Here is a 288,358-nt window from a genome sequence, read left to right on the forward strand (position 1 = left end):
CTCCCTCTTTCCACCCCTTCATAACAATATCTAACTATCTAGAAAATATATCATTATTTTATCCACTATGTAAACTAACCCCAACTTAAAACCCACTTAATTATTTATACAAAGAGAGAATGAATACTCCATTTATTCAAAATATAAATCAACTACAATGTAATGATCCTTAATAAGAATGCAAGTGATAACAAGCAAATAATACATGAAACAAATTACAAAAACGTAATATTCAGGAAACACCCATATAAAAGCTGCAAATGGAAAACTTCTTAGCCATTTTATTATATTTCTGCAAGTCAAATACAATAGATGATGGAATGGTGCACTTGGGCTTGTCTGAAAGGACAAGTAAGACCAAACCCATGTAGGAAAATGACTGAGCTGAAGGTTGCCCAGCTATTGCACCAATATGCACTGCGCTGCCTAGAAACTACTACTCTACTGAAGTTCGAATGGCTGGTAGTTGCACTGAAACTACCCAAAAATTTATGTGCTTTTAACCCTGGACTCCTTAGCCAAAACCCAGAAATGGTTTGACTCAATTTGTACTTCCCAAAATCGATCCCCAAAGGCATTATTCAATCCCCAGTAATTCTACATTATCTAATGAAAATATACATCTTAAAAACCCACCTCTGGTGCTCAGAAAATTATGAAACTTTACATTTTAGATCCTTGTCAAAAAATCAGAGAAAAAAAAAAACCCAAAAAGGATTTTGGCTGGTTTGGACTTCTGATTTTCGACCCCCTTGGAGCCTCACCTCAACTCTAGCTTCCAATTTCGTCTTGCTAGAAACTCCCTGTAAATCCACCTGAAAACTTCTCCAAAATGCTGAGTTCACCCATGCTATCCAATCCCTAACTCCCTAGATGATCTCTTGGCCCAACTCAGCTGCTCCCAAGTACCACGAAAATCTATTGTGTGGCCTCTGCGCTGTCCCCCAGCCCAGTAGTTCAAATTGTTGGAATGTTGGCTCAGCTGGCTGTAAAACCCAGCAAGAACGTTGGTCTAATGCTGCTACCTCAGCTCCCCAACTCTCAGACAAGCAATCAGATCTCTGCTTGCCTCAATCTCCCTCTGTGTGTTTCCTGGCTGCCCAGAAATACACACTCTTTTCTCTGCATTAGTTGGTGGTGCTATGTCACTGCCTCGGAACTCCTGAAATCCTTGTAGAACTACCTCCCTAGGGCAGGTATGGATGGTCCCCCGAAGTAGAGGTTGAATCTCCTGCTTGAGAGATTCGTGGTTAAACAGCCGGTTGACTCAGCTAAACAGCAAAGTGAACAGTCAAGTGATTTTGTTTGTAAGATGTATGAATGAATCCAAAATGAGAGTTGCTCCCTCCTTATAACTCCTTCGGCCTCCCTAGCCTCATGTGGGCCCCTCCATCCACCTATTTGAATTTCCCTCCAAGCTATTTGAATGGGCCAATTCGACAACCAAATAAAGTCAAATTGCCTCCTAAGTCCCTAAGTCGAAAACTATGGGTTCTCTTCCTTAGCCAAAATTGTGCAAAATTGTGTAGTAGCACCCTGTTACAAATGTGTTTGAGAAGGGACATGATAGTCCTCCCCTCCCAAATGTTGCTTGCCCTCGAGCAACCTCATAGCTGGGTCCTCCAAAATGTGCTCACCCTCCCAGGTGGCATCCTCAACCGGCAAGCTCTTCCAATGCACCAAAAATCGCTTGTCCTCGAGAAATGTCTGAGCAAGCAACCTCTCTAACTATTTCTCCCCACTGTCACTACAAAATGTGCCAAGGTCCCAGATGTTCCACTAGATCATGCCTAACCTCTGCACTGTCCTGATATGGAAGAATCCTTCAATACTAGGATCCCAAGCAATGTTGTCCAACATGAAGCTCCCCTCGCTCCACTCACTATCCTGCCCGGTGAAAGTACCAGAAGTCCCCTGCTCCTTCAGTAACTCGCTAAACCCAGTGGAAGATCTGTATGATCTCCCCCTACAGTAATCGATGCATCCCTAAAGGTTATTGAGCTGTGAAGAGTTTTGATGCCCCAGTTCCCTGCTAGTCCCAGAGTGGTGCCACCATGCTGACGTTGCGCTACTCTGACTATGTCATACTCCCCATCGTTCGCAGTCAGTATCCTCCTCTCCTGGAACTCGATGGTGGAATACTGAAAGAGGCGAGACACATCCTGCTTGGACATCTCCATGGTACCCAGGCCTACCCATCCAAATCTAACTCAAAACCTGTGCAGCAAGAGAGAATGTCTGCCTCCCCATATGATGAAACCCTATGTGAACCCCCATGTGTCATCCCAAGAGCGGACTATATCACTTTCTGCCACGACTCCACTCATCACGAGTGATCTATCGATTCAACTAAATCCCTGCATCCCATATCCAGACCTGCTGCAGCACAGCCCTGTCAACTGATGGAATCCCTCTAGCCCTCGTCTCTAGTCCCTGCATGTGATCACTATATAGGCTCCATATATCGTGAGCTAATCTGATGCATGCTAATCTACCATGTGCCTGCCACTGTGTAGTACTGATGATCGCTGGAAGCCACGTGTGCCAAAGAGCTACCCCATGAATGCAATCAAAATATGGGTATTCGATACTCGTAATCAACTCAGGGTATGTGGATCCCTCCTGTCCATGTCAACCATCTCCCCTAGGTCTGCCATCTACCCTCTTGATAATGTGCCAATATAAGATTTGGAGCCCAGACACATATTAGGAAACTACCTCAATCGTAACCGTTATCCTCTGCTCATGCTCGGTCCCAACATGCCTTGATAAAAGAGTCAAACATGTCTCCCCTGTGACCAGCTCCCCAGGCATAGAATCAGTGATGAATGATATGCCATCCCTGTTGGTGATCACCTCATCCCTCGACCTGTGGTTGTCAACTCGTGCAGCGACTTGATGCGTCGTCTGAGAAGTCTCCCCTCTATCGCACCAAGTGTCGTCCAAATATCTTAGGTGAGCTCCCTGTCCCCTACTGATCGTGCCCAGAGTATCAAAGGACAACAACCAGATTTCTCATTCCTATAAGTGACGTAGAAGAGGGTCCGGAGCATGATTCCCCACAGATACCATCAAGTATCGCTCATTTGTGTCCCCATCGATCTTGGGTGAACTACACCTAAAGGTATGCCCGATATCTCCGTCCATGGGTGTCCCTGGAGGCAACACTCCAAGACCTCGTTGTGCAGCACCATATGCCTTTGCATACCACCGATCATCCTAGTACTCCTAGACATGCCTCTGTACACTTCAACCTACCCTTGTACATTGTGTGATACCCTCGGCTGCACCTATGCCATCCTGTACCATCCTGCTTCCTACCTGTGTCACTGCACCTATCACTCCCCACATGTACTCACTGCGATGTGAGGCACTCCCACTCCGCAATGCAGTGCAACACACTACAACACACCACCATGCATCTCCATGCCCACCTGTAGACCACTGCTCAATGCTATATGCTCCCACATATCCCTAGATATGATGGCCTAGAGCTATGTCTGTACGTGTCAGGCCACACCTGATCAGTATCATCACCTCCACCATCGCATCATTATCCCCGCCGATGAATGGATCTTCCCTCCAAATCCCCCCTGAGGGATCCGAGAAGTGACTCTCCCTATGTGTCAGTAGTGATGCCACCACTGCTCTGCTCCTCTGTGTCCTCTGTGCCCCACACAAAAGTGAAGAGCCCTCAGCTCCATGCAAGGCACCGTCTGGTGGCCTGCCAATGCCACCTCCTCCGACAAACTCCTGCCAGAGTATGTTGATCACCTAGTGATCCCGTGTACAAATTCCATACCAAGAAAACTAAAAGAATATGTCCATAAATTGGTCGACCAATGGTGCTGACCAAGACTGCCCTAGCGAAAGTGCATGCTCAACTACTAGGTCAACTGCACCATCCCGGTTGTAGTCAACTGACATATATGGGAACTGATAGGTAGTCCCTCCCGGATCCAAATGCCAGTCGGGGCTTCCAGCATCCGCAGTGCCTGGAAACTCCTACTGAGCTCCCCCTGGGTCCACTACCATCTCCATGGTCCACTCCACCGGGTACTTTTGATGCCTCGAAAATCGCTGCATAACATCGGGGATAACCACCCGATCCGGACCTTAAAGGCAACTCCTTTTCCGTTTGGTGTGGTGGCTCCGACTGGATATAATGGGACCAGTTTCCCAATGATTGGTAAATAGGATAGATAAATGATTGATTCTCTAATATATAATGATAATGGATGAATGATTTAATCTAAAAGTAAAATTATAAACAACTATCCTATCCCGGGAAATTGTTGCTTTTAGCGTAACTTTTGATGGTCTTCATCCACAAACAGGCATATAGATGACTCTTGTTGGTAAACAAAGATATTTATTCATATGATAATTACTAAGCCCAAATAGTTGAACAAAGCAATCAAGCAAACATTATTACACTATTCCTCATATATATCATAGACATAGATATGATTGAAAGAATAACAATCCTTAAACATTCAATAGTGAAAAGTACAAGGATTGTTGTTAAAACACATACATATATTCAATGATAGCAAAATTTAAACAAATACCGATTCACATAAAAGAATGACACAAGAGCATAGATAATAGTACCATATGTTATTTGAATCACTCCCGATATCAATCGCATTCAAATTCCTTCTTCTAACTTATAAACACTTCCACAAAAGGCAATAGTGCACATATCATCAAAGCTTTCTTCATCAAAATTCAGAATACTGGCCCAGTTTTCATAAAAAATAGATCAGAAGCACAATAGTGTGATTTACTGATTTGAGTTTATACAAAAACTAAGGACCCTTTCTAAATGCATGAAAGGGCCTATAAATACTAATTAAGCTAACTAATTACAAAATAAAAGTTCTATTTAATTGGTACAACTATATTATGAATATCTCCTCAAAATCGGCTTGTCCTCAGTCGGCAGCATGATTCATTGTTTCGGATGATCTCCCTTCGGCTTGAGTTGGCAGATATCTAGCATTGGTTGCAAATCTAGAGGGTGACGTAGATGAGAATTCAATTGGGCTAAATATGTGGCATCTTGGATCTTGGGAATCATGCAACTGATGGCATCAGTTAAACATTTGAGTGCGGCCCTATGACTATATGGCTTGATTAAGAAAAACCAAAAGGCATCCCAAGTTAAACTTTGGATGCCAGCGATTAGTCTTCCATTCTTTTCCAATTCCTGATTGCATGTTTGTTACAAGGCTTTGGCCGATGTCAATTTACCTGGATTACACTGTGAAATCATGTTAGACAGATAAAGAGTGTCATTGACCAATTCAATTAAATTGTTAGTAGATAACTGACATCTTGAGGTTTCTCTTTCTGCCTTCATTAGTTGTGACTGCCATTCTAGGAAAAGGATGTCTTTGTGTGACTCTAGAATTTTGGGTAGATCCGCGGCTTGTCCTTCACGGGAGTCTTGCCAAGCAAGAAAGTTGGTTAAGGTCTCATCGGCCTGTTCTAAATCCTGCCTAGCTTCAACTGATTTATCAGCTATTGATGTAGTAATCTCACAAAGAGGCTCAACCAGAGAAATGTTATGACATAGAAGTTTTAGCTGTGTAATCAATGCCTTATTGATTTGTAGAGCTTCGATTCTGAACTCTGCTACTTGAGGAAGGCTCTTGAACTTTTCTACTTCTTGTGATAGTTGAGCGATTTTCTCATCCTTAGTCTTGCTCATTTGTTCATTCATCGCCTTTAATCTGGCCAATGCTTCGGACAATTCCTTTTGTTTATGTACTGCACTCAAGTCTATCCTCTATTTCTCTTTGAGCAATTGCTCATTTAATTGACTGTTTGTCTGCCGCTGTATTGATAGTTGTTGTTCTAATTGTTCTATTTTTCATTGTGCTTCAGACACCTGCGACTGCAATGAACCAATCATTTGATCTTTTTCCTTAAGGAGATTGCTTACTTCCGAGGCTTTATCCATGGTGGCTGCCGAATAAGCTCCGGCATACTGAGAAAGTTTTGTAAGATCATCGGAAGGGTTAAATTCCTCCTTCCACACCACATTATCCATCTCTGTTTGATTTGGCAAAAGGGAATATTGATCAAGTCTCCTCCTTTTCCTCTGTCTTTTCACCACAGCCCTGTGTTTGGGACTGTAAAAGACATCTAATGGTGGTATGTCTTCTATCTATAAAACAATCTGATCAGATGGATCTTTAGGAATTATTTCCGCATCTTTGCTAATGGGTAGGCCGTTGGTTCCTTCAATTGGAACCGTAGTCGTGGTCGTTTCTTGACTGACTGTTACTTGGGGTGTGCCGAATCCTTGTGAAGTCTCGGGATTGCTTATAATAGAGTCAAATTGTTGCCACTCTTTGAGGAGTTTGGGATCAATTTGAGTCTCTAAATCAATAACTTCATTGTCCTGCTTCTTTTCTTTCTCCTACTCTGTTTCCTGCTCTTTTCCTTTTTCTGGCTCTTTTCCCTTTTCGGGAATTTTCTCTGTAGCAGGAGGCTCGTCAATACTCTTCTATTCAGGCTCACTTGACTTAGTTGTTGGTGTAGTAGCCAATAAGTCCAGAGGCAGAGTTTGCAACCTCTGTTCTCTGAGCCTATTGAATTCTACCAATCCTTCATCATTATATTTCATCTTGGCCAATGTTTTAACCTGAGACAATGATTCTGCTGAAGAAAATAGGTCGTCAAATTCATCTTTTTCATGGTCAAACTTAGTAAGTTTGGCCTATTCAAGGACATTATAGGCAACCTTCCGGGGATCGAATTGCCTGTTAGGGATGGTCGCAAGATTGAGCATATTTATTTTTCCTGTCTCTTTCTCAGCATGTTTGTAATCAAGTAGAGTATAAACACCGCATCTCAAAGGGAATATAGGCCATGACTTCTTTTTAGAAGTCCTAAGAGTTTTGGATGTTCCAGCGGTTGTTATTTGGTAAGCTAACTCTCGTGCCAACAGTTTATCAGGTACATATAATGGGAGGACATGGGGTCTTGTGAGGCTACCAAACACCCTTATATATGTGAACTTATCTTCCCCGAACCAATTCCCCACAACAGTCAATTCAACTTCTACCTCTTCGGAAATCCTTGGGGTAGGCTTATCAAAAATGGCATAATAGATAGGCAACATGAAACCGTTACAGATTTGATACAAGTGGTCTTTATAATGTGCCTTCCATAACATCTGATGATAGATGTGGATTGGCTTAGGGTCCTGTGGCGTCCACCTCCACCCAAGTATCAGGTATTCGGAATTAAAGCAAAGCATATCCATAACATAAGCACTGTAATAGAAGGGGGGAATAGTCTTGGTGGTTTTGCGTGAATTGAATCTAAAATCAAGAATTGCAGAGGCTAATTTATCAGACAATATATTCGCCCAATCCATGACATAACTACTAACAGCCGCTTCCATTAAAGGAACCATTTCAATAGTAAATTTTGCTGAATCATGCATTCCCCATATCCTACACATCATTGCCCCAGCATAACAGTAAGGAGATGACAAGGAATCCACGGAGTACTTACCCGATGATTCATGTTTGTGCTTTGCAGGATTCTGTCTCCATTGTCTAATCGGGGCTGATTCCGTCTCATTCTCCTCTGCGAATTTCTCCAGAAAGGCTTTGTTGTATTTCTTTTCAGGTTCGGGCAAATGATACATTTTCCTTAAGTCATCAGGCTGAAATGAACCAAAAACTCTTCCATCAACTGTGCAAAATGTCCTATTAGAAACTGGAATTTGTTCGACCACCCATCTGACCACATTAGTGTAAGGAAGAATTTTCTCCTGAGCTGCTATCCTGTGCAAAAATGAGTCTGCTAAATCTTTTAGGGAGGCGTCTAATTTATTAGTTGAGCCTACAGTAGCTTCTTCCGACACTTCCTCCGGTTCTTCTGCCTTAATTAAATTATAGATGCTTTGCCAGCTTGTATTTCCAAGGCCGAGACATGTAGTATCTTAGATTAGGCCCTTTTTGCTTGGTCCTGGGTCACTGGTGGGCTGGACTGTTACTGCAGGGGCCGCTGCTGCTGCGGATCTCTTGGATTTCTTTCCCATTTGCTTAAAACTTGTTATTTCGACGGAATTCTGCACAAGGAATGAAACCAGCATGATACAGAGAAATAGATAACATGAGCCAATATGAAAGAGTTATATCTATTAACGAATAATCAAAGATCATAGTGAAATTGCCGCAGATAGAATCTAAGTGGAAAATCTCAGCATAACTGCTTCATTAATTGGCCGCTTCACCTGTCAATCATGATAAGGGAGATTTTAAATATCCATCATAACGTCTATATGGTGAATAATTGATTCAAGCATGGCTTAGATTTTTGGCGGCTAATCGCATTTGATGATTGGTGACGTGAAAGGGAGGGTTTTAATAATAGTCCAAAATATCGTTCAATCACCAAAGGTGGTATAATGCATGCCAATCTTTAATATGCTTAGAAACACGCACCTTGATTTAATGTATCGCAATCGGGACAGGGCTCGGGTCACATTAGTTGCGCTATTGCGAAATCGCCGATCGCCGATGGCGATACGCCTTATCGCATCGGAAGATTTGAAGGTGTCACAGTTAATGAATTGATTGCCACAGCCGATTGCCGATAGCGATACCTTTTATCGCATCGGAGGAATGGGGGGGTGCCTTATATATACGATGCGCTTTGCCTTTCCCTGATATCCGATAGCGATTTCCCTTTTCGGATCGGAGTAATTCCATGGGTATTTATATATGTTTTTCTTATTATTGCGATATGCGATCTTGCAATCGCTTTATCGTAATAATAAAAAGCTTTTATAATTGTTTAAAAGACCTATTTTATCATTATTTGAAAGGTATATCTCATTTCAGTCAGACCTTTTGATGAGGGTTTTTTTATAATAATGAGTTAATACCAATTTATTCACACATCTATGTTTAAAAGGGACCCATTTCATATTATGATTTTTAAAGAAAAATTTTATGGAATGGGGGGTTGTTGTACAGCACAACAGGTACCAACTCAGAATCTCTCACCACCCAACCCTAAGAGAGGGATCGAATGCAGGAACTCTTACACATAGAACAACCCCACCATGAGGGTGTTGCGCCCTGTGCAACTCAGGTCGTCTCATCTCTCTATCCTAATCAATACATACAATCTAACTAGGTAAATCTGTCTTCCTCTGTCCAATGGGCCATGGTAACCTAACAGTGTTGTCAGCCCCATCTATGTATGTCCTAAGAGGGCTGCTCTCACGCTCCAACGTGCACTCTAGTTGCAGCAGTAGGGAATCCAACTACTCCCCAATGTAAGTAAATTTGGTCGTGGACTTGGCACAAACTGCTCTCATCCCCTCCAGCTGCTCATTTTGTTGCAGAATCGCCTCTTGCACTAACGCAACCTTCCTTTCCAATGCTAGAAGGTCGGCCTGAAACTGATGGAACTATCATGGGCATCGATCACCTGTAAACTCGGTCACAACTCCAGATACCTCAGAAAATATTGGAATCACATCCACGGACAGCACCCCCTCAACAAATGGTTCTATGTGAGTAGGCTCTATCCTCTCCACCAGGGTGTCAACTGGGGCTATCAAAGAAGTCTCTAATAAAGGTGACTCCTACGCCACACCAGGTATATCGATGTGCTCCTCACCATTATGTGGGATCTCAACATCATGCTCAACCTCCTCCTTAGGCTCCTGATATCTAAATCCAGGTCTCCACCAGCAAAAGTGCCCCCTGGTCTCACCCTCTAATTGTCTTTGTCCTGACTGCTCCTTTTCAAGAGATCTGGTGCCCTGATCTGGTCGAATTTCCCCACATGATGTAGACTGTTTCACCCCCATGACCTGCTCACCTCTAACGTCTTTGTTGTAAGGGTGAGGATGGTTTTGGTCTGTCACCCTCTTCAATTGATCCAACCTCTCATCGTTCCAATGAATTCTACCCCATAATTTTTGCATACTAGATTTCCCTCGAGCCATGGGTTTGTCTTCGGTTTCACCCGTCAATGTGCACTCATACCCAAAGCTTCCATGATCTTCTAGATAATTTCGCACAGCTAGGCCAAGATCATGCTCTGATACCACTATAATGATCCTTAATAAGAACACAGTGATAACAAGCAAATAATACATGCAACAAATTACAAAAACGAAATATTCAGCAAACACCCATATAAAAGCTGCAAATGCAGTACTTCTGAGCCATTTTATTATATTTCAGCAAGTCAAAAACAATAGATGATCGAATGGTGCACCTGGGCTTGTCTGAAAGGGCAACTAGGACCAAACCCAGGTAGGAAAATGACTGAGTTGAAGGCTGCCCAGCTGTTGCACCAATTTGCACTACGCTGCCTAGAAACTACTACTCTACTAAAGTTCGAATGGATGGAAGGTGCATTGAAATTGCCCAGAAATTTATGTGCTTTTAACCCCGGACTCCTTGGTCAAAACCCACAAAGACCTAGAAATGGTTTGGCCTGATTTGGACTTCCCAAAATCGACCCCCAAAGGCACTATTCAATCCCCAACAATTCTACATTGTCTGATGCAAAGATACGGCTTAAAAACCCACCTCTGGTGCTCATAAAATTATGAAACTTTATATTTTGGATCCTTGTCAAAAACTCAGAAAAACCCAGAAAGGATTTTGGCTAGTTTAGACTTCTGATTTTCGACCCCCTTGGAGCCTCACCTCAACTCTAGCTGCCAATTTTGACTTGCTGGAAACTGCTTGTAAATCCACCTGAAAACTTCTCCAAAATGCTGAGTTCACCTGTGCTATCCAATACATGACTCCCTAGATGATCTCTTGGCCCAACTCAGCTGCTCCCAAGTACCACAAAAATCTGTTGTGTGGCCTCTACACTGTCCCCCAGCCCAACAGTTCAAATTGTCAGAATGTTGGCTCAACTCACTGTAAAACCCAGCAAGAACATTGGTCTAATGATGCTACCTCAGCTCCCCAACTCTCGGACAAGCAATTAGATATTTGCTTGCCTCAATCTCCCTTTGTGTGTTTCCTTGCTGCCCAGAAATACACACTCTTGCTCTACGCTGGTTGGTGGTGCTATGACACTGCCCCGGAACTCCTGAAATCCTTGTAGAACTGTCCCCCTAGGGCAGGCATGGATGGTCCCCCAAAGTAGAGGTTGAATATCCCACTTGAGAGATTCATGGCTAAACAGTCGGTTGACTCAACTAAACAACAGAGTGAACAGTCAAATGATTTTGTTTGCAAGATGTATGAATGAATCCAAAATGAGAGTTGCTCCCTCCTTATAACTCCCTGGGCCTCCCTAGTCTCATGTGGGCCCCTCCATCCACCTATTTGACTTTCCCTCCAAGCTATTTGAATAGGCCAATTCGAACTCCCATGTGGGTGGCCCCCACATTCTACTAGAAACCAAATAAAGTTGAATTGCCTCCTAAGTCCCTAAGTCGAAAATTATGGGTTCTCTTCCTTAGCCAAAATTGTGCAAAATTGTGTAGCAACACCCTGTTACAAATGTGTTTGAGAAGGGACATGACACACAATATATTGTTTTTATTACATTGACATGCACTATTCCAACCACATATGGTAGAGACGTTATAACATAGTGTCTTGTTATGCCAAAAGGAGGTCCCTTTGGAATGAACTCCCCTCCCGTCTTCGTTGACTTCGCTGTGATCTGTCTGATATGATTTTAGATGATTCAAATGCCTTCCACTGTTGAATCCACTTCCTGTCTGACAAAATGGTTATGGATAATGTGACGAAAGGATGGCACATGCTTTTGTAGATATTCAGGAGGCTATATGGGAAAAACCTAACCATGACTGCCTCCATCTTACACCTCTGGTCTCTTGTGGCCACCGAGGAGGAGTTGTGAAAGGACCTCTGAATTTCAAAGTGGTCCTCGTTGGACTCACACGCAGTGGTTTCTCTCCTCGCACGTAGTGGTTTATATCGTGAATGAAGCTATATTCAATTGTATGTGTTGCGCTACCTGGTGCAGTGTGGATGCCTCGACCACTTTAAGTCATGGGTCATTGTGGACGATTTCATTTTCCTCGTCAACGTCAAGGTGGAGGTGGAAGAGGTTCTTTGTTCGTTCATTCATCGTGGCAACATACTCTTCCCTGTTTTTGTCTAGAAGAGATGTTCAATTTTTTTGCAACGTTGCAAGAGATCTTGTCCAAATTTTTAGCAACGCAGCGAGAGAACGAGAACGGAAAGGAAAAGATGGATGGTTTTCGAGAAATGAAGGGGTTGAAGATGAGCTGGCCTAGGCGGTGATGATGAAGGGAAACCAAAGGTTTTTCCAGGTTATGGACAATAAAAGCGTTAGGAAGACAACAATGGCGAATGCCTCCATTAATTTCTCTGAAAGGCTGCCTAACCATCTGATGTTAGGAAAGAGTTAAATTTCAAGGTGAGCATCAGGAAGACAATGATGGGGAATGCCTCTACCAATTTATATGAAAGGTTGTCTCACCAAATTTTTTTTTTTTTTCCTATATTATAAAGTTGGGTTTTATCTAGATTTTTATGGTAGTGTAAATCACATCTTCTGATACCTTTTGATTCACTTTAATATTGAATGGTTGGTGCGAAAAATGTTTAGTTTTTAGTATATGAGAAATGATTATGTCTTTGTATTGGTGGTCATTTTCTTTTAATTGTTAAATTTTGAATTTTGTTTCAGTTACAAGTAGCTTCATAACATTATTATTAACCATTTCTACCTTAAGTGGAAATAGGAGAAAGATTGATCTTGCGGAGCTCACAAAATTGGATTTATCCATGAATTAGTTGCCTGGTTTGATTCCCGAGAGCATCACGAAGCTGCAAAAGTTCTACAGTTTTTCCAATGTTATGATCTGAGTGAGCTTCGTTCTTTTTCTCGTGACCTAGGCTCGATACTTGGCCGAACCTTTCTAAGGTGAGTACTTTATTTTTATTTCATCTTTGTTGTGTCATGGCTTCTCGGACTTGCCCAAATTCGCTCTTGATATGTGACCAGGGTTGTATGTATTTTTGAAGGGTTTCATATTTGTTTTAATGTGGCACTTGCAAGGTCCAAATCTAGGTTTGGACATAAATATTTGTACAGAATTTAGGATTCATCCTTTCATCCCCTTTCTTAGGGTCGATCAACAATTTTATGCAGAAAATTTGGTGCTTTGTTCTCTCCATGCTTACCTTGACTTGAGATGGGGTTTAGGTTTCACCTTTACCCTTTCAAATCCTGGGTTTTCAAGATTAGTATGTTTATCCCCTATTTAAGTTGTCTAGGTTCTTAGACAAGCTCCATTTTTTTTGAACTACAGTGCAATAACCCATTTCATGCGAATTGGTTTTACCTCTTAAAGAAGCATCGCATTTGATCATTTGTGACTCTAGATTTCTACTTGTTTTGATTCATGATTTATCAATTTTTCTTTTTTGATATGGGTTTTTAAACATTAAGATTGTTATATATATTGTAGGGTAAAATGAGGTAGACACTGTTGTATTTCTACTGCAAGGCAAACTAATTCTTTGTTTGAAATGGTTAAGTCTGTTGTTGTTAAATTAGTTATTTTGGGTGGTGTAATCAGGTCTTCCCTATCCATGGCCTTACTAGATTTTCTCTTATTTGAAATTGTAGATATGTAATACAAATTTACTCCTATGGTGCATTGTTTTTTCACGGTAGCTTTTTTTGTAATTTATACTAATTTTAGGTTTTATCTGAATCTTTATGGTAGTGTAAAAGATCTCTTTCGTATTCCTTTTGATTCACTTTAATATTGAATGGTTGTTGCGAAAATGTTTAGTTTTCAGTATATGAGAAATGATTTTCTTTGTATTGGCGGCCATTTTCTTTTAATTGTTAAATTTTAAATTTCGTTTTCTCTTTGAGTTGTTCTTGAATCGTCTTCTAAAGGTTTGCAACTTTTTTTGTTTCAGATGGATCTACGTTTCCAGAACCATGTCATTTTAGCTTTGTAGGAGGTATCTGAGGCTTACCTTGTGGGTCTATTTAAGGATACGAACTTGTGTACTATTCATGCTAAGAGGATTACTATTATGCCCAAGGATATACAATTGGCCAGAATGATTCATGGTGAAAGGGCTTGAGATTGTGTTCACTAAAATATATGAGAGATTGAAGATCACCATTTTTAATATATAATTGCCTCCTATGTAATTATTAGACCGCTACTTTGAAGATGTACTAATTTGATATGTGAGTTCTACAATTTTGATTTATGATCACAATACGTTTTAAATGAACCACCATATTGGATTTTTCTTTTGTGATGAACCTTCATATGGTGGATTTTTGTTGGCTGGATTTTGTTAGATGATCAAACAACTAACTTGAAAACCTATTTTATAAGGGATTGAATATAATATTTGACAAGTGCAATGTTATTAATTTTATCGGTTGTTCATTGCCATATGTTTTCTTTTGGGTACAATGAGGATTGATACTTTTTTTCCTTCAATTATTATGTGGGAATATTTTTCTTTTTCTTTGGATCTCGATATATATGTCATCCCTCATTGTTCTTTGGATCTTAATATATATGCCATCCCTCACTGGTTCAAAGCATTGAAGTCCTTATGACATTCCTCACCAGTTCAAAGCATTGAAGTCCTTATGATGTGATATTTTCTTTCAGTGCAGGTCAGATTATATTATTATCCATGTACTGGTTGGGTCTCAATTAAGGTTTGGTGCTAATTCCTTGTGTTTATCTTATACTTTGACTTTGGGAGGAAAAGAAAAAGATGAGTTTCGGATGTGAAACAAGTCCATGAAGGAAAACATGAATTTCGGATGTGAAAGCCAAAATCTTGAAAGAAAAATGTGTATTATAGCTATGTCGTTATCTTCATCTTATCTTATTGCATGTTGAAGATGATATTTAGACCGATATTTGTTCTTATCTTGGAAATGAGTGTGGTGCATTCATAGAAGTTTAGATCTTCTTATGACAAAACTAAACTAAAATGTCTGCTGAAGCTTATTGGAATATTATTTTATTGCAAACTAAATGTATACTTTTTTTTGGGTTTTTCTAATGGAATATTATGATTAGATAACATTGATGATTGAAAAATTGACTTTATTTAAAAATAATAATTAGAATTAATTGATTAGAAATTGAAAACTTGATTTATTTAAAAAATTAATTACAAATATGAATTAGCCAGGATTGAGTTTAGTTATCGTCTTGGCTACTACTTTCTTGAACCTATTATAGGGAAGAATCCTTTCCCTATTAAATTCTACTACATATACATGGATGTGGGTGTCCTCTATCAAGGCAAGGCCACAAATTCGCATAGATCGCAAATTTCTTGTCAAAATCTGTAGGTTTTAACCCCGTAAAAAAATTACCTACATATGAATTCTAAAACGCAGAAAATAAACAATGCGAGAGCATAACACATAAAACACATATACACAGAGATTTTCCCTGGATCCCCAAACCGGGACTACCAGCTTGACTTTTTCATTATGTTCCTTTCAATGTTACAATACATATTTATACATGCCGAACCATCCAATACTATGGACCAAAAACCATCGCATCCAAAACCATGGACCGAAAACCACCGTGTCCAAACACATGTGCAAAAATCATGCACAAAACCATAGGTGAGTTCGCCCAACCTAACATAGCTTCGAAAACCAAAATTTTCTGGGGCGTTGCCCCGAACCCTATAGAGTGGGGTTACCTGCACCCCTCAAACCCCTTGTGACCCCCCCCCCCGCTACGCAATGAGCACAAAAAAGGGGGGGCTCTGTGTTACCGGGAAAAGTGTCTATTTAGAACTGCTCTATCCCACTAAGGTGTGACAGCTGCCTTAGAAACAAACAGAGAAAACTACTTTTGTATTTCCTTTATGAATTAAAGATAGAGGGGGATAGAAAGAACCGACCTGTGTCTTGCGCTAATCCTTTGATCCAATCCCTCTCTTCTTTGACAGCTTCTAGCTACCTGCACCCTTACTTGCCCAGCTTCACCAAGTTCCTGTAAGATCACAGAAGAAGAAAACTATACAAATACATGGATCTATATTCATAAATAGCTTAGGATCAGATTTAAGCTAAACATACAAATGTAACAAGCATCAATGATACACAAGCATGTAGGAGAAACTCAAATAGTTTTATTGATATAACAAGAAGATCCAGGAGGAGTTACAACCGATGATTCCTGACCCAGCATCAACCTCCCAGCAAAGAAGCCCCTTCTTCACCTCCAACAAAGCATAAATCACCCAATACTCTGATCTCTATCTCAAAACCAACAGCAATTCCTTGCAATGTACAAAATTCCAGCCTCTAACCTCTGGATCTCTGGGATGAGAGATCTATATATAGATATTTGCAGAGGTGTGAGTCAGCTCTGGGTTTTTGATTAGTGTCTTCTCTCTGATAGTTCTTGATGCCACTTGGAGATCTCATTGATCTCTTACTCATCCTTGGGCGATTTTGAGAGGCAAGTGTCCCAGGAGAAGTTTCTGGAAGATTCCATGATCATCCACCTCGCAAACTGTCTCCGCCACTTGTCTTTTCCCGTCCATCGCACCCTCACAGTGTATTTAGGTGCACTGCAACGCACTTCCCGTGTGTACAAGGTGCGATGCAGCGCACCCTGGCCATGGAGCAAGTGCATTGATCCAGTTTTGACCAATTTTGAGTAGTTTTTCATGGAGAACTTCTGGGAGAAGCTGTAATCTATTGACCTTGTTCCTTTAGGGGTTAGAACAACACTTTTAGGGACTTAGGAGCCCTTGGTTTATGGACATTTCATGATTGGAGTTGTAAGGCACAAAAACGTCTATAACAATTGCCCCCTAAAGTATGAGGCCGTTAACCTTTTGGTGTCGGGTGAAATGCTTTATTATGAGGATCCGAAGTTCTTTCAATGCTGGGAGGAGACCTGTAATGAGATACAATACAATACATTATCTTCATACTGTTTTTCATGATCTAGCTGAGGTGGGCATTCCCATGCTCAGCTTTATAAATTCATTTTCATGTACATAGGACAGACAATCGTCTGATTGTAAACTGATGATTCTGATAGAGCCACCATCCTTTTGGTAGGATGATTATCTGTGCTGCAATGTTGTACATTTAATGTCTTTATTTCCCTGAATATATATCGCAGCCCGGATGGATGAAACTAGATCCGGGGTCTTCAATCTCGTCCGATCTTCACTCGAAGTACAAGTCGATCCATGTGAGAAATGTTTTGAAGTCGAACATGGAAAGACATCGCTTGATTACCAGTCAATGATGTAAACTGTTAACAAGCGCGAGAGGAATCACCGATAATGATAATGACCCTCAAGGTACTATAGTACAATTCACGTGGTGTGAATAAAGGACTTGGCGTCAAACACCACGCAAAATCTTTCAGTCGAAGGCCATTGATGTAAACCTGTCGCCGGAAGTGAGAAACTTGCCATTAAGGCATGCAAGCTTCAAAGTACTGAATGGGGTGTTCCTAGACCAACTTCTTGGATAATGAGCTGATGTCGACAAGAAGTGATCCATCAAAGGAGGGCCTTAATGAATCCCACATCAATGACACGGAACGGAGCAAATGATTTTGATGGAGGTGAAAACTATCTGATGATATACGGTTCAGGGTGGCGGTCATGAAAGAATGGAGTATAATGTATGGTAGTGGATGAGACACAGGTGGCTTCTCTGGATGACTTCTCTTGAACATGTCGGCGACACTAATGTGATGGATTGGTAGCATTAACCCCAAATGTGGATGGTATGGTGTGACCATGGCGATGTGACCGGTGAATGAAACAACCCAACCCGACTCGGACACGGAGTGGAAGTGTCATGTTCAAGAGCGACTTGCTACCAATAAAGATTCTTTGAGTTTTCTTCCCAATTTTTCCCCAGTCATTGCTAACCAGTACCTCTTTATTTTTTCCAAGCTTGAGGAGGATAACATATGCTTGTTCTATAATTTGCCCTTCGGGCAAACCCATCGCTATGTTTTAACGAGCCTAGCGATAGTGAAACTCGTTCTCGTCTAAAGACAAGTTTGTCGCTATTAATCTTTTTAACGAGTTTAACGACAAAGATAACTCGGTCCTTTTCATTTTTAGAGAGTCTGAAAAGGTACGTAAAGGTAACTCCAAAATTCCTTTTTCGTCATCTAATCCCTTAAGTCCGAAAAAGTATAAAACAATACAGAAGGGATGAATTTTCGATAGTTTTAACGAGCCGAACAAAACAAGCGCTCGATCTTTTTGTGCAATAATCCCTCAGGTCCAAAAAGATTAAAATCTAGAGGAGGGATAGCACTTCCTGTCCCTTTAACGAGCTGGAAGGCCAAGGACTTGGCAATCTTTTCATATTTTACGAGTCAGTTGAAAAGAGCTTAAAGAAGACTCGTCTTTTGAGGAACAAGTGATAAAATGGGTAGCAGCTGATTCCAGGTAAGGTTTGGAATTTTCCAATCACGGCAGTGTCACAAGGATGGCTAGTGAAATCACTCTTCGCAGCTGTTCCTCAAAATGGGTAAACAATCAAATGGAGGTGAATGATTGGCCAATGTAAAAGTGGAGGTGACGGTGCAAACACGACCAAGGCTTTAATGGCTAAAGTACTACATTCACGGTGGTTATTTACCGGGGAATAGTTCATTTTTTAATGAGCTTAAACGCGGGTAGAAACATTTGCTCATGTCTTATGTTTATTTTTTAACGAGCTTGAACTATGTGCTAAAACTGCTCGATGCAGGTTTATTTTTTAACGAGCTTGAACCCTGTGGTAACATTGCTCGTTGCGGGTTTATTTTTTAACGGGCTTGAACCCTGCAGTAACACTGCTCGTTGCGGGTTTATTTTTTAACGAGCTTGAACCCCGCAGTAACACTGCTCGTGATAAGTTTGCATGCCCCCAGCATAATAACACAAATCGAGGTGCATGCCCCCCAAGCTTCATTGCATTCAACTCGGTGGTTGGAATGAAGGTTTACCTTTGAGATTTGGAAAGGGGATTTGTTTCATTTTTTAATGAGGTTGACACAGTAAAAGAACTATCCTCATGACTTCTTGTTTCATTTTTTAACGAGGTCGACACAAGATAAGAACCATCCTTGAAATCCACCGTATTTACAATATTTCATAGAGAATCAAAAACTGAAGGATGATTAAGGTCGTTGGAATAACCTTCGTGGTAATTTGGAAGACGGGAGCGATGGTGGTAATCTTCCCACGGTGCCTCTCCTATCATTGAATGAATGATTCCTTCGTCTGTTGAATGTACATGCGACGAAGGATTTGAAGAGGTGCCATATTCCTTAGACCTATCTAAAACACTCGATGAGCGCTGATTTGGGTTTGCCCCCCAGGCCAAGAAAATTGATTGCTACAATATTTCTATTAGGGTGATGATCCATGCTGATAAATTGTTTAGGAATCTTCCGAATCCATTAGATATAGATGATTTCATATTGCAAGTTCCCACTGTGGCCACTTCCGTCAGATTACTCGGAGGCGGTAGGGCAAAAGTACCCATTAAGGCGGGGTCTTTTAGGAGGCCTACTCCAATATTTTGAAGCGAATGATTGCTTCCATAGACCATTGGAATGCTTCTCGTAACTTGTGAACTGTTGGGGAGAAATGTTTGTTGGTCGACTATTGTAATTTTTCCTTGGAAGGGAAATGCAATCTTCCTGAAGTAGGTCGACACAACTGCGGCCATGGCATATATCCAGGGCCTTCCCAGTAGGATGTTGTAATCGAGGTTTCCGTCGATTACTTCAACATCAACTTCTACTGTTTTGCCCCCCAGTTCAACTTGCAAGTTACTTAAAATCCCGTATGGAGTGTATGATCATCCATCAAATGCTTTTAATGTCGTTGACGATCTCGACAAGGGTGGTGAGCCTAAATTTTTCCAGCAACTCATCGACATAATACATGTAGATGCCCCCTCATCAATAATTATTCGATGAACAGTTTTGTTGAGGGCTTTCACTTGAATAAGGAAAGCTAGTTGAGCTGGTAACTGAGGGTCAAATCCTTTATGATTAAAGGCCACAAGATTGTAATCCATTGGGTCAATCCCACCTATTGCTGATAATAAAGCTTGCTCTTGGGAGGGGCAATTTTGCGGTACCTCAAGTGTCGACATAGCGGCCGGCGATTGGGCCAGGTCCTCTACTATATTATAATTCTGTGCTACTTTGGCACGAGGATTAAATGTCGATTTGTGTACTACTCCCTTTGGCGACTTTATCATTGGTTCAGGAATGATGGGTGACATAACTTCGGTCAAAGTTGTTGTCGAACTACTAGGTTGTTCATTAGCCTTGTTATTCGACAGCTGTGGATTCCCGTAAACTTTATTCCTTGTCAAAGCATCATTTTGCTTCTTTGAGATAGACAACATAAGCACTTGGGATCGGGAAGCATTTTGATTAGCAACCAGTTTGGTTCTTGGGTTTGGAAACGGATCAGTCAATACCGTTGAGGTTTTTGAACTCTTAAAGAGTTTCTTAACTTCAGCTTTATGTGGACAATCTCTCGTCCAATGATCCTCATCGCATATATGACACCCCGCAGGGGGTTTCCTTTGCCCAGAAGGTTTTTCAGGAGATGACTCATCCTGCTTCTTTTTTCTCCCTTTCTTTTTCTTCTTGCCCCCTGGTTGCTTCAGTTGTTTGCCCTTGTCGGTCGACACGGCATTTACTTCCGAGGCAAGAAGTTCCTCATTTGCATTTTGACTAGAAATCTTGCGGGCCTTTTTAGATGTAGCCTTTGTCGATTTCGTGTCTGTTGCGCCAATCACACCATCGCCGGCATGAGAGTCATTGTTTGATTTAGGAGGAGGTGGAACGGAAAATTCTGGTTTGGGAGCGTCAGGTATTTTATCGTAGAGCGTGCCAGACTGAGTATAGATCAAGTCTAGGTATTGTGCACGAGCAATAACTTGCTCTTCAGTGACGACTCCCCCTTTTGCCACATCTTCCGTGATGGAAGGTAGTAATGACTTGATAAACCATTCAGCTAAAAGCTGATTGGGAACATACGTTTTTACCATTCTACGACGACGTCGCCACTCATGTATATGATCAAATATGTGAGTGGCCGTCGTCTGTTTGAAATTGGTAAGGAGTTCCGTTCCCGTTTCGTACCTTATTGGTAATTGAAAATGGGTTAAAAAGGTTGTGGCTAGGTTACTAAAGTTGTCAAACGAAGCTCTGGGTAATTCGATGTACCATTTTGCTGCTGGACCAGTTAACGTTCTCTGGAAAAGGCAAAGCCTAATCGAATCATCGTTTAGGGTGTTTGATGAACACCACAGATGAAATTCCATCACATGATTCGACGGGTCTTCACCCGGATTTCCATTAAATTTAGGAATATCTGACGGAAGTTTATGCGGAATCGCTGGCCACCAAGGGGCATAAGCAATTGGATCATTCATCAGCCGGTTTAGATCTAGTAATTCTAGAGTTGCTACAAAGGGCAACTGTCGATTCAGGTTAGGCGAAGCATACCCAGGATAAGATGGAATCGCCTGAGCAGTGGGTCTTTGCATACCAGCATAATGTATTTGATGCTGGCAACTTTGACAAGGTTGATGGGCATAACCATTATAATATGGTTGTTGATAACCGCTTTGGAAATGCGATTGCCCATTACTTACAAAGACTTGTTGCTCAAGTCCTTGATATGATTGCTGGAATGGGGGTTGTTGAGTTTGAACCAGCTCTGGTTGTTGGACCATTTGCTGTTGACCAATACTGGATGATTGACCAAGATGAGGAGTCACAGTACTTGTTTGAGCCTGAGTCGCTCCAGATAAGGAGTCACTAACCTGAGGTTGTGATTGAGTCGTTGAGACAAGAGGCTGTTGTATTGCAACCTGAGAAACTTGGGGTTGACATACAACAGGTAGCGCTTGTACTTGCGACGCAGTCACCATAGCAGGTATAGTGGGAATATCCGACACAGGGTGGACTGGTTGCATTGAATATACAACCCTTGGTTGTTGAGGAAGTATTGGTACCCAACCGCTGGATGTAATTCCAGTTTGACCTGAACTTTGTTGTAAACTCCCATATGATTGTTCTCCGGGAGGGAACAATGAAAAGGAATACTACCCTCCATATGGTGGCAATCCAGTACTTAAAGGGTAGATTGGCCTTTGAAGACACATTGGATCAATTTGTCGAGTTTCAACATAAGAAATACCAGATGATAATCCGGATGAAGAAATAGGAACTAACCATGTCGTCGAAGCAGTCCCTGATTGGACTCCGGCTTGTTGTTGATAACTTGCCGGGACAGATGGTATACCGGCAAACATCGTTGGAGTAGCAGCAGGAGGCTCTGCTGCTGCTGCGTCGAATGACACAGTCCTGGATGTCGACGGTTGTTCAGACATATCTAGTCTATCCAAAAGATTTTCTAACGATTCTACAAGAACTTGCGATGAAGGGAGACTAACTTCGAAGACCAACGAGGGAAAGGTGATGATTATTCCATTTAAAATAAATTTTAGACGCTTTGACACAACTTGTTTTTTCAATTTTTAAGAGTCGAGAAAAAACAAAAGATGACTCTAGTCTCCTTCGAATTTTAATGAGCCTGAAGTGACAAGTGCTCAGATGGACCTTTTCCGTTAAAGAGTCTGAAAAGGAACGAAAGGGACTACTCTGGAGATCTAGGTAGAGGGAGTACCAAACCAATCGCAAAACTGCAGAATACTTTTTACGGTACGGCAGTCAATCTTCCCGAACGCTGTGTTCAGTGCATTGCGATCGATAGGGCGGCAGACACGGCTTCCTATGGATAAAGGATTTAAGCCTATAGGGGTCTCCCAATATATACTCGATGGTACGTGGGAGCACAAGTCCGTACTGGCACTTATCGTCTCAAAGTGGAGGAATCACCCAACCATCAGTGAGGACAACAGTTACCAGGCTTTACGACACCGGAATACGTCTCTAGCCTAGACCTCTAAATGTTGTGCGTTAAGTTCCAAAGCGTTGTTAGATTCATTGAATTTATTTTAAGTTGATCTTTCTTATGAAGTTTGCCTTTTGGGTTCACCACGAGATGTAGATGTAATTCCTAAAATGCAATCTAAAGATGATAAGCAAACTTTTATCTCTTTTCAGCAATGAAAATCCGAGCTACTAGGGGAAAAGAAAGACACAATCTTTTCACAAAGAGCAAAGAGCACACTGTAAATGCACTTTCCTAAATCAAGCCAAACAGACTGTCAATATGCAAATGCACATGTGCATGTATTTGTTTTCGACTTTCTTAATATTGATGCTAAAAAGAAAGTTGATGTACAAATCTGAATTTTGCTTTCAAGCGACAAACACAAACAAGCTTCTTTTCGAAATCAAAAGGTAAAGACAATTACGACACTTTATGATTTTGAAATAAATACTCGTTTTTGACACTAGAAAGTCACAAATTCAGACCAAAGGCAATAGTACAAGTATAATCGACCATCAACAGCAATCAAACTTTCTCCTAAGATCGAAATCGACACTTGCGACAGATCTAAATCAAAGGACGACAATACGACTATTCTAATTTTGCAATGGAAAACTGTAAACGACTCAACAAACACACAAAAACATCTACAGTTCTTTTGTACAAAGGAGGTGGAATAACAGCAAGGAAAAGGGGTTTTTAAACAGACACATACACTGATCACAGGCTGCAAAAATCAGAGACAAAACTGGAAAGAATGAAGCACAAGAACCTCAGCTGCACAAGGCTAGTCTGATCAGCGCACCTGTAACACAGAGAAACTGGATTGCAGCGCAGGTTGCCCTCTCGGGAACTGCGCTGAAATGCAGGAACTCTTCACAGTACCTGCGCTGGGGCAGAAACGAGAATTCTATCCGGGTTCTGGGTCACGGTTTACAGTTTAGTCTTTGGTTTTTGGCCGAGTAAAAGCAATCAGTAATGCACAATCAGGGGGTAGATCTAAGGAGGGTCTAAGAGCTATCACAAAGGGCAATCAGATCATTTGTGAATCAGCTGTTCAAATCATAAACAAATCCAGTGAACGGATTGAAGTATCAGATGTCTACTTTGCATTTGTTATGGCAAATGCAGTTCGAATGCTACTTATAAGTTTATGAAACAAACAACAAAAAGATACACAAACAAACTAATTAGACAATCGTCCCCAGCGGAGTCGCCATTTTGTTACCGGGAAAAGTGTCTATTTAGAACTGCTCTATCCCACTAAGATGTGACAGCTGCCTTAGAAACAAACAGAGAAAACTACTTTTGTATTTCCTTTATGAATTAAAGATAGAGGGGGATAGAAAGAACCGACCTGTGTCTTGCGCTAATCCTTTGATCCAATCCCTCTCTTCTTTGACAGCTTCCAGCTACCTGCTCCCTTACTTTCCCAGCTTCACCAAGTTCCTGTAAGATCACAGAAGAAGAAAACTATACAAAGACATGGATCTATATTCATAAACAGCTTAGGATCAGATTTAAGCTAAACATACAAATGTAACAAGCATCAATGATACACAAGCATGTAGGAGAAACTCAAATAGTTTTATTGATATAACAAGAAGATCCAGGAGGAGTTACAACCGATGATTCCTGACCCAGCATCAACCTCCCAGCAAAGAAGCCCCTTCTTCACCTCCAACAAAGCATAAATCACCCAATACTCTGATCTCTATCTCAAAACCAACAGCAATTCCTTGCAATGTACAAAATTCCAGCCTCTAACCTCTGGATCTCTGGGATGAGAGATCTATATATAGATATTTGCAGAGGTGTGAGTCAGCTCTGGGTTTTTGATTAGTGTCTTCTCTCTGATAGTTCTTGATGCCACTTGGAGATCTCATTGATCTCTTACTCATCCTTGGGCGATTTTGAGAGGCAAGTGTCCCAGGAGAAGTTTCTGGAAGATTCCATGATCATCCACCTCGCAAACTGTCTCCGCCACTTGTCTTTTCCCGTCCATCGCACCCTCACAGTGTATTTAGGTGCACTGCAACGCACTTCCCGTGTGTACAAGGTGCGATGCAGCGCACCCTGGCCATGGAGCAAGTGCATTGATCCAGTTTTGACCAATTTTGAGTAGTTTTTCATGGAGAACTTCTAGGAGAAGCTGTAATCTGTTGACCTTGTTCCTTTAGGGGTTAGAACAACACTTTTAGGGACTTAAGAGCCCTTGGTTTATGGACATTTCATGTTTGGAGTTGTAAGGCAAAAAATGTCTATAACACTCTGCCCCCCTTCTAACCCCCCGGTTAACTACGTGGTCTAGTCATGGAAAGAATATAATACAACCCAACATTCTCCCACTTGTTGTTTTCTTTCCACAGGGGGCCACAAGAGAGCTTAGTCATTTATCCAGCCCTGCAATGCCCATTATTTCTCTACACCAAGAGAACTTCTCAGAGCTCACAGATTTTGTCAATGCATCTGCAGTATTCTTCAAAGTGTCCACCTTTACCAGTAACACCTTTTTGTCTTCTATCATATCCCTCACAAAGTGATACAGAACATCAATGTGCTTTGTCTTTGAATGATATGCAGGGTTCTATTCCAAGAAAATTGCAATTTGGCTGTCACAGTCTATCCTTATAACTCCCTGTACTATCCCCATACTTGAGCACAATCTCTGCAACCAAAATACTTCCTTACTTGCATGAGTGGTTGCCATGTATTTTGCCTCTGTAGTTGATAGTGCCACTACAAATTGTTTCTTACTCATCCAACTAACTGCACCTCCAAATAGGTTAAACGCATACCCACTTGTAGATCTTCTTTGATCCAGATCTCCAGCCCAGTCTGCATCAACAAATCCACGAATATCCAACACTTTGTCCAATCCTAGTCTTCCTTGGTAGCACAAACCATAATCACTAGTGCCACGCAAATACCTGAAAACCCGCTTCACTATTGTTCAGTGCTCCTTCCCTGGTTTTGACATAAACCTTCTCAATACTCCCACTACATGTGCAATGTCTAGTCTAGTACAAACCATCGCATACATCGGGCTACTTACTGCACTTGCATATGGAACACAGGACATGTCCTCTTCCTCTTTTTGTGTCTTGGGACACTGTTCAGTAGATAACTTTACACCTACAGGAATAGGAACCTTCACCAGTTTATTATCCTGCATATTAAACCTCTGCAATATTATCTCGACATACTTCCTCTAGTTTAACCAGAGCTTCCTCTTTGTCCGATCTCTTTTAATTTCCATGCCCAAAATATAGTTTGCAGCACCAAGATCTTTCATGTTGAATTTGGAGGACAAATGGGTCTTCAAATCCTGGATAATTTCTTTGTCATTTCCAACCAGCAACATATCATCCACATACAAGACCAGATAAATAACACGGTCACCAATTAATTTAAAATACACACAGTGATATGCCAAGTCCCTGTATAAATGTATCAAATTTCTGATACCGCATCCTTGGTGACTGTTTTAACCCATACAGAGACTTCTTTAACTCGCATACCAGTTCTTTCTTATGCTTTAGTGCAAAACCTTCAGGTTGCTTCATGTAGATCTCCTCTTCCAGATCCCCGTGAAGAAATGTTGTCTTCACATCCATCTGTTCTACTTCAAAATAAAAAACAACAACAACAGATAAAAGTAATCTAATAGAAGTTACCTTGGAAACAGGAGAAAAAATATCACCAAAATCAATTCTCGACGCCTGGGAATAATCTTTTGTTGCCAACTGAGCTTTGCATTTCTCCACCTTTCCTTCTGCATTTGTCTTCTTCTTGAACACCCATTTGCTGCCAATGGGTTTCCTTCTAGCCGGTAACTCCACCAGATCCCAAGCCTCATTTTTGTGCAAAGATGCCATCTCATCAACCATGGCCTCTTTCCAAGTTTTCCATCCTCTGAATCTACTACTTCCTTCACAGTTCTGGGATCATCATCAGTAATAGATAAAGCAAAATTTCAACAGAAAGCAGATGGACTATACCTTTGTGGTTGCCTTCTTTCTCGAACTGATCTTCTCACACCCGAAGTTTGTGGCTCTTCATCTTCTGATTCCTCCTCTGCTGTAGAGTCTGATTCTTCCTCCTTTAGCTCAAACTCTATCTTCTTAGGTTCCTTTGGTTGGATTTCATGTTTAATAACATCTTTCACCTCTCTGAACACCACATATCGGCTGTACACAACCTTCCTTGTTACTAGGTTCCAAAACTTATAACCCTTTAAACCATCCTTATACCCAATAAAGATGCACTTTTCAAATTTACTATCCAACTTGGTTCTTTTCTCCTTTGAAACATGTAGATATGCATCGCATCCAAATACCCTCAGATGTGAAAGAGAAGGTTTCTTACCAGTCCATGCCTCTTATGGAGTCTTATTTTCCAATGTTGATGAAGGTGATCTATTGACCAGGTAACATGCAATCTCCACCGCCTCCGCCCAGAATTCTTGTCCTAACCCGGCACCACTGAGCATGCTTCTTGCCCTTTCCATCAACATCTTGTTCATTCTTTCTACAACTCCATTTTGCTAAGGTGTATATGGAGTAGTCTTCTGCCATGCTATACCACACTTCTTACAGAATTTTTCAAATTCCTTACTGCAAAACTCTCCACCGTTATCTGTCATCAGCACTTTTATCTTCTTCTCTGTCTGTTTTTCCACCAGAGCCTTAAATTCTTTAGACCTGTCAAAGACTTCAGATTTCTTCTTAAGGAAATATATTCATGTATTCCTTGAGAAGTCATCTATAAATGATACATAGTACACAGACTTACCCAGTGATGGAACCTTCACAGGTCCAAATACCATTGTGCACAAGCTCTAATATATTTTTTGCCCTCTTACCACCAGAGGGGAAACTCACTCAATTCTGCTTCCCATATACACAATTTTCACAGAAATCAAAATCCAGAGAGCTATTACTCATACCTTCTACCATACCTTTACCATGAAGTATTCGAAGGCCCTTCTCTCCAATATGTCCAAGCCTTTGATGCCACAGCATGGTCTTCTCTCTAGAGACCACTAGATTTTCTGCTCCACTTTCAGGAACCACAGAACTATTGCACCCATCAATAATAATGCTACCTTTCAGCTTGTATAGAGTTCCAATTCGAACTCCCCGCATCAATACCAGTGCTCCCTAAACCATTTTGCAGGTATCCTTCTCAAACACTGTTTTTACACCTGCATCATCCAGCTTGCTTACAGAAATCAGATTTTTGGCTAATGCAGGAATATGCAAAACACCGGGAAGTGTTCTAACCCTTCCACCTTGCAACTTCAACTTTACTTTTCCTCGACCAACGATTCTAGCCTTCTTGTCATCCCCCAAGAAGACATCACCACCATCATATTTCTCATACTCGCAGAACCACTCTCTATGGGGAGTGAAGTGAAAGGATGCACCTGAGTCAATCAACCATGCCTCATGATCTACATGTGTACTTGAAGAAGCCAAGTACACATTGTCACCTTCATCTGAGGTGGTTTTCGCCTCTGCAGAAGGAGCATCATCAAATCCCTTTCCTTTATCAGAAGCTTTAAATTTACAGTCCCTTTTGTAGTGCCCTTCCTTTCCGCATTTCCAGCACACCACCTTTACAGGTTTTCCTGGAGATTTAGATCTCCCACTCGATGACTTATTTTTGTTTCTGTTCTGGGACCGTACTCGTACAGACAAGGCATCACCATTCTATCTCTCCATATTTTTCCATCTCATCTCCTCCGTCAACAAGGATGAGACTATTTCATCAAACTGCAAGGCAGTTGTATTGTTACCTATTGAAATAACCAGACTATCCCATGAATCTGGTAGAAAACACAATAAACTGATGCACTTATCTTCATCTAAAATTTTAATATCAACAGATAATAACTGACTTACCACAGTATTAAATGCGTTCAGATGCTCTATCACTGAGTCTCCATCTTTCATCCTCAGGTTATATAACTTTTTCCGCAGGAATAGTTTATTCACCAGAGACTTAGATTGGTACAATGTCCCTAACTTGTCCCACAAAGCCTTCGTCGTAGCTTCCCCTGATACATTCAACAATACTGAATCTGAGACACACAATCGTATTGTGCTCTTTGCCTTCCGATCCAACTTCTTCCATTCTTCATCGGACACTCCCGTTGGTTTAGTACCCGGACCTACCGCGATCCACTGATCTTTATCCACCAACAGATCCTCCATCTTGAGTTTCCACAACTCAAAACTTTGACCATTAAATTTCTTGATCTCTATCTTTCCACTGCTTTCCATCTTCTTTCACCACCAGAATTGATCTCATAGATCTCCCTCTAAACAGGGTCTACCACAGGCCCAAGCGAAACCCCTCAGCAATAAAGGCGTCCCCTTGAAGCCAAAACAACTCTAATACCAAATGTAGGTTTTAACCCCGTATAGAAATTACCTACATACGAATTCTAAAACACAAAAAATAAATAATGCGAGAGCATAACACATAAGACACATATACACAGAGATTTTCCCCTGGATCCCAAAACCGGGACTACAAGCTTGATTTTTTCATTATGTTCCTTTCAATGTTACAATACATATTTATACATGCTGAACCATCCAATACCATGGACCGAAAACCATCGCTTCCATAACCATGTGCGAAAAATCATGCACAAAACCATAGGTAGGTCTGCCCAACCTAATATAGGGTCCAAAAACAAAATTTTCTAGGGTGCTGCCCCAGACCCCATAGAGTGGGGTTATCTACACCCCTCAAACCCCCTGTGACCCCCCCACTACGCAATCGGCGCAACAAAGGGGGGCTCCACCCCCCTTCTAACCCCCCGGTTAACTACGTGGGCTAGTTGTGGAAAGAATATAACACAACCCAACAAAATCTGGTGAGAAAATTTCCAAACTTTCTGACTGTTAAAGCGTTTGAATTGGTTTCTTTTTTTTAACGGTGGAAATGGGTTTAGCACCATTAAGAACCCCTGAGGATCCTTGACAGTTATAACCCGAATTTCCAACTAATTTAATCAGATTTTGTCAAAATCTTGTTGGAATTTCCATTATTTTCTGAGCAAAATTGTGGCCTCTTTAGACTACTCTCATATTCATGCATGTGCACCGTGAACAAAGGTCACATGAATCATTTCTCAAAATGGATTTTCTAGGATATATTTCCAATATATTCTCACAAAATCCATTGCTACAGATAGAAATTCACCATTCAATGTTGTAGGTATGTTTTGTTACCATCCTTGAGTATTAGGATTGATTGCATTGTGTTATGCATTTTTTAATCATCTGTTAAAATGGATTTTCTAGGGAAGTTGTCCACGATATTCTCACAAAAGCCATTGTTGTAGGCAAAAAGTCATTCAATGTTGTAGGCATGTTCTATTACTATCCTTGAGTAATAAGATTGATTTCATAATGCATTTCTGTAACAGGCCTTGAGTAATAAGTCCCCATTCATTGTTTTTTGAATAATAAGATAATGTTAGATTGGTTTTAACATAATAATAAGATAGTGTTAGATTGGTTTTAACATAGGAAATTTGTGCAAGCAGATATGGAATCGAAGTTAGAGTTGCATATTTTAATTTAGGATTTTTTCTGTAAATGAATGAAATGTTCCAATCTCTCATTATCATTGTCTTTCAACATTAATCAAATATTATGTTAATCTCAATATCATTGTCAATTAACCTTAATCAACCACAATTTAAATGATTATGATCATCCACTTACTGCTTGTGACATCATGCACATTTTCTTTTCTTGAAGATCTTGTTGTTTTCCTTTGCATCTCAAACAACAACCATCAATCATTGGCTAGAATTAAATGCACACTCCATCTCATTTATAACATCTTCTATTTTTCATATAATATTAGTTATTTTCCTCTTCTTCTTGCGGGTACTAGATAAAAATAGACATGTATTGAAGCTTTAATGTTTAATGGAGACTTCTTCGGTTTTGGCAATTCACTTCCAGCATGAAAGCAAAATATTTATTCCACCTTCGAAAAAACACATGGGAAACTGAACACTTTCAAGATATAACTATCATGTATATGCCCAACGTCATCATTTAAAAATCGAAATTAAACCATTTGTGATTAAAAATATCAAATAATGGGAAGAAAGAATTAAAATTAAATTAAAATCACTTAAAACTAACATTTGACATTCTCATGTATGCATATTTACATGGAAATAAATTGTACAACAAATGAATTATCCAAAGCATACAGCTAGATCAGGGGGTCATCATGATCTTTGAATTTTGCAGAAAGGACAGATCTAATTTTCACCACAAACCTTACATAGACTACGATTATGTATCAAATTTCTAAACATTTCTTTTGAAACGAACTTCAAAATTTCTTTGCCAATTTATCTATATGAATTTTTGATAGAAGAGCTTTGTTGATAGCTCTCTGACTAACTACTCAGACTATCCGTTTTTGTACGGAGAAAGATGTCTAGATTAATAAGTTTTGTGTATGTATTAAAATAGAAATGATGGAAAATAATTCAAAATACACATCATTTAATATGGGCATATGCAAAATATAATTTTATACCTTTCTAAAATAAAATTACCATTTTTTTCCAAGTAAAAAATTATTATTTTAAACATCTTTAAATAAATTTGAGATTACTAATATTTTATTAATCACATTCAATATGAACATATCACAAATAAAATTTAATATATTATTCAATTTAAAATATTTTAATTTTTATAAATATTAATATTATTTTTTTAATCCAAAAGTTAGTTTAACTCATTGTTATTAATATTGTTTATTGATAAACATTTGAAAAGGGCAAGTTGTTGCTCAAGCAGTCAAGGTTGTAAGGCAATCCAAGTAAGAGAGCATAGCATAGAAGGCGGGTGTGTAGTTAGTTAGTTGGTGCCCGGTAGGCAGGTTGTTGCTCAAGCAGTCAAGGTTGTAAGGCAATCTGGGTAAGAGAACATAGCATAGAAGGAGGGTGTGTAGCTAGTTAGCTGGTGCAGGGTAGGCAGGTTGTGTATCAAGCAGTAAAGGGAGTTAGGCAGGTTCCTGGTCCTTTTTTTCTTAGTTCAACCAGTAGGAACACCGGGTCGTGAGCAGAGCAGAAATAGCCACCCAAGGATCTTGTGTGTGTACCGGGTGCAAATTAATTATGGTGCCGAGAGGTATTCTATAACCCAATATAGGAGAGATGTGTAGGCATAATATAAATATGTCAACCTTTTTCAAATGTCAGGAAAAGTATATATAGTAAAAAAGATAAAACAAAATGAAATGCCAACTTCATATGTTTTAATTAAAAGATATATAAATATAAAATGTAAAATGTAATGCAAAATGTAAAATGTAGCATAATATATATATATATATATATATATAGAGAGAGAGAGAGAGAGAGAGAGATTTGTATTTATATGCAAGTCTATACCTAGATCGTAGTAAATACATTACAAAGTATATAGCTATATCTTCAAAAACTATTCTCGAGCTCCCTTATCTAGCAAAACTAGAAATTTTTCTAGAGGGATTCCAAACTGGATAACACAAAATTGGGTTTTGTTGGTAGATACCTTACAAAACTAACCCACTAAAAGATAAAGTTTACATGTCATACTATAATTGATTGATAATGCACTTCTTCATAACTGTGTAATGTAGTCCATTTAGCTCTAAGGAATAGGTGATGGCCTCATTCAACGATTGATTTCTCTCAATCTTAATTTACACCCTTCATTAGCACACAAGTCTGGTCTTTATTGAGATTACAAAGAACATTAAAAATGTTATTAAAGAGAGTGTTTACATAAGAATTTATAATGTTTTGTCCTTCGAAGAGGAGCCCTTCACCAAATGTTGAATAAGGAGGGAGTCTCCGAAAATAGTGAGAGAAGTTCCCTGTTTTTCTTTGGCTAACTGAGTCATTGAGTACATGTCATAAGCTCCAACTTGATTGTTTGTCATGCATCCTAAGCCCCATAAATACTATGCAACTTTAAATTTCTCGTGGCCATAGAATACCCCTCAACCTCGTGCCGTTCCTAAGTTATATATAAATATAATAAACACATTTTTTATATTTTCTTTAAATAAATTTTTCTATATAAAAACTTATATCTATTTTAAAAATATTTTATACTTTAAAAATAATATATATATATATATATATATAGATATATATAGATATATATTGATTGATATCAAATTTATTTTTTATTAAATTTTAAATTTAAAGGGGTAGCAGGGTCAGGAGGGGTGATATATTGCCTCGATGAATATGAAGAGACCAAGTATGCATGGGGACTAGGCACAATGATAAACAATAAGGCCAAATTTATAATGTTGGGGAAAGACTTAGATCTTGCCAAGAACAAAGGTATACGAGGACTCAAAATTCTTGGAGATTCTATGATAGTAATTTGAATGTTATCTAAGTCTATTTCATCAGTTGATTCTACACTACCCCTGTAGTGAGAAGAATAATCATCCTTTTGAATTTTTTTAAAGAATTATCTCTCTATCATGTTCTAATATCTCTTAATGGAGCGACCAATCGAGGAGCGGAGCTAGGAACAAGTGTATTAGGATTAAATAGAATCAACAAAGGCTACATCCCAGTGCCATAATATATGGTCATGGATCAAAACTTCTCTAAGGTAGGTGGCAGTCTAGAACAATGTCTTCAGGAATTTAATTCTCGCATGCACAATGGGCTAGCACTAAGGATTAATGTGAGCACACTTGGACTCCTTAAGCAAGTATGTGGTAAGCCTAGACATTCAACTCATTTTTCCAAGCAAATTTCAGCCAAATTGACAAACATATGGAAGGCATCGAAATTTCATGATGCAAGTTCCCATAGGATAGTATTAATGTTGAAGGGGCGAACATTATTCTTCCCACAAATCTCCACTAATACAATGCAAGGAATGTTGGTCTGGATTCTTGCGAAGGACAGGTCTGAGATTGTCATGGAGATCAGAGGAGATCTGTGTTTAAAGACAAAAGAGGAGAGTGATGGCAGGAGACCGGTCAACGAGGGTCTATATATGACAATCTCTTCAAGTCTTTGGCCATCCATTATTTGATTCCCCTAGTGTTTCTCATGCTTTGGTTTGTTGTTAAGTTGTTTAATGATGACGTCAGAAGGTGTTATGTCCATGGAGGATGAGGTAGCAAGGTGGAAGAGGGCGTTGGATTTTCTCTTTAGACTATTCATGGGTCAGCTTAATCTCATGACTCGTAGGATAGATCTAAAGGAGAGCGATAGGGAGGTGAAGGCAACTTTGATGGAAGCTTAGTTTGAGAGCTTGGAGGCAAGCGTTGAAAAGAAGCTCATCAAGATTAAGGCAAAATTGATGTCCCATAGCGCACAACTAGTCAGTGATGATCTCTTTGTAGAGGTTAACGGTATTCTGGTAGGAAAATATGTCCTCGGCACCAAGGAGTCACAAGAACTGTCTCAAGAGGGCGTAATACTTGGAGGAATAGGTAAAGGAAAGTTTGTCCTCTAGACGACAAAAGACAAAGCCAAACCTTCTAAGTTAGCCTAAATTTTAGTTATTTTATGTATTGCAAGTTTATATTGTTATTGGGTCAACTTTGTTGGTTATATGGAAGATATTAGTGTAGAATTTTAGTCCAAAGAGTCCGTAATGGCAACAAGACTCTGCTCTAGATCTATTGGAATATGGAAGTTGCAAGATCACATAGTTATGTTTTGTATTTTCTGATGTAAATGGTTTTAGCCATGCAATCCAGGCTTTATGATTTAAAAGTATCGATTTGTTAAAAATAAAAATAAAAAAATTAAACATTATAAAAAAAGAAATTAATTATGAATTTTTAAACTAGAGTTTCACACAATCTAACTTTAAAGTTCAACATGGACTCGCTTTTTTTTTGTTTACTAGTTTATGTGAGTTATTTGACACGACTAATGGGTGGCGAGTGCCGCAACCTAAATCATCTGGGGATCACAAAGCAATCAAAATCGCTTAGGGATCACACCTGAGTTGGGCCACACTAGCCCTTAGCATGGTTGGATTTTTACCCACAGAATTTCGAATCAGTGACCTTTACACCACGAAGTACTTTAACAAAACACTCTCTACTATAGCCTTAATATTGACTCACACTTATTTATAAATATATATATAACAACCAATATTATATTTGAAAAAAAAATATATATATTAGAATCAATTAAGAGTGGGCCTAATACAACTTGAGTGGCAGTTTGAGTGAGTCTAATGGTTAAGAGCATGTGTTTCCTCTTAACAAATAACATGTTCAAAACCAAAAAAGAATAGAGTATGAATGCCTTTGCTAGACTTAATAGTGAAATCAATTCATTGAACAAAAATGGGTCCCTTATTCCACAAAAAATAGAATCTCATACACCAATATTATGTCTAGCTTAACAGTAACTTTAAAATTATATAAAATTATATAGAAAAAAAGAAATTATTTTAACTTCCACGAGACTAAAAATAACCTATGAGACAGTAAAGATACTTATATATTTATAACATATGAGTGCCATTATCAAATAATAAAAAAATTAAAAATTGCCTTGCACTCTACTCTCCTCGAGCAAGAGAAGCATTGTGTACCTGAATGGCAGAACGGACCTCGTAGGGCCGTAGCCGATCCATCATTTTCTTCGCCTCGAAGTTTCGAAGATTTCAATTATTTTGGCGTTACACTGTCGCCAATCAGTGGGGCCTACAACTTTTATACGATCTGTGCCACGTCAGAAAATAAAAAGCATATCTTAAATAAAAGTTAAAAGTTCGAAAGACGCCTGACGAGACTAACAAGTGCACATATCACACGTGGATAAAGCCCCAGGTTGGCTCCATCTTACGACAGGTGCATGGATAAAGAAATCCCTGTACAAAACCAGCGAGTTGTTTAAATATTCGAATAGGAGTTGAGCAAAAGATGTCGGTGAGTCGTGCATTGTTGAGGGACACGTGGAGTTAGTTAATTGACTTTGATTTTTTTTTGTCTTTTACTCGATTTCGTTATTGTCTAGCTGGTTCTTCAAGATTCAGAGCACATCAAAAAAGAAAGCACGAAAACCCTTTCTGTCCTTAGTAGGTCGTTAAACGTCCCTCGATACGGAGGGAAGGCCGATTTGAAGCATTGATACTGAATTCTCAGTATTTAAAATGCCGGTCTTCCAATTTTTCGTGTTTGGAATGATCCAAATTTGGCTGATTCACGTTCCCCAATTTGAGTACACAGTGGTTAGTTTTTAAGTGTACACCGTCCGATTTCAGAGTTATTCAGAAACCTGCCTGGAATTTCTGCATGTATTTATTTCGAGTGCCGAAGAAGAACAATTTCTGAGAAGTTTTCTTGATTTGGAGTCCCTGCGAAATATTCTTTGTAACGGTTCAAAAATTGGGGTCGCTTCCTCTGACAGCAAGCTTGGGTTAAGTACACTCTGCCTTGTACAGATTTTGCCCCATTCGCCAAGCTATAGCTTCTACGGACGGGAATCTCTGATGCTTTTGAGATTCCGGCTTGGTGAAATTAATGTTCTAAATTTCCAGCTCGGTTGGGATAAATTTAGCCACAGTTTAGCGAACTCTCTTATTGCTCTGCCGGGTTAGTTAAGCAAGCTGTCTCTTCTTCAGCTATACTGGCCAGAGCAGGGCATCTGTGCGTGAGAGGAGACAGGGGAGCGCCTTGCAATGGGGTTCGTTTCGGGCGTGGTTTTGGGTTTTCTTTTTGGAATTGCATTGGTGGTTGCCTTTGTACTCTCGGAGAACAGTCGAGCTAGACGGAGAAGCCAGCGGGTGCGTCAATTTATTTCCTTTATCCAGTTAATTTCTGTATCAAACTATAGTGCATTTTAGCAATATTCATGATCAAAATTATAGCTCTTTTATGATGATTTACAGTGCGCTAATCTTTATTCACTGCGCATTTTGTCAATATTCATGATCAAAATTATTGCTCTTTTATGATGAATTACCAGTGCGCTAATCTTTATTCAGTGCATTTTGGCAATATTCATGATCAAAATTATAGCTCTTTTACGATGAATTACCAGTCGGTTAATCTTTATCCATGATCAAAAGCATTCCCTTTTATTGTGAGTTACTAGTGCGACCCTTACTGCTAGCTAGCGATATGCGCTTTTGAACAGAATATTGAAGTGACTTTTGGGCTTCTGCAAATGTGTAAGATTTGAGCTAAGCAACTTGACATTTCATGTTCTAGGTAAGTCTGATGTTAGTGATTTATACACAAATAACGGTCCTGTTTGTTCTGAAACTTAATCAACCTCTTTAACATCAAAATTCCACCGACAAATCTGGCTGTAAGTTGCTTGCCAATACTTTGTAAACAAAACGAATCAAAGCGATTCCAAGCCCGTGAACGCATCTCCATAACAAATATTCGGAAATATTGCGTTTCTGTCTGTCTGCCAAGTTGAGGACGATTGGGCATAATTTTTCCACTGGACCTTACAGTCCAGATCCTTGTTGCCGCTTCATTACCTTCTTTCTAGTGAGCTGGCAGGAATTCACTTTCTTTACCAATCTCCCCAGCGTTTCAACCTATACCTTTCTGGTTGCACAGGCCACTCCGCCACATTCATGCATTAGGCCTAGCAACATGGAAAACACAAAATATGAGGTTTCCACAAGCCAAAATGTGAAAACATCCTTGTCCAAAGCAGAATGAGTGGGTATTTAATTCTTAAATGTTGGTTTTTCTGACACTTGATCCTTTAATGAAAAGTTGGTTGCCTAATATTTGATCCTTAGATGCTGGCTTACTCTCATACCATCCTTCCTTGAAATTTTGGTGATGAAGCATCTGTAGCAAGTGGCTTTTTATTTACTTTCAGGAAATCTACTGTTATCCTGCCACCTGTTTGAAAGCTTATATATTTGGTACTGTCCTCTGCCTCTGCCAATAATAAAGATACCGCATGCAGGCTTATATATTTGATACTGTTCTCTGCCTCTGCCAATAATAAAGACACCGCATGCAGGCTTATATATTTGATACTGTCCTTTACCCACGAAAAAAGGTGCCCACTTTGTTTTTACCTTGGTAGTTAAGCCAAAAACAAATCGAATCAATACAAATTTCTGGAAAAGGAGTATGTCGCTGATGTATTGATTCAACACAATTCATTGAAGGCAGGGTTGCAAGACTTGAATTGTTACAGAAACTTTGAATATGCTTCTCATACAGCCTTTTGAAGTAGCTTATGTAATTCTAAAATTTATGGTTTACCTTTTTCTTTATTCGAGATGTCTCAGCAAAATTACGCCTTCAAAATAGACTAATTGACAGGGATTAAGAAATTAAACAGCTAAGTACTTATAAATCAACTCTTGGAAAACAGTAAAGTTGCATTGAGATCACTTTACCAATGTAAGGCATTATTTTATAAGGAAAAATATCCTTTTTGTTCATCTCCTTTCGCTTTTAAACTTGTTTGTTCTTACAATGCCCATACGTGAAATCAACTCTCGGAAAACATTAAAGTTGCATTGAGATCACTTTACCAATGTAAAGGCATTATTTTATAAAGAAAAATCTCCTTTTTGTTCATCTCCTTTCGCTTTTAAACTTGTTTGTTCTTACAATGCCCATACGTGAAAGGATGGTATTCTTGCCTGGTAATGGTATCTTTTCAGGGGAGGGGTCAATGATTGTCACTTTGTTCACATTTTTATGATTGTAACATCATCTACTTCCTCTTCAGATGTGATTTTAAAGATAGAACAGAGTATCAGAGTAAAGTACCGGTAGAATATGATTAAATTGTGTTATCTATATATATATAAAACAATTATAAGATAAATGTGTTAAATATTAATTGACAATTAATATTTGAAAACAAGAAATGAGAAGGTAGAGTTATTGAAGATAGTTTCACATTGAACTTTTATAGCCTGGTAAAGAAATAATTATGATACACTTTTGAACTTTTTTAAATTTTAATTGTACAAGGATTCATTATCCCTCACATAACAACAACTTTCTGGTGGATTTGGCTAAACAAGATACATGACGAGGTATTTTAGACATACTCACAACATTCAAGGCAATATTGTAATCCCCTTGAAAGACTATGAACCAAGTAAAGACTATCAACCTAAAGATAGTTTGTAGTAACACATAAATGAAGGTGATTCACGTATTTATCCTTTGCATATGACAAATTCCAGTAGCTATTTAGTATTTAGTGATTTAAGTGGATATTAATTTTCCAATTGCTTCATTAATAATGGCTTCATTAAGTAGCAAACACTAATGAATGTCACTCCAAACAATGATGGTTAGTGAAGATTGAAAATTGCAGAACTTGATTATAGCTTGGACTTTGATTCATAGTTGAATAAGGGAAATAAACAGCAATGTAGAACCCAATGTTAACATTCCTATTGCAAAGATCCAACTAGAGTAGCTAGACAAGCCTGAAGAAGGTGAGCACCTCTTCCACTCTTAGATGTTGGTGAAGGGGACTCCGCTTCATTTCATTATTGACAATGGTGGTCAAAATAAATCTATCTCCATTGAGGTCATAAAGAGGTTGACTATGTTGATGAGGACAAACCCCAACCATACACCATCCGTTGGCTTAGCTAAGGATGAGACAATCATGTTAGTTAGGAATGTTGCTTACACTACGGTATCAAGCCCTTCAAAGTTGTGGTATTGTGTGATGTTACCTCACTTGAAATTTGTGATGTTCTTTTAGGACAATCATATATATGGAAACATCTTGTTTATGGGTGTAGTTCCTGAAGTGTCATTATTACTCTAAGAGGTTAGTTCTACAAGGTGCCAAAAGTGGTTCCAACTACAATATTCTCTTGAATCTTAGCTAAGAAGTGCATGAAGGCAATCTCTTTGATGAGGAGATTTGTCCTTTTCTTGATTTGTATTCATGCAAGAATAAAATGAAATACAAAATTCAACAGAAACACACAGCTACAACGAAAATTGAACTTCAATTGATTAATAACAAATACTAAAAACTGATTACATGCAAAATATAAACAAACTAGCTCGGGCGATTATAGCTTATCTCTGAAAAGAGATGTGATGGCTACATGCCTTCTTAACTGTGTTATATTAAGGCTCAGAGGCTTATTTATTATGGAGAAACAATGGAAAACCCCAAACATCCAAAAATCTAAACTTAGGAGATGAAGCGTCAAAAGTTTGTGGGCCCCATTAGGGTAAATTGGTACACCAACTTCCCGGGTTGTAACTTGTTGAAGAATGTAACTAGTGTTGGTCTTCATAATTGTATTTGAGTCATGATTAATTTAATTATCAAAAGAAAGAAAAATAAATTTTATTATTAAAGAAATTGACTTATTAAAGCATGGGTTTCATGCTTAGGTCATTTTCTTATAGGTCAAAGCCTCCATTTCAGGCTTCTAGGGTTTATGTTACGTATCCTTGTCCATGTCATAATGTAAAGAACCCTTGGGATTTATTTGTCAAGGAAGATATTTATTTTATTCTAAAATAGGTCAATTAGGCCTCAAATTGGACAAGTTGACCTAAACAGAGTGGCAAAAACTCCCATATAAAGGCAGCAACTCAACCTCATTTGTCACACTCACTCAACAAGTTCGATTTGCAGTTTTTGGGCTAAGAAAAAGTGTGAATTTCAATAGAAGAAGAGGAAAAGTCTAGTAAAGAAGGAGACCAACCTCTTGCTAAAGATGCCAAATTTTCTCTCTCTTATCTCACACGTGCAAAGTTCTAGATTGTTGCTAGGGGGCGAAATTATGCAGTTGTTGTGAAGCTGAAATTCTGAAGCTGTTGGTGAAGCTGGGGCCAAAATTTCTGGGTTGTAGCTTCTGGACAAGAAGATACTATTGAAGGTTGGTGTATCTCATTGGAAGGTTGACTTGGTGGAGGAGGAAGGTTTGTAGGTCTAAGGTCTTGGCCTTTCGCATTTTGAATTATTGAAGGAAGATTTATTGACTGGGTTTTCCTCTACATAGGGGTTTTAGCCCTGGGTGAGTGCCTACATCTGGCATCCTTGATCTTTGTGTTTCGGTTTTGGTAATTACTTGATGAACTAAGATAAAAGAAGATCATAAGAAAGACAATAAGAACTCAAAGAAATCACAAGTAATTATCAATAAGAGAAAATATTTCTGCCTTTCTGATTTTGTAACATGGTATCAGAGCTAAGGTGAAAAAGGAAGAAAAAGGCAAGCTGAAGATTTATTGAAGAAAGGGAAATCAAGGGAAGGTCATTAAGGAAAAAGGATCATACAAAGAGACAAATCTATTATCTACAAGAACTATGTAAAGCTCAATGAAGACAAAAAACAAACTAGAAGGAGAATCTAACTACAGGGCTTGGAAAAAGAGGATAGATCTTATTCTCGAAAAGAACAAAGTTTTGAATCCTTTTCAAGGAAAAATCAAGAAGCCTACAGATGAATCAAGTGAAGCAAAGAAAACAAAGTTCAAAGAAACATAAGTATTAGCTATGAACCTAATAGTTGATGGAGTAAAAGACAACCTCATCCCATACATATCCAACATAGATTCCGCTCAAGAAATGTATGAGGCTCTTTCCAAACTATTCACAATCAAGAACATTGCTCAAATAGCAAGTCTCAAGAATGAATTAAGGACTAGTAAGATGACAAAAGACGACACTATATCATCCTACTTTATAAGGATATCTAGAATCAGAGATGAGCTCCAACCAATAGATTAAGTTGTCCCAGAAAAAAGAGCTCGTAATTACTGCACTTCTAGGACTACCAAAATATTGGAGTGCCTTTGCATTAGGACTTAACAATTGGAAAGATACACCACATTTGAGCAAATGTGGAATGCATGCAATCAAGAAGAAGCTCGAGTATCATTAGTAAACAACAAGAAGGAGGATGAAGAAGAAAACATCTCTAATGCCTATTCTACTCAACATAAGAATAAGGTAACCTTCAAGAAGTTCAAAGGACCATAGAAGAAAGTTGACCTATCAAAGATTGAATGCTATAATTTCCATCAGATGGGTCATTATAAAAGTCATTGTCTTGAGAGTCCAAGGAATAGGAAGAGAGAAAGAGAACATGTGAATGTTTTTGATGAAGGTCCAACAAAGAAGAACAAAATAGAAGAATTTTAAGTCAAAGACTTATTTGCTAGGGACTCTTAGAGATATTATCCCTTACATGTCCTTCTATTTTAAGTTTTGCAATGTTTTCCTTCATGTTTTAATTTCTAGAATTTAGAGGTCTAACATGTCATGCTAGAACATTTTTGAATAATTTTGATAAGTTATAGGTATCCCTCGATATTGTATGAAGAGAGAGCCCTCACCATTTTACCAAAGATACTATCTTGTTCTTTGTCTCCTCTTTTATGTTCGACTTTTCTCTCATGTCAAGATTTGTTTGTGTTATATACTAATAACTTTTTTCTTTGTACTTTCCTTGGTAGGAAAAGATTGCAGAATGCATAAAGGTTATGAATGAGACTTCAAAGGATAAACTTGAAGCATGGAGGAAATTATGTTGCAAAGGAAGCCCTTCAAAGAATTGATGTCCTAAAAGGTTTGGTAAGGAACAACTCAATGTATATCTTAGACTATAAGTTTTGTTATAAAGTTCTCTTCATGTAAAAGTTATGTTCATTCTGTTTTGAAATTTGCATTACATACTAACATCGTTATGTCTAGGGTTTTGAATCACAAAGATTCTTGTTAAGGTGATTAATCATTAGATTGAATCCACCCTCACGATATTATTTGATCATTCTTGTGTAACCTTAACCTTTAGGGTTCATTACAAAACCCTAGCCTCTTGTTACTAAGGGTGTGTCAATATTATGAAACTCTAGTCTACTTAGGGTTGTTGATGAAATCTAGAAATCCTATTCTTTTGATGTTTAGGGTTTTGGTATTGCTATAATATAATCCCTAGGGCTTTAGGGTTTATTGTTAATGTCTAAACCCTAGATCTTTAGGGTTTGATAAATTAGGGTTTATAAGTTAAAACCCTTGTGATAATTGTAGTAGGATCTTATGAATGAAACCCTAGGTGTATGTTTGTTCGAAACCCTACCCTAGCAAAAATTGTTGTTTGTCTCTTGAGTTTACCTAGTAGATATTGTTGTGTATGCTAGTGCATGATTATGAAAACCTAGTTGTGTATATGTGAGTATGCTTATTGATACTCATATTTTAGTTTGTGATTTCTAGGGTTTATAACAAAATCCTAGTAGAAATTGATATACTAGGACTTAATCATATTATTGATATGTTCTAGTTTTGATGACAAAAATCTAGGGTTTGGAACAAACCCTAGTAGAGTATGTCATATAATATATTATTGAAACCTTAGATGTATAGTAGAATGGCTACTTGATTGAATCACTGATATCTAAGGCTTTGTGTCTCGTAGATGGAGTCTATAAGGGTTAGTAACAAAACTCTAGCAAGAGGTTGAAATCTAGTATGTGTCTCTTGTTGATTATAAACCTAACTAGGTTTAGGTATTTGATGTCTAAAGTATTTGATTATTTTGATGCTTCCATTATATTGACATGGTTTTGATATAGTTAACTTCATGCTTCAATTTGTATTTGGTTGTACTTGTTGTTGAAGATTTGCAGGTACATAATCTTCAAGATGTTGAAGATGTTTGTATAAGCATGATAAAGGAAGTTATGATGATCAAGATGGCCTTGATGTCGTAAGAAGAATTGAATCCATGAAAGGCTCTTCGATGTTATAGAAGAAGGAAGTGGTTGATCTCCCTAAGTTAAAAGGGAGTATGGATAGAAGAAAGGGTATATCTCTATAGTTGAGAGGGAGGACATATTATGACAGTGATGATAAATACCTTAAAGAAAGAATGAAACTAAAGAATGAATGAAATATCTAAATATAAATGTTCATGAAGTTTCAAACAAAAGACTTGAGGAAGATCTGAAGATGTATTTGGTGTTATTGAAGAAATGAAAGAAGAAGAAAGCTTCCGACAAATTGTATATGGATAACTTGATGATAATAGTAACATCATAATTATTGAGGACCCCTAAGGTGTGTATTTACTTATATTTGAAAGTTTATTGTTAATTGGGGTTTGTGTTTGTACAGGTAGATCTCTTCACAAGAAGAATGAATATTTTGGAAGCATGCTTGGATAAATGGATATATTTGGTTTAGTTTATCAGGGGAAGATGAAGCATCTAATGGCAAATGCTTAGGAGGACATCTGGCAGACTTTTGTGTTGATGTCTAGATCCCAAAGAGGGAGTGTTGCATTGGTCTTGGAGCTATGACCTTAGATACACATCTAGATCCCTGGTTTGATGGTTAGTAAGTAAGCCTGATGATACCTAGACTGGCTAAAAGCTTGAGTCCATCTTAGTCCCACCCGGATATAGTACCCCGGTTAGGTTTCTAGTCCGCAACACTGAGTGTATTGGAACTCTTCGTAGTTCATTTTGAAGATCTTCCATGTACCTCTATATAAATGTAATTATGAATACCTCCCTAGTTAAGAGGGAGTGTTGAAGAATGTAACTAGTGTCGGTCTTCATAATTGTATTTGATTCATGATGTAATCTACTTATCAAAAGAAAGAAAAACAAATTTTATTATTAAAGAATTTGACTTATTAAAACATGGATTTCATGCTTGGGTCATTTGTTTATAGGTCAAAGCCTCCATTGCAGGCTTCTAGGGTTTATCTCATGTGTCCTTGTTCATGTCATAATATAAAGAACCCTTCTTGGGATTTATTTGTCAAAGAAGAAATTTATTTTATTGTAAAATAGGTCAATTAAGCCTCCTCCACCAAGTTGGCCTCAAACTGGACAAGTTGGCCTAAGCAGAGGGGCATAAAATCCTATATAAAGGCAACAACTTGACCTCATTTGTCACACTCACTCAACAAGTTCGATCTACATTTTTTGGGCTAAGAAAAAGTGTGAATTTAAGAGAAGAAGAGGAAAAGTCTAGTAAAGAAGAAGGAGACCAACATCTTGCTAAAGAAGCCAAACTTTCTCTCTCTTATCTCACACGTGCGAAGTTTTGGATTGCTGCTAGGGGCCGAAATTTTGCAGTTTCTGAGAAGCCAAAATTCTAAAGATGTTGGTGAAGTTGGGGCCAAAATTTTTGGGTTGATGTTGGGTTGTAGCTGCTGGACAAGAAGAGACTATTGAAGGTTGTTGTATCTCATTGGAAGGCTGACTTGGTGGAGGAGGAAGGTCTATAGGTCTAAGGTCTTGGTCTATCTCATTTTGACTTACTGAAGGAAGAGTTCTTGAATGGGTTTTCCCCTACATAGGGATTTTAGCTCTGGCTGAGTGCCTACATCTGGTGTCCTTGATATTCGTGTTTTGGTTTTGGTAATTACTTGATGAATTAAGATAAAAGAAGAACATAAGAAAGATAATAAGCACTCAAAGAAATCACAAGTAATTATCAATAAGCAAAAAAAAATTCTGCCTTTCCGATTTTCTAACATAACTTTGGCATACAATCTTCGTTTGATGCACGGGGGCTTCACTCAATGAACCTCTGACATATCACGTGCGTTCATGACATACTAAACAATACCCTTAATTTGACTACATATTGGAAAATATTTCTAAAAATCACATTATAAACAATACCCTTAATTTGACTACATATTGGAAAATACCTCTAAAAATCACATTATAACCCTCTACCAATACACCATCCCAATTTAAAAAACTCCTACTTTCACTAGATATTGTAGGTATTTATTTCTTCATTAACATTTTTTTATACCCCTTTATATTTTTTCCTTAACTTTCAGCCGCATTTTTTATACCTGCCAATATAAAAACCCTTTTACCCCCTATTATATGTATTATGTCATTTTTTCCTCGATATATATCCCCCAAGATGAATGCACGTGATATGGTATTGCTCCCCCAGTGAAGCCCTCGTGGTTTGATGCATAGATACCTCGTTAGAAAGATCTATCTGAGGACTACAATTTTCGAATACAAACCCCTGCCACAAACCACGGGTTGTCTGTTTTCCAAAAAAAACATCGTTTAGGGCCTCAAAACAGCTCCGGAAGTTCACGACTTGAAAATTGCCAAAAATAGTAAATTGTGCTACAATTAAGGAAACTGAAAGAAACAATGTTGGGGGTCCAAGTGGAATAGGCTGGTGGCCACTAATATGCACCTGGATCAATCGCCCCCCCCCGGAAACAATGGTCCCCATTGTGTTGAGTGCCTCCATGAGATGGGGAAACTTCTGCTAAACTTGGTCCTTGGTGACCCACTTGCCTTGTGTAAGAATTAACTAGCTTTGACAACCCGATATATTTGGATCTTTTGTTGGTGAGTGGTCGTGATCTGTGTGTCCATAATCCGATTAGTTGCGACTTGTTCCATGCAATCTGGGTTGAACTCTATTGGTATTAGTTGTTCTGCAATGTTTGACGTGTCTAGCAATGGTGGAAATATTGAACACTGGGTGCATACCAAAGAATGGGGGAATGTTGAGCTCAAAAGCATTGTCCCCCACAACCATGGTGATGATGTATTGTTATTATTTAACTTTTTTTCTTAAGTATGTTTGCAGTTTGCGGGATTAGCTTATGGGTTAGGAAACTGTGATTTAGACCCACACCAACCTTAAACATGGCTAGAATTTTTGGTGCCTCATTTAAGTTTTGAGCCTTGACCACCTTAAAAAAATGAAACCCTCAAAATCCAATGACACTCGTTAGAGTTGACTTTATGAACTAAAAAAAGACATGGGAGTGGACTTTAATCCGCTTATGTGTGCACATGCTACAAGACCCTTAATATAGTCTCTGTAACTACTCCTTTAAATTATCCCATAATTTGAAAGTTAAATAATCCTCACTAAAGTTGAATCTTACCTAATAATACTTATCTTTTCACTATTAAATTTAACCTCTTTCTAAAACATAATTTTACTATATTTTATTCATAAAAAATATTATATTTTCATTCATTAATTTAATATTACAACAACTAATTCTTCCTTAATCACCTGCATAATTTTTTTTTATTAATTTCACTATAACATCTTTTAATTTCTTTTGATAACCTTCTAACCCAACCTCAACTTACCGATTTTCTTTTGCAAATGTCTTCTTTTTGAAAATTTATTAAATTTAATCACCTATTCATTCAAATTAATGCAACCTCTCACGTAATTTCTTGGTCTGAGGCTCACTTTAACCTTTCAATAAATCTTATTAAAATTATTAATAATCAAATGTTAACAACGTGGCAAATTTTACAAAGAAATGAAAACTTGCACTCTACTTTTGTATATGTCAACGACAAGAAGTTGATTTAATTATCCAATATTAACCACGTGGCAAGTTCCCAAAGGAATACTTGGGAAAATATTTCATTCAGCGCTAGACATAAACAATCATTTTAATATTAACCACGTGGCAAGTTCCCAAAGGAATACTTGGGAAAATGTTTCATTAAGCGCTAGACATGAACAATCATTTTATTGCCAGAAGCACATAAGTTAATTTAACCTGTACATGTGGTGGCCAGCAATATGCAATGTTGCTTTTAGTGGATAGAGACTAACAGTCATTTTATTGACAGAAGCACATAAGTTAATTTACCCTGTACATGTGGTGGCCAACAATATGCAATGTTGCTTTTAATGGATAGAGACGAAGCTTTTGAAAATATTCCCATAGAAACGGTGACATGACATGTATAGTTTTCTAATGGATTCGGCATTCGACATAAATCGTAATGCTTATGTAATGCTTATCTGATGGTATATTATATATATATATATTAATTTAGATTTACTTTAACTTTGGATCTATTCAGCGTCGAGATGGACTAATTTTCTTTTTTATCTAAAAGACATTTACATCTCAAGAGATTTGATCCCTCTCAACGTTTTGTAGATCTGACGTTAAGATGGATCTAAGCTGGTTTAATTTCCTCCTCTAAATAGGCTATATCCCACAACAATGCCATGGGTCAATACCAAGTGTTCTCATAAACCTAAAGCTCAAACACCATCTATAACTTAACCAAGTCAAGTTTACCTTATTATTTTAGTTTAAAGTAGGGTCATTTTTATTTTATTTTAACGAAGTAAAAATGTTTAATGTAGGGTTATTTTTATTTTATTTTGACCAAGTAAAAATGTTTACAGGACATTACATTACGTTACAACATCTCTACCACACTAGTTTGGAGAGTGCCTCTTGGTGCAATAATTGAGCTTGGATTGGGACTGACTTATATATTGGATAAAAGAATAATTTGTGTTACAATGGGATGTCATTAGAATTTTGTAAGACTAAGTCAAGGTTGGAACATCCCTTGAGATAGTGTAACTCCCATAATTGACTCCCATGACTACCCTCAACCCCTCCCTTGAAATTTGACCTTAAAACATGATAGGGGCTAAATTGTACACAAAGAAATTGACTTACACCTAATGAATAATATATGAATAAAATGTAGCCCACGGGGCTTTGGATTGACGGTGAATGGGTGCACTGTTAAGGCACTCCTTGCGATGGGTCACTGGTTCAAATCCCCCTTGGCTGCTTACCTACCAAAAATATATATATATATATATATATATATATATATATATTAATAAAATATATGATTTAAAAGTTAAACTAGCCTAGATCCATCTTGACTTTCGATCTACTAAGCTTCGAGAAGGATTAAATTTATTTTCAATTTAAAAGAGCTTTGCACCTGAAGAGATTTGATCCCTCTCAAAGCTTGGTAGATCCGGAGTTAAGATGGATCTAGGCTGGTAGAGAAAAACAAAATAAAAAAGAAAACACACACACACACTCATATATATAATATTTCTTCTTACATAAAAATACCATTGGCGAAACCACTGTTTGTTAAAACCTAGAACCCAAAAACCGCCAATGGTAAATTTACTATTTTACCTTGTTTTTTCTTTTTCTTTTTAAGTTCTGTGAGTCCTAAGATGACTGCACACTTAACATTTGGATTGAGAAACCACGACCCAGGTGTATATTTTCCTTGAAATCCTGTAACTGCTTGAATGTACAAATCTGAAACTAATTCGTTGTACCAAGACACATGATTTCTCTACAATGAATAAGAAATGGAAATAAAAGAATACGTCGAGATGAAGAAACACAATCACACACAATTTAATATAATTTTTTTCTAGGGAACCCAACTGGGAAAACCCTCTGCTAGTTGTAGAATTTTATTGACAGAATTGAGCAAATATAATTTGTTACAAGGCAATCTGTTTCACTAGAGAACAAGCTCATTCTCACTGCTAATACTTAGCTGGAACTTGCTTGGAAGAAACCTCAACCCAACTCCTAAATTCTTGCATCGTCTGGCTCTTATTTCTTAGCGCTGGACAACCCCTATTATTTAGGACTTTCTCCCTAAATCCTATCGCACTTCTATAAGAAAATTGTTTTCCTCAAATATGCATATAAGATGCTCCTAAATACGTTCTTCTCACAACTAGCTCTCACACAAACTCGTGTTCAACAATAATGTACAATGATGTGCCTTCACCCTCCTTATAAGCTTTTCGATCATGCTAACCCCAACAAGTGTAAATTGGGAATACGAGTTGAGTTCTACTTCTTAATTGAGTCGAACAAACTCTTGAACTTGTCCTGCCTCAAATAGAACTTGAAGCTCTCTAACTCATCCCTTTCCAAATATAACTCGCACTTGGAGACAAACAAAACTAAGCCTCCAACTCCTTCCCATGAGTTAACTGCTCCATGATTTGTCTTAATTTCTAGGAACTCATGCATTCTAAAGGAAGATTGAGTGAGCTCTTTCTTGACTAAGGCACAAGTCAAGAAGACCTTTCTTGCTACTATTTTCAACACTCCCTCTTAGCAAGGAAGGGGTTTTGTACAACTCCCAATTTTTCTCTGAAATGAATAAAACCGCTTCTTGCCAATGCCTTGGTCAAGATATATATTGTCTACTCCTATGTTGGAATGTATGGTAGCTTCACTATCCCTTTCTGTACACAATCTCTGAGGTGATGATATATCATCTTGATATGCTTTGAGCAATCATGAAACATTGGGTTCTCGGAGAGCTTGATGCGACTTTGATTATCACAGTGTATCATAGTAGGCTTCATCCTCTGTTTGAAAAGTCCCACAAGTAACTTCCTCATCCAAATAGCCTCGCATGCTGTCAAAATGGCAACCATGTACTTGGCCTTTGCTGAACTGAGTGTAACTAATCTTTGCTTGCTATTGTACCAGGAAACCACTGTTGACCCAATGTTGAAGACACCACCTGAAGTACTCTTATGATATGTGGAGCACCCTACCCAATTTGCATCTGTGAAGCCCTCAAGCCTCACTCCATTAACCCTTCTTTACCACAATCTATAATCCGATGTGCCTCTAAGATACCTCAAAACATGTTTCGTAGCAACCCAATGAAATTTGGTCGGCTCCATCATGAATTGACTCAGCAGGTTAACTGCAAAACAAATATCATGTTGTGTTTTGACCAAGTACATCAATGATCTAATGAGCTACATGTATACAGTAGCATCCACTCACTTTGCTCTACTAGCACCTGCTTTGCTCCAGTTTGTGACTAGAGGTGTGGCCATGGGCTTGCAATCATGCATATGAAATCTCTGGAGAATCTCTATAGTATACTTCCCCTGACCCATGAAGACCTCTCCATCACCTTGCCAAACCTCCAAGCCAAGGAAATAGTGCATAAGCCTCATATCCTTCATCTCAAACTCCCTTGCAAGGTCCTCCTTGCAATCCTAGATCAGGTTGTCAGCTCTAGTTAATATAAGGTTGTTAGCATAGAGCACTAGAATGAGCGAAAGCTCTCCAATCATGGTGTAACATGTTAGCATCTGCCTCACTCTCAATGAAGCCCAATCCTCTAAGGTAGTTTTCAATACGAGTCTACCATGCTCTTGGAGCCTACTTTGAACCCATAAAGAGCTCTCTTCATCCTTAACACATGTGTGTCAATGCTGAACTGCTCAAACCTCTCTGGCTGCTCCATCTAAATCTCCTCCTCAACCACTCCATTGAGGAATGTTATCTTCACTTCCATATGGTGGATTGTCCACCCCATTTTTGCTGCAAGTGCCAAAATAGTCCTGATGGATGAATACCATGCTACAGGGGCAAAGGTCTCATCATAGTCTCCGCCCTCAATATGTGAGAAGCTCTTGGCCACAAACCTTCCCTTGTACTTCTCCACATCCCATCTACTCCATGGTTCACCTTGTACATCCAACGTGAGCCAACCACTGATTTTCCCTCAAGTCATGGCATATAATCTCACAAACATCGTTCTTCATGATGGAGGAATATTCCTCCACCATGGCATCCTGCCAACATACTGAGAAGTCGCCTCCTTATAACTAGAAGGCTCAATGTCCACCACCTCTTTCATTAGTGCCATATATCTTGTGTACCTTTGTGGCTACTTATTCTACCTAAACATGGTGCTAGGAGCTTCAACTTGCTTTTAGGCCTCCTAAATCAACTTCTTGGCCCACGTGGCTTTCTTCCTCCCTGTGTTAGGAGTCTATAATTGAGTAATTGTTTTCTCTCGTCTTGGTCTCTTATCCTCATAATCTTGCTTTGCATCCTGCTATGTAGGCCTCTTACCACTTAGTTGAGACTCAATTTGTGATCCTGGATGAGGCTCCTCCTTGGGAGCAAGTAGCTCCTCCATCTCAGGTACTCCAACCTGCTCTCACTCTAAGGACTCCCTCAGAGATTTGGACTCCTCAAACCTCACAACTCACCTGAAAACTATCTTCTTGAGTCCTGGTAGATACACCTTGTATGCCTGTGTTTTCTCACTATATCCCACGAAAATACCTTTTTCTTCTGTGGGCTTTAACTTCTTCTTGCTATTTTTGGACACATGGCAGTAAGCTTTTGTGCCAAAGATACGAAAGTGTGAAACATCAGGCTTCTTTCCTGTGAAAGCCCTCTTTGGTGTAACTCATCCAAGAACCCTGTGTGGACTCCTATTCTATAGAAACACTGTAGTGTTGCATGCCTCTACCCACAAGAACATAGACAATCCCTGATCATGCAACATGGCCTTGGCCGCTCCAACAATATTGTGGTTCTTTCTCTCAACCAACCCATTCTGCTTAGGGTTATGGGGTGTTATTAGCTCTCTCGTAATGCTCTCTTTCGCACACAACTCCTTGAAGGCCTTTGATACATATTCTCCACCATTGTCACTCCTCACTGCCTTGATCTTCTTCCTGGTTTAGTTTTTTACCAAGGCCTTAAACTCCATGAACTTGGTTAAGACCTCATCTTTCTTCTTCATAAAAAATATCCAAGTTTTCTGAGAATAATCATCAATGAAAGTAACATAATACCTGTGTCTCATAAGAGATGGAGAAGAGAAGGGCCACATACATCTGAATGCACTAGCTCCAAAATCCCTTTGGCTCTGTTGTCTCAGTCCTAAAAAGAAGTCTTGGCATACTTGCTAAGTGTGCACCCCTTGCACACATCATGTTGATCAAAATTGCATGTTGCTAATCTTGTGGCTATCTGTTGAAGAATCTTTAGTGCCCCATGATGCAAGTGTCCCATGTGCCTGTGCCAAATTTCTCCAACAACTCTACTCTTCTCACCACCTACCTCACTGCTCAAGGCTACACATGTCTCAACCTACAACCTGTAAAAGTTCTTCACCCTCACACTTATCTGCTTCATTTCTCCAAAAGGTAAGTGCTTGAGGTATGCCTTACCTTTGTTGAAGATGACATCATATCCCTTATCCTCAAGGGTAGCTACTGAAACAAAGCTCTTCTTTAGCCCTAGAACATAGAGGACATCTCTGAGATGGAGAGTGCTCCCTATCTCCATCTCAAAGTTGATAGTACCAACTCCCCTAGATGCGCACTTGCCATCATCTCCTAGATCAATCTGAAACTGCATGTCCTTCTCGTTCAACTGGCTAAAATACTCCCTATTCCCGGTCATGTGGAAGGAGGCTCCATAATCAATATACCACGTGTTAGTTCCTATTGAGCTTGTCATGCAAGCTATCAATGAGAAATCTTTCTCAAACTAAGAAGCAAACCTATCTACCTCAGCTGATACAACTGCATGATGCTCAATGGACCTCTTATTTTGATTTGGACACTTAGTAGCATAGTGCCCAAACTCATGGCAATGGAAGCACTTGATCTTACTTAGATCCTTCTTCTTGTTCTCGCCCTTCTGACTAGACTCGACCTTCCCTTTGCCTTTCTTTCCATTGGCCTTATCTGCAAGAGCAAAATTCTCCTCATCCTCGGTCTTTGTTGATCTACCATCTTGGGTTCCTCTCCGGATCTCCTCCTGAACATAGTTAATCCATAACCTTTCCCAACTTGGAAAGTTCTCTCCGCCACTGACATCATCTTGGAACCCATACCAAGACTTGTGAAGTCCTAGTAAGGAAAAATTGACAAGGTCATGCTCAGGTATAGTGACACTCACACCATCTACCTCATCTCGAACTTGAGTGAACTTCGTAAGATATGTGACAATGGGCTCTCTTGGTCTCATCTGGATACTCCTTAGCTTCTCCTTAAGAGCAAGCTTCCTGGTAACTTTGATATAGATTTAAAATAACTTTTAACATGTCAAAAGTTGACCTCTTCTAGAATAATCTTGTTGGCCTTGACATCATTCTTAGTATGTTGGGCCAACTGTTGGGGATCTTGAGGTGGAGGTACAACGTTCTTGAAATACTCTCCTACCCCACTATCCTCCAATACTATCATGATCTTCTATTTCCAAGAGACAAAGTTAGAGGTTCCCTCTAAACAATGGTCAAATCTCAGTGCTTGGTACACTGTCCTGCCTATCCAAGGAACTACTATTTGATCTTTGTTCTCCAAAACTTGATCACTGTGTGCTAGTCTTTATGTTGTTCCTTGCTTTGATACCATGTAGGTTTTCCTTGAAATCCTGTAACTACTTAAATGAATGAATATGAAACTAATTCATTGCACAAAGACACAAAATTTCTCTAGAATGAATAAGCAACTTGAAATAAAAGAATACACAGAGATAAAGAAACACAGTCACACACAATCCAACACAATATCTGTCTAGGGAACCCAACCAGGAAAACCCCTCTACTAGCTGTAGAATTTTATTGATAAAATTGAGCAAATATAATTCATTACAAGGCAATCTGTTTCACTAGAGAACAGGCTCATTCTCATTACTAATACAGCTAAAACCTACTTGCAAGAAACCTTGACCCAACTCCTAAATCCTTCTGCTGTCTGGCTCTTATTTCTAAGCGCTAGACAACCCATATTATTTAGGAATTTCTCCCTAAATTCTAGCGCTCTTCTGCAAGAAAATTGTTTGCCTCAAATTTTTGTATAGGATGCTCCTAGATACACTCTTCTCACAACCTTCTCTCATGCGAAAACTCGTGCTAAAAAATAATGTACAATGATGTGCCTTCGTCCTCCTTATAAGCTTTTCGATCATGCTAAATCTAGCAAGTGTAAATTTGGAATACGAGTTGAGTTCGACTTGTTAACTAAGTTGAATTGACTCTTCAACTCTTCTTGCCTCAAATAGAACTTGAAGCTCTCTAACTCGTCCCTTTCCAAATATAACTCGCACTTGGAGACAAACAAAATTGAGCCTTCAACTCCTACGCATGAATTAACTACTCCATGACTCGTCCTAATTTCTAGGAACTCATGCATGCTAAAGGAAGATTGAGCGAGGTCTTTCTTGACTAAGGCACAAGTCAAGAAGACCTTTCTTGCTACTATTTTCAACACAAGTGGCATCTAAGCCGTCACAATCACCGAAGGATCACACTTGGCCTAGCCACACTAGCCCTTAACATGGTTGAATTTTTTGCTCATAGATTTTCGAACATGTGACCTTCACATCACAGAGTGCCTGAACGATACACCCCATCACCATCCATTTTATGCCTCGTGGGCTATTTTACCTCAATTTTATTTTAATTATTTATTTTAATTTTTATGTAATTTGACCAAGTCAAAATGTTTACATAACAGGATAGGATAGAACATTACAACATCTCTTCCATACTAGGTTGGAGAGCATCTCTTAATGCAATCTTAATATTGCTTATTATTGTTATAGATTTATTCTATTTTAAAATTTATTGAGTATTAAGATGGATCTATGCTGGTTCTTAACACAACTGAATATATTTTAAAATTGATACTTATTAATATTGAAAGTAGAATTTCACATATTTAGATAGTATGTTTATTATACTATAATATAAGTACACATTAGGAAATAATTATCTTATATTAGCCTCAGAATAAAATAATATTTAAAATCTATCATATATATATATATATACATATATATATATATATATATATATATATATATATATATATATATATATAATTTTTTTCCCAACTCAATGTTTTGTATTGGGCGAAACTTTTAGCGATTCAAAATACTCGTATCCACATCCACATTCCCTTGTTTAGAAACTTGTGCAACAAAAAATAGTATTATATTTTATGATTTATTTTTTTCTTTTTAAAATATATTTATGATGTTTTGTTATTATATTTTATGATTTCTCTTCCATTGGGGTGATGGGACATTTGTCAGAAGGGGTTGGGATGGGCACCCGTCACCTTGCCACCTCCCACTGTAATTAAGAGGGGGGGCGGGGGGGGGGGGGTGGCGTGGCCTACCCCTCCCATGCAGGTTGCATTTGAGATTTATTCTCCCATGGCTACCCAATCTTTCTTCTTAATGCACCTTGGCTTGTGATGATCTTAAGTACAATTGGTAATTTATGTTCCAATGGGAGCGTAGGTCCACCGATGGTGAGAGTAAATTTCCCTCTGCCCTTCTCTAAGACACTTGAATTTGTGATTTGTGAGGCTGGAATATGGAGTGAAATTCATTTTTTCCCAACGAGCAGGTCGCTTGCCTATAAATAAGTAAAGGCAGTGACCTAGGTTGGTCTTCTATTTTACTTGCTCCCAGAATTTGAGAGTGAATGTTGGCCATCTGAGGCGATGAATGGGAACATTGTATTTGTGCCTAGTATGGTAAAGGAACTGCGAATGGGGGACAATGTGGAGGTTTCAGATTGGCTTTGTGGATTGCATCAACGCCTTCACTCAACCGCCTCAGTCATGGTTTTTGTCAACTTTGGTCTTCCTATGTACCATTGGATGGGTAATGACCCCCTTCCTATTCTTTGATTTTCCTTATTTTTTACTCGTCAGGGGTTGGGTAACTTATTTTGTAACTTATTTTGTACCTCTTGTTATTGCCTCATTGCTCTCCTGTTAACCGTGGCGCCTAGCTTGTGTTCTATTGGTGGCTCTTGCGTCAAATCCTAAGCCCGGTCCTGCCCATTCCTTGATGGGCGTGTTGTGGCTTTGTTTCTCTGCTCTTCTACCCCTTGGCCTGGCTTGGATAAGGGTCCTTCCTCATGTTGTTGTTTGGTTGCTTAGGGTCTAGACTGGGTTGAGTCTTTTAACGTCTGTTATTTTATACTCTTTTGCGACTTTGGGGGGAACTTGGCGCCTCTACATGAATTTTTCTTGCCTCTTTGCAATTGACAGGACATTGGTTGCTTGGATTTTTCCTCGGAGAGTTGTTGGTGGTCCCAGTTGTTGTGTTTTATTTCTTCCATTTTTGGTTGTAATGCTTAGACAAAGGATGTGAAACCACAAAGGGACTAGTGGGTGTGGCTAGCAAGGCCGCCCGTGCGCTCAGTCCCAGGCCCAAGAAGTGACAATGCTTTATCACTCAGTGACCTCTCCAACCATTCAGGAGGATATTCATTAGCTTGAGATAAATGTTAACCATGATCACTAGGCCTACTCATATACAAAAATTGTGGTGGAGGTCTTCAATTGGCTTGCTAAACTTGGCCATATTAGGGAAAGAAGGAACCAATACATGCACTCTATCACCTTGCATTAGTAGTTGAAGACCCTGTTAGGGCAAGTTCTAAAGGAAAAACATGAAGATAGGAATGATATAATTTCATTCTTACACAATCTTTGGAGGATACAACGTCACTAGAGTTATGGTCTGGAGAGGTTGGATGCATGCTTGGCCCACCTGGAGAGTCATCTCCAATGTGAATCCAAACCTTTTGCATCAACTGGAACAAGTGTAAGGGACCCTGCCCATCTGACATCATCAGAGTATTGAGTTTGATGTTTTGTTATTTTTGTATGTTTTCTAGTAGTTGGTTTCTGATAAGACACCGCTATGATAGACAATAATTTCTTTTTCTTATTACTCTGTGTAATTTGCTATTGGCCAATAAATCTAGTTTCCCTTGTGGTGGATTGAGACCAATTTATCCTTTTGATATATAGTTATCATGATATATCAGCGATGTAATTTGAAATTTGAAAGTAATACATAATTCAACTTTTATATATATATATATATATATATATATATATATATATATATATATATATATATATAATTATAATTGTTTATTGTTATTGTTTAACTAAACTAATTTTAGTTTATTAGATTAAAAAAAATTGTAAGGAATTAATTTACTTGTTTTAACATTCTATTTATATAGAAAAAGTTTTTTTTGGATTTTCAATTTTTTATTTTATTTTTTTAAATAAATATTTAAGAAAAAATAATAATGTTACTTAGAAAATTATGTTTTAATGTAAATATATATAAGATTTTTAAAATAAAGTGTGTTTTACTCTTCACTTCTTAGTATTATAAAGATGATAAATTGTATTCTCACTTCCATTTTAGGATTTTCCCAATATCTTATTTTTCCACAAAGCTCATTAGAGTTTATTCTTATTTTAGGAATGTCAATGCTCATTTTTCAACTAAATATATATATATTTTAATCTTTTAGATTAATATGGTAATTTTCTATTAGCATTTTTTTCTTCATTACATCACAATTTATTCTTTAATTTATATGCGGTGATATTTTTAATGATAAGAATGTTTTGTGGAATGACTTTCCTTATTCCCCAATGGTTTAGTTAAAAAATAGTTTGCCTTTCATGTTAGTTATATTGTGCCTATACATTAAGTACCTAGTCACAACTATAATCTTAACAAGTGAAGAACCAACTTTTATGAAAAAGACTATATATGGTATATTCATTTTAATTTTAATATTATAAATTATTAAACACTTCGATCTTCCTCCAAGATTATCTAGGTATGTTGCACTACCAAATTTCACATCTATACAAGAAGACAAGGGTGGTGAGGAAGTTTTAAAGAGAAATTTCATTTTTTTCCCAAAGCCAAAATTCCATTTATTAACATTTGTTCTTACCATTAAAAAATGCTTTCCATCCTCTATGAGTAATTTTCCCAATGTGTTAGTTCCAATTAAGATTGTGATGAAGGTAAAATTAATTAAGTTGTTATTGTCATACATAAAATTAATTTAGGTGATAATTATTGTCATAACTTTTATTTTGTTAATGTTAATTAATATATTCCCCTTATAATAAAACTTTTTAGTTGTTTATCAAAATTAGAAAAATGCCTTGTTAGAAGAATAATATCATGAACTTAAAAATGTAAATTTAGCACAACTCTATTCCATTCTAGCAAAAATAGTTTTAACACAACTGGGTGTATTCTAAATATGTTTTGGACTTATTAATGTAAATTGTTTAACCTTATATTATAATTGGTTTCTATGTTTTGGACTTATTAATGTAAAGTGTTTAAACTTATATTATAATTGATTTCTTTTAACCAACTCTCATTGTTATTGAATTTAGCAATAACTTTCTCTTAAAACTTTATCCTAATAATTCTCAACTCAAAATAAACCTTTAACTTGATTAATCTTAAGTTTTAAAAATTTGATTTTCCTTTATTAAATTATTTTTTATTATTATTTTTTTAATCTCAAATCTTAAATTTAATATTTTATTAATAATAAGAATAAAACAATTATTAATATTCATAATAAGTGTTACATATATTTTAATTTATAATGAATATTATCATAATAACTCTCAACTCATTCCCCGGATACGGGTGTCTTTGACATATGAGCGGCAGGTGGCTCGTCACATGGGCAGCTGTTAGCCCGGACGAGCCACCATATATCAGCACGCTGAGGCATTTACTGTGACGGAGGGTGAAGCCATCGGGAGGTTAAGTCTGGCTCAAGCGCCATTCAATGCGGAAGGAGATTTTCTTGGGATGTCAAGTCTGGTTCAGGCGCCATTCAATGCGCAGCATCGGACAGGGAGAATGGAGCTCAATAAGTTCGAACCCCATGTTGCATTCCCGCATTCTTCCAAGCGGCTTGAGCAAATTCTGGCAGAGACAGAACATTCTCTGGCAAGGTGTAAGCTTTCTCAGAGGGAAACTGTTACGGGAGGCAGTCGAAGGATGCCAATTGAGAGGCTCAGGATGAGCAGTCGACGCGGCGGTTCTAGGGGTCGCTCTGCTACTCAGAGGCCCGCCATTTCGCCCTCCTCCTCAATGGAAATTACTTCTGAGCAGAACAGAAGTCCGAGCAGAACAGTTGGCCGTAGAAATGAAAGAGGCAGGGGAGAAATCCTGGATTGCGGTCACAGGGAGCATCCAGCCGTCAGATATCGCATCCCCTGCACGCTGGAGAATAATACGCTCATCGTTTCAGTCACTGTGGAGCATTGCAGCGACCTCCGGGGGCCAAGGGACGACCTGACGGTGCCAAGGGTGGATATGGAGGTTCCCAGAGTTGATATGAGGCGACCCACTCAAGCTGAAGAGGCCGGCCCCAGTGAGCCGGCTCAGAGGATGATGCGCCCAGACGCGGAGGAAGATAAGAAGCTCAAAGGTTTAGCTACGGATGAGCCTCACACTACTGATGAGGATTAGCTCAGAAGCCTCTCTGTTCTCACGGCCAGGAACGCTACTCTCGGTCCATCTCTTTCTGCTTACTTTGTTTGTCTGTTATGGGGTCATTGTCCACCGTGAAGGTTTATGTGTCTACAATGTCAGTCTACGTGTCAACTATGTCAAGTTATGGGTCCATCGTGTCAAGTTATATGTCCACTGTGTTGGCTCAAAAGCCTGTTGTGTCGATTTAAATGTTGGTTATGTCGGAAGGAAGAAACTGGTCCCTTTTTGCACCAGTGTTGCTCTGAATGGCTAATCATGGGAAAATCTCTTCGGAGATGCGAGGCCACGGCCCTTTTGTAAAATTGGATGTAATTTTGGTTTTTTGTAATATAAATTAGAGCAGTCTTATGGAGAAAAAAAAATAACTCTCAACTCATTTTTGTTTAACCAAAAAGAGTAGTATATTTATATATAAATCGCGCTTTCGCGTTCAAAATCGGGATTTTACATCAACATTTTGCGCTTGCGAAGGGCTTTTGAAAATTTATTTGTTCCCCATTCCTTCCCTGAGAAATTTCCCCATAATTCCAACAAAAATATCCCATAATTGGTAGCCTGTGGCTATACATTCTACAATACTGATATAGTAAATATTTACACGTATAGTTTGCCATAAAAAAACATTTTTAAACTGAGAGAGAAAACAATTTACTCCTCCATCAACGCTGGACTGTTAAGATCGAGTCTAGTATATTCTTCTTCAATCCTCGGGTTGTTCTCTTCCATTTTGAGCTTTAGATGCTCAATTTGTTGTCTCAGCGCGTCCACCTCGTCCTCCAGTTGTCGGATGCACTCCTTTTCGAGCTGCTGCTCCTGCATATCCAGTGCCTCCTTTTGCTGCTGATGGATACATCTATGCAAAATAGCCAAACCCTCCTTGAATTCCAAATGCTCTTGCACACAGTCCTTACAGGTATGCATATTGCTACCACCTTCCCGAGCTCTGCCCTCCCTTGACCCCCCTGTCCTAGGCCAGTGACGGTCCCAAGAACCGGAGAGAGAGCCTTCCTCCACCGAGTTACTTTGCACACTCATTTTCTCCATCGGGGAGCTACCAAAGTGCCTAATCTCCAAGATACCGCAGACCCCCCACTCAAGATTGTTCCAGGCAATCAACCCAAAGCCCTCGTTTTGCTGCTCAAACTCCCACACTCGACTCAACTTACTAGCACATAGCTTTCTAGCACTTAACATACCAACACTCAAGTTATCAGCACTCAATGTCCCCTGCCAACTGCATACACCACTAGAGACCACCCTTATGGGCAACACCTTGACTCGAAACCCACATCAATTGCTCAGGGACTCTAGCCTCAGCCGTTGGGCCTTCGTAGAGACCACCTTAGCATAAATTAACCAGAAACCATGACAGAAGATCAAACCGTTACCCCATTTATAGAAGGTGCAGGTCTAGATTTTGATGCAAGACTGGAAGTTGGTACTCATGAAGCTGAGATCCCAATGCTCCACCATAATTTCCCATCTTTTCACTTCGTCCTTCATCCTTACCCACACCTTCCTCCCACACGCAGTCTAAGCAATTCAGAGCAGAGGGATTAAATGTTTCTCACGCTCTCCCATTATCTTATGTTCTCCTGTGTTGGATTGCCGACCATTGCAACAATTTCTATGTCGTGGGGGCTGGGTTCTCATGTTGTGAGACCTCCCAAAACCATGTGTAATACATATGTGATGAGAGCAACCACGTTGCTGTAGTGAGGCGAGCCTATCAATGCCACGAGGCGCGACGTCGGGTCGGGCTGAGTAAAGGCCGATATAGGAACCAAGAGATGAAATGGAATGGAGGAATATCAGAATAGATTGGAGGCTTATCGAAATGGGATGGAGAGGGGTGTCGAGGGCTAGGGAGGAGAAGTGAAATGGGAGATGAGGGGAGGGGGAGGAAGGGTCGGGGTTGGGGGAGGGTTAATAATGAGAATGAAGGGAGAGAGGGGGGGGCAAGGGATATATATTTACGAACCCCAAGTTTTCCATATTGTTTTGATTTCCTAATCTCTTGGTCGAGCCAAGAGTGCCTACCCCAGTCCAATGATTGAAAACCTTGACCATGATTAGGGAATGTATAGTGTTTCCTCTATCTCATTCACTATACTTCTTTATGCATTCAACTGGCAGGCCAAATTTGCTTTCTTATCTTCTTCTTGGTTATTCCCTCTTAGGATGTGAAAGAATGACACCAGATCAAAGAGAGGAATCATACCTTGGGATCTCTGAATGATTTGATTTAGATTCATGTTGTTTGTTGATGAATTGTATTTCATATGTTTTATAATCAACATTGAGTCTCCTAAGACTTGGATCTTTACCCAAATTTTATTATTATTATTATTATTTTTATTTTTTTTTGTTTGCCAGAAATTATTTTGTTTTATTAATTTTTATTTATTTTTTAATTTTAATTTTAAATCTTAAATTTAATATATATATTTTCAAAGAAACGGGTATGAGAATTTCATTAAAAAAGAGAGTTGGGATCCGACCCAAAACCATTACATTTCTTCAATAATGCCAATATTCCTTGTTGATTTGAGATTGAACATAAAGGCTCAATCCAAACCCTTAAATTATTACCCCATCAAACAAACATTTTAAACTATTTCCAACTAAATTTTTTCCAAAAAACTCCTAAAATCAATATACATTTACACTCCATTTTTCGCTACTTTAATTTAAACTACTCGTTTTTCTTTGCGAAACATTTTTCTTCTTCTTCTCCACTTTAATCCAATCTGCAGTTTTTGTTGCGTCCAATGAATCCTTTGATGCGTGAACCTTGTTATTTTCCATATCTTCCTTATCTGCCTAATCTGCCCAAGAAATGACTTTTCCAGCAATTTTACTTGGGGATTCAAGGGGGGATGTTCATCTTTCATTGGAATTTGTTGTTCTTGCATTACTGCTGAATCCGACGGGTCCCCATGCACTTCTTCCTAACTGATTTTCAATTGCTTTAAAGAATCCTTTTTATTAGTATTTTCTTCCTGAATTTCCTTTGCTTATCCATCATCTTGAGGTTCTTTTGCCTTATATACTGTGTAATTATTGTATTGGGCTCCCTCCCACCATATAGATCTTTGATTATTTTTTGCGCATTATTGTTCTGCAAACACTTTGGGTAGTTTTTGAGTACATGCTCAGTTTCATAGCACACTCTGCAACGAAAAGACACATTTTTGTAATCGATCTTTTGAGCCCACACATAATCTGGAGCCGACAGATTAATTTCAGTAGGAAAACCCTTATTGAAATCCATCTCCACACAAATTCATGCATAAGTAGTTTTATAATACATTTTTCCTGTTGGACTGCGGGTATGAAACTTCCTTAACACATTTCCAATAGAGGATAGCATTGAGAGATTCCAAAAATGTAGGGGAAGATTTAGAAGCCTAACCCAAACAAGAGTTGAGGAAATAAATGCCGATACTAGATAAAAAATGGTAGTCCAGGGATGCAAAAATAGGCCAGCGTTGCCCCAAAACCAGGGCCTAAAATCACAAATTTTCTGCTTGTTCTTGGGATTATCAAAAGCAACAACAAAGAAACCCCTAGCGAGAGGATAAATGGTCACTCTAAGAATAAGGTTTTCCACGATTTAGAGATCCACTTGTGTAGATCAGCCACACGACCAAAACCCATTAAATATGCATACTAACCCCTTATTTAAAAAAAAATTCATCATCAACAATATTGGGGGCCAAAGCTTCTTGAAATACCGAAAGAATATATCGGCTTTCAATATGACACTATATGAAATAGAGGCTTGGGTTGCCATTCCTTCAACAAATTTCTTCTTTAAATCTCCAGAATTCAACACAGATAAGGAAACTATAGAAACCCTACCCACCATTCATCCTCTGCAAAAGAATACCAATAAATATGCATTACATTATTGATATAAATTTAATATTCTATTTTATCAATAATAAAAAAATTTAAATTTAAAGTTTTTCATTAAAATCTATAATAAATATTATATACTCATTCATGTTAAATAATTATTGTCTAATGCTTAAAAATCTTATAAAGATGGTAAAGAAGAAGATGATTATCATCCTTTATTTAGATAAACTTTATTTTATGACAACCTTAAAATAGCAAGATACTAATTAATTTATTCAAAAATTCTATTTTTTTATATGAAAAAAGGGATTTAAAAGAAGTTTTCATTTATATAATTAACTTTTTTAATTAGTATTCAAAATTTATATATATATTTTAGTTTTTGTTTGTCAATACTTTTACTTTGCTCGATTAGAAATTAGATCATTAAGAAAATGAGAGACCATTAGTTTTTTGGAATAAACAAGATAATTAAAGATTATGCTTATTTAAACAAATTATTTTTGTCATATAATAATGCATTTTAGTTTTAATGGGCCTGCTGCTAAGTAAAATTGCCCGTAAACAATTAAGCATCAAGAAAACTAAGAGGAATTGGAGGCATCGAGCTCTATTGTCATAGGTTGCATAGGTTGTGGTTGCTTAATCTAAGTCATAGAGCTACACTATATTCTATATGCATTGACCCGTTGTTCATCTCCTTAAGCTGTAAAATCTTATCATCTAAGATAAGAGTATTTCATCCTTGGCATCATTCCTATCTTGTGGGACGAGCTTGTGAGTGGCCTCCATCTTCTAGTAAAGATCTATAGTATATACGTCTTGGTTTTTCCATCTGCGAGTGTGCTCTGCCTTTGACACCCAAGTTGCCACTGCATCTAGGGCATTATAATCATACATACAATGATGCTCCCCAATCAGGAGACTCCACCTCATGAAATTTGTCTCTTATGCCCTAGGGGATTTGTTCTTTGTAGAGTTGAGTCAAGGCGTTAGATCATTGTTGAGCTCGAGAACCCCTCTATGAGCCTTGATCTTTGCCACCATAAATGTAGCAATCTTGTTGTCTCAACATGGTTGCAACAAAGGAAGAAGGGGGAGACACTAAAAGACCAAGGAAGGCATTAGATCACTGTTGAGCTCGAGAACCCCCCTGTGAGCCTTGATCTTTGCCACCAGACATGTAGCAAGTTTGTTATCTCAACATGGTTGCAACAAAGGAAGAAGGGGGAGACACTAAAAGACCAAGGAAAGCAACACTTAAAGGAGGGAAACGCTGCATAGGGAAATGCAACCATATGAAACTAGAATCCAGAGGCATAACCCATGTAACATAGAAAAGTTCCCAAAGAAACACCCATAAGAAATAGAAAGCTTCAAGATAGGGCATCGTCAACGCTGCACAAAATAAACAACACTCAACCAAGCATAATGGAAGAAAATTCCCTTGTTTTTAAATAGCCAAACAATATTATGGCTAAGAAACCAAGTTCAGAGAAACATAGTTTAGCACATGCGCTAATCTCCTCAGGGACATGACCCAACTCCATGGAGGTGATAGCTCACATGGTGTAATGAATGCCAGGTAGCCTATTATAAATCACATTTTCCTTTGTAGTGTGGGAGGGAGGCACGTTTTTCTCTCTCACAGTAAGAGGTGGGGATGTCCACACCCTCCCCACTATTGCTCTCTTCCTGAGTCATCCAATATAGGTATAAAGTTTTATAATTTTGACAAGTTGAATTTATCAAATTTAAATATTTTATAGTTTTTAAGTAGGCTACTTTTTGTTCTCCAACTTCTTAATGTTATACAAATACAAGTTCTTTCATCCTAAGGGCATTTACTAATTCATAAAAACATAATTTTTTTATCATTTTTAATCTATTTTTTTTTTTTTTTAATGAATTTAAACTTATTTCCTATCCTATAAAATATCTGGAAAAAAACCTACTTTATATATGGCAAAACACAATGCTGTAAATAAAACACAATGTACGCACCCAACTCTCCTAATTGTATGTTTTGCGCTTCAAATTAACTTTGTCGGAACAACTTTGCGTGAAACATTGGGGAACTGAATGATTTTATTCCCTTTACAATCTATTCATTAAATATGGACAGTGTGATATCAAAGTTAAGTATGGTTGATTTAAAGTTTTTTATCAGTTATAGTAATACAAGTCGAGTAAAATTGTATTTTTTGTTATTTAAACTATTTTTAAATATATAAAATTTATTTTGAAAATTTATGGAATTCAAATTTTACATATTAAAAAATTTGTTTAAAATAAAATTTCTAAAAATAGTGCTTGGGCCAATCCAATTGTGGACGGTGCACCACTTTGTGATAAATGAGAGGAGGGAAATGCATCCAGACTTGATGCATGAATTGGGCGCACATCTCTAGAAATTGCATAAGGTGGAAACAATATAAAAGGCAAGCAATATAACTAGAGCTTGAGGATTACTTTGCAAAGGAAGTCCTTCCATGCTCATATCTAGGAATGTAGATGGAAAGTCACCATGAAAACCATAGCAAGTAGTAAACACACCTTAATCATGAAACTAAGTGATAGAGGAGTTTCTTGTCTGTCGCTCACTTGGAGGAGATCACCTTGTTAATGATCATGTATACCTAGATTCTTTGCAGATATTGGCGATAACACATTCAAGGGAGGAGTGACATGGCACATCCCTCCTATTCATTGCTTCATGGGAGGGCTATACCATGCTCCTCCTTCTCATCTGTCCCACCCTTGTCACCTCATATAAGAACTCTAAGTAAACCATCTTAAAATCTAGAAACTTCAGAATTTTCAAAGTACAAGATTAATCAACAACTAAATTTCAAAACATTATAATAATATATTTATTAAAAACTTATCATATCACTTATAAAAATTAAACTCAATATATTATTGTTACTTACAAGTATTGAATTGAGGTACATATTATTATTACTTACAAGTATTGAATTATTGAATTGAGGTGGGTAAGATAACAACATTCTTACCCACTCTTTAATAAAACTTAATCAACCTAACATTGAAGACCTAATCATAATCTTATCTTTAATTAAAAAACAAAACCACTAAATTAAAATATAAAACCTTTATTTATAAAATAATAACAAGCTCACCTTACCTAACAATTTAGCTGCTTAAATGCACAAAAACCTGCATATTAAATTCGTTTAAACCACATTTCCATATGAAGTTGGGCATGAAAATTTAACAGTACCATAAAATCACCGTAAATTGGGAAGCCGACACGTAGGCCTTCAATCTTCCGTTAACATCAACCTTTTCCACGCATTTCCTTGTTAATGACGGTGGACTATTTTATAATATGATAAAGGAAAAAGCACTGTCCTAATTCACCAATGCAAACATGACACGTGTTCAAAGTTCTGGGTTGCTGATGTCATTACCGTAAAGCATACGGCAAACCACTAAATTATTTTTCTAAACACGATTATGCGGACAACACTTTTCTAAATACGATTATGCGGAGAAGATTTAGCTGATCTGTACAAGTGGCGGACACGTGGAATAATTAGGAGAGTTTGACTAAGTGGAGACCGACATATCTTAGTTTCTTACTACATACTGCTTGCAGCCTTTATCCCTGTTTCTTTAGGATTTTGCACAGCCACTTCATTTAATGCCACGCTCTTTACTGTTCTTGGTTTTGGTATTTAGTCGATTTCCATTTTTGTGTCTCTGGTTCTTCAAGGTTCAGGGAATATTAAAAGGCAAGCTCCGACACCCTTCATATTCATTTGATGCGGTGGAAATGGCGGATTCAATGAACGGACTCTGAATCCTCCGTATTCAATACGAAGTTTTTCCGTTCTTTCCGCATTTGAAACGATCCAAATTTGGCTGATGTAACCTCTTCAAATTTGAGTACTTAAGCTTCAGAAGGCAGCCTGGAGGTTCTGCACGTTTTTATTTGAAGTGCCAAAGAATTTAGGCCGGGCAATTTCTTAAAAGTTTTCTTCATCTGGAGTCTTTGTAACAGTTCAAAGCTCATGGTCGCTTCCCTCAGAGAGTAAAATCTTAGGTTAAGTACACTGTTTCTTAGGCACAGATTTTGCCCCATGCACCGAGCTCTCGTTATCAGAAATTTAAATCCTCTGTAGTAGCTTCTACGAACGCGAATCGGTGAGAAGTCTGAGAATCCGGCCCCTTTAAGCTTTTTTTATAAAGTTTTTTGTCCGATTGGATTAAGTTTAGCTTATATTCAAGCAAGGTCTCTCTTTTTCATTACCTAGTTTGGCTAATTTTAGCTACAATTAAGGAAGCTGTCTCTTCATCCGCTCCACTGGCCAGAAAAGGACGTTTCTGTTTATTCGTGTAGCGAGTGGCGTCGCAATGGGGTTCGTTTCGGGTGTGGTTTTGGGTTTAATTTTCGGAGTTTTATTGGTGATTGCCTTCGTTTACTCAGAGAACAGACGATCTAGGCAGAGAAGCCAGCTGGTTCGTCAATCTCTTACCTTAATCCGTTTCATTTCCACATCTGCTATAGTCCAATTTTGCAATATTTAATAAGATGCGTTTATGATCAAAATTGTAGTTTCTTTATGATGAAATATGGGTAGATAAATACTTTCTGAGAAAAAGAATCTGTAAGCTACAATCTAGTGATTCCTAACTCTTGTTCGATCTCCATTGTTTACGTTGTACTATAACAAATATTCAGAAATAATGTGTTTCAGTTTGTCTACCAAGTTGAGGACAATTGGATGTCTTTTGGTTGACCTTATATTGCCCAAACACTTATTGCTACATCATTATCATCTTTATAGTTAATTAGGAAGAGCTCATTTTATTTGGTTAATCCCTCCAGAATTTGAATCTGTACCTCTTGTGAGATGGTAGATTCACTGGCCTCTCTGCCACATTTCTACAACCATAGAGTGAAACATGGCTTGTCCAAAACAAAATGATTGGTTCCAAATTCAATTCAATTTTCGCATTTGAAATTAAGTTTCATATATTTAATGTGACAGGTAGGTAGAGCACAGTGTTGATCATTCTTTTGAAAAAATTTCAACCTTGTCTCACTTAACAAATATGATTGACATCTACAAGTGCATACTATTTCTGTAGAGAGTTTACCTCTTCATGGTTCAAGTAAAAGACATATCAGTGATTACTCATGTTTTCAAATAGGCATAAACTTTCTTCGTTGAAAGTAGACGCTAGTACTTCTTTGTATTTTTCTTTGGCAAATTAAAGATAGGTGGTCTAGCTGCTGATAATTATAGCTCACCCTATCTAAATTCGACTATTCATTATCAAATACATTTGATTTCCAGCATGGCCTTTTAGCATTTGAACATTGACTGTTGGCTTTCTATTATTTGATCCAAAGTTATCAGACTCAAATTTGGAGAGAGAAAAAATACTGCACGGCTCATTAAGACTTGGTGAGGGAAAAAATGTAGTTCTTTTATGATATAATATGAGAAGATAGATATTATTTGCCTAAAATCAATGTTTAACTTAATGAATGACTCTGTTGAATAGAAACTGCATAAAATAACCAAAACTGAATTAAAAGTTATATTAATATACATCTACGTAAATACAAATAATTAGACACCAAATGTTTAAATTTGCTGATTAATATTGCATGTAAGGGTTACCATTAGATCCCTGTAATTTGCATAGGTTAGGGCAACGAAGATTTCTTGAATGACTATAATTCTTGGAATTGGAAACCTGCTACCCAATATTGGAACTTTTGATTTGAGATAGTCCAATAATACTAAATAGTACTTAATACAGATAATTGCCAAGAACTCCCTTAAGCCATTTCCACCACCATAGTTGGAATCTCCAGAATGGGTCAAATCCTACAAAAATCCACCAACATAACCACTCTTGGTAAGAAACATTGTGACCATTTTAGCAGTCATAAGAGCCTTCAGGACTTTCCCATATCAATGTAAAAAATAGATGTTGTAGAGGACCCACACTGAAATGGCCACTTGAAACTTCACTTCATAGAATATGAGAAACACAAGAGTCACACAAGGAAACTTAAGATTAAGAATCTCGCAGTTCTAATCTTCAGGTGCATAGAGTCAAACTAGGGAATTTTTGTTGCTGATTGGAGCTGTGCGTAGGCATTCAAGTCAGTGGTAATTGTTGATTTCTGGTAGCATCAAATGTGCTCTAAGCCTCAAAATTTGCAGGGAGGCTAGGACACATTATTCCAGAATACTTAGAAATCGTTTTGGGAAATTCCACTCGAAAACAGTTTTATTAAAATAATTAATTATTTTTAATAGATGCCTAAGTCTAAACTTAGGAAATTAAAATAGTTAAAGGGTGTTAATAAAAGTGGGTGTGAATCTTCTAGAAAAAGACGGAGATTAAGTCAATATGATCTAAGCCATTGATTAGAATTTAATCTGGGCAGTCAATTACTCAACGAGAAGATTATAAAAAGGACTTCGATGGGCATTTGGAAGACACATTGAGTGAGAGATCAGAGATTGATTTCTCAAAAGAGGAGCGCAACAGTTGCCAGATAAGATGATCGAGGAGATTTCTTGCAGTGAGGGGTAGGGATAATTTTTCGGAGGAAGTTTTCCTGATTCGAAGAGTGCAAGGCAGAGAGGGCGGAGTAATCCGGAGAGGCAGCATTGGGCCACGCAGAGGCAGTGTAGAGCTACGTTGTGTCAGCGCAAAGCTTGAGAGGGAGTCTGTATTTCTGCTGGGGAATAGTTGGGATCTAGTGTCGGAGTCAGGGTGTGAGACTGGGAGCCCAGAGGGCCGAAGTTTCCAGGGAGCAGAGGATCGAGAGGAGGTGTAGCGTAGTCCCAACAGCAGTGATGCAGTAACTACGTGGGTGTGATGCAGTACTGTGCATAGGCTCATCTCCAACACAGATTAGTGCCAGGTTTCACAGTGACAGGGTGATATCATCTGACTATATTTTTGTCTAGTTAGATTTCTGTATAGGATTGCTTGTTTGGGCATCCGAAGAATTGTACTCAGAAATTACTACATAATAATACAAACCCTCAACTACTGCAACGATTTTCGCACATTGGGTTTTTCTGGGGACACTTGTCCAAAAACAATGGTGTCAATTGTGTGTGTGGTTATTTCTTCTTGCTCAGTTCTTGTTTACGCATATTATTTAATTTGTGAAGGCTGCAATTGTATTTATTTCAATGTTTACTGTATAATACCAATGTTCCACGAGTTTCCGGGATGGGGAAACGTGGGAGCGAAGATACACACAAGGGGGACATATATAAGAAACCCTAAAATTTAGGGAAATTTCGAGAAATAGGGGGACGTCAGAGTCATAAAAATTATAAAATTACTAAAAATCTAATATATAAAAATAAAAAAATAAAATCCCAACAATATGTCAATAACTAAATTAGTAGATAGTAAATCTTATTAATTATGAAATGTACAGATATGATCATCATTTCGTATTAGACTATTATGAATCAAAATTATCATTTAACATTTCTGCAATCATAAATGTAAATCTAAAAATAAATTACTAAATTGAATCCCTCATTTGACATTATGTAATGTTCCATCTAAATTCATCATTTGGCAATGGGAATTAATTTTATACAAGGTACATCTAAATTAAATTCATCATTAGACAATTAAAATTACTCAATGCACATCAAAAAGTAAATTCGTCATATGACAATGACGTTATGTTGAAGTCTAAAACAACCATAGAATACTGAACTAAAAGTAAACATAGAAAGCAGTGAAACACAAAAAATGTTTTTTTTTAATTGTTATTAGCCAAAAATTTTGGGGGTACGCATCCCTCTTGCATCCCCCTTGCGTCCCCTCATCTTCCCACAAGAGAGACGCATTTTGTCACCAGAAAAATGCCTCCCTAGAGTTTCCCCAAGTTTTCCAAAAAAGGGAACGTGGGGAAAAGTTTCCCCGTCTCGGGGGCGTGGGGGAGTGAGGAAGCACGTCCCCCACCCTGGGGGATGCATCCCCGTGGAACACTGTATAATACTGTAAATAACTTGATTCAGTAAGAGAAATATAATCAGTTGCTGCAGTAGTGATTCGGGGTTTCCGAATTTTCACAGTAATAAGCATTGGGCTCTGACATAAAAGAGACACTATTTTTTGTCTGACTTGGTTGAGTCACTGGTTTGATTGACTTAGTGGAGGTGGCTTTTTTGTCTGTCTCAGCCTAGTCAAATGCTAATTCAGCTGAGTCAGTTATGGATTTGTTTGGACCCAAAACCAACAAAAAATGGCACCATCAAAGTTTGATAACATTGATTTAATCCTTGGATGTTGGTTTTATATAGCATATGATCCTTGAATGTTGGTGATAAAGCCACTGGATTATTGGCAAGTGCCTTCTTATTTATTTTATGAAAATTTACATTATCCAGCCAACAGTTTGAAAGCTTGAAGATGCATATGGTCCTAGCAATTGTGCAAGAACAGATTTATCTAATTTTGTTTTTATCTTAGTGCTTGGGTTACATTTTTCTGGCCTAGGTGATTGCTGTCCTAATGTTCTCTCATTAAATAATTCAAAACATAATTTATTTAACAGCAGAAAATTAAATTCTGAACAGTGCATCAATCACTCAGTGGCTGAAATATCAACAGTGGAAACCAAATATACATAAACAGGGATTTCTCCTTCTAATCGGCTTTTCATTCCTTCGATCAAAGCTTACAAGGTGGCCTCTGTACCCGGCTTGAATCAGCAACTGTATAGTAAATAAAACTACTTCCTACAACAGTGTACAGATTGTGTTAAAAGGGGTACAGTGACAGCAGTATGGCCTGCTCTAATTATGTCTTTATTGGACAGCAAATCACTCTTTACCTTGTTTCAACACTGAAGCACACTCCAGCAATATAGTGTACAATTTGAAGGTGTATGGCCCAATCTGAAGGTGTACGATGTATACAGCAGTGGTACAGCCTGTTGATATATTGCTGGTTTCTTTAGCAATCCACTCTTCTTCTCCTTGAATGCACTTTACTGTCTTCTAGCTCTCTTGCGCTTTTCTCACATGAGGTCGACTTCTCACATCTTGTCCTCTTTATGCTTTTGAGAGATAACTAATCTCCTCAATCCCAGCTGCCACCTATATCAATCTTGATAAGAACGGCTAAGATTAAATCCTAATGTAAGTCATTAATGTTCTAAAAGTTCTAGAATATTTCATTTAGATTCCTAAGACTAAGTTTACTCTCATTGTCTCAGTAAATGACTGTGGGGTCAAACTCTTGATTAAAAGATCTTGCAAGTAAGTTGCGAAGCTAAATGACTTCACAAGTAGCAGTACCTGTTGCCTTGTATTTTATCATTGCTGAGCTAAGTGCCATATAAATCTGTTTCTTGTTGAACCAAGATATCATTGTTGATGCCAAGCTAAACACAATCTAAGTTTGTATGCCCTTGCATCTTCACTTCACCATCTCCAAGATATCTTAGAACATACTCCACTGTGCCTCTCAAGTATCTAAGCACATGTTTTAGTGATACCAAGTGATCTTGCCTTGGCTCTACCATGAACTGACTCAACGTATTCACAACAAAACATATATCTAGTCTAATGTTGACGAAATACATCAAATAACCTATCAGTTTCCTTTATAATGTGGGATCCACACACTCTGAATATGAAGTTGTTAACTTCTCTAGATTAATGATCATGGGTGTGGTTGTGGGTTCGCAGTCCTCCATTCGAAACCTCTTCAGGATCTCAAGTGCATACTTATCCTAATCAATGAAAATCTCCCATGGTTTCTACCAAACCTTCAAAACCAAGTAATGCATCATGTCTATATTCTTCATCTCAAACTTAGTTTCCATGTCTAGTTTGGACCATGTAATGGGTTTCTTTGCACCTATAAGAAACAAGTCATCTACATGACCACCAAAGCAAGCATATCAGATACAAAAAATATATAATATAACTTAGTATTTGTTTCGATTTTCGTGAAGCCCATACTCTGTAAATATCCATCTATCCTAGAATGCCATGCTCATAGTGTTTGCTTGACTCCATACAAGGCTTTCTTAAGCTTTCAAACATGGGACTTTCTCATTTACTTTAAAGCCTTGGGGTTACTTTATGTACACTTCTTCCTCATTGATCCCATTAAGGAAAACTATCTTCACATCCATTTGATGTATCCTCCATGCCATAAATGAAAGTAAGGACATAAATACTCTAATGGAAGTGTACTTGGTGATTGGAGAAAATGTCTCCTCATTTTCCACTCCCTCTTTTTGGTAGAACCATCTTGCCATGACTCTCATTTTGAACTTCTCAATGATGTTATTTGCTGCTTGCTTGATCTTGTAGAGCCACTTGGAACTTACCATGAAATTCATTGTTAGTCTCCGTACCATGTCCCAAACATCATTCTTCATGATGGAGATGTACTCCTCCACCAAGGCATCCCACCATACTTGTTGGTTTGTTTCCTTCTATGTAGTTTGGAAACTTCTTCGAAGGTCTCCTCTATTTAAATGTGATCCTAGGAGCCTCAACATACACCTAATCATCCCTTAATATGTGAGTGAACCATCAAGGTCCCCTGACATAGGTGGAAGGGGTCACTATCTCTTCCTCTTCATTTGAAAGTTACTATACTACTTTGGAAGTCATTGGTGACCTTAGCTTAACCTTTGGAGCTTCCTGCTTCTCATCCTTTTTCATAAGAATATGCTTGTGGTACTATGTAGAAGTAAAGTCTTCTTCAAACTTAACATCCTTGTTTGCTACTATCTTCCTTTGCTTTGGAATATAGATCTTGTAGGCCTTTGAGGTCGCATTGTAGTCTGTAACTTGCATACCCTTTATGCTAGATGGTTTCAGTTTGTTCTTCTTCTCTACTTTATTTTGATATTAGGACTAGATATGCTTAGCCATCTTCATTAAGGAGATCCTCTACCATAGATCTCAGCCCTTGCATGCCATGCCTTGCCTTGTGATGACCAAACTAATCACCTCATAGTTGTTGATTCATTAGATTAGAGCAACAAACAACATGTAGAGTTCTAGAGTGCACTAGATAGTAGAATGGTGAGAACTTGGGTTTCTTCTTAGCTCCCGCCTTTGGGAGGCCAACTAATATATTGGGACTAGCCTGGTGGTTCCAATTTTTACCTCAGTCCGCACGTTCTTAGAGTGCTAGAGAGATTAGCTCTAGATGGACTCAGGTTAGAGTACCTCATGCCCATCAAACTACCTCCTAGACCTAAAGGAGTAGCCAAAGATTCATTGAGAGCTTCTTGCTTTCAACCTCGAATGTTAAGAGTATCCCTCACTCATACAGTCTCCCCTGGAGGATATAATTAGACCCCTCTATGGTTCCAGAGGACTTCGACAATGAGCTAGTGCCTTGTTTGTCTCCCTTGCCCTTGTTTAATAGACTTAGGAGACCTTGACATCATCAGCCTTATCATTCAATCTATCTCTCTCACTCTTTGGACATGTTCTTGAGTTGTCCAAATTAATGTTGAAAAAGTCTGCATCAACAAAATATTGGTGAGGATCATGTAAACATCTTTTTGGAAACATCGGCAAAAAAATTGACAAACATTAAAAAATGCAAAATATATTCATTTTTTAAAAGATTTTTAAACATATAAAGCAACAACAACATGAAATAAACACATTGGAACATATATATGAAGAACGCATTGATATATATGATATTATGATGTAGTGGGTGTCAAATAAAAATGATACATTAAAGGCGATATCAAATCTTGTTGATCTCTGATAATTGTCCAATCAAGGGCTCAAATGTGGAGAACCATTACAAAATAACATCACATATATAAATGTATCTCATCATCATGAGTTATATGTAGAAGAAAAAAACAAAACTAGTAGCTAGCTATCTGAGATCAGTGCCCTCTCTCCCTTTTATGGGAAAAGATGATGGGTTGTTTGCTAGGCCTGTCCCTGGTAGTAGAAGGCCCTTGCACTTAACCTAAAGTCAAATGATGACCACTAGGTATGGAATTGTGCTCTCCTATATTTGTAGCAGATGGTGTTGACGCTTCCACATTCTCCTCCTCCTCTTGCTCCTCCCCCGAGTCCTCTTGTTGCACCTATACTAATGGTTCCTCCTCTAACCATGTAGGTGATTCCTCCATGATGGGATCCTTAGACTCCACCCTCCACTTAGACAATACATCAATGTTTCTATAAGGAAATGGCACCCACATCCAGTGGTTTCTCTATTTGCTTCACTCGTAGTCAGAGATCATAATGGACATACACCAAGTAATTAAGGGGTGAGAACTCCAACTTGTAAGAGTGTCATAAAAAAAAATGAGTCTTGACACTTGAGGGTCATAAATAACAATAAATGTAATTTCTCAGTTGAAGGTTGAAGCTTATAAAGTTATAACTTGTTGCGCTTTGAGTGTAGTTTCTCAAATACACTCCTTTTGCGCTCAAACCCTGAAGCATTACAGGTCTGACTGAGGATTCTGATGGCCAATTTCTGCAAATTTGGTGCCCTTGCACCATAGCTTCGCCACCAAACATCTACAACAAAATAAAGAAAAGTTAAAAACTTAAAACATAATTAAACTTTCAAATAAAACATAATTGAATTTAAAAAATCTAGAATTCTAAATTATTAAATTCTAATGAGTCATGACTTGTCACTTACATGGCATGAAGATGGTCCTTTCACGAATAGCATCATCAAAGCCAAATAGTCCAACACCATCTTGATACATCTGTATCTCGCAATTGATTTTGTTGTGAAGCTCAAGATTAGGTACCATCTTATGAATATAGGTATGGAGCCCTTCCATCACCTCGCAATCAAAATCAAAGTTGCATTTGTAGGAAAATGCAGGGTTGAGGAAAAGTGATGCTACATGAATGGGTTGATGAAGCATCTCTATCCACTGACTATCTATCACATCCCATAACATCATTTGTCTATTAAACCTAGTGGAATCCTTGTCTGCATAATAAGCACGAATGGACTCTTTGGGCCCTATCTATGGTCTCACACAAATAAGCCATTGCAGGCTTAACCCCCATCTACCAATCTCAAAACCTTTACTATAGGTTTACTAACTGAGCACACTTCTTCTACTCCTTGCCAAAAGGTGTCAGTGTATGCCATTTTTGCAATGGCTCTCCCATCTTTTCTCCTATTGTATCTACAATCATGCCACTCATCAGAAACAAACATTTGCTTCAACTCAAATTGACATTGAAGCAAAAACTGAACAATAATGAAGTTGGTGGCAAAACATTTGATTGCAGGACGCCACAACTCCCTGTTTTTGTTGCATCTCCTCATGAGGCTAAGAACAAAAACATGGTTATATATGAACTTGGGGACGCTTCTAGCCATATCAATCAGCTCCTTGATGAAGAAGAGTTTCCCCATATCCTCAAGCATCAAATCGATACAATGCACTGTGCATGGAGTCCAAAATAATGAGCGGTGCCTGTCCATAAGCATCCTGCTAGTAGCCGCATAATTAGCTGCATTATCTGTTATGACTTGCACCACATTCTACATACCAATCTCCGTGATGAACCTATCAAACTATTCACATATCAAAGCTGCATCTTTTATATGTGCTGATGCATCCATTGATTTAGTGAGCATGGTACCTTTGGGACAATGTAACAAGAAGTTTAGAAGGGTCCCTTCCTATTTGTCCAACCATCAAACATCATTGTGCATCCAAAGACCTCCCATGGCTGCTTCAACTCTACCAATCTAGAGTTGATGTCCTTTTCTGCTTGAAGGATTGGCCCCTGCAACTCCTCATATGTAGCACTTTTGTACCCTGGGCCCACAATAGTAATAACATCACACATTGCCTACCAAAATGGATTGTTTTTGGTGATGTTGAGAGGTAAGTCACTCCAGTAAAGACACTTCCCCATAACTCTGTCTATTTCTTGCGTCTTCTTTTTTTAACTATTGACTTTATTGAAGGTTTTGCTCCACGTTTGGTTCGTGGAACAAAAAATGATAACCTCCTAGTAATATCAACAAGTGAAGCTGTGGAGCCTCTCCCACTATCCTCAGGCTCAATCTCGGAAGCAGATAGCCCTAAAGATTTGCCTGCACATTTGGCCTTGTTTGCAGTTGCCTTTTCTTTCTTTCTATCTTTTTCCTTAATTGCTTCATATGCAGCTCTTACTAGCTCCGGGCTAGAATTCTTACAAAGCCCAACATCATGTCCATGGATTCTAGCTAGATGATATTTCAATTGGGTAACTCCTCTTGTTTGTTTTGAATGATCTTGAATCTTTGATCCACAATTTTTTTTTGGTTGGTGATGATAATGGTTGTTTGATCCTCTATTGCTCCTGAAAAATCATCACAAAGCTCTTCCCCTTCCTTCTCCAAGACCAACAAAGCAAAATTATAGAAAAAACCCAAAAAATGCTTTTGAAATCAGTGGACTTGTGTGTGCAGTGAAATTTTCAGTTGTCGCGTGATATTTTCCTGAAATTTTTGTGATGTTTTGAAAATATCGCGATTCTTTCAAGAGGCAAAAAAATCGCAATATTTTGTGCACAATTTTTTGTTGACTAGGAAAAATCGTGAAATTGGCGAAAAACCATGAAATTTCAGTGATATTTATTACATTGTCCAAACTCACTTAGTATTTTGTAACATCATACCCTTGTCAGTGTTTTATACATCTATGCATATGTTCTAATGTTCTATTTGTATAGGTTTCTTTCTTTATATTATTTTTGGCATTTCTAGGAGTTGCAGTTGTACTTCCACATTGTATTCATACTAATTGTACTTTTTAGTCCCATTGCCTACTTTTGTGGTTATTCATTATGATTAGACATTAAGATGATTATCTTATCTACTTAGCTTATCTACTAGTAGATGGATATAAACTAGATAATGAATGATGCAAAAATGACTCACCTTGGGCTTCACACTAGTGAATGCCTCCTCTAGTGTCTTGCACTAAGATCTTGTGAGGACATGAATTTTGAATGTAGATTGTTGTGTAGCATGTCTCTACCCAAAGAATAATCAACAAATCTTAGTCATGAATCATGGCCTTAGCAACCCTTGTAATGGTTTGATTCTTCCATTGTGTAACACCATTTTTCCATGGGTTGTAAGGAACAATTAGCTCCCTCTTAATTCTTCCCTCCTTTCAAAAACCTTTGAACTCCTTAGCTGTATACCTACCAACATTGTTTGATCTCAAGACTTTGATCTTTTTCCCAGTTTGGTTTCAATTAAAGCTCTGAACTCTTGAAACCTACTAAAGGCTTCTTCCCTGGTCTTTAGGAAGTAGATGCAAGTTTTGTGAGAGAAGTCATGAATGAAGAAAAGATAGTACATTCTTCTTGAAATTGATGTTATTGACATTAGTCCACAAATATCTTAATTCACTAGTTCTAGAATCTCCTTAGACCTGTGTTTGCTGCTTTGGAAAATAGCCTTGGCATGCACCCTTTGCATACTCCATGTTATTCAACACTGAACTCGGGAAGACCTTTGCCTATCTCCCTCATAATAGGAAGTGTTCTATAATGTAAGTGCACCCTTTTTTTGTGCTACCACTATTATGAACTAGGGCTAAAAAAGATTCACCCTACAACTTTAAAGGTTACCTTCCCTAGGCCCTATTGCTTGTGTTGCATTTGGGCTAGATTCCTTCGATCTAATTAGGACTTTCTAGTTCTTGAATTGAGTTGGATAACACTTATCCTCCATAAATTAAGTCCTATGTCATCAAATTTGTGGGGGGTAAGTGGAGGAAACACCGATCACCGAATTTGAATTGGATCCAAATATAGATCTATCTAGATCCGTGTAAGATCTTCTGGAGAGATGGTTCAGGTTGATGGGGAAATACATTCCACATATTGAAGGTGTTTCACCTAGCTTGATGGTGGATCCATTGGTTTTGGAGGTGAATCCAATGACAACAAAGCCCGTCATGTCCCCTAGTTAATTATTCAATTTACGCTGTTTCCTTGTCACAACTTCGCTTGGGGATAAATTTATGGCATTTTGATTCCTTCATTTAGGGTAAATTTCATGATGATTTGGCAACTTCCAAATCCGAAACCCTCTTCCTCCATTATAAGAAGACCCGATGGGAAACTTCTATGTAAGAGAATGATGGGTTGATTCTTTTCCAAAAGAGGGAAACGGGTCCAAGAATTAGTGGGCACGAGCGTTGATAGGGGTGAATTAGTGGGTGCTTGTTTTGTGTGTAAGAGGGTGACGATAGTTTGAAGACATGTGGGACTGTCTCAAGAAATGAGGAGCGTATAACAAGGAGAGTTGTGATGTAGTTGATAGCAAATAAATTGTGGGCGTGGGCAAATTCTATAGGTCAATTTGAAATACTTGTTTTAATTATTGTTATTAAAGACTTTTTAATTTTAAGGTTTTCAAACTAACACACACACGCACACACACAAAAACTATAACATAATTATATATAATAGTTTCAGCGCTATATATAAATATATATAATATTTTAAACTATATAATGTATAATTAATTATAAAATAACAATTCATCAACATATGCATCTTTTTTGGTTATGTTTATATAGAGAAATTGGAAATTACGCTGGTTTCATACTAGTGTGACATTGCATCAATTTCAACTACTACCACTATAACCTCTAGGAGCTTACATATGCCCCTAAAACACAAACATGGGTTAATCCCCTTACACATACATGGGTTAATCAGGGGATTTGTGTTAGCCTCTCTCATAAAACAATAATAAATCCAAAAATAAATAAATTAATTAAATATTCCAAGTTAGGAATTTGTGCCTAACTCTTGGGTTGTTCCTCTAAGATAGGAGTTAGTTTAGGTAACTCCTATATTGGTGTGTGTTTGGTGAGAAATTATCTCAACCAAAGGAGAAATTATCTCAACCAAAAGTGTCTAAGATAGCACGCACTATCTTGAGAACACTATCTCTCATCTATTTATTTGTAACACTATATTCAATTATTTTAAATGAATGAAATGAGAGAGAATACCTGAGGAAACGTGAGGCTGAAGCCTTTTCCGCCATTCTTTGGTGTCTGGTTTATTATGTGTACTTTATATATTTTTCTGAGTTAATTTCATTTTCAATATGTGGTATAAGAGCAAAGTTCATGATTGTTGGGATCATGTGACAAAGCTTGAGTGTTAAAAATTCTGCGTGCAACGAAGGAGAACTTGGCGAGGAATTGATGGCTTGATTGGAGCAATTTTGGTTTTTAGGGCCTATGTGATTCCATCGATTTGCTACCAGTTATTGAAAGGTGGACACGTGAGGCGCTACTGAGCAGGGAGAAATTAATGTGAGCCAATCACTTAACCAGAAGAAGTATCGCTGCAATGGAAACAAAATCAGCGCAAAATTCTTGAACAAAGCACTTGGTTGATCCGAAACGCTATCGGTAGAGATCCAATTTGAGTCAGCCTTGGGAGAGTTGTTGGTAATCGGGGAAGGGCCCACGAAAAAAAACCTCTCATTTGGTCCATGAAAAATCCGTGTGGTATGTGCCGAATATACAGAACAATAGGTTTCTTTTTCTCACTAGCTATTGGATATTTTTCCCACGCTTGTTTCTTTATAGGAACAGTCTAAACTTGGTTTAGTTTCAGTTTGAGGAAAAACAAGTTTTTTAAGCGCGATTGTGTTTGATGGCTATTGAATGAGAGCTGGGTGGAGATGATCCCTTGAGGATTATTCATTAGATGAATTGGGCAATTAATTTTCTGTGGTGTAATCAATTAATTAGCTGTGGTGTAATTACTTTGAATTGGGCAATATTCTGCTAAAAAGTGATGCTTGAAAAAAAAAAATTGAAGGTAAGAGAGATTGAAATCTCATATCCTTTGGTTGATTTTATAATTAAATATGTTCGCATTTCAGCAGAAGCTCAATAGAATCGATAAACTTTGGCATATGTGAGGGACTCAGAAAAATGGTTAACCCATGAGTAGAAGGAGCATACTATGATTGATAGGCCTGTGGAGAACTTGTAACGGCCATAAATATCTGCGCAGAAGAGATCGAGGGTGCAGAGGAGTGTGTGTCAATTGAAGCCATTTGAATCTGGTTTTCGGTGGCCTTGTTTTATTCCATTGAAAAGACAACCATACTCTTTTATCCAGACGACTCTCCCGAAATGTTAAAATCGACTCGCACAGAGCCTTCCTGACTGCTTCTGTGGAGGACTCATGGTGTGAAGGACACATGAACACTGCCCTATTGTTGGCGTTGTTTCTTCTAATTAGCGCCCTCTGTCATACGGTGAAGAACGTTGCTGCTTCTGAATCTGTCTTACATTGAATTGTTACCCAACAGTAGTGAATGGAGGGGCGAATGGATCTACTTCTACTGAAGCTGCCGATGGAGAACTTGCTTGAAATCGCTGCTATGGAGTTTTGAGCCTGCGTTGGTTGCCTATTATGCCGGCGTCCCAAGAGTTACTTCTTCGTGGTTGCGTTACTTCCAAAGGTACAACACATGTCACTGAAGGAAAGCATGGAGTTGTTTTAATTATCCGCATAGCACCTGCAAGTAACGTTGAGTTTCATTAAAGCGTTGATGGATTGATTCAAACCATGCCATTGAAGTGAATGCCCTCCAACTATTCTAGCTTTCACATCCGTCAGCTAGATCAAATTTTCAAAGTCAAAACATTTTAAAGCACTCTTAATGGAGTAATATTTTTAAAGGTTTTATGCGTGGAAAATGTGCATTTCCAAAACGTGAGTTTAAGCCTTATGCATAAAAAAGAATGAGTGGTGTAATGTGAAGCGGAGATTTTATTATGTTTGAGTTTTAAGTGGGCATAAGTTAGTTAAAGTTTTTTTTGGAGAGATAAGGAGTGGATAATTTTTTTTTTTATAATGAGGTATGCCTTTTAATGTGTAAAATTTTTTTTTGGAGTGCTTTTGGGAGATATAAGGAGTGACATAAGCAAGAAAATGAGTGGATAAGGTGCATATTTTGTAATTTTGGAGAGATAAGTTAGTTTTTGGAATGAGAAGTAAGAAGTAACTTTTTACATTTTGGAGAGATAAGGACTATTGGTTTGAGTGAGAATCATTATTGTAATCCAAAGTAATTTTTTACTTTGAGAGAGATTGAATCAGTGCAGGCATTTCTTTGAACGCATTTGCTTCCAAAATTTGCGAGCGTCAGATTTTCATTGTTTGAGAAAGCTTCAGTGGCAATGTTGTAAAAGATGAAAGATTGATGACCTTAATACTCAATAAAGACATATTATTTGTGGTGATTGTGTCCTAGATCCGCCCGAAATTGAATAAGGGGATCTTAGGTACACCATGTGTATTTGTGATTGCGAGTGTTTTTATGGCTTCATGTTGTTGCTTATGATTTGTGTCTAGTTTTGACACGTAAATGATCTCATTTCATGCACACATAAAATACAATGCTGGCAAGTACAACACCTGTAACGAAATAGTTGCAAGGAAGGATAATTAAGCTCAACACATGCATTTGCGTCACTACAACAAATAATCAAAGTTTTCAACATCGGCATTCTACCTCAACAAACAATTTCACTCAATACAATCAAGTTCATGAATCTGCAAACTCCAACATTTCAAAGCAAAGTCTACATCACTACAATCAAGTTAATGAATCTGTAAACTTCAACGTTTCAGAGCACAGTCTACATCAACATTATTGAATTGTAAGGGTGCATTCTCGGTTGAAACGGACACCCAAGTCTTGAATTGAGTCAAATTGAATTCATTGTAGTGAGTCATTAAAATCATTAAGCGTTTTTTGGGTGCATTTTCGACAGTGTTCGACACCCTTCCTTTAAGCAGAATCAAGTGAATGCACGAATTTTAACTCTAACGCAAACAAGCAACAAGTTCACATCTCCTGCAAGCGAGCGTGAGTATTCATTCAAGAAATTTGTGTCAAAATAGTACACAGTTCAAACCTTCAAGCGAGCCAGAGTGAAGTTCATTACAGCAACCATCAAAGCAACCAAACAAGTTCAACTCTAACACCAATCAAGCAAGTTGAGATCGACATCAAGCGAGCGTGGCTATTCATTCAAGTGAGCGTGAAGTCATTCATGCAAATACGATCATCATCAAGCGAGCGTGAATTCCAGAGTTTAAGCAAGAAATTTCTACAACTCTAGCAAGTGTTCTCAGCAAGTGCAATAAGCAACAAATCAAGCGAGCGTGCCATTCAAGTCCCATAGCAAGCAAGCCTGTCAAGTGAAACAGTTCAAAGCACGACATCTATGACAAGAGAGCCTGATTTCAAGTGAGCAAGTTCAGATGGCGCAACATATTCAGTGGTTACACATTCTTCACAGTTTGATCATCTCCAATGATAAAGACATGGTGCACATCAGCAAAGAAACTCTTGTTGATCTTTCACGGCATCTACAACAAACACATGAAACCATTGAGTTTCTTCAACTAGAGTCGCAACTACAAAGAGATGAGCTGCAACAAAAGAGTGCTTCTTCCAAGTCATTCAACCATACAGATGAAGATAAAGATGTTGATTCCAAATCACTCATCCAAACAACTTCAAGTGTCGAAGTTGTTCATGATCAAATTCAAATTTCTTCCAAATCCATCATCAAGCCCTGGGAAGAAATTCAAAATAACAAGAATCGACGAGGCTTAGGATATGTCACTGATGACACCAACTTACAAATCCCAGATTATTCCAAGCCAATTAAGTTTGTGAGTGCAAGATTTCTTGAACAACTCACCTCAGTAGGTTCTGAGAAAATTGCAGACAACCAGAATTGCACGCAACTTGAACTTAATGACCAACCAAAATGTTCTCATTGTCAAAGAACCGGTCATATGGAAGATCAGTGTTTTGATCTCCATCCTTGTTGCCATTGTGGCAAGCCCAATCATTCCTCAGAAAAATGTCACAACCAACAAAAATCAGGCAGATTGAAGATACATTATGAATGGATCGATCCTTGGGAATGGTCATCCATAGTCAAATGGTTATCTCAGTTCTACAACCGACTACAATCACACATAGTGCAGCCAGCAGTGAACCGATGATGGTACTCTCATGCAGTTGAATGAGGGAGTACGACAGTGAAACTCTCCTACACCTGAAGGGGGGGAGTTCAAATATATTTTGGAGAAGATTGTCTCTCCTTTCAGCTGACAAAGGGGGGAAAATGTCAATGAAATTGACAAGTGGTTGTCAGACTGAAAGTCTCGACAACATCAGCGAAGTAGCCAGTGGGCATCTTCATCAGCCAGTGGGCATTTGTCATCAGCAGTGAGCATCAGCAAATTCGCCAGTGGGCGATCGACAACCAAAGCAGCAGTGAGCAGCTTTGATCATAGCAAAAACAACATTGAGTTGTTTTTCGACATCTTCAGCCAGTGGGCAATCATCATCAGCAAACACGCCAGTGGGCATTCATCAAATTGTGTCAGTGGACACCGGATGCTGTTTTCAAACAAAGGACAGTTGGATCCTTTTGCGGCTTGGCACGTGATGGAGTTGTCAAGCAACATTCAGAGATGAATCAGGCATGCAGCTGATTCATGTTCTCTTCAGATTTGACTTTTTTCCAGCATCCAGTTTTGGCGGTTTTTTCAAGCAATGTTTTTGAAGATCAACATGAGAACTTGGAAGATGGTTCCTCATTCTTATTTTGGATTTATCATTGAAGGGGGGAATGTTAGCCTCTTTCATAAAACAATAATAAATCCAAAAATAAATAAATAAATTAAATATTCCAAGTTAGGAATTTGTGCCTAACTCTTGGGTTGTTCCTCTAAGATAGGAGTTAGTTTAGGTAACTCCTATATTGGTGTGTGTCTGGTGAGAAATTATCTCAACCAAAGGAGAAATTATCTCAACCAAAAGCGTCTAAGATAGCACGCACTATCTTGAGAACACTATCTCTCATCTATTTATTTGTAACACTATATTCAATTATTTTAAATGAATGAAATGAGAGAGAATACCTGAGGAAACGTGAGGCTGAAGCCTTTTCCGCCATTCTTTGGTGTCTGGTTTATTATGTGTACTTTATATATTTTTCTGAGTTAATTTCATTTTCAATAATTTGAACCTCGGATCTCATAGTTTACATTGTACTTCATAACATGCCCATCGCCAACTGAGCTGCTGGTCGCCCAGGGGCTAAAAATTCATCAATATTAATATATATGGGAATAAGATACTATATTATAGTTGTATATAATATAATTATAAAAAGTCTAAACTATAATATGTAATATATAATTATTTTAAAATAATTGAGCTAAATCAACTTTTATGTCATTTCTTGCTTCTCTATATTATTTGGAGTCTTTTAGAATGTTGCTCTATATTGTGGTCTTTTACAATTTTATTATTTTTATTTTGCTTGTCACTACCATGATGTGTTATAATTATAAATTATAACTTATAATTTATACCTGATTATAAATGCAGTGTGACAAACATGAAACCATCATAATGTGAGCAGAGTGAGAGGACAAACATTAATAAAAACCCAAGATCTCCTTTATGTTAGGATGTGGAAATTCTTGGCAAAAATCTCGATGGTGATTTGTAGAAATGGAGATGTAATGAATGCAATAACATTCAAAATGGCTCATCGACTAGGTTGAAGGGCCATCTCAATGGGTGAACTAAAATTGGTGTGTTTTTATGCACTTGTTCAGATGGCCCAAATGGCCAATTCATGATAGGTTTGAGTCTTGCAAAACTTGTGCATCTTTGCAAAATGTAACTGATAGCCAATTTGCTAAGGGAAAACTATCTGAGCAAGGCTCTACAACCAAGCCTCCATTGCTATGTAAACCAACTGCCACAACTAATAAAAGGCCTACTCTAGGGCCTCTTGAAGTAGCATTTAATAAGTAGGGTAAAGAAGTTGCTTATGAGCATGTTGTTCATTGTATTTATGTAAATGGGCTAGCATTCAATTCGGTGTGTTCCTGTTATTGGTAACAATTGATTAAAACAATTAGTGAAGTGCTCAAGGGGTACAAGAACCATGGCTATGGAAAGGTCCACACTAGCTTGTTAACATCAAAAAGACAATTTATGGAGACAATTACAATCAATCTGTGATACAGGGTAGAAATAGGCGCGTGTCCATCATTTGTGATGGATGGAGAGACGAAAGAAATCACCCTTTAACTAATGATAGTGCAATATGTGCCCAAGGAGCAATGTTTTTGAAGTTTGTTGATTGTAGTGGAGTGGAAAATATAACATTCATCTCCACAATTCTTTTGATGCAATAGAAAGTGTGGGGCCACAAAATGTTGTCCAAGTCATCATGGACAATGCACACGTTTGTAGAATTGTGGGCTTGATTGTGGAGGATCAATATGATCACATGTTCTGGACTCCATATGCAATATATTCATTCAACTTTATGCTTCCCAAGATTGGCGAGATTGAATGGATCAAATTATATGTAACATCAAAGGAGATCTAAATATTTATAACCAATCACTCGATGTCCCACGCCATATATCAGGGTTTTGCAAAGTTGGAGCTATTTGAAGGTACTCCCTTTATAATCATTGTTATTTGCATTATGTGTTTTTAATTTTAATTGTTTATGATTTTTGGTTTGATATTTTACTTTTCAAACTTATGTAGGTTGATCCTCTTTGGTGTTGAAATTTTGAAGTTCTATGCTGCAACAATTACCTATTCCAAAACTGCTTTCTTTTGCAATTTTAGTTAAGCAATTGTAGATAGAACATACACCATATAAACCATATGCAAAATAGAAGACAACCAAGAACACAAGGAGACACAGAGAATTTAGGTCCAATGACCAGGGCAAAACCCACAAGGGGAAAACCCAACCAGATTCTTCTTCTATTAGAAATCAATTGTTCAACAGAGATACAAAATACAATGAGAGAAAGAAGTTCACCCAAATCTAAAGAAGATCTCTGATAGCAGTAGCTGATGCAAACACTGAATCACTTTGGCTCACCAAGATCTGCTCTTACTCTTCAAGACTTTCTCTCTCTCTCTCTCTCACAATTCTTCTCTAGTCTCTCTAACTCTCTCTTTCTCAAGTTCGTACTCTCCTTTCACAATGCACAAGTGAGTAATAGAGAGGATGAGAGGCACAAATATATAGGAAGATGTCATGTCCCCATTTTTTCTTCCTAAGAGTATAGCCAGGGTGGATTTCCAGGGTAGGGGATGGCCAGATTAGTGGAGTAGGTTATGTCATCAGGGGTCCCGATGGAGTTTTGGGGAGTTTCTATGAGGTCCGATGGCATTCGCTTTCCTTCATCCGCATAGTTTTCCTTTCGTTCTAGCACATTTCAACAACTTTCAGAAAACTGAGTTATTAGTGGGCTTGACTCAATTAATTATGCTTAAGGTGGTATTCCTGGAGGAATATGTCGCAAAAAAACCTTAGTGTAATATCTTGTTGGAACCGAGACGAGAAGATTTACATGATGGGATGGTTAGATGAAATTTTTAGTGACATGGCGAGACATGATGGCCAATTTTTCCATTTTCCGCATTAAAAAGAATATTTTAATTAAAATAAAAGAGGGAAAAGTGCTCCATGATTAAAATAATAATAAAATAGGAGGATCTAGAGGGATCCATCAAATCTATAAAAGAGGAGGAGGAGGCCATGGGAGGACATAATGGTTTTGATATTGTTTCTTGTATGTGAGGTTGAGAACCTGGTTCTCTACTCCAGTAGTAGCCCTAGGACGAAAACCCTTGGGTGATTCAGTGAGAGTGGGCAAACACCAAACTCTTCCCTTGGTGAATCCATTCAGGGTTCACAGGTTGCAGTGTATGGTTTTTCAGTTGTTTGGAGGCCGATTTGTGGCATTGTTGTAGATCTGTTTGAGGCCAACTATCTCAGTGATACGGGTTGTATGTGTAAAACCCTAGTTTATCTAATATAATAAAGCTGAGTATTTTTCTGTTCATGGTGTGATGAATTACAATGCTTTCTTTGGTTAATTTTACATGGCAATCTTCTGTTAAATACATGATTAGTTTTATGTGAAGTACCTGTTCCAAATTTTCTGCATTTGGGACATTACAATGGTATCAGAGCATTAATTTTGGCTCAGCCTTTGGGTTTTCAGTCTTTTAATTGTAGATTATTCGAGGATTAACCAGGTGGCCGGTTTCATTACCAGAGGTCGAATCCTCTCCCTTGGGTTCAGACCGAAATCAATCTATGCCTGGGCATGCATTTCCCATACTCTGGAGGTGATCTTCACTTTATTACAGATTGGCAATCCAGGAGTCTTTGGCAGGTCAATGTTAGGTTCAAACATTAGTGTAGGTCGAATTATGTTTCTTTTAGGGAAGCTGAGAGTCTTTTTTCGTTTGGTGTAAGTTAATGAATGTTCAGACCACTTGCAAGTGGCTCCTACGACTAAGTCTTTGGTAGGTCAACATTACGTTCAAACATTAGTGTAGGTCGAATTATGTTTCTTTTAGGGAAGCTGAGAGTCTTTTTTCGTTTGGTGTAAGTTAATGAATGTTCAGACCACTTGCAAGTGGCTTCTACGACTTAGTAATGTGCTAGAGGTGGTGCTGCAACCATTGCAGAGTGCTATCAGGTTTGAACGTGCGAATGGGTTGTGGCCGACGAGTCAAGAAGATGCAAGATTTTCGATACTCAGCCGCAGAAATTAAATCGAATTTTGGCCCGACAGAGGAGCCGGTGCTGATCAGATTATTATGTCAGCGGCGTAAGTTACAATTGAGAAGTGAAGTGACAATTTCAAATGGGAATCAAGTTTATGTGTGAATGACCGGTGACTTGTGCAATTAAACAGGGATTCGAAGCCGCAGTGCTACGTTCAAGAGGGATTTGTGGAAGTCCGAGAGCGTGGACATTCTAGGTGCAAACAGGAGGCATCGTCACAGCTACTGAGATCGTAATTGTGACAGGCCTGAGACAGATTGTGCATACAAATTGTCTGAGCCGTTGATTTTTTTTATGAGAGCTGAGTTCGTGATTGGAGGTGATTCGCTGGGATTCAAAGTATTACAAGCCTGCGTGAAACGAATTGAGGCCGTGCTCATCAATTTAAAGTGACCAATCTAGTAGCCGCATTGCTGAAATAATTAGAGCAGAGAGATACAAGTGCCCGGCTATAATCCAATGTTAGGACGAATTCAACTGATCAGGGCAGAACATGAGTCTAGTGTACAACCGTGTGATTTCCATGATCGAGTAATCCTTCTCTGTGACAACTTTGGTTGTCGATTCCACGGTAATAATTTATGCAAGTTCAAATATCAGAACTCAACTTGCCTGTTGGATCAACTGAAGACAGTAGGTGTTTGGTAGCGGCAGTGTGTGTATCCGGGGCAAGAAATGACGCAGAGCTGGTGGTGCGGACGTCTAAGTAATGCTAAGCGTGCAAAACAATGATGCTAAGTGAAACTGATGCCATTTACTGAAACCGCAGATGATGCTTGGGAATAGTGTCAGTGATACATGCGCTAGCAATGCGTTTGGGTTAGAACACAAACTGTATGAATGTATAGAATTGTGATAGTCCCATTCTGGGCGTGAAAGGAACATTTTTTGTTGGCATAACTGGGATGTGACTCTCCCTTGCTGGCTGGAAGTGTCATCGTAGAGATAAATTAAGTTGGGGCTGAGTTGGGATGATTTCCTTGGCCGAGTCAAACTAGAGATCAAAGCCTTCTTTAATGCATGCATATCAGTCTTTGAGTTGTTTGGAGAACAAGAGGAGGCTATGTTTCAGGGAGACAAATTGCTGCCATGGTTAGACCTGAAGCATCATTCCTTATCCCTGTAGCTGATCTCAACCGACTGCGTCCACGCATTCTTGTGACAACGTATTTGCCCACACATAAAACAGATTCTATCTCTCTGTTTGCCTTATTTGAAGATTGTTAATGATGAATTGTAGTGATATTTCTGGGGTGCAATGTAATAGATTTGATGCCTATGTACTAGCCAGTTTTGCTTATACAAACGTTATCAGCAGTGAATTGCACTACTTATCTTTAAATGAAAGTTTGTTTGAGGCCCTTACGCATATGTGCATTTGGGTTGGAGAAATGAATACATACATATATACAGTCACATCTACAACAACCCAAAATTTTTCAATGCCGACAGTGATATGCTTCTCAGTGAATGGTGTCAATTTGGAGGATTAAATGGTAACACAGGTATATGTTTGAAGTTTGGTTACCAAGAATTGCCATTGTGGGTTTGCTTAAGAAACCAACAGAACCTTAGTGCTCACTCATTACATTTCATGAAGCCTCTCGCTGCGAAACCTCATTAAAATCTGAGATCTCATTGACCATCTTGCGTTATTTTCTAGTGGGGATTTCTGAGAATGAGCTTGGTATTGTTGTTGAGAAAGGTTTGAGATTTAATCACTACAACCATTCATCTCCGGTAGCAGAATCCTATAAGATACTTTGTTGGACCTTGTGTTGAGTCAAAATTGCCATTGTAATAGTTAAAAGTCCAGTCTTGCATTGCTTTAGTTGTCTTGTGTGCCACTATTGACATAAAGCCTTGTAAATTTGTGAGGATAGGATTCATAGCTGAGCATGCTCTGTTGTATCGTCTACTTTGCATGAGGGATGTAATTGCTAAGTTGCAAGGGCTGATTTGAAGACAAACTTCATTAAATTTATTGCTGAAGCCAAGGAAAATACCCAAGGCCATCTCTGTATCATCAAAAGATCAAGCAACTATCCAATCACCTGTAGTTGTTAGAGCATGAATTCTAATTGATGTCATTGAGTCATAATTGCTAAGAATTTGTATGCATAGCCTTGTATTTGACAATTGTCCCCTGTATTGTTATTGAGCAAGTTTTTTGCCAAAGTAATAGAGGGATTTGCAGGTTGCAAATTTATTAGCCCATGGATGAATCATTGAGACAGTTTGCAGCCCATTGTGTTGAACCTCTTGTTAGAAGAACTTTGATAAGGAGATTCTTTGGAGGGTTCAGATCTGGAAAAGATGAGGAGCCAAAGCAAGAGCAGTCTCCAGAACCCCCAAAGAAGAGCAAAAATCAAATGAGAAGAGGGAGGATCTATTTTACATGTCAGGGAGCTTGGACACTGATCACAAATGTAAAATCAGAGGGGACAGAGAAGCCGATGAGACTACTAAAATTGAAGCAGAGCTGGCAAGGAACTCAAGTCAATTGATTATGAAGAAGATTGAAGGGCCCTTAGTTGAGCAGGAGTCTACTCTAGAGGGGTCCATTGGTTCTCCTGAACCATCATATGGAAATGTTGACAACAACGTTGATGTGCATGCATGTTTGATGGTGAACGTGACGCACAACAGATTGTCCTTGTGAGGGGAGGAGACATTCAGAGATATGATTCCAGTGAGGGTTTACCATGGAGAGCACATAAAGAAGCATGAGTTAGATCGAGAGGAGATTCCTTCTGACTTTCAGGGTGAGGACTCTTCTTTGGACGAGTCCATGGGTTCATACAATGATACCTCTGAGGAGCACGAGCAGTCATGTGGAGTTGATGACAGCAACCCAGATATGCATCCCTGCATGGTAGAGGAGCATGATGAGCAGTTGGTTGTTCCAATGAGGGAAGGAGATCCAGGAGCAGATGAGCGACTAATGATTTAGCATAGAAAGCACATAGAGGAGCATGAGATAATTGATACATGCAGGGTGCGGGATGGGCCATTTTTGGATAGTTAGCTAGTGGCTCCTGTTGAGCCCATGATGGAGAATGAACAGACACCTTTGGGGCCAGCCATTGGAGTGCAATAGACAGATGTGCAGGTAGCCTCCAGGAAGGTGGTATTTGCAAACACTTGTCCTCAAGAGGTGCTGGAGATTGACGGGGCAGTGTTGCATGAAGCTAGTAGGCGGCAGGAGTTGTTGGAGATGGAGGTGCATCCATCTTTGGGCCGACCCATTGTGAGGTACAGATAGGTGCAGTGGCAGCCAACAGAGCTAGAGTGTTTCCGGGTAGCAACCCTCTCCAGGAGTACATAGACAAGGCGTGCAACTCAGTTTGGCCACTCGTACCCATTGTAGGGAGAGAGACAAGGTTCTCTCAGTGGATATTGTCGACTAACCAGGTAGAGCAACATGGGTTGAGTATGGATCAACATCAGCATAGTATACTTGTTCCTTACATCGGAGTCCATGGCCTAGATTGGCGGGAGATCATGAGTTGGTATCCTATTGATGATGTGATATCCTTAGTCAGGGGCGTAGTAGAGCAGAGACCCCCCGACATATCAGAGACTACATGCTCTAGTTGGCAGTGGGATACAGGTCAACGACTCTCCAACTTTCCCTTCCGGCATCAAGAGAGCATGATTAGCGGTGGATTGAGTCAGGGGTTGGACTGGAGAGAGGTGATGAGTTGGTACACAATTGGTGGGGCATCATTCACAGCTCGAGCTATAGCACAACTCGAGCCATGGAGCATTGAATCTCCTTCTTGGTGGCATTGGGATCTAGGTGGATCTACTAGTAGCAGGTTGAGTTAGAGATGGACATGGGATCCAGGTATTGGAGGATCCAGTCATGTTTCGATAGCTTGGAGGCGTGACGTGGACCAGTGGTTCGTATGGGATCCAGGCATTGGGTCTCAGTTGCGTTGGGCCACCAGATTGGTCCACAGATTTGGATTGCTTGAGGGCAAGCAATCTTGGGGTAGCAGGGTTGTCATGTCCCCATTTTTTCTTCCTCAGAGTACAACCAGGGTGGATTTTAGGGTAGGGCATGGCCAAATCAGTGGAGTAGGTTATGTCATCAAGGGTCTTGATGGAGTTTTGAGGAGTTTCTATGAGGTCTAATGACATTTGCTTGGTATATTCCATCATCTGCACAATTTGCCTTTCGTTCTGGCGCATTCCGACAACTTTCAGAAAACTGAATTATTAGTGGGCTTGACTCAATTAATTACGCCTAAGGTGGTATTTCGGGAGGAATATGGCGCATAACACCTTAGTGTAATAACTCTTTGGAACTAGGACGAGAAGATCTACATGATGGGATGGTTAGATGAAAGTTTCAGTGACATGGCGAGACATGATGGCCAATTTACCATTTTCCCGCATTAAAAAGAATATTTTAATTAAAATAAAAGAGGGAAAAGTGCTCCATGATTAAAATAATAATAAAATAGGAGGTTTTAGAGGGATCCATCAAATCTATAAAAGAGGAGGCCATGGGAGGACATCTTGGTTTTGATATTGTTTCTTGTAGGTGAGGTTGAGAACCTAGTTCTCTACTCCAGCAATAGCCCCAAGACGGAAACCCTCGGGTGATTTAGTGAGAGTGGGCGAGCACCCATCTTGTCCCTCGGTGAATCCATTCAGGTACACAGGTTGCAGTGTATGGTTTTTCAGTTGTTTGGAGGCCAATTTGTGGCATTGTTGTAGATCTGTTGGAGGCCAGCTATCTCAGCTATACAGGTTGTATGTGCATGTAAAACCATTGTTTATCTAATATAATAAAGTTGAGTATTTTTCTGTTCATGCTGTTATGGATTGCAGTGCTTTCTTTGCTTAATTTTACATGGCAATCTTATGTTAAATACGTGATTAGTTTTATGTGAAGTGCTTGTTCCAAATTTTCTGCATTTGGGACACTACAGAAGAGTAAAGAGGTTGAATTCATGGAGTAACTCCCATGCCTTGAGGAGGAGTTATATATGCCAAAATAGGAGTGTAACTTATGCCATAAAGGAGGTATGCTTGTATTAGTAATTCATGCCATCAAGAGGGAATACGCTTGCCTTAGTAATTTGAGCCATTAAGGAGAAGTGTAACATATGCATTAAAGAGGTGTAAGAGGGATCTTTTTTTGATGAATCATTAAAGTGTGTAAGAGAGAGTAAGAGGCGTGTAAGAGCATTAAAGAGAGAGTAATGTATCATTGAATGAGAGAGAATTCAATTCGCCATCAAGGAGAGAGAGAGATGTGAAGTGGCATGGTTGAGTGCCAAGTAGGAGAGGACAACATGGAATTTAATTTTAATAATACTATTATATCTATATATATATATATACATATATTGGTGATTAAATAAAAAATAAATAGTTGAGATTGATTAAGGATAAGTTAGGTGATTTTTCATCATATATATATATATATATATTACCACTTGAAACAAGTTGACTTACTAAGTTTGGAAAGTCATGGTTGCAATGATAGACGTGACTTTCTATTTTTAGAAAGTCACTTTAGAATAGTCAAAAATGAAATTTTATTCAAGAAAATTCATCCCTTAGCTACCAATTTTCAACATTTGGGAATCATGGAGGACTTCCTATTTTGATACAAGACAAAGAATAAAATTTATCATTCTTGATGATGCATTGTGAAAGAAGGTCCAATACCTATGGGGATGTGGGAATTGCAAAGGAAAGTATGTGAGGTGAATTTGGAGCATTTGTACAATCTGTTGATAACTTTTCAGATCCACTAGCCATGGATGATTAAGGGCATTTAGATCCTATTACTTGATGGGGCTTCCATGTTAGGGACAACATGAGGTTGTTATCGTAAGTTGCTAGTTCCTCATTAGTTGAGAGGAATTGGAGTACATATGGCTTCATCCATTTGGTGAAACAAAATAGATTGGGAGCAACAAAGGTTGAGGATCTTATGTATGTTCATTCCAACCTCTGCCTTATATCACATTCTAGTCCAGAGTATAAGAAAGGTTCAAGAAAGATGTGGGATGTGGAACTCGAGATATCTGACTTAAACATGACGTTAAATGCCATGACTCACCTTAGCCTACTTGAGGATGTTACACAACGAGTTCCTCCATTTGTTGAAATTTTTGACATTCCCACCTCCCCATTGTCTATTTATGATGTAGAGTTACAATATGTAGATGATGAGTGTTGAAAAATGTGTAACTAGGTTTGGTCATCATAAATATGAAATGAACTTTTTGATTCTTGTAAATACTAAATGAAAGAAAATTATTATTATTATTTTTGGAGCATGGGTTTCATGCTCAAGGTCTTTTATTTTATAGGTCAAGCACCCATTGAGTGCTTCTAGGGTTGGTCCTAGGTCAAGAAGTCAAAAGAGTCATTGTCATAAGTTGAAGACCCCATCAGGCACATTGTAACTTGTAAAGAAAATTATTTTTGTCCTTAAAAGTGTCAAAATACCCTTCAAGACCAAGTCGGCCTGGCAGCTGGCAAGTTGGCCTAATTTGAGGAGCCATGTCCACCTTGAGAAGCCTATATAAAGGAGGAAACTCAACCTCCTTGAAGCACATTCATCACTCACTCATCCAAGCGAAGGAGGAACAAGAAGAAGGCAACAAAGAAGGAAGAGGACAAAGGAGACTTGTTTTTGGGCTATTTCTCTCTCACACGTGTGAAGGAAGGCTAGGGTTTCTGCAGCAGATCTAGGGTTTTCTTCTACAAGTTCGATCTTGAAGAAGGGAAGGAAAGAAGGTCAAGCGAAGGTCACAAGAAGCCATCCTCAAGCTCCAGAAGGAAGAGAAAGCCAAGCGAAGGTCTGAGGAAGCCTTGGAAGGCTAAAAAAAGCTCACACGTGTGACAACAACTACAGGAGGGCTGAAAATTTCAGGTCTACAGTGGAGGTCGAAATTCTACAGTTGGGGGTCGAAGTTGTGCTACTGGAAGAGATTTGACTGGGTTTGACTTGTTCAAGGAAATCACATCATCCTAAAAGTTGGACTTGGTCTTGGAGGGTATTGGTCTTGGTCTAGAGGTCTTGGAATTCGTCAATTGAAGAATCTATAAGGAAGAGAAGAGATTTGCAGGTTTTCCTCTCAATTGGAGAGGTTTTGGCCTTGGCTTGCAGCCTATATTCTGTGTTCTTGTTCTTCTTGTTTTGGTAGTTGTTTGATGATATACAAAAATAATAATAAGTAAAGAAACTAATAAGAAAAAGTAAAAATACATCACAAGCAGTTATCAAGGAAAGAAAAATCACTCTAATCATTGCCCTATAGATTTCTCAACAATGAGAAGGTAGACCCATTTTAGGATTTGTAGTTATACCTATTCTATATCATCATATTAATAGAGTGATCATTGATGAGACATTATCATTTTTGTATGAGACAAGATGCAGTATTTAAGTGGTCCAATTCATAAATTATCTAATGATTTTAGTTTTAATGTTGTGATTCTTGAATGATTTTGATTTTGCACTTTGATTATGTTTTTTAAAAGTAAAAAAATATTATTATATATTTTTGTCCTAGCTGTATCTGGATCCTAGCATTTCAAAAATCCAATGGATTTTTATCTTGGTAACATGTCATTTGTCTTTGTAGTTGTTGGGGAAAGAGAAGGAAGGGGCTTATCATCATCAACAACCAATGTTAAGAGGGCCAACCGCGAAACCATTGTTCTCATTACCATTAGTCTTTTTTATTGGATTAGTGATCAATTCATCTCTAAGTATGTTGTTGATATTCTTAGATACTAGGTATTTCTTCAAATTCCACCCTTTTAACTAGTTTTTTTCCTAGATTTATGTTGGGATACTAAAGTCCATGTTGCTTGCCTTTTATTATCAATTTTAATGGCTCATTGAACAATTTAGGTATTGTTACCCACCATTTTGTGGGTGATATCCCTAGGAGAATTTTTTTCTCCAAGATGGTCCTCAGCCAACAGCGAGTAGCCCCTTGCAGCCACCAACTAGCTTGTTGTGCCATTTCTCCGCCACCTGAGCCAGCCATGTGGTCCCTCGCCCATCTGTCATGATCGTATGTTTGAAGGTGGGCCTCCCAAACCTAAAGGTATGCCTTGTTATCTGGTAATTGAGTATTGTAGTTTGCTCATCATGGATACTTTTGGGCATGGATTAATGGGGGGTATTCTGTGGAAATAGTGGGCTAGGTCTATGCTCTTGTCCCCTAGACCTCTTTTGGATGTTAACCTTGGACCCTAGTTCTGTGGGATCGCTTATAATGACCTTTGGGCTTTAGGGATGGTACTACATGGGAAACCTTGATTTTGGTTGCGTGGTCCCGCTCCCTCATCCACATATATCACACCCCTTCCACTCATTATAACCCCATTCATCACTTCTTCCACCTGGATCCACATTCACCCACTAGGTCCACATACGGTTAGCCTTCCCCCTCCCATTGCCCACACCTTGGGTTAGGCCTGGAATGATGCCCCAGAAGTTAATGCAGCTGAAAAGAAAAATAAAAGCATAATTGGTCACATTCAATAGGAAAATGTACCACAAAATGCAAAAGATGGTTGGGACAAACACATTTAGTACGTGGGCAAAAGCTAATACATGACCTCTACCCCGTCATCATGGCCATCACCCTGGTTCCTATATGTCACGCCCCTACACCTGCGGTAGTCTTCCAACCGCTTGTAGCGAGGTGCGGCACCACCGAACGCTTTCTTTTTAACAATACTAACATTCGTGGACTATGCCTACTCCAACATTAACATACTTAGTTTGTGTTTCGCAACCAAGTAAAAGCATTATCCTTTATACTTTAATGAAGCCCATACTCATTCATTATCCATATGCAATTAAACCGAGAACAACAATTGCAACAAGTATAAAGGGGAGGGGCAACTCCCCGTAATGTGAGTCTGCCCGACAATTTTATTAAGAATATCAGATTACAATACAACAGTGTGTCTTGGCCGAACCAAGTCTCACACTTAACCAATTTTTACAATAAACAGGCCACCTGCCTTTTACAACATGTCGTGCACTTTTGCATAAGAAGAGGTGCTCACCCGAGCCACCCAACCTTCCTACCAAATCCTACACGAAACCGTACCCAAGAATCCACTCACGCATGGCACTCTTTGCCAACCATCCACCAAGACAATCGGCACAAACCTTCAAGTCTAATGCGCATGAGGTGTGCGCATTTCCTCACTAAATCTGCGCACTCCTTTTGTCTTATGCGAAGGCTATGAGCGAAAGTCTTGAATGAATGAATGAGCTCTCGCACTCATATGTATATACCTTTCCTACGTGGTTCACATGGGGGTGTCAGCCCTTTGGCACCCCACAATACACCCACAAGGCCTTTATTAACAAGTCGGCTTGCTTCCAAACGCAAGCTCCTCCTATCGCATGTATAAACTTGCCCCAACACTTAGTCGTTTTTCTCCCAAGTGCTGTGTATCGTCGCATATGTATCAGCCTTCGTCGCATGTGGAGCGCCCACTCGTCGCAAGTTCGCACGCCCGTCGCACCAACGCGCGCCCGCCGTGCCCGTGCGCCCATCGCACCCGACGCCCAACCGCCCAAGTTTGCGAAGGCCTTACATCCTCCTCCACCTGAAATCGTTGTCGTCCTCGACAACATACCATCCCGGTAGCTCTCCACCAAGATCATCATTCATCCATGATGTCGACCTTTCTACACAAGGCAAACATCCTTGCAACATATGTAGAGACTCTTTCTCCACTATGTCTCGGCCTAGTGACCACTGCCACCAAGCTCACCATACCAAAGTATGTATCTCCATCAGATGTCATCTCGATCCATGATTACCGACCTCTTGTCCTCACCATGTGTCCTCATGTGAACTGCTGCCATGATACTCCAACACGATGCCCACATCAGTTGTTTCTCAAAACATCCTGTCACATCCTTGACTCATCAAGAATCTATCTCCATAATCCATGCTCAGGTCCATGGAAACTCCATCCATCTCATCTGCAACATGTTGTCCATATGTGTGTCTCCTCCATGTGAAGAGACCATCTCCTCAAACCAACTCTCGATGTGCCCCATTCAGGTCCATGAAGCCTCTTCATCATCTGCAATGTGCCATCCCTCAAGTCTCCATAGAAACAAGTATGCACTTGTCTCACCTATCCATGTGCTGCCCATGATCCTCGATCAGATCAGCTCTCATGTATAGAAAGTAGTTGAGTCTCGGCTCAACCCATGCTCAAGTGTATCACCAAAGCATCATCATCATCATCGTTGTAACTCCATCACTCCAAAGTGCCTCATACCGATCCTCTACATCAAGTCACTCTTCCAAGCCATGCCCATACATGTACTTTGAAAGTATGCATCCCATACTGCATCAAAGTCTCCTGACCTCAGCTCCTCAATGCATCAAATCCTCTAAGTCCACCATGTATGAAGTCCCTAAAAGTCACAACAATCTCATGTCATCATGAGCTCCATGAGTCATCTCCAACCAACATCTCCATGTAGTAGGAATGCTCCATAATCTGCTCATAACTCCATCCAAGTCCATGGTCTTGTTGTACCAAAGTGCACAACCTCTCCATCGGCTCACAAGTAATAAGTCTCCATGTCACACTAGCAAATCCATCTGCACAACATCCTTGCCTTGGCACTCCTCATTGGATGTCCATGACACCTCTACAAGTGCTCCCACACAATGTCCCTGCATAAGACTGCCATGCTCCATGCCTCCAACCTGATGTCCATGACTATGTTGTCCATGTAGTCCAACCAAGTAGACCTACCACAACAATCGGTCATCCTCATCCAAGCTGCTATCTTCGGTTTAGTGAACTCGGTCACCCAACCATATCATCATCATGTCATGAGTCCCTTCCATCATAGCTCCTCCACCAAAGTGTCCACCAAGACTATCTCTTGGTCTCGGCCATGAGAAGTCCACCCAAGCATCACAAGTGTGTGCCCTCCTCAATCTGTCCATGAGTCATGCCGGGCACTTAGCCATTCTCCATGTGGCTAAAGCATGACCCAATCCTCCACAACGATCATCATGTTCCTCCCTTGTCAAGGGCCTTTGTACCTTCTACCATAAGGTCACAAGCAGCCCCAACAAGTCCTGCAACAATCGACAATCCTTGCTTCTCCATACAAGGTTCCATCCTAGTCATCCATGGCGAGATCCTCCCTAGCATAGGCAAACTGGCTTTGCCTCTCCCTGCATACGGTCCATCTACCAAATGCCCAAATGAAACACAAGTATCAACGGTACTTACATCATCATCATCATGAGGCTCTTCCTCATTCATCCATGTCCACAAACTGCACGATCCTGGTCCAACTTGATCATCCTCAAGTTCATCCTCCATCATGGTCATGTTTGCAACATCTTCAACTATCACGGCTTCCTCTTCCTTGTTGGCACAATCTGCAACTTCACCTTGCTCCATTGCCCAACCGAGTTGAAGAAGCTCTTCCTCAGCTTCAGCCTTCCTCTTCAAGGCTAGGAGATGCCTCACTTCAAGAGCTAGGCAATCCCACTTCTTTTGGTTCAATTTCTGTCTTATCTTGAGCTCCTTGAGTTCTGCTTCAATCAAGTCTGCTTCCTCTGCAAGTCGAAGAGCTTCCTCTCTATTCTCATCAGAAATCCCTTCCTTAACCAAGGCACGAAGAGCATCCCTTGTTTCAAACAACCTTTTGCCACATTCTACAAATCCTTGTTTTACTCTTTCTGACTCTTCAAGTAGACTCCCTTCGAATTCTTCGAAGGATGCATAACCCAATTTCTGCAAGATAGACATCTTCACCAAGTCACCTGCAACCCGAACCAGCCCTTGTTACACTTCGTGTGAAACGGTTTCCTTCACCTGCAAGTACCCTTGTCACTGTCACGAGCAACCTTTGCTCACCAGCTCCGACCGAGCTCTGATACCAACTGTCAAGTTGTGTATCAGCTTCAAACCTTCACGAGCAAACCTTGCTCTGATACCAACTGTCACGCCCCTACACCTGCGGTAGTCTTCCAACCGCTTGTAGCGAGGTGCGGCACCACCGAACGCTTTCTTTTTAACAATACTAACATTCGTGGACTACGCCTACTCCAACATTAACATACTTAGTTTGTGTTTCGCAACCAAGTAAAAGCATTATCCTTTATACTTTAATGAAGCCCATACTCATTCATTATCCATATGCAATTAAACCGAGAACAACAATTGCAACAAGTATAAAGGGGAGGGGCAACTCCCCGTAATGTGAGTCTGCCCGACAATTTTATTAAGAATATCAGATTACAATACAATAGTGTGTCTTGGCCGAACCAAGTCTCACACTTAACCAATTTTTACAATAAACAGGCCACCTGCCTTTTACAACGTGTCGTGCACCTTTGCATAAGAAGAGGTGCTCACCCGAGCCACCCAACCTTCCTACCAAATCCTGCACGAAACCGTACCCAAGAATCCACTCACGCATGGCACTCTTTGCCAACCATCCACCAAGACAACCGGCACAAACCTTCAAGTCTAATGCGCATGAGGTGTGCGCATTTCCTCACTAAATCTGCGCACTCCTTTTGTCTTATGCGAAGGCTATGAGCGAAAGTCTTGAATGAATGAATGAGCTCTCGCACTCATATGTATATACCTTTCCTACGTGGTTCACATGGGGGTGTCAGCCCTTTGGCCGACCCCACAATACACCCACAAGGCCTTTATTAACAAGTCGGCTTGCTTCCAAACGCAAGCTCCTCCTATCGCATGTATAAACTTGCCCCAACACTTAGTCGTTTTTCTCCCAAGTGCTGTGTATCGTCGCATATGTATCAGCCTTCGTCGCATTTTCATCGCATGTGGAGCGCCTGCTCGTCGCAAGTTCGCACGCCCGTCGCACCAACGCGCGCCCGCCGTGCCCGTGCGCCCATCGCACCCAACGCCCAACCGCCCAAGTTTGCGAAGGCCTTACACTATAGGTCCTATATGAGCCTCCTTTATCATTCAGGAACCCATGATTGCCCCAATCCCTGGTAGGCAATGAACCACCCTACCTTAAAGGGGGTATCTACTGCTATGCCTTACACATCATGCTCTTATCCCTTGAGCCCCGAGCAATTAATTAAAGAAAAATCATAAAAAGGAAAAAAACATAAAGAAGGGTGGAAAAATCAAGGTTGGGGCACCTCATACACCACGTTTTCTCCCTCCTATACATTATATACCCAAGTGTGGGCTTCCCTTTTATTAGCTACCCTTGTACCTCAGCTTGTGGCCCAGGATTTCCCCTTTCATTCCCTACTCCATTCATCTCCTTATCACATGCCACCACCCTTTGAAGTATGTACTTGGTTAACCCCATTTGGAGCTTAGAGACATTAGCACATGTCAAAGCCCACTATAGAAGGGCATGCCATTATGAAGTGCCCACCTATTGTCCATGGTTTGTAAATTCTTTAACTCGATTTCCTTTGATGACTTGTTGTACTAGAAGGCTAGGGGACGCATTGGATCTTATGCAGGATTGCAGATGGTCTCCATTTTGGGTTTGGTCTCCCTATATAGGGTCCTAACCCTCCAGAGGGCTACATTGGCACATGTAGGGTGTGTGTTGAGAGCCATGGGTTTCCACAACAATAGACAACACTCCATGGATCCCCAAAGATGTTTAGAGATTTCTCGAGATTCACTTATTGGACGAGGAAGATGCACTTGGTTCACCATGCCCAACCGACCCCACAATTGTACCATGCACTTGGTAGATGACCCAGGACTTGTATGCTGATGTGGCATCACTTACACCATCATCTGAGCCCTTACAAATGGTCTACAAGCATCTTCGACCTACTTGGAGACCCATGAGGTTACTTGTGTGCCCTCACACCCATTGGGAGCACCACAAGTTTATTATTTGGAGAACAAGGGGCCAACCCCTTGTCCACTACTTTTGGGAGTCCTATTCATCATTATGACACTTATGGACTTCATCAGGCTTCTTAGAAGGCCCAACGATATGTATTATTGATCGTTTGATCTCTTAAGAGGCTTATTATTTTGTTTATGAGCTAGTTTGGTGGGCTTGTCACCAAAAGTTAGTTATTTTGCACATTATTTTTATTTTAGGGGCTAATGTAGGCCTAAGTAGCTAAATCAAACTCATTAGAAGTGTATAAATAGAAGTGATGAGGATTCATTTTAGCATCATCACTTGGTTTGGACTTGTATCTCTCTAGATATTTTTGCTATTCCTTCTTGGTGGACGAAATTTTGGAGCATGGAATGAATTTTGATGTTTGGATTATCTCTTCTTGTCTTGGAGCTTCTTGATTGGCAATTTGTTGATGGTTGGATATATTCTCTTACATGTAAGTACAAAATTTAATGCTATTCTTTCTTTTACTTTGTCACATGCATTGATAATGGGATTTTCGCTATACTAGGGCTAATTGCTGCATGCATTATTGCGAAATTGTGGAATTATTGTTTCTAGATAGCATCTCTCTATGTATGGGCCATGTATGTTGAACGAATTTTCCTAGGGATAATTCTATGGTTGAATTCATCTTGATAAGCCATCTCATCTTGCAAAACGAAGTATAAAGCTTTAAGGTCACTCTCTTTTGCCCTAATGCTAAGCGAAGTAGTCCTTGAAGCCTCCTTGACCTAGAAATGAAGTCCATTCTCATTATTCTTCTTGACTCCAATCTCCCCAAAGGATTAGGCACTGGTCTACCATAAGGTGATCATTTTAAGAACCATTTTTCTTCACCTTTTCTTCTTTATTCCAGGTCTGGCCACATTATGCCTCCTAGGGCATCACTTTCCTGACAAACCACCCATAGAAAAACTTCGATCTCTTGGCCTTTTTTGCGCTGATGTGTGTCCTAGGTCCCTTGCAAATTTGAGGAAATTCCGATGGTGGGATTGTGAGATATCCCAAGCCCTAGCCTTGAGACCGATTTTTGCTCTAGGTTTCCCTAGGCTAGTACCTCATAGGGATCATTTTAGCACCTCTAAGTGAAGATCTTTTCTTTGATCCCTTCTCTTCCTTGTTTAGGTCAAGCTCATCAATGGTTGCTAAATTCCCTCCTCTTGACCTAACCTAGGTCCACTTGGTCCCGTGTGGTCCCATATCTTATCAAAGTCAACTCTTCAAAAACCACTTGGGAAACCAAGTTCCACAAGGATTTTAGGGTTTAGGAAACTCCTTTACAAGTCACATTCCCTAAGCCAAGCTCTCAAATCCCTATTCCCCTACCCTAGAGAACCTTGCACCTTGCTTAGAAAGCAAGAAAGTCCCACACTTGAGTCTCTCCTAGGAAAGAGTCATTGAGATCGCTTCACATTCATCTTAGTTGATCTATTCTTCATAGGTGATTCTCTATATATCGGGTCTCCTCCCATTGGTGAAAGTCCATAAAGAGTAGGAGGCTTTAGCTGTGGTGATAGTGGGCTTTAGCTTCATTGTTACTCTTGACCTAGCAAGTGCCCCTCTAGGACCCCTTGCTAGTTTGAGCAGTAACAGGTAGATTTTTGCATATGCCTGACAAATAGTCGAATAAAACGGCAATTTGGTGAGAGATCAGCACAATATCATAATTGTTCAATTAACAAATAAACCTGATAAGAATTTATTTTAGGTGGTCTATGTTTAGCCTTTGACCATCTAGCTTGAGCTTCAAAAACACTTCTGAAATTCTTACATTCATAGCTTTGAAGCTTTGAAGATAGTTATCAATTCATATCTCCTGTCCATTCTTTTATCTCCTTAGTTATCATTCTACTTGCCATTTTGATCCATGCCATCAACTTAGATTAAAATATGTCATCTTCGAACAATTGAATCAATGAAGCGAATATTTGAAATATATTAGTTGCTTGTGATCATTTATACAATTGAGGCAACATTGTCCATGACCATAATTGACTAGCTGGTTGACCAAATAGTCGACTCAATTTAGTAGGACATTCAACTATGACACGAATTGACAAAGTGTCAACTCTAGTAACTCTTGACTCAATATATTCACACCCAAAATGCTGGTTCAAGTAGGAAAAGACACAAATCAACTTCCAATAGCTCTCTCTCTCTCTCTCTGATAAGTCTAACAAGACACAATTAGATAGCCACCCTAGTATATGCCAGATTATTACAATAAGGTCTTCATAACATCTTCTTTAGACATCCAATGAATGCCCTCACCATGGATGATCGGATGCAAACATTGCTTCTCGTCACTCATTGGTTTTCTGAGACTTCAGACTGTGTGAGCTCAGCACCATATAACATAAGATGATCCCTCAGTAGATGATACTATACACTAGCATTTGGGTGATTTTATAGTGGTAGATGTTGGAATTAATAATATTTTTCTTGCAATTTTGCACTGATACAAGCCTTTTCTGATGTTTCAGTTAAAACCATTTACAGCACAGGCTTTCAGAGATATTTTGAATTGTTTACTTTATACATTTATTCTTTGTTACCTTGCTGTATGTAAGATTATTATTATTATTTTTTATTACTGTCCATCTGGTGAACTATCCTCTGTACATGCATGTTTAGACTATAGTTATCACCTATAGACAATTATATTTTCCTTTTACTTTGACTTATATGCATTCTGTCTCTAGCATAAATTTGATTCAATATATATTTTTTTCTTCAACTTTTGTTTCTTAATTTGAATATGCATTAAGAAAGGTTTATTACAGGCTGCATATATTGCTGCTTTGTCGAGGTTGACAGTTGAAGATTCGAGAAAGCTCCTTCCAAAAGAATTCTTCCCACCATGGGTTGTTTTTTCCCAGTTTCAAAAGGCAAGACACATGAACATTTTTCTTGACTACCCTGATATGTGGGTTCTCGACCAATGTATTAGATATTCTGACTTCAATTTTGTTTGCTGTTGAAGAATTACATAAATATCTTCTTTTGTGTTATTACAGTTAAAATGGCTAAACACTGAGTTAGAGAAGGTCTGGCCATATTTTGATCAGGTAACCATTAATATGGTGCTGGTTTCATATACCTCTTGGTTTTTGTAGCTTGTGAATCTAGTTTGAACTTTCAAATTTTGGATTTGTGCTTACTAGTATGTTGTGATCAAATGCATACTTTATTATTAAATTTTGTGTTTCTTAGTTTGTTATGATCTATAACCATATTCATGTGGTGCAACAGGCAGCATCTCAGATGATGAAAGCTCTAGTAGAGCCAATTCTAGAGCAATATAGACCAGCCATTTTGGATTCTCTGACATTTTCAAAACTTACACTTGGTACTGTTGCTCCGCAATTCACAGGTTTGCATCTATCCTGATTCCTGATATTATTTATCTATGAGCAAAAGAGTAATTAGTTTTTGGTGGATAAATGGGTATACTTATAATTCTGAATATTCACAGAGAGATGCATACAAAATACAGATTGTTCTTGGGCCCCTTAAACTCGTTTTTGGGCCCCACATATATAGAAACAAATTAGCAATTACATCTGGAATTTGTTTCTAACCAGGATGCAATTCCAATGTTTATTTATAGAAAATAGGATCAAACCAAGACATGAATTAATGATTTTTTAAAAAACTAGTGTCAGCGTAGCAGAAATACACTTCTAAAATATTTTTGAAAAAAAATTATGCTACTGGTATCCTAGTTATCAGAAAAGATATGAGAAAACCAAGGAAAAAAGGTTCTCCTTATCTCCATCACAGCTATGTAGAGAGGAGCAACCATGATTAACCAAAATTGCTTGGCCAATTGTTCTGCTGGTTCAGTGGTTACCGTGGTGGCACCTTGAGTGTGCCATGGGTTTCTTGTTGATGCATGGAATCCCTGTTGGCATTAAAAGCAGCAGGTGACAACAGTAACACACATAAGAACAACAATATACACTCACAAATATCACATTGTTTAATTACAATAATAATACATCACCCTCTCACACATGAATACACTACAATGTACATGAGGTCTCTCTATATAGCTTTGAGGTTCTCATAACAACATTTCCAATATGGCTAATTGGTTCAATCACCTCCATAACAATCTCCACAATATCTCCATGAGATCTTCATCCCTCAATTCTCTCGATATACTCATCTTTGATCTTATGTAAACTTTCTAGAATAATTCTACTTAAATTAATAATAATTTTATAATATCGTAAGTATGAATTATTCCTTCATACTCCCCCTTAATGAATACTTATGATTTAATCTGGATGTCTTGAGTTGTCTTCATCATCTTTGTCGTTTGCGTTCTGCATCATCTCTTTCTTCTTCATATTCATCTGTTTCTTCATTTGTTAGTCTTCCTGCTGCATCTTTCTGGATCTTGTACCTGCACTTGTTACCCCCCCTGCATCATCATCAATCATCATTTTGGGTATGCTTTGGCTAACCCGAATATCCCAGGTTTTGGTGGATTACCCTCAACCATTACATTTCTCATGTAGTTTCAGCTCATTATGTGACTTTGATATATCTCTGTTCCAACACTTAAGATGATTGTGATTTGAGACCACAAACACTGTAAGGATGATGATTCCAACATTTTACCTGTACATGTCCTTTCCTTCCGCAATGACTGCAATGTTGCTTTTGCTCCTGCTTCTGCACTTGGTTTTGTACTGCTTCTGCTCTGGTTTGTTGTTGCTTCTATCTGTAGATAATTCATTTGTTGTCGATGATTCTGCTTTTACAAATTTTATGGTTGCATTGCTTGTGTTTCCTTTACAACCAAGGCCTCCAAGGCCTTCATTTCTTGGCCTTACACATATTTGTATAGGCTGTTGGATACCTTCATCATGCTTGCCTAAATCTTTTCCTTGATAACCAAGTTTGTTCATAATTTTTGAACCAAATCCTTGTGTGTTGTTCAAAACAACCTATTACAACATCTTCACTAACAACAACAACAGGAGAATCATCATTTTCAATATGAGTTTTATCTTCAGAAATATTACCAGGATTGTTTTGCTTAGACTCATAACATGAGAGGGATACATAATCATATACATCAGATGAACTATCAAACAAATCACTCTTATCATATGAACTGTCAAACTTTGGAAGCAAATCACATGTATCATATCTAGCATCACAAATCACTATTTCTGGGTTCATTCTTCTTACTTCATCTTCAAGAGCTGATAACACATTTTCCTTTGCTAGTAATACTTGTTGCAATGGTACTATCATTTGATCTTTCTTATCATTACTTTTGAGGAGACCATTTATCCATCCATCCAGTGAAAACAACCTGTCTTCTAGCGTACTTATGCGTCCTCTAGTGTAATCAACAAATTCTTTAAAGAAATTGTTCCTTATTGAATTGTCTTGTTTATGTTGTTTGTGTAGCTTGTCAATTTCATGAAGTGCATCATCAAGATGATGTTGAAAAAGTTCAATTTCTTGGTTGGCATTTTGTAGTCGTTTGCCTGCTTTGCCCAGTTTTTAAAAGTGAATGAATCACGCTTGCTCGCTGAAGAAAAGAGTGTCGGGTAGAACCGATGATGCACCCATTTTTCAATACAATAAAGGTGTTGGGTAACGCCGATCATGCACCTTTGATTTTGACGTAGATTTCGAGTTAGTACTTTCTCAAACAGTAAACATCAAAACTCAAATTTGAAACTTTTCATAAGATGTTGAGAAAAAGGGTACCAAGAAAGTGTTTCTGAGAGCTTTTGCTTTTTTGCCAAGGAAAACACATTAAAACACATTTTTAGTGTATCGATACAAGATTCTTCATGCCAAATTCTACTTCCAACTCTGACTGAAGACAACATGTTTGCTTCTGATACTTCTATCGTCATAAACAAATTATTGAGATCAATTTTGCTCTTAATCAATCAATCTCAATGTATGAGGACTTTAGGTAATTCTTCCAACTGAGGCAAACTTCTTATCATGATCCTCTCCTCTTGCTGGGAGAACCTCCTCAAATCTTGCTTCCATGTTGCTATCATGCTAGATCTTGACTGCATACTTCAAACTACCTGCTCCTCTTGTATTCTAGTCTTCTATAATTCTGGAATGTCCTCTTGCTTTGATTTGTTCTTCCATTTCCTTTGTCTGCTGCCAAGGCCTAGGCAGTCATTGTCTTCAACCTGCAAACCTCACTAGGAAGCAAAGTGCATAGACAAGAGACTAACCAAAACTTAAAGATAATGGCAATAGTCTTAATTTAAAGAGGAAAGATATAGATTACTTATCTTTTGAGAAAAATCAGCCCCCTCTTGAACTTGGACTTCTTGCATTCATCATCATTCTCACCAGCATGATGTCATGCCTGTCATTCCCAAGAGCTAGGGCTTCTTCTTTTCAGCCGAAACGATCAGTCCTAGGGTCTTGTCCTTGGGGCAGATTTGAGAAGGCTGAAATTTTGAAGGGTTGAAGTTTGACTTGGTTTGACTTGACTTGAGGGTTGGAGACCAGGTTTGATGATAGCTTGTTGATCTTGTTGATGTCATACTTGACTAGCTGCATTAGATGTATCTCTTGTTGAACTAAAGTATTTCTCTAAGGAAAAGGTTGTGTTGATTTTTGGTAGCGTTGGATGTGCTCTAGCCATAAAAATTGGTGGAGACGCTAAGGCACATGAGATCTCCAAGACCTAGAAATCATTTGGAGAAATTCCACCCAGATGAAGAGATATTAAAATAATTAATTTTTTTAATGAGTTCCGAAGTCTAAACTTAGGAAAATTAAAATATTAATGTGTATTAATATAATATGGGTGAGAAAGTTCTAAATAACGAGGATCAAGTCAGATCTAATCTTAGTTATTGATTAGGGACTTAATCTCGGCCATTGAATCGTCAAAAGGAAAAGTATAAGAGGAAGCTTGAGGGTCAGTTGGAGACACACCAAGAGAGATCAAGAATTCGATTTTCTGGGGCTGGGTTTGCTGAGGAAATAGAGTTAAAGATCAGTTACAGCGAGGGGCAGTTCAACAAGGGATTTTGATCCAAGGCTGAAGAATACATATCAGAGAGGCAGCAAAGTGCCGGAAAAGGCAACGCAGAACCTAGGACTGATGCAGAGGCTAAGGAGGCCAGCGCAAAGGACGCAAAGGGCCGCAGAGGCTGACACAGAGGACACAAAAGGCTTCAAAGGCAGCGCTGGGTGATTTTGTGGGGACACTGGGAGTTGATTAGCTGACGCAGAGCCAGAGAGAGTGATGCAGTTCTTGAAGGGTGACTCAGTTCCAGAGGAGTGTGTGGAGCAGCTTTCGCTGTCCAGCACAAGGAACAATTGGAGTCACTGTGGGATTGTTCATCCGGTTGCTAATTAGCCAGAATATCTGTCTCTAGATAAAGGTACTGTTGCCGAGGATATTTTCTGAAGGGTGAGCCATTTCTGGCACCCTAGTTGTATTCAAAAATTTGCTTAATAATAAAACCCTCATATATGCTGCACCGGTTTTCCCGAATTGGGTTTTTCGGTGGACGATTGTCCAAAAATAACGGTGTCCTTTGTGTTGTCTCAATTTATTTCAGTTGTTGATCTGTATATTTGTGAAGGCTGCAATTGTGTTTACTTCGATGTTTATGTTATTAAATAACTTGTTAATGTAAAGAACAAGTAGGAGATAGTAAACTAGATATTGCAGTAGGGGTTTTCGATGTGTTAGATTCAGGAATTTTCACATGGTATCAGAGCGATTGCAGATCATAGGAGACTGAAGGCACCAACCGGGAAAATCTGAGAGTTTGCAGCAGAGAAGTAGCTGTCCCGAGAGACAATGTTGTTCCATAGCCAAAGACGCAGAAGGAAGAGTGACGCAGTGCAAAGAGGGTGACATAGAGGCTCACGTAGAGCCTGCGTCAGCATTCTGAGCCAGGAGGAGAGTCAGCGCAGAGGCAGAGGGGGGCAGATCAGGCCTACGCAGTGCTCAATCATCTTTCTCAGCCAGGAAGGATTGACGTCGAGGTCAGGAGGAGCTGATCCAACTCTCACTGTGATTGCGCAGAGCCAGAATAGATCAGTTCTTTAGTTGCCAGGGCTAAGGGAGTTGTGAAAATTTTGATTTGAAGAGCTGGTGGGACGCTGTTTCTGTCAGTGCAGAATAGTGTATAAGGAGATTGAACCAAGGTAGAGGAAAGCACTACCTCAACGAATTTCTAGCCAAGAAATCCATATCTGAGTTGCAGCAGCAAAGAGAGATTGGAGTGGAGTGATTTGACAGTTGGCAGGAGGGTTTCCAGGAGGGAAGTCGAGACTAAGAGGGAGTCTAGAAGAGGAGCAGAGATGGCAGTGAACAGATTAAGGGATCATGATAGATTGGGCAGGGCTTCCAATTTTGTCATTTGGAAGGCTAGGATCTTGGCAATCTTGGATAAACATCGCATCAAGGACTATGCCTTGAAAACCGTAGCTGTCCCAATTGACCCTGATGCAAATGAGAAGTATAGGCCATGGCAGAGGTGAAATGCATGATCTTAGACGGGGTCAAGGATCATGTCATACGACATATTGCTGAGAAGGATACGACAGATGAGATGTGGCAGAAGTTGACTACCTTATAACAGGGCTCTTTCGTGCAGCAGAAGATGCTATTGGAGAATCAACTGAGGTCATATCAGATGCAGAAATGAGAGGAGATTGATCACTTCCTTTTTAGATTGCAAGGAATTCGCAACCAGCTTACTTCCGTGGGGTCTACACCGGATCCAAAGATTATGGCCAAGACTGCTTTGAATGCAGTCTTCGAGGACTAGGAGACGTGGGTAGCGACCCTCTCCAGTTGGGAGGAGATGTGGGTAGCTCTTCGACAGGAAGAGATCAAGAGGTTGACCAAGGCAGGGAGTAGTGGTAAGGGAGTTCGAGTCAAGAAAGAGGAGGAGGAGGATGCGACTCTAGCATCTGCGGGACAACAAGGGGTTCAGAAGAGTGATGCAGGAGCATCTAGACCTAGCCAGCAATGTGATGGAGTGGTGACATGTTGTGGCTAATGCAAGTTTGGAGGAAGAATTGGTTGTTTAATTTGTATTAATTTCAAGTACATGTAAGTAGTTCATTATTGCCTAATTTTGAACAGAATTTGGAATACATAGCAAATGATCCTCCCTGCATGGAGATCAAGCCAAGTAGTCTAGTTTGTTTAGATTAGGATAGGACTTGAATTCTAAATGTATAATTTATTCCTCCAATTGTGGAGGAGATGGTTAACTTAGCATATATGCAATTTTCTTTGTTTTCTGAAGGAGGGCGAGAGGAGAGATAGAGAGGGAGAGGACCCGAGAGCACTGTAAGTCTATGGGCTGTGTAGGGGGAAGAGGCCATTAATTAAATTAATTAGGCCAGAGAAGGGAGAGATTCCCAAATATATTTTCATATTTATGTTTGTATATAGAGGATTGGTTGGAGTGATAGAACTATGTGATTGAATGCATTTCTTTTGCGACAGAGGGCCTTGCCTGTGTGATCAAGCTGAAGGGTGAAGCTCTGTTATTCGTTTACTGTGAATAATCAGTGTGCATGCATAAATCACATAATCAGCCCGCCCAGGCTTGAATGCTTGTTTTTCTATCTATATTCTAATGCTCTTAATGTCGGCCTGTGTTTTTCATATGTTTTAAGGGAATTACTGTGTTAAAGGATCGTTTGGTGGGTGCATTCCATTGAACTGGTTTTGAAGGCAGAAAACCCAAATACATTAAGTATCGGGCGTAAAACACAGTTGGATTGAGAATCCAGATCTCAAATCCTTTAGACAGAGATTTTGAACATTATCGGGTCTGTAGAACCGGATCACATAGCCCTTGTGTATAGCCTTGTTGCATCGCCGAAATCCATTTACAAGGCAAATCACGCTAACACTTAGCGGATTCAAGGAAGCGGATGTGAAAATCTATGCATAAGAGTTTTGGAACCTATCGGGTCCGGACGCATAATCGCATTGCACCATTGGAGCGGTGTATGTCAAAGGCCTAGACCCGACCTTCTGCGATTGTTGATTGCGACATATCGCATCAGGGTTTTGAAGTGGCGACAGTGTATCGTAAACCGGGCATATCGCAATCGCGATAGCGATAAACTTTATCGCATCGGACCTCCGCAAGGAATAGTGCCGATAGTTATGGGCCGTTGGAACCCCGACCGCCGATATTGCGATCTAATCTGAGCCGTCTGATTGGCCAGATCTAGATCTGCGACGATAACATGCATAACTGTGTAAAAAGGCAGAAAGGCTTTGTTTTGGCATTTTGCAGAGTATTCGGTCTCGAAAGGGAAAAGGCATGGTTTAAGCTTTTTCGAAGGCTTTCCACTCCCGATAGAGTAAAAGGCCTATATTTTGTAGAGAAATGATGTAAAGTGGGGTGATTTGGGATTTTTAAGGCTAAATGCCTGCGAAGCAAATGCTTTCGATGCATATATATAAGGGGCATGTAGGTATAAAGTTTTAAAGGGCCGTATGAAAGGGAAATTTAGTCCCAATAAGGTACATGATTTGTGGCAGCCTTAGGGTTGCATCAAAGAGGAAGAATAAGGACACCTCCAAGGTCAAGTGCTTCAATTTTGGGGAGCTGTGACATTATGCATCTCAGTGCCCTAGGAAGAAAGGCAAGGGAGAAGCTTCTGACTCAAAGGCAGCTCCAGCAAAGGCGGAGAAGGATGTCGAGACTGATGACGATTGTGCCATGAGTGCTCATGTGCCTTCTAGAGAAGAGGTGGGGAGACATTGAGTTGTAGTTGAGAGGACTACATGCAGGGGTAGGATCCTTGAGGTGCCCAAACTCTTGGATCACATCCAGCTACGGGAGCCCTTAATTGGGAGTGATTGATGTTTTTCACTCCATCTTCAAATTTAATACCAGTGATGAGGCCTGTCTGTTGCTTATGGTCAAGGGCGCAACTGAAGGACTCAGCCATTAAGAGGGAAAGGTAGGGGGATAAAGGACAGCCTTGCCGTAATCCTCTTGAGGATCGAAAGGCAGGGCCAGGTCTGCCATTGATAAGAGGAGCTATCCAAGGGCCAGAGATACAAGCTCTTATGATGTCAATAAAAGAGGAAGAGAAGCCCATTTTTTGAAAAACAACAAATAGAAAGGAGTGTCTAACCCTGTCAAAAGCATTTGCTAAGTCCAATTTCAGAATGAAGCCCTTTTCATTCCTAGAATGGCTTTAGTGAATGGCTTCCTGGACTAAGAGGATAGAGTCTGAAATTTGCCTGTTAGCCATAAAGCCACCTTGATTTTCAGAGATTAACATAGGCAATAGAGGTTTGAGACGAGAAGCAAGGACTTTTGTGAAGATTTTATAGGAAGAATTACATAATGATATTGGTCTGAAGCGGGAAAAATTTGAGGGGCAGTTCTCCTTTGGAATGAGGGCCAGATGTGTTGAATTTGTATAGCCTCCTATTTTGTTTTTCCTTTGTATCCATTTGAAGTATTTGATGAGGTCCTTTTTGATCATTTCCCAATATTCCCTATAAAAACAAATAGGGAAGCCGTCTGGCCCTGGTGCCTTGTCTGGCTGGAGGCCCCAAATTGCTTCCTTGATTTCTTCTTCTTTTATTTCTTCTGCCAACCTTTCATTTGTTTCTGCTGCAATCTTTTTTGGCAAATGTTGTAGGAGGTCAGCATAGTTTTCGTCCTCCCCTGTTTCAGTTAGGAGCTCTTTGAAATGGTCTGAGGCAGCGCTTTTGATGGCTGTTTGATCACTGTGTTGAGTGCCTGCGTTATCTATGATAGTTGTTATATTGTTTTTGATTTGCCGAACAGTGGCTTGCTTATGGAAAAAAGCTGTGTTCTTGTCTCCGCTTTTCAACCAAGTCTGCCTTGATTTTATACGCCATTTTTCTTCCTCTTCTCTTCTGATACTGTATAGCTGGCTGTAAAGATTTTCTTCTTGATTTTTTTTTAGCCTGATAATACTCTTGTTTTTCTATTGCATAGTGAAGTTCTTCAATTTTGGCTTTCACTTCTCTTTTTTTTTCCTCTGGCTCTTTATACTGCGTTTTGGCCCAATTCTTGAGAGCATTCTTCACATTTTTGAGTTTGCTTTCCCAGATAAAGCTTGGAGATCCTTCAACATGTTGACACCAAGTTTGCTGGACCAACTCTTTGGCTGCTTTGAAGTCATTCCATATAGGATTGTATTTAAAAGGAAGAGGGCCCAGAGGGCAGTGAGATTCAAGAGCTAAGGCAGTGGGGTAATGATCTGAAGCAGCAAAAGGGAGGATGGAGGCGTTGACAGCTGAAAAGGTGGAAAGGAGGGAAATATTTACCAGGATTCGGTCGAGCCTTTCCATAATATTGTTTCTCCCCAATCTGCGATTGCTCCAGGTGTATTTACGATTTTTTGGGATGATATCGACAAGATCACCATGTTGCATTATGTTTTCCAGCTGATTTCTAAAAGGATCTGGGGTGAAGCTGCCTCCACGTTTTTCATTGGCATGTAAAATGAGATTTAAGTCACCCCCTAAAATGATGTTGCTGCTGTCTTCTTCTGCTATGTTATTGCTGAGGGAATCCCAACAAACTTCTTTGTCCCTATAATGATTCGGGGCATAAACATTGTAAATTACAATCTGTTGACTGCTCATAATGTTCTGCAAGACTATCTTAATCCAATGTTGTTCTACTATTTCTGCTGTGCTGTTCCATTCATCCCCTTATCTTTATTAATACCCATTAATATTTTTATTTTCCTAAGGTTAGACTTAGGAACCTATTAAAAATATTAAATATTTTAATAACTCCTCATATGGATGGAATTTCTCCAAACGATTTATGGGTCTTGGAGATCTCATGTATTCTAGCCCCTTCACAAAATTTTAGATCTAGAGCACATCCGATGCTACAACATATCATCTATAAGAAGACTTGTACAAATTGATCGAGATATTGGTGGAAAACACTGTTCATAAGGATTACGAATATTGCTGGTGCATTGGTCAACCCAAATGGTACCACAATGAACTCGTAATGCCCGAAGCGTGTTCAGAATGTAGTCTTAGAGATATCGCTTTCCTTAATTCTTAATTGATGATATCCTGATCATAGATCGATTTTTGAAAAGACCGAAGCTCCTTTAATTTGGTCAAAGAGGTCATCAATTTGAGGTATTGGATACCGATTCTTTACTGTAGCTCGATTTAAGTTTCGGTAGTCTATGCATAACCACAAGGAACCATCCTTCTTCTTGACAAAAATTATAGGAGCACCCCAAGATGAAATGGTTCGAATGTGTCATATATCCAATAGTTCCTTCAACTAAATTTGTAATTCTTGAAGTTCTAGAGCTGTCATTTTGTAAGGTGTTTTAGAGATTGGTTTTGTACTAGGTTTCAATTCTATTGAGAGATCCAACTCTCTTTCAGGTGGTAATCCTGGTAGTTCCTTTGAAAAAACATTTGGAAATTCGAATAATACCAAATATTGTTCTAAGGATGGTCCTTTCTCTTTGCTTACTTCTTGAATTGCATATACTTGACAACCTTTTCTTAAACAACGCTTCATTTGCATTGCTGAGATGAAGCGTAAAGATACTTTCCTCTTAATACCTTGGATTTGGATCGTCTCCCCTTCATCATTTATACAGAGAATTGTTTTCTCGTAACAATCTACGCATGCTTGATGAGCTTCTAACCAGTCCATCCCTATGATGAGGTTGTAAGTTCCTAGGGTTGTGACATAAACTTTTAACTTAGTTTAACATACCCTTAGATCAACTTTGCATTCCTCCACACTTAAGTCTATAGATTGAAGTTATCCTGAAGCCATTTCTACCTGCCTGAAATCGTTTTGCTTGCACACTGCCAACCCACGTTTATTTAATGCATATGATGAAATTTAACTATCAGTCGCACCAGTATCAAATAAAATTTTGAGTTTTATACCATTAATAGTACCTGAGGCTTCCACTACAGTGGACTGATGTTTTACTTGATTATTGTTGACTACTGCATGGATTATATGACTGCCTTGGCTATTTGATGATGGTTCTTTTCTTGCTCGATGCATTATAGTTGATGAGGCTTCCAGACAATCACACTAAAAGTGCAGTCCTTCACATCCCCAACAATTAACCTTGGATGGTTCCCTTAAGTTAGATTGTGAGTTTCTAGACAAGGAACTTCGTCCTCTTGTGCTACTTCCTCTCGCGTTTCTTCCTCTATTAATAGTTCCTCGAGATTTCCATGGACTCGTATTTGATGATTCAACAACTATAGTATTAACTGTCATGGGAGCTCTTGCTCCTACTCCTCTTGGGGTAAATCTATTGCCATAAGGAGGTGGTCTCGAGCTACCTCCCCTAAAGAAATTTCAGGGAGCCTTCCCGGGAAATCTTGGTTATGGGGGTCCTATTGTTCTGACATCTCTTTTGATTCCTAGATGTTCCTCTGCGTAACGGTCACATTCAATTGCCTCAGCTATTGATGATGGCTTCCACATCCTAACCATGGCCTTGATTCGAGGATTTAATCCATATATGAAGCGCTCAGCTTGACGTTTGTCAGTGTCTAGATAATGAATATATTTCACAAGCTCCATAAACCTTATCTCATATTCCACCCATGTTTTGTTACCTTGGACTAGCATTTATAAGGCCCCGACTTGTTGTTCTTGAAAGTAAGGTGGCAAGTATTTAGCGCGAAATTTTTCCTTGAACAATTCCCAGGGAACATTGTCCGTTGTGATGTGTAATTGTTTTTCCAGATTTCCCCACCAAACCAAGGAACTTTCCCTTAATTGAAAGATGACAATCTTTGTCTTAGAGGCAGAAGAGTACTCTCTTAACGCAAAACATTTGTTCATTCCTTCTAGCCATGCCTCGACACGTTCCCCAGCTCGTCCTCCTGAAAATTCTGAGAGTTTGATCTTTTGCAACTCCCTAGAAATATCTTCTTTTGGTTGTCTATAATCAAAACCTTTGGGCTCCCCTGGGTTTCTTTCCTCAAGTTGAGGTTGCTCTTTTTGGGTATTAGCTATTGGCGGACCTTTTAATGTTTCCAAAATGGTTTCCAATGAGCGCATTATAATGGTTAACTCATGTGCTGAAGCGGGCGTTGATGATGGTCTCGGTGGTGGCGATGGCGGTGGCGATGCTAACTGATCGCGTCGTCGTCGTTGATATGTCTTTACCATCGCAACTTTTCTTGGATACGTAATAAGATTTATGAAAATTTGAGGTACACATACAGGTATAGTTTTTTATTTTATTTTTGCTATTATTATTATCTGCAGGCAGGTCTTACTGGTACCAAGGTCAAGGAGGGTGGTATTGCTACCTCCTTGTCCTAATGCATGTTGTTCTATCCTGATGCGTAATAATTCTTAGTAAAATGCATGGGTCTTCATAGACCATAATATTATTTCATAATATTTGCCTAGTTATAATCCTAACTACAGTGATGGAAGGAGTTATTACTTTGGATATTTTTATAAATGACATGATTACTTTTCTAAGTGGTCTAACAAATATGTATAGATTGAGAAGTATTATGAATAAATACAAAAGGATATAAATAGAGATATTGTAAACTGTAGTTAATACTTTAACCGATACTGCTCTCTTCATTTGTATCGTTAATCCATATAATATATAGATTCTTTCTTGATTTTGTATATTTATTACGTGAAGCTTTAATTATAAATTTCATAATCAACCCTTAAAATATCAAAATCATTTATTTATCATTTCAACTCCTTTCATTCATTCTCTCAGACACATTTTCTAGGATTTAGATGAACATATATCTACTTGAAGAAACATAGATCTTATAACGAAATGAAACACATATATATATGTTATAAGAATGAAATCAAAATCAAGATGATCGAATCTGTTTTCCTATCAAAGAATTGAGAAGCGAAAACACTAAATATGATGTTAAAATAATGCTAAAAGTGGCCTCCAATTATTATTATTATTATTATTTTTTCCTTTATTTTTATTGTTTGTTGTTCTTTTAATTCTTTAATTTTACTTGTTTTAATTAAAAATAAATTTAGTGTTTTTTTTAATGTTTGGGGTTCATGGAATTAACTAAATTATATAAAATAGGTAAAATTGATTTTAAATATTATTTCCCACGTTAAAAAAAAAAATTATTTTAATCACTTCATTTTCCTTATATTTACTTAATTATTTTTTTTTTATTAAAAAAATTAAAGTAATTACCCATTTAATATTTTAAAATTTGAACCCTTCTACTAAACATGGTGTTGGTACTGGGACACCAAAATTGAGACGTGCTACTAAAAGGGAATCAAACCAACATTTCTTTTTCTTTAAAACTGGTGCAAGCTAGACTTTACATTAAAAGTTTGTATTTCTCCGAAATACCTCTGTTTTAGATGAGAAAACTATTAATCTAAGTTGCACGAAACGGGGAAACGGGTACGAGTTTCCGAAATGGGCACAGGTACAAAACATGACCCCCCAAATTTTGGAAACAGGGAAACACAATATATATATATATATATATATATATATATATATATATATATATATATATATTAGGACATTTAAGAAATATGTGCAATCATAAAGCATATATGATACATTCTAATTTATTACATTATGATTAAATTGTCAATTGCCAATGCATAAACTATGAGTCTCAAAATTTACATCACATTTACTCATGAATGATCCCATAATGAAAATAGCAATATCTAAAATCAGCGACGAGAAATTTTTAATTTCTTGTCTTGTGCTTGATTGGGAGTCTCGTCCTATATAGTCGAACAACCTTAGTGCTCTTGATTAAATACAAGTTCCATACCCTAGTACCCTATGTGCTCTTGATTGTTGGGAGTCTCCCCTGCATAGAGGGCTTGGTTCTCTTGATTAAATACAAGTTCCATACCCTAGTACATGACAAAATCCAATGGAAACATTGCAATCCCCCCAATCCTGAAATCCCGAAAAACAAATAAGTCTGCTGAATTTTGAGTGAGATTAAAATTCCACTTTCTCCATATGGAATCCAATGAGGGCGAAACCACTCTCAAACATCCTGAGTCATTTCATGGTAATGTTAAAAATTTAAGTAAGGATGAAAATGAAAAATAAAGGAGAATGTCACTTTTATTTAACATTACCATGAACTGCATATCAACACTAGGCTGCCCCACTCAAAAAATCCTCTTTTTTATAACTTGAGAGGCATCTAGAAGCATCCAGAAGATATTTTAGTCGCCCAATAAAAAATTAGAAGCGAAAAAATTAAAAAAAATAAAGAAGAAGTCAAGTTAGAAGAGGAAACTCCACCGTATGGCCTGGAAACATGTTTCTGGCCGTACTGACCATGTTTCCTCCTCGAGAAATGTGGTAGTACAGTCGGAAACGAGTTTCCAGGCCGTATGGTACGAGTTTCCTCGTTTTGTTTCATTTCCGGCTGGAAACGGACCCTTCTCCAACGTTTCCTGCAACTTAGCTATTAATGTTGTCCAACGTGTTTTCTGTGCATTTAAGATAAAAAACCTTGTCTTTTATGGGCATAATAAAAATAAAGTAGAGATTATTTTGGGTGGATCCGCTACAAGAGATTGGGTAACTGTAACGACCCATCTATAAATACAAAGAACGCAAGCATAATAGTAGGTATACAGTGCATGCATATGATAGCTACATATGCATGTGCCGCATACACCACACGAGTATTTTATACTAAATTGATTATAAGTGTTAAATACCATGACACTTCTTGGAATAGAAGTTCTACTCATTCATCAATATTGCGTAATGCATGGTTAGATCTTAAAAGAGGACTATACATATTATATGTTTCAGATTATTGATAAAATTATATTAATAAATTAATACAATAAAGGTTAATTATTAATATAAATAATTAATGAAAAAAGGGGTCCAAGTATAAAGTTTATAAAACTTTATATTAAAACAAATATAAATAAAACAATGTAATATGTTAAAAATATATATATATATATAAACGTTATAATGTTTAAATGATACATGAATATACAATGTAATGGTCATCTTAAAAGATTAATAAATATCATATGATTTCAAAAAGGCGTATTCATTCACGACTTGAGAGAAGAGCAGGAGGAGATACGTGGGCGCAGGTCTGTCAACAGCAAGATGAGCAGTGGTTGCAGATGGAAGGGCGGCCACCGCCAAACCAGAGGATAAAGACTGCAGGACAGGGATTGAGGAGGGAACGAGAAAAACCAGGAGGAAGAATTCAGAAGGCAAGGGAATTAGCCATTGGAAGAGCTTGAGCGTTCTGAGGTTCTAGGCACGGGGAACAGTGAGCTTCTGTTAAGAAGCTTACTGGATTGAGCAGCCAGGCTCTGCTCAGTCTGGCTGGGTGGATTCGGTCTCTCGGTAACTGTAGCAGCATAGCCGGAGGCATCTTCAACTGCAGCAGTTCAGGTAGGTACCTCAACAGTCCCGTTAATTGATTTTGTCAGGTCCAATGAAAATGTTACAGGTTCATGCTTTAAATTCCTTACTGTTTTCTGTACATCTGTTTATTGGTTCTTACAGTAACGCCTTCAACTCTCACCTTGGCCCAGAGTCCCAGACACATGGGAAAAATTGTTTCCACCCTTGCCACTCGGACCAGTTCTAGCCAGACCCTTCCTTCCCTTCTAACCTAAAAGCTCGATCTGAAAATGTCATTGAAACTTTCTCCTTTAAATTCATAGAATTAACGCCTAAATGTTCTGATTGAGCTGCGATGGAGGCCGATATCTCTCAATGCTCACCCTACAAGTGCCATTATGACCATTTGGAGGGCTTGGATCTCGTATAGGGAGGCCAAGTGTTGAGAAATCTAGGGCAACATATAGACTAGGTTCTTTAGCTCGATTTCTCTTATACTTTGACAAGTTCTTGTGATTATTATTTGTTAAAATTTGCAACTAGGGCCAAACTCCATGAGGGTCTTCTTATTTATGGCCGCTGATATTTTTCTTGGATTTCTCTTGTCGAGAGGTGTAGTATTGATCTAAAGATCATCCGATTCTGACATGTATTCATAATACCTCTGATATGTTCAAAATTGACAAAGATCGAGTAAACTATATACTGATCCTATAGTAGCAGGATGAAGAAGACTATTATTGATAAAAATATAGTGGTCCTCCCCCCATATTAGTTGTGAGACTCCGTCATAACAAATGTTTTGCCTGAAACCTATCATGACAGATAATTTTCGTCCCTGAAAAAGGGTTTTCATCTTGAAAAGATGTGGATCATACGATGAGAAATGGACACCCGAGCCTTCTTTCTTCGTGGGAAACATGAGCCCTTTATCGGACTTGAACCGATGACTTATGCCTTACCATGGCGTTACTCTACCGCTGAGTTAAAAGGGCCCCCTCGTCATATATGAATGAGTGAGTCTACTATGGTAGATGGACAAAAAATTGGATATGGATGATCCATCTATCTTTATAGATATCAAGTTGAGAACATATATTATAGTAGCTCATAGGGTAAGGATCGCTATACTGGAAACTCCGGGCTGAGCTGATACGAAACGAATGGAGACAAGTTATGCCTGAGAGCATTTGCTATAAATAGAAGAGGTTTGCAAGTCATTTGAGACTTACACTCACACCACTTGTGATCTCTTCCTCTCCACTTGTTTGGATTTTAGTGGAAGGAAGAGTCCCTAAGGGTATACGTTGCCCTAGAAGGTTTTCCCTAGCTGTAACGTTGTCATGGAAATAGCCCTAACACAGTGATGGAAGAAGGCTTGACGCCGGCATAAATAAAGGCGACTACATGTTGTCCTTGGGAAAGACCTATATGCTGTTCAGAAGAGCCCTAACCACAGTTTTGTTTGTGCCCTAGCCACAAGTGAACAAAACTCATTAAGATACACTTCTGAAGCAGCCACAGTTAATTGAGGACAAGACGTGAGGAATGATAAGACCGTTTTGGGTTAGTTTCATCCTCTACATAGGTCCGAGTTGAGGAGAAAGGAAGCCGCAACTCATAGAATAATTCTGGGTTGTTTTAGGATCACTTAAGGGCTGACTTACCTCTTCTTTAAGGAGTCGTAGGGTACTGAAGTCTTCAGGCAGCCGTAGGTCATTTTGGGCAGCTGTAAAAAGAGGTCGAGACTCTATTTTAGGGAGCAGTTCAGCTTAGCAAGAAGAAAAGGTAAGGCCGCAACAATTTCAAGGAAGTTTAGGCATGTTTGAGTGGGATGAAGGTGTCTGTCATCTTGCCCTAACCAGACCTTAAATTGTAGTAGAGATATATCAGTCAAGAGGAAGATGCATATTGTATCTATGTTGAGTTTGGGCTAGGTGGAAGGTTGTCCATGTGTGGACAAAAGTTTATGCAGCCTGTGGGAGCAAGTGAAGACAAGCTACAGTCTTGGGTGTAGGATCTAGGTGACTAATGCAGTCATGGATGGAGCAGAGATCCGTATTATAGAGGACAGTTTAGGATGTCCTTCTCGGAGGTTTGATATCTCGGATGAGTTACAGTGAGGTACCTATGCTAAATCATATCTACAAGTTACAGCTAGCTGCTTTGCTAGGCTGCAAGTCATAGCAAGCAACTAAGGCTGTTTCATGACAGTGTTGCAGTATTGCAGTATGCAGCATGTAGGTGACAACATGATGGATGCAACATGTAGGTGACAGCATGATGAAGTGCAATATGGTGCAGCATGGTAATCATGAAGAGCAACATGAATGATGCAGCATAATGATCATGAAGTACAACATGAATGGTGCAACATAGTGATGATGGATGCAACATGTTGGGAGCAACATAGTAATGAAGTGCTACATAGTGATGATGGGTCCAGCACACTAAATGCAACATGGTGATGGAAGAATCAGTTGAAGAAGTATGCCTTCACCTGAGCTCAGATCTGCAGTCCTTGTCATCAGAACCTTAGTGCCATCCTCATGGTGAAGATCTCAGATGTGTGATCTTCTATCTTGTCAAGTCAAAGTGTTGACTTCTGATGTATATGTACTATCTCTCTCTCTACTGAACTATTGAAGAACATAAGAAGAATTGATCAAGGGTTTCCCCACATTGGGGTTTGTCCCTGGCTGGCGCCACATCTTGTGTCCTCTTGTCTTGGCTTGTCTTCTGCGATTTATGTTTATGTTCTATATACATTTTACTATCATGCTAAATGTGATTGCTAATCTGGAATTGATATTGAGCTAATATGGAAAAAATGAAGTAAACTGCACTAAGCATAGAACATACCTAAAATTAACATTATTTTTGTTCTTCATTATTGATATTTTCTTCCTTTCATCATCAAGACAAATGCCAAAGAAGATCACAAAGACACCAGAGATAGGCACTCAGCTAGTGTCAAACCCTTCTTTAAGGGGAAAACCCAGTTAATGTTAAAATTTGAAAGTTCTATGCAGAAATTTAAAAAATTCTTTGCAGAAACTTGAAAGTTTTATGCAGAAAACTGAATGTACTTGTAGAAAATTGAATATACTTTGCTGAACACTGAATGGAATCGAATTTACTTAGCAGAAAGCTCGATGTACTTTGTAGAAAACCGAATATACTTTGTAGAACACTGAATGTACTTTGCAAAAAGTTGAATATACTTTGCAGAAAACTGAATGTACTTTGCAAAAAATTGAATGTAGTTTGTAGAAAGCTAAATGTACTATGTTGTTGTAGTTGCTTCGAATGCAAATTTCTTCTTCTAAATTTTTTAGATCAACAGTTGTAGATAAAACATAAACTTAAGGATCATAAGAAGACAACTAAGCACAAATATAAGACATTGAGAGTTAGGTCCAATGACTAGGGCAAAACCCACAATGGGAAAACCCAAATGATAGTACAAAGAGAGAGAGCGAACGAGAATGAATAAAGTCACCAATGTCTAATCAACTTGCATCTGAATTTCTCTTGCTCTTCGCTTGAAGATCTCATTCTCTTGATCAAATCTTGTCCTTCACACTTGCTCTAGCTTTTCCCTTGTTCTTACTCTTCACTTACTGTTACACTTCTCTTGCACACACTCAACACTAGCTCTTCTTCTTCACAATGAACATGCTACATCAACTCTCACTTTCTCTTGCTTAAATAGATGAGAAAGCAGAGGAGTTTCAAAATGAATTCATGCCTTGAGCCAATAATAGGATAATCCAATTCCATGAGGGAGGAGTTAATTGAGGAGAATTGTAACTCGTCCCAAGAATAGGGAAAGAGGTACACATGTCTTGAGGAGTTACGATTCAAATTAAGGAGAGAGAGAGTTATACTTAGACATGAGAGCAGTGTTGATAATATCGGTATCGGGAAAATATCGGCGAGGGTCCAGAAAATATCCTATCGGCAATATCGGCGAAAATATCGGCAAAATATCGGCAAATATCGGCAAGCATAAAAAATGCATAATATATTCATTTTTTTTCAGATTTTAAACATATAAAGCAATAACAACATGAAATAAACACATTGGCACATAAATATGAAGAAAACACTAATATATATGATGTCAAATAGAAATGATACATCAAAGGCGATACCAAATCCTACTGATCTCTAATAATTGTCCATTCAAGGACTCAAATGTGGAGAACCAATACAAAATAACATCACATATATAAAAATATCTCATCATCATGAGTTATATGTAGCATAACAAATAAAAATAGCAACTATCTATCTGAAATCACTGCCCTCTCCCCCTTTTACGGGAAAACATGATGGGTTGTTTGCCAGGCTTGCCCCTAGTAATAGGAGGCCCTGACCCTGCCTTTGCACCTAATGTCAAATAATGAGTGCTAGGTATGGGGCTATGCTCTACTATATCTATAGCAGATGATGTTGATGCCGATGCTCCCGTAGTATCCTCCTCCTCCTCCTGCTCCTCTGAGTGCTGCTGCTCCTCTGACTCCGAGTCCTCCTCTTGCTGCCCCTGCTCTAATAGATCAACTGCCACTGGCTCTAACCATGAAGATGACTCCTCCAAGAGGGGCTCCTCAGACTCCACCCTCCACGGAGACAATACATCAATATTTTCTAAGCTAAGTCACATGACACGAGGACACGAGACACGGAGGACACGTAAATATGAGTATTCAATACGAAACACAACGACCTGGAAACAAGACACGGGGGACACATTTTATATATATATATATATATATACCGAAATATAGTTTTTTATCCATATTAAATTGCAGGTTGCAGCCTATCTAATCAAATTAAAATATAATTACTTCTCAAAGTTCATAGTTCACTTTAAAAAATAAATAGAATCAAAATTTACTATTTAGAAATTAGAATGTGATATGCTTGGTCTTGATTCTTGAATATTCAATGTTCATTGTTCATGTACAACTTACAAGCACATAAGAAAATAACTAAAGTCTAATCTTATTGATTTCCTCTACCCCTCTTGCGAGAAAATGCCACAGCTTTCCCTTTCCCTCTAGATGTAGATGTTGGTGTTGGTGGAGTTGGCAGTGGAGTTTGCTATGCTCTAGAAGCTGAAGAACTAGAAGTAGGAGCTATAGGAGGTAGACCACGTCCTCTACTGGTGGCAGGGGTAGCCTGGGCAAGTGGTGTCACCTGGAAACATTACAAACTCCCAATCCTGAAATCCTAAAAAATTGACAAGTCTGCTGCATTTTGAATGAAATCTAAAATTCTACTTTCTCCATATGAAATCCAATGAGGCCAGAACCACTCTCAAACATCCTGAGTCATTTCATGGTAATGTTAAAAATTTAAGTAAAAGGATGAAAATGAAGATTAAGGAGAATGTCACTTTTACTTTAAGAATTTAACATTACCATGAATACCATATCAATACTAGGGCCTAGAACGCTCAAACCCTCCTTGGTAGAAACCACATAGCTCTCCCCTTCCTTCTCCAGCAACAAAAAATGAAAATGATATGGAAAAAAACCAAAATCGGATTTTTATAGGCCATGCGGAAAAATTTTACAGTCACTGGGCGATATTTTCGATTATCGCGCGATATTTTCGGAAATATCGGCGATATTTCGGAAATATCGCGATATGAAATATCGCCGAAAATATCGCGATATTTTGTCGGCGATATTTCGGCTCGCCGAAAATATCGCGATATTTCCGAATATCGCCGATATTTCGGCGATATTATCAACACTGCATGAGAGAATATTTGGTGAGAGTTACAAATTGAATTCAAGTGGATTTAATAATGAGTTACACTTCTGCCATATATTGAATTAGTGAGGGAGAGTTACATTCTCTTAAGTGTGGAGTTACTATTTTATTCCAAGAGAGAGTTTCAATTTGCCAAGAGAATCTCAATTTAATTTATTTATTTCATGAGAGAATTTGTTTTTATTAATCCATTAAAGGTGAATGACTTTAGACTATTTTATAAATAATAATATAATAATAATAATAATGATAATAATACTAGTAAGGATAATTATATTAATTCTTGACTTGTATATTCATGATTGATTTGATTTTAAAGTGGATTCCATATGTCAAGATTATCCTTGATCATTTACGTGGTTCAAACAAAATTGAAAGATATGATTTCTTCTAGGAAAAATTCATACCCGAGTTGCCAAATTTTTAACAGTCAAACCTTTTTTTTAATAAAATCATATAAAGTTGTAACAATCCAAGACCCTTTGACTTAGACCAAGACCTCCCTCCATCCATCAAGTGAGCTAAGAAGATAATCAACAGTTCTTCTAGGGTCTTCTCCCTTTCTGTCATCATGTACCTTCTTGCATCCATGCTTCGGTTTTGTCTAATATATTTTTGGTCATGCAACAATAATAAACTTCGGTTTTGTAATACTACACGTTGGTCCTGCAACAGTGCTAAACTTCGGCCTTGCAATAATACTATACTTAGACCCTGCAATAATACTATAATTCAACCTTGCAATAATACTATACTTCGGTCATTTTGTAGCCCTGAGATTTTCGACTTCTTTTAGGACGGTAGACTTCTCTTCTTCGATTGTACCTTCTTCTTCTTACTGCGCATCTTCTGCTCATTGAGAAATCACAGATTGAGTCACTTTTCTTCTCTTCTCCAAATTAGGTTGAACGCTTCAGTATATATTGTGGTTTGTCACTGTACTTGGAGGCCGACATGAAGAGTAGGCAAAGCCGACTTTAGAAGATGGAGCCGACTTGAAGGATGGAGGCTTGTCATACACTTTTGCTCAAAAACATATTTTTCTTCTTTGACATAAGAAGCTCAAGAAGGTTCTCTTACATAATGATTTTGAATATGACTCAATACAAAAATCCTAGAGCACACAATGGGTGCTTTGACCTATTGACCATTGACCCAAGCATGAAACCTATGCTTTAATAAGTCAATTTTCTTTTATAAAAATTGCATTTTCTTTCTTTTGACAAATACAATTATGAAGACCAACACTAGTTACATTCTTCAACACCAAGTCCAAGATGAAGATCCACCTACAATCCTGTAAGATCCAATGCGCTTCCTCACCTTCCAGTACAGCAATCCATTATTGCAATTGGGTAAATAAGCTTGCTAATTAGGGGAAAAAATGGACATTTCATAGTGGCATGCCCTTCCAAATGTGCTTTAAAAAGTAAAGATTTTGCCTTGCTCAACAAGATAAAGGACCCTATTAGGTGGTTTCACTTTAAGGGAGTGATAGGTCCATGGTACATCCATCAATTGGCAGGTGGCATGCGAAATAATGATGGAATGGAGTGGGTCAATAGGGAAGCCACATACCATGGTCCAAGGGTAGCTATAATGAGGGAAGCCCAGAGATTGGGTGTGTATAGATGTAGGAGGGAGCAATCGTGGTACATGAGTTACCCCAACCTTTGTTTTTCCACCCTTCTTCATATGCATTTTGCCTTTTATTGATTTTTATTTACTTTATTTCTCGGGGCTCCAGGGGATGAGAGCATGATGTGTATGATGTAGTAGTGATTACCCCTTTAAGGTTGGGCAGTTCATGGCCCACTAGGGGTTGGGACAATCATGGGTTCCTTAATGATGTAGGAGGCACTAGTCATAGGGGCCCTAGGAACTAGGGTGATGACTATAATGACAAGGGGTGTAGCTCATGTTTGGCTTTTGCGCACGCGCTAAATTTTTATGTCCCAACCATCCTTTGCATTTTGTGTTACATTTCCTGTTGTAAGTGGCCAAATTATGCTTTTAACTTTCTTTTTAGCTACATCAACCTCTAGGGCATCGTTCTAGGCCCGACCTAGAGCGTGGACAAGGGGAGGGGTAGGTTAACACCTTACGGACCCAATGGAAAAACGTGGACCTGGATGGGAAAAGTCTGAAAAGGGGTTGTAATGAGTGGAGGGGAGTGAGATATATGGTGTCAGGAAGCAGGACGATGCAACCAAAATCAGGGTTTAACATCTAGTGCCACTCCTAAATGTTGAAATATGTAACTAGGTTCGGTCTTCATAATGACATGTGTAATCATGATTTTATGTAATTATGGGTTTAATGATCAAGGAATTTTATAGATGAAGCTCCCATTGTGAGCTATTAGGTTTGGTCATTAAGTCATAAAGTCAATTGAGTCAATGCCATGTATTGAAGACCCATTTGGGCATGTTACATATTGTAAAGAAGAAGTCATTTCAGCCAAAATTGAGTCAAAGAATCCTCCAAGACCTTGTCAAATTACAATAAGCAAGTCGGCCTACACAAGCATTAAGTCGACCTAGAGACAATTCAAGTCAACCTAAAATCATGGACATAAAGACTATATAAAGAAGAATTTGGCCTCCCCTTGGAGACTCACTTCACTCACTTATATTCAATCACAAGAAAAAGGAAAAGGTGTGAAGGAAAAGAAGATGAAAGAATGAAAGAAGATCGAGGTTTTTGGGATACCTCTCTCCACACGAGTGAAGAAAATTAGGGCTTCAATCTGTTGCAGGAAGGCCAAGTTGCAGTAACATCAAAGTGTCAAGGATTGGTGTCAACAAGGACTAGTTTGAAGGCCGAGTTCACTAAGAAGAAGAAGGAGGCATAGCGAAGGAAAAGGAAGATAGATCTCTCCATTATCCTCACTCATGTGTGACCTAGGGTTTTTGAAGCTAGGGCCGAAAGTTGTAGAAGTTGCAGGTAAGATGAAATTGCAGTAAGGAGGTACGAAATTGCAGGTAAGCCGAAATTGAAGACAATGAAGTAGCTACTTTGACTTAAGGGCAAGATTGACTTGGTCTTGGAGGAATCTTGGTCAAGGGTCTAGGTCTTGGGAATTTGTCAATTGAAGATTCTATAAGAAGAAGAATTCGTTTGGGTTTTCATCTCAGGATTGGAGAGGTTTTGCCCCTGGCTTATCGCCTACGTCTTGTGTTCTTTGTATCATTGTTCTTTATGATATGGTAGCTGTTTGATGAAGAAGAACACATAATAATAATCAAGTCAAGAAGAACCTAATTGAGAAAAGTAAAAAGGCTACATAAGCAGTTATCATTGCTAGAGAAATCTTCTCACCTCTGTGCCCTAGATTTCTCAACACTAAAGCTGGTAGCCCATAAAGGAGATCCCACAGGACTAGGATACAATACTAACCACCATGTTGTGACAAGCGAACAAGAGTACAATCGAAGCCCATTCTTTTCTCCGAATCCCCCCACTAATCCATGTCCATATGTGCCTAATAAAAGCAAGCAGAAACACCTAATTGCGTAATGAAAAGTCATACCTTCAGGGTTAGAAGGCCCACCTTCAAGCATACGATCATAACAGAGGGACGAGGGAACACAATGGCTAGCTCCGGTGGCAGAGAATGGTGGCACAATGAGCTATTTGGTGGCTGTTGGCTGCCGATTGAAGACAAATTTAGGAGAAAATTTCTCCTATAGGGGTCAACCATAGGTGGTGGTTAACATCTGGCTCCATGCACAAACCATGTACTCAAATGGGAGGTCATGAGAACACCAACAATCTCTTGGGACTGTAGACCAGTTACTTGCACATCAAAGATGAAGCAAAGGGGGCAACATGCTTTTATGGCATCTTTTGGTCGCCCATGCTTTTGTTAGCCCGTAAAATCAATAGGAAATAAAGAATTGCTCTAGAATGCAAATTTAATCTAAATGCACCTAATCTAGCATGATAACTTAATATGATATTAAATTCCAATGCAAAAGTCAATATGCAATGCATCCTACTCTAACATGCATATATAATACAATGTCACATATCAAGGAAAGGGGTGATGCGACTTATTTTGACTGGCTTTGGGCAAAGCTCGTCATCAAGTCTAGCAATGTAATAATATCCGTCACCAATCTTACTGTGAATCTTGACAGTGATAGGGTTTTTATCTACCAACACAACATCCTCAACCTTGAATTCCTTTCTAGGTTTTTGCATCCACTTCTTGCTTTGTTTTTGATTAGGTCTTTTCAAGGTGAGGACTTCCTGAGAGGGAAGGATGGGAGAAGGATCCTTAGTTTCGAGTATTTTATAATATGGGATACGACCGGATTTCACCACATGAGTTGGGTATAGAAGCTCCTTATAAAGCATAAATGGGTTCCATCAGGTTGTGGGATAGTGGTGTAAGATGGATCCATTTGGAGTTGACCTTCCATAGTAGCACCCCATTTCCTGGGAAATAAAATTCCCCAAACATCAGGTATAATAGTTGCGGAATCTGTACAACAAATTGAAGAGAAGAAGCAGCTGAATTTTCGGAATTTTGGAATTCTGACTTGATATGATGATCCTCGATTGCTCTGAAGTTTGCTCTGATCATGGGACCTTGACAAATATTCAAATGCAATTTCAGTGGTGAACATACCTTTACTTAATTTTGAGCATGCACAAGGACGAATTCTAAGCTACATGTTGGTTCTTTATAAAAACATACATTTCACTTTTCTACTAAGAATTTCCTTCTCAACATTATATGCTTACCTCAAGCATCGGGATCCCTTGCATTCTATGTTAGAATAATGATTTAGAAGAGTTTGAAGAATTTTTGAGAAAGATTCCTCTTGAGAAATTGATTTACTTGTGCTAATTAGCATCTCACTTTTCTTATGCAGCTTCTCCTTGCTTTATTCCTTGCCTTTTTATTGTTGATCACCATTTTGAACTAGATTTTACCCAATATTTCTCCTCAATATTCTCTAGGTTTCAACCTCTGAAACATCCTAGAAAAAAGTTATAGTGAAAATGTCAAGATGACCCTAGGATCATGAGCTCTCATACCAAATGCCTAAGGGGAGTTTCTTTGATGCTCTAGTCCTTAACGAAAGAGGGTGCTGGTTTAGTACCATGTTGCTTGGCTCTCTTCAATATCATCTCCTTTTGTAGGTGCTTTAAGCGATCCTATGAGAGGGATTTCTGTTGAGATTTATTATATTGGGTCTTTAAGAGTGTTGAGTTGACCTCCTCTATTTCCACATCTTCCTTTAGAGCTTCAAGTCTCCACTATTAGACATGTAAAGAGTGGAAGTCATCTTCTTCTTTTACCCTTTGGTTTACATTAGGTGGAAACTCCTCTTCCTTCTCTTGAGTAATGTCATCATTTGAAGTCTACCAAATTTTACCTTGTGATTTAAATTTCTCCGACTTCCTACATTTAACTTCTTGCACTTGTCTCTGCTCTATCTACGATTTCCCACAATGGTTTTCCGAGTTGGATATCAACCCCTTATGGCAGTGGCTTTGAGATGTTTGGGAGAACACAATTATGAGCATATGAAGAGAGTAAACTAAATACCAAGAGTGTTGCTAATTGATATCCCCTTACGGTAGTGGCTTTGAGATGTTCGGGAGAAAACAATTATGAGCATATGAAGAGAGTAAATACCAAGAGTGTTGCTAATTCCTTTGAGAAATTCCCTATACCAATTTTTTCGAGGAAGAGAATCGAGTTGAATTTGGAGGAGGGATTTTATGAAATCTTCTTTAGATCAGTGTTTTACAACCAGGCCGAGTCAACTCGGAAACGGCCGGGTCATACCGAGCCATTAAAAAAATTTGCGACCAGGCCAGCAAACCGGCTCGGTTGACCGAGTCAACTATGACTCGGCCTAGTCATCCAATGACCAGGCCGAGTCATAGTTGACTCGGTCAACCAGGCCGAGTCCGTATTGACCAGGCCGAGTCAATGAAAACCGGCTGGGCAGCGTAAATCATGAATAATATTATACTTTTGACCATTGAGACAAAACCTTGAAATTCTTTTTACACCAACTTATATAGGAAGTCATGCCCTTTCCAATGAGTATTCATTTACCTCCTAACTGTGTGTCATTGCAGAGATTTTACTTTTTGAAATATGTGTATGTTAAAAATTGAAAAAGGCTGCCAGCCAAGTTGAATAGGCTCACTAAGGCATGTTGGATCCTCCAAATAGACATGTCTCTTCATAGACTCAAACAAGTATATATACCCAACTGAACTTGTCCATTTTAGCTCTGAAATTTTCAGTCAAGAGAGTACAGAAAAAATTGGTTAAGAAGAGGTGAATTGCAGAAAAGAGCAAAGAGTTAAAAAAGGATGAATTTTGGTGAAGATTCTGTGATTGGGATTTGATCGATATACTGTGCAAACCTGAGACTTGTGTCACAAGCATAATTTGGAAACGTAGGACAGAACCTGAGTACTGTTTGGGCCCACAAATCTCACACTTTTTCAGAACTATGGTGTCTTCTGCTTGTAAAACGAATTAGTGGATCTGTGAAAGAATTTAAACCTGTTGTAGCTTGGATTTGTAGTGGGATTTTTTGGACTTGTGGAAGCATTTAAAATCAGATCCGTGGTGACAAAGTTTTGCACTGTGGAGGACATTTTCTTTGAACCATTGAAGCTCAGATCTGTTGAAAATAGTTTGGTCCAATATAGAACATCAGCAGATCTGTGGAGCATCTCTTCTTGACATGGACAGTCTTTTGAAACAGTTTTAAGCAGCCCTTTGAGACAATTTGAGCAGACCTAGGAGGCATTTTGCAGCACTCCCTTGATGTCTTTAGAGCAGCCCTTGAAAAGATTCTGAAGCAGCATTTTGTAGACATGCAAGCACCTTGGAGCAGATTTTGAAGGGCTCTGAAGATAACATCTAAAGCAGTATTGAAGTGCCTTGGAAGCCATTACTGGGATAGCCCTTAGAAGATCTCTTGAGCAGACTTGAAAGCTTGTTGGTGCAGATCTTGAAGACTTCTTAAGCAGGACTTCAAGTGATTCTAATGCAAGTTCTTGGGGATGATCTGAAGCCTACCTTGAGTACTTATAGAGGCATCTAGGGGACAGAGCTATTAGCAGAATTTGGAAGAGTCTTTGAGGAATTTTTGAAGGTGTTTAGATCAGACTAAGAGTTGGTTTAATCCTTGTATGACAGTTGACTATGTTTAATCCTTGGTTATTTGTATTTTGTTTTGAGTCTTTGATCATGTATGACAGTTGACTATGTATTGCCATTGGGTACCATTTTGATATAATGGATTGGTTCATGAGCCTACTTTGATCATATGTTGTCTTCCATCTATATTATAATGCTGTGTGTTTGGAAACATGAATGAAAATCTTTAAAATTATGTTTAAAATATTTAAAATTATGTTTTTTTATAAAAAAAAAAAATATTTAATGTATTTTTTACAACGACCGAGTCATTGAAATCGAGCCGGCCGAGTCATTACCGAGTCGGAGTCGGAGTCGGAGTCGATCCTCGGCCGAGTCGGAGTCGGAGTCGGAGTTGTAAAACATTGCTTTAGATCATCAAATGCTTTTGCGAATACCTCATATGTAGGTTTGTAGAAACAAAGAAGTAAGGATCCCCTTGAAAAATGCTTTTTCAATCTTTAGTGTTACGAAAGGAAGTAATAAAGAAACCTTTCACACAAAGTTTCAGATTAATGGAACCTTTCACTCTTCGTCTAGCATTCACCCAACATCTTAGGGAAGAATTGGAAGGTCAAACATCAAAGAAATGATTTTTTTGCATGGTCCACTTGTATTAGATGTATCCCTTGATTTTGGGGGAGGATACTGTAGCTTGAGGTTTTCTATAGCTTTTTCTTGGCACTTCCAGGATGTCTCTTAAGTAGGCCTCATGCCTCTCCCATTATTTTGTGAAGAGTAGGGAGCTGACCTTTTTTCCTTCAACATCATTGGAAAGTGGGGTCAGTGGCTGCTCCCCTTTCCATGGATGATAGGTGATGGGTCTGTCATTGCCACCCTAACTTCTATGGCAGTGATGAGCCCCCTATTCTTAGAGAGCTCAAATCTTCTACAACCTCTACTATATGCGTGAGAGAATTATTTGTTCAATCATGCGATTTTTTTTTTGGGTCTGTATTGAATAATTATTAAGTCTTTTTTTAAGGAATTTGCTTATTTATCATTTGGCATTGAGTTGCAATATTGATTCATTTCTAGTTGTGAACCTCCCAACAAGTGGGGTGTGTGTGTTCATTTTTCAGGGAGTAGTAGATGAAATGAAAAGTTTAAATTTAGTCTATCTGATCTTAGTTTTGGATAACCTAATAGACAATTTTGCAAGGAGGAAAGCATGAGAGATTTGATTATGATATATCTAGAGACATCAGAAACGTTGTATCACATATCACAAAGCTTTATTGGATCTTTATATATTCTATCAAATCTTTAAACTAAGACAAATGGCAATGCCAGAAGCAATAAAAATGCAATTTGTATTTGTTCTGCATTCGTTTATTTGTATATTTACCTTGTATGCTTAATAAACCTGCAGTGAGGATTTTGCATTAATTAAGATAAAGTTTAAACTTTAAAGCTTAGGTATAATGACTTTGAGACTATTCCACAGGTGTTACAATCGTTGAAAGTGGTGACAGTGGCATCATTATGGAGCTAGAAGTAAAGTGGGATGGTAATCCCAGTATTATTTTAAATGTTAAAACCATATTTGGTGTGGCACTTCCTATCCAGGTGATTATTTTAGTTTCTGTGATATCTTAGAGCCTTGTAGTGTTTGAAGTTTTTGACTAATTTATTTTTAGTAATTTATATCATTTGTCAAGCAGTTAATTCATGAAAGTTTTCAAATTCCAAGGTTGAGTGCTACAACAATTGCTTAATTCATGAAAATTCGCAAACTCTAAAGATGAGTGCAACAACAATCACTAAGTTAATTTTAGTTCTAGAGGTTAGTGCATTTATAAGGAAGATCAAAATTGTAAATATATTTTGATTATGAGGTCCCTGTAAATTAAATATTTTGATGTAATGTAGTAATTAGGTAATTTTTAGTTTCTCTAATCAATCAATGTTTTGTTGTAGTACTTAGGGAGAATTGTTAGTTGAGTTTGCTTATCTTTTTAGCAATTTTGCTAGTTTGGATAGTTTCATTATGTGCTGAATTTATTGACTTACCCCTGATTAAGAATTACAAATTGAGACTAAACTTTGTTATTATTTTAGGTATTATTATCCACATGATTCTAATAAGTAATATATGATTTATGCCAAGATCATTGGATAATCCACATGATTCTAATAAGTAATGTATGATTTATGCAAAGATCATTGGATCAGATGAGCTTAGCATGCTTAGGGAGGAGTAGACAATCTCCTTTCTCATGAGGTTTCCAGTTTCTTTTAAAGCTATTTCATGCAAGAATTTGGTGCATGTATGGCATTTTTTATATATAGCACTGCCATGCATATACAAAATCTGCATTATTATTCTTTTATAATTCAATTATTATTATTATTATTTTTTTTTTTATATACTTGACATCCCATGCTAATAGTAGTATAGGAGTGAACATTGGTTATCGAATTTCTTTGACAAGCTTGCATTTTGTATAAATAGCTTCAAAAGTCTGGTTATTAACTTATTATTATTATGCAAGTATTGCATATTCTTATATGTAGGTCAAACCACAAGCCTCATCTACAAAACCCGTTGGGAGGGAGAAGTGTAATGTTAGTGTTTAACTTTGACATGACATGTGGCATAACTTGGCTTAACATAATAAATTAAAATGTTTAAAAATATCAGTTTAGTGTGTTTGAGATATATAACGTCCATATTTATAAATGAATGTATAAAATAGAATAAAATTCATATTGTAAAACAGAAAATCTAAAGAGGAATACCAAGCATTAATTAATATTTATACACATAGACAATATCTATGCCTACACACACTTGAGTGTAGATTCATCTTAAATCAAAATCTTTTAAGCATTGAGAGATTTGCATCTCAATATCTTTTAGGTCCCTCTTGCTTCCTAATAGATTTAGAGTTAAGATGGATGTACACTAGTTCAATTGTTGCAAAGGAACTTAAGGAGACTAACAATGAGAGAGTAAATTTAAATTGTACTTTTGTCTAATGTTAGACAAAATACCTGTATCCTTTCAATAAATTTGAAGTATGCAAACCTCCTTTTTTTGGCATGGACATTTGTGCTATTTTGTTGGGCATCTGCATGTCTCTTCTATTGGTATTTGTTGAAGAATATAGGGCATCTAGGTAGGATGAGATTCTTCTGACATTGATAACTATTTGTGAGGTACTTTTTACTTTTTCTTCTTAGCACAATCTTCTCTTATTGTTATTAGAATGTGTTCTCTTACTTGTTACCAAAACATAAGAGACAAGAACACAAGATATTGAGTCTCAACCAGGGCAAAACCTCTCTCTCCTAGAGAGGAAAACCTTTTTGCAAATTTCTCTTATTGAAGTTTCAATTAACAAATGCCAAACCCTAGATCCTTGACTAGTAGATCCTCCAAGCACAAGACACAGTTTCTCTTTTGTACCTTCCCTTATGTTCTTCAATCAAAGCCTTCTTCTGCACTGCACCTTGAGCTCTTCCTTCACACTTCTTCGGACAACAGAGGACACTTTCCTTTGCTCTCTTTCCGGCAACTACATAAACCCTAGGTCTCCTTAGAGACTTCCTTTGGTGCGTTCCTTTCCTTCTCTACCTTGATTGGAAATCTTCGTTCTTCTTGATACTTAGACTGGAGAGAGAGGCTCTTCTTCCGACATATTTCTGAGTTAGAGGATGACCCTCTTAATCCTATTGCAGATCTGATTTCTTTGCACGTGTGGCTGATCTAGTCCTTGAAGTAAACCCTTTTACTTGCTTCCTTCCTTCACTTTAGGTGAGACCTACTTTGCTTGAGATGGAGGCCTATTTGGAGTCTCTTTTTCACCCAAAACACTTATTCTTATGTTGCTGCACTTAGGGTTCTGAAATGACAACAGAAAAACCCTTTTTCCTTCGCATGTGTGGCAGAGGTTAGCCCCAAAACACCTCTCCCAAACTCGGTTTCTCATCCTTCTTCTTCACTGCCCTAGAATCACCTTTATGCTCCTTTTTCGCACCTCTTTCTTGACTCTCTTCTTCACTGATTTTAGAGATCACTTGATGGTCTAATTGTGAGGTCAAATGGCCTTATATATAGGAGTCTCTCCCTCCTATCTGGGCTGGCTTGACTTTAAGTGCACCAAAATTTTAATCTTTGAGCCGACTTGAAGAGGAGACTTGTCTTTGCTTTGGAGGATCTCTTTTGACATATTTCTTTGACTCTAATACATAGATTTACATAGTGTAACATGCCCACATGGGTCTACAACAATTATATTGAATCTTTGACTTTCCTAGAAGCACTTAAACATGTGCTTGACCTATCAAATGGGCAAGAAACCCATTCTTGATAATGACAAAAATAATAATTCTTTTCTTTTACAAGTACAAAAATCAAATTACATTTATGAAGAACGAACCTAGTTACACTTTCTTCAACACTCCTTCTTAACTAGGGAGGTATTCATAACTCATTACAAGGTGTTTGGACATTTTCAATCTGAAGAATTCACATAAGAGAAATCGGATTGGCAATCCATCTGTTATAGCATCATGGTAACCAACATTGTTTCCACAACAAGGCTTTTACTAACAACGCTATCTCTCATTAGATCAGAGCACAATGGTGGCGAGACCAATAACTATAGACACCTTCATCATTGTCTCTTAAGGTACACACCCACTTGGGTGTTCATTGAGTATGACCTTCTAGGACTATTCTTATCTTGGGTTCCCAACCCTCAAAGAATATCGGTCTTGTTGCCTATTCTTATCCTGGATGCCCTACACATCCCCAAAGGGCATCAAATGCCAAATGATTACCCAATCCTCCATTCCTTCTTCCCAAGTGAAGACAAGAATGTTGTGTCTATATCTCCCTCTCAACTAGGGGAGATATTCCCATTCCTGTAAAGGAATGTTCCCAAGCTCCCTCTGACCAAGGACTTGCCTAATCTCCCTTTTAGTTAGGGACTTGCCAGAGCTCCCTCTCAACTAGGGACTCTCCTTCTTCATCAACAACTTCGTGTGGGTCTTTTAGCTGCTTGTTCAATTTATTTCCTTGATGTCATGATATTCAGTCGAGCTTCTTCTTTGTAGGGCATCAACCATCGATCACTTTCCGTCTTAGTTTGTCATGTCATTCCTTTCTTCATGGAAAGTGGCCTTCCTGATACATATTTGAACCTTCTTCATATGGCTACTTCTTTCTCATCATGCTTCTTTCAGGAATTTCCATCCACCACATGAATGCTAGTTGTACTTGTACTTACAACCCTTGTTCCAGTAGCCCTGCATGAACTCATCTAGATATTATTCAAGAAATCAAAAATAAAATTAAATCAAATAGTACCTTACGAGATGGCTTCTCATCATGACATTTTGTTGGCTTGAATCATCAACATCCTACATGTTTCACATCTCCAAGGCCTTTTCCAGGTGTCAAGGGTCCTTTGATCTTTTTCTTCCTTTGTCAGAATTCTCATGCCTTCTTCCAAGAGATGTCTTTAACAAATCTGTCGGATGTTGATTCCTAGTGTCCATGGTGTCCTTTTATTCTTGATCTCTTTTCCCACATGCTTCTTTATAGGTTCTCTTGTCAATCACCTCATACTTCATATGAGGATATTTCTCATGTTGACCTTTTTCAGTGTGTGAACCATGCTTTCATGCATATCTTAATGAAAGAGATCTCATCTTATTCTTGACCATGCTTCCAGAGCAATTCCCCATGCTTACAAATGATGACATGACTCTAACTGAAAACATAGATGCATACATACCTCATCTTAGTTCTTTCCTTGATCATCTCAACTTCCTTTGATAACTTCCTAGATTGAGATTACCTCAATCTCCTTTGCTTTGCTACATCTTTACTTGCCTACATATCATCCTTTCTTGAATCCCCATAAGTGGAGTTCCTATCAAGACATTTGCTTTTTCCTGAAAGTCATGAACCCTCTATTGAAGATTCCAATGGAGGATCCTTATAGTCCTCATTCCGCAAATGCTCCTTCCTGTTGATGATAGTGACTTTCTAAGATGATTCTTCTTAGGCATGATCATTCCTTTATGCATTGATGAGGTTATCCAATGGTTACATCCTTCCTACATGAATACCTTTATCTGAGTTATCTCTACATAATTCTCCTATATTCTTGAAGATGCCATTCTCATAAATCATGCTTTCTATCCTATTGCTACATGTTCATATGATTCCCAAAACTTTAAAGAAGACTTATGTGAAGAAGTTGATCTTAATCATAGTAGAGATTTGGAGGGTCCTGCTTCTTCTGCTTCTTATCTGCTTCTTTCACTTCTTGGGTAATGTGGGTTTCTCGTTTTCTGTTATTGTTGTCCTTCTTGAACTTAGGAAAATCCCAAGTATAGTGTCCATACTCTTGGCAGCCAAAGCTTTGGACTTTGGACATATCTCTTTTACCCTTTCTCTGTGGGCCAAACTTGCCAAATTTCTCTTTTCTCTTGGCAATAGAACCAAATGCTTGCTCCTTTGATCCCACATCATATTTGGCTTTGAGTCTAGTCTCCTCAATTTTGCATAGAGACCAAACTTCATTCAATGGGGTAGCTTCCTTCTTGGCATATATACTTGATGTGAAGTTGCCCCATTCCTCAGGTAATGCATTGAGCACCATAGTTGTCATTTCTCTGTCTAACATAACTTCTCCTAGTTCTTGCAGCTGGTCTCTCATCTCAGAGACCTTCATGAAGTAGGGAGCTATTCCTTCTTCCTTGGATATCTTCATCTTATATAATTCATTACGCAACGATATCACTTCTCCAACTGTACTAACTGAGAATAAATCCACCAGCTTATCATAGATTTCTTTAGATGTTTCAAGTTTGGAAACATAAGGAATGAGAGGGTCCTTGATGGATTCTATCAGAATCCTTTGAGCCCTTGTTTCATCCTTATTATACTTTGCTAGGGCTTGATTTGGTTCCTTAGCAAGAACAATGATACTCCCTTTGATGTAGTCTAGAATTTCATTTTCTTTGAGAAGTAGGTCATTCCTCTTTTTCAATGCAAGGAAATTAGCAGTCCTAAACAATTTGTTGCTTTTCTTGCAAAAAGACATTTTGATATGTTCAAAAGAGGACATAAAAATACTTACTTGAGAGAGTTGTCGTGAAGAGATCTTGTTGCTTCCTTGATGATTGACACTTTGGCTTCTTGGATCTTGGAGTTCTTCAAAATGCTTCCTTTAAGGTGCCTTGTGAGAGATTTGCTTGTTGATGAATGTGTAGATCTGGAGATCTTCAATGATGGGCTTGGATCTGAGTACCTTTCTTTGAAGATGACAAGTCTTTGATGTGAACCCTTCTCAGATGTACCTTCTTGTAGAAGCCTTTAGATTGATGGATCTAGGAGAGGAGATGGTAATCCTCCTTGTCTTTGATGGATCTGGAACCCTTGCTTGTAGATCTAATGCTTCAACCTTTGTGTTCTTGAGATGCCCTTCCTTGATGTGTCACCTTAGCTCCGATACCATGTTGAAGAATCTAGGGCATCTAGTTTGGATGAGATTCTTCTGACGATGATAACTATTTGTCAGGTACTTTTTACTTTTTCTTATTAGCACAATCTTCTCTTATTATTATTAGAGTGTGTTCTCTTACTTCATCAAACAGTTACCAAAACAAAAGAGGGAAGAACACAATATATTGGCTTCTGCAAATTTCTCTTATGGAAGCTTCAATTGACAAATGCCAAACCCTAGACCCTTGACTAGTAGATCCTGCAAGCACAAGACACAGTCTCTCTTTTGTACCTTCCCTTATGTTCTTCAATCAAAGCCTTCTTCTACACTGCACCTTGATCTTTTCCTTCACACTTCTTCTAGCAACTGATGGCACTTTCTTACGCTCACTTTGTAGCAACTACAAAAACCCTAGGTCTCCTTAGAGACTTCTTCTTTGGTGCCTTCCTTTCCTTCTCTACCTTGCTTGGCAATCTTCCTTCTTCTTGATACTTAGACTGGAGAGAGGCTCTTCTTCCGGTATATTTCTGAGTTAGAGGCTGATCCTCTTAATCCTACTGTAGATCTGATTTCTTCGCACATGTGGCTGATCTAGGGATTGAAGTAAACCCTTTTACTTGCTTCCTTCCTTTGCTTTAGGTGAGACCTACTTCGCTTGAGATGGAGGCCTATTTGGAGTCTCCTTTTCACCCAAAACACTTCTTCTTATGTTGCTTCACTCAGGGTTTTGAAATGACAGCAGACAGACCCTTTTCCTTTGCACGTGTGGTAGAGGTTAGCCCCAAAACAACTCTCCCAAACTCGTTTCTCATCCTTCTTCTTCGCTGCCCTAGAATCACCTTTATGCTCCTTTTTCACACCTCTTTCTTGACTCTCTTCTTCGCTGATTTCAGAGATCACTTGATCGTCTAATTGTGAGGTCGAATGGCCTTATATATAGGAGTCTCTCCCTCCTATTTGGGTCGACTTGACTTTAAGTGCACCAAAAATTTAATCTTTGAGCCGACTTGAAGAGGATACTTGTCTTTGCTTTGGAGGATCTCTTTTGACATATTTCTTTGATTCTAATACATAGATTTACACACTGTAACATGCCCACATGGGTCTACAACAATTACATTGACTCTTTGACTTTCCTAAAAGCACTTAAACATGTGCTTGACCTAACAAATGGGCAAGAAACCCATTCTTGATAATAACAAAAATAATAATTCTCTTCTTTTACAAGTACAAAGAGAAAAATTACATTTATGAAGATCGAACCTAGTTACACTTTCTTCAACACTCCCTCTTAACTAGGGAGGTATTCATAATTCATTACAAGGTGTTTGGACATTTTCAATCTGAAGAATTCACATAAGAGAAATCAGATTGGCAATCCATCTGTTATAGCATCACGATAGCCAACATTGTTTCCATAGCAAGGCCTTGATTGACAACTCTATCTCTCATTAGATCAGAGCACAATGTTGGTGAGACCAATGACTATAGACACCTTCATCATTGTCTCTCAAGGTACATACCCACCTGGGTGTTCACTGAGTATGCCATTCTAGGACTATTCTTATCTTGGGTTCCCAACCCTCAAAGAATATTGGTCCTCTTGCCTACTCTTATCTTCGATGCCCTACACATCCTTAAAGAGCATCGGATGCCGGATGATTACCTAATCCTCCATTCTTTCTTCCCAAGTGAAGACAAGAATTTTGTGTCTATCTCTCCCTCTCAACTAGGGAATATATTCCCATTCTTGTAAAAGGAATGTACCCAAGCTCCCTTTGACTAGGGACTTTCCCAAGCTCCCTTTTAGTTAGGGACTTGTCAGAGCTCCCTCTCAACCATTGTTTTAAAAAACGGCAGAGTCGACTCCGACTCGGCTGAGCTAGATCGAGCCAATGCCTGGTCGGCTTGGCTTGGTGGCCAAAACAGAGCGATTGGTCAGGTTGTTACTGAGCTGGCCGAGCCAGTCATCAACTCGACTGACTCGGTAACAACTCAGTCGGCTCGGTAACAACTCGGCTGGCTTTGCTCTTTGAAAAAAATCCTGAAGCACATTTGTCAAAAGTTGTTCCGCCTCCTACATATCCACGGTTGGGTTGTTGTTTATTGCATATTTATAGCCCTAAAGTAATCTATCACTGTGAGGAAGTTTTGAAAATTACAAGTTTGAAGTATGGTTATCCTAGTGGCATGAATTAGAAAACTGAAACAATGCATTGAGTGATACAATGTTTTTAAAAAGGCAAATGTTCTGGCAATGGACTAATATATACATATTTACCTCTGATTATTCTGGAGCTTGACCAGAATTAAATCAAGGGTTTTGAGACTTCATTAGGGGCAGATTTCTTGAAATCATCTCCAACAATCTAGGTAGAAGCATGAGACAGGCTGTCCTGTAGCAAAGGCACAAATCTGAAGACATATGTTGATCAATTCATTGGCTTATCATTTGGGGAGCTATGATTGCTTGTAGAGAATTGGTATTATTGTTGTTGTAGTCTAGTGATTGTCCTTGGGCTAAGGTAGAAAAGAATCTTGGCATTGGTGGCCAAGTATGAACTTTGTATTGGACAATGCACTGGGTGCCATTTTGATATAATGGATATATTCATGAGCCTACTTTGATCATATGTTGTCTTCTCTCTATATTCTAAAGCTTTGTGGTTGGAATCATGAATGAAAATCCTTAAAATTATGTTTTTTTATAAAATAAATAAATATTTTATGTATTTTTTACAACAACCGAGTCATTGAAAGCAAACTGGCCGAGTCTATACCGAGTTGGAGTCGGAGTCAGAGCCAATCCTTGGTCGTTTCTGAATAGGAGTCGGAGTTTTAAAACATTGATACAGATGGATTGGTGATTTGTACAAGAGAGGCAAGAGATTGATAAAATTTATTACCATTCATAGCAATACCCATGGGCTTTTTCGCAGTCATTCAAGTTTGGACCTATTGAAGATTGCGAAAACTAGATTTGCTAGCTATTAACTCACCTTCGGGCACCCTCTGAATGTAAGAGAGTCATTGGCTAGCATGGAATTAAGTCAACACTGGCAGGTATTAAAGGACAAGGCTCCAACCGCAGTTGATAGGAAAGGTTTTGAACAGGTGGAGGAAACTGCTCTTGATGGTCTATTTTGGGCATGTGTGAGGGCAGTTTTGCAAACCAATCCCATTTAAACCATGATTCGTTTTGCAGATACATATAATGTTGAAAAATGTAACTAGGTTCGGTCTTCATAAATGTATTTGAGATGTACTTATCAAAAGAATGAAGAAAATATTTTCATTATTATTATTATGACTTATTAAAGCATGAGTTTCATGCTTGGGTCATATTTTTTTAGGTCAAAGTCCCCATTGAGGACTTCTAGGATTTATACTGAGTCATGAGAGTCATTGTACATTAAAAGAGACCCTTCTTAGGCTTTCAAATCATGTAAAAAGAATTATTTTTGAGTCAAAAGTGAATTTAGTCTCCTCCACACCAAGTTGGCCTCAAGACAAGCAATTCGACCTCCCTGGAAGGCCATAAATACAAGGTAGTTTGAATTCATTTTGTGCATCTCATTCTCTCTCACATAGTTCGATTTTTGAAGCTGGAAGCTAGAAAAGTGTGAAATTGTTTAAGGGCTAGAGGAAGGGCTGGAAAGGAGTGCGAGTTTTTGGAAGGAGATAGTAAACCTCAAGATCAAAATTTTGGGACAAATCGCACCTTGTTCCAAGGTGTATCAAGGGAGATTGAAGTTCTCCAAGTTTGGTCGAAGTTACTGCTGTTGGGTCGAAGCTGTCGCTGATGCTGGTAGGTCAAAGTTGCTTGTGAAGGGTTATCATTTGTAAGAAGCATTGAGGGATGACTTGGTGTGGAGGGAGTCTTTGTTTGGGTCTAGAATCTTGGATGATCTCAAGAAACTATTGAAGGAAGAATTGTTGACTGGGTTTTCCCCTAGATAGGGGTTTTGCCCTGGCTGTCCACCTACATCTGTTGTCCTTGTGTTCTTGTTTTGGTAATTGCTCGATGAACTAAAAGATAAAAGAACATAAAGGTAAAAGAATCACAAGTAATTATCTATATAAGAAATTTTTTCTGCTTTTCTGATTTTCTAACATGGTATTAGAGCTAAGGTGAAGGAGGAAAAATGCAGTTTTGAGTATCTACCAGAAGGAATCTAAAGGACTAATCAAGGGATCGTATAGGGAGCTCTTATAAGAGAAGAAGCTCACTATCTTCAAGGATAATGTCTAACACATTGAAGAGTGAGAACAAATTGGAAGGAGCATCAAACTACAGATCTTGGAAGAAGAGGATTGATCTCATTCTTGAAAAGAACAAGATCTTGGATGTGGTCAGAGGGAAGGTGAAGAAACCCACCGAAGAATCCAGTGATGCAGACATGGTGAAGTATAGAGAATATGAGATATTGGCTATGACTCTAATGGTAGAAAGCATTAAGGACAATCTTATCTGATACATCTCCAATATAGACCATTCTCAAGAAATGTATGAAGCATTGACAAAATTATTCACTATCAAAAATATTGGTTAAGTAGCAAGCTTGAAAAATGAGTTGAGGACTGCAAAGATGACATAGGATGATAATGTGCCTTCCTTCTTTGTAAGGATATCAAGGATTAGAGATGAACTTCAAGCCATAGATGAAATAGTACCAGAGAAGGAGCTAATAATCAATGCACTGTTGCGATTACCACCTACTTGGAGTTCTTTTGCTTTAGGTCTCAATAGTTGGAAAGAAGCTACCACCTTTGAACAATTATGGAATGCTTGCACCCAAGAAGAAATGAGAATTTCATTAGTATCCAACAACGAAGAAGAAAATGTGTCAAATGCATACTTTGCCTCTCACAAGAAAGGACACTCCAAGAAGTCAAGAGGGCCAAGAAGGAAAGTTGATATGTCCAAGATAGAATGCTACCAATGCCACAAGATGGGTCACTATAGAAGTGACTGCCTTGACAATCCAAAGAACAAGAAAAGAAGCAGGGATCAAGCCAATGTAGCTGAAGAAGGATCTTCAAAAAAGACTAAGCTCGAAGAACTGGATATAAGGGACTTACTCTACTAAGTCCTTTGACCTAAGCTTTAGTTATTTTATTTTTGATTTCTAGTTTTTAGGTTTAACATATTTTGGATTTTTTTTTTATTTGTTCTTAAGGTTATAGGTATCCCTAAAGCTTGGAGGGAGCCCTCATCATCTCCAAAGATAAGTATCCTATTACCATTTTCATTTTTAGTTACTTATCTAGTTTTGTTTGCATTAAATACTAATCACATTTCTATTTTCCTTGTTTAGGAAAACTTGCTGAAGACTCAAGGAAGAAGGCCTCACAAAAACAAGCATTGGAATTACAAGGTTTGTTAAGAAACAAGAGGTATGTTTTGAATTACAAGTTTTTCTCTCTCCATATTCATTCTTGATAAACTATTACTAACATTTTTGTGTCTAGCTTTCCTGAATCTTAAAGATTCTTGATTGGGTGATTCATCATTAGATAAATCTACCCTCCTTATATCTTTGATTATTCTTGTGGAACCCTAGAAATGTTCATTGTGAAAACCCTAACTTAAGGGTATGTTGATGATTATGTTTAGAACCTTAGCCTACTTAGGGTTATTGTTGAAGTCTAGAGAAAATGCTTGATGCTTTGATGATGTCATGTTTGGGTTTTGGTACGATTATGGAAACCTTAAATTGTTAGGGTTGAATGGTAATGTCTGAAATCTCGAACCTTTAAAGTATTGGTAATTTAGGGTTTTCTATGTCTTGTATTGAAACCCTAGATCATTAGGGTAAGCAAGACCCTTATAATGTCTTAGAAATGAAATCCTTGGCATGTGTGTGTTTGAAAAACACAATCAAACACTAGTCTGATCAAGTTTGTTATATGTCTAACTCTGATTGATATTGTGTAGTTGGGTTTGACTAACACATGTTATGATCTAAGTGACCTGACATGAGGATTCAGGATGCGACAGATACGGGGATTCGAGTGTCGGATACGAACACATGGACCCCCCAAAACAATACACGTTCGGATACGTTATATATTATTTTACTTATATATATATATATATATTTATATTTTAAACATAGATCTTCATCTAGATGTAAGTTTTACAAAGTAACATTATGCATACAAATATAATTGTGACATAAATGATAAATCATAATACATATTCAATTCATCAATGATCCAATAGGAGAAAGACAAGATAGTAAGATAAAGATGTTGTAGTTTTCTCATTAAGTCATCAAAATCAAAATGTGTTACATACGTAGTGCAATGCCAATGGAAAATAGAAATAGCAAATGCAAAACAACTACAAGTGGACAAGCTTCAAGGCAATAGGTAGCTCATGACTCATGAGTCGTCAATCCTCATAATCATCAACAAAATTAACATCACTGTCCTCATCATCATGGTTACCACTCCTCTCCTCTGTTGCATCCTCCTCCCCTGTATCCAAAGACATCTCTGCATCTGCTAGTGTGGAGGATGATCCCTCTACAGTGTCACCATCATCAAATGTGGCAGGCTCTAGCACTGGATCATTGAGATCCAACTTGGCCAATGTCAACTCAACATTGCTGTCCAGACCCATATCATCAGGAAAGACATCCCACATCTTTGTCTTTCCATTCAACCACTCATCCATCTGCATGCAAATAAGACAAAGGTTGGTGTGCACATACACCATTATCTCTGCCCTGGATTTCTCAAGCCTGCTCTTCTTGACACTATACAAATTCCCATATGTGCTCTAATTCCTCTCGCAACAAGAGGATGAAGTCACCTGAGAGAGGAGCCTCGTGGCTAACTGTTGTAGAGGAGGGCTTGTTGCCCCATAATTTGCCCACCAAGAATAGGGCTTCTTAGCCCCCTTGTCTCTAATTAGATCATATCTTGCAAATCGACCAGTGCTAGTGGAAAACTCTGCAAAGGCATCCTCCACCTCATCAAGGGATGCTCTATCCTGAAAAACCCGCCTGAATGCATCTTTCCTCCCCTGTGAGATTTCACCATCCATGTGAGGAGGGAATCTGTAGGAAGGTCCACCATTCAACCACTCATGGCTATAGTATTTTGGGTTCAATGAGTGAGCCAAACAATGTAAAGGTGTGCAATTCTTGTCCCATCTGCTGACAAGAATATCCTGTATAGTGGTGAAGAAGGCCTTTGATGATGTCTCATACTCGGGGCACTCACTCTGTAAAATAATGCTCCTCACAGACTCAATCATGGAATCCCATCCCTCATAAACCTCTCCTAGGATGGGTTGGTCTGTATCTGCAAATTGAAGCAAAGAAATGATAGGGTCCATGATCTGATTAAGTAGATCTACTGTCTCCCACCAAGCATCATATAACACTGTGTCCTTTACTCTTTTAGAGGCTACTTGATTTGTCTTTCTCCAAAAAGACCAAACCTCTGAAATAACCATGGCCCCAAGCGCGGTCTTGACATCCCTCAACCTCTTCAACATGATGAATGAAGAGGCAAACCGTGTATCCGCAATTTTCAACAATGATTGCTCTACTCCTTGTAGATAGTGAGGGCATTTGTATGATTTTGTACAAAGTTATGAATATGCTGTGCATCCTCAATAATGTTACCAATGCAAAGCACGTCAGAAGCAATAGATTTCAGTGCTAAGTTCAATGAGTGGACAATGCAAGGTGTCCAAAACACTTGTGGATATTTGGCTTCCACAATCATGCCAACAACCTTGCGAACAGGTGCATTATCTGTAATGATTTGCACACAAGAATCGACACCTACATCTTCAATAACTTTAATAAACAACTCACCCATATATTGTGCATCCTTGTATTGTCCAAGTGCATCCACCACTTTCAAGAAAATTGGACCATTCAAGGAAGACATCATGAAGTTGATGAGCTGGTGCCGTGCTGGATCTGTCCATCCATCAGAAACAATGCTAACCCCAGATGTTGGCCATGATGCTTTAGGCTCAAACATTTTTTCCAACTCTTTTTTGCCTTCGTCAACAATGTGGTTCTAAGCTTCTCTGACACATGAGGCACATACCTTGATGGAGCCCCTTGAGTTAGAGCTCGAAACATCTCAATAAATAGAGGTGAGCATGCAATATTAAAGGATATAAAGTTTTGATAGAAGAAAAAGACAATGGTGAGATCAAGCTCTTCCCATTTCTCCTTCTGGAAAATCTTGTCCATTGGACCAAGTGAAATTGCCTTTCTTTTTGTTGCATGTCCCCCACTAGAACTCTCAAATGGGAATTTGTTGCTACTTTTCCTCAAGAATGGAAAGGGGTCATCATTCTTGGTATTTTATTTATTTTGCAGCCACATTTGCCATACCAATATTGGATTCTCTTTCCATTTCTTTCCTCTTTGGTACATGCACCTTTGTACAAGCTCCAATTCCACAACTGGTAAAGCCAACAAATGACCTTGCACACGGAAATATATGCTCGTGAAAGTATTGTGGCAGTAGCTGCATTTCCAACTCACATTGCCTCCTCCCTTCACCTTGCTACTTGGCTCTTGCTCTCTTGTGACATATTTCCACAAGGGATATTTGTTACCTTGAGGAAGAAGTCTTCCCTCGACATTTGAAGTTGCTGTTGCAACCCCACTTGCAATAGAGGGAACACTTGTAGCAGACCCTGATGAAATTGGGAGAGGAGGGGCATCTCCAATCGGGACATTCTTCCCTTCCTTTGCCCCTTCCCTGTTGCCCTTGATTGAGCTTTGAATGTTGTAAAAAAATAAACCAAAAGTGCACAAATTTGTAAAAGAAATGCACATGCAAACTGTTGTAATTAAAATGCAAAAAGAATAGAGAGAAAACGCACTTACCTGTTGCTTGAATCTCCTTGATAATGCTCCCACACCCTTTGCTCCTTGCTCCAAAATACTCACAACAAACCCACACCAAACTAAACAACTCGATGTGAAAATAGAATGGAGAAAATTGCCTTTATAACGTCGTGCGTGTTCCTAATTTCCAGATTCGAATTCGAAAATCAAGACACAATCCGGATTCGATCATGTCCCAATCGGACACAACATGTCTCGATTTTCGGACGCGAATCCACCTGAATTGTGTCTGATTCGTTGGATTCGGGACACGACGGCCCTGGGGACGAATCCGATTTCATAGGTTATGATATGTTTGTGCATGATGATATATGAGTTGACCTAATGGTCATGAGTCTTGGGATTTGGAACTAAGCCCTAGTTGAAGTTTGATTCTCTAGGATGATAGTATTTGTGAATTCTAGGGTTTTGTAATTAAACCTTAGTAGGAGTCCAAATATCTGATATATGATGACTATGTGATAATTTGAGATTTGTATAAGATTGCTGAAATCTGAATTTGAGTTATGATTGTTGGGAATAATCAAAATCTAGGGTTTACAACAAATCCTAGCGGAAGCTAGTCATGTTGTTGATTGAGTTGTGATTGGTTTTTATTGTTGAATCTCATGTATGAAATCTAGGGTTTGTATGAAATCCTAGCAGGAAGTCTAACATATGAATTATGAAAGTTGTTAGATACATTGTAGATCTATATTTGTTTGAATTGTCTCTATGGTTTGCAATTGTAGTAGGGTATGTCATACCTCTGGAAGGAGCATTGAAACTGTAGATGTAGTAAAGGTGGTTATGAAATGCTCAAAGTCTTGATGAAGTAGTCTAGGGTTTATGACAAAAACCCTAGCAAGAAGTTGAAAAGTATGTGACTCTTCTTTGTAATTAAGTTTGGGCATCTGATAAATAAAGTTGAATGCTTCCGTGATTTTGATATGGTTAACTTAATGCTTCTATAGATTTGGTTGTACGTGCTATCTAAGTTGTGCAGGTACATAATCTTCAAAGATGGTAAAGATGTTCGTAAAGTAAAGTTGATATGACAAGCATGATGTGGATAATGATGGTCATGATGAGAAGGATGGAAGCCATGAAAGATTCTCCAATGTCGTAGAAAAGAAGTCGAGCCCCCTAAGTTGAGAGGGAGCTTGGATGAAAGTTGAACTCCCTAAGTTAAGAGGGAGCTTGGATGAAATCTCCCTAGGTTAAAAGGGAACTTGAATGAAAGAAATCTCCCTAGATTGAGAGGGAGCATGGATGAAAGGAATCTCCCTAGTTGAGAGGGAGGTCATATCATAGTCATGATGTACACCTTGATAGAAGAAATTGGAGAATGTATTTTGAAGGGTTGCTGAGATAAGAAAAGTTGGACTGATTTGTGGAATATGTTGCATGAGAAGTAGGAAACAAAGCTACATGGTTGAGGAATCTTCTATCAAGATTCATTGTAAAAGCTTTAAGTCCTACTATGAAAAATTGAGAAGCAACATCAAGTTTTTTGGAAGACCCTGAAGGTTTGTATCTATTTATGTACATTTGAAAGTTTGCTACTGATTGGGGTTGTGTTTGTACAGGTAAATCTCTCAGAGGTTTGATAGCATGTTTTTACATGCTTAATGTTGTCGATTAGTTTGTTTGTAGAGATTTGTTGGAGATCTATTTGATCGGGAGGATTTGAAATTTGAGGCTTTGTGTGAGACATTGCCTGGGAAGACATCTGGCCGACACTTTGTGTTGATGTCTAGTTCCCAAAGTAGGGAGGGTGGCGTTGGTCATGGATCTTTGACCTTGGATACACACCTAGATCCCTGGGTTGATGGTTAGTAAGTAAGCTTGGTGGTACCTAGAGAGGCTGAAAGCTTTAGTCCATCTTAGTCCCGCTTGGATAGATTTCCTTGGTTAGGAATCTAGTCCATGGCATTGCGGTGCCTAAATTGTTGGAGAACGTTGGATAGATTTCCCTGGTCAGAAATCTAGTCCATGGCATTGCAGTGCCTAAAATTCTTCATGGTTCATGTGTTCTGAGAATGAATACCTCCCTAGTTAAGAGGGAGTGTTGAAAAATGTAACTAGGTTTGGTCTTCATAAATGTATTTGAGATGTACTTATCAAAAGAATGAAGAAAATATTTTCATTATTATTATTATGACTTATTAAAGCATGGGTTTCATGCTTGGGTCATCTTGTTTTAGGTCAAAGTTCCCATTGAGGACTTCTAGGATTTGTACCGAGTCATGAGAGTCATTATACATTAAAAGTGACCCTTCTTGGGCTTTTGAATCATGTAAAAAGAATTACTTTTTAGTCAAAAATGAATTTAGTCTCCTCCACACCAAGTCGGCCTCAAGACAAGTAATTCGACCTCCCTGTAAGGCTATAAATACAAGGCAGTTCAAATTCATTTGGTGCATCTCATTCTCTCTCACATAGTTCGATTTCTGAAGCTGGAAGCTGGAAAAATGCGAAATTGTTTAAGGGCTAGAGGAAGGGTTAGAAAGGAGTGCGAGCTTCTGGAAGGAAATAGTAAACCTCAAGATTGAAATTTTCTGACAAATCTCACCCTGTTTCGAGGTGTATCAAGGGAGATCGAAGTTCTCCAAGTTTGGTCGAAGCTGCTGCTGCTACTGCTACTGGGTCAAAGCTACTGCTGATGTTGGTAGGTCGAAGTTGCTTGTGAAGGGTTGTCATCTGCAAGAAGGATTGAGGGCTGGCTTGGTGTGGAGGGAGTCTCTGTTTGGGTCTAGAGCCTTGGATTATCTCGAGAAACTATTGATGGAAGAATTGTTGACTAGGTTTTCCCCTGGATAGGGGTTTTGCCTTGGCTTCCGCCCACATTTGTTGTAATTGTGTTATTATTGTTGTAATTGCTTGATGAACTAAAAGATAAAAGAATCACAAGTAATTATCTATATAAGAATTTTTTCTGCCTTTCTGATTTTCTAATAGATAAACTAGTGATTGGGGAGGTGTATGAGAAAATGGATAACATGTTGGGGCAAATAAAAGATATTGTTCAGGAAAAATATTTGAACTTGTATGATATGATTCATAATTTTTTGTGTGCATGGTGGAATAAACTTAATGTTCCACTACATGCTTTGGCGTATATCTTTATGCCAAAATACTATTCTCCATCTTGGTTGGGAAAACAGAAAACCTGCACCTAGGGGTGAGGTTAAGGGCCAAACCCCATACAGATCCAGAAGTACAAAAAGGATATATGAAACCATGAGACAATTTGGTCCTTGATAAGGAGGAGTGTGCTAATCTGTGCACTAGAGTGTTTGGTTTTTTGTATGCAATGGAAGATACATACATATATGATGCCATCACATGGTGGCATGCATATGGCAGCCAAGAACTTTTGCCAAAATTGACAAAAAAAGTGCTCTCATTGTAAATACTTCTTTTGTAGAGAGGTGTTGGAGCACCTAAAACTTCATCCATAATGTGAGAAGAAATAGACTCAATGAAAACTGGGTAGAAAGGTTGGTTTATGTGCACTACAACTTGAGGTTGTTAAGCCATTATCGTGATTGGGTTCGTGAGGATACATCATATTGTACAACTTGGGACAACAACCTAGAGGAAGATAATTTGGATGATGGCGCTCTACATCTAGAAAAAATGGAAAAAAACTTCTGAAGGATGATGATGAAGCAACATCAACCATGCCACCCCCACCATCCAGTAGCAGTGCTCGAGTTCCAAGAACTTTTCCTTTGCTGCTGCCACCTCCATCTACATCCTCACATGGAGGGCATGTGCCTTTTGGTTCTGGTCGTCCGACTATGCCTCCGCTCGAGACTCCCAGAAGACCACCACGACCTTCTTAAAAATTAGACATTTGTCGTGGCAAGAGGTCCAAGCATTAGCAATAGATTATATATTTACTTGTCTTTTCTAGTTTCTAGTAGTTTTTATAACTATTGACTCTTTCATATTTATTATGGTATTTTTTGGAAACAATATATGACAAGTTTGAAGTTGGCAATTATAACTCATTGGTAATGAATTATGAATATGATGCTTCGTGAAAGTTGAAAGTTGAAACATTTCATTTCATGTTAGATATTTTTTGTTGTCATGGTTACAAGTACAACTTTAGTGATCAATGATGATAAATGTTATATATTGAATTTTAAAAGCTTGAAACTTTAAGATTGATGAATCATGAGATTTAATATGTTGTATGTTACTAACTTGTGGATGTGGTTGATGAAGATTATAACTTCTAGATGATTGATGTTATATGGTTCAATGCATGTTTTTATGCCGTTTTATATCTAATTCATCATTCTACATGCTTTTGTTGACATATATGCATCAAAATATATAAAAATATATATTATATAAAAATTCGCTCTCTATTCGCTCCCAAACCAAGAGCTTTTGAAAATGTCGCTCCCGCTTCCGCTCTTGCTCTTGCTCCCATTCTCGTTTCCGCTCTTGCTCCTGCTCCCGCTCCCACTCCCGCTCCCAAGTAACCTTGCTACATGCATCTTTCCAAAGGAAGAGATCCCTTTTCTTTGATCATGCTCATGAGGTAGAGCATTTACCCATGCTATCTGCAACTATATGATGACATGACTTAGTCAAATATATACATACCTCTTTTCCGGTGTAGGTCATCTAGAGTTCCTTAGACAACTTCCTTTCCTTGATTGAAAGTACTTCAACCATCTTGATATGCTGCTCTCCTTTGTCACCATACTGTCATCCCTCTAAACAATGGATCCACACAAGGTGGAATGATCAGTGAGGCACTTGCTTCTTCCAAGAGAGGTGAACCTTCTAATGAATATTCCAACAGAGGATCTTTATTATCCTCATCCTGCAAGTGCTCCTTCCTAATGATGATGACGACGTATGATGAACTCTATGTTAGAAGACTTTCTTCTACCCATAAGTACTACTTATGCTTTCAATGAGGTTACCTAGAGCTACTTCTTTTCTCTGATGACTACTACAACCATGTAGACTTCTACTTCAAATATCCTGTCAAAGATGTCACGAGCTCTTGCTTCAATCGTATGATACAATCTCCTATTATGATGCATCCTATCATATTTCCAGTGCTTTCTTATTATGATATCTATCTTACTGAAACTGAAAAGAACAAAGTGAAGGAGATTATCTCAGTCATAGTAGAGATCTTTCACTTCCTCCTTTCATTTCTTCTTCTTAGCTTCTTCCACTTCTTCGGTGATATGGACTTCATTCCTTTTCTTGTTGTCCTTCTTGAGCTTCGGACAATCTCTCTTGAAGTGCCCATATTCCTGACTGACATAGCATTTGATTTTTTTGACATAGTCCTCTTTTTTTGAGAACCAAATTTCCCAAAATTTCCTTTTCTCTTAGCCATGGCAGCAAATGCTTGAACTTGTTCGTTCAACTTCCCCTGGTCCCACATTGCTCTTTGCTTTTAACCTGGTTTCTTCAATCTTACATAATGACTAGAGTTCACTGAATGGGGTTGATTTCTTCTTTCCATAGATGCTTGATACGAAGTTGCCCCATTTATCAGGTAGTGCATTGAGCACAACTGTGGTCATCTCTTGATGGATTCTATAAGGATCCTTTGAGCCCTTATATCCCCTTTCCTAGGCTAGAGCTTGAGCTTCTTCCTTTGAGGTTTAGTGATTGAACCCTTAACATGTCCAACAACTTCATTTTCTATGAGGATCAAATCTGTCATCTTCTTCCATCCAAGAAAGTTTGATGACCCAACCAATTTGTTGCCTTCCTTGAAAAATGAAATCATTTTGATAGATTCAAACATAGAAATAAAGATACTTGTCAAGTGAAGATACTCCTAGATGATGAAATCTTCAACTTGATGCCTTTCTTGATGATGTTGATAATAGAAGATGTCTTCTTGATGAAGATGTCTTCCTTCAAGTATGCTTTGATAGTGATCCTTGACTCAAGAAGAGGGAGATCACCTTGATTCCTTGATGATGATGGTAGTGCTTCTTCCTGCTTCCCTTGGATATAGAGACTTCAAGATGCTTCAATGTGTAGTTCTTCTTTGAGTGGAGGTAGGGTCCTTGAGAACTTTTCTTTGTGATGATAGCGTGAGCTTCTCAAGAATGCTTCAAGTGTAGAACCCTTCTTTGGTTGATCTAGGGTTTTGAGGTCATCTCTTATTTGAGATGCGATGATCCTTGAGATGAATAGTCCTTCTTGATGCTTCGATGCCTTGACCTTTCTTGATACTCCTTTTGATGGTCCTCCTTCAAGTTGCCTTTCCTTAATCATAATGTAGTCACCTTAGCTTTGATACCATGTTGAGAAATCTAGGGGTAGCAAGATTAGGCGATTTCTCTTGCTTTGATAACTGCTTGTAATGTGTTTGAATTAACTTAATTAACTTCTTCTTCTCTTGATTATGTTTAGTGTTCTTTTCATCAAACAACTACCAAACCTTAAAGAACAATAAGACAAGAGGATACAAGATTTAGGCAATGAACCAGGGCCAAAACCTCTCCACTTGAGAGGAAAACGCACAAGAAATCTTCTCTTCTTATACAACTTCAATTGACGAATTACAAGACCTATGACCCTTGATCAAGACCCCTCCAAGACCAAGTCAAAACTTCTTGATGAGCTTCTATTCCTCCAAGTCAATGCTGGTCAAACTTGTTTCACCACTTCAAAGTTCGGCCCTTACTCAGAATTTTGGCTTGCTGTTGCAGGTCTCTGATTTCGGCCTCTTCTGCAGAAATCCTAGTTCACACGTGTGACTAGAATATGGACAAATTTGCCTCTCTTCTTTGCTTGACTTGAGTTGATTTCCTTGGAATTTCAATTTGCAAGAAAGATTCTTTTCTTACCTTGTTTCAGCCTCCTTGAGGCGACTGTACTTCAGTTCTGCTGCAACGAATTCTGCCCTAATCTCCTTGCACGTGTGAACAGAAATAGCCCAAAACAGTTCTTGCAAACTTTTTTTTTCTCTTCTTTGAATTCTTCTTCTTTTTGCTAGGTATCTTCGCTCACCTTGAGCTTCCACGAGATGCTTGAGTGAGTGTGTGCTTGAATGAGGCCGAGTGCTCCTTTATACAGGTTTCACAACTTGTCCAATAGGCCAACTTGTCCTTCTAGCTAGCCCGACTTGCACATCTTGAAGGCTGACTTGATCTTAGCACCGTGACGAGGTCTTGGAGGGTCTTTTATACTTGACAATGACTTTCTTGACTTGTAGACTCAATGACAGGCCCTAGAAGCTCTCAATGGGGGCTTGACCTATAAAATAAATTTCCTTGAGCATGAAACCCATGTTTCAAGAATAACAATGTTAAATTTATTTGTTTCTTTACATAAAATCATGATTACATATGTCATTATGAAGACCAAACCTAGTTATTACATATTTTGATAGAAATTGTTGTTGTTTTTAATTTTTCAAATAACCCTTTTAATTTAATTTTTTTTTCTTCCCTTCTAGAATAATCCTCTCTCTGTCTCTCTTTTAAAGCCTTTTATATCTTGAATTGGCCCCCCTTTTAACTTGAATGGAACTTAAGTCCTTTTTTGTTGATCTATGTAATTTAAATATATATATATTTTTTTTACTTTCTTTTTTACATTAGTAATTTTTTTCCTAAATAAAAATTAAAAACAAAACTCTGATGATGCACAATGGATGGCCCAAGGGTCATGTACGAGAGATATGATGGTTGTATGGTATGCTTCATAGTCTCTCGAAATGCTCTTGCGCTCTTTTAGATATCTGCATGCTAAAGGGGCTGGTCCCTAGGGTGGCTAGGGCCTTCACGACACTTGCTTCAGCAATCAAACCTGTCGAGTAGGAATTATATTCACGATTAACGTGTGGCTGCATGCGCTTGAAACAGTAAGCCACGTGGAGGAACTGTTGTCGATACTATATTTTTGTTGCAACAAACAATTTGACATATGGTTTGTTGCTTCAATGTTTCTCTGAAGCAAATGCTCAGAATTTTTTTATGTACGACATTGGATGGTTATCCATTTATATATTTACGATACTCCACAATTTAGGGAGCCACAGGTGTGCGAACAATGTCAATTTCATAATGCTCCTTAAAATCCTTAGATTGGATCTCCGGAACTATTGTCGATGGGTGTCATGATTTCTATAATGGGTTGCTTAGTGGGGGTAATAGGCACAATGGATGTTGTGGACTGTACAACAGTTATATTGGTGGGCGGATGGTATTGCAGTGCCTTGCTTTAAATTTTTCCAAACTGCACTTATTTTTTAACTTTATTTAGCTATTATTTTTTTTTCTTTTTGAATTGTAGATGCCTCTCTCTTTTTATTTTTATTTTTATTTTTTTTTTCTGGTTCTATCTATCTTTTTTTTTTTTTCTCAATGGAGTAATTTTTCTTGATGCTTTTTTTTTTACCTACTAAAAACTTAGAGAAACTCTGCAATTCTTTTTTGATATGGCTAAAAACTTATATGGCCAATGGTTGGGATCGGAGAATGATTCCCTGATATCAGGTTCGACTCTTCATAGGGCGGTGGAAGTGGCAAACTCTGCAAAAGATCTTACGAACTACGATTGGGAAACCCTAAAACCAATCAAAGACAAAGATGACATGGTCAGGAACACTCTCAGATTGGGAGAGTCCAATTTACTATGCTTAGAGGACAAAGCTTTCTCAATAAGGTAAAAACGTAATAAACATAATTATTATAAATATAATTAATATAATAAAAATATTAATAATAAATTCTATATAATAACAAGTAGATTATTGGAAGGTCAAAGGACATACTTCTTACCTTGTGACCAGTCAATACATATAATTACAACGTCATGAGGTTCATTGTAATCATCATTCTATAAATCATTCTTATCATTCAATATCTTTATATTAGCAAAAATCTTCTTGCGACTCGGTGATAAACTGTCTTGTTTATCTCTTCAAATATTTACTATTGAATCATTTCAAAAGATAGCTAGTGATGAATTGGCTGACCAAAGTAGGTCCAAAGGAAGGGTGATTTTTTTTTTTTTTTGCTTGCTTCTACTTATGCTTACCTTATTGCAATTCTGGCTGTAATAGGGTAACTACTGTTATGTTTTATGCAAATATGAATTTTCTGTATGATCTAAGAAGCATTATTTCAGAAAAAGGAAGCTTGCAGAATGAAACAGTGGGTTTACTATGAGCACTCAACGCTCCTAATCAGATATTTCCTTATCACCACAAGCCCTGCATATTTTATATTGTGGCACTTGTACTCGCTATAAAATTATAAATGTTGATTTCAAAGAGAGAGTTGTAGAAGCACATTGATTATTTAAAATTGTAATTGCCATTTTAAAGAAGGCAGTAGTTGAAATGGACTTTAATAATGTTATCTGTTTTCAGGTGAAGAATGTGAGTTTCACTGGTGTTTTCCGACTAATTTTCAAACCTCTTGTAGATGAACTCCCATGCTTTGGAGCTCTTACATATTCTTTAAGGGAGAAGGTGAGAATAAAACCTTTTTGAGATACATTTATCATGGGCTTCCCAGCAGTCATTTGTTAATGAAGATGTTATGGCTGCTTGATTCTTGTAACATTTTATCATGGTTGCAGAAAAGGCTAGACTTTACGTTGAAGGTTATTGGAGGCAATACTAAGTCTATTCCAGGATTGTCTGGTGCCATAGAGGTAAGAATAACTTGCATAATGATTTTTCCTAATGCTTTTTCCAAGTTCTTTTTGTTAGCATTCAAAGACAATTGTTTTTAGTTGGTTACTAACCTTTGGAAGGTTAGTTTCATTTAATCACTGCAAAAACAATAATATTTTATCAGTTTCAAATTTCAATATCTGCTCATCCTCAAGTATTGTTCTTAAGAACTAAATCAGATTAAAACTTGATTTTCGTGTGAAAGTTTGAAAACCATCTGATCTTTGTGTTGAGAAATCTAGGGGCAGCTAGATTATGTGATTTCTCTTACTTTGGTAACTGCTTGTGATGTATTTTTGCTTATCTTGATTAGATTAATTTTCACCTTAATTATTATTGTGTTCTTTTCATCAAACTACTACCAAGAACAGTGAGACAAAAGGACACAAGATATAGGTGATCAGCCAGGGCCAAAACCACTCCACTTGAGAGGAAAACCCACAAGAATTCTTCTCTTCTTATAGAATTTTCAATTGACGAATTCCAAGACTTCTGACCCTTGACCAAGACCCTCCAAGATCAAGGGCCTTGACGAGCTTTGCTTCTAGTAGTTCCTTAGCAACTACTGCAATTTCGACCTCCAACAAATTCTTCTGCCCAACAAATTCTTTTGCAACTTTGATCAACAGATTCTACTACAATTTCGACCTCTCCAGCAGATTCACAGTTTCGACCTATCACAGCTTTGACCTACTTGCAACTTCACAACTTCGATGCAACTTCATAACTTCGATGCAACTTCACAGCTTCGATGCAGCTTCAGAATTTCGACTTGCCCAGTAACTGTAGAAACCCTAACAAAGAGAGAGAGAGAGAGAGGCCCAAAACTTCGATCTTGTTCTTTTTCTTGTTCGTCGTCCTTTTCCAACTTCTAACTTGGGGAGATCGAACTTGCTTGAGAGCGTGTGCAAATGAGGCCGAGTTCCTTCTTATTTATAGGATTTTGAGGTGTATGAATTGCTATCTTTAGGCTGAGTTTCCCTTCATGTAGGTCAAATTGATCTTTGCACCATGACAAGGTCTTTGAGGGTCTTTTGACTCAAATAAATTTTCTTTACAATATGTAACATGCCCAAAAGGGTCTTTCATACATGACAATGACTCAATTGACTTGTAGACTCAATGACAAGCCCTAGAAGCACTCAATGGGTGCTTGACCTAAAAATAAATCTCCCTTGAGCATGAAACCCATGCCTCAAGAGTAACAATAATCAATTTATTTTTCCCTTTTCATTAAATACATAAAATCATGATTACATATGTCATTATGAAGACCGAACCTAGCTACATATTTCAACTCTTTGCAATTCTACCTGACAACTAGAGGGCTCAGATTATTTTGTAATTTGGAATTTCAACAATCAGTCTCAGTAAGTAACTTTCAAGACATATATGTTGTGATATGCTTGCTGCTAGATGGATTCATGAGTGGACTTGCAATTAGAGGGAAATAAAACTAATTCTCTTGAAGCTGTCTCTGACAACAACTATGATCTATCCTAGTTTTCACTTAAGAGAATTCTAATTTGTAATTTAGGGGAGTGGAGTTGAGTCTAGCAGTTCTAACCAGCGTTGCGAAAATATCCAATTTCTCATGAATTTACAATTTTTTTTCAAATTTCCAGGTTGCTGATTTCCCAAGTTTTGCATGTCCAAGTTTATGCTTGTCGATGTTTTCCCTGATATTTCTAATAAGTTTCATTCCATACTCTGAGCAATATATTCCTTGAAATGATATTTGCAACACTCGCTAAAAGTTGTAACCTTTCTGTTACTTGCTCAGATGTACATAACAGGGATCCAGAGTCCATTGCCCAGTGGACAGGGCCCCAATATTTTTTTTTTTTGAAGTTTAGAAGGCATTAGGGCAATTTTGCTCCCTTTTTCTCTCTATCTACTCTCTCATCTATGCATATTCCGTACCCCCACGGGGAAATTGTATAAAATGACACTAGCATGATGAACTTATGTAACAAACTTAGACCCTTGGGACTTGGTTACCAAGGAAGTTGCTCTAGAGTGATTTTTTCACTTAATTAATTATTTTTCGCTTTGTAGCGACAAATAACTAATTAAGTTTCACTTATAATCTCCAAGGCTAGAGTGTATCTTAATAATTGGGCCTTGAGTGTGTTTTTAAGTCTAGGGTCAATGTATATTATCGTGCTAGGCATTATCTAGAGTCGTACGAAATTGCATTAGGTTTTTATGAGATTTTTTAATAATTACAAATTTTGCACAAAATGAGAATTTTTAGTAATTTTGTATGTAATAAGTTAAAAAGTGGCACTAGGAAATTTTATATGGCATGTGAGTACTCAAAATTCAACTCAAAGTACCAATATTGTCCTAGTACCCACTTTGAGGTGCAAAAGATAAATATATCCTTACAAAAATGTTGAAATTTTGATGTTCTATGCTGTTACAATCACTTAATTCCAAAACTTCTTTATGCTGCAAAATAAGTAATTGTAGATAGAACATAAACCATATAAGCCATACGCACAATGGAAGATAGCTAAGAACTCAATGAGACAGGAGAAGTTAGGTCAATGACCAGGGCAAAACCCACAAGGGGAAAACCCAACGAGATTCCTTTTCTATTATAAATCAATTGTTCAACCCAAATTTGAAGATGAGCTCTGATAGAAGTAGATGATGCAAACACTGAATCACTTTGGCTCTTCAAGACTCTTTCTTTCTCTCTCAAACTTCCTCTAGACTCTCCAACTCTCTCCTTCTCAAGTTCAAATTCTCATTTCACAAGCACAAGTAAGTGTGTCAAGTGAGGATGAGAGACACAAATATATAGGAAGAGCAAGGAGGTTGAATTCATGAGGGAGTAACTCCTATGCCTTGAGGAGGAGTTACATATGCCAAAATAGGAGTGTAACTTATGCCATAAAGGAGAGGAGTGTAACTTATGCATTTAGGAGAGGAGTGTAACTTATGCATTTAGGAGAGAAGTGTAACTTATGCATTAAAGAGGTGTAAGAGGAATCTTTTTATGACGAGTCATTAAAGTGTGTAAGAGAGTGTAAGAGGTGTGTAAGAGCATTAAAGAGAGAGAGGAATGAATCCATTAAGAGAGAGAGAGTAACATATGCATTAATTGAGGGGAGTTACATATGACATGATTGAGTCTCATGATTGAGAGACTTGAATTTCTTTTTAATAATAATATAATAATATCATAAAGAGGATAATAGTAATAATAATAATAATATTGATGATTAAGTTAAAAATTAAACAATTGAGATTGATTAAGGACAAGTTAAGTGAATTTCCATCATGTATATATGATTACGAATTGATGGAAGGTGATTTACTATTTTTGGAAAGTCATGGTTGCAAAAATAGACATGACTTTTTATTTTTAAAAAGTCACTTTAGAAAGGTCAGAAATTAACTTTTATTCAAGGAAATTCATCCCATAGCTGTCAATTTTCAACACTCCTTCTCAGCTAGGGAGGAATTTCTTTCTGATACAAGGATCTCTGCTTTGAAACAATGATGTTATAATCTAATGAAGAAGAATCATCATAGGGGAGATACATCCATCACCCTACACACGCTTATGGGGATCTACTTGTCAACACATGACGAGGATCTCGCACATGCAAGGCTCATCACTGTTTGGGGGGATTCACTTGTCAACCCATGACAAGGATCTCGCTCATACAAGGTTCATAACCCCTTGGTGGGATCCACTTGTCAACACGTGACAAGGATCTCACACATCCAAGGCTCATCATCCATGACCACCCTCTTTAGGAAGGGTCACCTCTGTTAGTCCAAGCTACTCTATGAAAACCAAGAACTTTCCTTTCGGTGAAGGCTTGGTAAGAATATTGGTGATGTCGTCATCAATCGCTATATGATGAAGTCTTATTGCTCCTTTGCCCCATATCCCAAATATAGTGATATTTGATCTCAATGTGTTTGGACTTGTCATGGAACACGAGATTTTCAGCAAGTCGAATCTCACTCTTATTATAGATTTGAGGCTTCCCCGATCTGCATTTTGTGTGTTGATATCTTCCGGATTCATCGCATTCATGTTTTTTGTAATTGACGTTTCGAACCAACCTTTGTGGTTCATCATCAGGATTTGATAAGTGAGTAAGTCAGAGATTAATGGGGTAATAAATATAGGACAGGGTTAGGATGGGAAAGCATATTGGTGATGTCGTCATCAATCGCTATATGATGAAGTCTTATTGCTCCTTTGCCCCATATCCCAAATATAGTGATATTTGATCTCAATGTGTTTGGACTTGTCATGGAACACGAGATTTTCAGCAAGTCGAATCTCACTCTTATTATAGATTTGAGGCTTCCCCGATCTGCATTTTGTGTGTTGATATCTTCCGGATTCATCGCATACATGTTTTTTGTAATTGGCGTTTCGAACCAACCTCTGTGGTTCATCATCAGGATTTGATAAGTGAGTAAGTCAAAGATTAATGGGGTAATAAATATAGGACAGGGTTAGGATGGGAAAGCATGGAGCCGACAGTTTTCCCATCCTAACCTTGTCCTCTATTTATTATGCCATTAATCTTTGACTTATTCGCTCATCAAATCCTGATGATGAACCACAGAGGTTGGTTCAAAATGTCGATTACAAAAAACATGAATGCGATGAATCCAGAAGATATCAACTCACTCTTCTTGTCAGAGTAAATTACTGTAGTATCCAATACTTGCTCAAACAACTCTCCAAAAAGCTTCCTTAGCCCTACTGCCTCATAGTTAGCCATGCTAGCAACAATGTATTTTGCTTTAGCCATGCTAAGGGAAACAAACTTTTACTTTTTGCTCATCCAAGATATCATGGAAAATCCTAAGGCTAAGAAACACCCTGATGTGCTCTTTCTGTGAGTAGAGTTACCAACCCAATCAACATCAGAGTATCCATGTAGCCTTACATCTTCGACAATATATCTCAATCCAAGAATGATGGTCCCATGTAGGTACCTTAACACATGCTTTGCAGAAACGTAGTGTGTGTGAGCAAGCTTAATCATGTATTGACTCAGAGTATTAACTGCAAAGCATATATCTGGTCTAGTGTTCGCTAAGAACATCAGTGCCCCAATTAGTTGACGCTACTCAGAAGGATTAGCCAAATCAGGTCCTGCAATATTACCACAAAGCTCCTTGAAATTCATTTCCATTGGAGTATTCACGGACTTACACTCAGTCATGCCAAACCTTTCTAGTAGTTTGACAACATATTTTTCTTGAGAAAGGAAAATCTCACCAGATTTTTGCCATATCTCCAGGCCCAGAAAGTACTGCATCAAACCAAGATCTTTCATTTCAAATTCAGAAGCTAAGTCCCTCTTACACTGGAGAATAAGAGGTTCACTACCGGTCAGAAATAAATCAGCAACATACAACACCAAAATCAAAGGCATACCTTGGATTGTCTTAAAGTAAAGACTTGTATCTGCATTGCTTATGGTAAAACCAAGCTTCATCAAGAAGCTATCTATGTGAGCATACCAAGCTCTTGGAGGTTGTTTCAAACCATAGAGGCTTTTCTTCAACCTACACACATGAGTTTTTGGATCATGTACTTCAAAGCCTTGTGGTTGCTCCAAAAATACTTCTTCTTTAAGGAAGCCATGCAGAAAATAAATCTTCACATCCATTTGGTGAAGAGACCATCCTTGGCTAGCAGCTAGAGCTACAATAGATCAGATGGTGGTGTAACGGGCAACAAGTGCAAAAATTTCATCATAGTCTATTCCCTCTTTCTGAGAGAAACCTCTAGCCACAAATCTAGCTTTATATTTTTCAATATTGCCATCAACACCATGTTTAATTTTATACAACCATTTAGAAGATACAACAGATTTACCTTGGGGTCTTGGAACCACTTCCCATACATCGTTATGAATGATAGATTCACATTCTTCAGCCATTGCATCTTTCCACTCTTGGGCCTTTACAACTTCTTCAAAGTGCATGGTAAAACTAGAATAATGTTGCTCATGGCTACAAGGTTTCCTTTGGAACCGACAAGGTTTCCTGTTTTCTCTGAAAGTTCCTCTAGGGGCAGCGTGTTTATCAACATCTTGAAGAGTGCCATGAAGCCATAAAGGTCTCCTTTTAGAAGGAGGATCACATGGAGGAGGATCCAAAGGATCCATGGGCTCCATGGGTTCATCCGCGAGATTAGTTTTAGCTTGAGGATCTTCTTGTATTTCAAATACATCATTTTGACTATCAACATTAGTAGGAGAAAGAGGAGTGTCTTATGCTTTTCCAAGAGTTGCATCTTCATCAAAAGTTACATCCCTGCTAAATTCTATATTTCTTTGACCAAGTACGTATATTCTGTAAGCTTTAGAATTATCACAATAAACAACAAACACACCTTTCTTACCTGAAGCTTCCAACTTGTTCCTTTTCTCTTTTGGGACATGGAAGTAGATAGGACAACCAAAGATCCTCAGGTGCCCAACGTCCGGCTTCTCACGAGTGAAGACTTCTTTAGAAGTCTTGTTGTTTAGGGCATGGTGAGGAGTTCTATTTTGAACATAGACAATTTTGTTCATAGCTTTCCCCATAGGAACTTTGGCAATTTCTCATTATGCAACATAGCTTTGACCGCTTCCATGATAGTTCTATTCTTTCTCTCGGCACACCATTTTGTTCTAGGTTATATGGCACAATGATCTCTTTTCTGATTCCAACTTCTTTGCAAAAGTCAATGAAATCACTAGAAGTGGACTCTCCTCCATTGTCAGATCTGAAAATTTTGATCTACTTTCGAGTTTGTTTTTCAACTAGAGCTTTGTAATCTTTGAACTTTTTAAAAGCTTGACTTTTTATTTTCAGACAATAAATCCATGTTTTGCGAGATAAACTATCCACAAAAATAATATAATACAAGTAACCACCAAGCGAAGTTATAGGCGTTGGTCCACATAAATCAAAATTTACAAGATGCAATACTTGACTGGTTCTACTTTTGCTTGCAGGGAATGGTCCTTTCACTTGCTTTTCGCTTGCGCATCCTTGGCAAACACCACCATGATCAGATTGGATTTCCGACATTCCGAAAACCATCTTTCTCACATGAGGTAATACTTTGTAGTGCAAGTGAGCAAACCTTCAGTGGCCAAGTTCACTTTGATGACCGATGTCATGGATTAGTGCCTGAATAGGTCTTCCATTGATTTTGTACAGTCATTCACATCTAGATCCCAGAGTGAGGGCATCTCTCATGTTGGATCTCGATGGCCAAGTGAGAACTTTACCATTTATGAAAGAAACTTTCATTCCTTTATCTTCCAAAGTTGATATGGACACAGGATTCTTCTTTAAACCTGGTACATATAAAACTTCTTGAAAAGTCAAAGTTTTACCTTGATCTAGATGGAAAGAAATGGAACCAGATCCCTATATGGGATATCTCTAGTTATCTCCAAGAATTATCTTCAAAGCTGTCTCCCTCTCAACTAGATTAGAGAGTACTTCTTTGTAACTAGTAAAGTGCCTTGAAGCATCACTATCAACCAATGTTTTGAAACCAGGCCAGTCCGAATCAGACTCGGCCTAGTTGACTGAGCCGGACCCTTGCCTGGGCCGGCTCGGTACAAAAACTGGACCAAATGTCGATGTGTAACTGAACTGGCCGAGCCGGACACGACTCGCCTAGTTCCACTGAGCTTGTCATAATCAGGTTGAGCTGGTCTGCAGCAAAAAAGAAGACTCCAAAAGCGAATTTATTATTTTGGTTTCAAGTTTTTCTCACTTCATCTACCCTCTCTCCCAAGCCCATAAAAGTTACCCAACCCCTCACATTTCCTCACAGCGATCTCATTGCATTTGTGTGAGCATTTGTGAGGAGTTTGTGAAGAGTTGGAGTTGATTTTTGGAGCAAAACTGAGGAGCCTCTTGGGCAATCATTGGAGCAACAGTGAGGATTGTTGGAGCAACATTGAGGAGGCTAGAGCCTAGAGGTATTTTTTTTTCACTTCTCAAATTTACCCTTTATTTTTTTTGCAAAACTGAAAATTGAAAAGTGCAATTTTTGTAAAAGAAATGAACATTGAAGAGTTGTTTATTTTTTTTAAATTTTCATTTTCAGATTTTGTCCTTTCATTTCCAAGTCCAAATATCAGAAAATGGCTCCTAGAATGAAATATGTTGCTTGGGCATATGTTGAGATAATCGATAATCAAATTCATTGCAAATTTTGTCATAAAAAAATTAAGGGAGGTCGAGGGGGCATTCATTGGCTGAAACAACACTTGGCTGTTATTAGAGGCCAAATTGTTCCATGTGCAGCACCAGTAGAAGAAATTGGGGATATTAAGGAGTTGCTAGAAAAATTTGAGAAGTTTAAGGAAGAAAAAGCTAGGCAAAAAGAAATAGAGGCTAGAATAGGGAGGTAGAGGATTATAAAACACATGATGGCTGCCAACTCCAATTTTGATTATGAGGGCTATTCATTTATCCCTTGCACTGATGCATCCAATCCCTTTCACTATGTTCCTCCCTCTTTGGAGTCTATTCAAGAAAAGGGTAAGGGTAAAATTAAAAAGAAGAGTGATATCAAATGTTATTTCATAGTCACAACCTCCTCTCCCTCTGATAGTGCACATGGTCCTCAAGCTAATAGAGGTCAAATGCAACCTACTTCAGATGACCATTGGAAGAAAGAATTGAGATAAAATGCCTGTGATTACATAGCTAGATGGTGGTATGATGCTAATATTCCCTTCAATGCTTCTCGTTCACCATATTATGAACCTATGTTTGATACCATATTTGCTACTGGAAAGGGCTTTGAAGGCCCTACTATGCATGAGTTAAGGGGATCTCTTTTGCAAAAAGAGGTTATGTCTATTGATGAATATTTGAAAGTTTTCGAAAGCTCATGGGCGAAAACAGGTGTACCATCATGTTAGATGGATGACATGATCAAAGGAACCGTACCATCATAAATTTTCTTATCTTTTGCCCACAGGGAACCATGTTTCTAAAATTAGTGGATGCATCTGATAGGGTGAAAGATGCACACTTGTTTTAGCTTTTGGATGAGGTTGTTGAAGAGGTGGGGGTGGATAATGTTGTTCAGATCATCACAGATAATGCCTCTAACTATGTTCTTGCTGGTAAAATGTTAGAGGAAAAACACAAAACCATATTTTGGACCCCATATGCTGCACATTGCATAGACCACTGGATATTGGTAAGATAGATTGGATCAAGAACACTGTAGAGAATGCCAAAAGCTCAACAAAATATATCTACAATCACTCATGGATTTTCGTTAATTTTAGATAACAATGGTATGTTCTATGCTTAAGAGCAATTTACTTCAATTTTCTTATTAGCCCAATATCAATTTCCAGATTAGCAATCACATTAACATGACAATAAATGCAAATAGAACATAAATAAAACAGTAGAAGACAAGCCAAGACAAGAGGACACAAGATATGGCACTAGCTAGGGACAAACCCCAATGTGGGGAAACCCTTTGATCAATTCTTGTTACTATTCTTCAAAAGTCCAACAGAGAGAGAGAGTACAATATGCAATATTCACTTGCCCAATCAAAGTGAATTTTGTTCAGTCAAACAACAACCACAAAAAGCCCTAACCAGAAAGTCAACGTTGGTCAAACAGGGCAGATTTTGACCTCCAAAACAGCTCGGTCAAACTCGGTCAACTCAACCTCCAACAACAAATCAAATCAGCCCAAAAACAGTCCAAAAACACTTAGTCAAACTTGGTCAACGCTGGTCAAATAGTACAGACTCCCTCGATTTTTGTGCCCTAAAATGTGGCCTGCCCAAACATAAAGTCTCCCACAAAAAGCATAGTCAAATAGGTCAATGTTGCTGGTCAATGCTTGGTCAAACTTTCTTGAAATTCTGTCAACGTAGAAAAACAATCTTCTTCTTCTTCGCATGTGTGGAGAGAGGCTATCTTGAAATCCGTACCCAATCATATGAAGAGAGAGAGATGAGTGAGAAGGTGAGTGATGCCCAAATGAGGCAAAGGCACCTTTTATATGCAAACGTTGAGGATGAATAGACGTGATTGTTGGGCTTCTGAGCCTACATTAGTTTGTTGGCCGACCTTGACAATTTGTCCATAAACAAAATAAATTCATAATTCCATTTGTACATGTCAGAATGAGATGATATTTAGATCAATCCTACACCTCTCAAAGAGAGGAATCCAATGAAAGTATCAGTTGCATCATATGAGCTATCCAATTTAACAATTTTGAACTTGATGAGGAAAAATATAGGGGGCAAGGATATTGTTAGGCCTGCCATCACTAGATTTGCAAGTCATTTTTTGACATTGCAATCTTATGCTTTCCCAACATAGAAACTTGTAGAGGATATTTTCTAGTGATGAATGGAATGAATGTCAATGGGCTCGGAAACAAGATGACAAATATGTGAGAACGAAAGTTAATGAAGAAATATTTTGGAAAAATACAACAGAGATTGTGGAGGTTGTTGAGCCACTAGTTAAGGTGTTGTGGTTGTTGGATGGGGAAAGATTGGCTATGGGTTTCATTTATGAGGCTATTGATCAAGCAAAGGAGCAAATAAAGGCAACATACAAGGATAGGGTGGCTAAGGATGGGCCCATTTGGGAAATCATTGATCAAAGATGGAACAATCAACTCCATCGCCCTATACATGTAGTTGGGTTTTTGCTAAACCCAAGGTATCATTATAAAGCTCTAGAGGCAGAAGCTTTGATTGGAGAGGTTAGAGATGGATTGATTTGTTGGAAAATGTAACTAGGTTTGGTCTTCATTAATGTATTTGAGTCATCATGTAATGTACTTGTCAAAAGAATAAAGAAAATAATTTTTTTATTATTATTATGACTTATTAAAGTATGGGTTTCATGCTTGGGTCATCATGTTTTAGGTCAAAGTCCCCATTGAGGACTTCTAGGATTTATTTTAAGTTAATAGAGTCATTGTACTTTTAAAGAGACCCTTCTTGGGCTTTTGAATCATGTAAAAAGGTTTAGTATTGAGTAAAAAATGAAATATGTTGCCTCCACACCAAGTTGGCCTTAAGATGATCAAGTTAGCCTCAAGGAGGGCTATTCGACCTCACCTAAAGGCTATAAAAGAAGCAGTTCGAATTCATTTGGAGGAGAACATCTCAAGCAAGTTCGATATCTCTCTGGAAGCCAGAAAAAGTGCGAAGTGAAGGAAGAGGGCTAAAGAAGTGCGAGTTTGGTCAAGGTGAAAGAAGAAAGGAAAATCAAAATTTTGGTGCATCTCTCTCTCTCTCTCTCTCTCCCTTGTGCCCTAGATTGGAAGATCGAAGTTCTCTTGTTGATGTCGTTGCTAATTGCTACATGTTGTTGCTGCTAGAACAAGTATAGGTCGAAGTTGTTGTTGTTGGGTGATGCTGCCTCAAGAAGTTGTATTGGGCCAAGATCAAAGTTCCTGAGTCAAGATCGAAGTATCCAAAGAAAAGTCGAAGTTACTGGGTCCAAGAAAGTGTTGGATAGTGCTGCTACTGTTGCTGCTGCTAGGTCAGATAGGATCATTTGCAAAGGAAGAAGGCTGACTTGTTTTGGAGGAAAGTTTGTGTCAAGGTCTAGAGTCTTGGATTATCTCAAGAAATCTATTGAAGGAAGAATAATTGACTGGGTTTTCCCCTAGAGAGGGTTTTGCCCTGGATGTGTGCCTATATCTGGTGTTCATTGATTTATGTGCTATTGATATTTGCTTGATGAACTAGAAAGAAATAAGATATAAAGGAAACCTAATAAGGAATCAAGAATATCACAAGTAATTATCAAGTATAAGAAAATCTTTTTGCCTTTCTGATTTTCTAACATGGTTTCAGAGCTTTGGTGAAGAAAGAAGAAAAAGGCAGTCTCAAGTACTTGATCAAGGAATCATTCAAAAGGATTATTCAAGGGAAGAAGTCTACTATCTTCAAGGACAATGTCTAACTCAATCAAGGGAGAGAACAAACTTGAAGGAGCCTCAAACTACAGGTCTTGGAAGAAGAGGATTGACCTCATTCTTGAAAAGAACAAAGTACTAGACTTGGTCAAAGGAAAAGTAAAGAAGCCTACAAAAGACTCCAGTGATGTTGATAAATTGAAGTTCAGAGAATTAGAATTAGTGGCCATGAATCTAATGGTAGAAGGAATAAATGACACCATGCTCAAGAAATGTATGAGCCCTTGTCAAAGTTATTCACTATTAAGAACATTGGTCAAGTAGCAAGCTTGAAGAATGAACTAAGGACTACAAAGATGACTAAAGAAGACACAATGGCCTCCTTCTTTGCGAGAATAGCAAGAATCAAAAATGATCTTCTGGCCATTGATGAAGTTGTTCCAGACAAAGAACTTATGATCACTGCTCTATTAGGGTTGCCACCTTCTGGGGGTGCATTTGCTGCAGGACTTAACAGTTGGAAGGTAGCTCCCACTTTTGAAGAACTATGGATTGCTTGCAGCCAAGAAGAATTAAGGATCTCATTAGATGCCAACCCTGAAGAAGTTTCAAATGCCTACATACTCTCATCACAATGGAAACTTCAAGAAATCGAAAGGACTGCAAAGGAAGGTAGACATGTCCAAGGTAAAATGCTACCATTGTCATAAGAAGGGTCCCTACAGGGGTGACTGTCCCGACAATCCAAGGAATAAGAAGAGAGAAAGAGATCAAGCTAATATTGCTGAAGAAGAAGCCCTAAAGAAAGCCAAACCCGAAGAATCTGACATAAGGGACTTACACTACTAAGTCCTTTGCTTTTAGTCTTAGATATTCTATTTTGTATTTTTGATGTTTAGTATTTATAGGTTTTAACATGTTTTTGGAAAAGACATTTTTATTGTTTTTATAAGTTTATAGGTATCCCTCAAGCTTTGGAGGGAGCCCTCAACATCTCCCAAAGATAAGTATCTCATTTCTTTTCAGTTTTTGGTTTCATGTACTTATTTAAGTTTGGTTATATTACATATTAATCACCATTCTACCTCTATTGTCTTGATTAGGAAAACATTTGCTAAATCCTCAAGGAGTATAGAAGAGGGCCTCCCAAGACAAGGTTTGTCAAGGAACAAAGGTATGCCTTAAACTACAAAACATTGATCTCTTCATAATAAAGGTTTATTCATTTGATAATTTATTACTAACATCGTTATGTCTAGCTATATTGAATCATAATGATTCTTGTTCTGGGTGATTCATCATTTGATAAATCTACCCTCATATTCTTGATTGATTATATAGAATCCTAGAAAGGTTCTCTGGAAAATCCCAACTTAAGGGTATTATAATGTGTGAAACCCTAGCCTGCTTAGGGTTTTTGGAAATGATATTTGAAGTTTTTTATGATGATGTCATGTTTGGGGTTTTGGTATGATCATTAAAACCTAACTTGTTAGGGTTGAATGATGCAGTCTACCTTTGAAGTTTTGGTATAGTAGGGTTTGCTTTGCTATGTTATGAAACCCTAAATCTTTAGGGTTTGGTTGGGCCTATAAGCAAAACGCTTGTTATGTCTTAGAATAAGATCCTAGGAATAAAACCGTAGGTGTATATGTGTCCATTTGGTTGAAACCCTAATAATGTTATCTGACATATGATATGCTTATGCATGATAATGAATTCCTGGATATGTGTCTTGGCCTAATTACTGATGGTCATAAGTCTTAGGGTTTACTATAAGCCCTTGTCCAAGTTTGATATTCTAGGATGATGTTGTTTGGGAAATCTAGGGTTTTGCAGCTAAACCCTAGTAGTAGTTAAATTCTATAGTATGTGTGATATGACAATTTGGAATCTATGAATCTATATAGTGATTGTTGAGATTGTGTAATTGAGAAATCTAGGGTGTACATCAAACCGTTGTAGAAGCTAGTTATGTGGATTAAGGTGTGATCGGTTTTGATTGTTGAAGCTATCGTATGAAATCTAGGATATGTATGAAATCCTAGTGAGGAGTCTAACATATGAATTCCGATAGTTGTTAGACGCATTACTTGTTTGAATTGTTTCTAGATTTTGCTATATGAAAGAACTTGTCATATTGTTGAAATAATATTGGAACCTTAGATGAGTTTAATATTTTGATTTGTTGATGTGATTTAGGGTTTGTAAGAAAATTTGGGCAAGAAGTTGAAGTATAGTCTCTTGCTAATTATGTTTGTAAAGTCGAATGCTTCCATTAATATAAGATTTTGATATGGCTAACTTCATGCTTCTATAGTTTTGGTTGTACTTGCTATCTAAGTTGTGCAGGTACATCATCTTCAAGATGGTGAAGATGATCGCAAGTAAAGTTGATGTGATAAGCATGATATATGAATGACTTTGATAAGAAAGATGGAAGCCATGAAAGATTCTCCAATAAGAAGCTAATCTCCCTAGGTTAAGAGGGAGCCTGGATAGAAGAAATCTCCTTGAGATTAAGAGGGAGCCTGGATAGAGGAAATCTCCCTAGTTGAGAGGGAGGGCATAGCATAGTTTTGATTGGAGAATGCATTTTGAAGGATATGTTGTTGCATGTGAAGTAGGAAAGGAAAGTGTATGATTGAGGAATCTTCTATCAAAGATTTGGTTGATAGTCCTACTGTGTTGAGAAGCAACATTAGTTGTCTGAAAGACCTTGAAGGTTTGTGTTTGTTTATGAACATGTGAAAGTATATTATTGATTGGGGTTGTGTTTGTATAAGTAAGTCTCTCGAAGGTTTTGATAGCATGCTGGTTACCGATCAATTTGATTGGGAGAGGTTGAGGTTTTGTGAGTGAAGCATTTCCTAGGAGGACATCTGGCCAACACTTTGTGTTGATGTCTAGGTCCCGAAGTTGGGAGGGTGGTGTTGGTCACAGAGCTCTAACCTCGGATACATCCCTGGATCCTTGGGTTGATGGTTAGTAAGTAAGCCTGATGGTATCTAAAGAAGCTAAAAGCTTGAGTCCATCTTAGTCCCACTTGGATAGATTTCCCTGGTCAGAAATCTAGTGCATGACATTATCTTGCCTAAACTGTTGAGAGACCAATGGATAGATTGCTCTGGTCAGGAATCTAGCTAATGGCATTGTGGTGCCTAAAAATTCTTCATGGTTCATATAGTTGAGATCTTCCTTGTACTTGTATAATGATGAATACCTCCCTAGTTAAGAGGGAGTGTTGGAAAATGTAACTAGGTTGGGTCTTCATTAATGTATTTGAGTCATCATGTAATGTACTTGTCAAAAGAATAAAGAAAATAATAATTATTATTATTATGACTTATTAAAGCATGGGTTTCATGCTTGGGTCATCATGTTTTAGGTCAAAGTCCCCATTGAGGATTTCTAGGATTTATTCTGAGTTAATAGAGTCATTGTACTTTTAAAGAGACCCTTCTTGGGCTTTTGAATCATGTAAAAAGGTTTAGTATTGAGTCAAAAATGAAATATGTTGCCTCCACACCAAGTCAGCCTTAAGATGATCAAGTCGGCCTCAAGGAGGGCTATTTGACCTCACCTAAAGGCTATAAAAGAAGCAATTAGAATTCATTTGGAGAACATCTCAAGCAAGTTCGATATCTCTTTGGAAGCCGAAAAATGTGCGAAATGAAGGAAGAGGGCTAAAGAAGTGCGAGTTTGGTCAAGGTGAAAGAAAAAAGGAAAATAAAAAATTTGGTGCATCTCTCTCTCTCTCCCTCATGCCCTAGATTGGAAGATCAAATTTCTCTTGTTGATGTCGCTGCCAGTTGCTGTTGCTAGAACAAGTATAGGTCGAAGTTGTTGTTGTTGGGTGCTGTTGCCTTAGGAAGTTGTATTGGGCCAAGATCGAAGTTCCTAAGTCAAGATCGAAGTTTTGAAAGCAAGGTTGAAGTTACTGGGTCCAAGAAAGTGCTGCATAGTGTTGCTGCTGCTGCCAGGTCAAATAGGATCATCTGCAAAGGAAGAAAAAGGCTGATTTGGTGTGGAGGAAAGTTTGTGTCTAGGTCTAGAGTTTGGATTATCTTAGGAAATCTATTAAAGGAAGAATTATTGACTGGGTTTTCCCCTAGAGAGGGGTTTTTCCTGGTTGTGTGCCTATATCTGGTGTTCATTGATTTATGTGCTATTGGTAATTGCTTGAGGAACTAAAAAGAAAGAAGATATAAAGGAAATCTAATAAGAAATCAAGAATATCACAAGTAATTATCAAGTATAAGAAAATCTTTTTTCCTTTCTGATTTTCTAACATGATTGAGTGCTTTGAGCATATGGTCCCTGAGGAGAGTGACCAATTGGAGATACACTGACAAATCACTGGTTTCAGTGGAGCCACAAGTACCTTTGGCAAGAACCTAGCAAGGATCGCAAGGGAAGTAGATGAGCAAAGTAAACAAGTTCAATTTTCAAATTCTTATTTTGTTAAATTGTTTATAATTTGAAATTTCGATATAATTTGTTGAGCTAGCTCAGTACACAACTATGTTTTTTGTAGCACAATGGTGGGAGGCATTTGGTAGCCGTTGTCCTCAATTGCAGAAGTTTGCAATTCATATTTTGAGTCAAACTTGCAGTGCTTCTGGGTGTTAACGCAATTGGTTTGTCTTTGAAAGGATTCACACGAAGAAGAGAAACCGTTTGGAATGAAAATAGTTAAATGATCTAGTTTGTGTCTAATACAACCTTTGGCTAAGGTGCAACCAATTGCTGAACAAAAGACCTAATACAAATCCCATTTTGTTGGAAGATATTGATCCAAAATCAGATTGGGTAGGTAGACACAAGTTGTGAGGGTTGAAGGTAAGAGTCAAGCAAAGTCTAAGATGATGGGCGAAGGTAAACGCTGAATAGAGAAATCCATTCATGGTGGCAAAGGTAAATAGAGTTGAGAGAACTTTGAGCGAAGGTTACAGGGGAGGTAAGAGTCGAGTGGTAGGGTGAAGTCTGAGACTCTTAATTTGGGATTTCTAATTAAATTTTAATGAATTATTCATGTTTACAATTTATAGTCACTATACTCCATGAATTAATTTGCCTTCAATTTGAACTTGTCTCTTTCTACATGTCTATGATAGACTTTTTCTTGGCATGAACCTTTGAAATTTCCCTATGCCACAATCACCATGACTTTAATACCATGTTAAATATATGCAAGAGACAAGCAGGAGAGACTAGACAAGAGATAAGATGATATATCAATGTGCTACCAAATTACTAGTGGTGTTGTCTATATATGTAGCAAGTTCCATTATTCATTTTAGGAACCAATCAACCAATTCCTTGAATACATTAACATAAACATCATTTATTATATATAATTTATTTCACTTTATGACATTATTGCTTTTGTACATAACATTTGTTACTCCTGAAATAAACATTACAATGACTAACTCATCTTTAACGCTTAATGTTATAAGGTAAATGATGGGATGGTAATACTCTTTGTGCTATGTAAATAACGGTTATTCTGAATGATTATGATATACATTACAATCCCACAAGGTTCTTAATTTCTAGACTCTTAATTTGGGATTTATAATTAAGTTTTAATGACTTGTTCATGTTTACAGTTTTATTAAATTTTACTTTTAGTCTGTAAAGTTTAGCTGCTATTTAAATTTTGCAATGATTCATCATGCATCATAGAATGATTATGTAGCAGGCTAATAGTACTTCCTAAGTTCTTGACAATGGGCAATGATGACAAGATTTGTTTTTGTGATGCGCAATGATGATTAATAGTTCTAATTTTTATATTTTAATTTATCATTCGTGTTTATGCAGAATTACTAAATTCTATTTTAATTTTAATAAATATAAAAATTAGTTGTCGCACTTGCCGTCCCCAACTTGTTGTTCTTTGAAAATTTGGGGGTGTGCTCTAGCCATCCGGAAACTCATCCCGTCGTCCCCACATCTAGTGCAACACACACACACACACACACACACACACACACACACATATATATATATATGTCCAAGGAAAACGTCATGAAAATCCCTCTAAGTATTTACCATGATGCATGGATGATAAGTAGGGTAAACCAATGGCCATTGATATAGAGCCTAACCTTGAGGGGATCAAGAGAGTCAAATCCATTAACCCCTCTGCCTCAAAATTTGAGGGGGAAATCTTATGTCTAGCTCATCCCTACTTGATCTAACCCTAGGGAATCTATCTATCTATATATATGTATATGTGTTTTTTTTTTCCTTTTCCAAAGATCTCAAGGGGACACCCAAGGGATGCTTGCCCCACGTGTGTATGTCATCCATATCAAACCCATTGATTCAAACTAGTTTGCCTCTTGTAGGGTAATTTGAGCTAGGCACATGCAGGCATGAAACTAGCATAATACCTATCAGCATTGGATACAACCGATTGATATGATCCGTTGACACATACATCCACGTGTGTGTGTGGATGGAATCGATAGTAAACCTATTGATGCAAACTAGTGTGCCTCATATAGGGGAATTCAAACTAAGCCCTTGTAGGTATGAAACTAGCATAATATGTAGCAACATTGGGAACAATTGATTGATCTAACCCTGCATGCACATGCACACGCACACCCCCAAAAAAATCAATGTTCCCACCAAGTTTTCAAGATAAGGGGATGTATGAATGGGGAAATGCATCCAAGTGATGTGTGGACACACACACACACGAAATAAAATAAAATAAAATAAAAAATTCCATAAAGTTTTCAAGATTAGGGGGATATGTGGATGGGGAAATGCATCGAAGGGATGTGCGGAGACACAAAAAAAATAAAAATTGTTCCACCAAGTTTACGAGATAGAGGGACGCGTGAATGGGGAAATGCATCAAAGGGATGTGTGGAGATAGATACACACACATACACAAAGAAAAAACAAAAGAAATCAATGTTCCACCATGTTTTTGAGATAGGGAAATGTGAGAATGGGGAAATACATCCAAGGGACATGTGGAGATGTTACTTGAATATTAGGAAGTGTATTGGGAAATGTTGAGGTCCTTGGCATAGGGCACATTGTCTAATATCTTTGGGGACCTTGCTAGTTCAAAGATTATAAAATTAAATATGAGAAAGAATGACCAAGTTAAAAACAATATCATTAAAAGCATGAACTAAATATCTCTTTAGTTGTTTTTATTTTTTATTTTTAAATTGACTTTTAACAAGGCCATTGGGAAAAAATCATGGGGGAATGCCCAGGAGTCCCCCCTTTTGAAAGGGAGACACCTAGGATTCCTCATCAAAAGGTAAGGGCCCCCATGTGTCTCCCCAAGTTTACCAAAAATAGATGAGGGGAAGTGTCCCCCGCTATTTTTTTTTTTTTGGTCCTGGGGAGGTGGGAAGCTTGTGCAACATGGCATGTGACTAAAATGCAACTTTCAAAGTTAAGTTGGTATTTTGTGGGTAAACCACCATAATGGGTCTACAACACTAATATTATTGTATCTAAGTGATGTTGTATGAGAGAGAGAGAGAGAGAGAGAGAGAGATTCAGTGGCCTATCTTAGGCTAGCATTATGTTTCATTGGAATGTGTGTATTAAAAAAAACCAACAATATATAAATCCTATGATTGTTGGTTTTTTTTTAATACACACACATTCCATTGAAACATAATGCTAGCCTATATATATATATATATATATATATATATATATATATATATATATGGTGATTAAATTGGAAAACCCTGTTGACCGAGAACCGATTTACTAAAACCACCATATAAAATATTCATATTTTAAAGAAAAACATATATATTTATGTGCATACATATGAATCCAAACCATTTATACACAAACTTGCAAAAGTTCTCATTTATATAGGAAGTAATAGTGCATATAACCATAATAACACTTAGTGCAAAACATTGCTGAACCAAAAAACATCAAGAAGCAGACTCTAAAATGCCTCTATAGTCCAAAATAGCATGATAGTATGATAATACAGTCTACAGTACTACACCTGTAGTCTACAAGTGCTAATTGTAATCATCAGAATCATCATCTTGATCCTCCTCATCCTCATTTGTAGAATGAGTAGCATCCACGTCTGCAATAGGATTACAACTTGATTCCCTTGGCCCTGAAGCTGCTACTAGTACTTCTGATATATCTGCCTCTGCAAGCTGTGGAGGTGGGTCCAAATCCAAACCAAGAAAGAGAGGGGGGTGAGTATGTTTAAATAAGTTTGGGAGGGCTAGGGAAAAATTAGAAACTAGGAAAAGAAAAAAAACACAAATTTTTTAGCCTTGGCCACGTGGATACCGTTGAGAAATCTAGGGCATAAGTATTAGATGATTTCTCTTCTTTGATGACTGCTTGTGAATGCTTTTTACTTGTTTATATTAGGATCATCTTCATGTTAGATTATTAGTGTTCTTCTTCATCAAACAATAACCAATGGAAGAACATAAATAGACAAGAGACACAACATGTAGACTATGAGCCAGGGCCAAAACCTCTCACTCTTTGAGAGGAAAGCCCACACAAATTCTTCTTATAGAGATTCCAATTGATAAATACCAAGACCAAGACCCTTGACCTAATAGCCCTTCCAAGATAGGACACAAAATCTCTTGACAACCAACCTTCTTCTTTGATCTTCTTCTAGCTTTGATCTTCTTTGTGATAGTATTGAGACCTTGCCACATGCTGATGATCTTCTTTGCTGTGAGACCAAGACTCTTCCTTCTTTACTATCAATCCGAGCTGATCTCCGCACTTTAGATAGTTATGACCTTGTAGCCTTAATACCAAAATCTCAATGATATGTTTTAGGACTTAATTCTGCTCCTACTTGTCTGAAGACTACAGGGATATATGAAGTTATGTCCTTCACTGTTCTTACCCAATCCAGAGTCTACACTGTGATCCAAAGTGTGCACTGTGATTTATTGAGACTGCCCACCAAAACTATAGAGACATACGAACTGTCTGAGCTGTGACAAAGATCCAATTCCCTCTTATCTCTTTCTTACCCATACGAAGACAGAGATATCTCCGAATTGTTTTCTCTGCTCCATCACTGAAATTTCAAAAGGAAGTCTGAACTTGATGACTGTAATTATTACCGAAAAACTCAGACACTGCCGAGTTTTGAACTGTGCTTATGCGAAGATCATACCCACATATTTATAGTAGTTCGTCCATGTACTCAAGCCGACATGAACCAGTGAACCGATGTGTCACTTCGGGTGAGCCGACATAAGTTTATTTTTCACATTGTAGGCCGACATCAAGAGGATTGTGCTTGTCTTTTTGGAGAGCTTCCTAGATGCTAGATTGACTCATATATATTTTACATATGCCCAAGAAGAGCTCTTCATACATGACATTAATTCATTGACCTTAATAACAAATCCTAAGGCTCTCAATGAGAGCCACCTAAAATAAAATCACTTGCTCATGGAACCCATGAAGCAAGGCTTACAAAAATAATTTTATTACATCAAAAGTCACAATTACAGGTCGTTATGAAGACCGAACTTGGTTACACTTTTCAACACTTCCTCTTAACTAGGGAGGTATTAATAACGGTACTTGGTCATTCTCAATCTGAAGAATTTCTGATAAGAAGAATTCTGATTTTTAACTCATTTGTATAGCATCATACCAGCCAGCATTGTTGTATAGAAAGACCTTGTCTAACAACTCTATCTCTCCACAATATTAGAGCACAATGCTGGCAAGACCAATGATTTATAGACATACTCATCATTGTCTCTTTGGGAACATACCCCACCTGGGTTCTCTCAGGATATGCTCCATAAGGACTATTATTTTCTTGGACTCCCCAGTCCCAAAAGAATATCGGTCCTCCACGACTACTCTTTCCTGGGATGCCCTATCTCATCCCCTAAGAGCATCAGATGCCAAATGATTACTCAATCCTCCATTTTGTCTTCCCAAGTGAAGAACAGAACAACGTGTGTATCGCTTCCTTTTATATCAGGAGGTTTTATTCCATTAAAGGAATGTACTCATTCCTATCACAAAGGAATGTACATAAGCTTCCAACTTAGGAATTTTTGAGTTTATTCCAAGTAAGAAACTTCTTCTCAGGCTCCCTCCTAACCAGGTACCTATAGCAACTCTTCATGTGGAGATCCTAAGACAATCAACTGCATGAAGAGCTACTTTCTTTGATATCATGAATTTCTTTAGAGAGTCTTCAACTTTTGGGAACTTCTATATATAAAGCATAGATCATCCGTCACTTTATTCATGAGTTAGTCATGTCCTCAACTCGTCAGAAAGTGATCCATCAGATTTTCCATTTGGCTTTGCTTCATGTCATTCTACTTTCATGCCATATTTCTGGAAGGACATTACATCCTTTTATATGGTCTGCTTGGGAGTCATTCACAGATCTTCTCTTTTACAGTTATACATAAGCCCAACCAGATGTTTGTTAAAAAAAATCAATTGACACTTCAAACTAGAATTACCTTTGTGATGATCTTTCACCATGACATCTGCTTTTAAGTATCAACATCTTGCATGTAGATTGAAACATCTCCCACAGATGTTAAGTGTCAAGGGTCTCTATCTTTTTCTGACTTCCATCAGAGTCTTCACATTCTTTCGGGAGATCTTCTAGTCAATTCTTCTTGGACTTCGGATGTTGAATGCCTTCTTCTTTGTTGCATATTATCACGATCTCTTCCTATATTTTCACACACTTCATTCTCAGGGGCTTCTAATGAGAGTTCTTCAATCGTAGTCAACCACCTCAGAATTCATATGAGGACATATTATGTTGATTTCATCTAGTGTGACTCATGCCTTCTGACATTCTTTCATAGGAGGATATTCCTTTCCTTTGATCGTGCTTCTCAAAATATTAGTGATCCTTGTTACCTGCAACCATACAAAATGGCTTTATAATATTAAATACAAGCTAAGTCGCCTGACACGGGGATTCGGGACACGTAGGATTCGGGATTCGTGGTGTCGGATTCGGGACACGCTGACCCCCGGAACAGGACACGTTATATATTATTTTATTAAAAAATATATATATATAAATTTATAATATATTTAAATATATATATATATATATATATATATATATATATATATATATATATATATACATTAAAAATTAGATATTAGCATATTTCTTATACAAATTTTAATTAATGATATAATGAGTCACATGCTATATCTAATGTGATGTTAGATATAAAGTTAAACACTAGATAACTATAAAAAAAACAAAAAAATATTGCATTAAAATTCATTAAACTAAAAATCATCCTCAAAGTTGCTAAAAACAATCATATTCCTTACTCTCTTTATATTTACTAAAATTAGAGTTGAACCAATACATATGCTTTACTAAAATTAAACCTGAACCAAATACATATGTTTTACTAAAATTAGATCTGAACCAATACATATTTTGAGCTTCCCGAACATCGGGCTAGGGATCCTGTACGTGCAGGTGGTGCTTTCACCGAATTTCAACAAGAGAGTTATGGCTTTGAAACACTAGTTCTACTCTACATCAATCCGACGTGTGGACGGCCTACATTCTCAATTTCTCATACTCGTCTTCACATGGATCATCGTACTCTCTCTAATTAGATGCACTGCTGACACCGCCTGGACCATGGTCAATCTCGCCCATTTCGTGGTCAGTATTCAGTTCAATTCTTTTCTGTTCAAACCAATTAATTTTCATTACGTTTTTCTTTCCCACAGGCTTGATCCCTGGTCAACTGCAATCCCCTTTATTTTCCCTTCTTTTTTCGTTTTACGATTGCTTAATCTATGTTAGCATGATCTCCAAACTTAATTAAGGAAAGTTGTTCCCAAAATCTATTTCTATTAACGAAAAACACGACTGGATTGCTTTGATGTGGATCAAATGTCAGTTACTATTACCCATGCCTTTGACCTCGTAGATCGAGGGTCTAGCTTGATCCGCACTTCAATCAATCCCACTACAGATGCTTATTATTTTTATTTGTCTGTCAACGGGTTACAGGTCGATTCTCCTCGCTCAGCGCTGAGAGTCCGCTCCTTGTCTCGCCGCAACAACACAACTTGCCGCACCAACTGTCTTTGCATACCCGTCAACCAAGCCGTTTAAAACCTAGCAAAACGAATCAGAAAGACAGGACACGCACAAAAATCGTGACACGATTTGGGAAAATTGCGGCACGTTAGTGACACGACGTGTCAGAAAATGACACGACGTGCCCTTCAATTTGGACACGAATCCGACCAGAATCGTGTCGGATTCGACCGATTCGGGATTCGCCAGGGGGTATGAACGAATCCGGTTTCTTAGAATACAAGCATACCTTATTTACCTTTAGGTCATCTAGGCTACTATTAGTAGCTTCCTTGATTCAAAAGATCTTCAACCCCTTGATCTGCTTTATCTTTCATGTTATCATACCATCATCCCATGAACTCCACAAGTTGGAGTTCCTGATGAAACACATGTTTCCTTTCTAGATCGATGAATCCTTCAATGAGGATTCCATCTCGCATATCCTTATTTAGCAGATGTTTCCCTTTTAAACTGATGTATGATGAGACTTATCCTGGATGACTTCTTCCTTTGATCTTCCAATGAGGTCACCAAGAGCTATATCCTTCAAAGTTGACTACCATAGATTTTGTTCCAGCGGTCCTTCATATTTCCCTATGGTGATGTCACAAGCTCTTGCTTCTAATGCTTCTCTTCCTTGGACTTCCATCTTTTAGCTTCCTCCACTTCTTCAGTGAAATGGACTTCTTCTCTATCCTTCTTGTTATTGCCCTTCTTAAGCTAAGGACAATCTTTCCTGTAATGTTCATTTCATTGACTCTTAACTATGTTGTTCTTTCCTTTTGAAAAAGTGTCTGAATCCTTTCATTTGATCCTTCAACACTTTTTCCCTCAACTTGTCTTCTTTTCTTGCATAGAAACCACAAGTTGTCGAATGAGGTAACTTTCTTATCCCCATGGATATTTGTTACCTTGATTATCAACTAGTGCATTATAGATCAATGATGATTATCTTCTTTCCTAGATCTTGTAGATGAGATCTTATGAAGATATCCTTCATCCTTTGATACCTTTACTTTTTGTGTAGATCCAGTGTTCCACGGGGATGCGTCCCCCAAGGTCAGGTGCGCGCACCCCTCGCACCCCACGCACCCGGGACGGGGAGTTTCTTGGGGGTGCGTTTCCCCACGCACCCTTTTTGGGGAGTCTCGGGGAGACACAAGGGGGTGCGTTTCCCCAATGTGGGAGTCTAGACTCCCCAAGACTCTCCAAAAAGGGTGCTTCTGGGCATCCCCCTTCAGTGTGGGAGTCTAGACTCCCCAAAAAGGGTGCGCCTAGGCGTCCCCCTTTAAATTTGTCTAATAAGATTTAAAAATTAAAAATTAAAAATCAAAAATTCAAAAATCAAAACCATTATTTTTTTTTTTAAACTAAAATTAAAACTAAATAACTAAAACTTAAAAGTCTAAAAAAAAATAAAAAATAAAAACTAAATAACTAAAACTTAAAAGCCTAAACCTTAAAGTTAAAAGCTCATTTCATTTCAACCCAAAGTCATTTCCATTTCACTCTTAACTATTTTTGAGTTTGAACTTTGAAACTTTGAGTTATATAAATTTAGTGTTCAAACTTTGAAAATATACTAGTATGTTTTGCTTTCAATTTAGATTCTAGAATTATGAATAATGGATTTAGTTTTTAAATCAATGTAGATTGTGGAATGATGAACCATTGAATAATGAATGATATCGATCAATGTATTTGAATATTTTATTATTGATTTTTATTTTTGTTTTTCGAATCTCATGGTATGTATGAATAATAATTAATTCAATAATGAGACTTGTCACTTGAGTATGTCATATGAATGATGTATGTATCAAAATGAATGATGAGGATGGATCAATGATTCAAATTTCAATTGTCTATTTAATATTTTTATGTTTTCATTATTGAACAGTGAACAATGAATATGAACTTGTATTATATATATATATATATATATATATATATATACCTCGACGACTCCCCGCACCCCGGAAATTTCCCTAAAATTTGAGGGTACTCCCACACGTCTCCCTTGTGTGTCTCCCCGCACCCGCGTCTCCCCGCACCGGAGTCTTGGTGAAACATTGTGTAGATCAGATCTAAGTCATGTGACCTTTACTGCATCTTCAGAGAGTATTCTTACGAGTTCATCATATACATCTCTTTGATGTCTCCAATATTGTTATATGAGGGGTTCTTTCATAAGAATTAAGAATCTCTTTCCATGAATTCTGAGGTGACCTTTTAATATGTTCAATGACTTCACCTTCTTAGAGGACTATGTCTATCCTCCTTTGTCATGCAAGGAATTTCGATGACCATCCAACTTATAGATTTCCTTGCAAACACAAAGTCATTTTACCAAATTGATTAAAGAATGAAAGATACTTACTTGACAAGTGAATATGAAATCTTCACCTTGATCACTTTGATGATGGTTGAAGAAGATGTATTAGAGCTCCCTCTTGGATGATCTTCTTCCAAATGAAAAAGCCTTTCTTCAGTAGAGAAGGTTGCTCCTTTTGATGAGAATGATTTGCTGCTTCTTTGGATGAACTTCTTCAAGGACAAGGAGAGGATCCTTGCTTGCTTTATAACCTTGAAAATGATGACAATGCCTTCTCGCCTTCAATATACTTTGACTTCTCTTGTAGTGTAGATAAAAAATGCTTCTAGGGTTTCAAATTTCTCCAAGATGATGTGATCTTCATCTTTAAAGTCCTTTGAGCTATCTTGCCTTGTAGACAACTTGATGAGGGTCTTTGTGGCCTTTTGATGATAACTATAGAAACAAAAGCTCTTGCTGTTGCAGACTGCTTCTTTGATCTAGGTTTTGATTCTTCAATGTAGATCTTGATCTTTTGCTTTGATAACTTTCAACTCGGTTTAATGCCCTTCTTGAAACTCTATCCTTGAATGTCTCTTTGATCAGATGCCCTTCCTTTGACTTCAGCAACTTAGCTCTGATACCATGTTGAGAAATCTAGGGCATTAGTATTAGATGATTTCTCTTCTTTGGTGACTGTTTGTGAATGATTTTTACCTGTTCAGATTAGGATCTTCTTCATGTTAGATTATTAGTGTTCTTTTTCATCAAACAGTAACCCATGCAAGAACATAAATAGACAAGAGACACAGCATGTAGGCTATGAGCTAGGGCCAAAACCTCTCACTCTTTGAGAGGAAAACCCGCACAAATTCTTCTTATAGAGATTCCAATTGACGAATACCAAGACCAAGACCCTTGACCTAATAGCCCTTCCAAGACAAGACACAAACTCTCTTGACAGTCAGCTTCCTTCTTTGATCTTCTTTGTGATAGTACCGAGACCTTGCCACACGCTGATGACCTTCTTTGCTGTGAGACTGAGACTCTTCCTTCTTTACTATCAATTCGAACTGATCTCTGCACTTTAGATAGGTATGACCTTGTAGCCTTAATACCGAAATCTCAGTGATATGTTTCAGGACTTAATTCTGCTCCTACTTATCTGAAGACTACAGGGATATACGAAGTTCTGTCCTTCACTGTTCTTACCCATTCTGGAGTCTACACTGTGATCCGAAGTGTGCACTATGATTTATTGAGACTGCCCACCAAAACTATAGAGACATACAAACTGTCTGAGCTGTTACAAAGATCCGACTCCCTCTTATCTCTTTCTTACCCATGCGAAGACAGAGATATCACCGAATTGTCTTCTCTCCTCCATCACCGAAATTTCAGAAGGAAGTCTGAATTTGATGACTGTAATTATTACCGACAATCTCAGACTGCCGAGTTCTGAACTGTGTTTTTGCGAAGATCATACCCACCTATTTATAGTAGTTTGTCCATGTACTCAAGCCGATATGAACCAGTGAACCGATGTGTCACTTTGGGTGAGCCGACATAAGTTTATTTTTCACATTGCAGGCTGACATCAAGACTCAAGAGGATTGTGCTTGTCTTTTTGGAGAGCTTCCTAGACGCTAGATTGACTCGTATATATTTTACATATGCTCAAGAAGAGCTCTTCATACATGACATTAATTCATTGACCTTAATAACAAATCCTAAGGCTCTCAATGGGAGCCACCTAAAACAAAATCACTTGCTCATGACATCCATGAAGCAAGGTTTACAAAAATAATTTTATTACATCAAAGTCACAATTACATGTCATTATGAAGACCGAACCTAGTTACATTTTTCAACAGATACAGGCTGTACGGACCAGTTCTGAACCGCCTATTCCAGTTCCGAGGCTCAGATGGGACCGGTTTTGGGCCAAAAACGGCCAGACAGGCCTGTTCCACCGGTTCCGGTCCAGTTCCGGTTGATTTGTTAATGTCTTTCGAAAGCTCTTAAGCTGTTTTGTTCCCATTGCTTCAGGGTTCCACATTTCCACTTCCCAGAAGTGATAAACAGTTCCACTCTTTATTCTTGTTTTCAAAAACCTTAGATGCTAAGAATATGAGAGCTGACATTCCAGGACTGAGATACAACTCCATTGTGTTTTTAAACTTTTTTATCTTTTGCAACTTGAATATTGTAGGAATGCAAGAATCTTAAATTGAATTTGGAAACTAATGCTTTACTTGAGGAACTTCTACATATACAGGGTGCAAAGCATTAGTTGTTAGTACCTTGGTTGTTTTTCTTTCTTACAAAGTAACATTTTTAACAACCTTTTATGGACAAAATCTTCTGTTATGCAAATGTTCTTTCATAACATGGGATAACAGGAAAAGAACATTGTTTTAACTTTTCTTTGTAATCTTTTGAAAGATGCAATTTTAGATTGCATAATTGTGGCCAGGAAAATCAAAATGAGGACCGGCTAGTAGTACTCATAGTCAGTATTGTGATGTAGGATACAATAAGAGATGCAGTTGAAGATTCATTGTTGTGGCCTGTTCGGAAAGTGATACCCATTGTGCCAGGGGATTACAGGTGAATGACTGTTTTTTAGTTGTAAAAATAAATGATAATGGAATACTGTACTTGTGTACTGCTGTATTTTTTCATTTCTGCGCATCTGCATGCACATGGAATTGCATGCTAAATTGTGCTGTCTACCACATTCTAAATCGATTTGATTTTCCAGGGATCTGGAGTTGCGACCTATTGGAGTGCTAGATGTGAAACTTGTGGAGGCAAAGGATTTAATTAACAAAGACCTCATAGGGAAATCTGACCCCTATGCAGTGCTTTACATAAGGCCAATAAAAGATCGAGTGAAGAAAAGCAAGACCATAGTAAGACCCAAGTATGCTTATGACATTTTTTATTCAGAATCTGCATCTGTAGTAATGAAGGGTCATTGTACTTTTGGAATTTTATCTGTAAGCTGTCAACTCAGTAATATCTTGCATTGCAGGATAACGAATTGAGTCCTGTGTGGAATGAGCATTTTGAATTTGAGGTTGAAGATATTGCTACACAACATCTAACAGTGAAGATTTTTGATAAGGAAACCGTCGAGGAGGATGAACTCCTGGGCTGTGCTCAAGTGCAGTTGAAGGAGCTAGAACCAGGGAAGTTAAAGGATATACACTTACCTCTGGTCAAAGATTTAGAAAATAGAAAACCTGATACTAAGAATCGGGGTCAGGTAAGAATCTACTATAGTTGATTCTAAAGTTTTATGGATGAACTTAGGAAAATGTCAATCTGGGTTCTTTTTATGATATACATTGGTTATGCATGTTTGAGTACTTCATTTAGGCAGCATACCTATTTAATACATGTTCAAAATCCCTAGGAGTTCTGCTGGGGTAGTTATTACATTGAAACATTTTGGAAATGCAAAAACCTTGATTGTCAAACTGATTAACATAGGTCTTCAAAATCATGGTGTATTGTTCTGCTGGAATAGTTTTTCACTGAAGCATGTTGGAAATGCCAAAACCTTGACTGTCAAACTGATGATAACAGGTGCACCTAGAGCTTATTTATCGCCAGTTTGGTGAGGAGAACGGCTTTGGTGGTCTTTTTACTGCAGGAGCCCAACCATTTGGAATGACCTCTCTGGAGAAAGTTTTGAGTCATGGCATGAATGGACAACGACTTTCTTCATTAAGTCCTGGCAAGAGAAAAGACATAATTCGTGGTGTTCTCTCTGTGACTGTGAAAAGAGCAGAGAATTTGACTTCAACAGACTTAGGGGGCAAGGCTGATCCATATGTGGTACTTACGATGAAAAAAACAGATGCAAAGAAGAAAACACGAGTAAGTTATAGGTGTGGTCAATCAAATTTAAGTGTCTTAAATTAATTTAGTTTTGCCATTATTAAACGGAAATAACTTCTGCAGGTTGTGCCTAAAAACTTGAATCCTGAATGGGATCAGACATTTGACTTTGTGGTGGAGGATGCACTTCATGATATGTTGATTGTGGAAGTCTGGGATCATGATACCTTTAGCAAGGTATTTGGATATTTTTCCATTTGTTTACTTCTTTGGTTTGATTCATCAACATTGCCATAAATGACATGTTGTTTATCTCTTACTAATATTCAGGATTTCATGGGAAAACTTGCTTTAACCTTAACAAAAGTTCTTCATGAAGGGGAATATGATGGTGATTTCCCACTAGATGGTGTGCAATCCGGACGAATATTTTTACATCTCAAGTGGACACCACAGCCAATTTAATAGGATTCATTGTTATGAAAAATTAGCTTTCATGATGAGAAATAATGCAAAACTCTTCTAGAAAGAGGGAGAAGCCATGCAACCAGGACCTTCAACTTAATCGGATGCCATATGTTAGCTGGTTATTTCCTTGTTAGTATGGTGTTAGGAAGAAGAGTTGTTTTCTCCAGAAATGAAGTAGTTTTCTTGGAAGAAAACCAATGGCGACCTGTCAAATCTATTATAGAGATAATTTCTTGTATGCTGCTGTATTCCGTTGTAGTTTTTTGTAAATTAAAATTATAAATAACCTGAAGACACACTTACATTACATTACATTTCGAATCAATATCTTCATCCTAAAATTTGAAGAGAAATATGGTGCCTATTCCAGCACTGTTTTTCTTAGATGTCTCCGAAGTGGCAAGTCCCACAAGTTCTTCCTGCTCCGGGCAAAATTTGGGCGGTTTCTGCCCACGAAAGAAATAGTAAATGGTGCCTAGCTCATGTTGGGAAAATATGACACTCTCATGTTCAACCAAATATTATGGTTTTTCATGTTAAGAATGCATTTATGTTGGTTCAAATCATCATCTATGGTTGTTCACAGTTGCAATGGCATGGAGAATCCTACCCAGAACAACCGGTATACTCACTGCAAATCAATGAAAGAATACATCTTTGTCGATCCATTTGTTGCAGCAACTATCTTGTTTGTTGACCTTATTTGTGACAGGTTTGCTCTATACTATAATGAACGTTATTTCTTCGTGTACTAGTGAGTGTTTGCAGGACCCTTTAATATTATATTTATAAATTTCAGTATGTAGCCTTTCTTTAATTTGACATTTTGCACATGAGTAGGAGGCTAGTGACTAGTCGAAGATCAAAGTGCATTGAGTTTGATAGTTGATTATGTCAACCCATCACTCTAAAAGGAAAAATACCTTGAAAAGCGAGGGCATTTAATTTCCCAATTGCATGTTCTAGAAGGTCCAGAAATGTCTCATTAACGTTCTCTGAAAGAGTATGATAAATTGGGTAGAGAAGAATAAGATACCAGAAGGTAATCAAGAAAATAAGATAGGCTGTTTCAATATCTATTAGATCCAATAAAACCAGACATCTACAAAGTTTTGTGAGGTAAGCTGCTAGTTAGCATTTCTTTGTATTCTAAAAAGAGTATCAAAATTTAGATGTTTTCAAAGAAACTTAATTGTGATCTGTCAATAAAATGGGTGGATACTATACAACTGCATCCAGCTGAATTTTAACTTTTATTTGGGTAATTTGGTTCTTTTTCAATTTCCCTCTCTAATATTGGCATTGTGAGAGGTGCTGGTGTCATGTCTTGTTGGCGCTCTTTGGCTTGTGGTTGTAATCAATGTAATGTGTGATATATTCTCATGGTAGCTTTTCATTTCACATTTAATATTTACTTTCCTACCATTAAATGCTTCGTAACAAAAAAAAATCTCGATTAAAACGGGTCCAATCATAACAAAAAAAATCCCAATTAAAACAGTCCATTACATAATGAATAAATGTATAATGTTTGCATCGTAGACATCGTATCCTAGTCTGTCTACCTACTTTTGAGATCTACCTCATGAAGGCATTATATATGCAAGTGTCTTAGTGGTCCTCAATCCTATGGATTCTTGTATTGTATAATGTGCAACTATTCCCTTATTGTGAATTTGCCTCGTATTGCCTCATACTAGCCTAGTGTATCCCTTGAGGTACAATAATGTTTTATCCTTTAACCACTGATTGGTGCCAATGGCGGTCGAGATATAGTAGAGGGGTTACTTTATTTTTGTTTTTTCTTTTCTTCTAATATTAATATATTTTAGGTCACCCAATTTGAGCTGTTTTACGTAATACCACTTGGTTTTGCCATCAGATCATTGGTCTTTAAAAATCTGTTTTCTCATGATTTGATGTCTAATTTTTATCATTGTATAAAATCCACCCAAATTCTTGGTAATACCATGATTGTCTTCTATTATACCTATGAATTTTGTTTTAATAGAAAATAACAATTACATGGTATAGTGCAATTTGCTTATGAAAAATCACAAGTGGCCTTATCAGCACTCCCATTATGCATCACTTTACTTGAGCTAACTTTTAGCTTTGAAAGGGTCATGCTGCAACATGCATCCAATCTATGGAATCCAAAGTTTTTTTTCCAAAAATCCTCTAAATGCTACTCATCAATCCTCACTGTATCCTTGAGTGCTCGTGTATCTATACCTTGCTTGTGTGCTACTTCCTATTTGCTTGTAGTTGTTGCTATGGTGCTGTTAGCATATGTGTACACTTCATTGAAGGGGTGAAATGGTGCCATGCATGTAATCCTTAGATTGCATAGGGTTTCTCCCCAAACCTTTCAATGTTGCTGCTCATTCCTCATATCTATCGAGTCCTTGCATATACGTATCTTGCTTTGATGCTACTCCATGTATGCTCTTGTTGTGTGAATACATACTTCCCTAGATTGTTTTTTTGTAATGTATTGCTATTAGAGATGCATTATTAGATTGTTTTTTTGTGATGTATCTCTATTAGAGATGCATTATGAGATCATTGTAGGAACATATTTGCGTAACCAATTGCCAACCAAGATCATAAAAATCAAAAGGCAAGTAATCTTCTCACTTTGAGTTCTAGAGGGCATATTGTGACCATTTATGAATTGAACTTGCTCTTTCCACGTGATTTTATGGGTTTTGTATATATATATATATTCCTTCATATGAGGTATAATGAAACCCCTTTCTTTTAAAGTTTTCTTAAACTTTCATAGAAAAGTTCAAAATGCACATACATGTTATGAAGAAATCAAATGCCTGATTTCTTTCATGTTTTTCACATGGCTTAGGTAGGTCCCACTTTATATAGGAAACATGAACCTTTAAATTTGCATTTTTACCTCTTACTCTACTACTCTCCTGGCCACACATGCATACGTAATAATTTATATTCTTGAGGTTGCTTTAGTTAGGTGTTTCTTATTAAGTTAACACTTAAGTGACTCTTATTAAGTTAATTGTTGCTAATGATAAGTAATTTGTTGTTTGCCTACTACCTTCATTTCTATAATTACATATTTTGGCAATTAAGTTGGGACCTTTAATATTTATGACCTAAGCCTTCAACTTTGAAGCTCTTATATCAATTTTTATTCGTCATTTATCTTACCTTGTTATGGGTGTCTTCCTATTAAGTGGTTGGTATGCTAAATCCAAGTTTTGGATGAGCACCAACACTTTTGGCGTGAACCATTCTCAACTTCACCCTTTTCCTATCCAAGGGTGGAAACACATTCCATGTAACATACTTAACCCTCACCATACCTCAATGGCATGAACCATTCTCAACTTCACCCTTTTCCTATCCAAGGGTTGGAAACACATTCCATGTAACATACTTAACCCTCACCATACCTCAATGGCATGAACCATTCTCAACTTCACCCTTTTCCTATCCAAGGGTGGAAACACATTCCATGTAACATACTTAACCCTCACCATACCTCATTGAGGGTATGGACTATGAACCATTCTCAACTTCACCCATTTCCTATCCAAGGGTGGAAACACATTCGATGTAACATACTTAACCCCCACCATACCTCATTGAGGGTATGGACTATCTGTTTTAACTTTTTTTCTTTTTGTTTTTCTTTTTATTCAACTTTAAACTTTTTTCTGAGATTGTGATCACCTATTACTCATTAAGAGATTTTTAGTGGTATACACTTTATTAAAATTTGAGCCTCGGTCATTTGACTATTTTCACCCTTGGCACCATGCTAGCGCTATTGAGCAACTTCCATGTGCCAGATGTTGTGACACCCCAGTGCATGTGTCATCATGAGGAGATGCCATGATAGCATGAAGGCCACTTGGATTACCATGCCATCCATTGGCCTGGTTAATTTGGTTTACATGTATTTGCATGAGTGGGAAGAAACTTCAATTTATAAATCAACATAAATATATTTTACCTTAACAATACATCACATGTGCAGATAAAACTCATGAATAAATCCCATATGCTAAATTCAAGAGTGTTGAAGGCTTCATTGGTCATTGGGGGGATTTACAATATGCCTATGGTGCAACCCAAAATACTTTTCTAGTTGTCTTTTAGCTAATCCACATGAAAGTCAACTCCAAATCTTTAGTTGCTCACTAATAAAGTAAAATTTTAGTTGACCATGAATTAAGCATGGTTACTTGTAGTTATTGCTTGCCATTATTGGTGCATTCCTAAAATAGGTAGGAGTAAAAGTGTAAATGTGGTCCTTTTGTGTGAATAGGCGGTGAATTTCTTTAAAAGAAAAACTTTAGGAAGCTTAGAGTAAAATACACTCTTCTTGTGATATATTAAACTCAAACGTCTTTCTATATATATCGTCTTTATATATATATCATTATCAGAAAAGTAAACACTACAATTTTTTAGTAAATTTATTCAAAACGAAAATGAACAATAAGCACATGAACAAAGGAAACACTTAGCTAAAATTCTAAGCTAACAATTGATCTGGGAAGAATCCTTTTCCACCCAACCATAGGCTTAATTGCACCTCAAGTTTCTATAATTGGCCATCCCCTAGTTAGTCCATGATACCACAAAGGGAAAATTAATAACTCATTGGTACTTCGGATATATGAAAACAACTCTCCTTTACACACATGATAAAGTCAAGGATCTCCATTCCCAATTATTGAGTCCATGCATCTGCAATCTCTAGGTGCCTCTTAGCTTGGTTAGCACACAACATAAGGGAATATTTTAATTGCACTCGAGCCCCTTTGTGATTTCCCCACCTCTTGCCTATCATGCTCAACCAACACATCAAATCGTAGCCCAATCTATCGAATTATAGTCTAGAGCTCTTTTGCAAGTGTTATAGGAAGAAATCCATTTTTAGGGAGATCAAAATACATCCATTCAATTTTGGGATTGAGAATTTTTGGGGCATATTTGGGCACCTAAAATGCAGTTTAATCACCTTGAATGTTTCAACCATCATTTTACTTAGGATTGGCAACAACATACTCGCACTTGTGTGCCTTTGCGCACTATGTGTGTCTCTCTGTGTAGGTGAATTAATGAATTCCTTGTTTCCATGAATGTTTCAATGCCTTTTTTTTCATAGGTCTTTGCACCCTCTCAGATTTTTCGAAAAATCAATGTTGTTTGTTGTTGTATCGTCCTACATTTACCTCCGTCTACCAAACAATCCAAGGGTCAAATTCAAAATCCAAGGGATGTACTTAGACCATTCCTTCCATTAAATTCTAAAGAACGATTATTGTTGCCACCTCAACTTCCATATTTATGAGGGTGCTTATTCCAACTATCTAGTACTTCAAAATCAATTGATTCTTGGAAAAGAGGGAAAAGGCTCAGATTTATGTTTGAATATTATAAACATTATAAGTAGTAATAAACCCACCAGGGCTAGTATGCATATATATATATAGATGATAGATAGAGCAAAGCATACAGCATGGGCATAACTGAATGTAGTTGACTGAGTAGTTTCTTTTGTTGATCCAGTTGATTCTTCAGCAACAAAAGTGTATTCGGATTTTTATAATTGAGCAAAAGTGAGGTTTCTGCAGGGTGCACCTGCTCCTCCTTTCCCCTGCCCGAGACGGGATCAAATCAAATGGTAGGTAGATCGATTGGCCAGGAAACCTTTCTGCAAGTTTCCTTGTAACAATGGTATTGAAGGCATGTTATCAATTTTGCTCAGAAATATATCTGTTGCCAGCTTTATTTCCATACTATGACAGCCCCATGTCATCTAGTCCCAAGAACATCGTATATGCCATTAGATGTCCCCTGTTTTCCTTGTTGCCTTACGCGATTTTTTTTGCCCTTGTAGAGCCCCCTTGCCACTTCTGCTGCTTGCCACCATTAGCTTTTTTGGCATGGCCAAATTCCCTACTGTCAAAATTTTATATTTCAATCCACCACCACTCAAATCATGTCACCACATGTGCCACCCTGTCACACTCCAACCCCTCATCGCTTGAATGCTATTGCCACCCTTTTGCCCTACTTGCTCCAATCTGTCATCACTCGAATCTTGTTGCCACTCATGCCCCCCTTTAGTGCTCGAATCTTGCTACCACCTGTGTTACCCCCCTCAATCCGCCCCTTGATCCCCCTTTCCATTGTCGATGCTTGTCGCCATCCTTACCCTGCCATTTTTCCCCTACAATTCGTACTAGTAATACACAATTAAAAAAATATACAAAAGCAATTAATTATTTTATTATAAATCACTTAATAAAATAAATAATTGTGTGTGTGTGTATATATATATAATTTAAAAAAAATATTAATAAAAATATGTAATATATATATCTAAGAGTGGGGTCTGTAAGGAAAAACACTGACCCTAAGATGGTTAACAATGTGATATGCATGCCGAAGTTAATTGATATAAAGACAGTAAATGGCATGAGATATTGCCTTAAAAACATAGAAAAGCCAAACAAAATTTGGGGGTGGACAAAAGCTATTGATTGAGAAAATGAATCAGTTAACAGAAAAAGGAAACATAATTGATAATCAATGTGCAAAATCTAAAGAACGATGGAAGTTTACACTAAGAACGAGGAATGAAAACAAAGACGAAACTACAAGGACACTTAATTACCATAGCGAACAAATTACTCAACTAATTGAGAAGGTAGATAAATTAATGGCACAACCCTTAGTCTATTGTAGCTGATACCTAATTTTTTTTTTTTCAAATAGTTAATATCACACACAAGAATTCTAGATAGAAATCATGAACGAATTAAGAAGGAATTATTGAAGTATGACAATAAGGACCATAGAGTAGTTGTCTAGGTCAACAAAATGGAATCGAATTTTGAATCAAATCCCTTGTTGGGTGAAAGAGAAAAGATAATGACAACTTTCAAAAATTTAGAAGGGGAAGCTTATGATTGGTTCCTATGGTGGACAAAAAAATTGTGATGTTCGTTTTTTTCGTTGGTAAAGTTTCAGACATACTTATTAAAAAAGTTTCATGATGTAGAAGACAATGATTTGTACAAAAAAATGTGTATATCTCAAATAGAAGGAAAACGTAAAGACTATACACACGAATGAGAACTTTTGACAACTCAGCAAAATGGATTCATAAGCGAAAAATTATTAAAAATGTACATATGTGGACTAAAAATATTATATCAGTAGCGAAATAAGCTATGAAACCCTAAAAAAATTGAGGATGTCAGGCATACAATAAAATTGATCGAGCAAAAGAACAAGTTCAACAAGCCATCTTTGACAGGGCTAGAGAAATCAAATTGTAATACTCGAATGAAAGGTCAAAAAAGCATCCCATAGACAAGTATAACAAGTATATACCTTCTCCTAGCACCAGGGCTTAGACACGAAATGGGTAGAAAATGTGGGTTTTTATGGAGACAACTTGATACCCACACATATGCAACAACAAAAAACTATATACATGTGAAGCCGAGGTGTAATTTGACACATCTAGCAACAAATCAAAAGTAGAATGCAAGGAAGAAAATAATATTCAAAATAAAAAATATGAACATGCCATGACCAAGATATTGCTTGTTGCAGTAATAGGAATATCGCAACTCCAAACATTGAAACTAAAAGGGCATGCAAAAAAGAAAATGTTATTGTACTCATAAACACGAGCACTCGTAACTTCATAGAATAAATTTATTCATATATCCAGCCACAAACATAAGGGTGATGGTAGAAGATGGAAAACAAATTCATGGAGCTAGAAATTGCCACAAAGTCAAGTTGCAATTTTAAGATTACAAATTATAATTCGAATTCTACGCAGTTCCCCTAGGAGTAGTCATCGTATTGGGAATTTAATGACTGCAAACTCTCATGACCTATTCTGCAAATCACCATTTTTTTTATCAAATTCAAATGGGAAGGAAGAAAATATAAATTGTTTGGATTCCAACCTCAACCAACTCAAATTGTATCTTCTCAACAAACAATGAAACTAGTTAGAAGGGGTGCATTAGTGTACATTACACTGCCAACATTTATAGTAACACCAAAAATAATGCATTCTCAACACCCAAAGATTAAAGCATTCATCTGAAAATATAATGAGGTATTCTAAGACCTACTTATGAAGCTACCCCCAAAAAGAATGATAAAACTTATAATTGAAGTTAGACCGGACCCAACACCAAGGAATATCAGACAATATCGATATCCCCACCACCATAAAATAGAATAGAAAGATTAATTCAAGACATTACAATTTGGAGTTATTACAATGAGTTGGAGTCCATATGCATCCACAATAGTGTTGGTTCGGGAAAAAAGTATGGATCCTTCAGACTATGCGTAGATTATTGAGGCTTAAACTAGAAAACTATAAAAAAAAGTTTCCTGTCCCATTTATAGATGAAATGTTGGACAAGTTGCATGGAGCAAAATATTTCTCAAAATTAGATCTAAGATTAGGATATTATCAAATCCGTGTAAGGCTAGAACATGTGGAAAATACTACTTTAAGAACTCATGGAGGTCACTATATATTATAGAGTGATCATATAGGTGGTATTATGAGCCCCCTATAAGTGTATAGAGTGTTCAGGGTATTATGATCAATCTATACAATTATATAGTGATTGGAATACCCTAGGATTCTCTATTAAGTGTATAGAGTGATCATATCCATGTATAGAGTGATCATAATACCCTAAGCACTCTATATAGGTTAGGGTGATGTCATTTGGGTTAACCAATGGCACTACCACCTTCTAGGAAATCATGAATGAGCTCTTTAAACCCTACCTAAGAAAGTTCGTACTAGTCTCTTTTGATGACATTATTATCTACAACAAGACGTAGAAGGAACATCATGAGTCATTTGGAGCAGGTACGTTGTCTCCTAGAAGAAAATTAGTTCTATGCAAAAATATTGAAATGCACTTTTGTTAAGGAAGAAGTTGAATACCTTGGCGATGTCTTATCCAAAGGAGGAGTTAAGGTGGATTCGTATAAAACAAAAACAATCACGGAATGACCAATACCAAATAATGTATCAAAACTAAGAGGATTCTTACATAAGGTTCATCAAGAACTATGCTCAGATAACAATACGATAATCTAACTTGTTGGCCATCATCTATGCGCTAAGCCAAGTGGAAATAATATCTCTTAGGTAGTGATTTCTCAATACATATGGATCACAACAATTTTCAGTGCTTATTATAACAAAAAACCTTATCAATCGAACAACAAAAATGGATGGAAAAACTTTCCACCTTTGATATGGAAATATTACACAAAAGGGGAAAGACAATATAGTTGTTGATGCATTGTCACGAAAGGACGATAAAATAACAGTGTGTGTGACAATGGTGATTCTTGATTGGTTAGATGAAATTCATGTTGAATATGCCAATGATCCTAAATCTTATTCCATTATCAACAATTTGGACCAAAATCCAAAATTTGAATGGAAAAATGACATTTTATGGTACAAGAATAGAATTTACATAATTTCATCCTCAAAATTAAAAAATAAAGTCGGGAGTCACATAGTTCTCTCGTAGTAGGATATTTTAAAACATACTATAATGCACAATAATCCTTTTATGAGAAAAGGATGAGTAAAGATATTCAAAATTTTGTCGTTGAATGTAACATATGTCAAAGAAATAAAGATAAAATATCATGGCACGAGGGTTGATTCACCCTTTACACGTTCATAACAAAAAATGGACTTCATTAGAGGATTACCCATGTTAATGGAAAAGATAAGAATTTTCTTGTAATTGAAAGATAAACAAAATGTGCACATTTTATGGCAATCAGAAAAACGGATTCAACAAACAAATTGTTTTTCTTTTGTAAAAACATCAATAAATTGCATGGATTTTAAAAGGTCATTGTGAGCGATAGGGATCCCAAATTCAAAGGGAACCATTGGAAGGAATTTTGCAAACAAAGTGGAATATCCCTTAATATGAGTTCAACTTACCATCCAAAATAGATGGATAAACAAAAATTTAAATAAATGTTAGGAAAATTACCTCCATTCTTTTGCGATAGATAAGAACAATTGTTACATTTAACTGAATTGTGGTATAATTCTACCTTCCACAGATATGCCAAAATGACTCCCTTTCAAGCCTTATATAATTATGAATCACCATAATGGAAGGAATTTGCACTAATTGACACTAAGGTGCAAGCAATGAAGAGTCATCTTGATGAAGAGAAACAGATCATCACAATATTAAAAGACAATTTAGTTATAGCTCGTGATAGAATAAAACAACAAGGAAATCAATAGAGATCAGAAAGAAAGTTCGGAGAAGGTGATTGGGTGTTTGTAAGAATCCAAATTTACATGCGATGATCACTTAAACATAAGAAAAAAACAAATTTACTCCAAAGTTTTATGAGCCTTTTCAAATCGACAAAAGAATTAGCAAAGTAGCTTATGGGTTGAAGTTACGAGAAAATTTCCACATCCATAATGTATTCCATGTGTCTTGCCTTAAGAAGGTGTTGGGACAAGTCCAATAGATTCAAACATAGATTCTCGACTTTGACAATGAAGTAAGAATTATTTTGAAACCAAAAGGAATTCTTGCAACTAAGTAAAAAGTGTTACCTTTGTTATAGAACCATCAAAGAATACCTTGGCAAGTGGAAAAATCTTCCAAAAGAAGACGCATCATGAGAAACAAAAATTTTTCATCAACATTATCTCTCATTACCCTTGTTTTGAGGACAAAGCAATTTTAAAGTTGGTAAAAATGTTCTAAACATAATTAGTAATAAATGAATTAATTACAAATGAATAGTCAGGTGGCACATACCCTTTCACCTGTTGACCAGTCAAATGCTATATAAAAAACTGTCCTGAGGATTATTGTACCATTAACTTCATATTCATCGTCAATAATAACAATAATAAAACATTATTATCTACAAGTTTCCTTGTAACATTGAATTTAATGACAGGGATTTGGTAAAACAACTCCCTACAATGCCCTCAATTTTTCTCACTTGTGGTGTCATAGCTTTTATATTATTGCTCCTATTCCTAGTTCATGATGTTAGTATATTTATTAATCAAACATTTATATTACATATACATTACTTCTAGATTCATTTAATTCATATTTGTCACAACAACAACACATCCATGCTTACATAGGAAATACAATGCAATTAACATAGTTAATTACAATTCATACAAATTAACTTGATGGTTAAGATGGGGTTTCCCCTCCCCCTTAAGGAACATCATCCACATCAACTCTTGGAATTCTTTTGATTTTAGCAACACCATCCCATGTGCTCTCTTTCAATGTAACGAAATTCCTTTATGCTTCTTCAGTTGCGGTCGTAGCATGGTCCTTTTCAACCATTCTTCCTTTTTCATTTTTCCATAATTTCCTAGCCATCTCCAGAAATTTTGAATTCCATAAAATGTTTACAACATTTTTTAGTAAACAAGGATATTAAAACCTCTTTCCATGCATAAGCATTTCCCTGAATTTCACAAATTAGGCTAAGATATTTACTCAAACATAGTAGTTATTTGTATGTATGTGGATTCACATTCATATGGATTCCATAGAGAAACTTAAGTCACTATTTTTAATAGACATAGCCAATGTGCTCATGATTCCAACTAGTTTGTTATCTAGTCAGGTTTCATCTTCCTTGCAATCACTCACTGTCTAGGCTCGAACATCCTCTTCTCTACTAAATAGTATCTTGGGTGATCCACCACTTTCCATGGCTTCCTCAGAGAGGAAGAGTGTGTAGAATTATGGAGTCTTATAGCCAAGGAATTCCCTGGTTGTTCCATACCTCATAATTTTCATTATAGATGATCATGGTATATCATAGGATTTCTATGTCTTAATAGTATCCCCTTTTCTACACTTACCATTTTAGCAACCATCACTTATCCTTTCCAAAAAACTTAAACATATCACATGTATCATCTACATACAATTACAATGAGATGTTATCTTAAAATTTTCAATCAGAAATCTTTTCAATTTCATCATATAGATTATATGTTTTGATTTGTTTTATCAAGGTGCTCTAATTTCTCATCATGAGGTTCCACATTTTCAATGCTTTTACTCTAGTTGCAATGGGTGTTAGTCTTCCTTATGGTCTTATATAACTACCATATCCAATACCATTTCACCTGCAATAAAATATGACTATGTAATCAACCAAACAATCATTGATACTTGATCATAAATTTCTTTAATGCAATATATTTAGCAACTTACAAAAAACGTCAAAATTTTCCATATGCATCAATCCATCATTTTCCACTATCATTCACAATGATAGAATGAAAATAATCATTTAGTCACTTGTGCATTGCTAACACTCATCATTACATATCACAAGTTTTAGTTTACAAACCATTGCGTCGTTGCTCATGGCCTCTGGCACATAATACATCCTTGCATTGTATTTTAGAATGCCTTATCCTATGCCATGAATTCTACCATGATTATTTTGGAAGGTCAAACTAATTTCTTGACACATCATTTAAATACCTCCCTCACACTTGATTAACCCTCTAGATACCTTACTCCTAAACCAACACAATAACATACATGTATCCCTTCTCTGCCAGCAGTCCTTTGTGTGTCTAATCCTTAAAGGTGCTCTTCAATGTTGGTGAGAAGATTACAATCCATATTCTAATTGTGAAAGGAAACCATGGACACTTGTGCAAAGCTATAGCCTTTCTATATCCATTATCAATATGGCCTCAAACATGGCTTAATTCTATTTACCTCCTTCACTTTATCTTGTATTTAGTTAATGCAAATCACATAACCATGAAATTCTCAATGCATTCTCATAATCATGCATTTTAAAATATGAAATTTCAGTTCAATACTTAACTGTATTTTTTCCTTTACTTCACATGGCTTCCATATATTTGGCTCACTATTTTCTCAAACACATGCAATGCCTTCATGATCCCAATGAACACATGACATGAATTCTTCCACAATACAATCATTCACATCTCTTCTACTTTTTAGTCATTTACACTCCAAGCTCAAAAATCCATTTCTCTGTTAATCAGTCCCTCTGGTGACCCTTCTTGCCAAGTATTTCTTGCATATAAAGGTTATAGAGACTTATTGTCTTATAGATAAGGCATCCATATAGCTTGCTCAAACATTATAAAAACCATTTTACATACACGGATCATGGTGATCAAGGCATCTCATATGGTTCTAGTGTCACCATGATGGCCTTGTTCCATGAATTTGCATCTCCACAACCATCATTTATCATTCCTATATAGATATTTCATCTCACCTGTATCACATGCATACAATTTTCATGATATATCATCATAATGATTTCAGTTAGAAATATTGTCTTAAATAATATTTCATAAGCATGAGATCTTTCTCATGATATTTGGATCATGTATGTGGTCATACCTATCCTTCATTATGGACTTACACTCATTGCCATACCCAAGGCCTTTCCACCTGCATTCCACAATTTCAATTAGTAAAAAAAGGTTACCATGTATGCATATAGTCCTTTCATTATAATATTTACAACAATTCTAAAATGATCTCAAAACTTTCACTTTAATAAATTAATTATTTTAGTTGTATATCACATATATTGAAAGGAAATCATAATTTCATTACCAAACATAACTCTCATCCTTCCATCCATAATCCATTACATGAGTTCATTACTAACTCATTTGATTTTTGTCGATCATGACAACTCCATGCATACATGTATCACTGAGATTTTTACTAAATCTTTATGTGTTGGTAGTTTTATTGCTTACCCATACCTTAGTATTTATAACTCATGTGCATTTAATCATAAATCGTATCATTAAGGATACAACTTAACCTTGAAGGAATGCTTACCCATTGCTTCAAAATTACCTGATGTTATGGCATGACCAATTCATACCTACACAATTGCATTTATTATTCCTTATGTTTTATAACTTGGTTGATACTCCTTGGAACCTTAAATGTTCCCTTGATTGGTCTTCCAATGAGCATCATTTTCCTTTGTCCTTTGTATGCGGTTTTCAGTAAACCATATCATCATCATCATCTTCAACTATTCATAGTCACATAGAAAACTCACAGTTACATTAGCTTATTAAGCCAATTAAAAAACATGTGAATCAAGACTCTTAAATCCCTCATTCAATATATGACATGCCTTGGCACATTTTAATGTTCTCTATCAAGCATTCTCTTGATGCATTTATTAGTGCAATTCTCATATTCCATTACTTTCCTTTCCAAATTCCATCAACATTCTCAGGCTTATATCATTTTTACGTTTCAACTCTTTCATCACAAAGCATTAGCAAGGAAGAGAGTTGGGGGATTTATCCTTCTAATTCATTTACATAGACTAGAATTCAAAGCAAGTCTATTCTATTTCCCTTGAGCAATTATTATCAAATGGGATTGACATTTCTTCCTAGATTCATCCTACATTCTACACAACACAGAGACTTCACAAGACCAAGTTAGTATCCAACATACCAATCTTATGCAATCATATTTGGAGCGAGTAGATCAAATTCAATACAACAATTTTAGAATATGCAGTGGTTGTTTTCACTATTTTGTAACTCTTCTTCCCTGATTAGAGCATTCTTGTAGACTATTCATATGTGACTACATCAATGCAACTTTCCTTAGTTGCAATATCAACATCCCTTTAGATGATCTCAATTTCACGATTTAGTACCAAATCTATAATTTCAGCTGCTCACCTTCCCATTTCAAGTGAATATTCATTGAAATGCATTCATAGTTTGCACTCAACCATGCATTTAGACAAGGCATTCAATCATACATATTATCTCCTTGTGCACTGCGTGCACATTTTTCTTTTCATTCATGTACATCTATTCGATTCAAATGAAATGTCTCATAGGTAGAAGCATAACATGTTTGTTTGTTCCATATGGAAGCCAACAATAAGGCCATTCATTCCAAGTAGCACATAATTACTAGGTGACTATTAACATCACTCAAAGAATAGTCAACATTAGCACTTGATTATTTGCAATTCATGCATTCATATCATTGCTAATGTCAAATTTTAACTAAGGGGATTCTCACATAATTCCCTATTAATATTTTGAGCATACCAAAACCATACATGCATGGATATTAGTAGTCAGGTGGATGGTCCTCACTCAATTGGTAACTCAGGGTGGTGGTGGGGGGGGGTTTGGTGGTGGTTCTCACATTCCTTTTTGCCAACCTCTTGATCAACATTTTATTATCCATATCCTTATATCCATAAGACTATATGTAGCATCCTCATTAGCTTCCTTAGCCATACTATCAACCTATTCCTGTTCATTAAGCACGGTGTTATGAATATTGCACCTTACTAATGATAAGGAAGTAGTAATTATGGTCCTCTTCAAGGGGGAAACCTCCTTTTACAATGAATACAATATACAAGACTACATTTGATGATCCTAAGACTAGGTCTCCTTTGTGTGCATGTGTGTAGGAGAAAAAGGGTATACTTATAAAATGGGACCATGACACATTCTAGCCTAGATAATAATAGAAATGTATATGGGGCTTAAAAAGGGGCTTTAGGGTTAACATGGAACCTATATAAGGATTAGAATTCTCCTCCTCTTGAAATAAGTGTTGTCTTAAACATTTGACTATTTGCAGGTGTTTTTTAATGAACAAACTCAACTTCCCATGTCACTTCTTCAATTGGTAGGTTCTTCCATTTGATGAGGTACTTAGTAATTGTTCAATTTATCAATTTCTTAGTCCTTGTTTCCAAGATTGTTTCTAGTTCTATTATTATTCTCCCTTATTCATGAATATTTTGTAGAAAATCTGCTATAGGTTAACCCGATAATGCAATATAAATCAAAGCAGAATACTATAACCTACTTCTATTGTCAATTTGCAGAAGCTTAAAGATCGAGCTGAACAATATAATCAGAAGAAGAAGAATCAATCACACAATGCACATGAAAATACTATGGGGAAAGCCTCAGCTAAAAACCCCACTATCTGTATTATCATACAAGGTGGAAATACATAGAAATTATACAAAGCCTTAGCTCTCACAGCGAGTCAGCTCTCAATACAATCCTCACAGAAGCTCACAGGAAATCATGGCTTCTCTCTAGCCTTCCTCTCTGCCCTCCAAGCTCCTATTTCCTTGCACTGTTCCTCTGGGATGATTCACCTTCAACCAAGTGGAACACTCTGATCTCACACACTATCAGAACTGTGCAATCCTCAAGGAATGATTCTTTGACTACATGCATGAGTTTTCTTTATAAGAAAACACATGCAACTGATAGTACCCTATCCTTGTCTTTAATCTCAACTGGGTCTTAACTGGAGTACACTAGTTGTGTGCATTTTTATGTTTGTGGAAAAACTTGTGAACAGTTTATGAAACCAACGTTTCGGACTAGCTTAGTGAGTCCATCATCAGGGCAATGTGATTTGTATTTTGAGAAGAGAGAGCATGAAATTATGGAGTTATTAATAGTTATTTGAAAAAATATTTGATGTCTTTTTTAATGTCGGCCTAACTGATTGTTTTTTTTATTTTTTATTTTTTATTTTTAGTGACTGGTTTAATTAATGATTGATAATATCTAAATATATATATATATATATATATATATATATATATATATATATATATATATATATATATATATATATATATATATATATATATATATATATGTTATTTCATTTAATTAATTAATTAATTATTATTTTTATTATTATTATTATTGAATTGATTATGTATATATTTAAATTCATTTATTAATATTAATATTAATATTAATATTAATATTATTTTTAGATTCTATGTTATATATATAAGTTCTTTGCTATGTATTTTTGAAGTAATAGTTTGAAGATTCATTTATGTTGACTTATTAAATTATATTTAAAAGGGAGTTAGATAGATTTATTTATTTATTATTCTATTAATTTGTATTTACTGCTTTTTTATTTTATTTAATAAGGGTTTCCAGGTGCTACTTAATTTTAGTCTGTCATCTCTATTCATGTTGTTGGACGATTTCTCAATTTCAATTGCCTCTTTCACCCTTCTTTTTAAATAATGGTCTTCCTTGTGAATTAATTTTGCTTGTTCCATACAGATATAGTGTGAGGAAGAACATGCGTGCTTTGCCAGACCTGATTTTTCTGACCTGTTTCTTGTAATATCATTAATGTGTTCTTTTAATCTTATGCCAAAGGATCTCCCTGTTTCACCTATATATACTTTTCCGCATGAGCAGGGAATTGAGTATACTCCTTTGTGATTTTTTGGGTCTATTAAGTCCTTAATAGAATCAAGCATGTTTTTTATCGTGTTAGGGGGCGTAAAGGCAACTAGGATGTTATGGATGCATCAACTGACTGATAACTCTCTGTTAGTTCCTCAAACAGTTTGGAACTATTTCACTGGACTTAACTCAGTAAACTGAGTTAACTAATTACAACTAAAATATAACTTAATCTCATCTCCTTAATTTAAGGGATAACTCTTGCATGCCTTCAGAAAGACTTCTAACTTGAATTTCTCCAACTAATTAATTCAAATTGAATTAATTGATTATTTCCAAGTAGCTGTTAAGACTAAATTCGATTTTAACTCACAACTTAATTCAAGAACAAATTAAATTGGAATATTCTTGTTGCCACATTTCAACACTCTCTCAACAAGAAAGGGATTATCTGCCACCTCGATCCTGTCTCTATGGAACTCAAATTTACACTTTGACAATGCATTTGTCAAAATGTCAGCATATTGCTCCTCTGTTGAAATATACTACAGCAACATGATCCTTCTCGCTAGTGAAAAGCCACAGGAAACAAATCTTGCCTTATGCTTCTCCACACTACCATCAGCAGCTTTCTTTACCTTGTAAAGCCAATGGGAACTCACAACTGACTTGTTCTTCGGTTTTGGAACCACATCCCAAACACTGTTACAAACTATGGAGTCATACTCCTCCACCATAGCATCAACCCAAATCGGCTGCTGCACTGCTTCCTCAAAGGAATATGGCTTGGTATCAACACATTCCCTAACAAGGGCCATGTATCCAGTGTACCTCTCAGGTGACCTCCTCTGTTTGCGCTGAGAATATGGTGCTCCCACATTCTCTCTCGCACCCTTTAACAAACTGTCAGCTTCTCTTGTGTGCTTCTGTCCATCTCTGGAAGACTCTGCTTGAGTGGATGTCTCCACTTCTGGAACCTCTGCATGCGGCTACTCCGCATCAGTCTAAGGCTCCTCCACCTTAGGAAACAACAGTTCCTCCATAGCCTGTAGTTGGAGCTCCCTCTCAAGAGAAACTCACATGGCCTTCTGCTCATCAAACTTGAGATCTATGGGAACCACTGTCGTCCGACTGGTAGGCAAGTACACCTGATTGTTGTGAGGTGTATCAGTGTACCCCACAAGTATCCCCAACTCTGTTGTTGGCTTAAACTTCTTCCATGCATCCTTTGTCACATGGAAATATATCGATACCCCAAAGATCCTGAAGTGACCCACATCTGGTCTCTTACTGGAGAAAGCTTCCTCTGGTGTCTTCATCCCATGTATGCGATGTGGGCTTCTATTCTGCAAACAGACCGTTGTGTTGCATGCCTCAGCCCACAAGTAAAGTGGTAGGCCTTGGTCATGTAGCATCGCCCGTGCTGCCCCTACAATATTTTTGTTCTTCCTCTCGGCCACCCCATTCTGTTGTGGGTTGTGAGGTGCTGTCAACTCTCGTTTAATTCCTTCCGTTGCACAAAAGTCCTTAAACTCTTGACAAACATAGTCTCCACCGTTGTCACTTCTCAAGGCCTTGATATTCTTCCCTGACTCTTTCTCGACCAAAGCTTTGAACTCACAAAACTTTGTGAAGGTTTGGTCCTTCTTCTGCATGAAATAAATCCAACATTTACGAGAATAATCATCAATGAAAATCAAATAATACCTTTGCTTCGTTGTGGATTCCGTTGAGAATGGTCCACACACATCAGTATGAACTCGCTCTGAGATAGCCTTTGCTCGATTGTCTCAATCATGAAAGGAAGACTTGGTGTACTTTCCCAAGGTACAACCTTTGCATGTGTCAACTTTCTCAATTTTACCTTTGGGAAGTCCTGTAGATATCTGCTGCATTATCTTCAAAGCCCCATGATGCAAATGGCCCAACCGCTTGTGCCACAACTTGCTAATGTCTTGGATTTGCACTAATTTTGCTTTCGTACTCAATGCTACACAATCATATGCCTCTAGTTTATAGAGATTCTTCACCCAAATCCATATCCTCTTGGTTTGACTCGTGGCTATGTGTCTTAGGAACGCCTTTCCTTTACTGAAGACAACATCGTAGCCTTTGTCCTCCAACATCGCAACCGATACCAAGTTCTTCTTCAGTTCAGGGACATACTTCACATCTGTCGAGGTGATAGGAGCTCCATGCTCCCTTTGAAAACCAACCGTGCCCACTCCTGAAACACTATACCTTCCATCGTCACCCATATCCATGTGCATCTTGAGGTCTTTCTCCTCCAAGGCACTGAATAAACTTTTATCACCGATCATGTGGAATGACGCTCCACTGTCAAGATACCAGACACAACCCATCATCGATGACACCATGCATGCGATGAGGGTAAAGTCCATTTTGAACTGAGAGGCTAATGCCTCACCTTTCTATCCTTCTGAGGATCCCTTCTTGGACTTCTTCGATGGGAAATTAGTCGCATAATGTCCCATCTTGTGACAATTAAAGCATCTCACTTTAGACATGTCACCCTTCTTCCCTCCATGAGAAGAATTCGATTTGAAATGGGAAGCCTTACCCTTCCCTTTCCTTGCCTTACTTTCTAAGGTCATATTTTCTTCATCATCATTCTTGGATGAAGAACCATCTCAAGTGCTCCTCCTGATCTCCTATTGCATAAGATCTGACTACAGTCGTTCCCAATCCGACAGTTTCTCCCTTCCATTCACAGAGTCCTGGTAGCTATCCCAACTCTTTGGAAGGCCAAGGAGAGCGAGGCTCACCATATCATCATTGACAGTAGTTATTCCTACACTGCCAAGCTCATCTCTACAGGTGGTGAGCTTATTCAGATATGTGGAAATAGTATCGCCCTTCTCCATCTTGATTCTTTGAAGCTTATCCTTGAGCGCCAATTTCCTCTAGTCGCTACTGTTCTGGTAGAGGTCCTTCAATGTCTTCCACATTTAAAATGGAGTATCCTTCCCATGGAGACTCGAGATAATATGGTCTTGAACTCCCTCAAGGATGATCTATCTCACCTTCGCCACACACTTCTTCCACTCAGCCAACTCTTATGCATTAGTTGACGCTGGCTTTAGGATTTCTTGATCAATGAAATCCTTCAAGCCATTGTCTTCTAATATAGCCTCCATTCTATCTTTCCATGCTATGTAATTCAAGCTACCTTCCAAGGCATACTTGAGTCTCAAGCCATAGAATGCCATTGGCCAACCTTGAAGTATGATATGAATTCGATTTTCACTTGCAACCCCAAACTTCAAACTTTGAATTATCTTCTCAATATACTGTTCACAACTCCGATACCATGTAGAAAATTCTCTATAAATCTAGCTCTGATACCATCTAGAAAATTCTCTACAAATCCAGCTCTGATACCATGTAGAAAATCTACCGTAGGTTAACCTGATAATGCAATATAAATAAAAGCAGAATACTATAACCTACTTCTACTATCAATTTGTGGAAGCTTAAAGATCGAGCTGAACAATATAATTAGAAGAAGAAGAATAAATCGCACAATACACATGAAAATACTTTGGGGAAAGCCTCAGCCAAAAACCCCACTATCTTTATTATCATACAAGGTGGAAATACATAGGAATTATACAGAGCCTTAGCTCTCACAACTAGCCAGCTCTCAATACAATCCTCACAGAATCTCATAGGCAATCCTGGCTTCTCTCAAGCCTTTCTCTCTGCCCTCCAAGCTCCTATTTCCTTGTGTTGTTCCTTTGGGATGATTCACCTTCAACCAAGTGGAACACTTTGATCTCACACACTATCAGAACTGCGCAATCCTAAAGGAATGATTCCTTGACTATATGCATGAGTTTTCTTTATAAGAAAACACATGCAACTGATAGTACACTGTCCTTGTCTTTAATCTCAACTGGGCATTTCTCATAATAGACATGCATGAGTTTTTGATGAGGGAATCATCAGTTAACTGGAGAACACTAGTTGAGTGCATGCATGCATCAGTTGACTATTAACTCTCTATTAGTTCCTCAAACAGTTTGGAACTAATTTAACTGGACTTAACTCAGTAAATTGAGTTAACTAATTACAACTCAAATATAACTCAATCTTATCTTCTTAATTTAAGGGATAACTCTTGCATGACTTCAGAAAGACTTCTAACTTGAATTTCTCCAACTAATTAATTCAAATCGAATTAATTAATTATTTCCAAGTAGTTGTTGAGACTAAATTCGATTTTAATTCACAATTTAATTTAAGGACAAATTAAATTGGAATATTCTTGTTTCCGCCATTCAACATCTTTGGTAGAGTAGTTTGGGCTGGAATATTTTCACTGATTACCTTATTTAAGTATGAAATACGGAAGACTAGATGTACATGTGAAGATGGAGGCAACTCCAACTTGTAAGCCATACTTCCAATCGTTTGCAACAAATTCTAGGGGCCTTAATATCGCGGTGCTAATTTATTGTCCTTATTTTGTTGCTTAAGGAACATCTATTTATATGTTTTAGTCTCTCAAATACCCATTCCTCCACTTCAAATTCCATTTCAGTGCAATCTTGATCTAATTGTTATTTCATCCTATTTTGTGCCATAACCAAGTTGTACTACAATAGTTTGAGAACCTGTTGTTGGTGTATGTGGTACTTTACTGCGTGAACCTTTATAGTCCCTTTCAAGGGTAATGTGATGGATGGATGATGATATCTATACAGTTCCATAAATGGAGACATTTTTGATGAAGTGTGGAAGGATGCGTTGTACCACCATACTACCAAGGGTAACTATTTGGTGCATTGTGTTATTTTATCACATGCAAAGCAATGTACATACCCTTCTAAACATCTATTCATAATCTTTAATTCCCCATTAGATTGAGGATGGTAATATTAGTTGTGAGAAAATTGAGTACTCAAACAAGAAAATAATGCAGTCCAAAAATTTCCAGCAAAAATTGGATCTCTGTGATTTGCAATAATATTTTGTATTCCATGTAGCTTTTGGATTGTTTCCACAAATTCTTCTACTACTTTACTTGCTTTAAAAGGATGAGAAAGAGAGAACAATGGGCATACTTTATCATTCGATCTACCACTACCATAATGCCATGATTTCCTTCATATTTAGGTAAGCCTATAATAAAACCCATTGAAACTTCTTCCCAATGCTAGCTTGGTATAGCTAATGGCTGAGGGAGTGCTGGGGTCTTGATTGTCTCTCCCTTATTTTGTTGGCATACCACACATTCCGCCAAAAACATTTGTACATATGCTTTAATACTGTCCCTAAAAAACTCCTTGATACCATGGTATGTCTTCAAGAAAATTCAATGTCCTCCTAAATGATGCATGTAATTCTAAGAGGACATTCTATTTAAGTTGAGAATCCTTACATAAACAAAAGTGATCTTAATACTACAACATTTCATTTTTCCACAAATTTTTTCTACTACATTGAGGTCCTCTTGTTGTTGTTGAATTATCTTGCATACTTTCTCATCTTGCTTTCATTTTATCATTGCTTCTTGCACCCAGTCAAATTATGGAAAGGAAATAACACATAATAAACTCTTTGTGTCTTTCTCTTTCCTTGAGACTGCATCTACCACAATATTTGTTGGGTCCCTATAATACTAGTGATTACCCCATTACTATTGTAGTTATACCCCTTATTTATATTGATGTACCCATGTAGTGCCCATATTGTTACTATTGTGCCACATAGAAGCCCACTATTGTTATTGTTGTGCCCTACAATATTATTGTTATGTAGGCTTTGATTGTATTGGGACCACTTAGACTCCTATATATAGAAAGGAGGTATTTTCATTTGTATCATCCAAGAATTGTTCATTTATGTAATGTAAAGGAGGTTGCCCCCTCGAAGAGGCTGAATTCTAAGGCGTGGATCTCTCTTTTCTATCTTTTTGTGAGCTGGTTTCATAACATTTGGTATCAGAGCTTTGGATTCTAGGGTTTCGCTGCTCCAAACAGGTCATCGTGGCATTTTCGCTATAACTTTTTTTCTGTGACGTTTCAGAAGTCGCAAAAAAAACCCATTTGAGAAGAATTGGCGCTGAACCTTGGGTCCTAATTTCAGATCTTTTCGCGCAATATTTTCGGAGATATGATCTACGGAAGTTGGTCTTTTTGCAGACTCCTGAATTACACTCAAAACAGGTGACCTGGGGAAAATCGTCATAACTTTCTTTCTGAGCATCGGATTGAAATTTCGTAAGAAGTTACAGAAATAGGACGAACTGTAGTTTTCGTTTATATATTTTTCAGGGTCAAGGGTTGAAACAGTGACACGTGGCACTTCATACAAGTTCGCTCTACTGAAATAGTCTATAATAAGGTCACTGCGGGAGATTGTGCATAAATCTTTCTTGGAGAATCCAATTTGGTTCAGACTAGTGGCATTGGAAAGAGGACATAAAAGCTACTAGAGATCACAATTTCAGAATTGGATGATTCGAAATTACAGAGGTACATCAGATTCAATATTAGGCTTCTACAAAGTAAAAAAAAGGTGTGTAGTTTTTATTTTTTATTTTTGCATAAGCTTGGTTTGAAGGAATTCAAAGGGCCTAGTAAAGCATTATTATCGGTAACTGATGCCCCGAGGAAAGAAAATGCAAATGCCTAGTAAGGAACCTGAAAGCTCTAGCATGACTCATGAAGAAGAGGAAGAAATGCTACATGATATATCAAAATTACAAGAACAAGTGCAACAAATGTCACGCTCACAAAAGCTAACAGATGCTAAGATAAAGGGCATGGAAGCTAAGATGGATGATTTGAAGACTGATTTGAAGACAGATTTGAAGAAAGACATGGCAAGTTTGAAGACAGATTTGAAGACAGACATGGCAGATTTGAAGACAGATTTGACAAATTTTCTACAAGAGATACTTACTAATGGTGAAAAGGTTGTAAAGGAAACTCATGATGTGAACAAAAGTAATGTTAATCATGATTCCATAGATTCTAATGTTGGATCGAAGACCCACCATATTCCAAAAATCGATATGAGGAAGTTTGATGGGAAGGATCCCGCCACATGGATATTACAGATGGAGCAGTTCTTTGATCTCAATAATGTGCAAAACACACAAAAGGTACGTATGGCAACTTTATATTTGGAACCAAATCAATTTGTATGGTATCAATGGCTTTGCTCTCGTAAACAATTTATCACTTGGGCAATTTTTACGGAAGAATTGATAGCACATTATGAGGATACAAAAAAACAACACTTTTTTTAGCCAATTGATAAGTCTCAAACAAAAGGGTTCAATAATGGAGCACATTGAAGAGTTCCAAAAATTGAACATAAGGGTAAAAGATATTCCAGAGCAGCATAGGATTGATGTGTTCATAGGGTCTTTAAAGGATAATATCCAACATGATGTTCGCCTTTGGGAACCTGATTCATTAGAGAAGGCATTCAGGTTAGCAAGAAAAATGGAAAGCAAAATTATGGCAACTAGGAAGCATACCATTCACAACTATAAAGATGGAGGCGTTGTTGCCCATAGTCTTCCACAACCTACAAGGTTGACACCACAACAATTGGAAGAAAAAAGAGCAAAAGGGCTTTGTTACAATTGTGATAGCAAATACACAAAGGGTCATAAGTGTGGTGAGAAGAAATTATTCTACATAGATTGTGAAGAGGAAGAAGAAAAGGAGCAAGAAAGGTCAAAAGAAGAAGATATACTCCAGGAACAAAGCCTAGATGAAGAACAAATAAATCCAACCATATCTTGTAATGCATTGGCAGGAATTACCACTCCTCAAACCATCAAGATAGAAGGACAAATCAAGAAGAAAAAGGTGATAGTGTTGATTGATTCAGGAAGCACCCACAATTTTATTCATTGTAGGGTAGCAAAAGAATTGAATTGCTTCCTATATCCAGCACCAGAGTGTCAAGTGATGATTGCAAATGGAGGAACAATAAATTGCTCTGGAAAGTGCCATAATATCAAGCTATCCATGGGAGAATATGTATTGACTAGCCCAATGCTTTCCATTTCCCTATGCCATCCCATCACTTTATCACATTCCACCATGATTTCAAGGATGTACCGTGGATATACCACCCCCTTTAGAACCATAAACTACCTAAAAGGGTGCTTGGTTAACCCCCCTTTGAGCTTGGAGACATTTGCACATGCCAAAGCCCACTATGGAAGGGCATTCCATTATGAAGTGCCCACATGTTTTCCATGGTTTTTAAACTCTTTTACTTGATTTCTTTAATGACTTGGTGTTCTGGAGGACAAGGGGACGCATTGGATCTTATGCAGGATTACAAATGGTCTCCATTTTGGGTTTGGTATCCCTATACGGGGTCCTAACCCTCTAGAGGGCTATATTGGAACATCTAGGGTATGTGCAGAGAGCCATGGGCCTCCACAACAACAAAAGTCATTCCATGGGACGCCAGAGTCATTCAGATATTGCTCATGGTTCACCTATTACACAAAGAAGACACGCTTGGTTCACCATGCCCAACTGACTCCATAGTTGCACTATACACTTGACAAATGGTCCAGGATCTATATTATGATGTGGCATCAATCATATCATCATCCTAACCCTTGCAAATGGTCTACAAGCATCTTCAATAAGTTTGGATACCCATGAGGACATTTTTGTGCGCCCACATCCATTTGGGAGCACCATACGTTTATTACTTGGAGAACAAGGGGCCAACCCATTGTCCACTATTTTTGTAGTCCTATTTCACATTATGGCACCTATGGACTTCATTAGGCCACCTCTAAGGCCCAACGACACATGTTATTGATCATTCAACCCTCTTGAGAGGCTTACTCCTTTGTTATTAAGCTATTTTGGTGGGCTTGCCACCAAAAGTACTTGTTATTTTGCACATTATTTTATTATAGGGCCTAAATTAGGCCAAGATAAGCTACATCGAATTCATTAGACACTATATAAATAGATGATGAGTTGATTCATTCTCTCGTCATCACTTGGATTTATCATATTCTCTTGTGAGATTTTCGCTATTCTCTTTGAAGGACGAAATTGGATGGATGGATGATTTTTGATGTTTGGATATCTTCATTTTTATCTTGGAGCTTCTATATTGGCATATGATGATGATTGGATATATTTTTTCTCACATATAAGTGATATTTTAATGTTAATTTGTCATTCTTTTCTATGTCGCATAGATAATGTTGGGATTTTCGTTATACGAGGCTAAAATTTTGCTACTTTTCTTGAATGAAAGGGTACAAATTTGTCTTTTATCAGTGTTACATCATGTTATGGGCCATGTTATAATAAGTAAATGTTCCTAGAGACATTTAATTAAATTTTTTTCTCGATAAGTCATCACATATCACATATTGAAGTATAAAGACCTTGAAGCAATTGTCCCATGCCCTAATTGCCATGTGAAATTGTTCTAGAGGCCTCCTTGACCAAGTGAAATCACTCCAAGCATTGGAATCATCTTGAATCCATTTCTCCCAAAGGATTAGGCACTAATCCTCCATAGGTGATCACCTAAAAGCATATTTTTATGATCTTTCTCTCTTTCTCTCTAGGCCTAGCCTACATAGGTCACCTAGGGCATCAATTATCTCACAATCTAGCCATCCAAATTTTTTTTTTTGGGTCCAAAACTACAATGAAGTTTTCTCTAGAGGCCCTCCAAATTTGAAGCAAATGAGACGGTGCGATCTTAACATATTGCAAGCCCTAGCTTGAGGATCGTTTCTTGCCCTAGGTTTCTCTTGGCTAGTGACCTCATTGATATAATTGTGTTGAGATTGTTGAAAATTCCTCCTTTGATCTCCATCTCCTCCTCAATTAGGTCAAGCATACCCTTGAGTGATAAATTCCACCCCCTTGATCTAGTTGTGGGTCCACTTGGTCCCATGTGGTCCCATAACTTTTGGAAGGTAATTCTACAAAGACCATTCAGAAACCAAGTCTTCATAAGTGTTTTTAGGAATATTTCCCTACTTAAGAAGTCTTATTTCCAAAACCTAGCCCCTAAGACCCTCTTGGCCCTTCTTAGAGAGCCTTTCATCTTGCCTCTTGGGCAAGCAAGCCATATATTGAGCCTCTCTTATGAATAGGCCTCTTCAAGAATCACTCTTTTCCCTTTATTGGCCCATTTATCTTGGTGATTCCCTTACCGGGTCTCCTCCCATCGGTGAAAGTCCGTAAAGAATAGGGAGATTTAGTTGAGGTGACAATGGGCTATTGCTCTATGGTTTCCCTTGACCTAGCAGTTGCAGTTCTAGGATCCCCTTCTAGGACCCCTGCTAGTTTGAGCAGTAACAATATGGAGACCATTTCTTAATTGCATGTAGTATTGTCAATATTTCCGTTTCATAGATGGGTCTAAGTAAGTTATTTCCTTTAAATTCGTTGCTTTAAAAGGCAAGGGACCTTCCTTCTTACATTAAAATTGCTTCAATGCCACAACTTGAGGAATCAAACTCCACAATGGAGGTTTTTGTGAAGTTAGGTGTTTCCAAGACATGAGTTGTACTCATAGCTTATTTAAGTTCTTGAAAATTTTCGATTGCTTATTTAGTCCAAGAAAATGTTTCCTTCAATACTTTTGTTAGAGGTGCTACTATTTGACCATAAATCTTGACAAAATTATTGTAATATCTTGTAAATCCTAATAATCCTCTAAGTTTCTTCAAGGTATTGGGGATTGGACATTCCATCATAGCTTTGATTTTGTTAGAATTTACTTTGACACCCTCCTGTAATGCAATATGACCCAAATATTCTACTTATTTCACCTCAAAGGTACACTTGGAAGGATTTGCATATAGTTGTTGTGCTTCCAATAATGTTAATACCCTATCAAGGTCTTGTACATGCTCTTCCCAAGATTTGTTATAGATTAGTATGTCATCAAAAAATAATAACACAAATTTTCCAAGTGTGGGTTTGAAAATTGAATTCATCAAGCTTCAAAATGTTGAAGGTGCATTTGTAGGTCCAAATGACATAACCAAAAGCTCATAGTGGATTTCATGTGTTCTAAATGTTGTTTTGGGAATGTCTTCTTGCGTCATTCTAATTTTATGATATCCTAAATAGAGATCCAATGTAGTCATGAAAATTTATCCATGTAGTTCATCTAATAATTCATCCATGATAGGATTAGAACTTATCTTTGATTGTCATTTTGTTGAGTTTTCTGTAATTTGGACACAAATTCCATAAACCATCATTTTTTATAACCATCACCACCAAAAAATAGAAAGCGCTCTAGATAGGTTGAACGATGCTAAAATCTATTATTTTTGGAACCATATATTCAATCTCACTCTTATGTGCATGTAGATACCTGTAGCCGTAATGTTAGCTAGTATACTTTTAGGTTGCAACTAAATAACATTCTCATGATCTCAAGTAGGTGGAATAATCTTAGCCATTTCTCCAAATACCTTGGAATGATTGTTGATAATTTTTTGGAGATACATTGGACTAGAGGATTGTTATGAAACCAGCTCACAAAAAGATATAAAAGATAGATGAACGCCTTAGAAATAAGCCTCTTCGAGGGGGCAACCTCATTTATATTACACAAATGAAAAATGCTTGGATGATTCAAATGACAAGACCTCCTTTCTATATATAGGAGTCTAAGGGGTCAAAATATAACCAAGTTGACCTAACATTAATAATATAAAGGCACAAAAATAACAATAGAGGGATTCTATGGGGCACAGTAATAACAATATGGGGACAATAGGGGCACAACAATATTAATAAGGGATACAACTACAAAATTAATGGGGGCATCACTAGTATTATAGGGACCTAACATGCCCCTCTCCTTCAAAAAAGTGTTGTCCTCAACGCTTGAGTAGTTCTGGATGCCTCTGTATAAAATTCTCATCCTCCCATGTGGAATCTTCAGTGGATAAGTTCTTCCATTTGATGAGACACTCTGAAATGGATCGATTTCGTAGTTGTTGAGTTCTTGTTTCTATGATTGCTTCCGGTTCCAATATAATTTTTCCTTCCTCATCAAGTTTTGGCAATATTGTTTGAATTGGAAACTTGTTGCCTATAACCTTCTTTAAACATGAAACATGGAAAATTGGGTGCACTTGAGAAGCTGCAAGAAGCTCCAATTTGTATGCCATAGTACCAATATTTTGCAACACCTTGTATGGACCTTAATAATTTGGTGACAATTTGTTATCCTTCTTAGCTTGCTTGAGGGACATTTGTTTATATGGTTGTAGCCGTAGGAATACCCAATCACCTACATCAAAACTTCTTTCATTGCGATGTTGATCTGCATGTTGTTTCATTCTATTCTGCACCAACACGAGGTTATCCTTTAAAAGTTGGAGAACTTGTTGTTGATGCTCGATGTGATGTTCCACTGCTTGAACCTTAGAATTTTCTCTTAAATATGATGTGATCGATGATGGCTGATATCCATAAAGTGCCATAAATGGGGTCATTTTTGTTGCAGTATGGAAGGAAGTGTTGTACCACCATTCAGCTAGAGGCAACCATTTGACCCATTGTGTCTGTTTATCAGATACAAAGCAACGAAGATATCCTTCTAAACATTTGTTTACTATCTCCGTTTTCCCATCATATTGAGGCTGATAAGATGAGCTATGAGCTAACTGAGTACCAAGACAAGAAAATAATTCTATCCAAAAATTTCCTGTAAAAATGGGATCTCTGTCACTTACAATAATCTTTGGGTTTCCATGTAGCTGAACTGTTTCCATAAATGCCGTAGAAACTGTACTGGCTTTAAATGGATGTGATAATGAACAAAAGTGTGCATACTTGGTAAGTTTGTCAACTACCACCATGATGACACTCTTTCCCTCAGACTTGGGTAAACCTATGATAAAATCCATTGAAACCTCCTCCCAACGTTGGCTTGGAATGGACAAAGGTTGTAATAGACCTGGTGTCTTAATTGTTTTAGCTTTATTTTGTTGGCATACCAAACATTCCACCACAAACTTTTGAATATCCGATTTAAGGCCATCCAAAAAAAATTCCTTCTTAACCCTGTGGTAAGTTTTTAAAAATCCTGAGTGCCCTCCTAAGGGAGAAGCGTGCAATTCTAGAAGAATCTTTTGTTTGAGTTGGGAATTCTTACAGAGGTATAAGCGATCTTTGTACCATAACGAATCATTTTTCTAGCTAAATGTATCAGACGTACTGGAATCTTGTTGTAACTTTCGAATAATTTCCCACACTTCTTTGTCATTCTTCCATTCCTCGCTTGCTTCATTTATCTAATCTGGTTGGATAATAGAAATGGCGCACAACAATGCTTCCACATCCTCATCCTTTCTTGAGAGTGCATCTGCCACAACATTTTGCTTCCCTTTTTTGTATATGATTTCAAAGTCATAACCCAACATCTTTGTGACCCATTTTTGTTGTTCTTCAGAGGATAATCTTTGTTCTAAAAAGTATTTAAGGCTATCATGATTGTTATAGAAATATTTGGGCACTGCAACCCCAATCACATATGTCCAAAAACCAAGGGCTTATAAGTCCCTAAAAGTGTTGTTTCATACCCTAAAGGAGCAAGGTTAGCTGATTACATCATCTCCCAGAAGTTCTCCATGAAAATCTACTCAAAACTGGTCAAAGCAGGACCATACAGACTACCCAGTGCTAAAGGTGCGATGCATCTCACCTGCCACATGTAAAAAGTGCGATGCATACTGGAAATCCCTTTCATAGGGTGTGATGAGCGAGAGAAGAAAAATGGCACAAGCAGTTTTCTAGGTGGAAATCTAGAGAATCTTCTAGAAACTGCTCATTTGACACTTGCCGCTCTGAGTTCGCCCAGGGATGAGTAAGAGATCTAAAATCTCCATGTGGAACTAAGAACTATCAGAGAGGTGACACTAATCAAAATCCCAAAAGCTGACTCACCCCCCTGCAAATATCTATAAATGGATCCCTCATCCAAGAGATCCACGGGTTGGAATTTGGTAATTTGCAAAGAGGTGTTGCTAGTTTCTCTTTGAAGACATTGTTAGGTGATCTTGCTTTGTGTGAGGTGAAGAGGGATTTAAAGCTGGGAGGATGGCGCTGGGTTAGACCAAGTGGTTGTAATCCTCTCTTCTACGACTTTTACTAATAAAGCTATTTGAGCTTTCCTCCATATTCTTGTGTATCTATGAACATTGTGTTGTTATATGCATTTATATGGTCAATATATATCTGGTCCTATATTGTTTACAGTGAAAGATCTCTATGCTTTGATGGTATTATGCTGCTGTGAATCTACAGGTGCTCTTTGAAGTTGGACAAGTAAGGAAGCAGTGGCGAGATTCTGTCAAAGGGGAAAGGAAACAAGCAAGGAGCCAAGCGTAAGACTGAGGTTGGCACTCTCTGCTTCTTTCCCATCTCTCTCTCGTAAAGGAAAAACAAGTGACTTTAATCTGTTGTTTCTAATATAGCTACCCGTCTTAGTGGGACTAGTAGCTCTAAATAGACACTAGATTTCCCGATAACAAAATGGTGACTCTGCTAGGGAGCGATTAGTTTGATTGCTTGTCTCTATTTGTTTGATTCATAAACCACAAACAGAGCCTGAAGTCAAGCCAGCTAGCCTTCGAACTGAATTTGCTATGCAAGTGAAAAGTAGATCAACGCTGCTTCAGTCAATCTCCAGGTTTGTTTATGAACTGAACAATTGACTTGCAAACATCCTAAGTGCCCTAGAGGTAGCTTGAGTAACCTCATTAGATCAGCCCTATACTTTGTAGTTACTGACTATCATTTGCTTGGCCTAAATCCCTGGAGTAAACTGCAAACTGTGACCAAAAACCAAGTTAAAGTCTCGTTCCTTGACCATCGCACCCTCTCCTTTGGGAAATCTGGATGCATCGCACCTCCCGTGTGCAGTAGGTGGGATGCATCCCTATTTCCCTGTGTTGCAGGTGCGATGATCAGACAAGACTAGATCTGCCTCCAGATTTTGGTTTTTTCTTCACTCTCTTCAGTTTTATTCAGGAGTTTTGCTGTCTGTGATTAGTAGACCACTGTTGAAACCCCCTTCTTTGCATCATCCAACCTCTATTATACAAAGAATTGTGAATGTTTTTTATGTATTGTGCGCCATTTACAGTTCTCTTTTACAAAATAGTATCTTAATCGAATTGTCGTCTCTTGATTTGGAAGTGTTGCAAGTGTCGTTTTTAGTCAAGGAAAAGAATCCCATTGTTCTTGATAGTTGATTATATTGTTACTCTTGTATTTGATCTGAATTAGTAGTGTTTCAAGTGTCGAAAGCAGTTTTCAATTCAAACTCGTTAAGTGTCGTCTTGCCTTCCTGTCATTTTTTGAAAAGAAAATCGTTAGTACTGTCGCTTTGAAAGAAGAAATAATTCAGATTTGTATTTAGCATTCTTTTTGTCATTCACACATTAAGAAAGTGGAAAACAAATACATGCACGTGCATTTGCATTTAGACTTCTTGTTGATTTTGATTTAGGACAGTGCATCTAGTGTGTGCTCTCTGCTCTATGTTGAAAGGATTTCATTTCTCTTTCCTTAGTAGCTAGGATTTTCATTGCAAAAAGAAGATTAAACGACTGTTTATCATCTTAGATTGAATTTTAGGAATTGTATATCTACATCACGCGGTGAACCTGAAAGACAAATTTCTTAAGAAATATCAACTGTAAAATAAATTTAATTAACATAAAAACGATTTGGAACCTAACGCACAACATCTAGAAGTCTAGGCTAGAGACGTATTCTGGCATCGTAAAGCCTGGTAACTGTCGCTTTCATCGTAGGTTGGGTGATTCCTCCTCTTTGAGACGATAAGTGCCAGTACATACTTGTGCTCCCATGTACCGTCGAGTATATATTGGGAGACCACAATAGGATATATCCTTTATCCTTAGGAAGCCATGTCTGCTGCCCTATCGATTGCAATGCACTAAACACAACATTCGGGAAGATTGACTGCCGTATCGTAAAAAGTATTCTGCAGTTTTGCGATTGGTTTGGTAATCCCTCTGTCTAGATTTCTAGAGCAGTCTCTTTCGTTCCTTTTCAGACTCCTTAAAGGAAAATGTCCATCTAAGCATTTGTCACTTCAGGCTCATTAAAAATCGAAGGCGACTAGAGTCATCTTTAGCTTTTTATCGACTCTTAAAAATTGAAAAAGCAAGTTGTGTCAAAGCGTCTAAAATTTATTTTAATCGGAATAACGTCACTGTTCCCTCGTTGGTCTTAGGTTGAGAAAATGGAGTCCACCAACCAAGGATTTCCACTTGGGGGAAGTCCTAGTCCTTTCTCCTCTTGGGGAGATGTTGGTGCACCTCATATGGCCACATTGTCCCTTCCAAGACTGACAATTGGCCTGCCGGTATGGCTTTTCTCGACCTCTGTCATTCAAAGCACCATGATTCTTGAACAATCGAATTAGCAACTAGATGATACCAGAGTTCCCCCCCAACCTTCTACTTCGTTTGTCTCTCCCTCTCCTTCTTCCTCTTCGCTTGGTAAAGATAGTAAAACTAAAAACCAAGTAACTAAGAAGAAGAAGAAGGGGAAGGAGAAGAAGAAGAAGGAGCCAATGGCAAAAAGGGGCAACCGTGCATTGTCTAGCGAAAATCCACACACTGCACCGTCTAAACCCAAATCTCCATGTGTCATCTGCAAAGGAGACCACTATCACCAAGATTGTCCTTGCATCCCACGGATCCTAAGGGACTGGTCTCCCCGCTTGCACAATCCGGTGTCGTCAACCTCTGACGATCATGTTGAAAGTACACCGTCAACTAGTGAAAGTGAAGTCATCGGACAAAAAGGAAAATCTAAATTTCCCTGTAGACTGTGTGAAGGCGACCATGCCCTCCACCGTTGTCCCTTCCTGGATGAAGCTAAAAGAGTCTTGGATAATTGTCCTATATCACCACAGCGACTCCCTCCTGGGTACAAGAAACTCTTGCCAAATCCATTGCTAGTTGAAAATCCGATTGACCCACCTTTGGAGTCGGTCAAAGCACCTATCATTGAAGATAGACCCTCTGAGTCCACATCAGACAAAAGTCAACAGGTCGAGACGGCAGTTGACCCCATCTTGGCTTCAGAAGATTTACCTTTAGATGATACAGTCACCGAAGAGAATGAGAATGACACCATTCAAATTCTTTTCATAAACACAGACTCCGATGAACATGGGGGAAATCTGCCCATTCCTTTACTGCAGGAAGGAAATTCGTCGGAGTTGTATCCGGCTGTTTATTCGGTCCCACCTCCAAGCAACCTAGTCGTTTCCTTTGATTGGAATCTACTAAGCAGACCCCGTTTACCATATAATGTACCATTTCGAATCATAGTGCAAACTTACAAAATGGTCATGATTGGTACCATCATAGATGAAGGGGCTTCTGTGAGTATGATTTCCTCAACTGCTTGGAAAGCGCTTGGTTCGCCATCGCTTTTTCCTGAGATGCGATATCTGACAGGCTTCGATAAAGGAACCAGTCCACCCTTAGGGATCCTTCCAAATTTTCCTATGACTTTGAGAAGGAAAACCGTTTATCTGAACGTAATGGTAGTCCAAGGACCTTTAGATTACAATCTACTCCTTGGGCGCCACTACATTTATAGCATGGGAGCCATCGTTTCCTCACTCTTTTGAGTAATGTGTTTTCTGCATGAAGGCAGAGTGGTCCAGCTCGTAGACCAGCTTTCATTCCCCGGTTCACACATAGCTAATAGTCAAATGCCATCCCTAACAGGTCTTTTTGCACAAGGAATGTCTCATCAATCTCCAGTTCATCCACCTGATGAGCACGAGTGATGACTGAAACCCAGGGGGCATGCACCCTAGCCTGCTTCGGCAGGAAAACTTCAGGTATAGGATAGGTTTCCGCAGAGGATATATGACTGGTCTGACACACCCGTCCGTTTAGGAAAATGGGATTAGACTAGAATAAGATACCTCTATTAGAAGGTAGGCCTTTCCCGATAGAACAAATGTTTTGTCTTTAAATTGAAGGGTAACCTGAAAAGGTAGGCCTTTCCTGATAGAACAAGTGTTTTGTCTGCAAATTGAGGGGTAACCTTGGAAACTCTACTTCACTATACCTGGGGGCATGCAAACTTTTTGCGTGAAAGTGAAAAGCGACCATTTATTTTCTTATTTTGTAGGTTCTTAACCCTTCAAACTCGTAGGATTGGTCGTTCCTAGCTTAAATAATGAAAGGAGTCGGAGCATAATTTCGAATGGTGGAAGCTCCCTAAAAAATGAACCTATCGATGAGACATCCTTATTATACGACTGGCACGAGCAATTTTACGCGAAGTTCGAGATTGTTAAAAATTAAACCTAGCAATGAGCATATGTTCCACCAGAGTTTAAGCTCATTAAAAAATGAACCCACCTCTGGTAAATAACCATTGTGAATGCATTATCATCAGCTTTTGAGCCTTGGTTGTGTTCTTACCATCACCTCCACTTTGTTGTTGCCAATCATTCGCCTCCATTTGATTGTTTACCCCTTTTGAGGAACAACTACGATGAGTGATCCTATTAGCCACCTTTTTTGCACTGTCGTGATTGGAAAGTTCCAAACCTTACCTGGAACCAGCTGCTATCTGAAACCATCACTCGTTCCTCAAAAAATGAGTCTCCTTTAAGCTCTTTTCATCTGACTCGTAAAATATGAAAATATTGCCGAGTGATTGGCCTATCCAGCTCATTAAAGTGATTGGAAGTGCTATCCCTCCTCTAGATTTTAATCTTTTTGGACCTGAGGGATTATTACACAAAAATATCGAGCGTTTGTCTTGTTCGGCTCGTTAAAACTATCGAAAAGTCATCCCTTTCGCATTGTTTTATACTTTTTCGGACTTAAGGGATTATGTTACGAAAAAGGAATATTGGAGTCTTCTTTCCATCTCTTTTCAGAATCTCTAAAATTGAAAAGGATCGAGTTATCCTTGTCGTTAAACTCGTTAAAACAATAGCGACAAACTTGTCCATTCAGACAAGAGCAAGTTTTACTGTTGCTAAGCTCGTTAAAACATAGCAACGGGTTTGCACGAAGGGAAAATTATAGAACAAGCATATGTTATCCTCCTCAAGCTTGACAAAAATAAAGAGGTACTGGCCAGAAATGACTGGGGAAAATTGGGAAGAAAACTTAAAGAAACTTTATTGGTAGCAGGTTGCTCTTGAACATGACACTTTCACTCCATCACCATGATTGAGTTGGGTTGGGTTATTCCGTTCACCGGTCATATCACCATTGGTCCACCGTACCATCCACTTTTGGGGTTAATGCTACCAATCCATTTTAGTGTTGCTGATATGTTCAAGAGAAGTCACTCAGAGAATTCATCTACCCAACTTGTGTCTCATCTACTACAATACCTTCACGCTTCATTCTTTCATGACCGCCATCCTGAACCTCGTATCATCAGATCGTTTTCACCTCTACAAAATCATTTGCTCCGTTCCATGTTGTAGATGTGGGATCCATTAATGCCCTCCTACGATGGGTCACTTCTTGTCGACATCAGCTCATTATCCAAGAAGCTGACCTAGGGACAACCCTTCCAGTACTTTGAAGCTTACATGCCTCAATGGCAAGTTTCTCACTTTCGGCTACAGGTTTACACTAATGGCCTTCTACTGAAAGATTTTGCGTGGTGTTCGACATCAACTCATATATTCACACCACATGAATTGTACTGCAATACCTTGAGGGTCATCATCATCATCGGTGATTCCTCTCGCGTCTGTTAACAACGTACATCATTGGCTGGTAATCAGGCGATGTCCTTCCATGTTCGACATCAGAACATCTTTTCACATGGATCGACTTGTACTTTCGGGTGAAGATTGAACGAGTTTTGAAGACCCCGGATCTAGTTTCATCCATCTGGATTGTGATATAATCAAGAAAATAAAGACATCAAATGTACATCATTGCTGCACAGATAATCATCCGAACTAAGGGATGATGGCTCTACCAGAATCATCAGTCTGCACACAAACAGTTGTCTGTCTTATGTACATGAAAATGAATTTATCAAACTGAGCATGGGAATACCCACCTCAGCTAGATCATGAAAATATTATGAAGATAATGTATTGTATTGTATCTTATTATAGGTCACCTTTCGGTGCGAAAAACCTCGGATCTTCATTTTAAAGCATTTCACTCGACATCAAAAGATTTACGACCTCATGCTTTAGGGGGCAACTGTTATAGACATATTTGGGCACTGCAACCCCAATCACATATGTCCATAAAACAAGGGCTTCTAAGTCCCTAAAAGTGTTGTTTCATACCCTAAAGGAGCAAGGTCAGCTGATTACATCATCTCCCAGAAGTTCTCCATGAAAAGCTACTCAAAACTGGTCAAAGCAGGACCATACAGACTGCCCAGTGCTAAAGGTGCGATGCATCTCACCTACCACATGTAAAAAGTGCGATGCATACTGGAAAGCCCTTTCATAGGGTGCGATGAGCGAGAGCAGACAAATGGCACAAGCAGTTTGCTAGGTGGAAACCCAGAGAATCTTCTAGAAACTGCTCATTTGACACTTGCCTCTCTGAGTTCGCCCAGGGATGAGTAAGAGATCTAAAATCTCCATGTGGAACTAAGAACTATCAGAGAGGTGACACTAATCAAAATTCCAGAAGCTGACTCACCCCCTGCAAATATCTATAAATGGATCCCTCATCCAAGAGATCCAGGGATTGGAATTTGGTAATTTGCAAAGAGGTGCTGCTAGTTTCTCTTTGAAGACATTGTTGGGTGATCTTGCTTTGTGTGAGGTGAAGAGGGCTTTCAAGCTGGGAGGATGGTGTTGGGTTAGACCAAGTGGTTGTAATCCTCTCTTCTATGACTTTTACTAATAAAGCTATTTGAGTTTTCCTCCATATTCTTGTGTATCTCTGAACATTGTGTTGTTATATGCATTTATATGGTCAATATATATCTGGTCCTATATTGTTTACAGTGAAATATCTCTATGCTTTGATGGTATTATGCTGCTGTGAATCTACAGGTGCTCTTTGAAGCCGGACAAGTAAGTAAGCAGTGGCGATATTCTGTCAAAGGGGAAAGGAAACAAGCAAGGAGCCAAGCGGAAGACTGAGGTTGGTACTCTCTGCTTCTTTCCCATCTCTCTCTCGTAAAGGAAAAACAATTGACTTTAATCTGTTTGTTTCTAAGATAACTACCCGTCTTAGTGGGACTAGCAGCTCTAAATAGACACTAGATTTCCCGATAACAATGATCCATTTTTACCTTGAAGTGTCTTCCCATTAGGTAGGATCACCATTTCTTAAGTGCATGTAGTATTGCCAACATTTCCTTCTCATAAATAGCTTTGTGTAAATAATTTCCCTTGATTGGACAACTTTCGAAAGCAATGGGTCTTTCATCTTGCATTAAAACAACACCAATTCCATTTCTGGAAGCATCACATTCCACAATAAAGTTTTTTGTGAATTCTGGTGTAGCTAAGACCGGTGCTTGGCACATTGCCTCTTTAAGATCTTCGAAGGCCTTTGTTGCTTCTGGAGTCCATGAAAATGCATCTTTCTTCAACAATGTTGTTAGAGGTGTTACTATTTTCCAATAATTCTTAACAAACTTGCGACAATACCCTGTCAACCCGAGAAATCCTCGCAAATGCTTTATGGATGTGGGATTTCACATTCCTTAATGGCTTTAATTTTTGCTAGGGTCTACCTTAACTCCTTCATGAGATACAATATGACCCAGATATTCCACCTCTTTTACTCCAAAGAAACATTTGGATCTTTTTGCATATAATTGTTTCTCCTCCAATAGTTGTAGCACCCTGTCAACGTGTTCAACATGATCCTTCCAAGACTTGCTGTAGATTAGTATATCATCAAAAAATACTAACACAAGTTTTCTAAGGAAGGGTTTGAAAATGGAATTCATCAAACCTTGAAATGTAGAAGGTGCATTGGTAAGGCCAAAAGGCATGACCAAAAACTCATAGTGACCCTCATGAGTTCTAAATTCTGTTTTCGGAATGTCTTGAGTCTTCATTCTGATTTGATGATATCTTGAATGAAGATCTAACTTGGTGAAGTAAATTGATCCATGCAATTCGTCCAATAATTCATCAATGATAGGAATGGGAAACTTATCTTTAATAGTGAGCTTGTTGAGCTCCCTATAATCCGGACACATGCGCCATGATCCATCCTTCTTGTGCACCAATACTACTGGAGCAGAGAAAGAACTTTGGCTAGGTTGAATTATACCAGCCTCAAGCATTTTTGCAACCATACGTTCAATTTCACTATTTTGGGCATAGGGATATCTGTACAGCCTGATGTTTGGAGGAACACTTCTTGGAATCAAATGAATAGCATGATCATGATCACGAATAGGTGGGAGACTTTTGGGAGTCTCAAATACCTTGGAATGATTGTCCAAGACTTTTTGGAGATCTGGAGCAATAGATGATTTCGATGTGGAAACATCTAGTGAACATAATTGTGCAATTACACCTCGTTGTTCCTTTTTTAGAAGCTTTGTCATACCGTTAGAGCTTATTATCTTTCCCGGTTTCCCTGCAATACCCCTTAATTCAACTTCCTTTCCTTCCACATAAAATTTCATGAAAAGTTCTTGAAAGTTAAAAGCTATTGTACCCAAGGATTGTAGCCATTGGACTCCTAATACAACATCAACACCTCCCATTGGAATGGAAAGCATTGGGCTTTTCAATACTTATTCTCCCATGGATAGCTTGATATTATGGCACTTTCCAGAGAAATTTATCGTTCCTCCAATTGCAACCATCACTTGACACTTTGGTGCTGGATATAGGAAGCAATTCAATTCTTTTGCTATATTACAATGAATAAAATTGTGGGTACTTCCTGAATCAATCAACACTATTACCTTTTTCTTCTTGATTTGTCCTTCTATCTTGATGGTTTGAGGAGTGGTAATTCCAGCCAATGCATTACAAGATATGGCCAGATTCATTTCTTCTTTATCTAGGCTTTGTTCCTGGAGTATATCCTCTTCTTTTGACCTTTCTTGCTCCTTTTCTTCTTCCTCTTCACAATCTATGTAGAATAATTTCTTCTCAGCACACTTATGACCTTTAGTGTATTTGCTATCACAACTGTAACAAAGCCCTTTTGCTCTTTTTTCTTCCAATTGTTGTGGTGTCAACCTTATAGGTTGTGGAAGGCTAGGGGAAACAACACTTCCATCTTTATAGTTGTGAGTGGTATGCTTCCTGGTTGCCATAATTTTGCTTTCCATTTTTCTTGCTAACCTGAATGCCTTCTCTAATGAATCAGGTTCCCAAAGGCGAACATCATGTTGGATATTATCCTTTAAAGTCCCTATGAACACATCAATCCTATGCTCCTCTGGAATATTTTTTACCCTTATGTTCAATTTTTGGAACTCCTCAATGTGCTCCATTATTGAACCCTTTTGTTTGAGACTTATCAATTGGCTAAAAAAGGTGTTGCTTTTTGTATCCTCATAATGTGCTATCAATTCTTCTGTAAAAATTGCCCAAGTCATAATTTGTTTACGAGAGCAAAGCCATTGATACCATACAAACTGATTTGGTTCCAAATATAAAGTTGCAATACGTACCTTTTGTGTGTTTTTCACATTATTGAGATCGAAAAATTGCTCCATCTGTAATATCCATGTTGCGGGATCCTTGCCATCAAACTTCCTCATATCGATTTTTGGAATATGGTGGGTCTTCGATCCAACATTAGAGTCTATGGAATCATGATTAACATTTCTTTTGTTCTCATCATGAGTTTCCTTTACTACCCTTTCACCCTTAGTGACCATTTCTTGTAGCAACTTATTCATATTTATCTTCAATTCTTCCATCTTATCATCCATGCCATCTATTTTAGCATCCATGCCATTCATCTTAGCTTCCATGCCATCCATCTTAGCTTCTACCCATTTGTTTAAACAATCCATCTTAGCTTCTACACCTTTCTTTAAACCATCCATCTTGGCTTCTACATCTTTCTTTAAACCATCCATCTTAGATTCTGTTACTTTTTGTGCAAGTGACACTTGTTGCACTTGGTCTCGTAATTTTGATATATCATGTTGCATTTCTTCCTCTTCTTCATGAGTCATGCTAGAGCTTTCAGGTTTCTTACTAGGTGTTTTCATTTTCTTTCCTCGGCGCATCAATTACCGATAATAATGCTTTACTATGCCCTTTGAATTCTTTCAAACTAATTTTTCAAACCAAGCTTATGCAAAAATTAAAAAAAAACTACACACTTTTTTTCACTTTGTAGGAGCTTGATATTGAATCTGATGTATCTCTTTAATTTCGGATCATCCAGTCCTAAAATTGTGACCTGTAGTATCCCTCTCCGTCCTCTTTCCAATGCCACCAGTCTGATCCAAATTGGATTCTCCAAGGAAGAGTTATGCACAATCTCCCAAGATGACCTGATTATAGACCTTTCCAGAAGAGCGAACTTGTATGAAGTTCCACGTGTCACTGTTTCGACCTTTGGCTCTGAAAATATATACAAGGAACTACAGTCCGTCCTCTTTTTGTACCTTCTTACAAAATTTCAATCCGATGCTCAGAGAGAAAGTTATGACAATTTTCCCCAGGTCACCTGTTTGGAATGTAATTCAGGAGTCTACAAAAAGACCAACTTCCTCAGATCATATCTCCACAAATATAGCGCGAAAAGCTCTGAAATTCAAACCTGAGGTTCAATGCAATTTCTTCTCAAATGGGGTTTTGTTTTGTTTTGTTTTGTTTTTTTCGCTTCTGAAACGTCGCAAAAAAAAGTTTATAGCGAAAATGCCACAATGACCTATTTGGAGCAGCGAAACCCTAGAATCCATAGCTTTGATACCAAATGTTATGAAACCAGCTCACAAAAAGATAAATGAACGCCTTAGAAATAAGCCTCTTCGAGGGGGCAACCTCATTTACATTACACAAATGAACAATTCTTGGATGATTCAGATGACAAAACCTCCTTTCTATATATAGGAGTCTAAGGGGTCACAATATAACCAAGCCAACCTAACAATAATAATATAAAGGCACAAAAATTACAATAGAGGGATTCTATGGGGCACAGTAATAACAATATGGGGACAATAAGGGCACAACAATATTAATAAGGGATACAACTACAATATTAATGGGGGCATCACTAGTATTATAGGGACCTAACAAGGATATAGATGTTTGAACACATAATGAACACTATTGTGCAATTACACCCTAGTGTCCCCTTTTTAGTAATTTTGTCATGCTATTGAAGCTTATCACTTTACTGGGTTTCCCTTAGTTACCTATAAGTTTAATTTCCTTTCCTTCTGACAAAAATATTATGAAACGATCTTAAATTAAGAGTTGTTATTCCCAATGTGTGTAACCATTGGACCCCTAATACAACATCAACACCACTAATTTGTTGGGTGTGGAGCCTGATTATCTTCTTGATTCAGAGGTCTTGTTTCAACCGAGTGTATACCCCAGGAAGACTGTACACCCCTCCACACGGAGGGGTGCAGAGGGAGCTTGTTCCCTCCACGGGGGTCCCCGAGGGGGTTGTCCCCCCGGTGTGGAAAAATAGATGAAAAATTGCCTTGTAAAATATTATAATTTCGTGGTCAATATGGGTTGTTCATTAGGCGGATGATCTCATGGTAGAAGTTATGTTAATTTATGGTTTTTTGTCCTAGAAGACAACCCTCGATTTACATGATGAAATTTTATTATGGTTGTGTATTATTATTTCTGAGCAAGAAAGAGAGAGGAGACTCAGTGAGAGCAAAAAGGAAATTACAACAGATCTGTTATAGGTTGTATCCTTCATTTTTTTGGATAATATAAAAGGAAGGACTCATTGTTTCTCCGTGGACGTAGCCCAAATTGGGTGAACCACATATATCTGTGTCTCTCTTGTTTTATACGTTTCTGTATTTGTGTTTAAGCAATATTTTATGTGCCTCATTGCTCTGTTAATTAATTTCTAAACTTAATTTTGATTGCAATCATGGGTTTATCCAACGAAGACTCCCCCATATTTATCTTAATACTATGGCACTTGCCTAAAAAATTAATGGTACCTCCACATGTAATCATTACTTGAAATTATGGTGCTAGAATATGTAAAGCATTTAAGGAGTTTTGTCAATTTGTAATTGATGAAGTTACAGGTACTGCCTAAATCAATCAATACTATCACCCTTTTCGTTTTTATATATCCTTCTATCTTGAGTGTTTGTGGACTACTAATTTTGGCTAATGCATGAAAATAGATTATTGGAGTAGTCTCTTCTAGACCTCGATCTTGTGACAATTCCACTTTTTTATCTTCCTCATCTTCACAATATATGTAGGATAGTTTTTTCTCACCACATTTATGCCCCTTACTGTGCTTTCTATCATAATTGAAACATATTCCCTTCACCCTTCTTTCATCCATTTGTTGTGGAGTCAACCTTGTCGCTTTAGTAGGGAGAATGATTTTCTCTATAGTTATTAGTGACCAATTTTCTAGTGGCCATATTTTTATTTTCAACTTTCCTTGCTAGACTAAAAACATACTCTAGATTGCCATGCTTTAGGGTAAAGAATATTTCTAGAAGAATATTTCAGATTGCAGTTTGAGAAAAAAATAATAGTACACCTCTTTATTACAATTTCCAGTCACCCAAAAAATAAATGGATTTTCTAATGAAAAGTGGATCACTTGTAAATTACATATCTTTCAAACCTTAATCTGAAGAATATCTGAATTGATAAACTTTTTTTTTGATATATCTATGAGATTTGAACATTTATGAATCTAAAAATTTGGTATGTAATAATTTGATTTGTTCTATGAAATTCCACATGTTTTACTAGAATTCAATGTTTGAAGTGAAAGTTATGGTAACTTTCACAAAACTTTTTGATTTTTGGCCTCTTCCCATGAGAAAATTGTTGGATGATGTCAACCCATGAAGTTGACTGGGTTTGATTTTGACTAAAAACACCTGTCATTGATGTCAAATGGTTAATGAATGCTTCTTAGTAATTGTCAGATTACATCAAGTTGGTTGTTATACTATAGGATGGTTGAAAACCCAAGTCCTAGGGTTTGGGTTCCCTAGACTAAGGATGTAGCTCGACCTTGTCGAGGGTTTTTGAAGGGTCAGACCATTGAGTTTGTGTTGAAGATTTAGGTCATTAGATTCTCTTCGAAGAGATGTTTTTTTTTATATGAGGTATGCTCCATGGCCCCTTCTGGTTTGAGGGAAAATTGAGTTTTAAAGTTGAAGACCTAGTTTTGTGGGCTAAAGCCCCAGGGGAGAGACATGATACCTTATTCACCAATGGTTGTCAATATATGACAGGTAATCTCACCATATATAAGTTTAATAACTTCAAGATCTGAAGGTAGTAAATCAATCATTGACTTCACACTCAGGTAGGGCCATATGCATTAAGCCAATCATTGACTTGAAATTTTAGTAGAGCTTAAGGAAAAGAATGTTATAAATATAATAATACTAATAATAATTAAGGTAATTAAATAAATTAATATTATTAATAAGATATAGTCTCATCCACCATTAGGAAACTCTTACTAATTTATAATCTTACAAGCCTATTCTATACATCATAAAAGGTAGCACACATTTCCTAGGGCACAAGAAAACTTGTTCATAACACTTATTAAATAAGTTAACATATTAAGAAATTAATTAAGACTAAGTAATCCTCCAATGTCTATATTTTATGAAGCACCTCCTAAGCTAAGAATTAGATTATAAAATAACACCTATCCCAACTCTCAAAACATGAGCTCAACGGACTGTCATATGACATTAGCTCTGAAATTTTTGGCAAGTTCAGGCTAAGACAACAAAGGATCTCTAGGGAAGACCAACAACTTTTATTGTTCAACTTCAAGCATTCTTCTCCTACTCATCTTCCAAGGTAAGTGTTCCTTGTTAATTTGTGCACATTTTTGTTGATTTTGTTTGGCATGCATTCTCTTGTATAGACCCTGCAGCTAGGGTACCCTATTAGGGTTTGGTCATAAGTCTATGATTATCTTAAAAATCCTCGAATTTTATTTGAAATTTCTCTCCAACTTTTGGCCTCCTCCATGAAAATTTGCGTCTATCTAGTTGGTGTCTTCGTGGTGTGATTCAACCCTGGTTAGGGCATACTTCAGTAAAAAAATTGTAGTCAAAGCCTGCGGTCTTGAAGGATGATGATTCTTTATTCATTGTACATTTATACATGTTACTTCATCCCATAATAATGATGATTCTTTATTCGTTGTACATTTATAAATGTTACTTCATCCCATAATAAGAGAGATCAAGCTGACCTAATTGTGAGATCCATCAAGTGATCTTAAGAACATCTACTTCTACAGCCTCAACAACTCATGAAGGTATGTCTCATAATTGACTATAGTGGTTGTGTAATACAAGTTGTAAGGGTTTGTTTCACTTACAGTAGTATGGTTTCAAACTTGAACGCCTTTCTAGTTTTGATAACAATCCAAATAAGCATCTTTGTACACTAATTCTAAGTGAAATTTTTTTCGTGTATATGTTTTGAGTAATCTGGACAAGAGTACAGTAAAGGAACAATTTTTTGATTCATTTGTCAAGGCTCACACTAAATTGCAGCAGAATTGCCACTGTCATCCTCAACAGTAAAGTTTTTTTTGGGAATTCACTATCACATAACTTACAACAATTTGGAAAGGATTTTGATAGCTAAACAAAGACATTATGATGACAAAATCCTTGACTTGACAAAGTTGTGAACAGGTCTTGTAATATGACCTTGAACAATGAGTTGATGTTATGAATATAATTCATAACAATTAAATAAATAAAATAAATATAAATATTAAATAATTAAATATTAATTAGGTTAAATAGTCATTAAGTTAGGTGAAAAGGCATGTCTAAAAGACATGTCCATTCATGAAAGGTCACCTGTTGAGGTATAGAAGCAGGGCCTCATTGTAACATTCAAATCATCATATATCACTTATACATTTTATATATATTAATAAATTATTATTATTAAATACTTGTGTGTATTTTAACATATTAAGTCTTCAAGCTATCAATTTTTCTTGGTTCAACGATAATTTTTATGCTTCAATGGTATCAGAGCCATGGCACACGATATAATCATGTGAGTCTTTAAACGTTGTTTGCAACACAATGTGCCATTATGTTCACATCCTGATTACGTTGAACAATTTAGTAAAATTCAAAAAGTATTTCAGTGATTAGAAAAATCATGTGCAGAAGTTAAAGAATGTCGAAAGGAAATCAATAATGAGGTAGATGATCTAGATGAGGATTCAAATAAAGCTAATATTGATGATAGAGACAGTGTAGGAAAGTCATACTGTTCAAGAGATACTCACCACAAAGATGAAAGGTACCATAATGGGAAACAAAAGGATGATAAAAGAAAATATGAGAAGTATAGGCTAGAGCAGTCTAATCGAGATTGCACTCTAGAACACCATGATAGTAAACATTTCAAAGATGAATCTAAGCAGTAGGTTAGCTGCAAGGAAGATAAGAATTATGAGAGTGACCAAGAGTGTAGTTCCAATTTTGATGATCGATATCCAGAACATGACACTTCCCATAACCGACATTTTCAAAAATGAAGGCTCCAAGATGTGTAGATCTAGTGAATCTAAAGAATCCTTCTCTGAAGATGAACATGGAGGAACCAGTAGGGTTTGTGAAGATGACTTATTAGTTCAGGATAGATTGGCCTCTGATTTGCAATGCTCCAGTGTAATGGATGTAGCGACAAACAAGGATCAGCAGAAGAGAGCCTGTGAAATAGTTTCAAATATTGACAGGGAGAAAAAGAGGGTAAAATCTGTGGACGTTGGATCAGAATGGAAGGATACTTCATTTGAAGGAAGGCCTCAGCTTGGCAGGGATAATCAACATGCACAGAATTTGGGTCATGACCATGATTGCCTAAAGAGAAGGTCATTCTTCATGCTGGCAATAGAGCTGAAAGGTACCGGGATGGCCATAGAGAGGAATCACTCTTTGTCTTATTAGACGATGATGGCATAGACATTGTTCAACAGCTGTGTAACATAATGATTACGAAAGAGCATGTGAATAACAATAAAAATATTGCTTCCACTTGTGCAATTTTCTATAGTGAGGGCATTGAAACTCTGGCACTAGAAGGCAGAGTTACAGCCACTGGAGATTACTTACACACAGATAAAAGAGAAGTGATAATCAAATCCATACAACTAAACAATAGAGAGAAAATGCCAAACGTTCCTCAGAACTGTGCCCATAGTGTGCCCAAGGAGTTCTTCTGTCCCATTAGTAATGAGTTCATGACTGATCCCATCATCGCTTTTTCAACAAATAGAACATACAATCGGAGGTCACTCGTCTCTCTTAGAGAGGGGGTGGTCATAATCAATGGCGACAACACCATTCTGCCACTGGTAAATGAAATGGTGCTACCCAATTACGCGCTTAGAAAGTCGGGCGATGCATGGCATCGGGGCACCTGGTGGAGCTGCCTTTCTCCTTTATCTCATCATCCATAGATTTAGAAGCAGCAATCAATGCTTTATTAGATCACCAATTGGAAGGCCGGAAATTATTGCGATTTATCTGTGAATTCACTTCTACAATTCGACAGAAAAACACAGTCATTGAGTCCAAAGAGCACTTTCAATCATTGAGTAAGCTCATAGCAGGATGCCCTCTGGAATCAATCGCTGATATGTGCCTCTAGGTGGAGATTTCGGTGGGTATTCTGGCTAATGCCCACAATTTCCAACAACGAGCTATCCCTGTCTGACGCCAAAATAAACACACTGGTGTTGCCACTGCCTGCTACCATTGGCTGCCACTGCACCCGTAGCTGTCAAGTGAACGTGTTCGAGCGATGTGTCCCCCCTGTCAAACAACCATCCCCGCAGTTAAGTGATGTCCATGCCCGTGGTCAAGCGACGTGTTCCCCTGGTCAAAAATGTCAATACTATGGGGACTATATGCAATCGGTTTTCATACGTCGGGATTGTTGGGGTTCATGCATCGGTTTAACTATATAATAAAGAATCTATATAATTAATTTAATTTAATCTAATTAAAAAAAATTGAAGTTATAAAAAAAAATTATTATTAAAAAATATATATAGAGTTATTTAAAAAAAAAAATAAAAAAAAAATAAAAATAAAGGAAAAAAAAGGGAAGACAACCTTGGACTCAAAATAGAGTTATTAGCGAATTATAGACGTTGAGCCACCACTAACAGAGACTTTCCACCTTTCATATGCCAAGACGACAACCACAAAGACGATTGCCAACAATATAGCTTTGAGGACAAAGCTTCTGAAGGAAGAGGCTATGTTATGAATATAATTCATAACAATTAAATAAATAAAATAAATATAAATATTAAATAATTAAATATTAATTAGGTTAAATAGTCATTAAATTAGGTGAAAAGGCATGTCAAAAAGACATGCCCATTCACGAAAGATCACCTGTTGAGGTATAAAAGTAGGGCCTCATTGTAACATTCAAATCATCATATATCACTTATACATTTTATATATATTAATAAATTATTATTATTAAATACCTGTGTGTATTTTAACATATTAAGTCTTCAAGCTATTAGTTTTTCTTGCTTCAACGATAATTTTTATGCTTCAGTGGTATCAGAGCCATGTCACACGATATAATCATGCGAGTCTTTGAATGTTGTTGGCCACACATTGTGCCATTATGTTCACATTCTGATTACGTTGAACAGTTTAGTAAAATTCAAGAAATATTTCAGCAATTAGAAAAATCATGTGCAGAAATTAAAGAATGTCGAAAGGAAATCGATAATGAGGAAGATGATCTAGATGAGGATTCAAATAAAGCTAATCTTGATGATAGAGACAGGGAAGGAAAGTCATACTGTTCAAGAGATACTCACCACAAAGATGAAAGGTACCCTAACGAGAAACAAAAGGATGATAAAAACAAATATGAAAAGTATAGGCTAGAGCAGTCACATTAAAAGTATAGGCTAGAGGACATTGGTGCATTGACATGGCCTTGTGTTAATGTGACAATTAGAGTTTAAAGTGACTTGAATGCAACAACCAAGAAAATGATAAACTTGACTAGTGATATAGACCTTGACTTGACTTGCCATAACTAGGAAGTGAGACATGGACAACAACGTAGTAGCGAACAAGTTATATTCTTTATCCTTTTGATGTGACTTTGATTTCATTTACAGAGAGTAGATAATCTATAGTAATATCTTGACAACAGTTGCTTGCTTTGATGACTTTAACCTATAATGGACAACAAGTGAAATTGACTAACAATGATTGACTTAGTGAGAATTTTGTACTATTTGTGACATGATAGTAATATGTTGACAAAATCTTAAGTTAGCATCTTAACCTTGACATAATTCCTTGAATAAGACTTAAATTTTACATATGGTTTGGGACAGTGAGTTTACATCTAGTTGACAAGTCTTTGACTATACTTGACAAAGATACTATATAACAATGTTGCAGTATTGTTGAAGACATTGAAATAGAGTTCACACCTTAACATTGGTATGGCTGATTGACTTGACCGATAGATTGAATCACATAGACATATGATCTAGGGTTTCTACGGATTTGTGTACGATGATGTGTTTGTGATCTTGTAGGGTAGCAAGCAGTGAAGTGAACATCCTTCAATTATACAACCTATTGGAGAAGGATGGATAGCAGGGCTTGAACAGTCAAACGTCATGCTTACATATATGCTCATAGCTCTCTAGGGATAGAATTTGAGAGCATTGGTAGCAGGTCATAGCGATGACCTAAGGTACCTTGGATTGTGCCATTATTTGATAGCAGTACCCGATGGTTATAGCATGGAGCGAAAACTAATACGATGATGACAATGTTTGAGCTATGATGACTATTCATTCATGAGTAGTGACATGCAATGGTAGCCAAAAATTGTGCAGTGATTTACAGTGGCAGTGATATACAATGTGCAGTGACAGTAATGTGCAGTTGAAAAGTGATAGCTTGATGCGTAGCATTCTGTAATGATCAGTTTGTGGGAACAATGATCAACGATAGCAAGGATTCAACATTTATTCTACATCTTTCTTACAACTATTCTAAATTGATTTAGAGTATAGGGGATCTAGTGTGAAAATTGTGAAACATGATCTACTGATTCTTCTGGGTGATTGGAGTCACCTTCAGGTTGTGGCTTGAGAACACTTCAGGGTGGAAGGGTGGTGCTAGGGTAAGTTGTGGCTTGCACATGGCATTGTGGCATCCATTTAGTTGTGCCTGATAAACTAACAGGGAAACGAAGCATCCTCTCTGACAACGGCTGGTAAATAGAGTGTTGGGGAACTCATTAGGTTGTAGCCTGATCTACAAGGTGTTGGGGCGTTATTTTAGTTGCAACAGGATACTAGGGTCTAGTAGTGTCCTAGATGTTATAGCCTGTGAATTAGGGGATCGATGCCTCCCTTAGTTGTAGCTGAAATCTTGATGTAATTAATTTTCTTTTAAAAGGGAGAAGACAATCACTAAAGAAGAGTTCAGTGGTTTTTGAATCGAAGGGGCTTTTCCACCTAAAAATCTTTGTATCCTCTATTTTATCTTTCTGCATTGTTGTATGGTGTTTTCTACTGTTGATTATTGTTTATGATCATATAAAGATGAAAAATAATAGTAACTGAAGATTAACTAATGCTCTAAAAAGGATTAAAAAGTGCTAATTGCTAAGAAATATTGATTCACCACCCTCTCAGTATTTACAACAAAAACTGGTATATCATGCCAAGTGTTCGATTCTTCAAATATAGTTCTAAAATTTGTATCCAAGGTAATTTTTTATGTCTCTTGATATCCTAAAGATTTCATAGTTTGGAATTTATCAGAAAATAAATTATAGAGAATTTAATGCGAAGCAAACCTATTTGAAATTGATTTTAAGATTATGCATAAATACAAACCCTAAGTTCTAAAAAGTATTTCTTTGAAATTATAGTGGAAAAGTATGTGTTAAAATTGGAACTAGGTCCAAATTCCACTCTGGACAACTGATTTGATGGAGATGATGATTGCATTGAATTCCTCTTTTCAAGAGGACTAAACTCGACCTAAAGATCATCTAATTTGGACAAGGAAAGTATATTTTTGAATTATGAGCCCACATGTGAATATTTGATTAGGTTGTCCATAGAGAAAATTGGACACCCTTGGAAAGCTATAGATACAAGTGACCTCAACCTCATTTAGACATCACCAAGGATCTTTCTTCTATTCTATTTCTTGTTTTTGGTTGACATAGGTCTTAGGCAGATCCGCAGAGGAATAGATTTGACTGAAGATGAAATTGTAGGGTCCGAAGATCGCATATTTTTTTAGGGTTTTGGCCCTCAATCGCAGGCACAACACATGAATATCATGATTACAATTTCTCTCTAGATGGCTCATCTGTGCGATCAAAGCATCTCAGTCGCACACACATATCGTCCTCCATGCGACTAGCATATAGGGTTTCAAAATCTCAGTCGTAGGTTTTCCAAAGGCAGGATTCAACCATAATTTTTGGCTTACAGGCTCAAGGGAGTGACTCAAGCCCTTCAGTCACATGCACATCATTTCATCCATGCGATCAAGATCTAGAGTTTGGTTTTTCAGTGATCCGAAGTTTTCACTTGTTGATCCAAGATCTTTTACTTATAGATGCATCAAAATTACTTGAAACAAAGCTTATTAACCATGGAACTTAAAAACACATAAAACAATGTGGAAATAACACAATAAGAAAGAAACCATGACACAGAGATTTGATTACAAAGTTCGTCCAATTTGGACTATGTCTCTGGGCCCTGCTCAATAGTGGGGAGGCCCTCTTTCATTAAGTCGCATAAAAATAAATGAAAGTACATGCAACATTCAATTAAAATCCTTATACCTCCAAGTTAGAAGATGTACAAAGAATGGAGAGCCCAACTTTAGAAACAGACAGTACCACTGAAATAATGAAGAAAAATTGTGCAAAAATGCTTATCCGAACACCAATTCAGATAATCGGGCCTTTTGCACCTTCTTAGAACCTCCCTGCTACTCAAGGTGAGGTTCCAGCCTGCTGCCAGGTCAGGGTCTACTATGCACAATGGCTTCTGAACTAATCTGCCAGTCCTCTCTGCCTTTCTCCGACGTGGATATTCCTTTATATATAGTAGGGGTAAACCCCTCAACTCCCAAGAAGTTCTAAATAATAAACCAAGTTAGCAGGCCGATTTGATTTAGTATCGAGGATCTTGGGTTGTGGCAACAACCCTTACTTATCATGGAAAAACTCTTTAACCGCGCGTTTAACCTGATCGCCTTTTACTATCAGCGTTTCCCCCATCAGTATTTCCAATCGGCGGACAGAAAAAAGCCCATACATCAAGCGCCCTGCGATAACCACAGACTCGACAAACTATTAACCATAATATATAAAATATCAGGTTTGGAAGCCCATATCGCAAATCGCAATCTGCATTTTCAAAATTGGTACAACATGCAACTATTTTCCCCTTTACAAAATGCGATTGTGATATTGTAAATCACAACATGATTTTGTGATTGCGATCACATCGCAACCAGGCTTGCTCCGAGGTCTGAATCTTTACCCTTCTCCTTTTGCGATGGGCGATTGCGATTTGATCGCATCGCAACCATAACTCGCCTGGGGCCAATTTTCTTTAAGCCGCAACCTCTTCCTTCTATGATTTGCGATATGCAGGACCAATGGTAGCCTACCACTTGGCACTTCCCCATTCACTGAGAGTGTCTGCCACATCATCTCCTCCTGCCACATGTCCAAGTCAAACATAAACTTTGACTTTCTCTAACTTCTTCATATGAACTTGTATTTGAGTTCCGTTCACACCGTTGGAATCAGGATGACGAGCACTTCGATGCTATGCTAAGTTTTTCCAAATTTTTCCACTTTTGAATTTTGAGCCTTTTACCATGCCACTAGTACCTTTTAAGAGAACCTCCTAGATCAATCCTTCCCACTAAGATCTTTTGGACTGCCAAAATCCTTTTCAGTCAATTGGCAAGTGAGGAAATTTCTCCCTCACTTTCTCTTTCTTCATCCATCGAGCTTTACTCGGATAAATTCCTTTGAAGCCAACACGAATGTACTCCACATCTCCCCATCGTGAAGTTCTAGTTTTAATATCAAGAACGATATCTTTAGGCAACTTGTATAGATACTTTGGTGGAAAATCTTCCACTGTATGAATTTGTGAAACCTCTTAAGTATCCATAATCAATGGAGGTTCATAAAGCTTCAAGTTTTCAACATTTACTACTAAGTACATTTGCACATAAGAGGGAAAGTCAAGCCAAAAAGAATTTTATCCAATATTTTCCAGTATGGTGAAGGGACCATATCGAATGGATCTCAATTTCTTCCCTTCCCTCTTCATTCTATCCTTGCTGATATGGAACCATACCTTTTCCCCAAATTGAAACTGATGGTAAACTCAGTGCTTATCATGTCGAGCTTTATACCGAGCCTGACTCTTCTCCAACTACTCCTATACTGCCTTATGAATCACTTGTATCCGTTGAATAAAATTCCATGCTTTGTCCCTATCATCTCGTCTATTGTCATCCTCATCTTTCCCAAAGACCATATCTAAGGGATCCCTTGGTAGATAAACAAAACATGTATTGAATGGTGAGCTTTGTGTGGATGAAAGTGTTGCTCAATTGTATGCATGTTGCACATAAGGAAGTTGTTCATCCCACAACTTGGGATTTTTTCTACAATATCCTTATAACAAGTGTACCACATTGTGGTTGATGACCTCTGTTTGTCCATCGGTCTTTGGATGAAATGTTGTACTACTTTTCAGTTTAGTGTCCATCATTCTCCACAATCTGGTCCAGAAATCTCCAAGAAAGCGAGAGTCTTGATCTGATACAATAGATGTGGGCAACCCAAAATGGACCCAAGCACGCTGAAAGAAAATATAAGCAGTCTGCTTAGCAGTGACCTGCTTTTTACAAAGCATTAAAATACACATTTTACTAAAACAATCCATGACGACATACAAATAGTCATGACATTCCTAGACATAGGCAAACCACCTACAAAATCCATGGACACACTTTCCTATGGTCGACTCAGAATAGGGAGTGGTGTGTAGAGCCCAGGCCCCAAGTTTTCTATTAGAGGACTTTGAAATAGAACACAACGCACAACCCTTTACAAAGCGAGTCACAATGTTTTTCATACGAGGCCAAAAACAAAACCTCTGTAAATGACATAAAGTTTTTTCAACCCCAAAATGACTAGACACAAGAGCGGTATGATCCTCTCGGATTACATGTACCCTTTCATCAATGGGTATGCACATATTTCCAAGGTGATCCAATACTTTTCCCTGCAAATAATAATTGTCCACCTGCTGTCCACGAGTCAGTTTTGCATAAATATCTTTAAAATCATTATCGTTAGCATATTGTTCAACATAACCTTATAATGATAAAGAAGCATTTCACAAAACTACGAATGCAGAAATAGGAGGGCGAGAAAGCATATCTATTACTTTTTTGTTGGCTCCCTTCTTGTAATTTATTACCAGATGACACTACTGGAAGAATCCCATCCATCTGAAATGACGTGCTTGTTGAAGCTTCGTTTGTGACTGAAGGTACTACAAGGGCTGATGATCCGTATGGATGATGGTCTCCTTTCCGATCAGTTAGTGTTTCCACTTCTTTACACTTTGAACCAAGGCGTACAACTCCCTGTTGTACGTGGGATAATTCACAATAGCTTGGGAGAAAGTCTTTGAATGGTAATATACAGGCTTCTTTTGCTACATCAATACAATGCCCATGGCATATCTGCTGGCATCTGTTTCAATCTCAAAAGGCTGCTGAAGATTTGGTAAGGCTAGCACTGGTGTTGTACTGATCGCGTGTCAGAGGATTTTGCTTCACACTTGTCAATGCTTGTAAGGGAGTTGTGATAACAAAGAAGTTCACAATGAACCTTCTCCAATACTGTATTGCGCCCAAAAAGCTTCGGACCTCTGTAACATTTGTGTGCTCAGGCCATTTCATAATCGCATCTACTTTAGAGGGATCTATCCTCAATTGCCCATTACCAACTATGTGACCTAAATAAGCTAGAGAGGTCTTCCCAAACTCACACTTTGATAGCTTTACATACAATTTTTCATTTTTTAGAACATAAAGAATTTTATTCACATGACATACATGTTCATCGCATGTCCTACTACAAACAAGAATATCGTCTAGGTATACAAGCACACAATTATCAAGAAAAGGCCTAAACAGATCATTCATTACCCTCATAAACGTGGCCAGAGAATTGTACAGTCTGAATGGCATCACCATCCATTCGAACAACCCCTGTTTGGTTTTGAATGAAGTCTTCCAAATGTCTTGTTTTGCAACTCTAACCTGGTGATATCCACTACGCAAATCCAGTTTTGTAAAATAGAAAACATTTTTCAATTGATCTAATAATTCATCAATGTGAGGGAGAGGGTATCAATTCTTCACCATAATTTTGTTTAGCGCCTTGTAGTCTACACACATTCTCCATGTGCCATCTTTATTTGGCACCAACATGAATGGTGAGCCACACGGAGAAGAACTTGTTCTGATGACCCCTTGATTTAGCAACTCCTGCCCCTATTTCTTGATCTCCTCCATCTTGATAGAAGTCATCCTATATGTTAGTGTCAGTCTTTACAGCCTTCCTCCAGTGATCAAATGTGCTCTTACATAGTGATTTTGAAGTGTCAAGGTCAAATTTTGTCATTTCAGTGAGTCTTCAAGCAAAATTTGGTCACTAGGCATTAGGTCTAGGGTTTGCCCAAATGTCAGTCCATGTCACCATTCAGCTGAGTTTATCATCATTCGTAGGGTTTTCATTATCATGTCAGTGTCTAATGAGTCATTTTACACCTTGTTCATGCTTCATGTTGCGCCCAGGCAAGGTCATTTCCCTCTCCTAGGGTTTTGAAGGCAATTTCTCTTGGATGGTCAAATCACCAGCAAAACTTGTTTCCTGATGTTCATACACCTTCCCCTATCCTTAAAGTACCTTATCAAACACTTCCCATCCCTTAGATCCGCCAAATTCCTCATTTTTGCACAAACCCTAGTTTCTAGCTACAACTTGGCAATTTTCTAGGTTTGACCTGTGTTTTGTCCTTTTCGACCCCTTCCCCTCACTCAATCTATGAGATTCCACTTTCCCCTGCTTCCTAACATCCCTACCCACTCCCAAAAATTTCCCCAAGAATTTAGAAGCCCTCTATCCCCTTCATTTCGCTCCATTTCGACAAAATCCCTTGTTTCACACATCGGGACAAGTTTCACTCAAAAGCTGTTTCTGAGCAATCAAAGATGAATTTTGCAAAACTGAGAGAGGTTTTTGTCCACAACATGACAAGGAAGAAAAACCTCTTTCACTTTTTACACAGGTGTCATGGTTTGAGAGAAATGTCAAAAATACCGGCGAGAACGAAGGTGCTCCAAGGACGGTTGGCCAAAGCACAAAAACGAAGGAAAACGCCCGATCCACTCCAAATTTTTGCCAAAGCCTCTTTGACTGAGCATGGTACTTGATTGGGGAATCCCAGCCCAAATTTCAAGAAATTTGGAGAAAATTTTGTCATTTGTGAATTTTTTGTACAATTTTACAGGTTTTGGCCGTTGGAGTGGTCTCACCCCGCGCGCGACCACTCGTGGGGACAGCTCAGAATGAGAAAAACTTTGCATTTTTGGAAAGGGCATGCAAAAACTAGAATTACCTATACTTGGGGTCAACTTGATTTTGAGATTTGGGCCTCCAAAAGCTCAAAATTCATCAAAATTTTGACTTTCTGCCCACTTTTTGAGTTGCAGAAAGTGACCTTGGGAGAATTGACTTTTGAGGGGTCAGATCAACTCCAAATCCAGAAATTCCACTTGGGATGGAAAGTAGACACACAGATATTTCCAATGAGACATCTTGCACTTGATTGGGACAACTGGAACCCATTCAAAAAGTGCTGCAAAGGGGCGCGACCACTCGAGCAGGGGGCGCGACCACTCGAGCTGAAAAGTGCCAGTTTTGACTTTTCGGCCTGCAAAACTCAGTTTTTACCTTGGTTAATCATTTGTACTTGTAAATGATGGATGTATGGATAATTTTCATGGCACATTGATAGATTTAATCTCTCTTAACCCTTCTAGAAGCTTCCTTGATGTAAATAGTGAATATTTAATGCATGGATGAGTTAGCTAAGTTTTAGAGGCAAGTTGTTTTGACTGCCTATTATCTAGTGCTAAGTTTAGAATTAGTTCAAACTGCTCCTAGGAAGCTGAGCTCGACCCCTAGAGGTGGGGAAAGGAGTTAGATGGTCTATATTATGCCTTCTCTTGCTCATTTTCATGGTTGGACTCTTGAGGGAGAAGCTCCTATTGTATATTTTACTTGTATCTCTGCAATTTGAGGAAAGGGAAGACCAGGGTTTTGCAGACATCATTGGGATTCTTGTGGACTATTGTGTTGATGGTGTGTTCTCTTATTGTAATTGTAAGTGTGTTTATGTGTTCCATCTCTTTCTTTACTGCAGCTTATTAAACAAATGAAGTGATAAAGTTTGAATTCATGCTTGCCATGCTCAGCTTTCAAATTTGTTTAATGTTTATGTTTTCCACTGTCTAGAGAGGATTCAAAGTCATTGTTTGCCCTCTTTAGCTTCTCTTTTTTCTTCTTTGATCATCCATCTCAGCTAAAGGCATCAGCACAAACTCCTACCTTGCCCCAAAGACCCACCTGCAAAAACTGAGCTCAATCCCCGCACCCTGAATCGCACTCCCTCCAATTGCCACCAAAAACTGTAAATCAACCCCCCTTATCAGTTTACTAGCCTAATATCAGTGTTCCAAATTGGGTCAGCTCATCCTATTGAAAGATCTACTGAGTTTGACCAGAGAGAGCCTTCTCATACCCCGTAGGGCTAGCTACGAGGTGAAATGGTTTGATGTTGCCTTGAAGGTTTACCTTCCTCAGCCTAGGGTGAAATCTCAAGTGCTAACATATTGGCGACCATACTGGGGAGAACAACTGATTGTTTGCTCATTGACGTGTTATTTCATAAGTCTTAGACGGAGCCTGAAGTTACGCCAGGTAGCCTTCGAAAACGCTCTTGTTTTACATCAGCGTTAGTAGATAAACGCTGCTTCAGTCAATCTCCGTGAGCTTGTGAACGTAGCGCTTCATTGACACTTTACCCCAGTACATGTATCAAGTTCAGATCTGATTGTTGATGGTGAACAGCGATCAGACACTTGAAAGGCTGAAATCATTCACCTGGCGACTCTAAATCAGTTTTGAAGATCAGATCCAAAGACTCCACTGGAGGATGATCCCGACCAGCAAAAACATGAAGCGACAACATGGACAGATCAGGTATTCAAGTTGGAATTTCATCCAAGACATTTTGTTCTTTGTCATAAATTATTTCTTTTCTTTTCCCATGAATGTCATGAAGGCTTTGCAAAGTATATTGTATTTGGGAAGAGATCCTCAGCCTACAGTTAATTCTTTTCCTTCGAAGATTGTGAATACCAAAGATTTGCATGCCTTCGAGCTTGATCAAGATCCTTTTTCCGAATTTTGTGATGAACCCCAAGCGACCAAGTCCGATTATATACCTGCTGTACATACCCATACACCTTGTAAAATTCCAGATCGGTATAAGCCTCTTGTTTTACCTTCTGTTCTTCATGCTTTCCCCAAAAACTATGATCTATACTTGCCGATGTTTGATGGTGAATGTAAGAATGTCAACGCTGAGCAACATGTCCAGAATTTTGAGAATTTTCTAGATCTTTTTGAAGTTGATGAAGAAGATGTCAGTATTAGGCTTTTTGCTCTTTCTTTGCAAGCTAAAGTGAAGAGTTGGTTCAAAGCCCTGCCTGATGCAAGCATTTTAGATTTCCAGTAGTTTGTCAAAGTTTTTCTCGACAGGTGGATGATCGGTCAAAACCTTTTCTTGATTGTAGAAGAGTATAACCAGTTGAAAAGACTGCCAGGTGAGACAGTACAACAGTTTTCAGCCAGATTTAACCAAGTTTATTATTCGATGCCGGCTGATATAAGGCCTACTCCTAGATCTGCTCTCTTGCACTATCCGGGTGCCTTTGATCCGGAGATGGAGTTTCAGCTGAGAGAAAGGGATATTGCAACACTTCACGAGATGCAAAACAGTGCAGTAAGTGTAGAGGCTCATTTGTTGATCCGAAGGGCAAGATTGAAGGAAGAAGAGATGAAAAACATAGATCTGGCCGAATCAACATCTTTAGAGGTAAAGCTTGACATTTTGGTAAGTGCAGTGGAAAAGATGATGGAGAAGGTCACCTCAAGAAATGCTTATGATGTTCAAGGCTCGCTGATTGAAGAAGAACAAGTTGCTGATCCAAAACATTTTGTTTCTTATCCTAGTTGTCGTAGATCTGATAATGATTGCTTTGTAGATCACCTTGGCGAAGCAAGAACTGTTGATATGACCTGCATGCTTGATGATATGTTTTATACCGTTGATTTGCCTCAGTTTGATGAGTATGATGATGATTATGTTCTCCAAACAGAAGCTAATCTTGCAGACAAATCAGCAGCTCGTTTGTGGGAGGAAGAAGTTCATTTTCAGCAGCTCGAATACAATGATCAGCCATCATATATCAGCTATGACAGTGATGAGGAAAGTGCAGCAAATTTTGAAGTAAGTGAAGGATCTTTGCCTTTTTGTTTTGATTCATGTCATTTCATCAGAGACAACTTCCATGCAATCACAAATCCGTTGTTGACTAGTCTTGAATTGGATCCTCTTGAGCGCGATGAAAACCTGGTTCAAGACTTCTCATATTCAGATTTGCAACCTCTGAAAGCCTTTGATTGTCAAGTTGCAGATGAAAGCATGGAAGTTGACATATTTGATCAAATGATACAAGAAGGTTCCCTACCTTTTTGTTTCGAATCATTTCAGTTTTTGAAGGGTAGGTTGTATAGTAAATCTTTAATTGGACAGCCTATAACAAATCAGCAATCTCTCAGTGTAAATGTTGAGGATGAGACAGATGAAAAAATTCTTGAGCAGCCTGTAGCATCAGATTTGCAGCTACCAAATGAAATTGAAAGGCAGATTACAGATGAAACTGTGGCAGCCGAAATACATGATTTGATGATGCAGCAAGATTCTATTCCCTTTTGTTTCGAAACATTTCAGTTTATAAGGCAGAATCTTCGTAAAATCTCTCAAGAAAAAGATGAACAGCTAGAAGGATGTCATACATCTTCAATGGATACATTGCAGCAGTCTTTTCAAGTTTTTCATGATCCCATAGCTGATGTTTTGGATGAGTTTTGCAGTCAAAATCTATCTCCATTGACTACATGTGAGCTTGAAAAATGTGCTGATATGAATTTGATCTGGCAGCCAGTTTCTTTGTCATTTTCAGCAGAGGTCTCGTCAAAAGGTTCAGATCAAAGTTTGCATTCATGGTATGAGGAAACGAGAAGTAATCCATTGCATGAGCTAAGTTCCAGTGTGCTTGAATTTCAAGATCCTTATGCAGTGTTTTTGGAGGTGGATAGAGAATTCATATCATTCAACGGATCTGTTTCTAAGTTGTCATGGGAGTTGCCTTTCAATAGTTCTCTTTTGTTGTTCATAAGCAAGCACTTGTGGAGAATTCGAACAGCAGATGGGATACTTACTTGGTTGCATTGGTTGTTTCATTTCACTTGATCAGGTGATGAATGAAACTGTTAGAGTAGGTTTTGATGAATAAGCTCCACTTTGAGCATCATTTTCAGTTGCTCGATTGTGTTTAAGTATCGAGTCAGTTTCTAGTTGAGTCATGAGTCCTTTGTTAGTCCATTTGAGTCTTGTTGTTAAGTTAGTTTGTGTCAGTTTTCAGTCTTGCATTTCAGCTTGAGTTTATGACTCCATTGCCCAATGATTGTAAGGCACTGGTCTGCTCTCCCAGAGGTCTAAGGTTCTTGGCACCTCCAAGGAGCTACCATCCCCATTGGAGCCAATGTTAGTGTCAGTCTTTACAGCCTTCCTCCAGTGATCAAATGTGCTCTTACATAGTGATTTTGAAGTGTCAAGGTCAAATTTTGTCATTTCAGTGAGTCTTCAAGCAAAATTTGGTCACTAGGCATTAGGTCTAGGGTTTGCCCAAATGTCAGTCCATGTCACCATTCAACTGAGTTTATCATCATTCGTAGGGTTTTCATTATCATGTCAGTGTCTAATGAGTCATTTTACACCTTGTTCATGCTTCATGTTGCGCCCAGGCAAGGTCATTTCCCTCTCCTAGGGTTTTGAAGGTAATTTCTCTTGGATGGTCAAATCACCGGCAAAACTTGTTTCCTGATGTTCATACACCTTCCCCTATCCTTAAAGTACCTTATCAAACACTTCCCATCCCTTAGATCCACCAAATTCCTCATTTTTGCACAAACCCTAGTTTCTAGCTACAACTTGGCAATTTTCTAGGTTTGACCTGTGTTTTGTCCTTTTCGACCCCTTCCCCTCACTCAATCTCTGAGATTCCACTTTCCCCTGCTTCCTAACATCCCTACCCACTCCCAAAAATTTCCCCAAGAATTTAGAAGCCCTCTATCCCCTTCATTTCGCTCCATTTCGACAAAATCCCTTGTTTCACACATCGGGACAAGTTTCACTCAAAAGCTGTTTCTGAGCAATCAAAGATGAATTTTGCAAAACTGAGAGAGGTTTTTGTCCACAACATGACAAGGAAGAAAAACCTCTTTCACTTTTTACACAGGTGTCATGGTTTGAGAGAAATGTCAAAAATACCGGCGAGAATGAAGGTGCTCCAAGGACGGTTGGCCAAAGCACAAAAACGAAGGAAAACGCCCGATCCACTCCAAATTTTTGCCAAAGCCTCTTTGACTGAGCATGGTACTTGATTGGGGAATCCCAGCCCAAATTTCAAGAAATTTGGAGAAAATTTTGTCATTTGTGAATTTTTTGTACAATTTTACAGGTTTTGGCCGTTGGAGTGGTCTCACCCCGCGCGCGACCACTCGTGGGGACAGCTCAGAATGAGAAAAACTTTGCATTTTTGGAAAGGGCATGCAAAAACTAGAATTACCTATACTTGGGGTCAACTTGATTTTGAGATTTGGGCCTCCAAAAGCTCAAAATACATCAAAATTTTGACTTTCTGCCCACTTTTTGAGTTGCAGAAAGTGACCTTGGGAGAATTGACTTTTGAGGGGTTAGATCAACTCCAAATCCAGAAATTCCACTTGGGATGGAAAGTAGACACACAGAGCTTTCCAATGAGCCATCTTGCACTTGATTTGGACAACTGGAACCCATTCAAAAAGTGCTGCAAAGGGGCGCGACCACTCGAGCAGGGGGCGCGACCACTCGAGCTGAAAAGTGCCAGTTTTGACTTTTCGGCCTGCAAAACTCAGTTTTTACCTTGGTTAATCATTTGTACTTGTAAATGATGGATGTATGGATAATTTTCATGGCACATTGATAGATTTAATCTCTCTTAACCCTTCTAGAAGCTTCCTTGATGTAAATAGTGAATATTTAATGCATGGATGAGTTAGCTAAGTTTTAGAGGCAAGTTGTTTTGACTGCCTATTATCTAGTGCTAAGTTTAGAATTAGTTCAAACTGCTCCTAGGAAGCTGAGCTCGACCCCTAGAGGTGGGGAAAGGAGTTAGATGGTCTATATTATGCCTTCTCTTGCTCATTTTCATGGTTGGACTCTTGAGGGAGAAGCTCCTATTGTATATTTTACTTGTATCTCTGCAATTTGAGGAAAGGGAAGACCAGGGTTTTGCAGACATCATTGGGATTCTTGTGGACTATTGTGTTGATGGCGTGTTCTCTTATTGTAATTGTAAGTGTGTTTATGTGTTCCATCTCTTTCTTTACTGCAGCTTATTAAACAAATGAAGTGATAAAGTTTGAATTCATGCTTGCCATGCTCAGCTTTCAAATTTGTTTAATGTTTATGTTTTCCACTGTCTAGAGAGGATTCAAAGTCATTGTTTGCCCTCTTTAGCTTCTCTTCTTTCTTCTTTGATCATCCATCTCAGCTAAAGGCATCAGCACAAACTCCTACCTTGCCCCAAAGACCCACCTGCAAAAACTGAGCTCAATCCCCGCACCCTGAATCGCACTCCCTCCAATTGCCACCAAAAACTGTAAATCAACCCCCCTTATCAGTTTACTAGCCTAATATCAGTGTTCCAAATTGGGTCAGCTCATCCTATTGAAAGATCTACCGAGTTTGACCGGAGAGAGCCTTCTCATACCCCGTAGGGCTAGCTACGAGGTGAAATGGTTTGATGTTGCCTTGAAGGTTTACCTTCCTCAGCCTAGGGTGAAATCTCAAGTGCTAACACTATACATGCCAATATTCGGTAAAGGAGCATCCTGTTGTAAATGGATCTCATGTTGGATTTCCCATTTTGGGGGCAATCCTCTCGGTTCTTGAAACAATCCATCACAGTTAGAAATAATTTCAAACAAGTATTTCTTATGATTAGGATCACAACCTTTGAAAGCGTCAGCCATCTCAGCCTTTATCGCTCTCACTACCATGAGCAGACACCCTTTATTGGAATTAACCAGTCATTTAATCTATCCTGGATTTACAAGGCTAGCACTAACTTTTGTATGATGAGCTCTGAATGTATTTTCTACCCCGTCCTTCTTGAGGTGGTATTTATTTTTGTGCCAAAAGAAAATTTCCTTTCTGTCATATAGATATAGACTTCCCAAGATAATTCCACAGATATCCAAAGGCACAACATCTAACTCTAGCTCATCCACTAATTTGGAAGCAATAACAAATCTGGCCCTACACTGCTTGGTTACTTGTGATTTTGCTTTATCACTTACCCAACCAAGTGTGTATGGACTTGGATGAGGCTTAGTTTCGAGGCCTAACTTTTTCTCTAAGGACTTTGAGATTAAATTTGCTTGGGAACCTGAATCGAACAGATTTTCCACCTTTGTGTGTTTTATAATAACTCTAATGTGGAATAATTTAATTCTCTTTCGCTAATTACTTACAGGCTCATTCAAATGATTAGTACTTGGCATTGAATCAGGATTATTACTAACATAAGAAGTACCTTTTTCACCCATGGCTGTGATCAATGTCTCATCACCAGAATCTGATCCAAGGTCCTACTATGTTGTTCCACTGTCTTCTGCTTTCCCTTTCCGTGGAATCTATTTGGTCTTAGCTTCGAATGTAGCTTCCAACATTGGTCCTCGTCATGACCCGCTCTCTTGAAATGCATGCAATATGGTGTTGCTCTGCCATCTTTCTTGGTTGCAATGGTCTTCTTAGCCTTCCCCTTGCCTTTCTTATGGAATTTGCCATGCTGAGGGTTGAACAATGTTTTCTTGGCTTGACCATCTCTGTCATTCTTTCCTCAGCTTTCAAGATGAATCGCCTTTACGCTGGCCACATCAATAATAGTAGGCTCGAACAATAACAATGAGTGTCTTATGTAACTATGTAGCGCATTAGAATACTTAATTACAGTCTCGGGTGAATCTAATGAGATGCCCAAATTCAATGCTTGTTTCCTAAATTCTTGAATGAAGCTTTGAAAATTTTGGCCTTTACCTTGCCTTAGATATTTCCATTCCATTAGTACCTTGTGTTTATAACCCAAAGGGTAAAATTGGTCTTTCAATGCAGAAATAAAACTGGGCCAAGAGGAAAGAAGGTTACTTGACTTTTTGCTACCCTACTCAACTTGCTCTCCCACCAAACGAGAGCAGTGCCACTGAGTTTAAGAGATTCTAACTGGACCTTTGCCTCATATTCTGAATACGGATGTAGACCTCTATCTATCTTATCCAATTATTAAGTTTTTCTGCACTACACTCTCCATTATACATGGGTAGGTCAAACTTTACATCTAGCTTCAATAATGGTTTCTTAGATGTATGTTTGGAATCACGATTAGAGTGATGAGAACTATCACTTGAAGAAGGAGAGGGAGGAGGTTCTTCTCCACCACCTTCATGTTTTCTGATCTATTGTCATCGACATCTCCCTTCTTGTGCCCAAGTGCCTTCTCATACTCTAAAAACAAAGTGTCCACGTTCTCTGCCATATTGTAGAATACCTTACGGAAATTTTGTTCCTCTTCCCAATGAGCTTATTCATTTTCCATGTTTCTTATTTGTTGTGCGCATCCTACTTCGGGATCAAAGGAATTAAATGTTCCTTCTCCTTTTCGTAGCTTGTTTCGGGTTAGCATATACTCATTCAATTCGCATCAAAAAATACTTGCTCTGATACGAAACTTGATTGAAGATATTTTACTTATAGATGCATTAGAATTACATGAAATAGAGCTTATTAACCATGGAACTTAAAAACACATAAAACAATACGTAAATAACATGATAAGCAAGAAACCATGACACAAATATTTGATTATGGAGTTCGTCCAATTTGGACTATGTCTTCGGGCCTTGCTCAATAGTGGGGAGGCCTTCTTTCATTAAGTGGCATTAAAAGAAATGAAAGTACAAGAAAAAGCCAATTACAATCCTTATACCTCCAATATGGAATATGGATGAAGAATGGAGAGCCCAAATTCAGAAATAGATAGTACCACTAAAATCCTAGCGAAAAATCGTGCAAAAACACTTATTTGAACACCCAATTCAGATAATCAGGCCTTCTACACCTTCTTGGAACCTTATTGCTGCTCAAGGTGAGGTCTCGACCCACTGCCAAGTCAGGGTCTATTGTGCACAATGGCTTCTGAACTAATCTATCAGTCCTCTCTGCCTTTCTCTGATGTGGATAGTCCTTTATATATGCTGGTAGTAAACCCCTCAACTCCAGGGCAGTTCTAAACAATAGACCAACTTAGTAGGCGGTTTTATTTAATATCAAGGATCTTGAGTCGTGAAAAAAACCCTTAATTAACATGGAAATAATATTTAATTGCACATTTAACTCGACGACCTTTTAATATTGGCATTTCCCCCATCGACGTTTCCAATCAGTGGACAGACCAAAGCCCACACATCAAGCGCCCTGCGATAACTGTGGACCCAATGAACTATTAACCACAATATATAAAATGTCGAGTCCAGAAGCCCATATTGCAAATCGCAATCGGAATTTCCAAGATTGGTACAACATGTGACTGTTTTCCCCTTTGCGAAATGCAATTATGATATCGCAAATCGCAACATGATTTTGCGATTGCGATTGCATAACATCCTGGCTTGCTCTGGGGCTCGATTCTTTACCCTTCTTCTTTTGTGATGGGCAATTACAATTTGATCACATCGCAACCATAACTCGCTTGGGGCCAATTTTCTTTAAGTTGGGGTCTCTTCCTTCTATGATCTGCGATATGCGGGACCAATGGCAACCTTCCACTTGGCGCTTCCCCATTCGCAAAGAGTGTCTTCCACGTCATCTCCTCCTGCCACTTGTCCAAGTCAAACATAAACTTTGACTTGCTCTAACTTATTCATATGAACTTGGATTTGAGTGTTGTTCACATCGTTGGAATTAGGATGACGAGCACTTCGATCCGATTCTACGTTTTTCCAAATTCTGCCAATTTTGAATTTTGAACCTTTTACTATGCCACTGGTACTTTTTAGGAGATCATCCTAGATTACTCGTTAATCACAGTGTTCAATAGTTAATCACATACATTTATAGTTCATTACATGCTTCAAATCAAGGTTTTGAGTATAAGCATGATTGGGTTCATCTCATAGATATTGTTTAGTTGATTTTGTTGGATAGTTGTATGGATGAAGATATGGATCATTGTACTCTCTTTTGCTGAATCATTCAATGACAATCTAATAAGAAGAATAATTTGAAAGGGATTTCCCCATAGTGAGGTTTTCCCTGGTCTTTAACCAATCCTGGTGTCTCTATGTGTGAATTATTTTCTTCTATTGTTCCTTTATGTTCTGCTGCATTGATGATGATGATATTGTTCTTTCTATATAGTTGCATATACTATTGAATAATGACGTAAATATGAATAATGTTATGCGGTGAACTTAATGTGTTAATGAAGAAATGCAATTATCAAATAAAAGAATAATATAGCCCTAAGAAAAATTAACATGGGATCAGATCTGGGCTATAGAAAAGTCATGGAGATCACCCTGATGATGATACCATTGATGAAATAAAGAGAGGATGGAGGAGACCAAAATGAATTCTAGGGTTTGAAGGAAACCTAGGCAATTTGTGTATTAGGGTTTGATGGATATTATGAGGTTAGGGCTTGGGATAAACCTTGGTTTATGGTAAAATATTTGAGATATGAAATCTAGAAACCCTAGCATGTTCAATGTGAAGATGCTCAAGTAATTGTGATAGATTTGATAAGGCCCTAAATGAGATAGTCTCTAGTAGGCATGGTTGTTGATAAAGTTGACTGAAATAGTGAAGGAAACATTATCATATAGACAATGGACAACGATGACTCTTGAAGGATGGTTCAAGAGGGAGATGATCACCTCTCGCTGAAGATAAGTATTTTTTTATTTATGATGCTCCTTTATGTCCTTACTTTTGCTTATAATTTATGGATCTGATTATTGTTCTGATCATTATCTATACTTCCTGCATATTTGAGTATTTGGATTATTCTAACCTCCTGATGAGTTGTGAAGGGAATCCCTCTTGAGGATCATGGCTAGTGCAGGAAGAGAACTAGCGTTGGAAAAGAGAAAGAGGCACTTGAAGAAAAAGATGACAAAGTGTTGCAAGCTGCCTATGAGAAGGTGCACATGTATATGTATACTACAAGGTGTGAATGGTATATTGTTTCAATGGTATGTTTCAATTGAAATATTGATGGAAAGGTAAGCCCTAATATATGATAAGTATATCACCTTCACAAACAGCTCATGCATATGAAAGTTTGATTCATGGTACTCATGATGAGATGATGTATTTAGTTAAGTCATGGTAGAGCTACATAGAGACATTGATTTTTGATACTCTTGATATTTGGCAAGCATATTTCATTTTAGACATGATGAATTTCTCGATTCTATGAAGCTAATTGGAAATATTGATTTCTGATATATTGGTATACTTGATGTTTGGCTAACTCCTATCATTCTAGATATCTTGATCCCATAAAGAAGTCTAGCACCTTGATTCTAATAAATGGTAACTTGATACTATTGATATTGTTTGTGAAAAGCATGATGATAGAAGTATAACAATGAGATTGATATTGACCATGGTTATGATTTGATGTGCTTAATAATCATGGCATATGGTAAAATTGAATGCCCTAACTTGATGGATTGAGTTACATGATATATACTCCTATTAGCTATTTGACACTAACTCTTGATGAAAGATTGATGTCATGATGTAATGGTGAAATAGCTGATATAAACATGATAAATATGTGATATGTTGGACTTTATGATCTAACAGATCTACTGATGCATGACAATATTATAAACAGACTGATGACTTGAATGAAGATGACTGAAGTGGCTTCCCATTTAGAGGGAGAATCTCTCTATAAGATCCTTACTCCTAGTATCATTTGCACTATATGTATAGAATACTTTGTATTGTTGAAATATTATTTATGGGCATGAATAGACAAATATATGATATTGTTGGTCTACAACGGAGTTTTGACCTGAAAAGAGAGATTTTTCCCTTACTCTAAGCCTCAGTTGCAGAGAAGCGAGTTTAAGGGTGCAACTGTAGCCCCACAACCACTTGGAGGAAGGCCTATGGTTGTGACTATGCCTATAGGCCACAAGAATGAAGCTTTGTGCATAAAATCAGAAGTACAACATAAAGTTCTATGAGTAGGGAAGTTTGAATGTTTGACTTACTATAATGTGAATATGTTGACTAAACATGTGCTTGCAAGTGACTGGTATATGCATATCAATATGCCATTATAATTTTGATTGTTTGATATAGATAAGAATTATTTGACTTGATGATTGATGATTTAGAACTTTGAATTGATGTTGTGATATGTTTTGGCTATAGATCTCTCTGTGATAAAAAATTTAGATTTGACCTGATGACTAATGATTTGATTTGACGATTGATGATTTGCCTTGATAACAATGCTAAATGGCCATAATATATTTTAGTGACTAATATTGATAATGGTTTTGTATTGGCCTCATTGTCCTTAGCACAATGGTTGAAGTATAAACATGTGTGATTCAGTGTGAAGTAATGTCACAATAAATGGATGGAACCTGCATGCCTTATCTTTGGTATATGCATTTGCATCTAGTGACTTATATTATGATCATGAGGATGGCATGATAAATTTTGGTTTGATATTTCTTGGTAAATGAAAACTTGTTGGCATGATAATAGATAAAGTCATCAATTGATACTTGGATGAGAGCTCTATCGGTCATCTGGTATAAATAATTTGTTACTGTAATATTAATGAGTTTGATATTAGTTTTGATCTGGAATATAAACTTTTATAAGTTGACATAGTTGATTTGATTGCACAATATTTATTTGTGTAAGGCTAAACATATTGTTATGGTCAAGTGTTATGATTGCAGAAAGCATTGTATGAAGCAAGATCCTCGATTCTAATATGTTTGCACTGACAGTTATTTGGTGAAGCCAAGATGATGTTTCGATCCAAACCTCTACTTCAAAAGTTGTCCAAGGTACGAATTTGATTTTGATTTTATATATTGATGGTATACTCTTGACATGTAATGTGCCTTTGATGATCAAAGTATGAGGTAGTCGGCTTCTGAAGCTTGAAATAATGAATCATGACATGATGAATCAATTTCTGAAATTTCGAATCTATATTACGAAGCTATTAAATAATTATTGGAAAGTGGAAATGCAAATCCTTGGACACTATGATTGAATTTGAAGAAGTTATGAAAATGTATTATTGAATTGACTTGGCAACTGAAAGTTGATTGAAGCATTAATGTTCCATTTGAACACCTGTCCATATACATGTGTTCATGATTGAGCCACTTTATATGTATTGAGTTTCCGTCGAGATCTCTTAAATATATTTGCATGGGATGATCTAATTTTTGGTTTCAAACATTCTTCCTGTGATATGTGACTACTTGGATGTACTGATGATGATTGGGATCATTATTAATGAGATGAGAACATCTGAGTATTGCCTTAGTATGATCGATCGAGGTTGAGTATGATGTTGTTAGCATGTATAGCTATGAGGTAGGATGAAGAAGCTCTTTGGAGAGACATTTGATTAGGTTATGGATATGACATGTATACATTGAGATGATAATGAATGAGAACCGATTGGAAAAGAATCCTACATATAGTTGAGACTGAGACACCTTCGTTTTTATAGTGTTGTTGTATGAGACAAGCTTAGGCTTGTGGTTGGCATCTTCTTAAGAGGGAAGATGACTATGGTTTCCTTTTTATGATATGTATATTTTGTTCTAATATGATATTTGATTTGATGAACAAGAGACTGTTGCTATTGAGATATGATGATTACCAGATATGAGCAGGATGGAATTTTGTTGATCTATAGAGAGCATTGCTGATCGAGGACACTGAGCCAACTCTTCCCCATGTTTGAGCTCCCAGGGTGGGCAATTGAGATGGAGGGATCTCGGGGTTAAGGGATCTCTGGACAATAGGTTCGTAGATGTTGCTCCCCTCTGTCACCTATGGAGTTGGAGATGTTTCTCCCCTATATTGGTCTTTGCAGAGTATACCCCAGTTGGAATCATACCCACAATCTAGGCTTGTTGGGATTACCACTCCCCATCTAGCCAATGGGTTGATAGTGTACTTGGGCTATACAATCCAAGCTTATTGTGATGCAGGTGTTCTACCACATGACTCTTGAGGGTTATTTTCGGGAAGATTGGTAGGAAATATGATGGGTTAAGATGTGCTCCCTTATCTCACCTGAGATTTTGGGTTGAGATGTGATCCCCAATGTGGTTCTAGGTTGATATATGCTCCTTAATGATATACTCTCCGATGATGATGTGGGTTGTAGATTTGACTCTCTGCTGATGTTTCCGGGGTGGTAGCATTAGGCTCCTCGTTGGCAGAGATTTCGGGTGGTAGAAGTGACTCCCCAATGGATAGAGGGTGGTAGATTGAGCTCCCTTCCATTGACAAATTCTTCTTCTTTTAGATTCGAGAATATTTAGCATATGCCAAAGGGACAATCAAGAGATAAGCATGAATAAGCAAGAGATGCATCGAGATTAATAATGATGATACAAGATGATGAGATACTTGAGATTGGATATGATTTGATGACAAGATACACATGACATGATGCAGGTGGAATTCTCTCTAATTGAGAGGGAGTGTTAAAATTCGAAACTAGGTCCAAATTCCACTTTGGAAAGCTTATTTTATGGAGGTGTTGATTTCATTGAATTCCTTTTTTAAGAGGACCAAAATCGACCTAAAGATCATCTAATTTGGATAAGGGAAAGTATATTTTTGAATTATGTGCCCACATGTGCATATTTGATTAGGTCGACCCTAAAGAAAATTGGATGCCCTTAGAAGGCTATAAATACAAGTGACCTCAACCTCATTTGGACATCATCATGGATCATTCTTCTATTATCTTTCTTGTTTTTGGCTTGCACAGCTCTGAGGAAGATCCGCAGAGGCATATATTCGCATGAAGATGAAATTGTTGGGTCTGAAGCTCGCATCTCCGTTTTAGGGTTTTGGGCCTTAGTCATAGGCACAACACAAGAATATCACGACTACAGTCGCTCACTAGCCAACTCATTTGTGCGAATGAAGCATCTCAGTCGCACCCACATGTCGTCCTCCATGCATCTAACATCTAGGGTTTTAAAATCTCAGTCACACTCTTTCCAAAGGTAGACTCCGACCACCGTCACTATCTTACAGGCTCAAGGGAGTGACTCAATCCCTTTAGTCGCACACACATCATGTCCTCCATACGACCGATGTCTAGGGTTTGGTTTTCTAGTCATCCAAAGTTTTCGCTCATTGACCGCAGTGTTCGGTAGTTGACCGAAAACAATGATAGTTCATTATAGGCTTCAGAATCAGGGTGTTGAGTGTAAGCATGATTGGGCTCATCTCATATATATATTTTTCAGTTGATTTTGCTGGATAGTTGTATGGAGGAAGATATGGATTATTATACTCTCTTTTGTTGAATCATTCAATAAGAAGAAGAATTTGAAAGGGTTTTGCCCCATAGTGTCTCTATATATGAATTCTTTTCTTCTATTGTTCCTTTATGTTCTGCTTCATTGATGATGATGATATTGTTCTTTCTAAATAGCCTCATATGCCACTGAATAATGATGGAAATATGAATAATGTTATGATGTTATGGGGTGAACTTATTGTGTTAATGAAGAAATGCAATTGTCAAAGCAAAGAACAATATAGCCCTAAGAAAAATTAACACTATGAAATTTGAACCAGATGTTCCCTATGATTTCTACTCAATTTGTTCGAAGTTTGACCATCTGAAACTTCCTAGAGAGAAAGTTATAGAAAAAATTCCAAACCAACCTATTTGAAATTGATTTCAGAAGCATTCAAGTCTATTAACTTCATTAGACCATATATCCTGAAGTATAGCGAACCAATATATGAAATTTGAACTAGATGTTTCCTAGTATTTATTCTCAATATGGTATAGTTTTAATTGTTTGACCCCCCCCCCCCCCCCCCCTAAAAAATTATAGCGACAAATCCAAAATGATCTATTTGAATATCTATATATACATACACACACACACACACACACACACACACATATATATATATATATATATATATATATATATATATAGTGAAATTATAATAAAATGGGAACATGAGACATTCTATCCCACATAATAATAGCAATAGAATTGTAATCACTTAGTATATGGAGATTAATAAGGAATTTTAGGGTTAATATGGGGCTTATATAGTGATTAACATAGGGTTAAGATCATAATAATATTATGACAATAAACTACTTTGAGTCTTCATTTATGTTATATGTATTTTCATTCAATATTGTATACCCCCAACAAGTCTATATTCACCTAACGTATCATTTTCCTAATTTGTATAAATGCATCTGCATTTTTGGCTATTCAATATCTTGCAAGTATGTCATGCTTATGATTTCATTTATTAGCGTATAAAACCCTTTTCAAAACTTCAGTAAAAAATTCAAAATAGAAAGAGATAAGTTAATATTTACCCCCTCATAATTATGGTTGCATCATATGATCATGTAGTTCTGCAATAATCATTCTATTAAGTTGTTTAAGGGAAACTTAGTCACCATCTTGATGGTATTCTTCAAAACTTTGGAATTGAAAATTCCACTGAATTTCTTCACTTAGTGCATCTTCAATAGTCTTATCTTATTATCTTAATAGATATCTATTGCACATGCCATAAATCATGCGACATTCTTTAGCTAGCAATGTTGGGACTATACAAATTTTTGTTGTATCCAATAATCTTGGTTCCCATGTCATATAAACTTACTAGTGTACTCCTTTCTTTGGAACCTTTGCTTTGTGATTTACCTTTGATCCACACTAGCTCATTTCCCAATCCATTACTCTGACAATTCTATCTCTGTGGTCTATTTCTAGTCCCATAAAAGTATAGAGTTTGAACTACAACTCCAATAATATTCTTTATTTCTCTATATCTGGCCCATCTAAGTCTAGCGTTTGAACTTTGCTTTGATGTCACTCTGTAACATACCTAACCACATCTATACCTTGCTAAGGGTTCGGAGTATCATTTTTTTTTCTTTTCTATTGAACTCAAAACCCTTTTATAAGATCACCATCACCTTCTTCTTGTCAAGAACTTTCTAACGGTTTAAATTTGATTAAAATCAAAGTATGGATTGTTCAAAATATAGACATTTGAAGACTTTCACTCTTTGCACCATGTCAACACTATTGAGAAACTACCGCGTGGAAAATGTCGTGGCACCCCAGTCCACATATTATCATGGGGGAAACATCAGGACCACTTGGACTACCATGTCATCCACTGGCCCAATTAATTTCACTTACATGTATTTGCATGAGTGAGATTACAATTTAATTTATAAATTCATGTAAACTTATTTTACCATGATATTAAAGTCCACATGCAAATAAAACTCATGTGGGAAAAAACCCACATGTTAAATTCAAAAGTATCAAAGGCTTCACCGACCATTGGGAGAATTATAAGTTGGCCATAATGCAACCCAAAAAATTTCCCTAATCATCTATTGGGTAAAATTCCAAACATCCATTGATGAGGTCAAACCCAAACTTTTAGTTGACTACCAATAAAGTAAATACCTCAAACTTTTTTTTGACCCCTAATGGGTAACTACCCAAAAATTTTCATCGATTGTCGATGGGCTCATCAACCATGAGCATGATTTAACATGTAACTTTAGCAACCTTGTAAAATTTGTCGAATCCTAAATGCGATTTTTGGCCTTCAATGATTTTTTTCATGTAACCTTTAGAATCTTTCCAAATTCACTGAACAATCAATGATATGTTTAGCAGTTGGAATTTTTTTCATGTAACCTTTAGAACATTTCCAAATTCACCAAACCCCTAATGACATTTTCAACTGTTAACAAAATTTGAAATGTAACCTTTAGAACCTTCCTAAGTTCATCAAGCCACTAATGGTATTTTCAGCCATTAGCAAAATTTGACATGTAACTTGGTAAAAGCCTCACGAATTCCCCTAACTAGTGATGGAGAAAATATAGCAAGTATACAACAAATCTAAGAAAATTTGTATTAAACATTAAAGAGCATTATCTCTACTGATGAATTAAATCAAATTTACCAAGTGGACTCTTTTCATCGAGCTTAAAAACATCACGGTTGGTTCAATTCTTGCCTAGAATTCCCTTCTTGATGGATGAGAAAATATTTGAATGTAAGTAATTATATGCATATAAATATATGTAATGAATTAAAAAAAAATCTCTCCGAATGGATTAATATTAGAATTTACCATATTCATTTAATTAAAAAATATTTCTTACAATCACTTACTAACCTTAAAATTTATGCGAACATAGTTTCAAAATAAATATGAATGGAAAATTAATTTATTCACTTTAGACGTCAATTCATTTCCCAAAAATCTTTGGTAAGCTCAAATCAACATACACTCTTAACGAGATATATTAAAATCAAACGTAACTTTATGTGTGTGTGTGTGTGTGTGTGCGTGTGTGCCATAATCATATTAAAAAAAATTATTTACAGAAATTTAAACACTACAAATTTTTACGATATTTATTCAAAAATAAAATGAATGATAAAAAACTGATTGGAGGAAACACTTGGCTGAAATGCCAAGCTGATAATTGATTTGAGAAAAAGCCTTTTCCACCCAACCATAGCCTCAGTTGCATCTCAAATTTATATAGTTGGCCACCCCTTAGTTAGGTCATGATACCACAAAGGAAAAAATGATAACTAGTTGGTAATTGCGCTAGGTGAAAGCAACTATCCTTCACACATGTGATAAAGTCAGGGATCTCCATTCCCAATTGACTCTATACCTGTACAATTTCCATATGCATCTCAACTTGGTTAGCAAAGAAAATAAGGGATTCCATTCACTGGTCTATGGTCCCTTGATGATTTCACCATGTCTTGCTTATCAACATAAACCAACACATATCAAATCATTGCTCACTCTCCCCAACTATGGTCTAGAGCTCTTTTGCAGGTGTTTGATAGGAAAAAAATATTTTTTAGGGAGCTCTAAACACACCAACATCATTCTAGTTTGTGTTTGGTACATTTGTGGGCATATTTGGGCACCCAAAACATAATTTATTCACTCATAATGCTTGAACCATCATTCCACTTTATATTGGTAGCATTCTACTTGTGAATTGCACTACTCGTGTACATGTGTGTTTCTTCACACTATGGGTGTATCTATCATATGCCTAAATGGATGAATTCCTCATGTCCATGAATGTATTAGAGCTTTTTTCCTTCATGGACCTCCACCTGCTTTCATATTTTTCCATAATCAATGTAGTATGTTGTTGTACATTCACGCATTTACCTCAATCTCCCAAACAATTACTAGACCAAATTCAAAATCCAAGAAATATACTCATCCCATTTCTTTCATTAGATTCTAACGAACTATTAGATCCATCACACCAACATCCATATTTATAAGGGTGATTATTCCAACTTTTTACTCCTTCAAGGTCAATTGGTTCTTGGGTAAGAGGAAAAAAGGCTTATATTTAAATCCAAATTTTGATGGCAAGGTTTTGGTAAGGAAAATCCCTGCAATGCCCTCATAGTTTTCCAACTCGTGGTATCATAGCCCATGTAAGTGATTTGATGTTACCAATCAACAATGTCAATATATTTATTAATTAAACATTGAGATTACATATAAAATGTTTTTGGATTCATCTCTTTCATTTTTGTTGCAATAGTGAGACATCCATGTTGATACAAGCAATACAATGCCATCAACATAATTAATTACAACTAATTACAAATTAACTTAGGAGTCAAGATGGGGACATTACATCCTACTAAGACATGCATACCTAAGAAACACTTAGTCCTACAACTCACAATTGTACATTACACATTTATTATCAGTCAAGTTAATGCCCATTTCACTGCCCTTAAAAGAGCTAGTATGTCATGTCATCTAACTTGCCTATTAACACACTACTACAAATTTTGCAAGCCTTTAATGCTAACCAACCAATTTTTTATAGTTCCTTGTGTATCCAATGTCATCAAATATATAAACCTTTCAACATGTAATATCGCTAATCCTTGTACATATGCAAGACTAGCTCAATATTACCACCAAAGAGTGTAATTCATACCTCACTCTTATAATGTATCATTAATGTTTGGATTTTTTCAACCTTAAAAGTAATATGTTAGAGAAATATTTGGTGGTATCCTTGTACACATATCTGCCTAAGTCATTTATATTATTTTAGGGTTTTGTTTGGATCCCATATCCCAAAGTTTAAAGTTATTAATGAGGATCCAATTACCTATATCAATGCATTTATAATAACGTGCATCAGAAACATGACAACAAATCCTCAAACTATTCCCTTATTCATTGATATATTTTTTTTGTTTTGTGTTGAACTTAAAAGTAACCATTTTAGAGAACTCCTCAGTGGTATCCTTGTACACACATGTGCCCAAGTCATTGAGATTATCTTAGGGTTTCGTTTGGATCCCATAATTTAAAGAAGCTATTAATAAGGACCCAATTTTGTATATCAATGCATTTATAATAGTTTGCATTAGAAACATACATAACAAATCCTTAAATGATTATCTCTTACTCATTTTTTTATTTTATTATATTGACCTTAAAAGTAATATTTTGGAAAACTTCTTAGTAATGCCTTTATACACATATGTGCCCAAGTCATTGAGATTATCTTAGAATTTTGTTTAGATCCAATACCCAAAATTTAAAGAAGCTATTAATAAAGATCCATTTATGTATAACAAATAAATTGTTTCCTATTCACTTATATAAAATACATTTAACTAATTTTAACAAATCCATTTACCACTTTTTAACAACTTATACTATACAATAATGTCTAATAAACAATATTAAATATAATATATTTTAATTAATATTAAAAAATTAAATCACTACTAAAATAATCACTCTACCATAAATATGTGACATTTATTAAAATGCACCTCCACAAATAGACATCCCTTTGAGAATCCATTTTCCTGTTGATTTGTTTATAAAATGGTATGAATTATTAGAACTTAAAATTTATAAAAAATGTTTGGTTTAAAATAAATTGAAAATGAATTAAAAATAAATATATTATTAACATGTTAAATTATGAATGATGATACAACCTCCTCTGACACTATAAATAACATTAAATAGTAAGGGGTTTGGATTGACATGCCTTTTACAATTTTATTTTTTACAATATAACGTATTGTTGTGATATAATTTATGTAGGTTACATATTTCTCTTAAGTATGCCTTACACTCACAGCATGATAGTGAGAAATATGTCTTTCATTCCCTTTGTACTTTTACTCATATGGTGTAAGGAAATAAAATGGTTTATTTTCAAAGTTTTGGAAAAAATTATCATACTGGAGTTAATTTACTTTAAATTGGTTATTTTCTATTTTTAATTATATCATTATTTATATATATATATTTTAAAATAATCGACATTGGAGTCCTAATATATGCAAACGAAGATTGAATTTTGTTTCAAATAATCCCCTACACAAACAAAATTCAATATTTGGTTGATGACATGGTTTAATAATTAAAATTCCTTTTCATACATTGGGAATGGAAATCACTACTATGATGTTCACTAATATGTTGATACCTTTACACTAATATGTTTTTGTGAGTGGAAACAACATAATTTTTAACCATAATTGCATCTACAAAAGTTGCTAAATTAAGAATTTATGGCATTTTAGTTTTATCAATAAATAAATTTGTATCAATAATCGATAGTGCTCCTCAAATTTTCAATTTTGATGGATCTTGTGTTGGTTTCCTTATCCATAGTTTGTACCTATATTTTTGAACATATTGTTGATTCATTGAGGTTAGAAGATGTCTTTTCGATGACATGTTTCTTGATTTTCTATTATGGTTATTGACATCACAAGAGAGAGCAGATCAAAGGTGAATCGATCAACACAACCATAATCTAGAGGAAAGTGTAATTATAACCAAACAAGAATCGATCAACACAACCATAATCTAGAGGAAAGTGTAATTATAACCCAACAATATTTTATCATTAGAAAGAGAAACCACAAAACAAATGCATTTAGAGAAAGATAACCATATTCATAACCATAAGCGTTGGAGAATGTAGCTATGGTCAATCTTCATAATTCTTGATGTATTTACAATACCATGTAAATACACGAAAGAAAATTAAATTTTAAATTAGAAGAAAGAAAAATAAAACAAAGGAAATCAACAAAACCACCTAAAATTAGGATCTTTGAAAATAGCTCATACTCATGTAAATAACATATTTACCATCAGTTACTACACACCATAATTTAAGCAAATATTTGCATAAAAGACAAAATAGGAACAAGATGTAAATAAATATACTTACTAGAAGTTATTGCCCACCATTATTTACTTTAACAAATATGAGTAAGAACATAAATGTGTAGATTTACTAGAATTTAATTTACAAAGAGACATGATTTAAATTTAAGAGACACGTCTCTTGGTTATCTTGGATTTAAAATACACTTGAACTTTTTCATTATATATACACATTTATCACTCAGATATCTCTCTCTCACACATTGTGATATCTACTTTCTTTTCATGGTTATTAGTTGAATTCGTGAAGTGTGATTGCTTGATGAATATAAAAAAACTGTAATATATATTCACAAGTAATTACCATAGTTTAGAAATAAAGTACTTGTATCAATTGTACTGAAAAATGAACATGGTATCAGAGCTTTGGGGAAGGAAAGAGCACATAGATTAGTTCTTGAAAATACCTACCTTAAGATCACTTTGTAGAAACCTTAGATCTATATTCAAGTTGCATATGTGGCCTCAACTATGAAATTTGAGAACAATTTAGAGAGGGCCACTAACTTTAAGGCTTGGAAGACAAGAATTGACCCAATTCTTGCAAAAGAAGATATTTTGGAAATTGTTAAGGCAAAGCGACTAAACCTACAAATAAAGTTGGAAAGAAGAATTACAAGAAAGATGATAAAACCGCCATGAGAATTATTGTGGAATCCATCAAGGAACATCTTATTCCATACATCTCAAAGCTTGACACTTCAAAGAAGATGTGTGATGCCTTAAATAAGTTATATACTATCAACAATATTGGCCAAGTCATGAGCTTGAGAAATGAGCTTCATGATATAAGAATGAAAAAGAATGATAGAGTGGCTTTGCGCTTTGCAAGGGTTTCTCAACTAAGAGATCAAGTATAAGTTATTGATGAAATTATCTATGATAAAGAACTTGTAACTTCAACACTTAATGGACTACCACGTTCATGGATTCATTTGTAGCAAGTATAAGTAGTCGAAAGCAAGCTCAAATCTTAAAAGAACTATGGGAATCTTGTGCTTAAGAAGAATCAATACTTCTATCAAGAGAAAGAAATACAAAAGAATAATAATATTCTCAAGCCTATGCAACTCGTTTCATGAAAGTTGGATGAAGAAATAAGTTTGGTTTTCAGAGGAAGAAAAAGGGTTTTGATAGAAGACCCAATCCTCAAAGGAAGAAAGATATGTCTCAAATTTAGTGCTTTTGTTGCAACAAATTTGGTCATTTCAAAGCCTAATTCCCTAAAAGGTTCAATGATAGGAAGAAGAGAGGAAATTAGCATGTTACCACAATAGAATTTGATGAGCAATCGAAGAGATCCAAAGTTGAAGGAGATAAATATCACTTCTACTATTTCGCACTTGTAGGACCTCTTGCAGATGACAATAATATATGGTTGATTGACAATGGAGCTTCAAGACATATGACAGGGGAGCATGATCATTTTGCAAGTTTTATGGAAAGAAGATTGGCGTAAAAGGTAGAGCTTGGAGACAACAACAACTATGCAATCAAAGGAATTGGGACAACACCTGTTGACTAGAAATAGGTGAAAACGTTCACTTTAGTAACATACTCTATGTTCCAGGTTTAAAAAGGAATTTGGTTTCAATTTAATGTTTAGAAGATATAGGAGATAGAATGGCCTTCATTACTGGGAAAGTCCTTGTGTGGGACAAAGGCTCTAGTATAAGCTTTGCTAGGGTTTTTGGGATTTGTGAGGGAAGGTTGTATAGACTCCCAAGGCAATCTTCCAAATATTTAGTACATAATGGTATTAACCCTAGTGATCTATGGCATAGGAGATATGCACGTCTTCATTATAGAACCTTACCAACTTTGAAACATATTGTTTTTGGTGTAACAGATTTGCAGAGAGATCATAAATGTGTGTAAGGGATGTTCTCTTGTAAAGAATGTTAAGGAACACTTTCCAACGCGTGAACATAGGTCCAAATAAATTTTGGATGTAGCCCACTTTGATGTATGTGGTCCCATGCGGATGAAATCACTTATAGGCACTCTATACTATGTATCATTTATCAATGAGTTCTCCCACAAGAGATGGATTCACGTGATGAATTCAAAAGACAAAGCTTTCAGAATGTTCCAAGAATTCAAAGTAAAAGTGGAGAACTACACAAAGAAAATAATTAAGATCTTGAGATTAGATAATGGAGGAGAATACACCTCCAAGGAACTCATTTTCTTATGTAAGGAAACTAGGATTAAGAGGGAGCTGATAGTTCGCTATAATCCTCAACAAAATGGAGTAGCTGAAAGAAAGAACAAATATATTGAAGAGTCCATGAAGGCGATGATACATGATCAAGATGTACCAATGTTATTGTGGGGAGAATCTACCATGACAATCATCTACATCCTGAATAGAAGTCCTCATAGGCTTTTGGAAGATAAGACTCTCGAAGAAGCATTCATAGGTTAGAAACCAGGTTGATCATATGAGAACCTTTGGTTTCCTAGTTTTCTTACATGAATGAAAGGATAAGGAAAACAAGTTAGAGCCTTCTGGTAATAATGGAATATTTGTTGGGTACAGTGAATCATAAAAATACTATAGAATCTACGTTTCAGGAAAACGACAGATGGAAGTAAGCAGAGATGTGACATTTGATGAAGATGGAGCTTATTGGAAATCTAGAGAAGAGTAATCAAACATTGAAGATTAAGAGAGGAAGCATGTGGCTTCTAAAGAAGAGGTTATAGGTCCTCCATCATCCTTTAGTAATCTTGACGACCATTAATATATTCTAGAAGGACCTTATGAACCGTTGGATCTTGTCTTTGTTCCTGAAAATAGAAAAACACTAGTTTGGATAAAATCTACTTTGCAAGATGTAGAAGGACATGTGGCTCCACAAGGAACCTTTAGAGAACTTAAGAGACCTAAGAGGTATTCTAGTTATGAAACTTAATGACAGCTTATTGACTCTAAACCTTCCAACTTCGAGGAAGCAACTATTTGACAAGTTTGGAAGGATACAATGATAGAGGGATACCATTCTATTATGAAGAACGATGCTTAGGAAATTGTTCCAAGCCTTGAATAAAAGTATATGGTATCGTCAAAGTGGATTTACAATATCAAGCATGCAATAAATCAGAGCATTGGAAAATACAAGGCAAGATTCGTGGCTAGAGGATTCTCCCAGAAAGAGGGATAAGACTATGATGAAGTCTTTACATAAATTTCTAGGTACACCATGATTAGATCTCTTGTCTTTCTTGCTTCATTTATGGGATGGAATCTACATTATATGGATGTGAAGACCACTTTCCTCAGTGGTGTGATTGAGGAAGAGTTGTACCTAGAGAAACCCCAAGGTTTTGAGGTTCATGATAGAGAATCTCACTTGTATAGATTAAAGAAGGCTTTGTATGGACTCAAACAAGCTCCGAGAGTTTGATATTCTATAATTGATGGTTATTTGATGAGACTTGGTTTCTCTAAATGTGTTGTTGATCCAAATATTTATAATAGTATTGTAAAAGGTGAGCCAATGATATTGTTACTATATGTTGATTCTTTGTTCTTAACTGATGTAGAGCATCTTATTTCTCAATGTCAAAGGGAGTCGGTCTCTAAATTTTACATGAATGATCTTGGCTTGATGCATTACTATTTGGGGTTGGAATTCTAGCAGAACCCTGGTGAAGTCCTTCTTCTACAAGGAAAATATGTCATCAATATCCTTCAAAAGTTTGGCATGATGGAGTGCAAGTCTATGAAAACTCCTATGATGAAAAACCTGAGAAAGATGAGAGATTATGAGTTTGACCTAGTTGATCCATCCATGTACTAGAAGTTTATTGGATCATTGATGTATTTGGTAAATACCAAGTAAGATATTTGCTTTGCGATAAATACCTTGAGCCATTTATAGATGGAACCGAGCCATGAGAATTGGATTACAACAAAGTATATATTGAGATATTTCCATGGTACTGTTGACTATTGTTTGAGATATTATTCGAATGGTGAGATACAACTACAAGGATATACAGACTCTGACTGGGAAGGGAGTGTGGATGAGAGTAAGAGTACATCTGTGTATGTTTCCATTTCGATTCTACTATGGTATCCTAGATGAGAAGGAAGTAGACCTTTGTCACACTTAGTACTCCATAAATAGAGTACATTGTAGCTTATTTGGCATGTCGTGAAAGAGTATGGCTCCAGAAGCTACTCTCTATATTTTTCAACTAAATGTTGGAACTAACTATGCTCTTCTGTGATAATCAAAGTTGTGTGAAGCAAACAGATAATCCAACATTTAGTGATAAGATAAATCATATTGAGATCAAGTACCATGTTGAAGAATCAAGGGAAATTATGTATAGTAGGATTCTTCTAGACTTGATAACAATTTGTGAAACACTTTTACAATTTATCTTTGTTAGCTTGATCTTCTTCTCTTATTATTAGTGTGTGTGTTTACTTCATGAAACTGCTACCAAAACATTACACAAGATGTTGGCTCCAAGCTAGGGAAAAACCTCTCCTCTTGAGAGTAAAACCCTTGAATCTCTTCTTATAGATATTTAGATGATGAATACCAGGACCCTTAACAAAATAGATTCAAAGTTACCTTCAATATGTTTGTCACTATCTTCTGCACTGTTTGATCTATGATTCACTATCTTGACATCACTGTACTCCTTCTACTTATGTTTTCATTGTCCTATCATTGTCTTCGACATCTTCTCTTCTTGACTTGCCATAGTTCTTTGATTCCTCGTTGGTTATACCAGAGATAAGTTATGGCACTGAAACATCAAAACTGATAGCTTGTTAACTTAATGTAAAAATACACAAGAGGTATTGTAAATAATAATTTATTATATATATAAAAATGTACAAGTGATGAATGTTACAATGAGGATCTGCATATGTATAACTAAGAAGGTGTCCTTTTATGATTGGGAATGTCTTTTAAACATGGCTTTTCACTTAACTTAATGCCTATTTAACATAATCAATATTTGATTATTTAATATTTACATTTATTTTATTTATTTACTTGTTATGAATTATATTCATAACATAGCCATTGGCACCTATGTTTATATAATTCGCTTGGTAAAACTGTCTTGAATCTAGGGTTATCGATTTTTTTTTAATTTTTAAATAACTCTATTTTTTTAATAATTTAATTAATTAAAATAATTTAATTATTTAAATTATAATCACATAATATTTACGTTATATAATTTTTTTTGAGAGTGGTTCACGGACACCCTGGTCAATGGGTGGCGCTACAAATCTACGTCCACAAAAAAATCTGGGTTGACGCCCCTCAGTCTACTGCAAGACCTGACCCCAAGGGCTTCAGGGAGAATGGACCCTGTGACCTTCCAATGACAAGGCACTGATTTTGACCAACTGAGTTAACCCTTGGGGCTTATATACGTTATATATATATATATAAATTAAATTAACGTAATGTTGGTTCGAACGACTATGCTGACTGTCACACCGAGTCAGAGAGGTGGTTGGACGGGTTTGATAGTCGGGTTGACCAGCCGTCTTTTGGTGCCCGATGTGACTGGAGCCAAGCATAGGTGGACGGGGATTAGGCAGTGGACGTCGACAACACAGGACGGCGACAACGACAGGATGTCGACTAGTAAGAAGCCACGAAGATGTTGGTTGTTCGCGGAAGGTTGTTCTCCATGGTGATCGACAGTATGTTGTCCACAGTGCAAATGCTCCAGGGAATTAATCTCGCTCCAGGTAAATGACTCCACAGCCGTCTTGGTTCTTCCATGACTTCTATAACCCGAAATATCACACGTAACCGTGGTTGCAGGTGATGCAGCCAATTGTAGCGGCGGTAGAATGTTGACGGAGTAGTTGGGGAGCACGAAAGTGGAGAAGTGGTCGGGGAGAATGGTAGTGGAGAACATAGAATAACAGCTGAAGGGGGGAGCGAATTGGAAGTCAGATGCTGAAGGTGGACCTGGGCAATGGTGTCACGGTCGAGTCAGAAATAACGACATATGGATTTGATTGTATGGTGTAGAAAGAACACCATCCTGTAATGTAAACCATCACGGCATCTAGAATTTTCCAAAATTCACCCATTTATAAATAATTCCAGACACATTAAAGTACTCTGAAGCGTTTACCACCCCTTCGACATCCATTTTTTCTGCGGCAAATTTAGACATTGCTTCTATATCATTTAAACGATAATGGAGAGCATGTGAATTGTCATGGATACCATCGCGGGAATTCGATTCAATTATATAACCATGTATATCAACCATGCTTATATATGTATATCGACTGTATGTGTATCGACACCTGCCAGGTGACCTTTCACTGTTTGACCGAGGTTACGACGTTTGACGGTGGATGGAAACCCTTTTAACGTGTCTGAATGTTTGCTCGTTGGCAACTAGAACACTATTCTTGTTCGATTATTCATCTCTGCCACCAATACTTCCCCCTCAAACCCCTTGCATACCAGACACTGATACGCCACTAGATACACAACAACTCCCTCAATATTTCGCTGAAGGTCCCCCTAAATTCCCTTTTTATCAACAAAATTTTGGTTTGATTTTATAATATTATCTTCCATTGTGGCATTATCAACAGATCGATTAGAAGAACCAAGATTTACTAAAAGTGATGGCCTCACAATGACATAGCTTGAAGAATTTGTCTTTTCTATAACCCTAAACAACCCATCACAAATTGGTTTATGTGCAACTGGATTAAGAGGAGAAAGATGCTCCAACAACAAATTTGCATGCAACCAATCATCAACAGCAAGAAATCATTTCAGCAGACCTAGTTTCGGATTTGTACCAAGTTCGGTGGAACATTCACCACCAGCTTTTGCTTCCATATCCAGAGCTGCAAATAAATCAATTTCTAAGTATAGCGTACTAGTAGCCCCACCACTTTCAAATACATTAGACACATATTTTTTTCAGTGTGAAATGCAACAAGAGAAGATGAATTGCAGATTCAGACGCGGCTACAAAATTGGGCTTTGAATCAGGAAGAATTACAAAGCTATTCAGATTCTCAGATATGGTAGTGGTTGTGGAATCAGGCACTTTGCTGTTAATAACTGGCACCACATCAATTGAACCAGATTTATGCTCTTTCAATTCCACGTTTTGAATGGAGGCAGCAATAGAAGAAATACTCACACCACCCTCACCACATTCAAATTTGAGACCATTAGTTTCCTCATGAAGAATAAAAGACTGGTCTGGACCTGAAGCCTTGTGCAGTTCGCCCGAAACTTCTGCATCTTCCTCATTTTTATGATATTGTTCATCTTCTTGTTTCATAAGATATTCTTTTTCCACATTATCTTGAAGGGTGTTTTCCCATTCTGTAGATTCTTCATTCTGAATTGTATTAACAATTTCTACATCTTCATTAGATTGGTCTTCCCTTGAATCTATATATTCATCAAGAGACATTATTTTAGGAAGTTCCTTATGTTCCGTCATTACCTCTTCAGTGACAATTTCAACTAGACTCGTGTCTGATGCATCTACTCCAACTACTTGACCAGATAATGTACACAATGAGAAAGAACCAGGGAAATATGGACCACTACAAATTTCATTATGGTTAAGACTATCCACTACACCAACAATTTCGTTTTCATTAAGATCAACCTCATCTGGATTTTCATCTTGATCTATATCAGCTTCATCTGAATCATCATCTTGATTTTTTTCTATAGCATCTTCATCTTCCATATTATTCTGATCAAAATCTTCTTCTCCTGCTTCACCTTGTTCCATTTCTTCACTATCGCTATTATCTTCCTTATTATCGATTTCCTTTCGACATGATTTAACTTTTGTAAATGATTTTTCTAAATGATGAAATGCTTCTTGAATTTTACTAAATTTCTCCATGCATTCAGGACATGAATGTAATGGCATATTGTGCAACGAACTACGTTCAAATACTTGCATGACTATATTGTGCACCATGGCTCTGATACCATTGAAACATCAAAACTGATAGCTTGTTGACTTAATGTAAAAATACACAAGAGGTATTGTAAATAATAATTTATTATATATATAAAAATGTACAAGTGATGAATGTTACAATGAGGACCCGCATATACACATACATACGTACATACATGCATACATATATATATACACACACACATACATAATCAAGTGTCCTTTCGTGACTGGGCATGTCTTTTAGACATGCCCTTTCACTTAACTTAATGACTATTTAACATAATAAATATTTGATTATTTAATATTTACATTTATTTTATATATTTACTTGTTACGAATTATATTCATAACAACCACCAGTTAACGTTGCATTGAGCACTTGTTACTGTGTGAGTATATGCACAGTCCTTTTATTAGTCCTGAGATATATACATTACAGTGGATGATTTTTGCACTTCTGAAGGATGTCACCGAGGATCCCTTTCAGGATTTCGAGATATATATATATGATTGAGAGGTTTCCGAGATATCCTTACAGGCTTCCGGGAAACATACCGAGCTTCACATATAGACTCTGAGAGATATACTGAGACTTTGAGATATATATTGAGACTCTGAGAGAAATACCGAGACTCTGAGAGATACACCGAGACTCTACCTTCGAGATATGTCTGAGCTTTAATTACAAACCTTGAGAGATATATATCAAGCTTCTGAGAGATATACCGAGACTCTGTCCTTCGAGATATGTCCACTGTGTATGTAATATATGTTCTAAAGACTTGTTCTTCATTGATTTTATGTTACTCCTATATGTCTATAGGTCAATGATAATGCCTCAAGCCAACAGGAGACCCTTTGAATTTAAGCCGACATGTCAAGGAGATATACTGCAGTTTGTAGAGCAAATTTGCATGATGATAGTGACACTTATCTTGGAGTGTACCCTTTGATCTTTGACCTTATGACTTTCATAATATTTATGATGAAACATAAAAATCCTAAAGACATCAAGAAGAATTCTTTGACCTATGGTAAACACAACTTGCTCATGAAATCCATGATGCAAGGAATAACAATTTTCTTCATAAATTTATCGTTACAAGTCATAATGAAAATCAAACCTAGTTAATTTTCCTTCAATATACCACTACATTTATGATATGGTATAGAAGGGAGTGGTGGGGCTCTAATCTATCTCCACTGATGAGCAGATGAATGACATTCTAACAAAGCCTCTTACATTGGGTGAAGTTTGTATACTTCAAAGGTAATCTTGGACTAGTGGAGAACTCTTCTATTAGTGAGAAGGAGCATTGATGTGACATCAACAAGGGAATTTCTCAGACTGTTGGTAACAATAGGAGCTTGGCCTGAAATGTTGATGGCTGAACAATAGGGGTATGGATCATACTATTGGTGACAATAACAACATGACCCAGACTTCTAGTTATATAGCATAAGGGATGGAAATTCTTGAAAGGAATGGTCTTTGAGGCCCAAACACTTGAGTGGGTGCCTCTTCAACATCATGGCCTAGAGAGAGGCCTTTGGATTTGGGACATGGGTTTCCCTAGGGTTTGAAAATGGGGCATGGAAACCATGAACTAGAAATAGTACCATGAGGTGAGGTGCCCACCAAATCATGGTGGCTAGTTGAGTAAATATCATTGGTTAGGAGAGTTGACCTGGGTTGTAGTACATATTGATCATGATGTTGATATAGGTCAAGGGTATTGACCTAGATAAATATGTTATTGATGAAATCTACCTTTTAAAAATATAATGTATAAAGAAAACATCTGGATAGTCATTATGAATACCTCCCGAGTTAAGAGGGAGTGTTGAAGAATGCATCTATGGTCGTTCTTCATAATCCTTAATGTATTTATAATAATATGTAGAAACATGAAATAAAAGAAAAATTTAAATTAAAAGAAAGAAAATTAAATGAAAGGAAATAAAGAAAACCATCTAAAATTAAGATCCTTAAAAATAGCTCATACTTAAATAACATATTTTCCATTAGCTACAACCCACCATATTTTAAGCAAGTATTTGCATAAAATGGGGGATAAAAACAAGATGTAAATAAATATACTTACCAAGAGTTACTGCCCACCATTATTTCGATGATCTTCAACACTAACAAATATGAGTAAAAATGTAAATGTGTAGGCTTACTAGAATTTAATTTACAAAGAGACATTGTTTAAATAAAATAGACATGTCTCTTGGGTACCTTGGGCATAAAATACACTTGAAATTTTCCATTATATATACATACTTATCACTCACATATATCTTTCTCACGCACATTGTGATTTCTACTTTATTTTGTTGGTTATTAGTTAAATTTCTGAAGTGTGATTGCTTGATGAAGATAAACGAACTATAATATATATTCACAAGTAATTACCATAGTTTAGAAATAAAGTACTTGAATAAATTCTAGTGAAAAATAAACAAGTGTTTCAATTAGAGAATCAAACCAAAAACAAAGCACTAAAGTAACTAAGGAGAGTGAAAACTAGAGAATGTGCTCTTAGGCTTATGCTAATGGATGAATCATTTGAATATTAAAGATAATTCTGAAAATAATATGTGTGTGTGTGCATGCACACACACACACACACAACTCAAGAGGTAGGGCACCCTTCTTAGGAGGGGTTATTGGTGCACATAACAATTAGGTTAGTCTTATTAACCACCTAGGCATATTAAAAATGAATGTTGACTAAGTTAACAATAATCCAAATCTTAGAAACACTCTACACATGATAATAATGGTTAGACATTGAGGTCAAACATGGTCATATGTGAATATTACGCCATTATGTGAACATCATTCAAGTTGAGGAAAGGGTCATGGACACTGTTGAGATATAGAAGGAAGAGTGGGTTTATAAAGACCTAAACTCAATATAGGGCTAGATGAAATAAAAAAGATAGTGGAATTATACATACCCAACCCAAATACAGCCTTAAAGTGGGTTTATGGATGCCTAAATTTAAAACCTTGATAAAGGTTAAATACAATTGAAAAGTGGGTTTATGATACACATGCAATAAATTTAGGAGTGGCAATGGCTTAAATTAATCGAGTGTGGATACCTAGCTTGAATATAGGGTTTCTTGTGTGGATACTGAACTTGAATAATAAGAGGGTTGGTTGTATATGAGATACAAAGATGAGTGGTTTTATCGATACCAAATCAAAATATTCCCTTATTGTTAAATGTGGGAAATATAGTGACATACATTCCCACTCAAATGCCATATACTCCACAACCAACATGGTTCCAAAACCTAGTGAAGGTGGCCTTTGATGAAGGTATATTGAAAATATCTATTAAAGCATGTTGATTCCCTAGCACTATTACATATAATAAAAAATTTCGATGACATAGTTCGATGGTATGCACCGTACTGTCACAAATTACAAGAAAAATGTCATTTCTTTTTGTAAAGTTCTCGTGTTTGTCAGTATTCCGATGGACGATGAATAGAGCGTCAATATTCCCATAATTTATCTATATGGCATCTATATTATGACGCAAATAATATGAACGTTATGTGGCTGTTTGTTTGAATTTCCATCTTTGAATTAGACTAGTCAACGAATGTCATAATTCCAATGATCACCAAAAATATAAATATCTCGCATGTAAGAAATGTTGTGAAATATTTGCTATAATTACGATAAATCTGAAAGGTTATAAGGTCTTTTTTGTGAGAAAAAAATAGTTAGTTATATATATATATATATATATATATGGCATAGGGAAAACATATTTTGTTTTGTATAGATCAATTGTATTACAAAATATAATATTAGATCTAGTTACACGACCACTTAGTTTTATTACATAATCATCAAATAAATTTTTATCACTAGGAAGAATGTCAAAAAAAATTACATGGTAAGCATATAATTGACCAAGGGTCGATTATGGGAAATGTTATTTCCTTTGCACTCCTTGTGGGTGTGCACGTCCGCAAAGAATTTCATATGCTACAACTCATAAACATTGTAGGAAGAATGGGCACATTGAAGGGGGGAATGAATATCGTCCGGTGGTAAGATATTTTGAAATCATTATATATGTTTTCTTTATATTAATCATTTGTAAAAAAATGTATTTTTATAATATTTTTTTTTTAGAGTAATTTCACATGATTGTTTCTAATTATCATAAAGTCAAGGTGCCCCCCTAGGTACTATGATACAAATACGGCAAGTAGTAGTACTAGGAATGATGTTCTACAAGTTGAGGAACACAGAGAAAATATTGAATATCAAGATAATGATCCTATGGAAGAAGATGACAATAATAACATAGTTCAAGATGTTAATATTCTTTACACTAACTAGTGATTTTTATATGTTGTAATAGATTGTTAGGTGAATTTATGTTACCATCATAAAATAAGTTACCTCGCATAGACTGAGATTTATATGCCATTATGAAAGAAATTGGAATAAGTATCAAGCTATAGATGAATGTCCTAATGATCTTATTATATATTATGGACAACATGCATCAAAAACAAATTTCTCGTAATGTTAGAGTAGTAGATATTGAAGCAATCAACTAAAAAAAAGAGTGCCTCAAAAAGTTCTTCGTCATATTCCCATAATTCCACATTTGCATCGATTGTTCAAGTGTGAAAGAATAACAAAGTTTATGAATTACCATGCATGAAAGAGAAGTGGAGATGGATTTCTTCGAATTCTTGTGGATGGTTTTTCACTTAGGGAAATTGAGGAAAAATGGCTACATTTTAAAGATGAACCTTGTAATGTTAGGCTTTCATTGGTAGCTGACAGTGTTAATCCATTTGCAGAGTTGAGGTCTATTTACTTAGTGTGGAAAATTTTTGTTATCAACAAAAACCTTTCTCCTTGGATGTCAATAAAGAGGGAGTGCATTATGTTGACAATTATTGTTCCAAGTATTTGTTTACATTAATTTTTCAAATATTGTAACATATTCATTTGTCTTGTTTTTTGCATAATATGTTATATTTATTTATTTACTTATATGTACATATCATAGTAGTAATTATGTGTAATTTCAAACAATTAGGTAAGTGCCAAGTTAAAGATATGAATGTATATATCGAGCCTCTTATTGACGAGTTAATAAAGTTATGGGTTAGCATCACTATGTATGATATTTGTAAACCAATAAGGTAGAGGCAATTTCAATTCCATGGAATACTTGTATGGAAAATTCATGATGCCCTAGGACTAACACATTTTTGTGGTATGTAATGTTCCATTGCACTTTAATAGTATATAAATATTTCAATTAGATCATATCATGCATGTTTTTAAAATAATCCCTTAGTTTACAATTGAGATTAATCCACCTTTTGCAAGGCTTCAAACAAAGGGTAAATTTGCATGTCAAGTTTGTGGTCCTAAGATGAAATCTCTTCACTTAAAAAGTTTAGGAAAGGAGGTTTTCGATAAGTATAGGCACTTCCTCTCTAAAATCCATAGGCATCGTGTTACTTGAAAATCCTCTTTTCAATGGGAAAGAAGAGGCTGGATTAAAACCACGAAGAATGGCATCTCATCTATGGAAGTAGGAATATAATGAAATCGTTGTGAAAGAAATGATGGGCTTCCACGAGGAACGAAAAGTTATCCCACTCAATTCATGAGGTTTCCCTACTATGAGAACCTAAGAAGCCCATTTTTTTTATACAATGCATATCGATAAGAATGTGACATAAACTTTATGGCGGATCATAGATGGTAGGAGGGATAAATAAAAAATCCTCAAAATGTGTAATGGCATTGTGGAAGCGAATCATGCAATGAAAATTCGGATACAATCAAATAGTGATGGATACTGAAACAACCTTCCATGGTTATTAAAAAAGAATCAAGACAATGATATAAAAGAGGTCATTCGAAGAATTAAATTTCCCACAATATTTTCTTCATACATAAATAATATCTTAACAAAGAAAGGTGAATTTGGTGGGGTTAAAACACATGATTGGCATACCTTCATTAAGGTAATTATTTTGGTATATATATTACCCTAATGAAGGTATGCCAATCATGTGTTTTTACCAATTTTTTTTTTTTTTGTAAACATTGTAGAGCACTATATATTATCTATTTTCGAAAGTTTTTTACTTCCATACTCTCCGGGTAGTCACCTGCGCGAAGGAAACTAGGTGACCATTGGTCAACATTAAAACCATTCCAAAATTTGAACAAGTTCATAATAATCCATCCACTATCTCTGTGATGATTGTCACGGCTATTAACTCTAAAGATCAAAACAGACATGTTTTTTTCCTTCATCGAATCAAAATTCATAAATCAAAACTATCTTAATCTCTATATTAGTCCTCATCTGAGGAGGCTATCGGAGCTGGTGCCTTTGTGCTGGAGCCAAGCATCTCACTTCTCTGTTTCAGTTCCCACTTTATCGTTGTCAGAGTCTGCTCAATTCTTCCCAGGGCGAGATTGTTCCGGTACGTCTGAATCTGTATGGTCGCTATTTCTTTGAGTAGTTCCGCACAAACTGGATCCTTCTCCTTGCTTCTTTCCTATTTATCCAATAGTTCTCCTTCCATGTGTTCCTAGTGGAGAGTCATGGCCCGAGCCACGATGTGTTTCATGATCCAGTATTGTTGTATGGTATTTCTGAACAACGATTGTCTTCCGTTCGTTGTCCCAGGGTCCTGTATCATTCCTTCCCATTCTTCCATTGGTATGTCCCTGCATCTAAGGTTATCTCTTAGATCCCGCTCCCAGCTCCAAATCTGGTCTCTCATTTCTTTTGGATTTCCCTCCATATATGAGTCAATGATCTTCTTCATTTGGTCTCTGTTAGGCTTCCTGCCCATTTTCTTTCCTTGGCTACTGGTTCCTTCTTCTTTCTTGACTATCCTCTTGCTTCTTCTGGGCGCCATTTTCCTATCAGCTTGGTCTTTAACACCTTTTCCCTGTTTCTCTTTGTTCTGTTTTGCAGTCTTTCCCTGTTCTGAATCAAGACCTATCACAAAACCAACACGAATGTCAGTTGTCTCATTTACGTTTACATTATTTGTCATGGGTTCCCCCCCCCCCATCTCAGGTTATCCAGCCTCTGGTTTTCCACCCTCTGGGTTTCATCCCTCTGGCTTCCCTCCCTACTGAGCTTGATTTTGGTTTTGAAATTTCTTCGGGTCATAGGGTAACGGTGGTTTCTTTGCTTTTCCCAGCCCGTGCAGGGGTCTCTCTTTTGTTTATTTTGCCTCTACTCACCCGAGGCCTCGCACATGGTGTGAGTTAGGCTACTGTGGCCTCCTCTAATCTTGGTTTTCTCAGGTTGGCCAGCCGGGTTTCTTCCAGTTGAGCTTTCTCCCCTCCCCCTATGGTGTAGCTCCATCTCCCCGGGGTTCTGGATTTTCCTTTCCTCGCTACCCTTATCCAGGGCTACAAGCATTCTTCCTATCCCTAGAGAATAGAATGCTAGGATCTCTATTCTAAGACGGGGGTTGGTAAATTTTAGTTTGGCCATACCTTTGTTCTCATATTGCTCGCCCTCTCTACTATCTTCCTCTCCATCCCAATCAACCGAGAACTCTTTGAGATGTTTTTCTATCAGACCTCTGAGATTTCTATTACAATTGAGGTGATAATACCAGGTGTGCCTACCATACTGCATTCCTATCCTATTTCTCAAACAATTTTCACTTTCAGAGTTTAAGGCTGGAGATATCACATACCCTTTTACCATTCGTCGCCTTGCTTCCTCCTTCTGCATCGTCTCCCTGCCTGCTCTTCCTTTCTCGTCACCTTTCTTCTTTCTCGTCTGCATGCAAATTACCTCTTTTCCTTTTGCCTTAGATTTTATTCCTTTTTCCTTCCCCCCTCTTGTCTTTACCGCCAGCTGTCCTGTTGTGTCCTTGGCACGCCTCCCTTCCCTTCTACCTTGGGATGCTTCCCACTTGTCCTATCCACTGTCCCACATTAACTCCTTTCCTCTCCTAGCTGCTCTTGCCGTCGGGTCGCTGACTCAGCCCTGCCACTTGTCATTATTGCGCTGCCCGTCCTCGATTTTGTTGTTCTTCCCTCTCCTCCTCCATGCCTTTCCATCTCTGCCCCCGTACTCTCGGGGATTGTCCTTATTCTGACCTCCTCCGTCATCCTACCGAACTCCACTCTTCCCCTGTCCTACTCCACCTCTGTCCTGTACTGTTCCACCTGCGACTGTCCTCTTCCTTTTTCACTCCCGTCTCTTCCGGGAGGATTCTCTAGATGCCTGCCTTTGATCCTATCTTGTTCTATCAATTGGATCAATTGTTCCATGTCCTCCTTTTGGTGGAGCTCCTCCGTGCTTGCATCCAGTTGCTAGTCTCCTTTCAAACATCCCTAGTTCGCAAGGCAGTCTGTAGGCATGTTTCCTTTGCGTCTCACATGGGAAGGTAATATGTAGGCTGCCCTTCACAATTGCTGACTTATTTCTTTAATTATCCACGCGGTCCGCCAACTTTGACTCAGCTTCTCTGCTGGTGCTCCCTGCTGTAACTATTTGAGTGTGTCTATCATGAGCTTCGAATCTCCTTCTATCTGGAGTTTTTGATACCCTTCTCGAATAGCTATTTCTATTCCCCTGTTCATCGCATGGAATTCTACCTCATTATTTGATGTGTTTCCACAATCCATCGCATAAACCCTTCGACTTCTACCTCGGTCATCTCTGAATATTCCTCCTATAACCACCTCCCCTGGGTTCCCTTTTGCCACTCCGTCAAAGTTTAATTTTGTGAATCCCTACAGCGGGTTCCTGTAGTGGTCATCTTCTCCATCTTTTCTAGTCTTATGTTTTCTTCCATCCATGTATGTGGTTCTTATTTTGATTTGCAGGCGGTTCAGGATACGTGTCTTCGTTTGGTTTGCCTTCTAGTCTTCCTTGTTCCATTTCTTGAGGATTATGGTTTCTCTTATGTTCTGTACTGTTTTGCTCCATATTTCTTGCTTAGATTTTCCATCTCCCATGAATATCAACCGATTTCTTGCTTTCCAGATGTTCCATAGGAGGAACCCGATGGATAGATTCCAGGCTCTATTCAAGATTACATTATGGTATGGTTTACTCCTCCATTTCTCTATAGTTGTAGTTATGCTACCTGTTTCTCGGTCGCTAATCTCAAAGAGCTGTTGG

The 288,358-nt window shown here is 37.7% G+C and overlaps 1 protein-coding gene across 2 annotated transcripts; it reads left to right on the forward strand.

Annotated features, from left to right (window-relative positions):
• Positions 1-36,103: 36,103 nt before the first annotated feature.
• Positions 36,104-192,154, forward strand: LOC149140790 (synaptotagmin-5-like). Of its 2 annotated transcripts, none has more exons than XM_089452969.1 (13): positions 36,104-36,814; positions 106,215-106,319; positions 106,449-106,499; positions 106,684-106,804; positions 136,239-136,360; positions 160,510-160,611; positions 160,722-160,796; positions 189,704-189,783; positions 189,938-190,088; positions 190,211-190,444; positions 190,768-191,061; positions 191,146-191,259; positions 191,353-192,154. In XM_089452969.1, the coding sequence occupies exons 1-13, from the start codon at positions 36,710-36,712 to the stop codon at positions 191,485-191,487; spliced, it is 1,689 nt and encodes a 562-aa protein (XP_089309095.1). In that variant the 5' UTR covers positions 36,104-36,709; the 3' UTR covers positions 191,488-192,154. The 2 variants fall into 2 exon arrangements, with proteins under 2 accessions (XP_089309095.1, XP_089309094.1); XM_089452968.1 differs by lacking the exon at positions 36,104-36,814 and adding an exon at positions 67,422-68,281 and having other exon boundaries at positions 191,353-192,153.
• The last annotated feature ends 96,204 nt before the right edge of the window (positions 192,155-288,358 follow it).

This window comes from Pinus tabuliformis, chromosome X (genome assembly GCF_031772625.1).
Source record: "Pinus tabuliformis cultivar Carrire ecotype Pingquan chromosome X, CPIR1, whole genome shotgun sequence".
Taxonomy (NCBI): Eukaryota; Viridiplantae; Streptophyta; class Pinopsida; order Pinales; family Pinaceae; genus Pinus; species Pinus tabuliformis.

Bases quoted from the DNA above. Each gene is read 5' to 3' on its own strand.
- LOC149140790 (XM_089452969.1), top strand. From the start codon at position 36,710: ATGGGGTTCGTTTCGGGCGTGGTTTTGGGTTTTCTTTTTGGAATTGCA. The intron at 106,805-136,238 runs GTTTGCATCTAT...ACTATTCCACAG, and splicing joins TGTTGCTCCGCAATTCACAG to GTGTTACAATCGTTGAAAGT. The intron at 191,260-191,352 runs GTATTTGGATAT...ACTAATATTCAG, and splicing joins ATCATGATACCTTTAGCAAG to GATTTCATGGGAAAACTTGC.